The 288,358-nt window shown below is 42.0% G+C and overlaps 4 protein-coding genes and 1 long non-coding RNA gene across 19 annotated transcripts in view; all 5 read right to left on the bottom strand.

The window, feature by feature from the left end:
• LOC135579623 (uncharacterized) overlaps window positions 1–48,080 on the bottom strand; it is an 89,302-nt gene extending 41,222 nt beyond the window's left edge. Inside the window, exons 1-4 of one of the 7 annotated variants that reach the window (XR_010473138.1) lie at window positions 46,967–48,080; window positions 32,623–32,823; window positions 16,677–16,796; window positions 12,685–12,818 (exon numbers count right to left, since the gene is read on the bottom strand). This is a non-coding gene — a long non-coding RNA (uncharacterized LOC135579623). Of the gene's footprint in view, window positions 1–12,684; window positions 12,819–16,676; window positions 17,144–32,622; window positions 32,824–46,966 lie in introns of those variants that run through there. The other 6 variants (XR_010473134.1, XR_010473139.1, XR_010473136.1 and 3 more) reach the window with 6 other exon arrangements.
• A 23,629-nt stretch (window positions 48,081–71,709) lies between these two features.
• On the bottom strand, window positions 71,710–90,316 carry CCDC34 (coiled-coil domain containing 34). The gene is made up of 6 exons (XM_005499394.4): window positions 89,994–90,316; window positions 85,962–86,094; window positions 83,395–83,502; window positions 74,636–74,794; window positions 73,194–73,335; window positions 71,710–72,203 (listed from the first exon to the last, which is right to left on the bottom strand). Exons 1-6 carry the CDS (start codon window positions 90,299–90,301, stop codon window positions 71,992–71,994), a joined length of 1,062 nt encoding a protein of 353 aa, XP_005499451.4. The 5' UTR covers window positions 90,302–90,316; the 3' UTR covers window positions 71,710–71,991.
• Window positions 90,317–96,951: 6,635 nt separating this feature from the next.
• On the bottom strand, window positions 96,952–177,653 carry LGR4 (leucine rich repeat containing G protein-coupled receptor 4). 3 transcript variants are annotated; one of them, XM_065065467.1, is made up of 18 exons: window positions 177,631–177,653; window positions 140,044–140,115; window positions 127,142–127,213; window positions 125,515–125,586; window positions 113,509–113,724; window positions 112,779–112,850; window positions 111,400–111,468; window positions 110,739–110,810; window positions 110,581–110,652; window positions 109,834–109,902; window positions 109,372–109,443; window positions 107,765–107,830; window positions 106,591–106,662; window positions 105,637–105,708; window positions 105,246–105,371; window positions 103,777–103,898; window positions 103,058–103,132; window positions 96,952–99,920 (listed from the first exon to the last, which is right to left on the bottom strand). In XM_065065467.1, the coding sequence occupies exons 1-18, from the start codon at window positions 177,636–177,638 to the stop codon at window positions 98,644–98,646; spliced, it is 2,676 nt and encodes an 891-aa protein (XP_064921539.1). In that variant the 5' UTR covers window positions 177,639–177,653; the 3' UTR covers window positions 96,952–98,643. The 3 variants fall into 3 exon arrangements, with proteins under 3 accessions (XP_064921539.1, XP_064921538.1, XP_064921540.1); XM_065065466.1 differs by lacking the exon at window positions 177,631–177,653 and adding an exon at window positions 173,753–174,363; XM_065065468.1 differs by lacking the exon at window positions 177,631–177,653 and adding an exon at window positions 170,509–170,658.
• A 7,582-nt stretch (window positions 177,654–185,235) lies between these two features.
• LIN7C (lin-7 homolog C, crumbs cell polarity complex component) lies at window positions 185,236–199,304 on the bottom strand. The gene is made up of 5 exons (XM_065065470.1): window positions 199,147–199,304; window positions 192,922–193,040; window positions 191,779–191,850; window positions 191,227–191,436; window positions 185,236–188,739 (listed from the first exon to the last, which is right to left on the bottom strand). Exons 1-5 carry the CDS (start codon window positions 199,295–199,297, stop codon window positions 188,584–188,586), a joined length of 708 nt encoding a protein of 235 aa, XP_064921542.1. The 5' UTR covers window positions 199,298–199,304; the 3' UTR covers window positions 185,236–188,583.
• A 35,291-nt stretch (window positions 199,305–234,595) lies between these two features.
• BDNF (brain derived neurotrophic factor) lies at window positions 234,596–277,551 on the bottom strand. Of its 7 annotated transcripts, none has more exons than XM_005499331.3 (2): window positions 277,001–277,551; window positions 234,596–238,491 (listed from the first exon to the last, which is right to left on the bottom strand). In XM_005499331.3, the coding sequence occupies exons 1-2, from the start codon at window positions 277,001–277,003 to the stop codon at window positions 237,730–237,732; spliced, it is 765 nt and encodes a 254-aa protein (XP_005499388.1). In that variant the 5' UTR covers window positions 277,004–277,551; the 3' UTR covers window positions 234,596–237,729. The 7 variants fall into 7 exon arrangements, with proteins under 7 accessions (XP_005499388.1, XP_005499389.1, XP_064921535.1 ...); XM_005499332.3 differs by lacking the exon at window positions 277,001–277,551 and adding an exon at window positions 276,103–276,481; XM_065065463.1 differs by lacking the exon at window positions 277,001–277,551 and adding an exon at window positions 275,968–276,048.
• Window positions 277,552–288,358: the final 10,807 nt, after the last annotated feature.

Raw genomic sequence — 288,358 nt, 5'->3', positions numbered from 1 at the left:
TTGAGCACAACTTATAGCAAGGTCGTACCCATGAGAAGACACCTCAGCAGCTTGGTGCAGGCTGACAGGCTCAGGTGCTGAACTGGATGCCCATGCAGATGTTCAAAGCACCCACATTCACTCCCACTTCTGCCTCCTGAAACCCACGTTCAGTACTGCCTCTCATTAAAAACGGGGGGAGCTCTGGCATCCATCTCAGCATTGCTCTGCTCTCGGCACCTTTCAGCCGTGCAGAGCTCCAGTCCCCACTGAAGGGTACATAAAAGCCCAGAGCTGTTGAAGATGCTGGTGACATGGTGTGTACTAACACTGGCCTCCGTAGGTTAGAAATGGGGTTTTAAAGTCATGGACCCAGCTTGAAAAAATCACCATAGTACAGGCTAAGGATTAGTAAGTGTTGTCACAGTCTTCTCTGACCTTTTTTACCCTCTACATGAGGCTTCGCTGGGATTACAGACTGACTAATGGGTCTGATCTGCAGCCCAGATCTCCTGGAGATGAGAGAGCATGTAGAGTGAGTTTGGCTCCACAGCAGCCTTTCCCTATCAGATCAAATGTCTCATCTCAGTAAACGCATTTTTATTCTCTTTTTATCCATAGGTTTATTTGTCCAGAATAAGGTGACAAGTCAATAATCCTTGAAAGCCTCCTTTTTCCTTCCAAGTATTTTCGTTTAGTCCACATGGCCTATAAATCTGAAAGCATTTTGAACAAGGGCATAGCTCCAGTCAGCTTTTACATAGCCAAAGAGCACCATACTTTGTGTTTTGCAGTGAGTGATTTTGGCACTATTTTTAGGCTCTTGTTTAGGAAAGATGGGATGAGCTCAGACTTTCTGCTGCCATGCACAACTACCCTTGCACATAAACACATCCCTCACTGCTCCTCCTGGAGGGGAAAAAAGCACGCTCTGAAAAATGGTTGTTGAACATAGAAGTGCCATGAGCTCATGGATTCTTTTCCTTCACAGGGTATGTTTCAGAATACAAAAAAAAAAAAAAAGGAAAAGAAAGATCTGAAACAGCAGCATCTCACTATTCAAGATCCCCTGCATGCTCTTGCCCACATACACTGGCCTAAGGGCTTCTGCATAAGCCACAATGCTGCTCAGAAAATGGCAAGGGAACAGTATAGATTACAAAACTTTCTGAGAGATGGCTATCAGAGTGTTAAGCACAGACATTAAAGTGGGAGTGAAAACCCCTGTGTTCTAAATTCAGCTTTGCTGCCCTATCAATTTGAATACATCAGTAAGCTGAGTGTGGAGGAATATGGATATAACCCAGTTCTCTTCTGGGTCAACCCAGCCTTTGGCATCAGGGTACCAGTGTGACCCAGAAGCTGGCTAGATAAGCAGATAACCACTCACTGAACTTGCTCAGAGTTTACTATTAATAATTCCAGCAATCACAATTGTGGGGAACACAAGTGTACGGTATATTTGAGGACAGGGGCAGATGCAGCAACTTTGCGTTGCTGCCTGAGCAATGGATGTGAGAGGACACCCCTCTCACCAGGTCTGTGCTATAGGAGAAGCTTTTAGCTCTGGGAGCTGAGGCTCAGTGAGGTTAAAGCCAAAGGGAGATCAGTTCCTGGTCCAGCCGATGCCCAGAGCCCGAATCCTTGCTCTTGGGTTGCAGGGAGCAGAGGCAATGGCACTGATGTTCCCTGGGAAAAACAAAGTCACCTCCAGGGATGCCACCACCTGAGAGCTGTGCACCACATCTCCAACAAGGCCAGGCCCTGGACAAGATTATTGGGACCAAACAAGGCAGATTCTTGTTTTTACCGCTTTTACTACTCCACTCAGCCCAGCCATATGGGGGATGATGGTGCAGCAAAACTTCAGGCAAGGCTGTGGATCTGCTGTTTGAACACATTAACTGCAGTGCTTGATTTTAAATGAGTAATGGTGTCAAACGCCACTTCTCTTGTTAAACACGGCTCTCCCAGCAGATATGTACCTTTTCCTCCGAGTAATGCTGTGTCAACACGAGCTCATGTTTTCCTCTTAGCCTGACACCCTCTCGATACACACAAACGCACACAAGGCAATATTGACTGATGAAGTTTGAGAACATGAGTTTTCAATAGGTAAGTCAACAAGAATTACTTTTTGGACACTTCTACTATTTGAATTGTGCAGAATGAACACGCTATTATAACTTGTGTTTGAAAATTGAAAACTTAACATTCAGCTGCAACCTATAAGTATTAAATCAGCTCCGTCAGAGCATCCTGTGAAGAACGTTTATGCTTATGACTTGTAATGTGACAGCCTTCAACAGCAGACAAATATCATTTGGAACAAGATGTGAGTCATCTTTGGAAACTGATATGAAGAAAACAGAAAAATATATTTTTCTTTAACTGAGGATCTTTTCTGCTCTTGAATTTCTAATAATATTATTTGTCTTCTTATATATTTATGTGCGTTACAAGTGTTCATATATTAGCCTCAAAGAAAAAGAAAATTATTTTAAAAATCAAAACACTTTTTTGCTCTGATTAGGTCTATTTCTTTATGAACTTTGCTAAGTAATTTATTAATAAATCAAAAGAAGAACAACCAGTGTTTCCAAATTAACATCTCTGGCAAGTCTTTTACTTAATCCAATAGATTATTGCATTTCCTAGAACAAAATTAAAAATATCTTTTTATATTTGCTTGCTGAACTGAGCAAAATATTGGAAGAAGCGTAAAATCAATGATCTGACAAAATCGGGAAGGAAAGCAGACCTCTTAGCACACTCGAGAGCTAACGTAAATATTATGAACACTATTAGTGTCTTTCCTATAGATATTTTAAGTATAATCCTCATGAGCGATGCATGTTTAAATAGTAAGCCTCTATGTAGCTGGTTATCCAGAGGCACCCATGGAGATGTGGGAACTGCTAAATAACTTGTACTAAGCTTATATAGAAATCCAGCCACAGTTTACAAGAGACTCTCACATCTTGCACTAAAGCTTCCATCGGTTTCTGATGTCACTCTTTCCTGGGCCACCACCAAATGATGACGAGCCCAGAAAATTCTTTCTGGAAAAGCAACATTCCAGAGGCAACATCAAGGGTCATTTAAAGTACTAATTACTAGTTTTACCTGTGCTGATATTCATATAGTGTGGGCAGCACAGCTTGATCTCTTTTCCAAAAGGGTAGCCTCTATATCACCCCAAAATATTACTGTAAAGCTCAGGTTATTGTCTTCTTGTTTTACCTACTGTAAGTGTTGCGAATAAGAAGCTAAAGTAATCAAAGACAACTGAGAAGGCCTTGATCAAGACTACTGTCTTACCACCACAGAGCAACCAAGCTTGGGACCAGGCCAGGCATGGCAGAGGGCAACCAGGGAGAAAAGACACATGAGCATCAATCTTTTATAAGGTGAATATTTCCAGAATATTTCTAAGGGCTACACCTCACATGAAAAAAAAAAAAAAAAAGATGTTCATGGTAATGTGATTTCCAGATATTTAAATTCTGGGGCAACTCAGAGCAAAAATATGCTGGGCAGGACTCTGTCCTTGATGCCAGCTTTCCACTTCCAGGCTCTCGGCTTAAAGTGGGCATAGGCTGCATACTAAATGCCTGGCCATCAAAACAAGCTTAAACATGGAAGAAAAAGCCCCCAGCAACAAACAACATGATCATAGAATCATTTTGTTTGGAAGAGACTCTCAAGATCATCAAGTCAAGATCATCAAGTGCAACCATTAACATAACACTGGCACTAAACCATGTCCCTAAGAACCATCTACACGTTTTCTAAACACCTCCAGAGATGGTGACTCTGCCACTTCACTGGGCAGGCTGTTTCACTTCTTCAAAACCCTTTCCATGAAGAAATGTTTCCTAATATCCAATCTGAAGCTTTTCTGGTGCAATTTGAGGCCATTTCTTCTCATTCTGTCACTACTCAGAAGAAGAGACCAAAACCCTCCAAGCTCCAGCCTCCTTTCAGGTACGCAGCAAAAAGGTCTCCCCTCAGCCTCCTGTTCTCCAGGCTGAACAGCCCCAGGTCCCTCAACCGCTCCTCATCAGACTTGTGCTCCAGACCCTTCACCAGCTTCATTGCCCTTCTCTGAACTTTCTCTATTACCTTAATGTCTTTCCTATAGTGAGGGGCCCAAAATTGAACACGGATCAATACATTCCCATGCATGCACCTGGGATGCAGGAACAACGGAGATAACAACTTATGGGCCCATCTTGTCTAACGAATCCACAGGTCATTGTCTGGCCTAAGACAACACTGAAGTATTATGGACTTTTTGACACAAACTTGGCTTTTTGGCCCTGCTGCCCATTCCCTGCAGTTCCCCAGTGCTGGGACAGCATGGGGTATCTGCAGGCTGGGGAAACCACTTCAGCAAACAGGCATGTTGGAGTCAGCACTGTCATAGTATTCAAGGCCTTCTTGGGGTTTTGGCTTATAGTTATAAAAGCTTCTTATTTGTTTATGAGCCTGTTCTGAATTTTGAAAGTAGGGCAATCAAGCACGTTTCCATCCCACATTGCCTCTTTATTACAAGAGGATTATTCCATGACAAACATGGAAATATGCTGCAGTATATTTGATGCCCTCTAAAGGCTGTTTTCATGTTATAAACCAGCAAGAAATACCTTAACAGCTCTGACCCACAACTATAACTGGATACATTATGACAGCATTGTTTAAAAAACAAAACCAAAAATTAGACAGAAAAAAAGCCATCACTTATATATAATCTCACTGTTCAAAAGATTCACACAGTCAGACTCCACATTTCCCCTTCTCCCCATCTCCACCTTGTGACTGCAGCGTGCAGGATGGCCCTTTTCTGCTACACGCTCCAGCAAACAAAATCATATCAACAGGCAGCTCATGAAGCTGGACAGTCAGATTACGTGCCCTTCACCAACACAAGTTTGTTAGTAAGAGCATCCTGACATTCATTGTCTTGTATAAAAGTAAATACCAACAAAGATTTCAACTGAGGTTTAGCTCTTTGCTGTCTGCTGGAACTGCAAGACCAGAGGTGAGGATGTCTTTTAACACTGCACCACTACACCCTAAGGAGATACATCTATGAATTGAAATCGAACTATATATACCAATTCCATAACAATTATGGAAAACTGAACCAATCTATTTCCCTATTTTCTGCCACTGGAGGGCATTCACTGCCCTTACAAAACTTCCCTACTGCAGTTTGCAGCAGCAGAGTTGCTGCAGGAACCACACGTGGGTCTGTGTTGTTGTCTCTTATCCCATCAACACTAACACACGGGTGCACATGTCCTCCAGCATTTCACCCGTGGGCGTCCCAAAGAAACCAAGATCCTCCTGCATCAAAATACATGCTCATATATCTCATCTGCATGCTCCGAACAACCTCGCTGAAGTCAGGGGGCTCTTCAACAGCTGAAAACTCGACTTTGGCTCCAGGGAGCATCAGAAACTGGGTTTCTCTCTGAGTTATGCAGGCAGTGCCACCTCTCTGAGGAGTTATTTATTATAAGGAGATCACTTCAGGCTCAAGGCAGAGCAGCTGGTCCTTTAATCCACCAAGATTACAATCAGCATGATAGAAGCTTTGCCACTGTCAAAAATTGTGACTGTCGCTGCTCCAATGATCTCACCAGAACCGAAGTAAGATTACCAGTAACACCATGAGGTTCAGGGCAAAGATTTTCCAAGTCACACTCCAGGTTTGCGAAAGGCTTCTAGTCTCCAGGGTCAAAATTTGGTAAGGATAAAAAAATTGGAGGCAGGGGCGAAAACAACTATAAATAAACCTAGCTGTTTTCACCAGTGTATATATAGAAGGAAGACACCTGCATATCAGTTAAAGATATAAAATTGGTCTGTTGGCATCTCAGACAGGCCTGGAGTTTCCACAGCTAAGTGTGAGAGTGAGGACATGTGAAATAACAGCTTCAACTTCACACCACTGCTCTGCGTCTCGTGTATTTATTAGCAGCCTGTCCCTCTCATTCCATTGACCACCATGTATGGATGTTGTACATCGTTCTGCCATCTCTCTGCCCACCTTAGGTGGCTGGAAAACTTTAAGTAACTCACTCTTGGTCTTACTGCATGCTCCTCACAACCACCTCAGCTGCACAAACATGCACTGATGGGGATTACGCAGGGAGCTAAATATCTTTTCAAGTAATTGACCGAAGGGTGTGTGAATTGTATGAACTTTTCACTGGACAAGGGGGAAAAAAACGTATTTCATGACCATTCTTTGAGACAGTCTACTGCTCAATGTTCCCTCACTCTTTGTATTCAAGATCACTGGGAAATCACGTTGGCATCAAATGACAGCCCTCTGTAACAGTCTTCATCCCCCTGGGATGGTTTTTAATTATTGTGTTTTCTTTAAATTGACTTGTCTGATTGACATATTGTTTAATGTGTTTAAAAAAAAAAAAGAAGACGAGGCTTAAATGGGTTCACAAACTATAGTCACTCATTCTTTCAACTGACAAATTTTAAAAGACTCAAGTGCAAACTCTTTTTCCCTTTGTTGAAGAGTAACACATGAAAGTGTAGAAAAGAGACTTTAATCAAGTCAGGCTGAGAGAGATTTGTGTTATCCTCAGATTCTGGGTCTAGATGAGGAGGGTCGGGAATATACTATAGTACAATATAGAATGTATTAATAGAACTCCAAACGTTACATTAGTTCAGTTCTGGTTTCCAAAAAAACCAAGAGTTGCAGTTTGCAAAATACCAGGCTAACCTGGAAGGCAAGAAACACAAGAGCCACCAGAAAGAGTGTGAATTATTCTTTCTCTTACTTTGTATCCCACTCCCCAACTTTGATCACTCTGCAAACTGACCACGAATTTTATGAGTTAATCACATTACTTATTTACTACAAATATTTTCTTCATCTCTTATCTTGTTTGCAGGTCGAAAGTACGAGGAGGAAGAAACAGTTATACCATTTGCTCAATTCCCATCACAGACTTGCGGCTAAATTGTCTGTCCAGAAACGTGACTCGGAGCCTAAATCTGGGCACTGTTCAGGTTTCTGCAACCACTTCTACCTTTAGGTAACTTTATCATCAGAAAAGGAGATAGCAGTCAGCAGTATAGGCACATATTTTTATTATATATGATACCTACTTGTCATCAGAGTAAAAAACTGTACCTGGAAGGTCACTACAGCATAGAATAACATGTCCAGTACCTTTCAGTAACATTTATTGCATTTTTACCTGGGTGGTAATAATTATATGTTGCAACTTTCATGTGTTAATTATTTATTAGAATTCTTCCATAAATTTATGTGTGCAGATGTATTTAAATACCTATTTATAGACACAGCACACCTACACATATTTTTATATTTATCTATATATCTAATCTGTCAGAAAATTAAATATAATTGAATTTAATTAAACTATTAAAATTTATGGCAGTTCCTGGTTAGCTAAACATAGTTTCAAACAACTGTCATAATAAAAGAGAACTCCAATGAAGTTATTTGTAATAACTTGTTTTTCACAACCCATTGAAACTTTCTTGGGGCTTGCAAAACATAGCCAATAGAAATCATGCACTTTCAGCAATATGATTATTAGAACAGCCTCAGTGTTTTTACTTAAAGGCCCCTGAAGCAGTAATAAGTGGTTGTCCCATTAAGTATTCATGGAGCAAGTATTTGGGGAAAGTGCTTTAGCTTAAAAAACAAACAAATAAAAAACAAAACAAAACCACAACTGTAGATTCACAATATTTTTCTTCATGATTTTCAAGAAGATTAAGTATTTCAAGACTCTCTTTACTCTCTTTCTTAACACTGAAATTGGCTCATATAAAGATTAATTTTAAATTGATTTATTTTCTGAGATTTTTTTTTTCATCTAAATGGCTAATTACGACCCTTTAATTGGGGCATTTCTCTCAAAAGTAGATCACATATATTGAAGCTATTTGCTGGCAGAGATGTTATTTTTCGTATGTTTGGTACAATGGTGAACTGCTGTGTCTCAGCATTTGGAGAGATGAGAAACAGTGTCACAGGAGGTCCGCAGAAGTTTTCAACTGCAGTGAACATGCAGGTTTTGATCTGAAATGTCTTGCACTACTTTATTTCATCCGATGTTAGATTGTTTTTTTTTTCTAAAAAAAAGGCGGTTTTAGACAATGGAACTTAGTTATCATTATCCTCGCCATGTTTCATGACAACACAAAGTATAGCCATAATTTTAATATCCATTCTCAAACAAGAAAAGCAGCAGAAAAGCTTTGGCACATTTGACGATGCCATGCTCAATAAGACAATATCCCCTACAAGAATCACTGAGAAATTGCTTTTAAAATCATGCTTTAAAATAAAATGTATCTTGCTGTTCTCCCACGTGGCCTGTACCATGCCAAAACATGACTATTTCCCACCTCTCCATGCAATATCATTAATGCTTCTTCATTTCAAAAGAGCTAGATGTGACAATGAGGAAACCTGGGTACATGTGAATATAATAAAGACTTCTGTATCTTGATTAAAAGGTAAATATTTAAGAGACTGACTGCCTATTATGAATACTCTGCTTTTTATTTGGGCTTATGTGTATATACAGTGATGACACATGGTAAAGAGAGTTTCTCTAGTAGTTGTATAGAACATTTTAACCCTAAATGCTCCAGTGTATCCAAGGAAGAGCAAAGCCTTGCATGTATTCTGTCCCTGATAAGAGCATAGAAAGCTTATTCCCTCCTTCTGCCTTCTAAATGCACATCAGTTACTGTACATAGCACCACATAAAAACATTTTAAATGTTTTATAGCCCTGAAAGACAACTGTCAGTGCTACAATACTCTCAACAGACCTGGCTGTTGTATGCCTCAAAACAGTTAGAAATATCATTGAAGTATTTATTTTCAAACACTGTCCCAGAAACTGGCATGCAGAACAGGATACAGTTCACTTAAATACAGGAACTTGACCCAATACAAGAATTCAGCTAACCAATCCAGAACAAAATATTGAAAATCTTCATCTAAGATGTACCAGTTAGTAGATGAAGAACCAGCAGTTGTTAAACAATTCATTCCTTCTGACTTGGAAGAGAATATACTACCTCAGAGGTATAGATTTGGTTACACTTGAAAGGCAGCGTTACACACTCACCTCTAGATCACGGGAATTACGAATCCTCCCCCCCCCCAGACAAATAAAAATCCAGAAATCAGTTCAGTGCTCAAGAAAGATCAGGAGAACACAAGTTCATCAACTTTTTCTCATGAAATCCCTATTACAGGTTTCCTGGGCAGGTTTGGCCAAGCGCTAATGCTCAAATAGATATATTTTTATTAATTCTCATATAGTATAAAAAGAACTTTTTATTAAGAAAAAGAACAAAATTAATTTCAATACCTTGCATTGAGTCCTTAAGTTTTTCCTGTGTTTCAGATCCCAAGTAAGCAAAACTCTACCAAAAAGATCATATTTGCAGGTATATCAACTAAACAGTCAAAGGTCAAGAGGCCACCTAAAACATGAGCCAGACTAGCAGAGCCGACAATTGACACAGTGACAAGGGAGAGACACTTAAGATAAGGGACAAGTTACTTGGGATCTCATTCCTGCATGTGGGGGAAGCTAAATACAATGTAAAGACCACATGCTATTCATTCCTGAAATAGGGCACGCACCATGCTGCAAACTTCAGACTCCCATGTATGTTGGGGCAGATGCAGAGATTAACAGATCGTCAGAAACACTCCTCTTAACTCCAGTGAGTTTTAACTGCAGCTTCTGGGGTTTAATCTGGTCAAATCTCACTGCTTTTTTCATTGTTACAAACTGTTTACAGAGCTTGACAGAGCTCCAAGAACATCGTCATCCAAAAATCAGAAGTGCTCTGTCAAACAGAACATAAATTGAGTTTTAGCAGCACTCTGCATTAATTCCAGGATGAAATGCCACAGCACTTAAAGGGGAACAGAAATTAGGTCGATGGTATGTTAATCTGAATGGTAAGATAATGAGAAGCTTTGACAAAAGAGTAGCAATATGAAAGAAGTTCTCAAGGTTTCTGCTTGACACATCCTCTCCAAAACAGCTGCTATGGAGTACTGATGGTTTCTGGAGAGTACTACTTCAGTTCTGACTACTTAAAAAAAATCCTGAAAAATACTTTACCCAGATCCATGTTCTCACCTCACGCAAGTTGGAGGGATGTAAATTATGAAACAAAGCTTATGAAAATCAGAACACAACATCTCCCAAAGACCCAAATTTTGGATTTCAGCTGTGATGCCCAGGCTTAGTTGCTTTCAGGCGCTGATCCAGCAGCCAGTATGAAAAAGGGCAGTCTGCAGAAAAATCTACTCTACACCCCATGTCATAAGATCCAAGGAGACTCTACAATTATCCAAAATAAGTGGAGTATTGGACATATCCACATTACCCAAAATAAGCAACCAAGAGTCACATAAGCATAGATCTACCACATTTGCCCCATCCTGCCTGAGCATTCCCTGACCTGAGACAGTTGTCCTGGTGGGCATAAAACCGTGCTGAATCGTCCCATCCAGCTGCCCCAGTGCAGTAGGACCAAAACTGGTAATGCAGAGATAACCACATCCCCAAACATGAAGGAGAAGGAGGGAGGTGGAGGGGGAAGAGAGAAAGCTACAAAGATACCGCTGCTGAAGAGCTGAGATTTGTGATGGAGATGCTGCTACTCTGCTGGCTTACCATAACAGCAATTTTGTGTGTATTTGAATATTGCATTCACTAACACACACACACAAGAGTTTGAATTTGCCCACAAAAACACATCTTACCAAAAACATAGGTCAGAAAATAGCACATCTTATATTTCCTAAGATATCTAGACAACCAAAGAGTCTCATTGCCAGCTTCCATTCTCTCTAACGTATTGCTAACACATGCAAAGCAAACCCGATCTTCAGACACGTCACCCTTATACTCACACTCGGCCTTTCCTTGGAAAAAATCCTTATAGTGTTTTCAACACCTGCCCCTCGACCATCATCGCACGCCTTCGGCGAACAAGGTGGTGACAACTGAGAGTGCAATTTTAATTTCCCTTGTGCTTTCTTCTGTTATCAAACAGCATTGCCATGTCTCAGTGGGACTTGCAACCCAGGTATTTGGAGGTCAAAGGTTAATGAAGGAAAGCAGAATCTGATAACTATATTATAGACAATCTCAGGGCTCGCACCTCAGTCAGTCCCTGCTATGGTTGCATCCTCATGAGAATGCTGTAGGGAAGCCCCTCTTTTGGTTTTAGGCTATTTTGAAACCATATTGAGGAAAAAAGTGGCAAACTTGTTGAACACAGTCACTTCGATACCTTTTATATGTGAGATCCAAAGGTCTGCTTTTTGCGTTAATAAGCATCCAAAATTAAAGGCGTAATTTTTGAGTGTATGAACTCTCATGAAAAAAAAAAAAATTGGTGCACATCATTTGAAAACTTGTTTTTACCATTAAGTTCTTTCCAACCACGTGGAGATCATATTTCAGGTAATATACCTGCCAACTGAAAAAAAAAAGCCACAGTAGAAAGGCAGGATGACCAGTATAGTGCATTACAGCGCCTTTAGCCAAGTTTCTCAGACCATGCTATGTTAGAAGGTCACTAGAGGGAATAAATTTAATTCACTATCACAGACATGCGGTTCTTTGGCTCAGCTGAAGATTATCCACTTTCTCCAACCTGTCCTACCATTCCCGTTCCAACAGCCTTGCTTCTCAGCAAGTACAAAATGTCATTGCCTATGGGTCACATTTAGATCTGTGCATTACAACTATGCAATCCTGCCATTTTAATTCATTTTTAGAAACTCACTTCCTACCAGCCCTTCAAGTGACAAGGAATGACCAAACCTAGGAGGAGATAGTACAGGTGTAACACTTAATGTGATTACGCCAGAGACCTTCAGTGTTTTATCATAGTCTCTCACAATTTCAATTAACTTGCATTCAAAAAGAAAGAAAAGCATTTGCTAGTTTGAGCAGTTCTCTGTTACTCCTGGATTAGTTAGTAACACCTTAATAAATCATGAATTAAGGGTCAGTGAACACTGTCTGAATATGGTGGCAAGAGCCTACAAAAACTCAGAAAAAAAAGGTACATGAGAACTTGGGTTTGTAATGAAGGTCACTTGAGGGTTCGTTGCTGTTTCATACATCACTAGATGCAGCATCACACTGGAAGATAGGGAGCTGTTTTCTAGTCCTACTGCAGATACCCTCTGTGATCCCAGGTCAGCCAGATAACCCCTTCACACTTCATGTCCAAGCCACAAATTGCTATTTTGAGTCCTTTCTGGGAGAGCAAATAAAACACATTTCACACATTGCTCAGTCTCCTTCATTTCACAGCAGCCTACATTAAAAGCCAACTCTGTTCCACACTAACTAAAAACACATCTGGACATTCTGAATAACCCGGAAAATACTTTCTACACAAAATTTCTTCATTAAGCAGTTAATGCTTCCTTTAAATAGTCAGGATTTCTCTATTAACTGTAACAGGAACAGCCAAGCTCTCTGAGTGTCTTTGTTTGCAGCCCAAAAACCAAAACCAGTCAGCAAACCTTCATTCAGATTCACAGTATGGCACAAACCCGATCAATTAACAAACACATGGAGCAACTACTTAACATTCTCAGATTTCTAGATATGGATAAGAAAAGTACACTTACTTGCTGATGAAAGGAAGGCAGCTATTTCCCCGGCCACAGAGCTGAGTTTGCAAACAGTCACTCCAGGGAGAGCCAGCACACATGGGCAGCATTAGCACCCAGGTGCCCCAGGGAACTGCGATTGGAAACTGCAGCTGTGTGAAGAAAAATAGGTTTAATTAGAAGCAAATGGGCCTGGATACGCCAAAGAGATGAGAAACTAGATTTTGTGCTTAATTTTATTTTATTCCCAGTTAGAGCACCTTCCATTAACAGATGGTCCTTCTGTTTCATCAGTGGTGTGACTCAGAGTTGTGACTCCCACTGCCCACAACAATATTGCTCATGCACTATCCTAGTCCAAACCTACAATTTAGCAAACACTTATTAATCTAACTTAACCTCACACATAATCTTATTGACATCAGTGTGTGAGTGAAGTTTAGCAACCATGAGAGTTCAAGATCAAAGTTAGACTTGCCTAAACTGTCCAGCCCAGGCTGAGATGTCAGAGGACTACACCTCCAGCACTAAACCTGCCTTCACTCTGCCCTTCTTTTCTCTTTTTCCTAGTACTCTGGCCTGCACTTTAACCCAGACACTTTCCCTTAAATCCAATACATCAATCTGGTCAGGTTTAATCATAACAAAATTCATAAAAGCTGCATTGGTCTATGCAGCAATGTTTTTAATGTGTCTTGAAAGCCTAAAACAGAATATGGAGTTAGATTCTGGGAGCAAATGCACCTTAGGAACGTGAAGGATGCCCACCAAGGTCATTCTGACATTAGAAGAGGATTTGGATGGCAGAAAGAGAGAAGTTCATAAATGTGATGTTCCAGAATTGCTCAGAATACTCTGCTTTCTAGCTGAAATAGTAATTTCCCAATATCTTCATTTTTTGCATATGTAAGGGAAGTTCTGTACAGAATTCAGAATAACTTTTTTGTTGTAGAAACAAACTAGAAACACATAGATTAACAACTCTCATTAAGGCTTCCAAGTAAAACCATGTGCAGATTTTAGTTTGTGTGCATATCCTTGTGTGCATTCCAAGGGAAAAAAAGTTATGGGGTAAAGGGAAACTTAAAACCACAAATCCAGCTGTTTAACTCCCAGAAATTATTAAATCAAATGAACTGACCATGTCACAGCCTAACCCTCAAGAGGTGCTTAGTCACACTGCTAAAGGAGAAGAAATGGAAAATACAGTAGGGCTGGAAGACTTCCCAAGAAAGATGAGAAAGGAGTTATATTCGGAAAGACTGTGGGTCAACAAGCAGATGAAGACACATCGTGCCTCACAAAGACAGATGCTTTTCTTGAGTTGCTTACAGCTTGATTTAGGCAAACATCCACAAAAGTTAAGATAGCAGAATCCACTCAGACTTAAAGCCTGATCTTGTCTAGTTTGTGTGCCCAGCAGTATAGCAGAAGTGTTCAGAAAGAAGGACATTTGACAGTACATTCTGAGCAATGAAAATCCTTCAAGAATACACCATTTTTGAGAAATAATTTCACCACAGAAGTCACAATATTTTGTCCTGAAAAGTCAGGATGTTTTATTCTGAAAATGTCATTTTGAAGGAACTTAAAAAATGGAGAGAGACTTACTTAAAGAGGTAAAGTAGTACTGACAAGATAACGAAATAACTAGTAGGAGGTTAAACAGACATTTCATTCATGAGAACTGAGGCTAAGGGATGAGATTGGTGTCTCCAGGACCTGTTTTTAAGCGCAGCAGCCCAGTACTGTCCTGGGACCAAACAGCAACCTTGGCTTCAAGGCTTGGAGATGTTGTCTTGCTGAGATGTCACAGTCACTTTGCCACCAAAGAGACATAGGCAACCACTAACAGGAAAAAAGGGATTTAACAAACTGGAATTATAACTGATTAGGAAATGGGAAGTTGTTGCAAGCAAGGAGTATAGCATGACAAAAAAAGGCAAGGAAAACATTATAGCACAGGGAAGCCTGCAAAGCACAGGATAACAGCAAGCAAAACAGCCTTACAGAACTGCAGAGAGCCCTGAAAGTGACAGTTTGGGCAGAGATTTGCAGAGGGATGTCTGCAAGGTGGATCTCAGCAAAGTACACCTAACCCCAGGTCTATGTGGTCTTAAGGCATTTCCCAAATTCCCCTGACCCAGTCAATCCAGCGAAATAACTGCAATTAAATTCCCTCTTGCAAGGGGAGGGCCTGCGGAGGGCACTAAATTAGCAAGCACGAAATGCAGAAGAAAGTAACGTCTCTGAAATAATCTTTCCCAGTGTGAGAGCCACAGGTCATCTAGGTGTGAGACCCAGATCATTGTGAGCTCTGAAAGGCTTTCTGAACCAAAGTGCCTATGATCTGTAGTTGACTGATTAATGTTTTAATTTTTTTTTAATGTGGTTCATATGATGGGCTGATGGTTCTCGTGTTCCTTCAGGTTGTGGAAAACCAAAGTTACAGGCCCTCTGTGGCTCAGCCCTGCTCCCTGGTGAGTATTAATACTTCAATGGTGAAGTTGCAAGCAGGCACTCTCCTCCCTGGACATCCTTTCCTCACACTGCAACACACTCATGTGTGTACCTGTTTCTTCTCCTGCTCCAGGCGTTCCCTCTCCAAAGTGTGACACATTTTGAGAAGATGGGTTGAGGAACAACTCCCTCTTTATTTTCCTGGGTAATGTGAATTTAAGCCCTTTGGACTAAGAAGTAGCACACCAGGCTCCTGGGTTAATGTCCTGCTGCCTTGGCTGTTATGCAGAGGACAGGCACATTTCAGCTGTGGAGTTTCTTGGCTCACACTCAAGTGTAGTTGCTTGACTTCTTAACCCAAATATAACTTGGTCCTTGTTTTTGATGCAAAACAAGAAGAAAGATGGAAAAGACTCTTTGGGGAAGTCAGTGGAGCAACAGGACACAAGACAAGTACCGATGGGACATAAAAGGGCACCAGAAAAACAGTTGCAGTAGCCAACAGGGAGGTCCACAGGTGTAAACAATAAAGAGCATGCATGAAGCAAAAAAAAGGGCAGACCATATGCACAGCTCAGAAGAAAGAATCAACAGAATTTCACAAAGTTGTTTACTTTATTCATTTAAAACATGTTCTGTTTTCATGCTAGATCAGTCAGTCTTTGCCAAACCTCTGCTTCCCCTGAGGCTGTCGGCTGGTTGGGTCAGTTTATTGTTCAAATATTTGGGTTACCCAGAGCCAGTGGAGAGATCTGGAAATGGTCCTTCTTGTATTTAAAGAAGAAATATAAAAGCTGCTGTTGATTAGCTCACATTCTGAGTGCACATTTTATACCCAGCTTGTTATGTTGAATGTTCTCAGCATGATTCATCCAGAAAAATAGCAATTTAACATACAAGGGCATGTTGGAGCAGGCAGAAACATTTCAGGGAAACACAGATTAAGCCGGAGGATTTAAATATCAACATACAGAAAATTATCTGCCTTTGTCTGTATGAAGAACACTTTTACAGACTAGGATTCTCAGAAGGAGTCAGAAGGAGGTAGGCACACAAATCCCACCTAATTTTTTCAAAGCTCTTTTTAAAATCCCATCCTGGAATGTGACTCTCAAACTAGTCTAATGGATCAGATCCAAACGTGCATAAATGAGCATAGCCTCAATGTGGAATCACAGAAAAAAAAGGAGGAAAGAAAATACCTCATGAAGTCATCTGGTTTATCCCCCTGCCCCAGGCAGGATCATCTATACCTATATCATTTCTGACAGTTGTTTGTCTAATGTGCTTTTAAAGACCTCCAAAGACAGAAACTCCAATATTTCATTATCCTCACTGTTAGAAAGCTTTTCCCTATTGTTTAACGTACATCTTTCTTCATGTAGCGTAAGATCAAAACTTCCTATCAAATAAAACATGGGCTTTTAGGAAAGACTATTTCTGTCATTTTTACAGCTTGATCCTAACTTCAGCATATTTGAGGATTGTCCCTGTGTTGCCTAATGTTTCCTCTTCTAAAAGCTGAACCCTGTAACTTGATTAGCTCTTACCTCCCCGGTCATATCCAAGACCTCTAATTACACTCGATGCTCCTCTTTGGCCTTTTTCCGACTGGTCCACGTCCTCTTGAACTGCAGCACCAGAGGAGTCCAGCTGAGGTTTTTCCAGTGCTGAGAATAGCAGAAAGATTACTGTAGATATCAAGCAGGCTACATTATTCCTTGTGCATTCTGGTATTCAGCATTGCACTCCATCTTTTTCACAAGAGTGTGACTCTGCTGACTCATTTGATTCCCAGAAGAAAACCTTTCCCTCTTAACTGAGTTCCCTCCCTCTTTTTGTGTCACACTTATCCCAGCTGTCCACCTCATAAAGCCATTTTTCTTTTATAGGATCTCTTATTTCAGATCCTAATTAGCAACTTCCAGCTGAGTGATTGTTTAAAGCAGATTTAGTTCCTATAGAGTTTGCTCATCTGCCAGTAGGATGCTGTTGAACAGAACAGTTAGCAACTATAGAAATGAAACCCTACGTTTCCTTCCAGCCTAGGCAATTTGTTTTAAAAACCAAAACACTAGAGCACAACAATAACCTTAAATAGACTATACAAAACATCAGCCAATCTCTGTTGTTCATTATTAACATGATTGGCCTGTAAGGTTTTAGAGAAGATCATGGTAACTATTCAGGAAATTAGTACCATGCTAAGCATGTGTAATTATTACTCTTAACTGGCAAACCTGGTTATCAGTTGTAAATGCAGAAACTGATTTTTAGCTGAAAAAAGCATTGCAATGAAAGGTTATCCTGCCAAATATTCTGCAAAGGGAGATGTTTTTGGCATATGCTGGGATTAAGACTGCCATTCACATTACCGGTAATTGTGCTTGCAGTGGCTGCTCCAATGTATGTAAATGCTGTAGGTACAGTGTTCTGTGAGCAGCACAGTGTGGAGAACAGCCCCGCTTCAGGCTGTGAACTGTGACATGCAGCCTACAGGTTAAAATCTATATCCTGGCTGAATCAAAACTGGCTAACTTGTTATGACTGCAATGGGTGCTACTATTCAACAGTTTGTTACCAGAACAAACATAACATCTGAGTTTTTGTATATATCTCCTAGTGTATACAACTATATAGGCATATATATATTTTCTACTTTCTAAAGGCAGTGCATTCCCAAGACCTACTATAAAACAATACAAATGTTATAAAAACAGGTACTCAGAAACTATAAACTGGGAGAAGTTTGGGAAGACTGGACAAGGTATCCTTGTGCTCAGCCCCAAGAAAAGATTTCTGGAGCTGCTGAATGCAATTTTTTTCCTCCAATTTTCACACTTCGTAAAATACAAATAACGCATGAAAAACATTATTAATTTCCTCATGGATATTTCCAGTGTGCGTTCACTGCAAGATCACTGGGTGACATTCTGAAGGCATCTGGACACCTGGGTCACCAGGAAACAAGACAAGCTGAACTTGAGCATCCCTGAGACCAAGGGGACACAGTGGGAAATAAGCAGAGCCCAAAGACACCAGCTGCCTGCTGCCACTCCAGGCTGGATTAGATACAATGCAAGATTTTTCCCACGTGAGTCAAGCACCTCAACCAGTTTATTTATTACTGACTTTTAAGACCTTGTCTCTGCTTGAAATATATACCTATAAAACAATACTGTACATGAGATGGAGCTTAGACCAGTGCCCAAAAAGTTATAATAATATAAATTTGTAATAATATAATGCTATAATAGGAAAATCTTTTTTTCTTGCAGACTCAACCATGTTTACAAGCGGAGCTACAATGTCTCAAGAATCGTACACTATGCCCAGCATAATTAAGCAAATATTTCAATGTTGATCAGGTGAGTTGTAAGCCCAAGCCGTGAAGCCCAGAGAGACATCTACACAATCATTTGTCTCGTTTACATTAACAAACATTAGCAAAGGCTCATGTCCTGTAAGGCAGTTTCTTACTGAGCCTGTAAGGTCACTGTTGAGTTGACTGATGAGTTACAACCCAACTGAAAAACTAATCTCTATTCCTTTCCACTCTGCCCTAACATTACACAATTAAGACTGAACATTGAATATCTTCCATGTCACACTTCAAATTACAGTAATAAGCTCCTTCTGACTTCTAGGAGACGCATAAATGTTTAAGAAGATTGAAACAATTTTGGGAGTATTTTTTTTTATTTTTTTAACATTTTTCAATAGAACTATCATCAGAGTGTTTCAAAAGTCCAGCTACTGCAATCTCTGAAGACACTGAAAGTCCTGTACTTCATTTTTACCTGGGAAGATGAATAGACACTCCTGTGAGTCCCTAGAGATATTCACACTCCACAGGTACTTATTACTTTATTTGATACTTATTACAATGGCATCTTTCAGATTCAAAAAAGGCCTGATAAAATTTTACAAATGATAAATTGAGTCACAGGAGCCAGAAACACTTAGGAAGCCCATGGCTAACCAGAGATAAGCACCATCCCTAGAGTTTGGATGTCAAGGCTGCTGGGCAGTATTTCCTAATGAAAACGGCATTTTCCTGTTGTCTTATATTTGCAGGTATGTTACCTCAGTGTGGCTCAAACAGCAGACAAGATACAGTACCCATTCTGATGCACATTTAGGCAAGTATTATCCTGGTTTTGCTTTGCATCACTATACTCCCTTGGAATAGATGCATTGAAAATACTAATATTCAGATGGTTTAAAAGGAAAACTGGCTTTTAAAAGGAATATCCCACTTCTTGTGGCTCTATTTTTGATTCAGAAGTGATGTGCAGAGCTCTAAGTTTTGAATATGTTGCTTTTGTTGTATGTATTTTTCTTTCCCCTGAGACATAGATTTCAGGAATTTGCTGCTGTCCTATTGCAGGTTATTCTGACCAGACTCATTATAGCCCAGTAAATGTTTGAACATCTGCTCTGGATGTTTTTTAAGTGTTTTGTTGTTTTGTTTTGTTTTTTTCATTTGCCACCAGGAGGTGCAAATGATCTTCTCACCAGCACCACTTTGCTCTGCATTATAATCACCAGCTATATTCTCAAGCAGAAATGGATTTCTTTATTCTTTACTAGTATTTCTTTTCCCCTATTGCTATCCCTTCATCCTTTCTCCTTGCTGGCCATGAGGGTTTTCAAAGTCCTTCCCAAATGTGATTTGCAGCTTGCCTTTGAATCACCTTTCCTTGGGAGTCAGGTCTGTGTTGCTGTTGCCACTGGCAGGAACATTTGGTGGTCCTTGCACACTGGAGAATCGCATGTACACCGTGATGGCATTACCACAGCTGATTCCTGCGGGTGCTTTGTTATCAGCCTGTGAACAGCCTGGCCGAGCTGTACAGCCAGTCTGGATGAGAGCTGAGGGAAGCCAAGGACACACCAAATTCCTGCAATTTAGTTCTTGAAGGAGTGAGCAGTCAGGACTGGTCACAACCCTGGGATTAAAAGTAGGAGGAAGGAGAAAAACCCTGTTCTTGTCACCCCATGCAGAGGTGACAGCATTAAGGATGGGTGGGGTTTCTGTCCCACTGCACGCATATTCCAACCCAAATGCAGATATAGCCCCCGTGAGAACTGGCATCAGAAGCAAACCGAAATCTAAGAGGAGGCATTTCTCCCATGCAGGAGCAGCCAAGTATGTGAGATATAATCACAGAATGATGGCAGGCTCTCAAGATAGGGGATCTCACTGGACTTCTAGTGAAGATAATGGAATTTTTAGCAGATGTAGCTAGTTTCCGCACTTCTAACTGCAGAATCTGATCGGAGCAACTCAGATCTGAACCTGGGAAGCTCCCTAACGCAAACATGTTTCCAAACAATTTTCCCTCTACCCTTTACAGACACAAACACTATCAGTGGGCAGTACAATGATGCTACAATATGACAGTGTGAAACAGCCAGTTCCATTGCCCTCAGGAATAATACCATCTGCAGCACCAATCTATGCCCCATCCCATCTGAGCAACCTCACCATGAACCTCCTTTGTCCTTTCTCCCCACAGAAGTGGTCAGGGTGACCTGGACAGCATCTCTGCCCTAGGAGTAAAGCAGCAGAGGGGTAGAAACAGAGCGCATTTCTTCTCTCCATACCATACCTTGTCCTCCACAGCAGAGCTGCTGTGCTTATGCTCCTGATGAATTAGGGGGCACCAGGAGGAGGTCCAAGGTCTCGGGGTCTTGAAAACCACATGGTGCAGCCCCTGGGCTCAGATTCTAGCCTCCTCATAGAATCATAGAATCATTTTCGTTGGAAGAGACCCTCAAGATCATCAAGTCCAACTGTTAACCCAACACTGGCACCAAGCCATGTCCCTAAGAACCTCATCTACATGTCTTTTAAACATGTCCAGGGATGGTGACTCCACCACTTCCCTGTTCCAACGCCTGACAACCCTTTCCATGAAGAAATTTTTCCTAATATTCAATCTAAACCTTCCCTGGTGCAACTTGAGGCCATTGCCTCTTGTCCTATCGCTCAGGAGGAGAGACCAACACCCTCCATGCTACAACCTCCTTTCAGATAGTTGTAGAGAGCAAGGTCTCCCCTCAGCTTCCTTTTCTCTGAAGATGGTACAGATTCAGAGGAAATCCAGAAAACACTAAGGAGAACATTAGCTTAGTGTACCTAAACAACTATACCTCCTATACTTTCACTTAGCTCTGTATTAACCATCCAATGGACTTAAAAGCTGTTAGGCACTGATGACGTCCAGCTTGTCCCCTTCTGCTAACACCAGAGTAACCTGCTGACACATCAAGTGACTTTTTTGAAGATGGCAAGAAATACCGAGGTGGCCAAGGAAGGGAGGTGCAAGTTCACAGAGCTGCTTTGCAGAGAAAACTACAGCGGGCCCTAAAGTGGGGAAAGGAAGAACACCCAGAGGTTCTGACGGAGGAGAAGAGGGAGGTGAAGTCAAGGTAAGGTGGCAAAAGGAAGGTGCATAGGTGCATTCAGGAGGAGAAAGAAGAAGGGAGAAAGAAGAGAGAGAGAACAGGCGAAAAGAAAATAAAAGAAACATCACCCTGGTCATCTGGGAAGTGGCAGATCTGAAAACTGCAAAGGGAGCAAGCAAGGAGAAAAGAAGGACCGAGGAGCTCCAAGGGTGTGTGGTGTGCCCAGCCCGAAGGGACAGCAGCGTGGGGAATGCTGAGGGTTTATCTGCTTCACAAATGCCGGTTAAGGCCAAGGCCAAACTAGAAAATTGCAAACTGACAAAAAGCTTAATTCCCTCCTCATTAACAGGCAAAAGCATTGGCAGCAAAGCATGCCTCTCATTATCTCCACAGTTATTTTAGCAGTAAATCTTGAGTTATCAAAAGCAGAGTATGATCACATTGTCAAATATGAAGAAATCTAAATTCACTTATTTGCACCCTCCAGCAGACTGCAAGTATAAAATTGCAGAGTATTTTTTTTTTCTAAATGTGACCTCTAATTGAAAAAATATTATTTTGTAGTGCTAAGATTATTTTCTAGTGCTGAGATTATTGTCTAGTGCTCAGCTGGGAAGTAATTAAATAGGATCTGAAAAATAGTTAATTAGAAGGGCATGTTGCAGTTAGAGGTCTTGGTTCCTTTTTATTCAAGTTTTACAGCCATACAGAATCAAGAACATCAAGAACCACTTTTGTTACCCAGTGAGCTATATTTTGACATTGTTAAAATCAAGATTTTTCTCGTTGACTCCAAGGGTAAATCACATAAGCACACTGAGGTATTAAATTCATATACACAAGTTGCAGAACACAGGAACTCTGAGAACGTGAAGTAGCACACAAATAATTTAAATGGACGTGCCTTTTTCCTTTTGCTTGTTGGAAGAGCATTGTGGAAGCTCATTAGCCAAAAGACAGAGGAGAAAAACAGCAATACAGGAAGGTGACCAGGACTCACACCACTGGCCAACCCGTAGCTGGGGCAGCCATACTAGTCAAGTGCTACAGCTAAAACATCAGTGATAAATTTACACCTGCCCCAACTTCTGTCTGAGGAAGTATGGAGAGAATAACGTCTAGCAAGAATGTCGATGGTCAGTGAGGATAAATACAAAACAAACATATTGTTTTTTATTGGAAGAATGAAACAATATCATGGTTCATCCTTCTGGGATAAATCTGGTCATTTACCCAACTGCATGTAATACACCAGGGACATTTTTAGCATCCCAAAAAGAAATATGAACTCGTAACAAGAGACAAGGCTAAGCCTCATCTCAACATAGAAGAAAAGAAACTCCGAAGTGTCTGCCTGGCCATTTTCACTTGCACTCGAACCCTGATACAGACCTTTGTCTGCAAGTGAGCTGAGCAAGGACACCTTCTGCAAAGGCCATATGCAACCCTGACAGCATTTGCAATAGTGGTTACTTGCAAGGAAAGCCCTTTTCCAGACCAGAAACAAAATAAAACCTTGTAAACCCAGTATCCATGTATTCTGGGAGAAGACATCAGCAACTTGACATAAGATAGACTTGAACCGCTTGTAACTGTACAGATAAAGCTAGAAAATACTTTGAAAAATATTGTGCTGGAAAAAATATCTAAATGTTTAAAGAAGTTGTTCACCACAACGATGGGTGCAGTTTAAAAACCAGAATAGAATACAATAGATTTCATTTGTCTCTTTTCATAACAAACAGTGTGTTTCCAATCACACAGCATCAGAGTCAAGCTAAATATTTCAAATCACACCACCAAAGACAATAAAACCGTACGTGCTGATGTGTCCTACCCAGCCGACTGTATTATTGCTTTATATCCACCTCGTCTGTGCTCACACCAACTTTCTCACTTGTTCCAAGTTCCTTTTGCTTGTTTGCAACTCCTGTTTTAAGCAATGTCTTTTTAAAAATCACTCAGCAACTCATATTTAAATAAACGCTCAGATTTCCTAAAGGATTTTGCTCCCATTAGAGAACTTGGTGAAACAGCCGGTTATTCCAGAGCGCTTAACACCAAACAACTCTCTCAGAAATATCATTTGGGGATATTCATTTTGAAAACTCTGTACCTGGCCAGCTTTCTTAACGAAGAGGCAGTTTAGCAATTTCATGGCATTCCCACCCTTTGCCTCTTTTTTTCATTATATAGCTATGGAGGAGCATGATGAACACCAGTGGCTGGCTCTACCACGCCTGTTTTTCTCATTAAGAGAAATAGAGAGGCTGTTAATCTCCAAAGAAGACAAAATACAAAGCTGCTGCTGTCCGACAGGCTGGGGGTCCATCTGCCTGCAAAACCCACTAATTCATATATTTACGTGTTTCAATATTAATCACTTTTGCTTTTAGTATGCAGTTATACCCAATTCCACGTGCAGAGCGAACGTGCAGGGAAATTCTGATAGACGGCTGGCAAAGACTCGTTTTGTTGGGTCTCATTAGTGAGGGCCATAAAAACAGCATTGAGTAAAAATGAGTCAGACTGAAAATATATTAGAGCTTGCCATATTTTCAGTGCTCAATTCAATGATTTTCCATTAACGCCAGGGAGGAGACTCTGCAGATGAGGCCTCTGGAGGTCAGTTAGAAATTATTCCTGGCTTTTCCCCAAACTCCCTGTGTGATCTTGTCTAAGCGAGTTTGTTCTTCCCTACCTCAACCCTCTGTCTAGCTGGAAAACGCACCCTAAAGTCTCTCTTGGCAAAACAAAAGTACTGCACTTAGGTAGGATTAATCAGCTACACAAACTCAAAATAGGGAGTGATTAGCCTGGGTTAGACCTGTTATTTTTCATAACGGGTCTTGGAGGGTGTAATGGATCACCAGCTGAGCACGAATCAACCATGTAATCTGTTGTGAAAAAAGCAAACACCTCCCTGGGACGCAAAGAGCAGCAGAGCCTGTGGGTCACCCAGCTAAGAACAGCATCGTGTTTGGGGCACCTCAGGAAGACAAACCACCAGGAAGACTTGGGAGGAACACAAGAGGGAGACCAAAGGCCCAGAGAAAAGCCTGAATTAATTGCCGTCATCTAGCCAAAAAGAAAAAGGAGACTGAGGAAGGGAGGGCTAAAATAACAATGCTCAAGGTTGCTGTAAGATGAGCAAATAATCTTTTTTCCTATATCTGTGGTGGCGAGGAAAAGAAATCAAGAGCTTAAACTGCAATAAGAGAAATTTATGTTAAATACGATAGAACAAAATTCTCTAACAGGAAGGGTAGTAAAGCCCTAGAATAAATTTCTCTGGGAAGCTGTGGAGTGTCCATCCTTGGAGGTCCTTAAGAACAAGTTAGACAAACAGCTTTCAGGAGTAACACAGGGTAGTTAATCTTGCCTTGGGGCAGCACAATAAACGCTGATCTTTCTAAACCCATTCAGCCTGTGGTTCTGTGATAATACTCGTGCAGATGCTGTGTGTTTGCACAGCACCTTGCCCATCAGAGCAATTTTCTTTCTTCCTGAAACACAAACAGTAATTAGTAACTATAACTAGTTTTATAAACTTTGCATTTCAAAGCACACAGTTTTATGCTGCATAGATATCTCCCAAGCTATAACTTCAATTTAAAAAAAGAGATGTTCATCAATTTATCTACTGCACTAGACTGTTTGTTAGGAGCAACTGTTTATTTTTCAGTGTCACCTTTATAAAATCAGTTCACAAAGCTTTCACTGATAGTGGGAAGAGAGATCACTACTGTTTTGCAGATAAAGACTTTTCATTTTCACATGTTCTACTGTGCTGTTCAAATGAAAAACAAAAAATAAGTATAAACCATCTCTCTATTCTGCTGCTTAAAAGACACAAGACTTCATCTTTGAATATATTTTTGCCTTAACCTAAATTAATTTGAAAATGGTAGGACTGCAACTCTGAAGTAATTTGACTGTTGTCTGGTGAGATTTATAATAAAAAAAATGAAAAGAAAAAAAATTTGTTCCTAATATATATACTTCAACTACTACTTAGACTCGTATATGGAAGTGGCACTGTCATCATAATTGCTCATTTCACATGTTACTGCCAAAAGTTACGTTCTCTGTTCAGGTCTGCTAATGCTGTATTTGCTCTCTTCATGCGCATGTAGAGGCACATCCCTTAACTGAAGCAAATAAATTCAATAAAACAGAAGAGTAGTTATGTCACTAGTGGGAAAATTCAATGGCTGTGCTACTTTCCCCTCACAGAAATTACTGGTTCTTTCTATTTAGTTCAGCACCTCATTATTAAATTGACACCAAAGCCCCACCAGAAAACAATAAAATTTAAATAATGTTTCATTTGTTGTGTCTCAGATACATCCTTATGACTGGCAGCAAAGAATGCGATTCAGTTCAGTTCTCAACTTTTAGAATTCTGTACTGCATGTCCATGTCTATACAATGAATTAAAAATATCAGAGCCCACCTCTGCTTCAGTGTAAATCTGACTCAGGGGAATTGAATCCCATCAGATTTCAAAATTGGCAAACCACACATATTTTCTAAGTAACGTAATTTGACACAGTGATCCACCGTCACAAGCTGAAGACCAATAAGCAAAGAGTGTGCCAGCCACACAGTTGTTTTCCAGGTATTAAGTTTGTCTACATGCATTTATCTACATTCCTACATCCTGTAGAAAATGTTACAAATTCTCTCTTTTTTTTAAAGCATATTAATATATTTGATATTTTGAGGACTGGCTCCTAAATCCATTAGTACTTCAGCTTTCATTAAAAAAAAAATTATATTTTTCGTATCCTAAAGGATGCAAAAGAGTCCCTATAAAGCAGCATCTCATGTCGTATTAAGTATGGCACTAGCCTGAGAAATTATAAGGAAAAGGCTTGTCCACTAAGTCAGTAAGGATCCATTGACAGATAGTATGGAGAAGACGAAAGTATTTAAAGATTTTTTTAATACATTAAAATTCAGAAGGTAAATCACAGTTAAATAGCATTTTTAGATAATACTAAGAGGCAAGAACATGGAAAGAACAGGGTAGAGAGTACTTAGGTAAGCTAAATACTTTCAACTCAGGCTATGATATACAAAAACCTGAGGAAGACTGGTGAAATCCCAGAGCTCCCTGGCAGTTGCTTATCTATAAAATCTATGGAGGATTAATAACACACCAGAAAACTGCAGAAGAGTGAAAATGGTGATTATTCTTACAAAGGAGCGAAAAACACAGCAGCTGAGAATTTGCAGACCTGACAGCATACTTCATTTATCACAATACACTGGCACGTATAATTAAACAATCTATTTGTAAGCACTGAAAAGAGCTCCAGGAGTGGCTGTCGGCGTGAACCTACACTAAGGGCAAATAATATCAAACTATTCTAGTATCATTTTATGATATGGTATTGCGTCTTGTGGGTATGCAAAAGAGAATAATATATCACATAGTTTTACTTTAGTGAAGCTTTTAATATATTCTTGTAGTCACTCTGACTGTGTCCTAGATTCAGATGTAATAGTTCAGGTATAAAACTGGTAGGAAAAGAGGCTTGTTGTCAATGTTTAATGTAAATGGAAGCTAGGATCCTGCCATGTGTTGCCACTGGAGTTTTACTACGACTATATGATCATGAGTAGATAACCAGTAGTCAGGGGAGTGGAAGAATGAGGTTGTTAATTGATGAATAACACAAAGATAAGAGGGAGCAACCAAGATGTTGGAGGGCAGAGTTGAATCCAAACAAATGTGAGAAGTGGCCTGCAAAGAAGAAGATGCTGTTCCATAAAGACAAGTGTTGCATTTCAATAAAGTTCCTGTTGGAACTGGATGAAATTTGGAAAAATACCTGGACATAAACTCGACTGCTTAGCCTGGAGATGAGAGTATGGGAGGCAGGTAGAATACTAAATAAAAGGATGCTGTAGAAAGGAAATCTATTTTCAATATGTATGAAGAATGAAAGCAATGGGTATTATATTTCATCAGAGAAGACTCAAGAGTTAAGAAACTTAAGAGAAAAATTATCATGTTTACGATACTAGAAGCCAAGAACTCATCAGACTAGAGCATGTTCATTGCAGATATCTAAGAGTAAGTGGGAGAATGTCTGCAAGGACCCTCATAAATATGGGTTGTCTGGCCTTGTGTTGGGTAAGAAATTACAGGATCTGTTGAGGTCTTATGAAGCCCTATATTTCTTTGTCATTTAATGTTAAAAAAAAAAAAAATTAAATCAAACTTTCCAATTCTACAAATCTCAAGTTAGGTCTGATACAATTCACCTTTTTTATATTGAGCTTTAGTCATCTTGTATGACGCGTGTCTAGATACTACTAGGAAAGAAAAAAGAAGAGACAAGGACCAATAGGATACTTCTCTGTGGGACAGCGGTATTTTTGTTTTACAGTGGTCAGGCAGAAGAAAAGACCTACAGAAGAATAAAAAGCCTGCATATCAGCCTCCCAGCCTGGCAAGTAGCCTAACAGCTTGACTACATGCCCTACCTCAATTCTTCTCCAGAACTATTTCCTACAGAGTCACGTCTGGCTTGCCTTGACTCCATCCATGTGTTTTGGTGGCTGGCTGTAAATTGGAGTGGAGCTTCCTAAGAGGCGCCTAAACCACTTCTCTGAGAGGTGAGCTAAGCCAGTTAACATGGGGAAGCAAGCAAAGGGTATTGGCAATGTCCTTCAGTCACCTTTTAGGACAAACACAGCTGGAAAAAGTGTTTGAAGGCATCTTTCCCTCCACATACGAATTTTTCACCAGTAGGGGCATTACTGGATTCTTGAGGTCTTCACACTGGCAACAGTGTTCTGGCTGGGAAGCGGGGCCTCCACCCAGACCACAAGCAGTAGAAGCAATGCAAAATAAAAAAAGTAGTAATAATAATAAAAGAAATCCAGCAACAAAAACAAGGCAGGAAAGCAGTCCTGAAAGACAGGAGACACAAGGGGAGAGCAAGACAGACAAGAACAGCGACCCAAGGGAGGTAACACAGCAAGGTAACGCGAAGTGGAAAGTCAACGGGAAGACAAACAATGTGTTTTTACTAAAGCTGTTAATTCACTCTTCACGTCTCCCACTCAAGTCATCCGTCACAAGTTAAACTAAATAGAGCTCGGAGTGCAGCTGCCTGCCTGCCACTGTAAATGGACCTTCTGTACATAAAGTGCTGCTCCGGCAAGCTGGCGTCCTGAGAGGAAAAAACCTCAGCTGCAAAAATAAACAAATCAGGTACCACAGCCCTCCTCCCTACATTTTTTTCCCAAAGAATGTGCGCTACTAAGTCTTAACCCCTTCTTGCTTGTTAACTAAGCTCAGTATTTCTCCTTTACTTTAAGCACGAGCAAACAGTGTCGTCCTGAAGCATTTAAATGGTTATACCGGTAACAAAGTACTACTGAGCACAAAATCTGGGCTCATATAAATTTTTTCCTACACATCAGAGAGGGCATGAGGCAAGTTCATATTCCCACTATCAGATTTGCTGAACAAATGTCCATAGACCTAAGATGCTCTCGGTCTCAGAAAAACAAGGTTTTTCAGTCTCCCCTGCACTCCTTGTGTCACTTTACAGTTGCGACTTCCCATCTTTTGCCACAACCTTTGCTTTAGTCATAGAGCAACTGACGAATTTTCTGTGGTGTGCAGGGCACTGGGTGACACGTGAAAAAAGTTTGATGGATTACACAGATATTACGTATTGTTTGGTGGTTCACAGGTACTAGGATCTACCAGGGGTCTCAATTTTACAGCTGTGTCTGGAACGGAGGTGCTAAGCGATGTTGCCATGCAGAGGGTGGTGGGTTGGCACTGTGGTGGCTTTTGCAAGTCAAGTAGGAGAAAACACACCAAAACAAAATAAAACAAAAAAGATGTTTTGGGGCAGCACTCTGAGCATGTTGTTGGGCCTCCTGTAACTCAGGACAGTCTGGGCCCATTTGTGGTTTAACACCTGAGCAGGATTGCTTTCCAACACCAGCTGCTTTACCTGCTTATAGAAAGGGAAGTGTCTGCCACCATGTGTAGATGCACAAAAAAGGCTTCCAGCTGAACTACTGGAACTAAAAGCAGCATGAATTAACCCACCTTACGCCCCAGAAAAAAACCTATTTCCATCTTCTCTCGTGAAATCACCATGTAGGAACCGTATAGTTCCTAATATATGACCACATGGCAATAAAGGGTAGAAATCACAGAATCATAGAATCCTTTTGGTTGGAAGAGACCCTCAAGATCATTGAGTCAAACCATTAACTGAACACTGGCACTAAACCACGTCCCTAAGAACCTCGTCTAAATGCCTTTTAAACCCCTCCAGGGATGGTGACTCCACCACTGCCCTGGGCAGCCTGTTCCAGTGCCTGACAACCCTTTCCATGAAGAAATGCTTCCTAACATCCAATCTAAACCTCCCCTGCTGCAACTTGAGGCCATTTCCTCTTGTCCTGTCACTTGCTACTTGGGAAAAGAGACCAACACCCTCCATGCTACAACCCCCTTTTGGGTAGCTGCAGAGACCGAGGTCTCCCCTGAGCCTCCTGTTCTCCAGGGTCAACAGAGGTCTTCCGAAATTCCGAGCTGCTGCTGCAGCAAACGAGGTTGCACTGCAGTGTATCTGGGCAGTTTGAAAAGGAAGACGCATGGCAGCTTTCCACGTGTTTATCAGAGCAACAAACCAGCAGACTGGCTGTAAGGAAAACATGGTGACTCTGCTAGTTGGGTCATGAAGCTGGACGAGGTGCTTTCTATAATCATCATGAGCAAGAGAGAAACCTGTGTTTCCAGGTAAGAAACTACTGACTACATGCAAGCATAGATGTTGCTTGAGTAGGCAACTACCATTCAGAAAGTGATTAATAAACTTTGTTTTATTACTTAAAATCATATTCAAACTATATGTTTTTAATAAGAAAGAGTGGATCATATCTAGCTCCTATTTTGTACAAACTGGGCATGTTCTGTAAAATTCTTTGATTTAAATCCAAAATTATTTCAACTTAGGGTAGCTTTTAGGGATCTTTAGACAATAGCCTGCATAAAATTTGACAAAGGCTAAATCAAAATGAATTGCAGAAGTTCCATGAGGACAGATTATATCAATGCATAAATACCTATTCTAAACCTTGACAACATCGCAGTGAGAACATATAGAAATTGCAATACATGATTTAAAGAAGAAACAAAATCACAGAGAAAGAGTAAAATAAGGGGTTTTTATCTATGACTATGGCTCAGACTGCCCTAGCTATATTATTTTATGACACAAGTTAATCACATATTCCACACTGTAAATAACATCATTAGCAGTACAGTGGGTACCATTGTAGATCTCTGTAGTGAGATGCAAATGTAAATTCTGAAGAAACATGTAGATTGGCAAAACCAATGCAGACTGCCTTCCCAGACAGAATATTTCCTTGTTTAGCCCAGGAAATTTTGCAGGAAAACTGCAAAGTTTCTCAATTCATAGGAGTCGATACATTTACCGGTTTCAGAGTGCACTACACAAAGCCATTATTTTAGAGACTTACATATGAAGTTTCAAAACTGCAATGCTATGGAAAGGAAAAAGGAAAAATGAAAACAGGATCTTGTGAGGTCAAAATGGTTGAATTCCTGGGAGATGGATATTGGTAAAAGTATAAAATCCTGCCTCTACTGAAGTCAGGGTTAATAAAACAGATAGTATGGCATCTAATCGCATCTGTAATTAGGAGGTTATTTTTTTAACCTCTAAGAATCCTGAAACAGGTTGTTAACAAAGAACAGATTGGATCCAAATTAACTTGCAAACTCCAGTAACTTTCCTGAGGCTAACCTAGCATCGGGCCTTTCTACTCCTGTTATGTCACCCAGCGTGCTTTGGCCAGTCTCACGTCCATGGGCTTAAGCCGAAATAGACTTTTCCTGCTGTGTTTTTGTTTGTTCTGCTTTTCCTGCAAGCGATTAGAGCATCTTTGTAATTGCTTGTGTTATGGATTAAAAAATCACCTGCAGGTGGGCTGAAGCAATCATATTCTGCTGAATCTTTATTAAAGGAGTAATTGCTTTCATTTTCCCAAATACACAGTGAATGCATCATCTACAGTATAAAAATTCTGTTAAAATAAGAAAGGAATACAATCATAAACCTTTACAGGCACAGAAAGCCTTGCTTAGCCTTCGGTTTAACTCCATATGCTAATTGTAGATGCAAAGAACATGTTATTGCAGGGTCTTGTATCACTGAATAATTTTAAGTACTTTAAATATCTTTTGCTTTGTACAAATGTTCCATTCATTTGATAAAATATTGACCTTAGGCAGGAACCAGTATCAAGCCATGAATTTGCCATGCATTTTCCTCAGTTAGATCTTATTGTGTTGTTCCTTCTAATGCATGGATTGAAAAACTTGAGAAGTGAATGTCTCCTTCTGCGTGTTGTCCTAAACTCTTCTGATTGATGAAACCTGTCCAGCCCACACTCCATCTCCCTGAGTGACTCTGCATCTCAAGTAGCCTCTTTTTTCACTGCAGCCTGATGCCCTCCCTATCAGAGAATGCCAAACGCTTTGAGTGCATGTAGACCTATACTCCCACAAAATCCTATGCTGATTAGAGCAGATATGTCATGTTGTACAGGCTGTGCAGTCAGGAACTAGATGCATTATAATCGCCAGGTTCTAGATGGAGTCGGCTGTGTTCCCCTTGTCTGACTCTGCTCCTCATAAAGCTGAATGATGTGTTTTGGTATGTCTAGCTCCTTCATTCCACCAGTAGCAATATAATTGTCAACGTCTGCGCTTGGTTTTGACAATATAACAGGGTCATCGTGATCCCATATTGTACCATGGCTGACTGAGCTTGCTCCTTTGAGAGATATTGCACAGTAAGTGAAGAAAAGCTCTTAAGAACAGCATGACTGAGCAGGAATTAGCTGAAAAGCCATGTACATGTGGACGTAGGTCTCCTAATTAGGAAATTAGCATATTCTTGGGTATCACTTCTCATGCTTTGCAAGTATAGCAGAAGTATTGAGCCCCTAGTAGCGCACCACTGTCACCATTAAGTGAGAAACTAGTAGTGGAAAAATGACACGCACCTACATTATGTGTTCCTGCTTGTTGGAAAGCTGAGGTGGAGTGTGTCTTCATCTCATCTTTGTAACAAGAGGGAAACGAGTATTCACAGAACAGTCTTCTGGAGCTGGTATGTGTGCCCATAAAGGACACCACCCGTTTTGCAAGCTCCAGCTTTGCAACTCCTGCTCTCAAGTTGCCAGCTCTGCTTTCAAAACTTCTTCCTGGACGGGAAAAAAAATCATTACTTATTTTGTTCTGTGTGACTAATGTTCTTTTACTATCTTATCTGTTACTAAAACTCCAATATCACAGTATCACAGTATCACAGTATCACAGTATCACAGTATCACAGTATCACAGTATGTTTGGGATTGGAAGGGACCTCAAAAGCTCATCCAGTCCAATCCCCCTGCTGGAGCAGGAACACCCAGATGAGGTTACACGGGATCATTTCCAGGTGGGTTTTGAATGTCTCCAGAGAAGGAGACTCCACAACCTCCCTGGGCAGCCTGTTCCAGTGTCTGTCACCCTCACTGAGAGGAAGTTTCTTCTCAAATTTAAATGGAACCTTTTGTGTTCCAGCTTGATCCCATTACCCCTTGTCCTATCATTGTTTGCCACCGAGAAGAGCCTGGCTCCGTCCTCATGGCACTCACCCTTTGTATATTTATAAGCATTAATAAGGTCACCCCTCAGTCTCCTCTTCTCCAAGCTAAAGAGCCCCAGCTCCCTCAGCCTTTCTTCATAAGGGAGGTGCTCCACTCCCTTCATCATCTTTGTTGCCCTACGCTGGACTCTCTCCAGCAATTCCCTGTCCTTCTGGAACCGAGGGGCCCAGAACTGGACACAATATTCCAGATGGGGTCTCACCAGGGCAGAGTAGAGGGAAGGGAGAACCTCTCTCGATCTACTGACCACCCCCCTTGTAATACACCCCAGGATGCCATTGGCCTTCCTGGCCACAAGGGCACAGTGCTGGCTCATGGTCATCCTGTTGTCCACCAGGACCCCCAGGTCCCTTTCCCCTATACTGCTCTCTAATATGTAATTTCCCAACCTATATTCAGTAAATATTCACTAAACTATAAAAGATTGACCTTGAAACAGATTTTTCCAGATCATTTAAATCACTGGAGCACTCACAGGCCAAGATGACAGGTAATGTAGAAATAGCCCTCCTAGAAAAGAGACATAGTTACTGAGAACCAAGAATTTCTACGTACCTTTTAATGAAAAAATGCTTTAGACTCAGAAGTCTCGAGCAGATAGAAACACTCAGGCTCTTGGCTTACACAGTATCCCCTCCAGAGAATTGCTCACACAGTGTGTGCATATATGTAAATGTAGCAGGTATATAAAGGCAGTTACAATATAAGGAAGCGATGAGAAGTGATGCATACAGTGATATATAAGCTAAATAGCATATTTGGAAACCACCCAAACCAGGCATATTCATTAAACACAGCTCCACTGTCCATTAGAAATACTGAAGTCTCCATCAAGTGATTCTAACTGGTTTAGAAACCAATAGCTGTAAATGCCTGAAGCAACCGGGTGCACCATACAGTTCTCAAAATACAGTGTAGTTATGGTCCATAAATACCTGCATTTTACACTGCAAAACACCCCATCTCAACTGAAGGTGAGCTGTCAAAGGGAAAGAAGAGTATTTGTGTTAAGAGAGGGACAATCAAGCTATCGCCTTCCTTTATTTCAGGTGTTACTGTACCACTTGGAAAGCCCTTGCATCCTAATTTCACAGAAGAGTTGCCACATGCTTTTTGCCCATGTTGTTCTCTAAGGACTTATCCACCATCCACTGGAGAGGGCTCAGGATTAGGTGCTCTGGACCCCTCTTGCTCTTCCACACATGCTGGGAAGGAACCATCCCCAAACCCCCGCCTGGGGTGCAACCAGCTCCCCAGCTCATCCAGAGCTGCCATTCACCACATCCCTGATTGCAGCTGGCGTCCCAAGTGCCTTGAAAATTACTCAAAATTAAATTAAACTGTAAACCTTGGATGAAACATTATGATTTGATTTGCCAAATTAGTCTCTCTAATGAGACAATTAAGTTCCTTACTAGCGTGAATTCTTGAAGAGCCAAGAACTGCTGTTTCCCAAAATAGGCTTAGGAAAAATTGGAACCAATCTTGGTTTTTGGAAGCGAACAAGGCAGGCAAGGCATTGCCATCATTATTGTAGAAACGCAGTCTGTACATAGGCAGTTAACCAAGGCATTTTCTCCCAGATGAGAGACCAATGTTTGGTTTGGAATCAATTTCACAACATATTTGTGAATGCAGACCATACATCGATGCCAGCGTGTATCATGAATTCATCTCTGTGTGCTATTAGACGAGCAGAGTATAAATTTACATAAAAGGTGTCTGCATCTGGTACTGTTCATATGCTCCTTCCCCCTTTCCCATTCAAAATAAAAATAGCAACACAGGAAAAATTTGGGAAGCTTTCAAGAATTGCTGTGAATTACATGAGAAGGAAAGTTTCAGGAAGTCTGGAGATTTGCCATGGACATTTGCAAACCAATTCCAGCCAATCTGTCCCGGTGGCACAGCAATTTGCCAACATGTTGCACGCAGTGATTCAGAGCCTGCTTTGCTTTTAGGAACAGATCCATGTCCCCTTTTATATCCAAGAAGGACAAAACCTCCTAGGGACAACCTGGAGGTGCCCTCTTAGGAGTGACAAGAGCCCCGTGCTTTGCAAAATTCCTCATAAGAGAGAAACTGCTTTAGGACACAGAGAACTGAAGGAACTTTTGCTAAAGTCATCTGTCCCTCTCCCAGTGGAGGGCAACATGTCTTGGTACAACTGTGAGGAGCACAAACCTGACCACAATAACTCCTGGAAGAGAAAGACCATCGTAAGAAAGAAATTTTAATATAAATTTCTTGAGATTTTGCGAAAATTGTCCTCTGGCTGGGAGAGTGTAAAGGGAAATAACCATGAACAAGACAAAAATAAACAGTCACTCTCCCTGATATATATTCACGTGCGCAGATACCTGGGAAGTACTGACTGTGTTGTAGCCAGACTATTAGTACAGACATTCTGTTGCATTTACAAAAGGATAACTCTTACCTGCCTCTAAATAAAATGCATTGTTTCTGCCTGTGTTTCCTTTAAATTACTAGTGTTTTTCTGAAGCCCACTGATGTGACAACAGCATTCCAGGTCTGGACTCAGCAGTGACAAAAAACAAAAGGAAATCTCCTGATCCAATATTCACAGAATCACAGAATCACAGAATCAACTGCGTTGGAAAAGACCTCAGAGATCATCGAGTCCAACCCTTGGTCCAACTCTAATCCGTTTACTAGTTCATGGCACTAAGTGCCATGTCCAATCTCAGTTTAAAAACCTCCAGGGACGGTGAGTCCAGCACCTCCCTGGGCAGCCATTCCAATGCCTGACCACTCTCTCTGCAAATAATTTCTTTCTAATATCCAGCCTAAATTTCCCCTGGCAGAGTTGAAGCCCATGCCCCCTTGTCCTGTTGCTAACTGCCTGGGAGAAGACAAACAAACCAAATTCAAACATTCAAACAAACCAAATCCATAACAGTATTTTCGCAGAACATGGTAGTCTTCTATTTAGTTCTAAAATTCTCATTTCTTCAAGTCCTTTTAGTTCACAAGGCCATGAAGCTTACATAGTTTCACTAAATTTTCAACTAATGTTTCCTGATGTCATAAATGTTCACATTGAATGTAAACACGGATGCAACTATCCAGTGGGGCTTGTTAGTGCACTTTTACACTTCAAGAAAGTTTATGGATCGTCCCACTCAAAGATGAAAAATAAAACCTAGAAGACTCATATCAAAATTTGCCCTGAGAAGCCTTACGCTCCTCCAAACTTTCTGTTTTCAAAAACAGCTAGAAAATATACTTCCTTAAAAATGCCTTGAAGCACTACAGTACTTAGCGCTGATCTGGCACAAAACCAAACAGTAACCTTCTCTTCTTTTCTTTTCTTTTCTTTTCTTTTCTTTTCTTTTCTTTTCTTTTCTTTTCTTTTCTTTTCTTTTCTTTTCTTTCCTTTCCTTTCCTTTCCTTTCCTTTCCTTTCCTTTCCTTTCCTTTCCTTTCCTTTCCTTTCCTTTCCTTTCCTTTTCTATGCCTAAGAATTTCCTAACCAACAATCCTACAGGTGCCCATCACTGGAGAGCTCGCTAGAAACAGCACTCATGCTCAGCCGGTGCAGGGTCTTCATAGCCACCTCGCATCCATTGATGTAGTTTGCTATTAACAGAGGGGAAAAAAAAAGAAGGAGGGAAGTAAAAGCCAAGTGATATTATTATCAGTATGATAGTTATGACAGTAGGGAAATATTTTCATAGCATAGCAATATATGCAACCTGTATCCTTTATTTATTCTATTAAATGGCAGAAGGTGCTTACTAGCAACAGCACAGCTTTTCAGAAACCTGAATTTGACCTATGGAGTCATAAAAAGTGGCCTATCATCACTGTTTTTATTTATATACAGGGACAGATTTTAGCTAAAACATACTGGTGTAGCCTCATTGACTTCAGGGCTGGGTGCTTGCAGGCATGTACTAAGAATGTGACCCAATGTTTGTTTGTTTTTCAGACCACAAAAGCAGTACTGCACAATCTACCAGTGTATTTTAGTGAAGCTGACCAGCGGAGACTCCCTTTGCTTTAAGGCACATATTTTCATGTTTCCCACAGATCTGCTACATTTCAGGCTCTCGCTAAACCAAAAATGCATCTGACTTCCAAACATCTCCTGACTTAGTCGAGTTTGTTCCCATTACTTCATTTTTAGTTTTGCACATACATCAACTAATGTTAAACAATGAAGACAACCCAAGCAGAGAGTTTTGCTCACAGGTTATTAAATGACCATTAATCTTTCCCTTTCGTTTTGAAGTTCTCCAAATAGCAATGGAATTGGCTTAAGCCTGGACATTACACAGTTCGAAATACAGATGTGAAAGCTGGAACGGAGACCATGGCTGAAGGGGTAACCAAGATGGTGTAGCAAATGAACAGACATGTTTGCATAACATCATGGCAGCCTCCTGAAAAGCAAAACTATAGAACTTGCCAGAGCAAACAGATGGTTACACAGCAAGTGAGAATATAGCTCTTTTGTACAAGTTCAGCCGAAGGAATATAAAATAATGAGCTCATAGTTTAAGAACAGATGATGAATGCAAGGTAAACAGTGAACAGGAAAATGTGATTAGTCATCTTTAATTTATTTCACCAGGCCTCCTATTTTTGTTACCTAAAACAATGAGAAAATGACCCTTAACTGTAGTCAAAAGGGTCTTGAATCCATTCTGTGTGCCTGCTTGCGTTGTGGCAAGCTTCTAGCTGCACCTGCCAACAGGTTCTTTCAAGCACTTGAACAATCCCTGCAGAATTACCTCGGTTTGTCAGAAATAAAACTGTGGGTTTGAAGAAAGAGCACGTGAAAAGACGATGTGGTGTAACCTTATATGTCAAAATATGCTTTAATAATATTTTAAATGTTAAAAACAAAATTCAAGGCCACCTGCAATATTTGATACGCCAGTTCCTTTGTTTATGTAACGCTGCTGCAAGCTGCTGAACAGGAGTAGCTGCGTTTTAACGATGGAAGTAGTAACCCCATAAACATAGATCAGGAAATTTAAGGAGAGAGAAAGGGAGAGGGCAGATGTTAAGGAGAGAAAGAGCAAGCAGGCTTAAAGACCTCAAACGAGGATGAATTCTTGGCTCCACTGAAGATTATGGGAGTTTAATCAATTATTTCAGCAGGATCAGCATGTTAATCGTGGCTATAGTGCACTTGGATCTTGTGCAACGTGTTTCAGATGAACGTCAGGTATCATTAGTCCACATACAGATAATGAACAGTAGTTTCTTGAAATTGCCTTTGTACTTGAAATTCATTATCAAATTGCTTAGCTTATCAAATCATAAACCCTGTCCCTATAAAAAAGTAGGTAAATCTTAAAAATCTCTTGAACCATTCACTAGCTATAGCACGGTGAGTAGAAAGCTGACAGGAAATAATGAATTTTGTGATAAAAAGAAATAAAATAATTTTCTCTTTCCATCATTAATAGTTTTGATGACCATTCCAGAAAAAAAGAAATGCTGTGATTGAGTAATTATCTCTTCAAGTGGCTACCACAAGATCAATGACATCAAACTAAAAAGATTAATTCTTTTATATATAGGTATATATCTCTATGGTTCAAGAATGGAAGAGAAAGTAACACAGAGGATACAAAAATATGGAGCAAGAGTCAGGTTAGATAGATTTAAATATTGTGAAGGCCCTTTTAACTACAAAATACAAAAATCCTCTATATTCCTTACAGGAAGTGACTCTATATGGGGAATGGTGACAGGTGGTCTGGATGCAATAAGAAGTTCAATGATGCATAGCTGCTGATCATATAGAGAATGTCTTAACACCTTTCCCTTCAACTGCATAACATCTATGGACAATGTACTTGCCTCTTGCAATGCTCCATTCAGAGACCTACCCACAAAGACAGCCTTTGAAAGCTATAAATCTGATCTCATGGATAAAGTTTATATATTCTTTTAACTTTTCAAATAAAGGAGGAAAACTAAAATACCAATATTTATTCTCCACAAAGGCTTTTACCACCCAAAATACCAGGAAATGTTGAAATATTTTCTTTGAAGTATTTTCCATTCAGCTTTCTCAACATGTCATGAAGTCTGCCCGAATTACATTTCTGTGCTTTGTGCCAAACTTCTCCACGGACTATGCGTTCCATCATGATGGGATTTCTGTGATGCAAACTGTGTGGCCATAACCTGACATGAAAGATGTGGCTTTTGCAGTGAACCCAGGCCCTGCAGCGGGAGGGAAATAAAGCACTGCGAAGGTATCATAACAACTGAGATCAACACAGATTAATAAGAAGCAGATCTGAAAGGAGAAGAATTGGCTTAGCTTTACAAACTGGTGTTTTGAGAGCTCGCCTGACAAAAACTAAGTGCTTACTTCTCAGCTGCAATTTCTTTTCCAGTAGCAGATCCAAAACTTCAGCAAAATAGCTTTAAAAAGACCTCGTTTCTCTTTCCACAAGAGGACAGAGCAACACCCCCCCACTCATACGAAAGTGCCACGTTTTTCCCACTTGAAAATTCGGCTTGAGGGCTCCTCCACGCACAGAGCGGGCCCGACATGAAGCCGTCGGCTTTTGCTGGCACGGACGAGCCGAGCTGTCACGGTGTTCAGACAGCAGACAGGAGAGGAAGAGGGCAGGACAGGCTGGTGGCTATCCAGAAGGTGGCATTTTTCCCTATGAGGTTCCAGCCTGGCAAGAAGCCCCTGGTCGATCAGCCCCCAGACAACAGATGTATTACCCAAAAGCTGAGAAATGGAAAAATGGGATTTTTTTTATTTCCACCCTGATGCTTTTCACTTGCAGAACACAAACATATGGTAGTTTTCAGGCGGGCTAAAATAGAGGGGCGAGGAGTCCATCTGCACGGCAAGGCTGACCCTGACACGACAGATTTACTGTGGTTGAAGAATCCAGCCCTGTGCCTCGCTGCAGGAGGGGCAGGCAGCTCTCAGGGGCGGCTAAATACTGTGCCAAAGCCTCATGTTTGGTATTATATTTTGACCAAATTCAAATCTCGTCAATATCACTCTACCATCCAAAAGTATCTTCAGGGTTAAATCTGGCTGATATATTCTTCTCTGTGAGCTTCGCACACACTTCTTCTGTCTACCGCTATTTCTGTGACAGTGGCTGCTTTCCAGGAACGGAGAAATTGATTTCTGTATGCAATTAAAAGGGAGAGAAAAATCCAACTGAGTTCACGGTTCATCTGATACTGTTGCTAGAAACTCAGAGAAGACGCAGTACAAAACTATGGCCTCCTGAAAACAATTAATCAGGAATTACGCAACACAATAGTTACCTTGCTTTAAGTGACATTTCGTCAAAGGGTTAATTACAGACCCAGAAACATACTAACAAAACAAAACAAAACAAAAAACATGTGGAAGGCATCAAGCTTGAATTTTCAACATGAGCAACACTAACAGACCTTTTCTATAGCCAGGCACAATCCCTGTAATTCTACAAATTAGACTGAGCCCCTGGGAAGTATGTGCCTGCAGCTGCTACGCAGATGTGCAGATAGAAAATGAAGCAGATTCTTCCAAATAATACTGGATAGTTCTAAAGCTAATAAAATTACCACTGATCCAGCGTTAACTGACAACTTTACTTCTAAAAAAGCCATATATTTCATCTTATAGCAAAACACATTCAAAGCCGAAAAGTAACCTCCTCTCACTTCAGAGTGATTCCCATTTTGTAAATGTTAATTTATTGTTAAGAATCTCTCTTTGGGAATAAGGAAAGCTGTCCTTGCTGATTGTCTGGAAGTAAGAGCCCTTCCTCAGGAACCTGATTAGCATTTGTCAAGACAGACAAACACAAATACTATTCTGCAAGTATTTATCTAACGTTTAAAAATCAAATTAGTTTTTGCTTGTGGAAGATGAAGAAATAGCCCCAGCCAACCTGTATGGCTGGCTGATTGTCAAGATCAGCTAAGAACCAAGTTGCATTTACTGCCTTCCTGCTTTGATCTCACGTGACTACATTCTTATCTGCTTTTCCTACAGTTTCTGGCCTCCACATGAATGTAATAGCGAAGCCTGGATTCTGCAAGAAATACAGAGCCAGAAGTTCTAAACAGAACTTGGAAAATCTATTATAGGTAACCAAACTCAACTCCACTTCAAGAAGAATTGAGAGCAAACTCCCACTTCAGGAATCTATTAATAAACAGATATTCAGAAATGTGGCCTTGAGCACTTGCTCTTTGGTACTTTTGACAACCAGGGCTCTAAAGGATCTGACTGTGGCAAGTATGTGTTTGGCATGGAGTCTACACACATCCTACAAAAAGCTTTAACAAAATTATTTTTAGAGTCATATGAGCTTGACCAATTGAAAACCTTTTGTACGTAAGTCACAAATGAACTGACCTTCAATAACCTTTACAGAAACCCCAATTAACAGGAACAGCGACAGCACACCAAACACTTCAGAATACTATTCTTTGTGAAAGCGTACCCATTCGTTGCTAAATTCATAATTATTAAAGCGGAAATAATTCCCCTGCATTTGGGGACGAGGAGTCAACAACAAACAACATGATGATGGATATAGAGGGTGAGGAGGGAATGGAAAATAAACAGAGCGACCAGAAAGAAAAAGGAAGACAAGGACTGAAAACAGAGGAAAATGGATGCATGTTGGGAGGGAATGTCACAGATGTGATGAGGTCACAGGCAAGTGGCAGGGGCAAAAGGTCTTTTTTCCATTGGAGAACACAGGAAAACAGGCAAGTGGGAAAGGAAGCAGAGGTATCTGACAGAAATTACTTTAGCAAGCATTTTTCCATCCCTCTCTCACCTTACTGCAAAATTGAAAATAATTTTGATTAAAAAGAGGTTTTTTTATATGCTCTTCTTGGAACCTGATCAAAGTAGTGCCTCCTCAGTCAATATATTTCTTGAAGTCCCCAAATGTGCCTAAAATATTCCCCTTTGCTGTAACTCTGATGGCCTACAATCACTTCAAGCTGTGGTCTCCTCAGTTAGAATAAACAACGTTGTGCCAATCCTTGGCTGATGAAAACCTCCAGAAACATACCAGGAGCTTAAAAGCGAGACGTTGTAATTTTGCAGAGGGCACTCCTCCCTGTGAATTACTGTTCTGTTAGCATCCCACCATGCCATTAGGAGACACCACTCTGATACCAGTGGTAGCTGTCCCAAGGCTTGTTTACAACAAAGCGTATTTGCTAAGGCATCACTGCACCAACATAACTACTCCCTTTCTACTCCACAGCTACTATAAATCTCTCAAAGGTTTGCATTATTCAACGCAAAAGTCCCAGAGACCCCTGCAATCTTTGAGAGAAGTGTGCGGCGTGTGCGGCTTAGGAAGAGCACCCTTGCCCAACTCCCATATAGACATTGATGAGATGTTTCTCAAGCTGAGGAACATCTTCTACATAGTTTCCTCAGAGTGCAGGGCATTTTCACCCATATCCAGGCCAGAACTACTGATGTGGACTAATGGGTCTGTTGCCATTTTCCACCCTCAGAAACTGGCGGCTGGAAAGATTTGCCCGCAACACCCTGTTTTTAAAGCTCTTTTCCGGATAAATATGTAATCACATTTTTTAAGGTTGTTTTTCTGTAGCAGTTTGAGACATGACAAGCTCTGACATCTACCTCAAGGGAAACGCTGATGCCCAAAGCAGCATTCAGGGCAGCATCACAAGAGATGATCCTGTTCCTAATTCGGCCTCGCAGATGAACTCAAAACACGTGGCTTTTTCTGTATACCCTCCACCAGAGACACAGGCCAGGAGGACCTCCTGTCACCTCTGCTAGCACAGGCTGAAGGAACCAACACTGGTCCGGCTCCTGGTCCCACTTCCACCCCTTAGTGACCACACTATCTGGGGGGCACATAGGCAGTGACATAATGCCAGAAGATGAGGACCAGCTGCTACTTCTCCATATGTCCCACTCAAGAAGAGAAATGAGGGAGCTGCAGCTTCACTCGTTGCCTTTTGGCACTGGATATTTCTTTACACAAGAATAACTGGAAGCCTAGATGAACCAGGGAATTCGTAATAAGAGAGAGAAAATACTTTTTAGACAGCCCATATGCTTCTGATCAGGCTTGCCTGGACAGCAGTCCAGGGCTGTCATTGTTGCAGAACAAAGCTGCTTTATTTTTATTTATTATTGGTAATATGTACATAGCTAATGGCCCTAGCCAAAAGTCAGGACCGTACTGCATCAGATGTTGTTCTGTAAAATTGTAAATAAAAGTGTTTGTCCTCAAAAGATCATATGTGAGACAGGCCGTGGAAGGAAGGAAACGGTATCTCTGTTTTGCTATGGCAACTGATGCACCGGGATGTTTGTGCAGGGTCACGTAGGAAATCTGTAGCAAAGCCAGAATTTGAACCTACATCTTCTGCATGCAATTACAGCACGAGAGCAACAGGTCCTTCCTTCCTCTCCAACATTTGTTGTCTGACTTCTAGCCGAGGGCTTGAACCTGAGAACATCACCATGGAAAACAAGCCTAAAACAGTAGCATCAAGAAAGCAATTCCATCAGCAATTGGCAGCCAAGGATTCCAGCCAGACCTGTGGACTGGGACAGAGCAGTTGTCCCACCAGCACCCAGGAGGCATCTTTCCGAACCACGTTTGAAAGGCATCCCTGAGACACAATGTTTGTTTTTCTGCTGTATCATTGCACTGGGTAGGTGTGAACACAGAGCCAGGGGATGCAAATTCAGCCCTGACCCTGCTGGCAGCAGGACATACCTCAGGATATTGCTCAACATCTCTACTGGTTCACTGTTCACTGCTAGTGTCTTTGTTTTCATCAAGGAGCCCTAAATAAGGCGTTCAGAAGTTATTTGTTCTTTCCCAGAACTTTCATTTTGGGGAAGATTTGCAGATATAGCATTGTCAGAGCTAATATATTTCAACCGATGTTGAGCTTGTACAGAGCAGGTTGTCAGTTCACAGAACAAGGACAGTAACAAAGAAGACAAAGAGCAGAAACGGAGAAGCAATAACTGATAGCAGCATATATTGTGAAATTGATAGCCTTAATTTATGGTGTGTCCTTCTCAGAAGTTATGTTAATGGAACACTTCATTATTCACAGATTGAATGAGAAAAAGTATGTTGGCTGACTAACAGGACAAATCCTAGCATTAACTGTAAAGTAGCATAGCAAATTCTACTTCAGAAATTTAAGTGTGTCTTGCACTATTTTTCCCCATTTAGTTATTTCTGCATGTCTCTGAAATTCAAGACATTCAATTTACAATACTTTTTCTGAAATTTTCCAGAAATTCCATGAAGTACATACATATGGTGAAATAGCACCTGTTTGCTGAAACAAAATTGCTACGGCACATCCAGCTTTGTCACCTGCTTGCCTAGGAACCCAAATACTTGAACAAAATGGCATTTCAGAGCCACTCAGCACTGTAAGAAGTTTCTTCATTCCTTTAATGCTTCAGCTGGGACCATTGGACCAGCCCAGGCCATGAGCATCTAAACTCTTATCTCCTGGATGTACCTGGAGATGCAACTTATGCACTTGGGGAAGGTCATCATTCAGTGACCTGGTCATGGAAAAGCTAGACAGACAAAAAAAGCAAGGCCAGAGTCCATTAGAAACCTGCCTGATAGGTGATGTTTCACTGGAGTTGTTCTGCTGGTTAAAAGATCCTTCATTTCTTCCAAAATCCATCTTATTCCAGAAACGTACCAAACAAGTATCATTCCACACTCTTGTTTTCTCAACAAGGATTGGGAATGAGCCCAGTGACAAAAGGTGTTGAACTGATTTGTTGTCCTGTCCAACACTATGGATTTCAAAAGCTGTTTGTCATGTAAAGTGAAATCCTCAAAAATATTTGGGAGAGGAATGTGGATCCACTGTTTATCCTGGAGGTATTTTTGGAATTTTGTAAGGTGACTCGAGAAATCGAAATTTTGATGGTTAAAAGGTAGCAGAAAGGTTTACAGGAACAAACAAGCTCCACTCCGTGAAGCACCATATAGAGCTGCCAGCTAGAAATTCAGATGGAACAGGGGATAACATAATTAATAAAAATCAAAGCTAATAAATGTAAAAATAGTGGAGTTCTCTCTGTGGACCCACCAGATGTTCTCTGGAAGGGAAAGGATGTTTGAGGACAGAAGGACACATCTCTATACCAGAAAACTCTTTCCTAACACACTAGGTTTTACTTATGTCTTTAAAATGCCTTTTCTTCAGCTGTTTTTGACATGCCTTTTTCATTAACATAAGTGGGAAATGCAGGCAAATTTTAAAAGTCCCCTTGGGCTACCATAGGGAATGCTCCTGCCACTTCCACCATTGGCTCAAGTCCATACAGCACAAAACCTGAACTGGGAAAATTGGAGGAAAGCAAGCATCAATAACCTTGTGCACACTACAGGCACCTACATCAGGGTGTGCAGGGGGCTGCTGCTCAAGGTTAGAGGGCCCAGTGGTGAAATGTAATTATTCAGAGCCTGATTTACCTCTAGTATTCCAGCATTCCCGCAGGTGGGCAGCCCTGGGAAATATGGGAGGTTTTATGGAGCGAAGCAGCTGGTAGCAGAAAGGTTACACAGGCAGCTCCTTAGCTCCTAAGATTTAGGCCAATATCCAACAGTACAACATGTACTCATGACTTTGAAATCAAATGTGAGACTTTATTGTCTTCCCTGTCCATTTTTTTCACCAATATTTTACCAGCTTGCACACAGTAACTGATTGCACACAGTTATTGTTATGAGCCGCGTGTTGATATGCTCTCCAGTACAACCAGTCCCACTGAAGCAAACAGCCCCGCTCATGCTGTAAGGCACCAATATTCAGCGTGATAATGCAAAATAAAACTTGTTCCTAAATCTCAAGGGTTAAAATAGGAGAAAAAACCTAAACATTTTTCAGTTACTACGAGATACCTTTTAGCACTGCTTCTCATAATCAAAATCAGTTAAGTGATGGGTTTAAAATCATTATTAAACCACATGTTCAAGAATTTGCTATATTAATAGTCCAATTTTTATACAGCGAGCTGTATTACTACTCAGTAATTGTCCTCTTTATTGTGGGTACAAGAAAAAAATCGCACTTTACCTTTTCACATTAGCAGAACTACTATTAGAGCTGAGAAAAGGCTTGTTAAAGCATCAACTTCTGGAACTGTTTCAAAGTTGGAAAAAGCAGCTGGGTGGCTACAGACATAGGACACAATCTAACTAGGGGTAATCTTTAGATCCAGTAAAATTAAGCCCTAAAACCAGGGATTTCACCTGAATAGTAAGGGAGATTAGGATTTGATCCTGTGTCCCTGATGTTAATTTGTCACCCTGTATTGTCTGGCAGTGAACAATTAAGGGGCAATCCTGGAAGGCTGATAGGAGTCGAGGGAACTTAATGCCTGGCGAAGATAAGGCAAGTATATTGTTTCCTGTTTACACTGGACATGAGCTTTATATAATTATCCCACTAGTTAGAATTAACTGGGCAATTATCCTGGCAGACAATAGGACATTGATGACAGCAAAACAAAGGGATCTCAGAGCAGCTCCTTCGTCTGCTCCGCTGCCAGTCCCAGCCCCACCGAATCGCCCGGGTCCTGGCCGCCGTCCCAGCCCGAACAAGGGCTGCACAGTTACAGGGGGAGCAGCAAGGGAAACAGTTTTCCTAACCTGTCAGCGTTTAAGAACTCAAACATTTTTCCTTACCACAAAAGGAGTTGAAAATTTGGAGGGAGAAACGTCCACAGAGTCAGCGTTACGCAGGAGGACAGACTGGCTGGACAGAGCAGCTTTGCTTTCCGTGCATTTGAAATGTTCTGTTCAGATTTCGACCTCCTTTATCGGAGTGAAAGCAGCACTGTCAAAGGGGCTTTTTTTTTTTAAACCCAAAAAAACCTCTACGCAGGAGACTCAGCCGAGCTGAATCTTTCCTGGCAACAATTCCAGCCCAGTGAATTGACTCATTTTGTCAGAAAACTTCTGACCAGCAGCAGTCAGTGGTTCATACAAGACAAAAGAATAGAATGCCAGTGCCATTCCCATGACTCTGTTTTCTAGCCCAGGGGACTCTGCTCAGGTCTGGCATGGCAGGGACCCTGCTCTGCGGTGGCATTTCTACCTCCCTTGCCACACCAGACCTAAACAAATCTTGAGTCGCGAAAGGTTTTCACTCTGAGCACCGATTCCCATGTTAGATGAACCCTTATAGCTACCCAGCCCAAGCAGCCGTGCAACACAATTCATAGAAATTAAACGAGCCATTCCAAATTCTAACACCGAATTTGTACTTTTTCAGCATATTTCAGAGACATCTGAAGACTGACCTGAAATGCCCTGGTGCCTGCTGGTCACTTGTGAACCTGAGAATCCCAAGACACCAGAAGTTTAGACTTAATTCATGATCCGGACAATTATATTTAGCCCTTATGTTTTCTCTCCTCTACACAGAAAAGGGAAAATTCTCTTATTTTCTGAATGCAAATCAAAAGATGATTCTATCTATGGAACACCTCACACTAAATCTCAAAATAGCTACAGTCTTAAATAATTAAAAGGCTGATTCTTTAGATGGAGATGCAATACCTACAGCAAAATTGAACTACAAATTCCCCAATATTAATGTATTTCAAACATTCTGTCTCTATACCAATATTTACAACCACCATCTTGAAGGAAATCAGAGCTGAGAATATCTGTTAGTTATCCAAATACCAGATTTACCAAAATCATCTGAATCTCACTATGAGAGCTGGTGCCATGTACAGGTGACCAATGCTTATTTCAGTCTAGACAAGCTCACTACCTTCCTTAGGCTTAAGTAAAACCTCCAGCAAAAAAAAAACCCTCATGCCTCAACCATATTACAAAAGGGACAAATTCTCAAATTAATAACAAGGTCTAAAACTCAATGACTTCTATGAATTCAAGTGGCTTTTATGCCTTGTATTTCGTTCTGGAGAACTGTAGCCACAGACTCCTTATCCATTGCAAATATACACTAAACAAATAAAAGTTCCCTTCAGTTTAAGGAAACTAGTTACACAGGTAGATATTCTTCCAGAAATTGAAGGCAGCTGTGAGAAGATAGGATGGTATTTCTTTTCTCCTTCCAACTTTTTGTTTTTGGTGGAGTTTTCTTAAGGTGAAGAAGAATCATGAGAAGAGAGGAAAAAAAAAATCATTTGGAAGCTCTGCAGGTCAGCAAAATACACTGGAGAAAACAAAAGAAAAGGTCTTAGTATTTTCATACTGCTAAGCCTGAAAGAAGCAGATGATAGACACTTGAATGTGATGCTACTTTTACACCCCTGTTCTCTCAGGAGACTTGTACATACTTTTTTAGTTTGGACTAATAATAAATAATAGGTTTCCTGCCACTAACGACAAGGTTCCCGTCTCCCCTCCCAAATTAAGCGGGTCTGCCCAAGAGGTCTGGCCCTTCGCACACACGAGCTCGCTGGCTGCAGAGCCCCTGCAGAGCCGCACCGAACACACACAGGAAAGTGTTGCTTCTGCTCCCTTCCTGAACTTCTTAAACTCCAGCTGACCCGGAGTAAAACCCATTTTAATGGGGCCTCAGTTAAATCAGTCAACTGAGTCCTTGTTGAACTAGGCAACAATATGCAGAAATAAAAATAATAATAATAATTTTTTAAAAATACATTTCCTTTTTGGAGTCTTGGTTTTTCCTTTCCTTAGACAACAAGGCAATAGTTATGTTCCCAGTTTTAATCCCCATGCCACTGTAGAGCTAAATGTCATTACTCAAATAGTGCAGCTACCATCCATTAAACAGTGGTGCATCTGGTTTTATGGCAGTTCCCCTCCAGTGCCATAGCAGATGAGGTGCTGTTACTCCACCAAACTGTCCAGCTTCTGATTTTCACTCAGTAATTCCTTCCGATGGTGACACAAGTGCAGTGAACAACAATTGAAACTGATAATTGATAAAGAACACATCGAAGTTGGTTTTAATGTAAAAAGAAAGTAAGAATATTCTTTTTAATTCCTCATTTCAGCCTGATCCTGCAATGACAGGAGCCAGAGGTATTACAGTAGATGTATTACTTTATCTCCGTTGTGCTCTTCTCTGGAGCAGAAGTTATACTGTGTTTAACCATATGGCTACTCTAGCAGTTTTAAGACAAACACATAGCAAAAATACAGAGGATGCCAGATGTCTTTAAAACCTTGTTATTAGCATTGTAAACCTCAATCTTCACACATCCAAACTCCTGCAAGCATGATAAATCTGCATTACCAAAGTAGCATATTATTGAATCAAGTTTCAATTTGGATTAGAGTAACAATGACAAAAGAGCCAAAATTTGCAACAAACCCAAACCTGGGCTCTTGATATTGTCACATGTATTTAAACAAAATCAGTTACACCAAAGGAGTCCAAGTAAGTTAAGGGCACGTCTTTCCTGTGGCATGAGCAACAAGTGCTGTAGCAGGTGTGGGAGATAGTGGGAGAGATAAATCCTCCTTATTCTGTAACTTCTCTTGAAGCGTTTCAGTCTTTCATGGATCTTCGCACACGTCCCTGCGAGATACAAACTGACCACAAGCGTTGGGGCTGCAGCATCAAACTTCTGTTGCGTGGTTTGTCTGAAGAAATTAAACAAACTCTGCCACGTTCACTATCCTTTCAAGACTCCACATCCACAGCTCCTTATATAATTGTGTGTTCTCTGGATGTATATGTATATAACACCATTCTTCACGACTGAAAGACCCAAGCGCACATTCCTTCAGGTCTCCCTTGCCTTCTAATACTTCTACATCAGCAGCTAGAGTCTGTGCCAGTCCACGGCTACACAAACTGCACTTCTTTCATGCTGGCATTCATGCATTTCATTCCATTTTCAAAAGCACTTTTAGGAATGGGTGAGGCAAACAAATTTTCCAAAGTACTAAGCAGTTTCTGGTTTTGAAAATCTTACCACATCATTTAGACGGCCAGTCTATAAGCCCCGAGGCAAATTGTCGGTACTGAGACAAAAGAGGAGACACACACTCCTTTTAATACAACTAGTATTTGATCATTTAAACAGCCACATACATTTTCAAATGCTGTCCTTGGAAATGTTACTCTAACCCCCAGGCACTCTTTAAACAAAGGGTGCCTACATTTGCCGTGCAGGTCTTTACACAGAGGTTAGGAAAAACTTCTTACAGTAAAACCCACAGAAACAAGAAAAACACCAGTTTAAATGATGAGCCACAGCTGGGGATCAAAGGGTCAGCATTTTGACCAGAAGGGAATCCCTCTTCCACTCCTTGCATTATTTATCAAACTAATTACTGGATTTTTCTTCAACCAATAGTGCTGTTTCTCCATTTTTGGCTCTGTTTCACTCTAAATTTCAAGTAATTTAGCAACAGTTGGTCTAAGCAATAAAGCTGCTAAGGGCTACTACAACACTAACTGCCTGCATTTTCTTTTTGTCTCTGCCCCATAACCCACACCAAGTTTTGCTCTCTCCATTACCCATAACTGAGATCCACTGTATTTAGATTAAACAGTCCTTAGAACAAGATGCTTATCTCCTTTCAACTGCTCAAATCTAAAAGCGATCGCAGCCCTCAGCCTTTGTGAACTTTACAACTTGTTGGATTTTTCTTGAAATGTGTCTATTCTTAAAAGCCAAACCCATGGAAAAAATAACTGAAACCAAACGCCTTGTGATCAGGGCCAAGCATAACACGAGAGCCCTAAAATAACAGGAGAGATACTGCGGTAACGCCTGACCTTCTGAACTGTGCATGTGGATTGAAGCAAAACAGCCCATATTCACGTCTGAAATGGTGCATACTAATAGTTTATTTGTAATGCAGAGGAGCCCAGTTTACAGAGCCACGATTTTAAAGCTTCAAGGACTCGCTTTAGATGCCAGAAATGACTTCACTTTTGGAATAAGCTTAAACAAGGTCACAGTTGAACTTTATTAGCTTATATGGTCAAAATCAGTTCAGCAGGCAGTTTCAATGGCTGCAGACATTCCCTTTCACCTACCGTGTTTCCCACCTCAAAAAATAAAGGTGCTTTAGCGGGTTTTTTGTTTTAAACATCTTTAAAATGAGGAGCTAATCTGGTTGGCTTGAAACTAGCAGTTCAAAGCTTTTATTTAAATTATCCAGGCAACAAAACTTCAACAACATATTTCTTATAGAGATGTTATTGGCCTGTTCAGATCTGCACCCAGCCCTTAACTCAAGTGATAATATCTATCAATTACACCCAGATCACCTCTACAGAAACTGAGTGTGTGTAATGGTAGTAACCTAAAATGCAGGTTATGTTACTGCTGACACAGGTGACCAGACCCCTTCACACATCACAAAATCACAGAACGGTTGGGGTTGGGAGGGACCTCTGGAGATCATCCAGTCCAACCCACCTGCTAAAGCAGGTTCACCGGAGTGGATCGCACAGGAATGTGTCCAGGTGGGTTTGAATGTCTCCAGAGAAGGAGACTCCACAATCTCTCTGTGCAGCCTGTTCCAGGGCTCTGGCACCCTCAGAGTAGAGAAGTTTCTCCTCATATTCAGATTGAACCTCCTGTACTTCAGCCTGAGCCCATTGCCCCCCATCCTATCACTGGGCACCACTGAAAAGAGTCCGGTCCCATTCTCTTGACACCCACTCTGGAGATATTTATAAGAATTTACAAGATCCCCTCTCAGCTTCTCTTCTCCAGGCTGAACAGACCCAGCTCTCTCAGTCAATATCCATATGCAGACCATAATGCCACCTTACTTACTGACGAGAACAGTAATATTTGTGAAGATAAACAAAGAAGCCACGATAAGTCAACAAACTTCAGGCACCACAGCTGTGGCAATGTGGAGATAACAACCATGGCTGTCCCGGTTCCATGTACAGTCACTCAGGATATTCAGTAGCCATTATTTTTATGCGCTGAGTTAAATCTCTGTACAAACTGCAAGGGTAAAAGCCGCCCTCTGTTCAACCTAAATGTTCCAGATGGCCAGAGATAAAACCAAAATGCAGACACACATCACCTACATACCAAAGAAAGAAAATTCAGGCTTGTTCAAGGTGTTTCCCGGGAAGGATTTTTAGCAGGATGTGCAACTGTGATACCAGGAAAGGGAAAAGCATGAAGGGAAAAGACAGATGCATCAAAGAAGATGACATCTAGGCAGGTGCTGAAGTCTTGGTATTGTGAATAAAAAGGAAAAACTTTGAGAAAGTTGCTGGCTCTGGTTCTGGTTGAATGAGGGTAACACTTGAAAGCAAGGAAAACTTTTCTTATTATTCCTGTCCTGTTTTCAGGGAATCTGATTGTCCTACTTCGAACAAGGTCATTTTAGAGACTCCTCAACCCACTTCCATACTTTATTCCCTGCAGGAAAAACTTATAACTTCCTTCCAGGTAGGTACACAGGCAGAAGACCAAACTTTGTTGCTGACTCGCACTACCTACAGCTACATACATACAATGAAATCCCGATCCCATTCTAGTTGAAAGCCCTGCTGCTGCTGGCAGCAACACAGACAATATTGTCTTTTAAAGCATATCTTCATGTAAAAGTTTCATCTGAATAAAGAAAAAAGCATTAAAAGAACTATGTATGACAGTTTTTATTTCCCTCCTTCTAGGTCTTGAGTACATACGTATCTGCTGTGCTTACAGAAGCAGAAGTTACCAAAGATCCTGGCAGAGGTGGGCAAATCGATACTGAAACTGTGTGCAATTTGTTGTGCTCTGCTTGACAGGTGGTTGTCTGAAATAAACAGTTTTGACAATAAAAAATGTGAGACAAGGCAGCCTGACCACAGAAGGAAGGAGAACAGTAAAATGTCCCTTAATGCTTCAAGAATTCAAGAATGAAAGTGGAAGCACTTGTTGTACACAGAGAGGGTAGAATGGCCAGAGGATGAACCGTCACAACAGCTGATCTTGGCACAGGGTCCTGCTTCACTGCGCTACTTCCTTCAGGTGAACTCCTGCCCGAAACGTCACTGGGCAGAATCCAAACTTCTATTGACCAGAATCACTGAGCACAAGCACAGACCGTCCAAACAGAACTGTAGAGAAAGGGTTAAAATATAAACCACCACTTCAAGGTCACCATAAAGACACACCTTCTTTATAGGACCTTATTTAAAAGCCACAGAAGTCAGTGAACTGGATGATTCTAACCTTTAAGAGGGACACATAGTGCTGTGTTTTGTTCTGGGGTTTTGGTGTCATCCATCCAGAACATTGATTTCTTTCTTCTCGGTCGGTTATAACCTCAAGAGAGAAGAAGAACATGCAGCTAAGAGTGGCTCACACAAGGTGTGGGACTGACAGCAGGCTGACCCTACATGATGACAGTTAGTACCAACATACTGTATCAATACATATTGTATGTATATACTATATACCCCGATGCACAGTATCTTCTGCTGACAGCGTTCATAGTACTTTCAGTATGACACCGCAAAATGTGATTTTGCAGAAATGTGACTTTCCAGGGAGAAAAAGAAAAAAAAACAAACCCACAGTTGCTACAATGTCTTTCTTTTAAAGTCAGTAATTATAATGAAAAGTACAATTATTTAATATGACCAGGACAGAAATCCTCCAGCTCTGTCACCTGCCCAGTCCTGTGACATGAAGGATGATCCTGATCTTTCCAAAAACATCTCATCTGCCTCCTCTCCCATCCCATCAAACCACTGAGCTATTCTCAAACACTTGTATAAACAAGAGGAAACTGAACTGATACTAACATCCTCATCTTCGAAAATGCACCATATCATTTGCTCTCTCCTTTTGAGTCCTGATGAAGTACAAAACATAATTAGACACAAAAGCTCCGCTTAACCTTAAATGTTAACACTCAAGCTTAATTTATAGCTTACTTCAAAGCAGCTAGAGCAAAGGGGTCTTACTCCAGACCTTTGAATTGTTATCTGCCCAAAATTTTAAAATCTGTAATTTCTGATTTCAGCAAAATGCTTTAGTTCTTCTGTATACTGTGCCCTCATGCTAAAAATAATCTTAGTTTCCTGTCTTAAAAAAAATCTGTCTTCAGTCACAGAAAGAGGATGATTTGCAACATTTTTCATCTATTCATTTGATACTTTCTAAGTGTGAGAGGGCAAGAAATAATAGTGCCGGTCTTAATAATGATTTTGATTGTATCAGTACCCTATGAACTAAAAATTAGCAATAATGCAGATCAGACTCCTACAATGCACCCTATTAACAAACAAAACATGCCACCTTTGTACATGTCCAGGATGGGACGTCGCTAAACTAAACAGGTCAGGGAAGGAAAGACAACGCAGGTTCATCCTGGTCAAGAAGTACTCATTGAAATTTGGCACAGTTATGCTTTTTCCTAGTAGACACAGCACTCTTCAGAGCAGAAATGCATGATATTGTGTCAACATTTGGCTTTGTTAACTGCATTTGAAGACAGCTTTGTGATTACAGAGACTGTCCTGGAATAATATTGGCTCACACATACAACAGTTTCTCAGTTCTCTCCTTGCACATCTGGTTTCTCTTGCCCTACTAGTGTGCCTGTTTTTATGTGAATTGGTAGAATCATCTGGCTTGTTCAGGTCCAAATCACCAAGAATGAGGCATTTTTCCCTTGTAACATCTTAATTAGCTTGTCAAGGACAGGTCCAGGTGGGAACCTGCAATGCAGATCTGCAATGGAAGAGCGGGTTGCAGAGCATCTGGTTCCCCTAAAATGCAAACCATCAGAACAGACTCCTGCAGTCTCTTACATTAATCTCTCTTTTGCTGAGAAACTTGGATCTCAGAAATCACGTATGTTGATTCTTCCTACAAATATCAAACATAAAGATGTGCTAACAGCATAGATGTCGAAGATGAAAAACCTTTTCCTTTCACTCAGACAATTAATCTTTTTAGCAATAGCATGAGCTTTTATGGATTTTTGTACCTAATTCATCACAACAGCTGGAAAACAGAGTGAGAAATGCACAAAGCAAGCCACAAGAAACGCTGAGGTCTGAGAGCGTCCCAAGAATTTGAGGAGCACAATAAAGGGCAACATGTTTGTTGCTCCCTCTTGCTTGTTCTATCAAGCACACAAGCAACCAAAGAACCTTTTCAAAAGCTTCCATTAATCTGGGTTCTCTGAGCTTTGCAATCACTGAGCTGTTCCAGGAAGACACAACATAGAGCTGCGCTACGGAGGATGCTGCAGAGCATCGGCCAACCCTGAAATGCTGCACGGTACAACATTCTGCTGTCCTCTGTTACCTGAAGCGTGTGCCAGAGGTTCCATACCCAGCTCCACAGCACGGTTTTCATCCTTAGAGACAGTGAGCATCCCTCCAAGAGAGGTCAGTGCAAGCTGAGGATTCACATCTTTAAAAAAAACAGGATGAATTAATGCCTGCGTCAATGTGTTCAACTTTTACAAGCTGGCGCCTGAATATTTGTAATCTAACGACAAATGTAAAAATTTAGACATGGAATTTGACATTTTATCTTCACTGCGTAGATCTAATACATAGAATGTAAGTTCTTGTATTTCACACGTATATCATACATGCGAGATATACTTTGGAAAATACATCCAGCTCCTTTGCCAGATATTGAACTGCTCTCCTCAGCTGCTTTTAATTTTTGGAACCTCTTTAAAATTTTCAGATTAGCTCTTTTATAAATACCATAGCCAGTCATAAATATTCAGCATTATAAAGAACAGCAAGGTCAAAATCTTGCTTTCCATAACAGTCGTTCCACAACATTTTATGAAGTATTGTGTGAGAATCAAGCATCTGACAATCTAATTAAATATCAACTTTTTGTCTGCTTTTGTTAGATTAAAACACACAGATTGAGATTTATGCAAGAGAAGAAGGAAACGTCATGCAATGTTGAAGAGTTGCCTCCTTAGTCGGAAGAAGTCTGGAAAAGTTCTTTTGAAAGCACATATACCAACGCAAAACTTTGTATGCAATGTGTCCGAGATGTGTACTACCTTCCTGAATAAATCAAAAGGAAACCCATAACTATATTAGTTATATATGCCGTTAAGATCATGCCAATCTAGTTCATATCTCATGACTGTACATTAAATGTTGCACCCCGCCCTTATACTGGTCTGGTGATACAAGGAGGAAAGGTAAGTCCTCATATTCCCTCACCTTCCTGTAACCTGCCTGTGATATCAAGACTTTCTTGGAGGAGGAGAAATAAGAGATAAAGAAAATATGATCAGAGGGTTAAAAAGTCAACTCCACGAGAGAAGGCCTGGAGGGCATGCGATGTGCTGCACCCCAAAGCTGAAACATTTGCTTTCCCAAGTAGTTGAGGAGAATGAGCTTCCAACAACAACAAGAGAACCTAGAGATCCAGGAGGACCTAGGGTTCAACTAGATGAAAGAAAAGTCCCGCTAATCTCTATTGGCATTTCCATCCAAACAGAACAGATTGAAAACGTCTTCAAACTCCTTCCCATTTGCATAATGAAAAGATTAATTGATATTTTCTTTGAATTATTTGGTTTGCAATCTTTTTATTATTTAAATCAAGTTGAACTACTATTTATTATAAAAACCTAAAGCTAATGGGAGCAGTAATATTTATTTTCCCCTAGGTTCAGAACTGGACAAACATGACAAACCTTTCATTGATATGAGGATTGTTTGGTTTGACAGAATTGTTTTCAGATTCAAAAAGTACACATCCCTTCTTAAAAATCAAAATGAGTGCTGTATGGTCTAATTGTGTGATCACATCCTCATCGCATAGCAGGCAATGAGGAACATACATTCTAAGTACTGACATCCAGAAAAGGTTCTCAAAATGGGGGGAACTTGTGCTAGCAAGTATGGTTCCAAAATATTCAAGCATCTGGTTATGTCTCAGGTTCTTTTTTGAGACCCAGTTTACCAAGAATCATACCATATCCAGAATATTACAGAGCACCAAGTCATCTAGTGAATGAAAAATATATCGCAGGTAAAATTAGTTTACATCATATAAACTAAACAGTGTTGGGTTTAGTTATTAGATCTATTAAGTCTATAGAGTCATTGCTAGAGGAGCATCATTACCATATGGGTTTTTAACTGTACATTTACAGTTGATGAAGTTTCCATGAAAATATATGAGTGGAAAGATGCTCCATCAAAACCCACCTGTGTGGGATCTCTGGTAGCTGACGATATTCATGTACCGCATTCCACTCCCAGCAACGGAAGGAAAAATTCCTGTTCCACTGGGAAAGGCTGGTGCTTCTGCATCTGCCATTTCCCTCTTCCCCTAAACTGACTGAGGCAGATAATTTAATCTGTGTCTCTGGGAGTTAAAGTTTTAATCAGTAATTTTTCTTATTTGGGGGGCTTTTAGCGTTTGCAATGCTTTAGTTTTTTATCAGGTTCTTGCTTTAGTAAAGACCTGGTACCATAAGAATGCAGAGAAGTAACATTTACTGGTTTTGTCGATAGTGCAGGTCTGGCATTAAGTCCTACCCACTAATCAGATACCTGCGTATTTATCACTGTAAACCACATCTGTTTATATTCAGATTCAGAAATGGTGATGAAGGACACAGCACAGGATGCCTGAACCCTCCTTTCATTGTAAAGGAAACACAAGTTTTCCACAACCGCATTGACATGAAGTATGACAAGAGCCTGGAATGACTTAATTCCTGAACCAATAAAAAGATCGAGCTAATTATTTTCCCTCTGGGCCTGGCAAACATAGTTCAAGCCATCTACCATCATTGGCTTCAAATACACCAGAACTGCTTCTTGGGTCTCATAAAATAAAGAGCAAATTCCTTATGAGAGCAGAACCCCTGACATTCTGCCAGGAAACCACGTACAGAAGAATACACAGGAAAGATACGATGTCAACTCATGAATCATGTTTGTGAAACAGAAATGCACTCTTTCAAATTGAAATAGAAATTACCGAACAATCGCAACCAAAAATGAAGGTTAAAATACATAAATAAATAAATAAAACTATTGTCACAGGTTCATTATAAATTGCGAGGGTTATTGATGAGAAACATTCAGGTTCCTTGAAACTGGAAATTAGGTCAGATTCTCTTACTTACACCGTGGTATTTATCAATTCCTCTTTTTCTTTTAATCTAAGTAAATTTATCTTCACCATTATACACAATAAATATCCATTCCTTTGTTTTTCTTTCAATCTAAGCAAATTTATATTCACCTTTATACACAATAAATAGCATATATTGGCTATACACTGCATCTATATTTGTTTCCCTGTGCATCTTCCATTAAGAAAAAATATTCATAAAAAAAGGAACAGTAGGACAGTGGTTTTTTATGTTTTCCCTTCAAGAACTTGAGGGAAAAAAAACAACAACATGTATTTTCCAACCACACTATCACAATCCCTGTTACATCGGAGATTGTCTATGTTAGTAGGGCAGGGAAGGCTTAGAGGGTATTTCGGTGTCAGAACCCCTCAGTCTTTACTCCTCCACTTCATGCAGCACTGCTGAGATGGAGACAGACATTGTATTACCCACTGCGGCCTTTCGCTGGGTCAGACATCCTTGACCTACTAAACTGCTTAGGTTTTAATTGCTTAGGTTTAATTGCTTACGTTTGACCTGGTGTTTTCACAGGTTTTGGTATGTGAACTTCACTCTTTGTGACGCTGTGAGAAAATTTCGGATTGAAAGAAAACAGAATCCCGTAACTCTTGAGTTCAGACTGACTCCAGTTACCTGTGAGAGTTTCTTCTTCACATCGATTAGGATTCCATCATTAGTTATGGTTACGTATCAAATTGCTCTTGTCAAATCTCTTGTATCACAATCCAGCTGGAGGCTCTCAAACCAGGGTTTCTCAGAAATTTCCAATCGTTTGACTCGTTGCAGCATGTCTGGATTTTTAAAGGTGTTTGCACAGCTGCTGGAAAGCATTAGGAAATGGGTAGAAATGGTGAGCAACAGTCCTAGTGGGAGTGAACCCAAAATCAAGGCTTACATACTGGATATTTTACTGCTGCTGCCAAAGAAATTTTTTAAGAATAGGTTAATTAGATTTTGTAACAAACCCTTCTGTTTTTTTCACATATCACATTTTTCAATACTTCCATATCATTGCTAAACTGTAAGCTGAGAACTTATGCACATCATCAGCTAACCACCTTGTCATTCTCACAGCCGCACAAGCTTCAGAAGCCTCCTACATGTTTCTTCACAAAATATCATCTTCCAGACAATTTGCAGAGTGTTAGATTTTACAGAGTCAATAGCAGTATTATTTTATTGCTTTTCTTTATTACCTTGCTTTTCCTGCAACATATAATGCTGCTAGGCACTAGATGCACGACCCATACTGTTCATTTATTTGTGACACACTTGGGTCCTGATCAAAGTGATGCTGGGAACTCCATAAGGACTGAGGATATAACGGCTGCTTCACAGCCGCATAGGCAAATTATGTCTCTGTACTTCTAAGACCTGCTTCTTGGTTTTCTCCACCTGACAGTGTAAATGAAGTTAGTTACAAAACACAGTAATAGCTAAAATCTGATAGATACGTGCGACTTAAATATGAAGGTCTGTGCTGAAAAATGAGTGTGCTGTCTTCACCTGATGTCCAGTGGGAACTGGAACCCAAATAAACAGAAATCTTGTTTGGATTGACCAGCAGCATTGCTCACCAAAAAGCATGAGCTGTTTCACAGTAAATTATTGGGGCATTAGCTTACAAATCCCAACACTAAGCTTTCTCTGTTTTCATAGCATTTTGAAGTGTTGTTTTTTTTTTTTAATGAAAGTGAGATTATAGTTGAATCCAGGATTTTCATGAAAAAATACCAAATACAAGACTCAGAATAAAGTTGTGACCGTGACAATAACAAAAGCCACAGTTTATCTCAAGACACACCTAATGGTACAAAAGCTGTGAACAGAAAAGGCACAGATAGGATAAACCTGACCAAGCAGCAGAGATGCACATGGTACTTTCCAAGATAGTAATTATATACAATGGAAAGAAACACTTCTAGAGTTTACTTTGCCTTTCTCAAACAGCACTGCTGCACCCTGAGCACACCAATATCTATTCCTGGATATAAAAGGACATAGTGGGAGTAATTCACAAGGTGTTGTCTAAAGTTAGGCAAGACGAAACTCAACCCAAGTGACTTTGGCTTTTCCTTTGTCTCCAGTTATTTGAGACAAATTTTAAGAAACTTATATCTGATTTAAACTGAGAAGCAGTTTCTCTTTGAAGCATATCAGAAGTTGATCATCTAAGGAAAAAAAACCAACGGCATTTAAAACCACTCTTGAAAGTAGACAGCACAGCGACCAGTTCTTAATGTTGCAAATCAAGTTGCGTTTGAAATCCATGACGCAGACTTTCATCCCTCCCCTCCCTTCTCCCGCAACAGGAAGAACTCGTCTTTCCAAAAAGCTGGGCTCTGAACTGTGTCTCAGGCTGCAGTGAGTCAAGGCTTCATATAGGATTGGTTGAGCAGTCGTTTCTTTTTTGCCCTGTGGTTTTTGTTTTTCCTTCCCCTAAAAAGCTACCAAAGGGATTTGGGGTGGACTCCAAGGGTGGAAAGGCCCCCATATTTTATAACTGATAAGAGAGAGGAAAATTTTACTAACTAATAATTGCTCTGTACATAGTACTTATTTATGTAGTATTGGAAATTTCAATTAATTATAATTTTCTTTATTGCCAAAGCTTTTGTTTGCCTTTTTTTTAAGGCAAGATCTTCTGGCTTGCAATGATAGCTCTAGACATTCTTTGAGCTTGGTTTATGTTCTACCACTAAGCTTTTATTATACCTTTCAGCTTTTTAAAAAGTTCACGTTGGCAAAGTTCATTTAGCTGCCTAGCAGAGCAGGCCTTTTAACTCCTAAATGAGAACAACAGCGTGGCAGCAAAGATAGAAACAAAATTAAAACAGAGTTGTGGAAAACTTGTAGTGATCTGGTTTCTAGATAATATTTAATTGCGTCTGTTTCAGACAGTGCCTCTTAGAGCCATGGAACACCAGCGCAGTTAAAGGAACGCTGTACGTGCTTTTACAAAAGAGCCAGACAGTGAAAAGTCTCTTTTATCACTCAGTGTCACTGAGCCTCCTACACCCTGTTTCATAAATGTTTTCACCTGGCAATCAAAAGTGGTGATTTATGACAGGTTGTAGCTTTCAGACACGCTCTAACCTTGGCAGAGAGAAGTTACTTACTTTGTCCTGGGTCTTACAAGGAGTCAGAGCTAGACATATAACTTCTTCATCACACGACAGCATTCTTTACCCACTATATATTGTCTCAATGTTAATTAAAGACTATCCTACAAACTATACACAGCTAGACAAGAACTATTTTTTGAGGTCATGATTCAAAAGCTTGTGATTATTCATTTTACTTCCCTTTTGTGTTAAGAAACTGAAGCAGCAGTAAAACTTAGCCAAATGTTCTGCATATATATAAAAATACACATATTATAGATATTAAGACTCCAAGAGAAGAGCATTTGAAATCTTTATGCAAATAAAATTATAATTTCATACATGTTTCTACTCTTGAAAAAGTCTCAAGATAAAACAGAACAAAAATGCTTCATAGTGTTAGAAGGAAGAAGAAAACAAACGAACCCCTGGATCCACTTTGTAGATTGTATCATTAACTTGTGAGGTGTGTCTTGTTTGCTGGTGATTTGGTCTAGAAAGTCCAGATTGCAAACTCTCTTTATATAGGACTTAAACATCCTTTGCAACTGAATATGTGCAAAATTAAAAGGAAACAGCAGCGCAGTATTGCAACACTTGTATTACAAATGAAGTCAAAATGGTAATTAATCCTGTTTCTCTCCCCAGAAAGCCTCACTGTTGACCGCACAGGGAAATGCAAGTTGCAGTGCACAAATATGAGTCACTATCCATGTGTTTGTATCCTACCAACCAGCTGTGTACAGCAAACCTTAACTACAGTTTAAATGCTGAGAGACACAGCTGTAAAAATAATTAGGGTTTTAGCATCAGAACTACATTTTCCCACCTCAATCCTTTCCCCAAAAAATATCAAACTACAACCAAACCCAAGCTAAAACTGTCCTTATCAAGAACAACAGCATAAGGTATTGTTCACTCAACATTAAACTTTCGACTTAAAACCATTTTCATTTGTGATTATGAATAAAATACGACTAAAATAGATTTTTCACTAATTATTTCCCAATAGTCAACATTTACCAGTCATTTCCCTTCACTTCTGCCATGAGTCTTCAGGTCACTGACCTAGTGGCCAAATGAGAATATATTGCTTGGAGATGTTTAATCCCTTCTGCTGGAAGTATTTTACTTTGCATATATGAGTAACAGCTCATGGATCAGAGAATTAAACTCACATATCTTATTTTCTAGGCCAGTGGCTCTGGAATCATTATTATTTGTAAGTTATTCTATAAACAACAAAACAGTTTCAACATCAATCTCTGAGGGAGGTCAGATTCTGTAAATTTAGCATCAAGGACATTAAATTAATGATAAATGATCATTCAAAGCACTGAACTAGGCACAAAGCAGATTAGTATTTTAAGTGACTATACCAAACATTTGAACAGCTTTACAAGAAGATTATGCTTTAAAAAGTATCAAAGGTTTAAGGGCAAGTTGCAATGCCGCTTTTCAATAGTTGTAAAAGTCATAAGATTGAAGCTTAGTTGCCTTACTCCTATTTAAGCATTTTAATTCTGAAATACTATACCTCTGAAGCAGTCTTAGAAGAAACCTAACAATTTTATGCATGAGCAACACACCCAGACCACCTGAAATAACAAAAAAGTAGGGAGGTTGTTTTTTCAAAGATTTGTTTGTGTTGGAATGTCATGAAACGTGAGCAGCACATCCACCACATTCAGGAGATTACATGAAATCTCACCAATTTTCAAAGCTGTTCAGCTTAACCAAAATGGAAGTGGAAATAGTTTCATGGTCAGCACTTAAGTGTGGACTTTACAAATAGTTCAGTAACAGCTTCAGCCTAAACAACAAGAAGAAAAAAATTTAAAAATGAAAAGGCAAAAAAACCCACCAGCAGCACCTGGATCATAGAGTTTCTTCACATTATCACAGAATGTCAGGGATTGGAAGGGACCTTGAAAGCTCATCCAGTCCAATCTCCCCATGGAGCAGGAACACCCAGATGAGGTTACACAGGAAGGTGTCCAGGCGGGTTTGAATGTCTGCAGAGAAGGAGACTCCACAACCCCCCTGGGCAGCCTGTTCCAGTGTCTGTCACCCTCACTGAGAAAAAGTTTCTTCTCAAATTTAAATGGAACCTTTTGTGTTCCCATTTGAACACATTACCCCTTATCCTGTCATTGTTTGTCACCGAGAAGAGCCTGGCTCCATCCTCCTGACGCTCACCCTTTATATATCTGTAAACATTAACAAGGTCACCCCTCAGTCTCCTCTTCTCCGAGCTAAAGAGCCCCAGCTCCCTCAGCCTTTCTTCATAAGGGAGATGCTCCACTCCCTTCATCATCTTTGTTGCCCTGCGCTGGACTCTCTCCAGCAGTTCCCTGTCCTTCTGGAACTGAGGGGCCCAGAACCGGACACAATATTCCAGGTGTGGTCTCACCAGGGCAGAGTAGAGGGGCAGGAGAACCTCTCTTGACCTACTGACCACCCCCCTTCTAATACACCCCAGGATGCCATTGGCCTTCCTGGCCACAAGGGCACAGTGCTGGCTCATGGTCATCCTGCTGTCCACCAGGACCCCCAGGTCCCTTTCCCCTACACTGCTCTCTAATAGGTCATTCCCCAATTTATACCGGAATTAATAGTTTCTGTAACTATTGTATTGCTTCTAGATTCAACCAGCATGAGAATAATTTCCTTGTTAAATTAATTGGTGTCATATTACCCACTTCCCCTACACCAAGAATCCTGCTACAGTTAAACAGACCCATCCTCCCATTTTCCTTCCTGGGGAGTACAGGAATTTGGATATGAAACAGTACTAAGCTCTGGAAAGCCATTTCAGGTTGAAGTACATGCAAGGAAACAAGTCCCATAGAGTTTATGTCAGCTGCAATAACCTGGAACATTGCAAACAAGTGCCAGCCAAAAGCTTTTCTGTTCAACCCTCTACCAATGCAGCAGCTTAATAAATATCCCACTGTGTAGATTCTACTGATGGGCATACTTCAAAAGCTGTTGTCATTCACACTTGGCTTGGGATAATTTTGATATACCTCTGAGAAACTGAGCATAGGGTGACATAGAAAAAAACTGCTGGCTGAGCACATTAATTCGCTTGTTCTAGTTCCACACTGTGTACATTTCTATGTCACGTGAAATAAATAACGCAACATAGGTCCCGTATTCTGCCCATTCACAGCTGCAGCCTCAGTCGCCATCTGCCTTTTGTCTTTTTTTTTCCTGCATCCCTGGTATTTTCCTGCATTCCATCTGGTATGGAAATTGTTTTTGTAAATGTCACATGTCCTTTCATACATTTGTCAGTGCCGAACTCAACACACCGTGATAGACATCCTGGCAGAGAGAGAAGTCACTTCTGAACAGCAGAAATAAAAGGCCTCGGTGTTGGCCCTTCAAACCAAGGCACTCAGCATGAACAACACAGGAATTCCTGGGGCCCATCCTCTATAGCTTGATCACAATTTTGTTAGCAAAGGCTGAAGTGTGGATTTATATCGGTATCTTTGAAGGGCTCTTTGAACTCAGGCATTCCACGGTCACCTCGCTTTCCTCCTGGGTACGGATGAATATTCTACATAGCTTTCAGTAACTGTTATTTAAAGATGGATGAACATGTGTCAACGTAAAAAGGAAAGTGAAGAGCTTTCTTTTTACCCTGATAGTCGCCTTAAAAAAAAGACCTATACATTATGTATTTCATATCTGTACCAACACATATGGTGGCACAGTTTAGTAAAATTGTAGGGGGCTTTTGGTTTTAGAATAATGTTATTGTGCCATACTAATTGTAACACTAAGCACAGAGTTCAATAGTGTCAAACAAAGCATAAACATCTATAAAAAAAAGACAATCCCACTCAATCGAAATGCTCTTCTTCCAATCTACATGTGTAACACACAGTTTATGTATGTAAGTTCAAGTCTCACAGTCAAGTCCAACATTAATACCTTCCCTATCAGCCCGCTCAAGCTCACAGAAAGGATGTCACGCTAAGTTGTCCTTCTTGTCACCTCTTAAGGGAGTGCTGCAGTTCAGGAGTTTTACAACCTTGTATAGAGAACATTCTGCCTCAGCAGCAGTATAAAGAGACACAAGTACGAAAGGGAGTCAGGCTCAAGTTATGGAGAAAACATTCTGGCATCCACTAACATTTTGGCACTGCTGGGTTACTTATTAACAACTTGTTGCCTTAAACCCAAAATGCACAACCTTGCATTGTTGAAACCAATTAGCTGTGAAAGTAATAGCTCCCACAGAAGCTGTACACAAAAGCACCTATTATGCTATTTCTCTAGCTGAGTTAACCACTTATCATTGTTTAACGCTAATAATACTGAAACCATTTCAGTTGCAGCTTCAGTAAAAACATCAAATTCTGACTACTTTGTAACAATATCATTACTATAACTGAATCCACCCTTACACCTGCCCACAGCACAATTCAATAGATTTCAACATTAAGAGCTTCAAGTATTGCACTTTTCAAATCATCCACCCTGAGCATTTTCTGTAAATTCAAATTTGATTGTGAATTAAATATTTTCAATCTCTGCTTGAGTCACTAAGGCCAAGCAAATATTCAGGTTCAGATACTAACAAAAAAAGTCTTCACATTTTGCAAAAATTCACTCAATTAACTACAGTTTCAGAGAGCTGTCTAATAGATCATTATAAAATGAGTTACACGTGTAAAAACATGGAGATAATATATGAAATGGAGGCTTTGCTACTTGAACGGGCTTTAGGTCCTAGGCCTCAAATCCAGGAAAGCACGACCATTTTAGCCCTGCTTTATCAATGATCTCTCTAGCACACTTAAAGTTAATCAAGTGTTCATGCACTTTACTAGATCTGGGTGCTCAGATTTCCTTTTCATTACTGAGCTTAAACACGGCTCACGATGTTGCCCAGGGCACAGCAGGCTGGAACGCTCACCTTCTGACACCGCAGCCAGGTGTGAAATCTTCCATATTTACTCACAAAAACGTCCTACTGAAAATTACATCAGGACTGCTGACTGCTCTTCAATCTGTTTTTTCAAAATGACAAATTAATACATTAATTTCATGATGAAATGTTACACTAGAAAGGACGTTATTAGAATCTGACGCAATTATTGGGCAGCCTCTTATAACAGCAGCCTCTTACTCATCATATGGTCTTCTGTGAATTCTTTTGATCCACTTTACTGCTTGTAGAATTTCAACCCTGAAACACCTGTGTGAGGATCACAGAATCAACTGGGTTGGAAAAGACCTCAGAGATCATCAAGTCCAACCCTTGGTCCAACTCCAGTCCATTGACTAGATCATGGCACTAAGTGCCATGTCCAATCTCAGTTTAAAAACCTCCAGGGACGGTGAGTCCAGCACCTCCCTGGGCAGCCATTCCAATGCCTGACCACTCTGTATGTAAAGAATTTCTTCCTAATATCCAGCCTAAATTTCCCCTGGCAGAGTTTAAGCCCATGCCCCCTTGTCCTATTGCTGACTGCCTGGGAGAAGAGACCAATCCCCACCTGGCTAAAACTTCCCTTCAGATAGTTATAGAGAGTGATGAGGTCACCTCTAAGCCTCCTCTTCTCCAGACTAAACAAGCCCAGCTCCCTCAGCCTCTCCCCATAGGGCTTGTGTTCAAGTCCCTTCCCCAGTCTTGTTGCTCTTCTCTGGACCCGCTCCAGCACTTCAATCTCTTTCCTGACCTGAGGGGCCCAGAACTGAACACAATACTCCAGGTGTGGCCTCACCAATGCAGAGCACAGGCGAAGGATCACTGCCCTTGTCCTGCTGACCACGCTATTTTTGATACAGGACAGGATAGTATTGGCCTTCTTGGCCACCTGGGCACACTGTTGGCTCATGTTGAGCTTCCTGTCGAGATCCACCATCATCCACAGGAGAGCCCCGCTACTTTACAGATCACCTACACAATAGTTTTCAAAACCAGTAAAAGCTCATGGGTGATTTAATTCTTTGCTGAATGTGGCACTCCATGAGTTTCAGATGGAGAGAAGGAAAGGTGGTGAATCCTACAAGGATGCAGCAGCCAGGATTTTGAAGTGGTCTGTGAATTCTTACAACCAAACATTCCACAAAAACAAGGGCGTGAAAATAAGGCAAGGTTAGTCTCATTATTCTAGCAGCATAAACACCAAGATCCAACATCTTGGATTGTTTCTAGTGAGTAATTCAAGATCCTGCAACTTGATCTACTGTGAAATTTCACAAGCAGGGAAATTCAGGAGACAACCTAATAAGAGAGCACGGAATGCTATTTAAGCTACCACAAAGTGTTAAGATTTTATCTTTCTAACATCTGAGAAAGAATGGTGTAAATTATTTGCCGTACCAGCATGAAATTACAGCTTTCTGTAGCATAAAATCTTAAACGACGCGATGAGGCCAGAGCATTGTGTTGTGTGGTTGACATCCTGTTGGAAAAAATCCAAACAATATTTCTCTTCTTTGCTCAGCAAAACCATTACGTTGATTGAATCGGAGCCAATATGTACACTCGTGAGCTATCTTGCCTTAATTTAGCTGGGACAGAACTGTATTTGCAATTCTATAGATAAGCTACAGCAAGGGCCTCATCTTAAAGTTGCTATTTTAGGGGTTGTAAGTCTACGTGAAACTGGCCGTCTGGAAACGTTGTTCTGATTCTGAGGACAGGATAAGCCTTCCCACAGAAAATTTGGTGAAGTAAAAATGGCACTATCTTTGCTTGGGAGAAAAATAGAATAATGCCTTTAGATACTTATATATATTTTCTAACATCTCTAGACCAGAATTCCAGTAAGAACTCAGCTTGATTATTCAGGCTAAGAAATTGGAAAGAAAATTACTAGACTTCAACGTTTACTGATATACTCTCATTCCTGAAGCAAATACACATCTAAGATTTATTTAGCCCTTCACCCTGGGTGCCGACATTAAATCCTGAAGGAAACCTCCATTTGACTTAGCATAGGAACCCTCTTAAATTACTATTTGTTACTGTTCAAGCCTACAGAAATCTTGTTAACTGTGTGTTACAGCAGAATCGAGCCACAGATTCTTTATACTCTGTTAATATAAATGTTATCAATGTCTATCTTCATGTGACAGGCCGTTTACAAGCAAATAAATGCTAAAACAAATACAAAGTCATAAATATACACTCAGGTGACTATGTCAACACATCTTACTGGCGGCCACATGCTATTTCAGGAAAGGTACTAGGGAAAATACACAATAGTATATGGGTCTTCAACTAAATCAGAGTCCCAGGAAACCTCTGTCAGCTAATCCAAAATTAATCATTTACATTACAGTAAAATGCTGCCCCTTCATCTAAACACTAATGAGCTTCTGGTAGCTTACACAACTGTCAAACCTCTGACTCTCATAAGACATTTCCAGAGGGCAAGGTCAGCTGGAGAGATTAACAACTAATCCATTAATCCACCAGTTTCATACCAATCCATTGTGGAGGTCCTTGCAGGAAAAACTGGGCACAGTGACACCCCACATATTTTATGGATTCCAGACTTCTCCTGAGTGTATATAGTCAAATTAATATTGAATAAACATGCAGAAGAGAATAGCACATGAACCACTGAAATTATTTTCTGCCTTTAAATAAAACCAAACTGCAGTGAACCAAAAGCTTTACATACTTTAGAATATGGAAATAACCTATCAACAACAGTAAGAGAACATTCTGGGAAGTCATGGCAGTGGCCTTGCTAGGAGTTTTTATTCTCTTTCATGAGAGCTGTGCTGAGTGTCTTAAGTTATGTATTAGAATAAATAGGAAAATAAACTGTTCAATAAATACAGCATTAAAAATTATCAATTTTTACTCTGTGTGCCCTATGAAAAATATTAGATTGCAGAAAGTCTGGTACTCTTAGCAAACATTCATTAGTTAATACAATAACACATGTTGTATATTGCATATTGATATATGTCTGGCACTTGATTTGCACACAGAGAAGTAACAAGAATAGACCCATCACGAGCACGTGGAGTCCAGGTATCTTAGTGACGGTACAAGTGAAACGTATCGGATCAGCCTGTGCACCCGCCATACGTCATAAACTGATAAATATACTCACATACTCATAGCTTTCACCTATTTTGTCAACTTACATGATGCACCTTCAAGTATTAAAAGGGGCTTCCACTTGTATTTACACCTGTAGTAAACAGCAATCCCAACTGTAGCTATTTGCAGGCACTACTATAATAAAATGATAGAATTGGCTTAAAGATGCATACATTGCTCTTTACAGCATTTTTCTTCCTTTTCGTTACGATGAAGAACACCTTCATATTCATGACTTTACAGAGTAAAATAAATAATAAAACTCAATTGCATCATGTCCTTTACACTGCTTTAACAACAGGTGAGTGTGAGGTACTTTGTGAAAGCCTAAATATGTGAGACTTCATCCTAATTCATATCATAAATTACTGACAAACACAAACCAAATAATCTGTTAACACGAACCGCTATTAGACGTCGCAATCTTGTTAGCATTTAGCATTATCTAGAAAGAAGAGCCATAGGCATATTGTATAAACTGGTTTCACTCCTCACACAGCCCAGGAGGCTGCCGGCCACCTCTGCCACATCCATCACCTCTCTTGGTGACTGCCCTGTAGATCTCCAGATCCACCTTTTTGCTCTTCTTGAAGCCAGGATGAACATTTGCTTGCTTCCAGTCCTCAGCAACCTCCCATGGTTGCCATGACCTCTCAAAGAGAAGTGAGAGAGCCCTTGTCATGGAGTAACCCCCAAACCACCCCAAGCAAATAATAAGCTTAAAATAACTTTAATTTAGTGCCAAAACCAAACAACAGACTGAAACCAAACAACAGAAACCAGTGTAAGTTGGGCGTAATCCAAAATCAGTCAGCACTCCAGCAACATTTGATAAACTGCAGGTTCGATGTACCAGTTGGGGATATTATTACTTTACAACTCAAAAGAGGCCACCTCACTCCAGGGTACCCAGAAGAAATAATCACTCGCCCAGGGTGGGCAAGGGCTCACTTAGGGATATATCCAGAAGAAAAACACTCACCAAGGAGCAGGTGAGGGCTCTCAGTCTTGGGGAATCTCCTCAGATGGCGTCCCTGATCTCAGAGGAGGGCTCTGTTCACAGTCTCATTGCTCTGAGAATACCATTCCAACTGGGACTTCAGCGGGGCCCGTTTTAAATTCAGGTTGGACGCAGCTGTGGTCGTTAGGAGCATGCGCCAGAAGCTTCCGTGGCTCTGGGCATCTCATTGGCTGAGCACTCTGTCTATTGATCGAGACTATCAATCTGTTGATGGACCCTCCATTCCTGCCCTGCCAGCTGGGGCATTCACAGGTGTTCCCTATCAGATCCTAGACTCATGTGTGTCCAGTGTGTTTAGATGTTCCTGAGCTGATCCTCTTCCACCAAGGCTGTTTTCCTTGCTCCTGACTTTTCCACTGGACTCTAAGACCTGTGATTGCTGAGGTCAATCAGCAGACTGCCCAGGGGAAAAAAAAAAACATAGAAGTGAAGAAGGCATCAAGTGCTTTGGCCTTTTCTGTGTCCATTGTCACCAAGCCCCTATTTCATGTGGCAGTGGGCCCACATTTGTCCTGGTTTCTATTTTGTTCATGATATACCTACAGAAGTGCTTCTTGTTGTGCTTCACATTCCTTGCTATCTTCAACTCAAGATGGGCTTTGGCTTTCCTAATCTCACCCCTGCACATTGTTTCTATAATATATTCCGGCAGGGTCACCTGTTCCTGCTTCCCCCTCTCATATGCTTCCTTTTTATTTTTGGTCATCTGTGTAAGCTTTGTCACTCCTGCTTGACTTTCTGCTCACTGGGATGGACCATCCTTGAGCTTGGAGGAAGCAAACCTTGAAAATCACCAGTACTCCCTGACCGCCATTCATTCCAGGACCATATTTCATGGGATTTTTTCAAGCAAGTTCCTGAACAGGACAAAAACTGCTCTTCTGAACTTCAGGCTTATGATTCTACTGTTTCCTCCTCTCAGGATCTTGAACACCACCATCCCACAGTCATTGCAGGCAAAGCTGCCCCCAACCTTCACGTCCCTCACCACTTCTCCCTTGTTTGCACATATCAGGTCCAGCAAAGAGCTTCCCCTTGTCAGCTCCTCTCCTGGCTGTGTCAGGAAGCATCTTTAAAATAACCCAATAACACTGTGGCCCTAAAGAATAACCACATCGATAAAAGAGCTCCTTCAACAACAGAAGAGGAAAGGAATAAACAAACCTGTGCATTTTATTAGTATTGAGGCACAGACCCACTACAATTGGCTAAATAGTACTTTTTTATTTTTATTGTTTTTTTTTTTTTACTAAAAAGCAACATATAAAAACCATATAAAAAAGCTGATAGGTCAATTAGCTATAAATACAAAACATTCACAAACAGTTTTTAAAAAGTAGAGCAGCCTGTTTTGGACATCTAACTACATATAACTTCATATTTATGGCCCAGTTCACTCAAGATCATAAGAACGGATTTGTTTTCCGTACTATAACTGCTTTCTGCACAAGGATCCAACACAATGGCTGCTCTTGGGTTTATGAATTACCATAGATGAAGATGCACGTGACTGACAAGACACAGGTCTCTTCTTCTTCATGGTAGGAACATTGTCTTCCTTTGGAGGAGGCACATGTACAGGTTTCCAAGGAATGGGGTTACAATATGCTGGAGCTGGATACAAATTTCCATTAGCACACCCTGAAACATTTAAAAAATACACAATAACTAAAAAGGAATACTTACACTACAAGCTTTACAGTGCAAGCAGTAATAATAATCATCTGGACTAAGAGACACAACAGCATCTTCAGAGGATGACAGCACAGGCATGTCACACAATTGAAATGAATCAAAGTAATGAATCTTCCACCTTTTTTATATACTAATAAATGCCATAAATCTTCATCTCTATTGAAAAAAACAGGAAGGTCAAATGCTGTGAAACATTCAGAATGCTCAGTCCTTTGTATATCTAAAAGCTGTATGTCTACAAACTGGTTGCTCTGCATTATTTCAAAGCATTTATAACTTCCTGTCACCAAATATGCGAAGCTCACACATTTTTCCATCTTTAACTGTTATTCTTCATTTTTTTTGAGGAGACAAATACAGTAATTATCCACATACACATTAATAATCTAGGGTCCATAAGTCAATATCAGAAAACCTAAAATGCAACAGAAGGAACATGTTGCCCTCTCAGTCATTTGTCTGTAGTGAAATTTCAGTGCATATATCATATGGTTGGGTAAAACAAAGTCTGTAATATATTGTATTGCATGAACGCAATTGAGTATATAAATGCTTTTCAAAAATCACTTGAACAAGTAATTGCAGCTGTTGGGAAGTAATTAAAGTCCACAAAAGACCCCACAAAGGTAAAAAGTATCACCATCTACAAATGGATGTAAGCAAAGGAGCAAGGGTTGTTCACCTGCTCTATACATTTGCTTAAATCTTCAAAGCCTGGACTTCAGGTCCTAAAGTATTTTCTGTTGCTAATTCAAATAATAATAATTTTAATTCTATGAAAACAATAAAGACAAAAGTGTATCTGTGTATATATATATATATATATATACATATATACACACATATATATTTAAACAAAATTTAATTATTTTACATTGATTAGAGGGAAGGAACCACAACCCTAACTCACTACATACGTGCAGTAGGAGTACAAACCTGTAGACTTCCCACATGGGAAGCCATAACCATTTAAAACAGGACGTGGTTTACTTCTGGCATTATGTAGCCATTCCTTAAAGATCTTCTCCGATCTCTCTTTCTTTTCCTGTAGTTCAGCTTCCTTTTCTTTTTCTTTCTCCTAAAAATTAAAAAAAAAAAAAATCTAAGATATAACAAAGCGCTCTCCAATATACACAAAATTGTAAATAAATCTTTTGCAGATTCCAAGATTGCTGAATATATTTCCAATACAAGTGTTTAAGCATGGTAGCTGGATTTAAACTCAGTTTAATTGGTAAGAACCTATGTAATGAAGATGTAACTACAAGAATGCACATGTTTTAAGTCTGTCTGATGACTTGAATTTTCTTGGGTTTCAGGCTCCTTGTGCTGTGCAATGCAGCAGCTCAGCAGAGACCCAGAATCAGTTTGTTAAGCAGGAAATAAACACCACCAGTACAGAATATTTAAGCCTGTTTCAATTATATGGGAAATTTTGAAAGACTGCAAAATTAACGTCACTAAGGCCTGAAAATTGATCTGATACAGGTAACAGTGTTTCAAAGTTCATCTGAATGAATTATTATATATACTTGTGAAATACTTACAAATGGGTTCTGCACTTTAAGAACTGCTGCAATTACAGAGGGAATATAGATAAATTTCTCTCATCACAATCCTTCCCCACACTTAGCTACAATAGTGTAGCACTCCTATGATATTACATATTCTACTGCAAAAGGATACTGTAATGTTAATTAAAAGACAACCAATCAACTTCACAGATAAGACATCTGGTCATACATTTCATAGTTTTCAGGCATAGTCATTACCAATCTGTGATATTTCAGAGGAATTCTGGATGATTCCTGCAAGTGTAGCCTTGATAGAGCATTTGTTCTAGCGAACCAGAGGACCTCAAAGCCTGTACTTTGGGAAGCTTACACTAAGTGAGAGGTCTCGTGAAGCTCAATATAAAAACAGATAGGTGATTAAATAATATAACATTAAAATTAGAACTCCTAGCATTAGATTGTTATGGACAGATATGAAGAAAACTGTTTTTAATTAAAAATATGTGCAAGTATAATAACACTAGTGATCCTGGGAAAAAATCCACATAATGCCACCTATTTTGTGTCTGGGTCACCATGCAACACACTGAGTAACAAAGGTCCACTGGGTGGATTGTATTTCCCTTATCGTACCACAACCGCAGTGGGTTTGCAAAGACTATTAACCAAAATGCATTAATATGCCCCTTGCTTTGCTGACCATACTTTGAAGTCTTCAATGCACTAACACTACAACATTTGCAAGTTCCTCCCATGTACAACACTGCCATCTGACATATTCTAATCAATTTAATCAACCAATATATTAAATATAAGTTACAGATTAGGTAACTCCATCCAAATAAATGATTAGTTGATTAATACCTTCTCTTTCTTCTTCTTTTCCGCCTCTTCAGCTCTCTTCTTCTTTAACCATTCTTTATACTTTACTTCAGCCTTTTCCTGTAGCTGCATTTTTTCTAGTTCCCTTGTGGCTTTTTCAGCCATTTCTTTGCTCAACTTTCGTTCCCTTTCTCTTCTTTCCTACATGAAACAGAATAGAAACTTTTCAGTATATTTCAATGGGCAAATCTTTTGAGGAATACACTTAATTTTCTTACATAATTACAAATTGCAATTTGTAGAATCATATTTTAAGCTCTTTGAAAACAGAACCTATTAATCACTAAATTCCAGATAAAGTAGTTTTAAACAGATAAACTTGTCACAAAACATGGTAAATAATTTACTTTCAGGACTCCTCATGCTATTAATTTTGCAACTTTTTTATTTATTCAGACATTTTTTTAAAACACTTCAGACACTTCTTAATATTTCTAAGACTAAAAACCTTTCTGAAGACTGTAATTAAAAGGCAGGGAAGCTTCTTAAATTATATATCCTTAATCACAATACTTCAGATGAGTTTAGCTATTATCTAGGCTGATCCAAAGTTAAATTAGGTCCTGTGTAAACCGTGATATACCACACACACTACCATGTGAAGTTTTACTTGCAGTGAGACATCCTTACGAGGGGGAGACTCCCCACAGAACTGCAGACTTTGCAGCTGCCTGGAAATTATTCTGCAGACAGATCAGCAACTCTCCCTCTTTTTTCCTGCACAGACCAGCTTTTCGTTCATAAAATTAGTGTGCACTGCATTCCCAGCTGCTTTAATAACCTGCTTCATATCAAACTCCTGTCACCCTGCTCTTCCCAGCATCCCCCTATCCTCATTACTTTCCCTTATACAAGTCTATCAAAAATGCTAGGAATGTGTATTTAATGTACACATTCCTCAATCCTCCTTCCATTCTTCTTCCACGTATACATGAGGGGAGGGAAATTTCTAATTTGTTTATGCTTGGTGCAGTCAGATTGGGTTTTAAAAATTCTCTTTGATCTTGTGTTCGAAACAGACATGATCTATTCACCGAACTGAATTTCCATACGCTTTAAAATATGATTACAGGTACTACATAAATTAAGATATTGATTGTAAAACATCCAGTTACTCATTGGAAAAAAGGCTTGTTCTCCCACCACCCCACCCAAACACATTGTTAAGGAGAAAGGATACGAATCTGCCCTGTGGGTTCATCACTCTGGGCTGTGATCCTGATCCTGTTAAACCTCAGAACCCAATGAAGCCCAGGTCAGGTCAGCATTGGAAAATTCCCACCCAAACCAAATCCAGCCGTCCCACAAAGCAGCGATGGTGACTCAGTTGGCAGCATGTGTCGCACTGAGTCAATACCAACCCACGGTTTCATCAGCAGAACTACTGACTTTTCAAGAAAAATCAGACCTACGTGTATGGGGAGAATCATCTAGTGAATTTTAAACTTGAAGAAGCATCCCACTTTCTTCCTGACAGAAGACAGAAACATTAAATAATTTTTCCAAGCAGAAAAAAGCCCATTTGACATTGAAAAAGAGACACTATATCCAACTAGAAGCAAATTAATAAAGTAGATATTTCTGTATGTTCATATCAATGATTAAATGAGAGGCTGGAATAGGTAAGACACAGAGCAGCTTTCTGTTCTTCATTTTCTATGTAGAGTGTCACTGAATAGAAATATTCCCAGATATTCATGTTGTGGTTTATATTTTTAAGATTGTTCTCACAGCAATCCTTCCCCATTTTCTGCTCTTCAGCATGTGACATTTTTCTTTTCATAGATAAGTGATGGTTCTATTTCACAGCTGTTTGCTCTGACATCTTAGCTACCATATTCTAGCATCATTTTATACTGACTGATGGCAAAATATAGGAAAAGTCCACACTGCCAACATCGGAACATACACCCAAATTTCCTCGTTTATCCTCATAATAATCCTGAACGTCAATCACATTTAGCAGCCTCAGAAATCTGAGTTGTTCGGCCAATTGTTATTATCTTTGCAATTGAGCCCTAGCTCACCAAGCCGAGCCCACAGAAATATCTCTTCAATCTCTTCTGAATCAGCATGTGAAAAGAAGAAGAGGCTGAAAGGAGGTCAGTGAACCAACAGGGAGCTGCAGTTGTCTACCAGCAGGCAGGTTTGCAATGATTTACTGCTCAAGCTGACACAAGTCCAAGCAGAGCCCACTGCAGCCTAGTAATTGAAGAATTTTAAGGTGGTTACACACATGGATCTTTCTCCCAAACTGTTCCTTTGACATGGGTACTCAATATACATGACAAAGTCTTAATGCACTTTGTCCCTGAACACTCTCAGGGTCTTCAGAAGAACGCACACGCCATGAATGCTGCCGAAATACACAAGTGCTTGTATTTTAATCACCTGTCACCCTGAATTCCTCCTCCATAAGTCTATCTAAAAGCCATTCTAACACTAACCATGAGGAATCAGTTCATTCTACTTACAGAAATCTAAAAGTAAGTCTAGATGCAATTAAGATTCTAGTACAACCTAAAATTATAAACATGGCAGTGGCCATGCACAACCTCACAGAAAACTTTTGAGTAAAGTCACATCAGCACTGTACTAAAGAGGGAAAAAAAAAGAGCCTGTTTTGTAAAGTATTCCAGGTCTAGATGCTGAAAAACTCACAATAGACAGAAAAAAACCAAACAAAAATAACCCCAAATGAACAAACAAAACAAAAACATCAAAACAAACAAACAATCTTATGAAATTAAGCCCAGAGTCACAAAAAAGTTTAGATATGTAAAGGCAGACTCTGGCATGTAAACAGAATATTTAAAGTTTTAAATCCAAGCTGGTTTTCAAGATTGGAAAGTATTTATTCTAGATATTTAAGCTTCCCTAACAAATATGTTTCTTGAAAGGGTTCAGACTTGAGAAAGGTGAACATCTCAGCATCTCTTTCAAGTCTAAACTGTCAGCAAAAACCAGAGCACATCAGGTTCTACACAAATGCAGCATCAACCACTGCTTTGACTCAGGACAATTCAGCTGTTAGAACATTAACGTAGGAGAGGGAAGATCCAGATTTCATCCCCCCTCTGCCTGGGAGGATTCAAACTAACATGTCCCACAGTGGGGAGAAGATTCCATCAGTCAGGCTGTGGGCTGGGACGACAGGATTTTCCACCCCTTCTCTTGAAGCCATACCACTCCTCACTAAATAATTAACAATTCCTTGGATGAAAGAAAGAAAGCATGAGCATGTGTGACTTTTTAACTTGAAAGTCATGCTCAAACTGCTGAACAATCTGTGTTCTCTATTAACAATGGTGAGATAAAATATGCATTAAAAAAAAAAGGCTTCGGAGTAAGAGTTGGAACCTTCTCATAAAGTCTGTCAGTCAACAGCAAATTAAATTGTAAGAACAAAATTTTCAATGAAAAAGCATCAAAACAGGATTTTCCCATCCTGCACCTGTTTTCCATTAAAATTATATTTTTCAGTAAGTAATGGGGACTTACTGAAAGAAAAAATGAACAAAAATAAAAGCTGAACGAAGTTCACAATTAATGCTTGCTTTACCCATATTTAGTTTTAAGAAAAAAAATGAAAAGCGATGCCTTATTCTCTATTCAACAACACAGAACATATTAGAAATGCTACAGTCCAATTAAGATTGGCATTAGAATAATAAGTTTCTCCAGTGTAAAATGTGTAACTTTGCTGCTTGTGTTCTTTGCTAGATATGTTATTAATATAGCATAAAGTATTATATGTAAGACTAAGACAAGGATGTTAACAACATGAGCTACAGAATTCTAAGAATGAAGCAGCTTTGCAGAGTCAATACAGGTGGATTAAATATGACTGGAAGATACCATATTAAATAGAGCATAGAGGGCGGAGTGCACTGTGCTAGTGTTAATTTTTAAAATATTTAATCAAAAAGCTGTTGTCATCAGGCCGGGCCTTGAATCCTCATATTTTATTCAGCATTAATTCATAAGAGGTTCTGAGTGTTACGACAAAGTTCTAAACACTCACAGCAATTTACAGACACTTCACAGTTTATGCAGGCACAATGCATTTCTCAAAGCCTTTGGTACTTCAACTTGAAGGCAATTAATCAGTAATTCAGCCATTACATGTACCTTACTTAAGTGCTCAACCCCATAGTTTTTGATAGGAATGAAAGAGACTCCACAGCTCAGGATCAAAAGTTCATGTAAAATAGGAAAAGGAAAAAAACTTGCTCCTGTCAACAAGAAGCTTCCTATTCTAGGGCAAAACATTAGGAAATAAGTCATATACACCTGGGGTTCTTCAGATACAGTCTTGTAAACACAGTGCTCTTGATAGGCGGGCAAGCCTTAAATGCAAATTATGCTTAGAAACTACAAGTAGGCAGGGGTTGGGGCCCTGTTTACGTGAAGATAACAACACTTCATGTGAAACTACGTAAACCTCCATAGTCCAAACCATCCTCAGTTCTTTAGAGAAATACCAGTAAGAGGACACTGAATAAAGGAAGAACAGGAGCCTGGAAAGACAAAGGGTTTTTAAACTAAACTCTACCTCATTCTTGGGAGATGAGTTGGTAAGGGTAAAGTCCTGGAAGAATGCTACACGTCTTGAATTGATTAAGTCAAGGGCAAATGAGGGAAAAAACAAACAGGTTTCAGACAGCAGCTTACATATTTTCCAGAACAGAACAGAAGCTTTTCACTAGCATCTCCAGAAACTTCCACTGAGTAGAACACAGTAAGTTATCAGGCAGTAGAACCAGTGCCTGGTCACACCGTGACGGAACTTGGAATTGAACGATACTGGACAAACTCTGAATAGTGGTGGTCTGCAAAGGAAACGCTACAAAAGAAAGTATGAATGAGTGATCAACTCTGAACATCTCTGACCTCACCTATTGCTTTTTGTTTTGCATATTTTTATACCCAGCCAGAGTTTTGTTGTCCCATATTAATCCATCAGAATTTAGATGAGAGAGAAAAGTCCTTGGAAGGAACCAGAAATGCGATTCCCAAATATTTTGAAGATATTACGCAGTTATTTCTTCCTTCTTGAACTGTAACTTACCCAGGTCTGAAAATACCTACCATCTACAGCCTGCCAAGGCAAACGGTCACAAAACTCTCATTTATTAAGCAAGAACATATTTGACAAGATAAAAGGATGCTACTATGGAGAGGAGATTTTCAAAATGTATCACACAAGTAGGTCCTGCAATCCAAATAATTCCAAGATACAGTCTGGGGGGGGCAGGGGTGCGGGTGGTGGTGTTTGTCTTTTTTAAACTTCAGTGGTGAAGAACAATGACTGAAGTTAACTGATCTGTTCACTATCTACAAGGAGTCAGTATACAAACATGAAATGATAGACTTCAAAAGTCTCTTTTTTTTAATGATAAATTCTAGCCATTCTCTACCTGTTGGTTTTATTTTCAATAACAAACTTCATTGCACTGAGCATGTGTCCTTTCTTGCTCTCTGCCCACCCCCCAAAAGAAACATATAAAGTTCCAGAATTAAGAGACACAGAGAAAATAAGCTTTCACAAACATTAATTCTAACCTGAAGAAATGAGACAGTAGTTAAGTTTTCACTACCTATTCAGGATTTAGTTCGGTGATGAGATGGGAACCAAGGATGTCAATTCCTTTCTTTTTAAGCTTCACAGTTCAGCTATGAGCTGCCTCCACAGAGCTCCCTACCAAGTTGAAGTCTAAATACAGCAATTAGCAATCAAGCAAACGTCGTAACATTCCAGACGGATTAAGACGGATTCTGATGGCTTTGCTGATGTCTGTTTGGTTCTGCATGCCACTCAAGTCAAGGCTACTTTAATAATGAGAACATGACACTGAACACCAGATTTGCTTGCTCAGCATTTCTAATCATGCCCACCTAATTTTAATCAATAAATCTAACATTAACTCAGAACTGGCTACATACAAAATCATGTTGGGTTCAAGCAGATTTTCCTCTGGAATCAAAAGAACCTTGGGAGATAATTTAGAGCTAAAATACTTTGACTTATATTCCTGTGACTTGTTAAAAAAGAAGAGCTCTATTACAAGTCAAGTGAGACTATTTTTGTCCAGGAGAGATCTGGTATCTTACCGAAAATTGTAAAGGCACTTGTATCCTGTAGAACCAGGATAGCACCTAAGAGTTGAATTCATTAAGTTCTTAATTCCTAGTGAGTTGCAAAATTTTGCCATATTTGCATGAACATATTTCATGGTTTAGAACGTACTTTGACAGCTCATATTTCAAAATATTACTTCTAGCTCATTTACAACCTTTAAAAATCAAAAAAGCTATTTACATAGAAGAGTATTAAATGGTTATGATTCCTTCATTTTCAGAAATAGTTTATGTAAAATGATTTGAAGCATAAAAAAACTTCACAGCATATAGATTTAAATATGTATTTAAAAATAAAAAATGAAACTGCCAGTGAACAAAAAGAGCATTCAAGCTTTGCTTCCTAATCTGACCCTAAAGGGCTATATTTCACAGTAAGAACATCACCACTGACATTGTCATGCAACAAAGCGCAAGAAAACTGGCTTGGCATACAGAAAACCAGCAGAATTCTCCCATGCACATACAAACGCCCTAATTCTGACAAAAATGTCTCTCGCATTCACAGTATGAAGATTCTCCTGGTGCTGGATGCTCAAGAAGAAGGAAAAAGTTCTATGTATGCTCAACCAGGCCTTACTTCCTTCAGCAGTCCAGTATCCAGCAGTGGGACAGGACAGAGACTCTGGGAGATCTGAGATCCAAGCCTCAAAGTACCATCTCCTGTCAAGTAAAGCATTTTCTGCAGTCCACACACAGGAGCTCAGAATCAGGAACTGGATATGAAAAAGGTGGGTTCTTAATGTGTATTTCAGTGCAAGTTTTGCCTCATTTTTTGATGCTTCCAGGAGAAAATGAAGTGAGCTTTCCCAAATATGTACACATGCGCCCCAAGAAAATCATAGCAACTGTCAGTGCTCATGGATCTAACCTTAAACTTCATGTGAAATCTTCATGTGATTTTAAACAACTTCTTAGTCACCTAACTGACATTTATCCTCCAGTCTGTGTACAGATCCACAGATAATCTTGTTTAAACTCGAAATGGTAAGATCTATGCAGTTAATATCCTAAAGACAGCTAAGCTTTTAAGTCCAGTTTGTTGTTGATTTGAGTGTGGTTTACAGAAAAGACGAGCCAGTGAATCATCTGATTTAAATGAAAATCAGATTACTTTTGGTAAAAGCTTGGGACACGGCCTAAAGATGACCTTATCCTTCCAAAACATAATATGATAAAGTCCAGACACAAATATGTTTTTTTCCCTTGTCCTTTTGGCTGATGTGATTACCACAAAAGAGACCTCCTGTTCCCACTGACAATAGAATAGTTGTTAATCAGTAAATCCACAAAGACAAAGGTCTTTGGAGGACAGAAACAGGTAGAAGTTTGCAGAAGTTGGAAGGCAGAGGAATGGGAGGTGGCAGGAGAGAGAACAAGAACTTTAAACTGTGAACAATTTTAACAGGCAGTCCAAACTCTTTCAAGCCAATGAATAGTCACAGACACCTATAATTTAATTTGCATTTTAGAAGAGAAAAATAGCATTGTTTCTGTTGAATAATAAATGTACTTTTCGCTGTGTAGTTTAATAAGGAAAGAACCTTCCTACAGCATAATAAACACTTAAGGCAGCATTGGTTTTGGGGCAGCTTCATGCCAATCATCCAGTTACCATTAAGACTAAGAGCAATTAGGTTAGATCCAAGCACAGGTCATTCTGGCAGTTCTGGACTGAATCTGAAGGAGGAGTTCTGCAATAGTGAAGACAAACATATGAGGTCTGGATATCTAGCCCAGTTGGTGCCATTGTGGTATTTTTAATCCATTTTCATCTGATTTTATTCAGAACCAGAAGTACAGAACAGTAAGCAACTGACATTGCTATAGACTATAAGACAACGAATGCATGTGCCCACAAACTACCAAGGACTCAACAAGCCCGAGCCTCACAAACATTCCCATTTTGCCATCCAGTACACGTGGCTGCTTTGTGTGACACAGAGCTGTACGCTGCCCACTGAGGTCAGGATTGTGTCTCCTGACCCTGGACTCAGGCATCCCGCTCAATAGAACTTAAAAAAAAATGTTGATCCCTCTCAGAAATGACTTTTTGGATGAAGGAATTCCCAACTGCTAACTGTGGTATACTGAGAATTTCCTGAATCTGGCCTCGCACCTCAATTATCCCTCTAAACTCTACCGTACTATTTGCCTGTCCACAATGGTACTTAACTAAATTCTTCTTCGGGCTCTACTTGCTGTACGAGACATTGCAGTTAGTTAAGACGTATGTTTTACCCAAAATGCTTGGGCATTGACCCTAAGAAGTCAGAAAGAGCAGGGTGTACTGCAGACCAGAGCCCCAGCTATAATTAGAAGAAGGCTAATATAGGATAATTGTCAGTTATCTGGCTACTCAGCAAACAAATCTCTTTATACCTTAGAAAAACAAAACAAAACAAAACACAACAAAACACTAAACCAACAGTCTTGGAAAAATGTTTCACTATGTTGGAGTGGTTTTATAATTTTCAATTAAAACAGCCGTTCATTCAGCAAACTAAAAATAAGGTTGTTCAAACAGTCTGTGGAAATTTTACATAGGTTTACTTCAGTATGGTATGTGCGAGAATATTTGCAGCTAAAGCAATGTTTACCTCTTCTCTTTTTTTCTCTACCCATTCCTTGTGTTTCTCTTCAGCTATCCTTTTCCTCCTTTCACGTTCTTGCTTTTGCTTCATCTTCTCGAGCTGTGTATTCATTTCCTAATTAAAGAAAAAGTGTACATCTTAAATCTGCGGGGATCATCTGCACCAATACACTCAACACTGGAAAGAGTGCTGCAGTTAACGCAATGTATGCATTCCAGTTTGAAATTTTTCCTTCATTAGGAGTTTGGAAAAGATGAGTGACAACACAAATATAATGAAACACAATCAATGGAAATGTATGATTTTTAGAATATGAACTGAAAATAATTATGTTAATTGGGCTTTGGAAACAATTCCATGTAAAAACACATTCCTCAGCTTATTTAAATGCCCTTTCAGTCAGTGGAATCTTAATTTGCAGCAGAAGTTTTCTACAGTACTTAAAATTTACACAGTGTACTGCTCTGTACTCAGGAAGGCATCAAAAGCTAAGTGAAGTATTACTTGTGATTTTTAGTACCAGAACTACAGGAACTTCAGGGCTTAACACAAAGCTTATTAAAGACAAAATTATCACAGATTTTAGCAAATATTGAAACAGGAGTTTTATCCTGAAGAGAAGAAATTCTGAAGTATCTTTATAGCACATACAGTATACATACAATCACTTATAGCTCTCCAAAGAAATTAATTGATAAAGAAAAAACATGACTAAGATGACAATTTGAGATGTCTAGCTTCTCTAACAGTAGCATCAGCAAAAGGTGCTATTTTTCAATGAAAATTCATACCTTCAAACACAGATAGATGAAATTATTTCCATGACACTGATTTTATGGTCCCTATGCTGTAGTCTCAGAGAGAATCCCATTTTCTTGTGATACTGAGTTTGAATTTATTAAGACATCAAGAAAAAAGAAGAGCCTATAGAGAGCTCAAAGAAAACACTCACAATACAGGTATAGTCTGAAAATACAGTTGTTGCTGTACTGAGGCAAAGTTAGAGCAACTAACACCTGCTTGAGTTCTGAGACATTTGGGTTGCAGGGATCCTGGCTTCTGTAAAAGGGGATGGCACCATCAGAACCTCTGAAGGTTCTGTCTAACCTCTGAAGGAACTATCGCTCCAAATGTCCCTCCACATTTCCAGTGTTCAGGGCAGACTTGCTGCTGCTGTCAGTAAAAGACCTGGGGCTTCACAGCTGTTTCTTAGATACTTTTTATACATAAATGTAATAATACATTTTTATATCACAATCACATGTTTTATTCTCTTCTGGCATATTACAAAAAGGTTGATTGTATTTTTTCTCCTGATATAAACTATTTGAGTTGCCATCTAATGTTTTGAAAATCCTACAAATTAAAAATAAACGCTTACTTATTCCACCAATTTCTACAGGGCTTTAAGTAATGCTTGTCCCATGACCACTCTCAACACACATTTAAGAGAGGCACCTTCTAGATCACATTTAGTACTATACAAATGCTATTGTGCGATACACAGAATAAATTTCTTTGGTTCTTCATCAAGACCACATGAGAAGTCCACACACAAATCTCATTTTCTACATGACACCAGAAATTATTTTGGCTCATTTTTTGTACTTAAAAATCAAAATAGGGATAGACAATAACCAAACTGGAATCTAAAGTGAAAGTCATGAAGTGTGTGGTGAATATGAATGGATCAGAACATATTCCTCCAGTTTAGCAAAAGATTTTGGTGTTAAGCTGACCACTAAAAGACTGTTCCAGAACCTTCCAGAGGTGGGTGTTTTATAAACAGCATGAGGTAGCCCACGTAAAAAAACTGTATGTTTTATTCACGTTACAGATGAGGTGAAGCACAGGAAGTTTAGAACGTTGCTCAAGGTCAAATAGTAAATCAGTAACTAAAGTGAGAAGTGATCTAACTTTGATGTGATTGTTCTAACCACCACCCAATACTTACAATTTGATTTTATACAATAGTCTCATTTAATCAACTGCAACTACAAACATATTAATCAAGGAAAGATATAGCATTCTCAATTCTGCCCCAGTATTCGACAACTGTTCATTTGCAAAGGGGCAAAAGATAGAAGGAGAGAAAAATAACTGCTGGGGCAGGGGAATCTCTCCTGGGAAAGGACACCAAACAGTTGTATAATTACACACTAAATGGGTAACGACACTACGGCGCATATCTAATCAAGTAGTCTGTCATACTTACACCCAGCACATGCCCTGTCATGTTTTACTACCTACATGCAGGCGTATGCACCCATGATCAAAATCAAGGTACCAACTATATAAATGTTTTAATCCTTTAAACTCGAACCCTTACCTCAGAGATTGAAAAGCACAATATTATACAGCGCCACTTCAGCAAAGTACAGCATTTAGCTACACAGAATGCATGTAGCATGAATCATGTCAGCATTGTCAAACACAAACACTGTGGAAGCCCAAGACACTAAAAAAAGTGGACAAAACCACTTGAGTTTCCTCAACCAAAACAAGACAATCCTGTGTTTTGGTGCTTGCTGTCTTCTATTAGACTTAATGGAACGTTAATTGAATGTATTCACCTCTGCAGCTCTAGCTTGTAAGCGGGCACGTAGCTCCTTCTCTTTTCCAATGAACCATTCTTCCCATGGTGAAAGGTTATCTTTCAAAGGTGACTCTTTTTCTCCCCCTGCTATTTCAGAGTCTTCAGACTTCCTGAATTAAAAATGAGAAATGTGAAAGAATATTATCTATAATATATTTGATTGAAAAGTTAAGTAGCGCTACTGCCTTGAAAAACAACATTTCTTTTACGGTATATTGTGACAACAATTACATTATTTTTCTACTTGCTTAGTAACCTCCAGAATGATAAATAACATTTATAGAGTACATCTGACCACCCCCCCTTTATATTTTACCAATGAAATTCTAGCTTGTTAGTGAAACTATAGAACAGACTCAAACATTACCTTTTATGAACTAAACAAAAACTAACACCAGATACACCAAAGTGCCACCCGCTCTCTCACATATGGAAAGCGAGGAAAATCAGAAATTTTACAAACACATCCTGCCCTTGGTCTAACTGAGAGGCCCCATGTATCAAGTGGCCTTTAGCTTGAGCAAAGGATAATCAAGACTATTTTTTCTTCTTTTGAGTCCTATAGAATTGGATTCATGATATCAAGCAACCTCAGCATTAAGAATCCATTCACTCCAATAGGTAAAGTTTTCCTTCCACAGGAAACATACTTAAGATACATGGCTTGTGTACAACACTTGTTATTATACAAGGTTCTGTCAGACTTAATAGGATACCTTGCATAACTCATAACTTCTTCACTCATTAATAATTCAAGAATCCTAGCCCCAGGCCAGAAATATCATTTATAATATTCTATACATGTACTACCTCATAAGTAAGACAGTATATCAGGCTCTAAGCCAACAAAAATTGAAAATACGCCAATAGATTTCTTTGTAAGATTTCTTCTACCTTATACAGAATTTTTTATAAACAAAGCAGTGAAACTAGACTTCACATCAGTATTTTATAGGGACATATAGGCTCTAGAAATACCTGCCTATCTACATACTTCACTACAGTGAGTAATTCTGTTTGCTGAATACAAGCTACAGAAGAGGCATCCAAACAAGCATATTATACTAACACTCCTGAAATACCTCTTTTAAGCATGAGATATCTGTTTCTATCAATACAGAAATATTATGTGCTCACAGGGAACGGCGTTGCAAAACATCTTACATCCCAGTAATCTTTAGAACCTATTTCTGTGATGCAAAGCATTTGGGGACAATGTCAACGCAAGGAGTTTTGTCCTACTCTTCTTCATTTTTGTTCCCCGCGTGGGTGTGCACCAACATACTGTTCATGCTGCGACATGTCCAGGGGAACTGATTCACGCTGAAACTACCCTGGAAAGGGGGTGTTTTCCCCACACAGAATCAGCTCCCAAACCTCTTTACACTGTGCTGGCACAGAGATGTAGCACAACGGGACAGACAGGACACCCTGACACACAGACAACGCATGGACAGGAGCAAAACAGGCCAAGCAACGCCCAGGCCCAGAAGTGCCCAACACCTTCTGCTGCACCCCAGGCCATTTACAGCTTTAACACACACCAAAATTTAACAGAGACGGTTTTTAAACAGGTACACGTAATAAGGGATGCAACTTAAGAATGCCTAATAACACATCCTGTTAGAAAATAACTCTCTGAAACATTATTAAAGATAAAGATAAAAGTATTATGCATTCAAATTCAGGAAACCAACACAACTTTGTCCAGACTTGACATTTTGGGCAGGGAAACTTCCTCAACACATTCTTTTGCTATGCGCGATTTGCATTATGGTACTTTGTACTAGAATAGCACTGACATGTTAGATCAACCTGAGAAAAAGTGCTAGGAGAAGGAATGAATTCAGAAAAAAGTATTTACTATGTGTTTTCTTGTATCGGTGATTACGAAGTTCAAGCTGTCTCAAAAAATAATTCACAGTGATAAACTAAACGCTTACTGTATACAAGTAAGAAATAACAGAAAATGAAGTTTAAGCATAGGAAAACACAAACTGAATATGAAGAATTGTTGAACACTTATCCTCTTCTGCAGTACTGTGTCTAAAGCTCTCAGACTGCACCGCAGCACAGACTGGAACCCAGCCTTCCCAGTGGCATCCCAGCCCCAGCCGCACTCTCCCTGGCACAGTGATCACGTATTTTGAGCCACACAGACCTTGAATTTCATGGGACAATTTTCTGAAACACTAGCACACTCACAACTATGACCTTCCTCAGAAGAAATAAAATAACAGACTTCTCAAAGCACCACATTCTCAAGCGCACATTTGTAGTTAAGCATCTTAAATCAAATTAGACACGGTTGGCATCAGAACTGAAGTCTGATTAATAGAAAACACTGAGATTATCGTTCACCATATAGTCACTTAAGTCATGCCATCAAACGTTAACACTGATCCATAATGAAAGTATGAAAATGCCTAACATCATTTCACAAGGCCTTGTTTTCAGCTCTTCTCTTTTGCAAATACTGTACTTCCCACGTTAAAAGTCTGCCTCCAGCTAATTTTTGTGCAGTTTTAAGAGAACAACAACAACAAAAAGACTCTTTGAGAGTGTGTGCATATGTGGGAGGGGTAGTGGCTGCACAAGGAGTGTTTTTTATTATTATACCTTTGAGACATTGGCAGTTATATGCGGAAGCTGCTGTATGAACATTTGGTAGACACTTATTAGAACACAGCAGCAGCATTATTCAGATGCAGTGTATGCATGAGTGAAGTTATATTGTGCCTGCAGAGTTTAATAAGATTGTTCCAGCTCATTCCCTAACAGAGGCTGCCTTCAGTTACACCTTCCCGCTGCAGGGAATACTGCAGCAACAGACCCCAAAACTGACAGCTGCTTCAAGCATAGTGTCAAGCTGCAAAGACACATAATAGTTTGAAATGAGTGCTACAGAACTTCAAAGAGGTGAAGAGAATTGGATATCGGGAAGAAGTAAAAGGAGAGGCAACAGAAAACCTGGAACAGGAGTGATCATAAACAGGCTAATATCCTTCTCACTCTAAAGCAGGGGTGCTAAACTCATTTTCACCGGGGGGCACATCAGCCTCACAGTTGCCTGAATGTGATTTTAGGGCTCCTGCATTTATACAGTCCTAAAATTACACTCAGCCTTTGAAGGCAACTGTGAAGCTAATGCAGCCCCTGGTGAAAATAAGTTTGACACCCCTGCTCTAAAGTTTCTATTTCTGATTACATTTAAACACTTTCCTTGGACTTTTAGCAACTTTTTCAAGAAACGCATGTAAGAAAAGTTCATGGTGGCCCATACTCCTCCAGTTCATCTTGGGAGGGGTGCACTGATCTCCATGGGAGTTTGAGAACCGCACTGGAACGCTGCACTCCCATGGGGCTGACATGTCCCTCCCTTACCCACCACCACTTGCTGTTGGATGTAACTGTCTTGCTGCTTACATCCCCCATAAGTTACTGCATGGATCTGCAGACTCCCCATTGCAAAGGTCATACTCCAGAACGAGACACACGCTCCCTGCTCTTCTCTCTTCTATTTTAAAGGGAAGAATAAGAAGAATTTATTCTCCTGTCAAGCAGAGGAGATCCCAAGGGAAAGAAGACATATTAAGTTCACATATAAATAACAGTGGATGAAATTAAGACACAGGAAGAACTGTGTGATGCGCACACACACAAAACTGACTTTGGACGTAGCAAAATAGCCCTTTAGTCTCTTAAGAATGTTTGAAAAGCTGACAGGAACGGCTGAAGCTTTTTAACTTGCAAAGACCCTGAGGTCCAGGTCAACAGCTTACAGATACTCTACAAACCCAAGAAAATACTAAACTGCCCACAGAAAAGATTGCCATAACCTGCAAACTCCCAAAATATCCGAAAAGTGAAGGAGGTGCCTAAAGCTGTTACCTATATAAATAAAATTATGTTTAGAGGAAATAATCGTTAAGCCTCAGGCGCAGGGAGGCTAGGCCGAAGTCCGGCCCCTCAGGCCGGGCCCAGCCGCCGGGGTTACCTATGGCCTCACCGGCTCCGGGAGCCCGCCGCCCGCTCCTCCTCATCCTCCAGGCCGCTCGGGGAGCTGGGGCGAGACGCGGAGGAGCAGCCGGAGGGACTGAGGGGCTCCTCGCCCTCGGAGCTGGCGGAGGACGGCGGGCTGAGGCGGGCGGCCCTCCTCCTCCTGCCCTGGGGCCGGGCGCCGCTGCTCATCCCGACGGTTAACGGCAGATAACGGCGGTTAACGGCCTCCTCGGCCCTCCCGTCACCACATGCGCGGAACGACCCGCTCTCCCGGCGGCCCCCGCGGCTTCTCCCCGCCCCCGCCGCCGCCGCCATGGCAACCGGAACGCCGCGCCAGCCAATCGCCTCGCCCGCCGATCGCCGCGCTAGTCCGCAGCACGCGCCGCGCCCCGCCCCTCCCGCCTGACGGCCTCGTCCCTGTGCCCGCCCCGCGGGAGCGTTGAGGGAACGACTAGGGGGCACCCCGGGAAAATGGGGGATCGGAACCACGGGAAAGTGGGGGATCGGAACCGCGGGAAAATGGGGGATCGGAACCACGGGAAAGTGGGGGATCGGAACCCCGGGAAAATGGGGGGTCGGAACCGGCGGCCACTGGGTGTGTGTGGCCCGGTGAGGTCCTCCCAGTACACGCTGTGCCAGGACGAGGGAGGAACTGCGGCACCGGGAGAACAGCAGGCCCTGCAACAGCTCCCCACGGCCATCACTGACACTCGTGTGCTGACTTACATGAGCTCTCTACAGTTCTTTCATACTGAATTAACAACTCTTACCGGTTCAATAAACAAGAACCAGCAAGTTCACCATAGGGCAAGGAAGATGAAGGGAGTGGAGCATCTCCCGTATGAGAAAAGGCTGAGGGAGCTGGGGCTCTTTAGTTTGGAGAAGAGGAGACTGAGGGGTGACCTTATTAGTGTTTACAGATATATAAAGGGTGAGTGTCAGGAGGATGGAGCCAGGCTCTTCTCGGTGACAAACAATGGTAGGACAAGGGGTAATGGGTTCAAACTGGAACACAAGAGGTTCCACTTAAATTTGAGAAAAAACTTCTTCTCAGTGAGGGTGACAGACACTGGAACAGGCTGCCCAGGGGGTTGTGGAGTCTCCTACTCTGGACACATTCAAAACCCACCTGGACACCTTCCTGTGTAACCTCATCTGGGTGCTTCTGCTCCATGGGGGGATTGGACTGGATCAGCTTTCCAGGTCCCTTCCAGTCCCTGACATTCTGGGATTCTGTGATCTGCACAACGTTCCAACGTGTCAGAAAATGGCAGCTTTGCCATTTTCTAACAGCCAAGTCAAAGTCCCTACAATCAGAAACTTGTTGCTGATTTTAAGTTCATACACGTGCCAGTATGATCATAGAATCAGTTTGCTTGGTAGAAACCCTTAAGATTATCCAGTCCAGCTGTAACATAACTGGCATTAACCATGTCCCTAAGAGCCTCATCTACTCATCTTTTAAACCTCTGCAGGGATGGTGACTCCATCACCTCCCTGGGCAGATGTGTGTCCTCTCCCTTTCCTATTATCAGTTAGTTCTCTAGAGTCTGTAACTATTTGTTCTAAATAAAACAGATTTGTTTTTTTTGCTTTTAAATACACTATCTTTTCCCATTTGCCACCAGATACTTTGTCAATATTCCATCAAGGTTCCAAATCCTGGGATCACACACCCTCTCTGCTGCTGATGTTGGGCCACCCTGACCACCTTTTAACCAAATCTTTAAGCAGGATCAGCAACAATCGTATGTATCACCAAAGCTTTTAATTGCCATTGAATCTCACCTACCAAGGAGATAATCGCTGACAAGCAGTGGGTAGATTTCTATAACTTTGAGTTATTTTGCCGTGGCTGACCGAGCAGAAGCGTTAATGATGCTAACGAGAGATACAGAAGTTTGAAAGTGATTGTAAATTTGGTTACTCTATTGATGTAATTGTTCTTATCAAGAATATGCAGGTAACTGAGTTTAAGAAGCAGCATAGCCGCACAAGGCAAATCTACAAATTAGCAACACTATGGTAAAGTCATCTGCCGCATTTAACTTGCCATAAAAATTGAATTTCAGTGGCTCAATATAAAAAAGCCATGAAACCTACACAGCAATTACATGCGCCTAGACACCACCTGAAACGAGTGCCACTAGGTAGGAGACATTTCGATGCCGTCATTAACTCAGTGATCATACTGGGGAATTCCAAGACGGGCTGTTTGGTGTTTGACTACATCGCTCTGCAGCAAATTGGTATTTGCGATGTTAAAACAACTCCAGCCTCTTGCAGCAGATTGTTGAGCCGATGATCATCAAATAAAGATTCAAGTATTACTAGCTACCGTCACTAACAGGCAACAAATTACACCTGTTAAATTAAGCTGATTATTCAGGTATTGGAAACAACATAGTATCATTAGAACCTAAATGTCATGCCAAGCAAAGCCACAAGAAGAAAATTTCAAATCAGATTGGATTCTTAGGATACCAGGTGCACAAGGCAAGGCCTCAGCTTTGTTAAACACAAACCGTCCGTGGTTTTACCTGAACGTCTGTGTCCAGGATGGCCAGAAATTCTGAAACGGACGTCTCAAAGCAAAGCAGCCAGCTGCAGTCTTGCCAAAGACACCGATATTTGAGGCTCTCTCTTCCCTCCCTATATTATTATACAGAATAATTCCTTGAGGATTGGAAAACAATAACATTTACCTTTACAAAGAGAAAGTGATTGTTGCCATCCCACTCCTGGTTTTAGCCTTGCTTCCTGATAAGCAGATTGGGCAAGTATTTTATTAACAAACCTTAGTATTGTGACAAGGGACCAGAGTTTATGCATCAGGACTGTCTACACGGAGGGCAGCAAAAGCCAGGTTGCTTTTTGGGGAATTAAAGCATTGTTACTGGAATGGCAGAAACATCCAACTTCAAATAGAACAGAAAGTATAAAGTAATATTGTTGTTATGCCCCTTCTTACTGTTCTGCCCAACCTGTCAAGCCAGCTCCAGTCACTGTGCCCTGGTTTATACAGGCAAAGTAAGAGCTCAAACAATGTCATTTTGTCAAATATGATGGAAAAAACAATCCTGCAGGTTCAGGTACACAACTCCTGTGGCCATGGAAGGACAGACAAGCAGATAAATGGCACGTTGCAAGGACACGCTTCACAGCAAAACCTTAACTCTGTGAACTTAGTGCCATAATAGGAAAAACTGTTTCTAAAAAGCATCTGCCATAGAAGGAATTGAGCATCAACGCTGTTGAAGCCTCTGGACAAAATCAAATTGAAGCAGAAAAGTTGCTGCAAATAATGGAGTGTTGTGAATAAATACATGTACACACACCCCTATGGCTGTTACCATTGTAAAAAATCAGTGTAATTTCTCACCAAAGAAACAGGAAAAACTACATTCAGTCTTTCGGTGCTAATTGAACCAACGCCATTATAGACTACGGAGTATTTTCAGCTATCTAGAAAACAGGGAGTTAAATTCACAGCAAACAGCCCAAAACCTTCTGTCTGTTGAGTCTTGCCAATCAGCGAGTCTGAACACCCAAACGCTCCTGACAAATTGCTCCCAAGTAATCCCTATTTACCATCCACAGTATTCAACCAGCCATTTTACGTAGAAAATGACATCAAGAAAGCAATTTTACAGGTAACACGTATAGAAGGTAATTAAATTCTACGTATACATCAACTACCCTGAATCACTAACTATCCTGATTTGACAACTGTATGAACTATTTGGAATTGCCAATTCTTCTTTATGAAACAGCTGAATTTTAGAAATTCAACTGTACTCTGATCAGCCAAGTGTCCAAAAGCTTAAGAGCCATCAGAAGGAAACCTCACAGTTCAACTTGATCAACAGCAGGCAGATTTAATGCCAAAAAGGAGAGGAGATTGCTTTCAGATGCAACATCTAGTTCCACACTTGCATTCAGTAACACAGAAATAAACGTATAAATAATCCTACTGAAAAACCTCACTAATTTTAGGTATGAACTAAGGTTTAGACGACGTGCCTTGAAGAAAAAAATGTAAACCTTAATTTTGCTTGCAAAAATGAAAATTTGAGCCAAATATAGTGAAATTCAATAATTCTTCCCCAGTCTTCAGATTTTCCAATGTGGGGATAAAGGCTGCGGCAGGCACAGGAGTGAAGAAGCTCCTCGGCTCTGTAAAGGAGCTGCCTGTACTTGTCCGCTGGCTATTTTTATGCAGCATTTGTAGTTCTGCTCGACGAGAGGCCATGAAACCAGAGAGCTCTTGGATTGCTTCGGTTTCCCTTTGCATCCTCATCTCTGCACCACCCAGCACCCACCCTGCAGGTTGCAGACGTGGAACCATCTGCTTTCAAGGAGCGTGGCCCCGAGATGAGAATTTCTCATTTAGGGAAATGGGCAAGAACTCTATGAAACACATTTATATTAAAATCCCATCTTCTTGAATCAATCTAGTAGTTTTATATTAGCAGGAGATCACAGCCCTTTTCTCCTGAGCAGCCTTCGCTCCTTTATCTAGTTTAGGCTTCTGCACAGTCTTGATGTCTTCCAAAGCAACAGTAACTGATTTACTTGCTCATTTTCCAGCTGAAATTTTCAAGCCACTTGCAGATTTTACTTTTGTTACTGGAAACCAGCCAGACACTTCATATTTCATTGCCTTCAAATCCAAACAATTTCCCTATAGTAAATTCCAGCGACCATTAACTAGTATTTTGTAGGTAAAACCTAAATTATATTTTATAGTAGTGTAGTACCATGAATTCTACACATGAAATGTGTCCATTTGCCCTCCAAGTTCTTACAGTACACAACAGTAAAGAAAACAGTAATTTGTGATGAAACATATTATCCCATTTCAGGTTTAATTTCCTTATTAACTGAATCATCTTCAACTGAACTTCAGTGCTAAGAGTAAATAGGTCAGATTCTACTGTACAATATGTGAAAGGTAATACTAAAAAAAACTCACTAAAAATACATTTGTTATGCTCGTAGCAAAAGATCAAAAACATCTATGTTAATTAAAAATTATTAAATTGAGAGTGCATGTGAAACAAACTCTGCCTTGTGCTTTTAATTAAAAATATTACCCTGTAAATTAAAACTGAAGGCTTAAAAATAGTAATCAAGGTAAAAATAATTATTGGAGAAGAGTGTCTTGGTAGAACTTTGAATTTTCTGATTAAATCAATGATTAAACACAGGAAAATTCTGCTGGAAAGAACTGTAAAAGGGATCTAGACCAAAAAGCTGTTACCTAGATGCGTTATTTTTGTAAGAGAATAAAAAGTTCAAGCTAATAGATCTCAGCAGCACAGTGCCAGAGCAGGCTAGCAGGTCTGTACAAAATTACTCTTAATGGGGAAAATGTAAGCAATACTTCAGCAATTTTATTTGTGACTGTTCCCCTGCAGACAAGGTGCTTCCTCAGAGCATCACAAGATGAATAAAGCAACAAAATGTTCATTTAAAGTCGACAGCAAATTCTTTTTGTCTAGCCTTGGAGCTACAACAGTTGTTTAGAGGGGCTTAGGCACAATGTATTGAGACATCGTCGCTGCAAGAATTTTCAGCTAGCTTTGGGTCTAGAAAAATCACAGGATTTATTTCCTGTGAACACCCCAGAAGGTGAGGGAGTGAGTTCTCAGTGGATACTTTCCTAAGGCGGCTGTGAACATATTCTTCTCACTCTCTACAACTACCTGAAAGGAGGTTGGAGCATGGAGAGGGTTGGTCTATTCTCCCACATAGCAAGTGATAGGACAAGAAGAAATGGCCTCAAGTTGCACCAGGGGAGGTTTAGGTTGGATATTAGGGAAAAATTCTTCCCAGAAAGGGTTGTCAGGCACTGGAACAGGCTGCCCAGGGCAGTGGTAGAGTCGCCATCCCTGGAGGGGTTTAGAAGGCATTTAGACGAGGTTCTTAAGGACATGGGTGAGTGCCAGAGTTGGGTTACGGTTGGACAAAATGATCTCAATAGTCTCTTCCAGCCAAAATGTTTCTATGACCATGACATCACCCCTGCTACTGAGATCAGCTCGCACGGCAGACACGACAAAAGAGGCATCGGGTACCTGGTGTCTGGATTCTCGGCAGGTGTTGAGCAGGTGGTTGTTTTGAGACTGGCAAGTTTTGCAGCGCTGACTCTTGACAGGTTGATTGTAGTAGCTCCTGCCTGTATTCGTTCACCGCTACCAGCAGAGAAAACCTGCCCGTGTTGGAAGACTCTGGGCTGACTGCATTAAAAATGAACTGTTAGCACAACTCCAGAAAACATACTGATGTACAATAAAATTCTGCAACTCCAAACAGATCACATCTGACCATTTTAATAGCATTTAACAGCATTTCTGTGAAGACTCATTTGTAAAATGGAAGAAGAAATGAATCCATACTCAAGAACATGGTTTGAAAATAGAGCGAGCTTTCTGGAAGCTTGATGGTTGGATTTTCTCCTCTACCAGTTACGAAATGGCAGCTGACATACACTGTTCCTTTTGAGAAGTATTCTCGTTAGAAGTATTCTCGTTAGCTGTGACTGGCTGGCCAACAGCAGCCCTGTGGGACAGACTGGAACTCTTACAAAACAATGGCTTAAAATAACCCCAAACACAACAATTCTCAACACAGAAATAGAATCAAAACCAAAACCATCACCTGTGTGATTTTTCCAAGCCATACTAAAACCACTTCAACTCCAACACAATATAGAATAATATCTTTAATAAAGAGGGCAAACACTTCTCTGAAGGTTTTAACCGTTTGCATGCCAAGAGTCAGCAGCAGTCCAAGATCACAAATCCATTTGTGAATTGGCAACTTTCTTATGTTTTTGGCAATTCTTTCCCCAAACTCTCACCCCATGTAGCCAAGAGCAGACGACACGTTATTTACGCTCAATAATTTTACATATGCACCATTTTCAGCCTTAACTTTTGAAAAACAGAGATAAATAACAATCAATATTCATGTACCCTTTATTTGCTTTCAGTGTAACATTCCAGGCTAATTGGAGATGTAATATTCATGAGTGTAAATATAAGAATTAACTCTGGGTTGGTTTTCTTCTCTTTTGTTTTTACATGTGAATATTTTGGCTTACAAAATTAACAGCATACAGTAAATAATCCTCCCATACTTTGTACAAACTACATGATTTTGATATACAAGGATTCTGATTTTATTACAGTGACAATATACAACCATGTCTATTTACAATGCAAAAAGTATATAAACCACATTTTAAACATTCTGCTACTGGCAGCCACTATTGTTTAGGAGGTAGCTTTAATTAGCAAAATGAACTGAAGCCACATTTCCAATCATGTGTTCTATCAAATAATTTACAATACAAAGATAAAAATTCATTGTATGAACAGTATATACAGTTTAATTCTCAAAACAGTAATCTAGCTTTAAATCTTAACGAGAATGTCTCCAGAGTAACCGGGATGGCAGTGGATTTGCTCTTGATTTAGCGCATTGTTCAAGAAACATACATAATTACTAAATCATGCATTTGTAACTTTGTATCGATCAGATTTCAAACTACCTACAGATAAATGGATCGCTGATTGTACTGAAATCATTTGAGTCTCAGGATCTGAACGGTTGAAAAATATTGCACTGATTTACACTAAAATCAGTCACTTTGCACAGTGTACTTCACTCTCAGTAAAATAACTGGAAAAAATGCTTTTATTGCAAAATCATTTTCTGTTTTCCCCCCATTTGCTAAAACCTCAGTCTACTCAGAGATATAATTCATGTAACATTCAACAGGCTGCAAAGACATGAGCTGTTTACACTGACAGCACCGCTCACCCCCCCAATGCATCGATGTTCCTTCCAACAGTGTAACTGCATAATACTGAACAACGTCGCTGTGGTTCACCTGGAGTAACTAACCAACTAACAACATCACCCAAAAAATGTGTCCAGCCCCATCATTCCTGACAGCTGTTCATATTCTTGTTTCATAGTCTACAGATACCGCGGATTACAAGTGCTTTGTTGTAACAAAACCTTTTTAAAGAAATTGAACGTTGGCTTGAAATACAAAACAAACATGGTATTCCTATATTGCTGTCACAGTTACGTATGGGAGAATTAATCCCTTTTTTGGCCCTGCAGTAAAATTCATCCTGAGATTCAACGCTGAATACACTATACAAAGCTAGCAAGAGAGTTTTTTGCTTAATTATAGAAAAGTCACATTGAAAAATAATTTCTTTAATATTAAACAGCTGTCCGTTATATTTTGCTTTGGCAGAAAAAAAAGGATAAAAAAACCCAAAAACAACATCAACAGAACTTACCTCGCCAAGAGCAGAAGCAAAGTACAACTGGAGTACAATGTGGAAACACACCACTAGCATGTAAAAAACTGTATAAAAAACCCCCACTATTGCGTGTTAAGAGTAAAAATATTGGGTAACAAATTTGGTTTACCAATTCCATACAGTCAGGGCAACCGATTTATTTATTTTCAAACGTATGGCTCAAGAAGTTACTGCCCGCTTCCCTTCTTTACAAACGACGCTAAACGATGATTACAAAAGTGCTCTCCTGCTCGAAAGGTCAACACAGGCAACAGCCTACGAACATTGCGCCTCTTCCCCTCGAACGGCCGACGGCAAAGAAAAGCCTTTTCAGTCTTTAATTCTCGGGATGTTGTAGGCGTAACGAACCAGAGGGAATCCCCGGCTTTGGTAGAAGCAGGCACGGCCGCAGGCCTGCACCTGGTCCGAGCTGTCCGACACGAAGGAGTCGTCCTCGTCGGCGTAGTCGGAATGGGCCGACTGGGTGCCGCAGTCCGACCAGTAGCCGTCCGGCCTTTGGCAAGGCACCACCGCCAGCGCCGGGCAGCTGTGCGATTTTATTAAATGTTTACAGGGCACGGGCTTGGATAGAAGGAGCGATTCGCAGCATTCGCACACGGCGATGTTACCCTGCAAGTGGGTGTACACGCCGCAGTCGTAGTAAAAATCCTGCGTGGCGCAGCCCCCTTGGGCGTTGACGGCGATGGCCACCGCGCCGTTCTTCCTCGACATGTGGCGCCGGAGCAGCTTCCAGTCTTCCTTGAACTTGGGGTTGAAGAATACGTACAGAACCGGGTTCAGGCAAGCAGGCAACGGGAAAAATATCAAAGTAACGGACTTCATGATCTCAGGGCTGATAGAAATCGCAGTGATCAACGGTGCAAATGAGAAGAACGCAACGGGGCAGAAGAAGATGCAGTTCGTGAAGATCAGCCAAGCGACGTGCTTAATCATGCTGGACTGCGAGTTTTCGGACAGGTCCTCTTTTTCCAAGTTGCAGTACAGTTTAGTGTAGATAATAGCCATTAGCAAAAACGCTAATGAATTGAGGAGCACTAATGTTACTGTGAAGCCTAACGAAGGCGTCTCTCCAGTGGGGAAGGGCAAGCAAAGGGGTGACGCCGAGTACTCCGCTTTATAAAACAGTGGTAAGCATCCTGCTACCACAGCACACAGGAAAGCAAAAACTGCCGCAATTTGAAATTGTTTTTGGCGATTGCTTTTCCCCTTTTTAATGATCTCCTTGGCAGAGAAGCTCCGTTCAACAGCTGCCAACATCAGGAAAAAAATGGCACTTTCTGACGAAAAGACTGCAAGAAACCCAGCAACTCTGCAACCACTGCCAGTCTCCCACCATATGCCAAATTCAGCAAATCTGCCCCAAGAGACAGCATCCAAGAAAGTTAAAATACCAGTATAGACTCCCATGAATAAGTTAGAGACAGAAATGAGGCCTATAAACAGTTTGGAAGACGACAATGGCGCACAGGATGCAAATATTGTTAACATCACAAGCAGGTTGAAGAACAAAGCAACCAAAAAAATAAACCAGACAGTAAGTCGAATCATCCAGCTGCCCAATAAATATTCACAAGGCTTAAAAGCACCTAGAAAAAAACAAACAAAAAAGAAAGAATCAATTTAGGAGAAAAAAATTGGCCTTAATAAGCAAGATTTTCAAAAGGTATTACAAGAACACTCCTCATTAATTCACAAATAGAGTACACAGCTGAACTGCTAAACAGGTCAGCTGAAAGTAAACTATTCTGCTGAAGCTATTTACTAATTAACTATGCCTGAAATAATAATTACTGCAATGAATGGTCACTTGAGAATACTTTGTATAAACAAGCCAGCTAAACAAACTTAATTACCTTTCAGCTACTCAAAATAGCTTTTATTAGTGCCACCTAAATACTTTTTATTTTATTAGGATTTCATATTGCATTTAAAAGTTGGTAACAAAATAAAAACAAGTGTTTACAACTGATGTAAAAGGGCAAAGGGTTTTTTAGGAGTAACATGTTCTCTCAAAAAATGATTCATGAACACGCTTTCCGGAGCAACTTTTGGCCACAAGGAAACATCTGTAAAACAGCTGACAAATTCAATTTATCAGCTTTAATAGCGACAGGAATTCATCACATGCCCTTCTCCCCCACCCTCGTCACCGAAAGGCACTGTGAGCTGAGAAAGTCATATGGCAAAAACGCTTTTCTTCTTCTTTCGCCGCTTTAAAAAGCTTCAATAATAAAAAACATCCAACAAGCAAAATAATATGAGATGAGACAAGGAAAAAAAGGTCACTACTTCTGCTTACCCTTCTAATCCTTCTAATTGCTACTTATTCCATAGGGAAATCCCACTGATTTTAACTAACAATTAGAAGAGTTTAACCTCTGCTACAGCCCCATTAGGCCCTGCTAACTGTCTGAGGCACAATCGCTGGGGATCTGGCTCTGCAATCGGTGCTCTGGGAGCTGAAGGCAGAGCAGAAACACACCAAAGGTGCTGCCACCTCAGTTGTAGCATCAAGGGTGTTGGTCTCTCCTCCCAAGCAGCAAGTGACAGGACAAGAAGAAATGTCCTCACGTTGCGCCAGGGCAGGTTTAGATTGGATACTAGGGAAAAATTCTTCATAGAAAGGGTTGTCAGGCATTGGAACAGGCTGCCCAGGGCAGTGGTGGAGTCACCATCTCTGGAGGAGTTTAGAAGGCATTTAGACGAGGTTCTTAAGGACATGGGTGAGTGCCAGAGTTAGGTTATGGTTGGACTTGATCCTGAGGGTCTATTCCAACCAAAATGATTCTCTGATTCTCAGGGTGCCGCCACCTTGGGCTGGAGCCCCTGAGACGGTTCAGCCCCCACTCCCAGCTCCTTTTGTTTAAATGAGCAAGTTTCAGTAAAATTGGCACTAAAATCCCTTTGTGTTTGCAGTTATTCCTGAGTAAGACAACCTTGCCTGAATAATTATTTTAACAATATATTCACAAGACGCAGCAATACCTGCTAAGCTGAATCTGCTTAAAAACAACTTCCTACACAGGGAATTTTTTAAAAGTCAATGCTGTGCTTCCAAAAATATCAATTGGAAGTCTGTTTCCTAGTAGCTGCACAGTGACGTATCTGTAGACAAACAACAAAACTCACCACACATTCCTGCCTCTTCCTGAGGTCTAACTACCCTTAGAGTTATGTTATCCTCCTCTCTCGCTAATATTCCCAGCCCACAAGGGAAATCCCTACTCGGAAGGACGAGTTTCATGGATTTCAGTGCCGTGCAACTCGAGTGCTGCTGTTCAGAAATCCATTCCTGCCATTAGGCAAAGCAGAAAGTGGAGCTACGAGATGAGCAATGATTCAGAACTTACACAGTGGGTGGAGTGTCCTACTTATGACCAGACGATAGCACGGCACAGAAAACAAACTGTTAGTATGGGAGGAACTGGTGAAAAACCAGGCTAATTGTGAACTTGTAAAACAAGCTCTTCGTTCTTTTTAGAGCAACAGCATCTCTGGCACGGGCAAAGAGAGAGAGTTCTAAAGGCTTTAAGGATGAAACCCATCTAACACACCACCTGAAGCCTCATTTTGTGAACAGGAGATCAAAGGCAAATAGGCAGCATTGGTCAAATCAATTCTCGGATCACGTACAGTTACATTAATAGTATATTTGACTTTCTGACCACAATTTTTTTTTGGCTGTGATCAAGAAATCCTTGTGATATCCTGTATAGTAAGGCTGGAGCTAGCCCAAAAGATAAAAAGTGAATAAATTTTCATAATGGCTATCAAAGACCAGTTTAGGAGATGAGAATGAACCAAGACTTGGAAACCCACTGCTCATCCAGAAGTAACTTCACTGGAAGCATGCTGTACCCCCATCTATGTGCTCCCATTTATGCAAACAGGAGAGTACGAGATGTATGGAAAGAACCTTCTGGGGAGCCTGTGGCAAAGGCAAGGAAGTAGGAGACACCACAGCAAGCCCTTTAGGAGCCGAGTGGAACCATCTGAGGAAATTCGCAGCTTGAGGAAGACAAGCAAAAGGTCAGCAATGAAGCTGCCTAGAATGAAAACATTCGTTTGCAACACCAATTTCAACACTCCTGGACTGTTCAGGCCTGAACTGGAGTATTTCTAGTATAACAATAACTACTCGTTACACAAAGATCTGTAGCAGTTTCAGATGATACTGCCTGCTCCAGCTACTTGTAACAGCCTCTGCCACCAGTGAATGTGGCTGGGAACAGATCGGGTGAACGTTCCTCATCCTTCCTCCTGAAAAGGCATCAGGCATTAAAACCAAGGACTCCAAGCAGCTGGACTTAAGCTTTTAAAGCACAGGCTGAGTCCTCACTGAAACAGAGGAGCATTCATACAGTCTGCTCCACAGACATTTCTTTTGCAAGAGTGATTCAGAATTAGGGGGCTGTGCATTAAACACAAGCTCCAAATAAAAGTATTACAGTCTTGTATGCTCTGCTTATAGAAACAAACTTTATTTTCCCTAGCATAGTTCTCCGATAGTGTACTGAGTGTCTAAAGCTGAGCCAAATCTTTGCGACTGCTCATCCACAACAACATTTGACATCAAATGGAAGTTTCACCCAAGCATCGTAGAATTTAATCTTCTGTGTACAGAATGACTACAAGGAATGAAACATGTAATTCTGCAGACAGCTATTTGCATAATACCATGCCTGAAGTTCACAATGTGGATAAAGCACATTATAAGGTCTACCTGTTGCTGGTGTGCAGTGAATAATAATCTGTCCCAGTTCCTCATTCTCCTCATTTCTCAGAACATCTGCATCAGCTGTATCCAAGTAAAAATGAAAATTAGGTTAGTTGTAGGAAAAAAACAAGTGAAATGCAGTGAAGCTGCCTGGGATGGAAGTCGTTCTTTGAAAGATCAAAAGCCTTAACACTTCACCAGCGTTCAAGCCTTTAACAGGCGGAGCTGCTCTGGTTTGCCATGTCGGGCCGAGCGCTCAGTGCAGAAATCGCTGCAGCAGCTGAGTAACTACTGCTTGTCCCAGCTACTCACAGCCCTTTACAACAAAGGAACAACATCCTTCATCACTGGGGTGATGAAGATCTGTGGGCCTTGGAGTGGACAGTGGAAGGACAAGCCCCTTCTGCACAGGAAGGTGAAATTACCGAGACCCATAACACAGTTTTGTTCTGGCAGAAGATGACAATCAATACTGGCAGTTTAGAATTTATCTTTTTTTTAAAACAGGCAAATTTTACGCTGTTAAATAAATCCATTTCATGCATTTAGAAAGAATATGGCACAACCTATCTTTAAGTAGCTGCTAAGCACCTTCAGAGACAACTTTTGCATTCCTGTAACGATTTACATTTTTATAATTTCCTTACTCAAAGACAACATACACTGTTACTCGTTCTAGGCTGGCCCAAAATAACACTGCCAGTTTAGTACAATGAAACACTCACCCTTCTCACGATCCGTCAAGGCACCTTGATCTTGGTGACCGGAATCTTCAGCATTAGAGTTTAAATAAGAATCGCACCCCCAAAATGCACAGCACTGGTACGCGTACGGTACGGAGAGCGACCTGAAACACGGGCAGAGCAACACAGAGCGTTACCCACTGTAACCCCGGTTCAAATTATCGTCTATCAAAAATATTTAAGTGGAACACTTCGGTACTAAAACTGAAGCTGCTTTTATTTCACGGTTGCTAATAAAAAACTATTTCAAATTGTATCGGTTGTAACCATTTCTGATGAACTTTTGAACTAAGACGGAGTGACGCATCCAAGCCTGGTCTGCAAGGAGTACAAAGAAAACTGTGTGGTGTTTAGCTCTCTTTACTACTCCACATACAAAACAAATTCCTATCAGTTTTTGTGCTGTTGCGATACAACTTCAACTGAAAACCAATGAGGCAGGTTAATTAAAGAGCAACTACTTTGTAACAAAGATAAATTCCAAATGACAATGTTAAAAAAACCCACTTTCCTTCTTACTCTTCAGTTTGTGGCCCCAAAATAAGATTTTTTTTTTTGCTATTGCCTTTTCTGTTTTGACAGCAATAGTATGTATGATTAAACCTAGTAGACAAGTAGTACAACTGCATACAGTCCATGTAAACAAGAGGATAATAGCAGACCAGAAGCTAATTTTTCTGACTCAAGCTACAATATCAACTATCTGCATTGTTGTTGTTCCTGAATTCTGTTCTGGTAAATATTTAGAAGGAACATCAGTCTAAAGGATCACACAATGCATTAGTTCTCAAACACAGATCAAAACCAAAAAAACCCAATCTGCTGAGGCCTGATTCTAAGTGACATGGATTCCTTTGCTTGCGTTAGACAATTAACAGTATCTTCATCTCCGTTTCTCCATCAGACAGTATAGGAAACCATTTTTAGCTGCTTCTTGAGGATTGAAATATTAATGTGCAAAAAGATCTTTGAAAATGCAAAGCAGTTAATCACTGTCTGATCCACCTCCCACTGAAATCAGTACCAGGTTTCCATTTAAATTATTACTGTTCCTCTTATCATTTGCCCCAGGAATAAACAGCATATGTATAAAGTGTGGTGATAATGGAATCAGACACCTGCACATCTGCTCCCGCGTTCCATATTCTGGAAGACAGATGTGCCCAGTTCAATAAGAAATGGAATCCACCCAAACCACTACTCCAAAGTCAGAGCCTGAAAAAGGGGTGGAGGAAAAAATATAGAAGGTTCCAAAACAGTTGTCTGCAAATGGCTTCTCTACCCTAACAGTCAGATGTCCTTTCCAAAATGCCGATATTAAGGCCCTACAGGACTCAGCAAGGGTCTGATTATTTGTCATGAGTATTATCTAAGCTGGCTTTATTTTCCGTCACCTTGCTTGTTACTGCCAGAGTAAGCGAGGAACTCCATAGTGTTATTTACCAACGTACCGGAGCTTTGCAAAGTTCTTTGCTGCCAAAGCTTCTTTCAACTCAGAATTGCCTGCAAGTTTAAGCTGGTTCAGTCCGCTCAATCCTTCAGTTGGAACTGAAGTGAGGTCATTGAAACTCAGGTCTCTGAAATGCGAATATGAAGAGAGCGTTAGAGCAAAGGAAGTTTGAAGATCCCGTAGCACACGCTCCAGCGGGGCAGGGAGGCCTCTGAAAGCCTCACACCGGCTGTGGTCTGGCAAATGCCTGGCAGCGCAGTGGGCGCATTCAAGAAGTCTGTCCTGTGTATATTCAGCTAGTGAGAGGTTTCTTGACTTAAGCTAAAACCGTTGAGTATCTCAGCAGTTTAATGACAGGGAGAGGAGGTTGCTGCACAGAATATCCCACTTACAGATTGATGAGAGCTGCAACAGTGCTGAAAGCTTCCTTGTGGATCTGATGGATCCGATTCCTACTGAGGTCGCTGCAATGAATGATATATGAGATTATTTTAGCAATTTCATCAAAACTTTGTAACAGCCACTGAAGTGAGAAAAAAGCTATGGTGATAAATACACGATGCCTTTGGCAGAAAAGCCCAACAACCCTCCCACCACCACCCAGCCAGCCAGGGCAGCAGCAGCCAAACCCCTTGGCAAGGCAGCTGTATCCTGCATCACCTCATCCCCAAAGGAGAATCCATGTCCCATTCCTGCCCCCCAGGCAGGAGCAGGCTCTGGCACCACCGTTCCCAGGCTGAAGGTGCCAGGACGATCCCTTTGGTGACAACCACACCTGTGGTGGGACACACTGGCAGCGGTCGGGGACGACAACAAAACAACAAGCAGAAGGGCACCTGCTTTGTTGGGTTTCTAATTCCAGCTCCAGCTGGACTACCGTGACTTATGACATTCCTTTTAAAACACCTATCAATTTGTGGATTTTTTTTCTGATAATTTCAACGTTCTTATATAATTTTTATATTGCGAGGGATGTAAACAGGAAGGCATAATTTTGTTTACAGATCTGCTCCTCCTGAGGAAAACAGATAGGGTATTTCCAATAAATACTATATAATGGAATAATATAGTAATTATGTAATGCAAAATAGTGGACCACTAAAAAAATCATCCTTTTTATAATCTCCATATATATATATATCTAAAATAAATATCTTTATAGGTTAGAAAACGACTGAAACTGGTTGCTGCCAGTATCGCTTGTACACAGTTTGCTTCACCTTAGGCTCCAGCACACCTGGTCTTTTGACATCGCTCAGATTTGTAACACCAAACCCTGACACCAGTTCACCTGGGAATCAAAAGCACAATCTTGTTGAATTCGGTATGCGACTACGTGCACTTACAGGATACGAAGGGAGGACAATCCTTGAAAGGTGTCCTCTGCGATTTCATGGATTTGATTGTGCTGTAGGGAACTGCAAAGGGAAGAAGCAGAAACAGAAGTTTATTGGCAAAGTGGGCTGACTTCAAACCAAGGGATCATGCGGTGCCTGTGGATTTAGCCTTGCAAATGATTAGTCTTTTCTCATTAAAAAAAATAAAACAAAACAAGTTTTTAGGCAACTCGTTTAAGTATCTGCTCTGCACTTTGAATTAGCCACGTTAATACAACCATGAAGCTCTTTTGTGGCACCTCTGCCCAATCCCAATTCACAACTTAATTTAGAAGAGAATGTTAAGTGCAGACTGAATTCTTCCCAAGCTAAAAGTAACACTTTGTGAACTTTGAAGAGTCGCACTGATTTAAAACAAATCTGCTTAATTCTGCGGGGAATCTTTAGGCGTCTTCTAACCCTGGGTGCACGTTCAGTTCTCAAAATAGGGATTTATAAAAGGAAAGATCTGAGAAATGCTTCAAGAACTAACGGGCAAGTTATACTTCCAGTTCACTATCTCACTTCACAATGAACCATGCGTACAATGAGCCCGAAGACATCAAGAGTACAACAGCAAAGGCCTGTGAGACATCTATGAGCCCCACCCAGGTTAAGGGGAAAGAAGCTTGAGTGCAGCAGAAGCAGGAACATACACAGGCAGAAAAATTGTGTAGGGTCTGGAAATTAAGCTTAAGAAGCTTTAAAGCAACGCAGTATGGAAAAGCAAAGATGGGGTTTGAATGTGTCTTACAGGTACTAGAGAACAAAAACACTTTGGATAAGCGTAGGTTGATGGTTGGAGGGAACTGAAGAAGGATGGAAGAGACAAGAGGCAGGAAGGAAAACACAAAAATGCTCATTCCATGTATGTGTATAGCAATACTACTATAACATGCAGGATTAAGGTGTCCTTTTTTTCTTTTGTGCCACAGGAACAATTAATCTTTAGCTAATTGAGGAAAACACAAGTGGTAGAATTCTCTGTCCTGCATATTCCTCACATAAGATGGTCACGTTATTTCTCTCTGTCCTTATCTTAAAATTGTATTTACGATCAAACATGAATCAAAGAAGTTTCTAGAGACTTGAACTCAGCATATTCAGGCAGTAAAGAACATACACAACATGTATTTCTACTTACATTTCTTCCAAGGAGTGGCAGCCCTTAAAACTCGGGAGGTCCTTTATATTGTTGTAAGACAGATCCCTTCAAAACAGAAAATGCAAGAGAGGTGCTTAGTTCAACCCTTTTCTCCTTGAAACGCCTCATCACTTGTAACCATTAAATGGACTGGCAGAAGAATCTTCCTGTTAGCAACATTCTGCAGAAAAACTACGGGCATCTTAGAGAAAATCACAAACAGAGTCACAAGTGTGATCTCTCCACAGTCATCCTCACTAGCTCCACTTCTGTTATAGATATTACACACAACCCAAAAGACATAACTGCAACATGAACCTTGAAACAGTCAGCCGATAGCAGAAACAAGGCTATGTAACTCTGTAAAACGTTGATTCACTGCCTTTTATTCACTTTACTCATGTAACCCTTTCGAAAACTACATTTCTGTATCTCTCTCCCTTTTCTACTCTGAATTTGATGAGCAATTTTTTAAACTTTCTGAAATATCCAGTCAGCGACGTAAAGCAAAATCAACCAAAACTACCTCTATTTGGCAAACATTAATAACTGAAATTACTGTTTTGTAATTGAAAAGTAACAGAGAAACAGGCCGTGCCTTTGTAATGACTTCAACAGCTCATGAGATTCCTCCCAACCAACACTTTTGATTCTACAGGCACCCGCTTTCAGCTCTGCAGCTGGATACACGAACACACCCAACACGTGCAGCATAAACTCCCTGAACTCTGGGAGTTGTAATCCTAAAAGTTTCATTGATAATCTGTTTTTTTTAGAATAAACAGGATAGATGGAATGCAACGCAGGAATTATTATTATTTCACTTGTTGGTATCTCCCTAAGCAGACCTAGGAAAGTTCAGATTTTCCTGTGAAACTACACATAATAGAAAGAGGCTAGAAACTTGCAAGCCATCTTCCAATTTCTGTTCAAAAGATAAGCTGCCACTTAAAAATAACTCCTACCTCATCATTCTTTTTCCCAGATTTTCTTTTATAAAACAGAACATATTCTCCTTTGTTTTTCAGCATTGCTTTTGTTCCAAATTTTCCCACGTGTATCCTTTGTAAACAAGGCTTTGCGTTTTCCTCACAATAGTTGAATTTTCCAGGATTTTACATTAATTTTAACACATCCTTACAGCTTTTTCTGTCTTTGTATTGCTACCCTCTTCCTAATCCTCACTCCCTTTCTCTTGGTTCCCGATGCTCCCTCCTGTGTTCCCAGACACAAAAAGTCAAAGCACTATAACTAAACTCTTCCTTAACCTCTGAACGTAGGTGACTACTGTTGTGTTCAAAATGAACAGCAGCAGAGGGAATTGAAGATGCAAGGACTGTTCTGCAGCATCACCTTACATATATTTTATGAAACAGGAAAGAAATACAGCGCATCCCTATAAAGGGGACCCTGTTTCAGGAATACAAGGCATTACGTGAACTCTGCCATGAATCTTGATTTGAAGAAACCAGAAACCAGAATCAGATTTCTAACTCCAATAGAGCTACTAGGATGAACAATTCTGAGTGATATTTTTGCTTTAAATTCAAGTTTCTTTTAAAACATTTTGATGCAGATGAAAATCAGAGCGCAATGTGTATACTTACAACGTTCGTAGCACCTTTTGCTCTTGGCATAAATTAACAGGAACACTGTTAATCTTGGTCCCTGTTAGAGTTCTGTGGAAAAAGAAATCCGTAAATGTTTGCGCTGTTGATGACAGACGGCATAACAAGCACATATAAGAGCAGAACAAGGATGGTGTCCCAGCTATCAGGGTGCTAAATTCATTCACCAAATGTTTGGTTGGTTGGTTTTCTTTGGAAGAGGCCAACCTCTCTGCTTTTCAGTTCTGGGAGAGGAGGGTTAGTATCAATGGCCTTTTCATGGGTTGTTGCCATCTTACCCTTCTAAGAAATATTAAGAGGCACCCACGTATCACAGTAAGGAAAGCTCTGTCATTACATTTATATCCAGTTACTGTCCAGATCCACTAATTGTATTTCAAACACTTCACAAGAGGTAAATCAAATAAATTATTGGAAATTATTTCTGTAGAAGATACTTACAGACTCTCCAGATTAACAGTTCCTGTCAAATTAGGAAACCACTGCACCATGCTGGCACCCCGAATGACCCTAAAAGAATCCCCACAAAAATTAGCTGTAAACCACTATGCAAACTAATTGTGACATTCAATCCTTCTATCAAGTGGATATTTTCACTAAGGAGACATTCTAACATCCTTATTGCTTTCATTTAAATTTTACACACTAAGATAACATTTTCACTGCTGCTTAGACTAGTAATTTGCTTAATAAATTGCTCCTCCATTAGCAAACAACTCAAGTTCATCAAGCTGGAAGGAGTTTTATCAATACACGTATGAAAAGGGCATAAACTCTTAGGTAGTTTGTAGTTCAAAGTTAAGTCCCACTCCATTTTGCTTCCTCGTCACCCTCAGAACTGATATCTTTCGAGAACAAGCGTGCACGAACCTGCAAAACGTTCTCACAATGTACGTCCTTGTTCAAAAACCACCCAGGACATATTGCAGTTTGTTTAAGTAAGAGCCTGAGCATTTGGCCTGAGGTGATGTGACTTATGCAAGATAATGAAGATCTTAAAAAAAAAAGGTTGTAGAGCATATTTACTAGAGCTTCTTGAGAAACTGGATATTCCCAAGAACAACAATGGTTATTACAGCTTACTGCAAAAAAATCATAAGGTAAGAGGCAGCCAGGAAATTCAGTTGAGTTCTTAGCCACAACATTTCATATCCATTTATTGTACTATGTAGTTGAGGGGATACTTACAGGGAATGGAGATCTGACAGATTCTGAAATGCTGAGTTCCCCACAAAAGACAAAGGATTATCGTACAAGTGTCTGGGAAATGAAAAACACGTTTCAGTCGCTGTTCTTACAGTCACTGTCTGCTAAAGACTAAAAACAGACGCATGGAAATTACTTACATCGTTCTTAGAAGGGGGTTTCCTGCAAATGCACCATCAGGAATTATGGAAATGTAGTTACTGTGAAATCCCCTAGAGATATCAGCAAAGAAGAAAAATCAGTATTTAAAAACATACCGCCAGTAGATTTAACCAATAGACATTTTCTTCACACCTACTCAATTCCCAATCCTGCCAAAAATAGGATTGTAGTTAAATAGGAGTAAATCAAACTGTAGGAATAACCTGGAAGGCATCATTTCTATCTACTGCACATCAGCTAAACTGAAAATATTTCATTAGAAACTGTTTTGTTCAGAACACGATCCTGCACTTTCTCTCTTCTTCCTCCTTTCTTAAGGAGGGGACGAGGAAAACGTGTGATCAGTGAATACTTAATTCTGCTACTAGAGGCCAAAACCAGCTCATGATTAAGATCTATGCTAATGGGTCTCCTGAATAAATTGCTTGCTTATATAACTCCAAAATCATTTTCAATTGGTTCCCTCTCTAGCTGATGATTATATTTTCCTTTAATTATAGCATCACTTAGCATAATTTAATCTGATCCAGGTTGCTGCATAATGAGAAAAGCGTTCTGAAATCTGAGAATTTCTCTTCTCTCTTTGTTTATGGAAAGGAGAAAGAAAATTGGTAAAAAGGCAGAGTAAGTAATACTCACAGCTCCTTTAGATTTGGGAGTGCTTTTATGGCTTCAGGGAACTCTACCATGTTGTTATAGTTTAAATCCCTAGAAGAAATAAAACAGAAAAATTATGAAATTCTTAATTGTGATTATGAATTGTTAAAATAGCTTTTAACATTATTCAATGAAAGTAAAACGTCCTCAGAACATCTTCAACTAGCCCATAGAATAACTTGATTTTTAACGTGGATTTAGTCTTCTGATGTTGCACCAGCTTTATAACCAGCTAATAACTTAGGTATTTATTATAATGTTATCCACAGGATCATTCATACTAAGTCAAATGACATTTCCTTACAGCATAGTTCAGTATTTTTCAACAACTCACAGATTTGTCTGTAACAGAATTTACATAGGAATGAATTAAGACTCAAAGTTTAAAAGTAGATAAAAATGACTACTCTTTATCAGCTTACTAAGAAAACTTTTCTTTCAGGTTTTATAAACGAAACAACAAATAAGCCATTAAGTAATGGCAGACTTTGTGGCAAAAACAGTTATGAATATTGAACAGAAGCAGAGGGAAACTCATTACAATGAATCAGTTTGCGTTGGGGAGAGGGATCTGTTGGAAACTCAGTTAACCTGTCACCATTCTGGCAATGACACCAGGACCCGCTAAAGCCTTTTTACTGCAGAAGGGATTAGTTATGAGAAGGAAAAACATTTTGAGAGTCTTACATCAGCTGTATATATTTACATAGTGCCTCATTATCTCTTAATTGAGGTTCTACGAGAATGACAAGACAGCTGGAGCAAGCAGCATTCCTGCACTCATCCAAACTCCTCATGTTAACAGAGGTTGTTGCTGGCTTGCCCCTGCCTTCCTTAATGTGTTATATTTATTTAGCACAAAAAGCACTGTGGAGGGAGATATCACTTATTGGACGTTCACTGAGGGAGAGGCAGAAAATCAGCTCAGGAGCTGCGCCGGTGCCCGTCCAGTAACAGAGGGACACTGGAGCCCCACTGAGAACCCTCCTGTCCTCACACAACAGTTTGGGCAGCGTATTTTAAACACACTTAATCCTACAGCAAATCTGAGAAACAAATATTTGTCCCTTATCACCCACAGGGCCACTCAAACACTTGTGATACATGCAGCTGACTCAGTGGAGTGCTACGCAAAGAGACACCAGCTCCAACAGGGCTCGGAATGATAGAGACACATCAGCTAATATTGACCTGCTTTTTAACACAGTTAATTAGTTTTGCTGGAGCACTGCACTGTTACTAGCCCTTAGTTCCGAAACCTGAGCTGGACCTAAGTGTCGGAGCTATGTGTTGGGTAAACTTGATTAAGCTGGGAATGAGACAAACACTAAGCAAGTAATTACTTTCAGCAGCATACTTACAAGGTTTCAAGGTTGTCTAATCCATCAAAACAGTGTTTTCCTATAGTTTTTATTTTATTATTATGCAGATGCCTAAAAAAACAAAAATGAAACAAGTATGAAAACAAGTGAATTATTTAATATAAGTTAACAAATCAGCAGATACTTCTAAAACAGTTTAGAAAAAACATTGCATGGGGTGGATAATGCAGAATTATGTTGTTCATTTCTAGGCAGAAGTATTTCATCCTCATAGGGGAACATAATACATTGACCACAGTCAGGATAGCCCATATTAAACTTTCACTCACTATCCAGAATCGTGCTAAAAATATGATTTAAACATCTAAATCAAAGTATTTTTTCCTATTCATCCTTGGAGATATTTAAGACTACACATAAACAGGTCTGCGGCAGATAATACTTGCGTCTTTTAATATCTCTGAAAGCTTTCTCTGACAACCATTGGTTTGCAATATTCATTACTAAAATGAGACGTTGGGAAAATATATGGCAATGTCATTGCCTATAGTCCATTTGATTTTCTGTTTAGGAGAAAGTCTTCAGTGACCCTTCAGTGGGTTGTCTAAGCACACGCTATATCATCTCATGTTGGTGGTACAGGCTGTTGCTAGACTCCTGAGCTAAAACACAACAAAATACCGTATCTTTGGTGCCATCCTAGAATAATCAAAACTGTATCCAAGGAAAGAATCGAAGTGATCTATGAAATACGGTTACTAATACTCACAGAACAACAAGACTTGAAAGGTTTGTAAAGGCATAGTCAGGAATGTGCGTTATTCTGTTGAGCGCCAGCGTCAGCGCCTGCAGAGAGGGGAGGTTGCTGAGCGGGTAGATGGGAACTTCTGTCAAACTGTTGTCATCCAACCACAGGTGACGCAGCTGCACCAGACCCTCAAAACTGTCCTCTGGTATGGCGGTAATGTGGTTAGCATCTAAACGCCTGCATTGGAACAGAAAGAATTCACGTAGTCAACTCACAAACTAGAGATAAGTAAAAGTAACAAAGTCCTACTACTCCTGAATAGGTTTTGTAAGCTTAAATACGCTTTACTAAAATAATATTGGAAAGTTTGAAGGTTTACTAGACGATGTATAAACACCTTTTCAAGGCAAATGAAGAGCCCATAAAATAAAGCTTCATGAAAAACTTATTCTCAGATGTTTTTAATAAAACATTTTAACAAACTCATATGCTTATAACCAGCTTAAAGTGAATTGATAACTAGATAGACACCTCTCCTGTGCAAACACCCCAGCTGCTAATATTCAAGTAAGTCTTAAAAATAGTGGCTTGATATTGTACTAAACATTGCAGAGGCTTTTATTTGTTTGAATTGATTACCCCTATAGCTACATTATTGATAGCATCATATACTGTTCCATGCTTTGTTTCGTGGTACTGCAATACCTTTAAGTGACGACTTTACAGAACAGGATTATGAAAAGCAGTTCTTGTACAAAGTCAGAGTTATGAATTATCCTGGCAAATAAAACATTGTGTCATCAACTAAAACATGAGAAATATTCTTCACTCTTGCACCTAATTCTTTCTAACACACTCCACAAAATCAATAAGGAATAGCACGTTAGCACTGCTGACTATTGTATGTTATGGGATTTGCCATCACACCTTCTCCCCAAATGAACTCTGGTCACAAACATCAGCAGTAGCAACACGTGTGGAAAGCAATTTTGCTATCTTTCACAAACAACGACAAAGCACGTGCAACAATTAGTTCTGCTACAGTTACCAGCTCACCTATACTATGGGGCTTCACCGCTTCTTCAGGTTTCAAAGCATCCAAAAAAAGAAAAAGCACTTCACACCTGGAAACCCAGGAGGCTCGAATGCACGTCCCCAGCTCCAGATGTGGAGCCCTTGCGACAGGAGGTGCAGGTGTTCCCGTCAGAGTCTCACCCAAAATCCTGATCTGTGACAACTCACAGACCTGATCCCGCACTCCCTGTCTGATGGCTTGGGCAGCGGTGACAGGAACCCCGTGCAAAATGAGCTGTGCTTCTTCCTCATGCAACGTGCTCTGAACCCATTTGGGTTTCTGTTACATTTTCTTACATGAGCAACACTTGGATAACGGCACTAACAACCAGGGCAGGCAAACAGCACAGACTGGGACCAGTTCAAGTTTGCTTATGCAATACCATGTAACCAGATGTGGTGGGGTTGAAAGTGGAAAACCATCCATACTAAATAAAAGCTTAAACTTGGAATTATACAGATGGAAGCCCCAGGAATGGGCAGTGGCAAGGGACAGCCCAGGAAGATGCAAAACATTAATAACGTGCTATTTGGCATAAGGCAATGGGAAAAAAGGTCAGCAGGGATTGCCCATGAGATGAAGCGATCAGCCAACACCCTCAGGGCACATGGTGTGAATTTTGGGGTTGTCATATGCACGGACAGGAGTTAGACTTGATCCTTGTGGGTCCCTTCCAGCTAAGGACATTCAGTGATTCTATGAAAAAAATGGTCTGTAAGAGACGCAAAGCAGCGCAGGGCTGAGAGCACCAGACCATGTTTGACTGTCCCCTGCCCTGGGGGTTGTCTTCTCCAGGTCAACACGCAGCTGAACCGTGGTGACTTGGCTGCAAACATGGAAGAATACACCTTGCGTAACCGCTTTGCAAGGCCGGGTGTACCAGCCGCAAGCCCTGTGCTGCTGTCTGGGGAGACAAAACACGTCCACGCTCCTCCAGCGGCACCCGTGCTCGCTGCAAGACCGATCAGCGCAGCTTCGGAGCTATATTAAGCATTCACTGTGTTTCCAAAGCCATGATCAGACATGCTCTTGAAAGTCTCGCTGGGTTAGTTTAAGAAGTCATTGCCTCCAGCCATTCATCGCATCCCCCTCTAGACTGCTTACATTTGTCTCCAAGCACAGTCACGACAGCGTAAAAATTAAAGTGCTTCTGGACCCCAACACTTAAAGGACACACTGAATTCAAAGGGAGAAGACAAGCTTGATCAGGAATAAATGCACTTAAATCTATTTCTGTGAGAGTCTTGTGACGTACGGGGTTTAAATATTTCAAATTATTAGGAAAAATAATCAGCAGCCGAACTTCCATGTAATAAACAGTCAAGAAATACATCAAATTAAGCAACAAACACACCAACACAAGTGGGAACTTAAAAAACTGTCTGCAGTCAAAAGGCTCCTTCCTAAGATGAGGGAGGTGCCATTAGCTCTAAAGCTACACATCAAAGAGCTAATTCCTATGGCTCATATGATGGCACCCCTTATCATTTGCCCCATGGTCTGACAGGTGTGTACGCTATTTAGTTTGAATGTTTTCAGGCTGCACGGAGACTGGAACATTTCAGAGAAATTAGATGTCTGATGATAATAAAGAAATAAAAAATAAGGAGCAGGGGGGGCGGGGAGGAAAAAAGCCTGCAGCTCTGCTTCAGGAAAAAAAATAAAGAAAGAAATTACCTGTCTTTCTTCTCTTTCCTAAATTCACACACCTCCCTGAAGATCAAAAGAATTATTTTCCAGTAGAATAAACATATCCAAGTCTTAAACTAAGAGCGGCAGGCCTTGGTCCTTGAGACTACTTCTTTATGCCTCTGCTTGTCCTTGCACTGTGCTCCTTGCTAAATTCCATTTACTCAAGGAGACTTTGGAAAACAAAACCCCACAGCAAATCCCCAAACCCTGCTCCTCTTCTCCCACAGTCCCAGCAGAAGAAAGATGTTCAGGGAGAAGATGATGGGCCCTTCATCCCTACCTTGCTCTGCCAAGACCTTCATCCCCCAAAGTAGACACATCAAGTACCCAAGTAACTGTATCAGCTCTGGAGCCCTCAGTACAGGACAGACATGGACCTGCTGGAGAGGGTCCAGGAGGCCACCAAGATGATCAGAAGGATGAAACAGCTCTGCTGTGAGGGCAGGCTGAGAGTTGGGGTTGTTCAGCCTAGAGAAGAGAAGGCTCTGGAGAAACCTTATTGCTGCCTTTCAGTGCTTAAAAGGGGCCCATAAGACAGGCTTTGAGCAGGGCCTGTTGTGACAGGACAAAAGGTGATGGTTTCAAACTAAAGCAGGGAAGATTCAGGCTGGACATGAAGAAATTTTTTACAATGAGGGTGATAAAGCACTGGCCCAAGTTGCCCAGAGAGGTGGTGGATGTCCCATCCCTGGGAACATTCCTAGGAACATTCCCATCCCTAGGAACATTCAAGACCAGGCTGGACGGGGCTCTGAGCAACCTGAGCAAGTGAAGATGTCCCTGCTCATGGCAGGGGCGGCACCGGATGAGTTTTGAAGGTCCCTTCCAACCCAAATTATTCTATCATTTTGAACTGATTGCTCTCCACAGCCACCCAAGTCTGTCGTGTTCATCCTCTCCTGCCCACAGCAATAAAACCGAGGGGGATAAGATGACCAGCACCCACCACGGTCACTGAGCAGGAGGTTTAAAAGGTGAAAGACGGCACTTTCCTGGCTCTCTGTCACTTCCTTGCATTTTTAAGATGATGCCAAATGTTTGCAATGTCTGAATAGAGTGATATCAAATCATACAGCCAAAGTCAAGGAGAAAGACAAGACATCATGCTGTGATTATTTGTGTCTCCCACTCTCCATTTACACAGCGTCCTCCCGATCTCTGAAGACCACTGTGCCAGCCCAAGGTTTTCCCAGAGTCCAACAGATACATGAACAAAACACCTGAAAATAGACAGTTTTTCCAGGATTTTCATTGACCTTCATTTACAGTTTTAAAGGGAAAGCCCATGATTTACAAATATTATAGGAACAAGCACAGCATCAAATGAACCAAAGCAGGTATTACTACGATTATACACAAAAATATTTACTGGTGCCAAATTTTTGTTATTAGTTGTCATATCTCAAGACTTATTTTTAATTACTTTGGCCATTTCTGTCTCATCCACATTTTTGGTGTTCATTCATGCCTCTTAGTGTAAGCCTGATGTGTCACAGTTACTTATTTTTTTCCCCCTCTTCCGAACAGTAAAAGCTTATCCGCTTTATGTTCAATGCACAAGAGACAGCTGAAATACTTCTATTTAATGTAAAATGCACATAATGGAGTACTTTGTGAAACAACTGAAAAGTAAACCTAAAGTTACACAGCTAAGGACCACACCTTTTCCTTAATATGGCACAGGGAATATTCACTTGCTCCAATAATTACCAAAGCACTAGTAATACTCTTGGACTGAACTTACACAAAGACCGTCCTTTTCCATTAAAGTGTTAAAGATAAGACTATGTTCTTTAAATTGGATCTTCCAGCATGTACCTAAATTCCTTGATCTTTCAGAAGCTACTCCAATTCCAGTTTCCCTATAGGCACTGGCTTGTGAGAGACCTTTACGTTTAGTCTATAAAATCAGTGTTCACTTGCAGAGCTGTCATCTTCACTTCTGTCACCTGTTAGGCTCCCTCCTCACACAAACTCCAACTGCACAAGAAGAAAGAGCAGGAGGATGGTAGAAACCTGTATATTCAGCAGCTCCTGTATTAATACTGGACATATTGTTAAAACGAGTAAAGAACATAGAAACTTAAAGGTCTTAAAGCAATTAACTCAGCTGTAAGGAAACTGTCAAACTAATATGAACTCCTACCTCGAATCCAATGAATTAAAGTTCCAAAGTCTAACAGACACACATATATGATTTTTTTGTATTTCTACAGTAATATAAACACACACTAAATTACCATTCTGACTCCAGTGTAGTTTCACAAAGCTTTTCACTACAAATCTCAGGTCAAGCCTGCCAGGATTACACAACTGTACGGATACATGGGAGGTGGCACCACATGGCATCCTGCTTTTTAAATACATTACGGTGCAGGGGGTAAGTCAGGAAAAGCTTTGATAATGTTTTTCATTTCTGGAGCACTGGGAGATTTAAAAAAATCACCCAATCTCCTCATTCTTTCCTCGGGATCTCCCAGTAGCCAGCCAACAGCCCTCCTCCCAGTCTCAGAACCATCCCTGCACCACACCAAACCTCAGCAGAACCTGCCGTGCCGGACACTTGCACAAAAGCAGGTGTTTGCCGCTGAAGCAGGCACAGCAGCACCGCTCCTGGGCACAGCATCTGCCTACAGGGCTAAAAAAAGCTAAAAAGGAAAAGACACTCGCAGAATCACAGAGTGGTTGGGGTTGAAGGGACCTCTGGAGATCATCCAGTCCAACCCACCTGCTAAAACAGGTTCACCAGAGCAGATCACACAGGATCACATCTGGGTGAGTTTTGAATGCCTCCAGAGAAGGAGACTCCACAACCTCTCTGGGCAGCCTGTTCCAGGGCTCTGGCACCCTCAGAGTAAAGAAGTTTCTCCTCATGTTCACATGGAACCTCCTGTGCTTCAGTCCGTGCCTGTTGCCCCTCATCCTGTCATTGGGCACCGCTGAAAAGAGTCTGGTCCATCCTCTTGACAGCCACACTTTAGATATTTATGAACATTGATGAGATGCCCTCTCAGCCTCTCTTTTCCAGGCTGAACAGACTCAGCTCTCTCAGTCTCTCCTCATAAGAAAGGCCTTCCAGACCCCTCATCATTTTTGTAGCCCACCGCTGGACTCCCTCCAGTGATCCCTTATCATGCTCCTCACTGCAAAGCCCACCAGGGTATTGTCGACACGACATATATCTCGTAAACATCATCTTAGTAACAATATTAATTATGAATGTACTGCCATGCATTTTGTTCACACTGTTTGCCTGGGAATAGGAGACTGTCGCAGATTGGTTTGCAGCTACTGTCCCACCAGCTGGCAGCCCCAATAGATCTCGTCTGTGACCACACTCAGCCTTCCAGGCTCCAGTGACTGGGAAATTTTAAGTCTGATACTAATAGCAAGAGTTTAACATTGATGTTAATAAAATCGCTCCTGACTCTTGTGTTAAACCACTTCTGCTCAATGGCAATCGTTAAAAAACTTTGCTCTTTAAAGTGCTCCTTCAAAAACCACAAAGAAATCACTCAAATAACAATGAAGTAGATTTTTAGGTTTTGAAGTTAAGTACTGATAACCCTGGTACCTCAGAAAATCTGCTACAATGCAGGGCAATAAACCCACCGTGTCAACAGAGGTACTTTAAAATACTCAGCGCGTTTGCTCACTGTATCAACCTTATGTGTTGAAAACATCAATACAAGGATTTGCTTTATTCAGAGACAACTTTACAGCAGCTCTCAGAAACTACTGATACATGCCAAAGCTATTTCAATCACCTATATCCATGTGCCGGCACATCTAGTTCTTCCATTTAAGATGGTATCAGCCAGACATCATACAAAGTTTGCTGCGAATTACCCATACGGGATTCATCCATCTTTACCTACATGCTGTGTGACTTTTCCACCATCCCAGTGAAGTTTCTGACCACTCTGTTTCTAAACAATTTCCTCATTTTTATTTAAACATCAGCAATTCCTTAAGCAAGCCCAGATAGTTAAAAAAAAAGGCTACAAAAAACCCAGGGATTCCTAAAGCTCACAAGAAATAGCCATAGCTCATTTTCAAGAGAACCAGAACAGCTTCTGAAGGTGAACATGGCACAGAAAAATGAGATTCCTGTCATTCAGCAAGCAAAGTTCACGAAGCAGCGTATTTAAACTGCTGCATATTTGAAGATTTTTCAGCATAATCAAACATGCTCAGGAGAGCTCTTATACATTCTTAAAAAAAAAAAACTCGAGGAGGAAAAGGCATATTCAGCATATTAAAGTTTGCATTGTTTTTGTGAGTTAAAAAGAAAATGTGTGTCAATTTTTTTGCTTTCCCATTCTGGTGGCAATAGTTTAATCCTATAGCTTAACATAGGCTCACTCGAAGGGCTGGTCCCCTTTAACACTTTAAAACAGCAAAGCAGGGAACTACCAACCTCTATTCAAAGTTCGTTAGCTGATAGACCACGTACCGCTGTTGAAGGTGCATACTGCATCTAAGACCACAGAATGCTTCTTAACTTCATCTGGTCATTGCTCTTAATTAAGATCTTCCCGTCTCACAGGCAGGATTATCCTGACAGATAGCCCTGGCCTTCAAAACTATATAATCCAGAAGCACAAAATTATCAACAGAAGCCATCAAACACGTTTTAAGAGAAACGAGCAGAGTTAGAGTAGAACTGCGTATTTTTTGATACAACGTTTGCATTGTCCTCTCCACATTTAGTGATCTTCCCTTTCGACATATTTCAATGTGCTCCAATGGTTTACGTTACTAAAATTGCCACCAACATGAATTACCACTTAAAGCTGTGTGGTTTCATTGTGGCAGCAGCAGAATGTTTCTAGATTTTATTTGTTTTGTTGGTGTTGTTATTTGGGGTTTTTTGTATGGTTTGTGTGGGCTTTTTCTTTCTTAATAAATACAGGCGTAACTTGATCTGTATAAGGCATCCTTCCTAAAATAAGAGAACGCCAGAAATGCAAGGCTGTAGCAGATTATGTGCTACAGCATGTATTTTAAATGTGTCCTGACTGCTATGTGCCACCCTTCTACCACACATCTTCATACTGCAAAGCAAGATGCTGCTCTCATTTCTCTCAATCCCACACCAGGACACCAAGTCTTTCCTGCCTGGGCCAAGCCAATCCTCTCTCCTAGAAAGTACATTAATAATCACATTCCAGTTCAGCATGTTTCTGCCTCAAGCCTGCTCTCACCACTGAGATAAGAAGGCAACTGCAAAACTGGTTATGATCCCGCACAGATGCTGGGAGTAAAAACCTGACTCGGGAGCCAGAACCGGTCCTGGGTACCATAGAAAATCACCGCTGACCACACGGCCGGAGACACCGACCCTGCAGCTCAGGTGAACACCCACGGAAAGAGAAAAGCAGGAGCTATCACCGTCAAACACCACACTGGCACGGTCCCAATACCCACAGATCTGCGATTCTGACATAGCAACATAGGGGCAGCGCTTTGAACCTCAGGGTGTTTCAAAAAGATGGACCCGATTTCAAAGCAGTGTATTTCACTACGGCAAGACGCTACAATTACACAGAAATTTACAAACGCTTTAATGAGTTATCAAGTTTTAGCAACCTTTTTATAAATGCTTATAAATGCTTTTGTAGATGTTCCCTCCACTTGCTGTATGGACAACATCAAGGCAATAGTTGAATTTGTCCCAAACGCCTCACAAAGTGTCGTTATCCACTGAAGTCACCGCTGTGGTGATTCTGTTTTTGTTAATTCGCTAATGGTGGCACAAAAACATGGTCTTTGACATATCCCCACATGGAAAAGAGATACAGTGATTTGAAATTGGGTCCATCTTCTTGAAACACCCTGTATTGCTGCTCTAATATTCCCCACATGTGGGCACATGTGCAGGGACAAAACCTCGGTGACTCCTGAACTACAATTACAATAAATCGTCTCTGATACTTTAGCATCTATTGACAAGCTTTCAAAAACGGCTCATGGATTTGATGGCAAATACCCACTAAAATTAGCAGCAATTGGGTATTTTGAGTTGAAATGGAACAAAGTTCTAGTTTTGAAAGCATCTGAAAGTCTCTGTTTGAATAATGTAGTTCCAGTGTTTGTCAGGCAGTGAGGACTGTAGTAGAATATTCTATGCTATGACTTAAAATTCATATGTAGCTGGGTGTTTAGGGTGAATTAGAGCAATCCTAGAAGTTGCTGTAGTTTACAGAACCACTTTACAAATCCCCACAAAGGTCAGAACAAGTGGTGTTAACAAAACAAATAGTCATCGCAGTCAAATATGCTTCTTATGCTACAGCACCTAAAAAATAGAAGGTCCTTTTGGGCTCCACAGATGCCAAAACGCTTTCCTGCCTCCAGCTCTTCCTACGACCTTTGGATCACCAATAAACCTCCCCGATACCATTCCCAGATCCAAGGTACAAAGTGCGCCTCTTCGTTAGATATCACGACATTCACAACGAGAACACATCCTGCCACATAAAACTTCTCTGGGGTGCTCGACGGCAAGTTTCCCCTCACTAAAACTCTTTTCTTGTTGCTAAATTTCACTTCCATAAAGAAGGACTCTGTCCTAAGTCTCTTTTGGAGGCCAAAGCTGGGAAAATATCCAACGTAAACAGAAAATAAAGAGCTGTTGTTTAGCATTCTGAACCAGGCTGGCTCCTCGCCAGCTGTAATATAAACATTAGAGATCATGAAGCTCCTCTAACCATCTTTATTTCCACACCGGTAGGTTTACTGGGCTGGTTAATACATACATTAATACATAGTGTGGCAACCGCCATCCTACGCAGCCAGAAATTGGAGCACATAAAGAGAAACGGTGTAGTTCTACAGGAGCTGCAACCCAAGTGATTATCAATATACTCTACAGTTTTATGAGCAAGTAATTTGTGTCTTCACCATGAAAAAATTCCCCCTAAAGCCTACTCAGAGCAAACTGGGAATCTGCCAAAGGAGTCGGTTAAGAGATGTTTAAACTTGCAGGGTTTGCATGGAGATTATATATCAACAAGTTAGAAGCAGGTTTTCTAACATATTCTGCGAAGAGTTGTTTGTTTTAGAAGAAAGTCACAGCAGCTCAGGAGCTCTCAATGAATATTTTACACAGACTCCTTTGCGGGGAAAATCACCTTTTTCCTTATATATTTAGTTTTGGGTTGGGTTTTGTTGTTGTTTTTAAATAAATAAGGCAGCATGCTGGCACTTTTATTTCCACATTAAAACATAAAACTCAGAGGACCTGTTCTACATTCCTTCACCAGAAGGTGCTCCCTACATTAGCAGGGGATGTGCACAATTACACTGTAATCTTATGAGCGATGCAGTAAAACTTTTTCCTGAAATTTGTTAAAATGACAGAAATTAGGTGAAGTAAAGAAACTGCACGGGAAAAATGCTTCATGTTTCCCACTACACTTGTCTCAAAAACCGATTTATTCTCAAATTGATTTGAACAAATGATGGTGATCCCTCAGGATCCCTCAGGAACTGAGAGGGACAAACCAAAACACAATTCACACCAATGGAATTAAACAAACTCATCTGAGGTTCTGACACCGACAGCTTCCAGAATGGGTTTCCAACAGCTATTTTGAGAAAAATCAATCAGGTTTTCCTCAGAAAAAGATGTAATAAGTAGCTTGGTGTTGTTAGCCCAATTTAATCCTTTTTACCTTCCTAAAATTGATAGTTTATCATTTGCTTGTGAACATGGAAGCTCCCAGAAAGGGAAACCTCACCACGCTTTAAATTGTTACTATTACATTTTAATTACAATGATGTTATGTCAAGCAATCGTGCTGGTTACATTATACAATATTACATGATCATTCCATTATTTTTTCCAACAACTAAAATGTCTTTTTTTTAAATGGTTCTAACCACTTTCTTTCTAATCATATTAAACTAGATGATCTTTCGAGGTCCCTTCCAATCCCTAACATTCTGTGAAAATATATGAATTATTAAAAAGAGAGAGATGCTGGTTTAATTCATCCATTCATATTTTTTTCTCCTTAGTTTTGCCCCTTCCCTTTTGCACATAAAATTATCAAACTGGAGATTTTATATTTTAAATTTTAATTAGGGACTAAACACTACTGTATGTAAGTAGAGAACAAAGCACATTCATTGAAATTGAAACGGATGATCTGCAGACAACAAAAGTATTTACTAAAGTAGTTTCTTTTTTGGCACCACAGGAATGCTGAAAACCAGGAAGGAGTTGGTTTATGGTTTGTTTTGGGTTTTTTTGTTTGTTTTGTTTTATTTTTTGTTTGGTTTCAGGGGTAAAAGAACCCTACAAACACAACTACTAAAGGGTTATTCACATCACGCAGCCAACCTTGCTCTGCCCCGTGCTCCTCACTGCGCTTTGTTCACGTGTAAAAGGCGGGAATATCCGAGCAGGTAGTGGCCGGGATCCAAGCTCAGGGAATGCAGAAAGCACCTTGGCAAGAGTTTGCAAAGCTATTTTGCAAATCTATTTTTTTTTTTTTGCCTAAAAAAAGCTATTCCATAACCTGATGCAACACTGAAATCAACAGGAACCTAGCCCAGAAATCCGAATCTTGGCACTGAAGGAAAAGATAATCTGCCCGCTCTCTCTGTAGATAAGCAGAAAAGAGGAGAAAATTTTGTAGCCCTTCCCCCCTCCACCTCCTCACCACCCTGATAAGCATCTACCACCTAGAGAGCTGTAACTAACTATTAAGGGCTGATTAAGATGCTTTATAAAACGTAATAAGCCATGAGATAGTATAAGCACATGTGAAATATCTCATGAGCAACTCGCAATAATGGCTGAGGTGTTCATAACTGTCTATGTGATTTCAACACCTTCCAGTAAAACCAATATAATGCGTGTCTCAAGCAATACTCCTTCCCAGAAACCAATTTCCCTCCTCTGGATACAAAAGACTTGGGCATGATTCATTTTTGCACAACATTTTAAAATTGCTTAAACACCTTAGGACACGCAAGAAAGACGATAAATGTTTAACTCCCCCACCATTGCACTTATACAGCAATCCGGTCACTGGGTTTGGGTTTTGAAAGAGTTTGGATTTGGGTCACCCCACCAAAGATGACAAATCAAATTTCTTACTAACTTTACATGGCAAACTATGCTCCAGTTGAAACTGCAATATCAAGAAGCCCAGGTACATTATTACACATACATGACTATACTTCAAAACTCTACGGAATGAAACAAACATGTACAAAGTGACAAAAAGCAAAGTAAGAAAACTTACAAAGACTGTAAACCGCTTAATCCTCTGATGGCCTCATTAGGTACAGTCTTCAGCTGATTGTTCTGTAGGGTCCTGTAAAATCCACCGCGTTAGCAAAGTACAATTTGACAATAATCTTTATCAACAGTAGAGGTGACAGAAGAGCCCACGGTCCCGCTATGGTTTCACAGATTACTGATGTGCATAAAAGCTTTCAGAATTACCCAAAGGCAATGATGAAACAAGAAAATGGTCTGTTTCGTTTTTATTTATGACTCGTTAATTAACTTCATTAATTTGCAGAGAACAAGCCTCTGACATAATACATTGAAATTCCCCTGAGAACTCACTGAAGAGGACGCACAACTTCACACTAACACAAATTTGCTACAATGAATGACATTTTATTACTTTCTTGTGAAATCACCCTATACATGCTCCAAAATACACAAACCTCTAATTTTTCTCAAAGACCCATCAACACACAACGCATGAGCAATCTGATTTATAAAGTGTGTTCACAACAAAGCACAACTTTAAAAGACACAGAATGAAACTGGCGCCAAGCCGAATTAAGTTATACTGGGTTTTTTTAAAGAACTTCTCTCATGGGACAACATATAATTGCACGATGAGTTATTTTATAAAGACAACGCGAATAACTGAGGTTTCACACATTATAAAATACGGTTAGATTTTGGTGCGTACTGGGTTAAAATGCAATTAGACAAATAAGTTAACTCTTAATTAATATCTAAGTCCCAAATTTTTCAAGAACTGCTGGAATTTCAGGCACCTCCAGCATTGGGTATCCCAGTGGAGTTACCTTCAAAAGCCTTGACGCTGCCTTCAATCCACAAAGCACCATTAAGCAGTATTGCAGGTGGGCAGTTTCCTAATCCGTATCCTCCTTATGATTGCTTCTTTACAACCTCAGGGTCCTTTTCAATTATTTTTTGTAATTATCTGTTTAATTAACTATCTATTACCCTACTAGTAACTGGAAATATTTACGTCAGCATAAATGCCGCAATTTCTGGATACAGATTTTTTTAAATCCCAAACAACAGCAAACTCTTTTTATCCTTAGCTATGGGAAAACAGTGGAAATTAATAATTCTTATCTCAGAAAGGGAAAAAAGATATGGGAAACGAGGCATACAACTCTAACCTTTCTTTAATTAAAGCATTTTTCCTAATAATAAGTCATTTTCACCTAAAGCAGTCAATCTATGGAAATTATTTCTATTACCCATAGGGTAATACAAGGTCAGACAGTGTTTTACATCTCCCTAAGTACCTGGCAGTGTCAGGGTACCCGATGCAGTAAACTGAGGGGGTGGAGGATAACAAAAGCATTTACACATCCTTTTTAGGATTTTTTCCTTCTTAGGATGCTTCTGCTACAAAATATATGTCAGAAACAAGTAAGCTTTCTAATTAAACGCTGTAATTACGGTTTAGTCAAGTTCACCACTGCTCATCATCACCACTTAGAGCAAGCTTTGATAAAATAACTAAAAAGTAGGAGCACTATAATTGAGAGAGGAATCCAAAAACCATTTCCTCCAGGCTCCCAGCAGCCAGGCTGGCTGTGCACTGAGCAAACGGACTGTGAGCTACGGAGCAATGAAAACCGATTACTTACAGAACTTTGAGTTCTTTCAGCCCAGACAAGGCCTTCGGATGGATAAAAGAGAGGTCATTGCCAGCCAGTCGCCTGGAAAAAAATGGCAATAATAATTTCAGTCACAAAATGCAGTACTTCTACAACCATCTAACAAGGGAAAATCAACGATATATGAAATCTTGCAGGCAATTAGGCGTTTTGCATTCAGTTATGCCATAATCATGATCCTCCACGCTTGCAACAGTTATTTCTGTCATTGCACGTTTTTAATGACAAGAATGCATTACTCAGCCTCATGGATATATTTTTGCACACAAGCTAGAAAGAAAAACAAACCAACAAAACATACCCCATAGCGATAAAGAATCTTACGGCACCAGGTTTGAAAAGTGCATTTACTGACTATCAACGCGACCCTCTGGCTTTCAGCATCACTCTGCTGAAACACACGCTCTGGTACCCATGTGGTTTTAATCTACGTGGCAGTTTCTACAGAAACTAAGCAGTTATGCAAAAAATAGTTGGATGCTCGTGTGAAGAATCCCAAATGTGAAGATGATATTCGCAAGCAGGTGTTTGTGTTCACAGTGCTGACAACCAACAGGATGTCTGCTGACATGACAGAGACGTCATCTTTCAGCTTTTTGGTCAGCTGTTTTTCAGGAAACAAAACTGGTTTGGGATGGAGAAAAGGAGCGGGATCCTCGGCTCTACTCGCTCGCTCCTCACAAGATGTGTCCGGTTTCGAGCTTGGGCTGTTAGACACTAACGCAAGTTGTTAAAACCGCCGTGATATTAAAGTAATAAATATAGGAGACACTGAAAAACACAAAGCAGAAAGAGCAGCCAAAACAGCTGCTTTCAAACAGCTCATTCCACCCCCTTCCCCTGCTCCTTTTTTCCTTCAACCTTTTCACCTCTATCCTGCCCAGCAGCCCCTGTGTGGTCCAACCTTTGCGGAGCTGCTAATAGTTGTGACACCAGGTATTTTATTAAGGGTAAAAGACAATAATGCAGAACACCTGGTAAACCAGAGCTGCCAACAGATGCCATCATTTTAGCCAAAGTATTTGCTTTCAGCCTTGTTTTCATAGCCAAGAGAAGCAAAAGCAATGCTGGGGAAGGTTGTACAATGAAATCAGCCGGTGGAAATACTGTGTACAATGCAGCAAGTGTTAATAATAAAAAACAGTCAATGTGTTTGGGCAAAGGTCACAGATTATCAAAACCCACCTCTGCTGTCACAGGGCACTGTGAAGCCACACTAAGGGGAAAATACTATTTCAAACAGGCAAATGAAGGAAAGAACAAGAGCATCACCTAAAATAGCAGCTTGCCAGAACATAGCAACATTATTACTTTCTTATCTTAGTCTCTGTTTCTAACTACATAAAAGAGATCACCCAAAGCATTTGATGCCTGCATAAATTTGCTTGCAAAGGAATTAATGACTTAATAAAATGCTGCCTGATAGAGAGCATGCGAGTTATGTTTATCAAAACCATTTGTCAAAGGTAGATGGTTTGATTTATAAACCAAGGGAGAAGATGTATAGAACCAAACAGCTGTGAAATGAGAAGAAAAATAAAGAGAATCAATGTATACTTACTTCTTGAAATCTCCTGTCTGGGATTTTGGAGCTTTCACATGATTTTTCAAATACTCTGAATTTCTAACAGAAATTCTAGATGGCAACTAAACACCCCCCCCCGCCCCCCAATCCATTTTGTCATCAGTAGCTGCCCAAATCAACTATATTAACTTTATCTGGGGGGATGTGGAGGGAGATCCGCAATATTTCATGGCTTTCTTTTTAACAATTTCCCCCCGAGTTCACCATAAATGGAAATATCAATGAAACATGCTGGGTTTCTCCGCCAGAGAGCCAGCGACCTGCAAAACACGTGCCTATTTTAACGAAGTGTTCGAGACATCAAAATAGAGAACCTTAAATCAAGAGAAATTTAACTGAGGCTCCAGCACCTCACGATTTTGGCGCTCAAACACTACGAGGCAATGTTGATTCCCTACCACGTGTATCAAAAAGCGGCGGCTCTGCTGAGATTCCCCGTTAACCGGGCCGGCGTGCGGCATCTGCTCTAACTTCTCCCTCCACTCCAAGAGCCTGGGGATTATTGGTTGTTTTAAAAAAGCTAAACTAAATCCAGCCGAACAGCCTCCCTGCGTGTCACCAACACAACTACAGAGAGCTGGAAATGAAATACAGCTGAGCCAGGCTTGCGTGACTTCAGATAGTGAGACTTCACCTACCTCAAGGCAACTCCTGTTTATTCGGCCTTCTCGCGACCAACAGAAGAAAATAATGATAATAAAACCAACAACCTGCAATCCATTACATTTCCGTTTCTCCTCCATCTGGCATCCTTCCAGGAAACAGGATGCAACTGGCCAAGGGTGCAAAGGCTTTGCTAAGAATCAGTTTGCCAAACAGACATTTATCATTCGCGTCCCGGCCCTGGGGAGCGCGGCTGCTTGTTCAGGAGGTTTTCTCCACAGCTCTCCAGCATCTCACACAGCGCTCCTGACACGCTTCCCTCCGCTGCAGCTGGACGGCAAGATTTCTGTTTATGCAACCAGATTCATTTTAAAGAGAAATGAAAAACAGCGTATAATACAGCGCACGTACAATGTGTGAATTAAGACGCTGCTGAAATCACCCAGATGGGTTTTCCACATCTCTCCTTCCAGCACGTCTCAAAAATGGTCACATTCAGATTTGTATATATAATGTTTAAAATGAATGTTTTAGAAGCACCTCTGTTTCTTTCTCTCACACATGTGGTAAATAGGCTAAGGAAAACCACAGCTTTACCAAAACCCAGACTCCAGCACAACATAAAGGAAATAACCTTCAACTCCTTGCGCAAACTTGCTTGGGACCAACCCTGGAAACTTCTCTATAGTGGGACAACCCCAAACTGTGATGAAGCAGCACCTGAAGACAGCCCTACAGTTACACTATAGAGAGCCCAGTACCCCTCCTTCCCTTCATTTTGAATTGAAAATCTCAGAAACCTGGTCTGAAAGCCCATCTGTAGTTACTGAGTCAAGGCGCAACACCATTACTTTGAGCTCTTTTTCTAAAAGGAAGAAGACAGTAAAACAGATTCACCCACAAAGACTTAATTTAATAAACAACTCTAAAGTGCCCTGTTATGCTATAGGCCACAAAAACTTAATTTGCTGCCTTTTAAATGTGCATCACACCAACTAAGTTTTCCTGCTAATTCCATCGCTGTTCCCCTTGTTTGGAAACTCTGCCCAGGACTGCAAATCTGCAAATATCCTCAATTAACCCAGCCGAGTTACACCTTGGAGGCTTCTGCAGCAGCATCACCATTGTAATGTGTGATCACATTAGTATCTTCTTCTAGGTTGGCAGTCTCCTTGTAATTACTTAGTTTTGAAAACTGTAGTCCTCTATTTTTACTTAAAAAAAATAATTAATTGTTTCAGTGGGACACCATTTCTGCAATTCCAGACAAATCCAAATAGGCAAAATCAATTTCAGCACAGCAGGTTAACAGAGTAGGGCATGCAGACGACAAAATCCTTCCGCTATCCTGTCATATTGGTAAGCAAGCATTACTCTCTAATCATTATTTTAAGTGACACGGTAAGTGATCTCCAGATGTAGAGCGCTCCTTGTTGTTATTACAGAAATCAGGATACAATCTGGCTGGGGAATAATCTGCCACGGTATCTCACTCCCAGAGTACACAGCGAGCAGAGCTTCGTGCACTGAAACTCTTCTCAAAGCAGCAAAGACCATTTCTCTCTTTAGGGAAATTAAAACTTCTGCAATTCTGAGCCTGGCAACCCGGCTGCATGTTAATGGAGCCACGTTAATCACTGATGTCACTCCAAAATCAGGGAGGGTGTCCCAGGGATACATTTTTGTCCATAATAATTAAAACCATCGCTCTCATTTTGACAGGATGCAACACAAACTCCTTGGAAACCTCTCTGCTTGTCTTGCATCCCAGATGGTGGGTGGTGAACCTCGGGTTACTTGAGAAAAGAACTGGGTCTCGTGTCCTTCTGAAGATCTTGTGCACACACATGCACACCTGGGGAGAGTCTTTTTACCGTGTTGTTTGCTTTTTGGGGGGTTGTTAGGTTTTTTCCACTTGGTGATATTGTGGGATCCTCCCAACCTTAGCTGTCCATCTCATATGTGACAACACCGCATTGGCTGCTTTTTCCATGGATGAACTGTAACCTTTCTTCCTCACTGAAAATCCCAATACTGATGCAGACTGCAATCCTGACACGTCCTAATAAACCATTTATTATTTTCATTTCTAGATTAGCTGCTTTGTAGTAAGACCCGAGACTCCTAATTCAAGATCTAGTGAAGGCTGAACCTTCCACATTCCCTTATGAACCATCTTCCACTGTCTCTCTGCCCACTCAACATCTTCTTTTAATTCTCTTTTATCTACTTACTTTCATTCCATTGGAAAACACTCCATTGCTTCCCCATGTGCACTTCCGTAATTCGTTTACTTTTTTGCTGTCTTACATCAAACTTTCCTGCCATCCTTAAATGCCCTTCCCATCAACTTTTTCAAGGTTTAAATTTTACTTCAAGTTCTCCCGCAACAGAAGTAACTTTTGAAAGCGCCTCATAGATACACGTGCTGAGAATCACGGATTAAACTTTCTCAAACCTAAGAAAAGAGCTTCGTGTTCCACCCATTCCACAAAAGCAGCCAGAATTCCATTTTCTTAACAGATGACGCATGGTATTACGCTACAATTATTCATTAAGGTTCAAAGTTCTAGCATAACTAAATGGATATTTTATTCTGCTGCTACCAATGGAAAAATGCATTTGCCCCCTTCTACTTCAGATGCAGTAGTTTCAGCATCATAGAATCTCAAACACTGTCTATAAATAATGGTGAGTAAGCCAAGACACATCAGGACTGAAAAAGGAAACTTGTTACTACAACCAGCCCTGAAACTGCACCAGCTGAGCAGCACTTCTCATCCTGAGCCTTTCCAGCATTTACAGCTTTCCCAGAGTTATACTGAACTTAAAGGTGATGGCTTGTTTTCAAAATGCATTCTGGACTAAAAAGTTATAATGTCTATGTAAACTAAGCTGAAAGAAATCTGAAGCCTGCCCATAAGTTCTACTGTTGTCAGCAAGAGTCAACAGCGCCCACTCCAACACAGAATATGGCTCTACGATATTCCTTTTCATAGACTATCAAAGAATATATTTTTTTCCTTGTTAACAGGAAAATAAATGATGATGGATTTTGAACGCAAACACTCCCATCCATGCAAAACATGCATTATCATTCCATTTGCAAGCAGTGTCTGTATTTGGGCAAGACCTCCTTGACGAAGAGACCACAGCCTACAACACCTGCACCGAAGGAAATACGTATAAACTAAAATAGTTATTATACATTATGTCCTGCTGAAGCAAGCTTTGTCGTCACAGTTAGTATTCTCCAGCAAAAGAGAACTTTGCACAAATTTTCTATATTGGTCACGTCTTAAAAATAAGCAACAATATTGTGCTGTCTTGAAGATTGGTCTAGAGCAGTAACAAGCTGTTGCAGTATGAAACTTTGATTCCTCCTACCTCCAAAGCAGAAAGCACAATACATTTTATAAAATGCATCTTCTTCTCCCTAACTGCCTTTCCACATCATTGTGATGACTTTCCTCTGCTTTACCTCCAATTTCTCACCACATAAGTAGGAATCACTACAGATACCATCGTGTTTACTCAAAGAGTTCCCCGAGACAAATATCACATGTTCTTCATCATGATGCCCAAACTTAAACACTCTAGTTGGGGAAGATGGTGGTTTTGGGGGTTTTATTTCTTCTTGCTGTCGCCTCAAAAAGCCATGTCTAACATTAACTTATCCTTTCACTGTGGATGCTGAGGGACTGGGGCACTTCACTGTGCTATGGGAATGGTTTCCATAGTGGTGGGTCCACTACTGAGAAAGCGGAGGGGGTTTGTGCTTGACAGGTCCAGCTCTGAGGACTCCGACACTCAGAAAAGGATCTGTGGATTTGATACCAACTTCATCTTCCACTCCAACACTCCAACACGCTCCTTCCTAGCTATTATATAAATACATTTCACTTACCTAGTCTGTAAAGCAGAGACATGAAGATTAAAGTAACCAGACTTGGGTTTGATCACAGGATGCAACAACTGAATCAACTACAGACTTGTGCTTTTAGGAGATAGTGCTATTTGGATGCTCAGAACATTTCCAAGATCATTAAAGACGTGGATAAGGGTGGAAAAAAGTGACTGTTGAGATAGTAAATCCTCAAAGTTGCTTCGATCTATCCATAAAGGCTGTCTCTTGCCCTGGCATTTATTGGTTTTCTAAGCATGGGATCTTTTGAAAGACCACACACCTAACAACTGATGCTGCAAAATGTGGAAGTGGATCCAGCCTACATCTATTTGGTGATTAAACCTCTGTCACCAGTTTTCTAACCACTCCAGATACATACTGGGTAAATGCAAGACCCAGGTTTTGTAGACACCTTCAAAAAATGAGAGTAGTTTTCAATAGGATTCTTTGTTTCAGAGTTAGGTCAACTCTTAACTTTTCCCTAGCTGGGAGAGGAAAAAAAAGGGAGCAAATATTTTACCAGAATAATCTAAAATTTTGCTTTTATACAGGAAGGGCAGGAAAATAATTTTACATGAGTACGGGTTACTTCTGTGCCAGAATCAAATCTGCCAGTGCTAATGAGGGAAGAGGACCTCAGTACTCAAAAAATAAACCAAGATGCAGCCATCCAAGAGGAGGGGAAGAATAGAGGTAAAAGAACCAGTTATTTCCTCACCCTGTCTTCTTACACAACACAGTGTCACACCACGGCACTATGACAGACCAACTAATTCTCAGAGGGATGTCATTTACCTCCAAGATATTGGATTTATTTTTTCTGGTTTTCTGTCTAAGGTGTTTTGCAGAGCTACCTGTGGCTCTTCTTGAGGTTTAAGCCTGGAACCATGTACATCTTTTGTCCCGCACTCCAATTCCTGGCACTGAATGGAGATGGACGGCACAGTAGAGACTCAACCTGAGAGCTGCCGAGGCTCCTGCTTGTCCTCCAGAAGTTTCTTATCTGGTTTATATGTTCAGACAGCCCCAACCTGGCAGCTCAGGCAGCATAATAAATTCAGGCTCGTAGGACGAGTCTTGAAGCGCAGCACCGCAAAGTTCAGCCCCCGGGCCATTGAGCTAAGCCGGCTTCTGTGTGTGAAAATAAAGCCGAACACTGAAATTCAAAGGCAACAGATAAGGAAAAAAGGTTTGTTTCCCTCTAAAAGTACTTACAGCAGAATAACCAGACTTGGGATCCTTATACACAACCGTGCCAACTTTTTAAATTAACATGTAGAAACAAACTGGAAAGAAACTTCCTCATCTTCTAAAAACAATGGAATTTACTCTACCTACTTGCATCTGTCCCCGCAAACTGGAAAAATACACAACTCTTAGGCACAGCAAGAACTTTCTAAGCTACAGAAATATTATTCTGACACCAGCAGGATTGAAACTTATCCAGAATCAAGCTGATTTAGAACTCGCATAGATAAGAAAACATTAATTAAACACAGGTTGGCCAACATGCTTTTAAACATCATTTAGCATCTAGCGCAGACCAAGTAGGTGATGTTTAAAAATATCTTAGCTGACTGTGGTTAATTCTACTTGGGAGTCTTTGCCTAAAGGTTTGTCTTGACTAGAATTCGAAGGTGCAAGTTACAACACGCCGATGCACTTTCTAAAGCTCCAGCGCTCACAAGGCAGGGAATCGTTCCTAATGTATGCTAGTCAAGTCGAAGCTTACGCTCCGTGCTTGCTACCACACGTGAAACCTACACCTCGCATTTTCTTCATTAGAACTTTGCCTCTTGGAATTCAAGCTGGAGCGACTGAGGAAATTGCCTCCACCAGCTGTTCAAATATTCGGGGCTGGCAGATGGATGAGGAGTGCTCATCGGCTTCCAACCCAACGTCAGCCGGCTATTTTTGAAATACCAACAGAGGAAGTCTACAGTTGCTCCCTTTATAGCGAAGAAGCTGAAGAGAGCTCTTAGCTTGCTCCTCAGGCTCTGCTGGTGGGGCTGAATGGACAGACACAGGGTGGTAACGTCTCCAATCATTCCAGCTTGTTTCACAAGAGGATGTTTAACCACAGCCCCAGTTACCACATGTTGACTAACACAAAGCATCAGGACAACTTTTCTCATGAAGATTCATCCTTACCTTTTCCACTCAAAACAAGCCCTTTGTCTCCAGCTTCCCACTACAAATCCTGAAACTATCTGTGTTTATGAAAGGGAGAGGAATTGCACCATCTCATCAACATTCACACGCTACCTTGAAAACATCATTTTAAAGAGCTGGCACTGAAGGGCAAAAACCTCCTTCCAGCAAACGCTCCACAGCCAGGTGAGGAAAGACGCCGCATCCCAAACTAACAGCTCAGCCTTGGTGGCCTTGGCAGAACTCCAAGACATGCTTTATTCATAAAACCAAAGTCATAAAAAAGACAGACACTCCCCCTCCCCTCCCCAAGGATAATACAACTCGGTGCTGATGCAGAAATGAGAAGGAAGGGGACCATCTAAATTACACACCAAAACAGAGACTACAAAAGCAGCTGCGCCGTCTCAGCCAGGTGGTCATCTTCAGCTGCAGCCAAGAGGAAAAATAACTCCAGACATTTCCCTTGCAGATACTTCCTGATTACAACCTTATGGCAAAAACACCTCGTTTTCACTGCCAGTGTGCATTTTAATTAATCCTCATGTTCTTAAAATATACTTTGTCAATTAAAAACCATGATCAGAGACTCTGGTGGAGGGGAATGGGGGGTTGAGATGTTTAAGTAGATCTCTTAGTGGTGTAATTAGCATAGATAAAATTGAACAGTCAAGCAAATTCTCATTTATTTCCCTGAAAAATCACAGTTGCATGTGCGCTGTCTCTTGCGTGCTGTTTATTCAACCCTCAAAAAGCAAATTAGCACTGAGAAGAGAAAACTTCGCTATTAAATAAAAACCCTTAATAAAGTTTGCCCTTGACCAAGTAAAAAAAATAAGTATTTGAGGGTAGTGTCACAGAAGAGAGACTGCTTCATTTCATATAGGAACAAAACCCAGACACACAGCAACACACAGGAAGGTAACCGAGCGCTGCTGTCTCTTGGTGCCTCCAGGAGGGATGATTTTCTTCCTTGCAGTATTACTGGGCTGGATGTGGTCTTCAAAGCCCCAACAGCCCAAGAGCATCTCCCTCAAAACAGGGTCATTAAGTTGAGGAAACTTTTGCTTTATTCAAGTGGTTCAAGTTTCTGAAGCAAGACTGAAAAACTGGCCAAGAATAAAAATCGTTCTGATCTGCCTTCCTTGACGAGAGGGCCTTTTTAATTAATCCAGCAGATCATTTACAAATAAAGGGAATGGAAATAATACAGTCAAAATCCTCCCGACAACTTTAGATAACTTTAAAGGAACTGCAACCATTTAGAAGAGCATCAAAACATAATACAGCCTGGCTCTTCCCGTTGAAAATTCACACTGAAAAACTGTTTCTGCTTTCTAAAACACTGCATTATCTAACTATATTTTCCTCTTCTAGCGTTCTATAAATACTTCAAGGTGTGGTTAGAAAACTGTGGCCAAGTTCTTCAAGGATTTTTAGTTTCCATCTCAAGTTCAGGGCTGCAGCATATTTACATTAACATTTTCTGGAGAATACACTTCATTAACTGCTGTGGCAAAAACCCTTGGTGGTCTGCTCCTCCCTGGCTCCGGCCATTGCTGTTTCAATCATTTGCAAATTACTTCCAGATGGGTATCGGTTACAGAGAGATGGAGAATTTTTATAACATTTATAAATAGTGCAAGAATCCTACAGACATAGGATAAGTGCGCTATGGGGTGAGACGCACGAGGCTGTGGAGAGGGGCACATCACCCAATGGTGATGCCCACAGATAAGCTGGAATATCCAGGTAGGACACTATCTCAAAGGTATGAGAAATCAGATTTTACCTGCAAACGTCATACTTTGGAGGTGAGTCGTTTTCCCTAAACACGGCCACTTGGTGCCATTTCAGACATTCTCTTCCACCTGGTCCCAGCGGTCACTCCAGGTGGCCATTGCTCTCCCATCTGCATCAGCCCTGCCAGTATGCTGGTGGAGTCTCCGATAACCCAGCACATACAAAATCAGCATGGGATGCATACATCAAAGCACCCAGGTCTCTCCCCGTTCTGTGATGTCTACATCTTTTAATCGAGCAGCCAGCTTTTACAATTCTGGTATGCTACTTCTTTCACTTTTATTCACTAGCGTTCATTTTAGGATTCAAAAAACGATCCTGTGAAGTCCCTCCAGACTATCAAATAATTCATTGCATTAAGGAAATGACAATCCCCACTTTAAGTGACTCCTACTGCATTTTTTCAATCCTATACTCTCCATATGCGCACTACATAAAACTCAAGTTGCCTAGATAATACATCTAATTGTCTCCCATTTACATTCAATTAAATTCTGTTATGCTATTCTGCAATATTAATTAAGTCACTCTGTCAGGGGCTCATCTCTATTTGACAAAGAGAAGGGCTATAGTGTGGTATGAAGGGAAAGGTGGCTGGGGTTGTCCCCTGGATGAAGAGCTACGGGAGCCCATGGTGCTGTGGGTTCTTACTGTGCTCCCATTCAGTTTGTGGGATTTTTATTTGCTTTAGGCATGTAATTCCTGGGAAAAGATCTACATGGAAAAGTCACTTCTGGCATAGATTTCAACACCACTTTGCTTCAACTCTGCCAATTCATTTTTGCTGCAAAGATGCATGTTTTCTTTCTTTCTTTCTCTCCAGAAGTTGCTTTACCATCTCACTTAAGCATGCTAGTAATCATTTAAAGCTTCTAAGTGTGCACATATAATTCTGAGCTTAACGCCAGCCTATTTTTTTGCAAACTGAGATGCTGGATTTAAGTGGGACATCGAGGTGGACGCAGCAAATGGCTCTTGGGCAAGCAGCACAGCAGACAATGGCTGAAGGCTCTGCCTTTTCTCTTCACCTCCTCACACACCCCAGGGTTTATGGAAGTCACACAATACGCACACCCACCAGTTAGGTTTTACTGCTTAATTACTTATAGGGAAAAAATGAAGACTCCCACGGTCATCTGAAACAGAATTGTTTGGGGTTTTTGTTCAACTTTTGGTGTCAAATATGATTATAAAGAATTTGGAAAAAAAAAATGGACTACAAATATAGTCTAACAAAACATACAAACATACAGCAGTGCCTATTATAAAACACACAGGGAATGTTTGCTAGTATTATATATATATATAATATATATTCTGAGCCAAGAAAACCTTTCCCATGTTCTATTCTTCTGTTTGTTTTTTTTTAATTCACTACTTATGCCATAGAGCCTTTCTTAAATTGTGTCAATTGCACACACGCACCATCTAAAATCCTGGTAAATCTGCTTTCCTTCATGAGGTATTCTTGGCTACACTGCAAATTCAAGCAAAGCTAAAATCAGAATAAACCAGAACCTGTTAAGCATGAAATAAGATATCGCACACAATTCATCTGACACAAATAAGCTCAGATGAGCTGCACAATTGTACTAACTTAAGTCAAGACTACTTAAGAACCAGAGAAAAATGAGTTATCTAAGTGTATTAGTAATGGTAGCTGCTACACTATCAGGATATAAGAGAGACCAAAATTGTACAGAGAGGTAAAACACCTTATTAGACCAGTGTAGCTGGGATGCAAGGAAAAAAATCTGAGCAGCTTTCAGGAGTGCAAGTTTTTCTTCAGAAACAAGTGATTCATCTCTTATCAATTTCTCAATATCCTTGTTCCAGTGAGGTGTGGTGGTTGTGTTGGTTATAGCAAATAACCAGAGTCAAAAGGTTCTGGGCTTTATCTGTAGTTTTGCTATGGGGTTAATTTATCCTGTACCCTTCACAAATGGCTTTCATTCTCTGCTGCTGTTTCCTCATCTGTAAAGTCAGGACAACGCTTCCCTGTCTCTTTGGGGGAATGAGCTGTTCTTTCCTTAGGTTGCATTTACTGAAAAAAACCTCAGCGTAGCAAACATAGTTCCAGCCTAGTCAAAGCCAGAAATAAGGACAACCTTACTTTGTATTTTATATGCTGTTTGATAAGAGAAATGCTACTTTGACACTGTGAAATTGCAGTAGTTTTGTCTTATCTATTGCTCATTACTGGAAATTCACAATGCGCTCTGGCAAAGGTTGAACCATTACCCTCCCTTCATAGATAAGGGAACTTGTGGATTCAGAAGTCCAAGTATCACCCAAGTAAAACCTAAGAGGAGTGGGAGAAGAGTGAGATGGGAACAGGAGAGAAAATTTCTGCCAGAGAAACCCAGAACAAGCAGCCCTGTAAGCACAGAACTGGAATTCCTGATACAGATCAGGATGGGTTAGCGAGCGCTGCATCTGCAGCCCACAGGGGCAATGGGAACAAGCTGCTCAGTAAACCAAACAACATATATTTTATAGAACTTATGCAACAGTTATACTGTAGCTCCTTCGGAAACAATGGTAATTACACACCTCTCGTGTTATCTTTGGATAACACTGTAATTAGTGTGCGTCATCACTCTAGCCATGATTAAAATAATTATCGTAAAAAGTCCCTTGTAAGTAGCATTTACTGTTCCGGTTTCCAAACATGTACAGGATTTTTATTATTATTTTTTTTTAAAGTATAATTGCTTTCTCTGTTCACAGCTCAACTCAACAATATTTCTTTCCCCACCCACCTCCCACTTTATGCAGCCACGTGATGTTGCAGCAAAACCTTAACGTCTGTAAAATACTCACAGCTCTTCCAAGTAGGGAAAGTTCTTGAACGCATCCTCTGGTAGCCTTGTGATGTTATTCATGCTGATATCCCTGGGGAAGAAGAAATGCAGATTTATCAATGAACAGTAAAGGATCTCTACACTCTAGGAAAAGGAGGAAAAAACGACAGCCTAATCAGATGCTATGATAACAGAAAATTATTTTAGCATCACACAGAATTTCTTTCTAGAAATTACACAGAATTTCTTTCTAGAAATTTCACAGAATTTCTTTCTAGAAATTTCACAGAATCACCGAATGTCAGGGATTGGAAGGGACCTCGAAAGCTCATCCAGTGCAATCCCCCCATGGAGCAGGAACACCCAGATGAGGTTACACAGGAAGGTGTCCAGGCGGGTTTTGAATGTGTCCAGAATAGGAGACTCCACAACCTCCCTGGGCAGCCTGTTCCAGTGTCTGTCACCCTCACTGAGAAGAAGCTTCTTCTCAAATTTAAGTGGAACCTCTTGTGTTCCAGTTTGTACCCATTGCCCCTTGTCCTATCATTGGTTGTCACCAAGAAGAGCCTGGCTCCATCCTCCTGACACTCACCCTTTATATATCTGTAAACATTAATGAGGTCACCCCTCAGTCTCCTTTTCTCCAAGCTAAAGAGCCCCAGCTCCCTCAGCCTTTCCGCATAAGGGAGATGCTCCACTCCCTTTATTTGCATATTTAACTTTCAAAGCACAGCAGTTTGAGAATCCAGTCAGAGCAGAGACCTATATAATGGGACGCTGACAAAAAAAAGGTTTTCTGATACCTCTAAGCAAACAAATTACTGTGAAACTACAGCATAAGCATGTATGAAAGAGGCTCTACACTACTGTTATCCCCAAGTACTAATTTTTACCAACTTACACATGCATACAATTTTAACGCAGATGATTAAGACCGCTCAAAACCACAGCATAGGAAAAGAATTAAAGAAAAAAAAAAAGATGGTGACCACCCACCACGCAAATTTTCATCCCACAATGTCTTTAAAAAAAAAAAGAATACACGCACTGGGACTTTAATAAAGAGTTTCTGGCAAACATGGCTTCTGGAACAACTGACAAGAACGGCAGAAACATGTCTTAGCTCTACCACAGTCATTTTTTTTTTACTATAAAACCTATAGAAGTCCTCGAGGTAATAGTTTTAAGCAGATTTCATCCCCAGTCCGTGAGCGGAGACAGGCCGGCAGCAAGTGCCTACACGACAGGTATGCAGACCTGCTCGGCTCTTTCTTCCCCAAGTGGCAAAGCCGGTGCCATCACCTCAGTTCACACCTACGGAACCAGCACGGATAATCCGGTCCTAAAGCAAGTTGTTACTCCATGTGAGTAAAAGTAGCACGAAAACAATTCAGTTTGATAATTAAACTAATAACTGCCTAACAATTCATGACATAACCCAAGTTCTTACTTTCCACTAAGTTACTGCCTTTTTTTTAATATGTAGTTTAACAAGCAATTCAGTGAGAGTGGTGAGTACAGCCCTCCCAGCTTCCTTCTGCTTCCCATCTTCCAAACCTTTTCCTCTTTCAAACATGTTCCTCAACTGGAATTATCACTTCTGATGAGGTGGAAAAAGGTCAATTTAGACTCTCCCTGCTATGCTGGAAGGGCACAAATCCCTGAAGAACCATTTTGCAGCAGCAAAAACAGTCCCCCTGAGAAACTAAGAAGTTTCATGGTCACGGTATCTTCACGGGTCCCACCAGGACCTGGTGCTGACCTTGGGAGGTTCAGAGTCAGGTCCCTAAGGGGAACAATGAACCCAACCAAGGGGTTGGTGACACTTCTAAGGAGATGGTATCTCGGGACATTTGTGCTTCTTTCATGCTGTGACAAACCGAATGTCACATCAGTACCATATAACCAACTGAAAACATCGCAGCAGGTAATTAAACCACTTTCTGTGAGGAGTGCCCGCATAATTCCTCCAGTTGCCAGACCATAACGTCTAACATTGCTCATTAAAAAAGTTTCCTTATTTATACTAACAACAAAACACACGATTAAAAAAACACCAAAAAACACACACATAGTTACTGGGGAAAAAAACAAAATAAAATTTTCTGCACAGCGGTTGACAGTGTCAACTAATGTCTGCAAACATGTCAAGATTAACAAGTGACTGACAGCTGCTCTGCTGCTCCCCACAGCCACCAACATTGCACTTTTACATTGAATCTAGGTGCAGTCACTTCTTTAAACTAAATGTTTATTGAACAGCAGGCCAAAACACCATTTCTCATACCCCACCATAAACCAAGAGTTATTCCTCAGCAGCTGTTAAGACTTTACTAACGCAGCTCAAGAGCATGGATCAAAATAAGGTCCGGCACCTACAAGACCAACCCAATGGTGAGAAATGAGCGAGAAAATCCCCTGTAGCACACAGGACTCCTTCACTGAACCAGAGATTATTTACTTCTGAACTCCACAGCCTGTGTGTTTTAAGAGGTGCTTTGTATCCCATCTTGGGTGCCCCAAGATGCCGCAGTTGCCGCGGGGGACGTTTTTTCTTCTTGTGTAGAAAAATGAATAAAAGTATCAGATACATGAACTGTCAGCTGTCCGCTCCACGGGAGGCCGCGACTTCTTTTCTCCCTTCTCCCCATATACATTTGTCAAATTGTCATGAATACATGAGTGTCGCACATCCCGGCTCGTCCTCTCCTTTCCAAATGACTACACGTCCCCTTCTCTGTCAACTGGGAAGCGTTTATGAAGAGGGTGGAAGGGTGAGAAGGGAGTGGAGACCCTACATGAACCATAAGAACTAGTAATCAGTGCAAGAAGATCACAACTCTCTTGGAAGACTATCCAGGTGATACAAAACCCTATAATTGTATATACCATATTCAATGGTGGCAATAAAACTAGGTCAGCAGTGCATATGACCAGAAAGCACTTTATGAATGTTATACATCATTTTGTCAAGGATTTGTGACCACAACCACTATGCGATAGCTCTTTACGACACAAATAAGAAATCACGTCCACCTTAACACAATGGTCTTGAAGGTTCTTGAGCTGTAAATGCCTGATTTTCAGAAGTGTCACATTCAATCCTAAACGAAGTCAATGGAAATCATGGCATGGCTGCCATGGAAATTCCGTGTAATCTGAAATTACTAAAGACTGGTTTTTGCCTGTAGCTTCAGGTGTTAACATCTACCATTTTAATATGGGGAGTAGACTCTTTGGCTGTAAGCGTGAAACATAATGAAGACTTGAGAAGCATCATCAATATCCACAAATTCTGATGTTTATTTTCAGTGAAACTGAATTTATAACAAAAACGGGCACAGAGACACATTGTGATTCTGTCTTTAGCATTATGATGAGAAACTTCAGAGGCTGCTTATCATGATGGCTCGCTAAAAAGATGGAATTATTACAAAGTGCCTATATTTGCCTTTGTTACACATAATAGCAACTCCTACTCAGTGAATAAGCCAATCTTTATAGCACTGATTCAAAGATTTTGGGGAACATCAAGACAGCAACTCTCAAAGTTTCTTAATGACCTTCATACAAGTTTTAAATCAATTTTTGTTTAATTAAAAATATTATGTAAAAGCAGTTTTGCTGCAGAAATCTCAAACTGATTGCCAATACCTCAATCATCAGGCTTGGGTAGGTCACACTTCAAAAAACTGCTACAAAAAGTTAAGGGGATGAGAAGGTCAAGACACATGAACCCTACCTGAAGTGCACTATCAGCAAAACAACAAACAATATAGAAGGGGAAAAATAACACAAAAAAATTGTATAACTCAAAATATCCACAATATCTTCAGTAAAAGGATGAGTTTGTGGGCACTATTTACTGGTAATAAAATATTAAGTAGTTTACAAGCTTCAATACAAGCATTTACAAACATACTAGCAAACAGATACCCATATCGCTAAAATTAAGTGAATTAATAACTACACTCTAAAAAATTCTGCATAGTCAATTTGGAAGATACTTTTAATAATGCATGCTTTATAGGAGAATCACAACAGAAGTGGACTAGCACCATATATTGTGACAAAATAATGGCAAATACTCCCCCCTCCAAAACAAATCACTGCCCAAAACAAAAATAGTCCTTTCCAAGTCTTTAGTGCCTTCATTTTAGAAACTATTCATTTTTACTACTTCTAGAATTTAACAAGCAAACAAAAGAAATATATCAGTGCATGCAGAATCAAGGATGCTGCCTACATAATAAAGATAAAATAACACTACAGACCTTGGATATGTCAAAGCAATCTCCACTGAGTAGCTGCCTTACTCCACATGTTCCTCCTCCTCTACCAGAACAACCCCAGGTCCATGAGCCCAGAGCTCATTTAAGGTCCTAATATATAAAATAAAGTTCTAAGAATGAACAAAACCAATACCTAAGAGTATTTTCCCAACCTCTAGCAGTGTCCACAGGAATGATGCTGTCACACAACATCAGGATCACATCAGCCGCTGTCTGGTGCCCCATTTCAGCAGCAATACACTGAAGGGCCCATTCCGGATCAGGTTATTACATCCAGACATAAATCCCCTAAGAAGAGCACAACACCTACAAACCTTTTGATTGTTACTAAAAAGAAAAAACAAAACCAAACAAAAAAACCACCACACCACACAACAAATGGAAGAAAATACCAAAAACCCACACATTTGCCCTAAATTTTACTGATGTACTCAAGTTCAGACTCAGTATCTGAAAGGTTTATCTTAAATTTCTTGCTCTTTCATCACTTCACAGCAGGATCTGTCAGCCCCAGCAAGCTAAAGCTCTGTCTTGAAATTAAACTCAGCCCCACGCTTGTATTTGGGACCTTTTCCCTGGAAAGGAAAACAGCTTGAAGGAAGAAAAAAATGAGGACGGGGCTGCTGTGATTTTGACTCTGTAGATGTGTCAGGAAAACAAATAAGCCAGGGGTAGACCTGCACCCTTCAGCAGTTTGCCATTAATCAGGCTTATCTGTAATGAAGCAGCCAGGCTAAATCTTCAAGTTTAAGGGAGGCAGGTCAGGGCATGATGGGGCAAGGAGCTGGCATCGAAACCGAACCGATGAGCAGCCCAAGGTGGTAACCTCTTGAGCAAGAAGAGGCTGCATCGCAAGGATAACATGAATCACAGCCTTAGAGTTAGGATTAGTTTCGCCATTTCAGGTAGGAGAGATGCCAATGCCGGAATATCAACACAACCCTGCTCCCTCCTGCAGTTTTGAACAATAAATACGGCTTGCACCCTTGGTCAGGAGTTTTGTGCTTCTTCCAGGAAGGTACTATAGGAAAAAATAATTTGGGGAAACCTACTGAAAAGTGCTACTTTACCATCCCAGGTACTGCAGAGACTAATTTTTACAGGCCAATGGTGAAAATAAAGCCATAGCCTGACAACTAATTTAACCTTCATTGCCAGCTTCGTTTAGCAAAGTCCCCTGCTTTTACCTAACACATCTTTAAAAATCCTTCTATGTATACTAACCAGCAAGGATGCTAAAAGCTATGAAAACCTCTCTCTGTTGCAAAAAGGCATCAAATGAGATAAAATAATTTGGGAGCGGAAAGCAGCTTTGTTGGATACAGTTAAAACACACAGCATGACGTCCCCTCTCTGCGTAAAGCGATTTACACTACTCTTAAAGCAACCAGAAATCTGAACTAGGCAACAGAATACATTTGAGTTTTTTTCTTATCCTCATTCTGTGCAAGAACTCCAGCTCCTGATGGAAGGTTTTGGTTGGGTTTTGTTTGTTTGTTTGTTTTTTCCTAAGGATTCTTTATTCCACCACTAACCACAGTCAAACTTCCCCAGGTTTCAGGACAAGCAGAAAGACTTCATATCTTCAATGGCAACTTATGAGTTCTCTCACACTTTAACAAAGAAACTCTTACTTATCTTTAGAAAGTGGCTTTGGTCACAGCTTTCAGCAGTGATATCACGCAAAAGAGAATTAGATAAAACACGCAGCATGTCACAGTGTTGAAGGCAGCACATAGATTGCTTTCCCTCCCATTTTCAAGTGCTGCCTCTACACAAAGTAGCCTGAGCCTTGTTAGATTTACCCTAAATGTGTTTCTTACCCACTGCCAGAGCAGGATTCTGGCTAGAACAGAGAGCTGACAAGAGATGATGGAAACAGAGGAGGGGGACAATAATTCTTGCAAGAGAAGAAAAGCTGCAACAACAAAGAGGGACCACAAAATGGGAAACATGATTTCCTGAGGAGGTCTACAGAAAGGACTGGCAAAATTGATAAATAGATTAGCCCAGGATATGGGCAGAGAATGAAAGCTAAAGACCCACAATAACTAATGGGTGTCAAAAAGGAAAATCTTGTTGGTGTCTGAGGACCTGAGGGGCACTCAGCTGCAACAACCTTTTTTTGACAAGACCTACCATTCTTACTGCATCTCCCCAGCCAAAAGATGTGCGCACGTTAGGAAAAGAAACCTCCCTCGCTACCAGCTCTGGTGTGCGGGCACATCTCCTAAAACCCACAGGAGACACTGGTGCTGCTCCTTCTATCCTGCCTTGCAGTTTTGGCCATCGACACTTGGATCCGCACTGAACTTGGGGCACACGTGTCTTCCCCATCGCATCCATGCGCCCCATCCAAAGGCACGCTAACAACCCGAAATACTCCACTTGGTAAGGAGAGATGGAAAGCTGGCAAGATGTGAAATATCTAGCTGCAGAAAAGAAAAAGTAGATCCCAACCAAACCCTGTTGAGATTGGCCGCCTGAAAAATAAAATCAAAATATTCCCCCGTGCTCCCTGTCACTTCATAATTAACTTCTTTTTGGCTCTCCACCTAAGCTCCATCTTTTGTGAGGTTTAGAAGGGAAGGGAGAGAGAGAAGGGGAGAGAGAAGAATGTTTGTTCAAGGAAAGAAGATCATGTTTCAACAAGGCACCTTTAAAATCCTATAAAATACTCCCTCTGAGCAAGCTTAACCTGTTTGCTGATAGATAATAGCATGTAATACTGTAGGCTCCATTCAGTCTTTTCCAAGGTCTGGGCCCTCTGCCACCGAGTTGTTTAATTATAACACTTACAAAATGATTTAGGCAGAGCTATCTATATTTGAATAAAGCCCTCCTACCTACTTATATAAAACTATTAGGTAAAAGGTCTTAGTCTTATGTAAAATTCCCCAGGTAGTAACTCTGACCCAGCTTAAGTAGTACTAGGAAAAGCTGGAGCTGTTAGTATTTTTAGAAATTACATTAAATAAGCTAGGTTATTGCAAATGCAAGTCAAATAGTCAGCAACAATTAGCCACCTATTACTACTGGAACCATTGATATGTGGGGTAAAGTCTGTATGTTAACACCCATGAAGACACAAAAGACAAAGCAACAGATATATTTTTCTTAGCACACCAGACCAACAATTCTTTGCCAATTATCAAAAAAAGGGACAGAGGTATATGTGGCTGTATGGCGACAGTCGGTGCTTTGTATTTGGTCTGGGTCACATCTGCATTAACCAGGGAAACTGGTGCGGTGGCAGCCAGGGAAGAAAAAGACATCAGGGAAACAAACTCACAGTGAGACCAATCCAAGTCGTACTGTGGTGCTACGGTCTTGAAGCAACACATTCAGTGCCGAACTCCTTGTAGGAACATGCTCATATGATGAAAAACAGAGTAATTTTCAACCAAATCACCCAGCTCAGCGGGCAGTCCCAGGGGAGAACAGGAGTTGAGTTATAACCCTATTTTAGACCTACTTTCCTATTAGCCCGTTCCTTCGGGACGGACATAAAACCACTGATGGGATGAAGTACATAAGTTTGCATCAATACTGCCCCATGTCTTAATCATATTGGGTATGTAATGAAAGCATAGAAAGCCTAGAGGATCAGCAAGGAAACTAATTAAATACACTCAAATAAAAAAAGTTCAGGGTTTGTTGTGTTTTGCTTTACTGTGTCTTCCTGATAACAAGAAGCAAACAATTCTCTTCCAGAAGCACTTCACAACTGCTGCTGCGAATCCAATGAACGCAGCTGACAGTCGAGGATATACACCCCATGCAGACATGCCAGCCCCAACAGCTAAAAATCACAAACAGGAGGCAAGTATCAGGCAAAGGAAATATGTTCACAGAGGAGCTTACACTTGGAAAGTGTTGGAGCTTGCAACTGGTTTTGAGTTTAAAAAAATTAAGTAATATGCTGAGTAATTAATTTCTTACCTTTTACATACTACCTACATTTATTACTGCAAGGATGGCTACCTCAGCCTATACTATTAGCTAATATTTATATGGGGATAGCACACTGATGTCCCAATATGTTAGACTGGTATTGTATTTAAAATTTACATTCTCCCCATCTCTGACAAGGTCTGTACAACTACCTGTGCCCATCTCCCTGTCCGAGGGCACCTCTGGGGACACCAACAGCATCGACTGTCCCACATCCTCCAACCCTCACCGCCATGCCCGGCATATTTCTCCTTCCGATCTTCACCTATTGCTTCTTTTAACACAAAGATAAAACAAAATGGAAGATTCAGAACTAATTTTCGCATTACTGTAGATTTTTCTGCTTTCCATCTCTCCCCAACAATCTTAAATATGGTCCTACTGCCTCTGGTGTGTCCACGGGGACCTCCAGCACTTCAAAGCACAGAAACCCGTCCTGTATTCACAGGCCATTCTGCAGTCACAAAAAGCCTATCGGCCATGCCATTTTTTTCATTTATGAGCATGTTTCCTTTTCCACTTCTTCAAGGAAACATTCTTGTAAGAACTGAAATATCCAAATACTTAAAGCCTTAGTCAACATCTCCTGTGACCGGCTAAACAAGACACAGGTTGCATTCCCACCCAGCAAACACACTTACCATTTCCTAAGTACCCAATGCTATCTCTCTAATGAGCACAACGCCTTATCATCTGCTGTTTGTATTGCAACAAGCAGCCAAGGGCCCTAGTTGAACGTGTCAACATGAGCGGTGCTGTACAAACACACGGATGGGGACACTCCTCACCTGGAAGAGTTCGAGGCTTGAATGGGCAAGACAAACAGCACGGGAGGGAAAAACCTGCCCTGGAGTCCCCCTCAGTGCTACTCTCATGTGCTACGCCCAGCTACTGCCCACTATGTCCTCCTCAAAATAAATTAATTACCGTTTTTGGGTTTTTTTTAAGCAGGGAAATAGGACAGGAGAATGCTCCGACAGCTTCTAGTTTGCTAGATATGTAGGTTCACTCTATTCGACAGCGGTGGAAAGAAATTACGCTCTATCAGCTATGCAAGCAGTTTACATGCAATGCTTCCATCCACTTTTCTGTGGCTCAAACTAACCGGAACGTCTGTGTGACCACTCATGTGAAGCGTTTAACCTGCTCTTTCATGGAAGCAATCTAACTTCAGGCTGCCCACCAACCCCTGGCTATTGGAGGGGACAGAGATATTCAGAAGTGACAAGAAATCATAGAATCATTTCAGTTGGAAGAGACCCTCAGGATCATCGAGTCCAACCATAACCTAACTCTAGCACTAACCCACATCCTTAAGAACCTCGTCTAAATACCTTTTAAGCCCTTCCCGGGATGGCGACTCCACCACTGCCCTGGGCAGCCTGTTCCAATGCTTGACAAACCTCTCCATGAAAAGCTTTTTCCTAAGGGAAAAATGTGGTACATGGAGCCCTTTTTCAGTAGCTATACTAAAAAAGCATACAAATCCTGTTGATTCCAGTCATCCTTCAGCATTCTGCTGAAGCAGGATCGACAACATTTTCACTGACAGCCACAGAAAGGCTAAAAAAATGCCAGACAGGTCTGTTCCTGCAAGAGAAGTAACATCCCCCTCTTCCCCCACCATGTTTGTAAGTTATTTCTCCTTCCCACGTCACATCAACCTGGTGGGTTTTTTTTCTTCCAACATGATGTCTTAGCTTTCTTTCAGGCACAGTAACTAGCTCTAATGTACCCTATTCATGTGCCAATCAAGCCATCATCAAGATCTTAGAGAGAACAATACTTGTATGCAAAGACCTATTTTGCACTGGTATTTGAGTCACGGCAGGCCAACCATTAAGCAATCACACATACAGTTAATGGCCTATGTTGACACATGGTGGGGAATTAACCCAGAAAAAAATTCCACTGCATTATTATGAAAGAGATCATATCCTGGAATGGGAATATAGCACAAGTTAACACACTCTTCAGTTAATTTTTAAGAGCCACACGTTTTGTGTAGATTACGGAAGGGCATACTGTAAAACGGAGGAGGAAACAAAATGTCTATTAGTGCAAGAGTATTTCCCTTACATAGTTAGAGATTATTTATAGCAGAGAGTAAAATTATGCGTTATTCATCGTTTTGTAATTATTTATTCTCCAGAATATGGTTAACACCAGGGAATTGAGTACAAAACTAAATAAATTTTTTAAAAAATCAGTGTGATAGGCACATTAATCAATAAGAGTGAGGGCAAATCTGTGCTGAGATACTCCTCCTCGACCTACGAGTATCCATCACAAAATGCCAATAACCAGCCTGTGCAAGAAGTCAATGGACAAATCCCAGTGGGAACACAGATCATGCCCATCCCTGATCTGTAACCAACACGGTATGTCCTGCCACCACCCAAACCCTTAGGAGGGAAGATCTCAGTGTGGTTACACCACAGCTACTCTCCCACTTGAAAGTCTTTGAAAATTATTTATTAAAAAGTAATACAGTTATCCAAGATGACTCCAAAAGTAACTATAGACTAAAACGTCAGAAAATTCATTATAAGTATTTGGTGATAATCCCATTAGATTTACAGCCACTTGAGGAAACACACACTACAGGGAGACTTCAGGAGAGCAGCTAAAATCTGTAAGGACCAACATTTTCCAAAGGACCACTGCAAAGCATCTTTGCCAGGCAGACCCATCATGCCCTGCAACTAGCATGGCAGTTGTTGAGGGAGATCACATCTAAGCAATGTAATTATTTTATGCCGATTGCATGTCTTTCTGCACTTTATCCAGCTTGTCTCCTGTCTCGAGATACCATGGCTGGGCCTACAGGCAAAGCCAAGGCAAGTTGTGAACCTGGCGGTGGAGCCTTTGGGTACAAGCGTTCAAAACGCTGTCCTGCTTTTAGCGATGCTTCTGTGTTTCACTGGCACATCTTACAGGTACGGGAAATCACAAGGAATACTTCAATGGCTTAATCTCATTTAAAAATAGTCCCAGTAAACCGGCTGGAATAACTCTACAGGTAAGGGGCTTGAACCTGGGATCAGCGTAGCCCAAACACGTGCGTCTAAACCATCCTTTCCAACAAGACTTGAGATTATTTTTAAAGGCCAGTAAAGGTAAGGAGAAAGGGTTTTGTTTGTTTGTTTTCAATCCATAGGTCTTCACAGATGAAGGCAAAAAGACACTGTAGCAACAGGTTACATGCTTAAGGCTTCAATCTACAACACCCCCCAGGGTACAACTGCACAATGTGTTTTCTTTCTGATGAAGAAAATTGGTTTCTAATCCCTTTACTTCCCTTCTCAATGGTGGAACTGTTCATGGGCAATATGCTGGAATCAGGTCATTATAATAATCTGGATTTAAACAAAAGCATTTCTGATTTTGGTCTTTTTGTCTGTTTGTGGGTTTTTATTTAATCACACAAGGTTAGCAGACCTGCATAGAGCATTGCCTCATAGAGAGCTGTACCAGCACAACTGAAGCGGTAGCAGGAATGAGGAAAGGTAATGAATGAGACAGTGGGAACTTTGCACCAAAATGAAACATAACACGTAACGACACCCTCGAGGAAATCAACACCAGATTCCCTAAAGGAATTTTACAGAAAGGCTTTTGTCATGTTTTAAGTAAATGAAGTTTAACTTGGTTTAACACCAAGTTAAAACAGAGCAGAATTGTCAGTTGCGACAATTGTCCTCACCATCGCAGAGTCACGTTGAACCATCAACCACCAACATAACCGTGTCATTTTTAAACTACTCCAACTTCGATTTTTCTTTAATGACTTAAGCCAGCCCCAGGTTAGACGCATATCCGAGTTTTAATTTAAAGCACACATTGCTAAACCCGACACAGACACGTCAGCCGCGACCCAAGCCAAGGTTTGTTCATTACTATTGAGGAAGTTCTCAAGCATTTTTTCCTTATCGAAAACTTCTGTGAACAACCACTGCAGAAACACACAGAACATCACCAAACTATGTCATCCAACCAGTTCAATGAGATCTGGATCCCCCCCCTCGCAGTCCCAGGTCTCTGCTGAGTAACCACAAACACCTACAAGGCACGTTTCGTTCCATTTAACAGCTTCAAGGGCAATTCCATAAAACTCAAACGGCCTCGCCAGGCTCACCCTTTGGACTCCAAGGACACCACGTCTCCCTCCACCTGGCAACGCAGTATTTACTACAACAAACTTTTCACATCCAAAGCTCCCGGACACAGTCCTGCTGAGGTTCAGTTCCTGGCCCCAGCACAGACTCATTTTGTGGGTTTGGACAGGTTGATTCCCCTTCCCAAATCTCAGGTTCAAAGGAGAATAATCTTTTCTGCATCTCTGAGAGGAAGGTGGAGGATAAACCTATTGATGTTTCTGAGCTGTCCAGACAGAGCCCCGCACTTAAATCTGTTTACACTGATATAAAAGCAGTGCTATCACTACACATACATATTCAGACAAAAATCTTCCATTGCATTTTCACTCCGTGTTTTCACTCTTTTGCAAAATGAAAACATGAACAGCTACAAACCCAATTTCATAAAAATGCCAGCTTTAGTAACTCTAAGTGCTACGAATTTTATTCATTTTCTTCTGGTTTATTTTGGTCTCCTTGTCTGTCCCACCCAATGTTTAGAAAGCAACCTGATCCTCAAAAGTCTGGGTAAGCCCTACATTTTTAGAAGGTTAAAAGCAAAAGAAGCAAAACAAAATTGGTGTATGAACACAGTCACTGATACGATTAAGTCAGAAGACAAAATGTAAACATTTCAATCAGTCCAAACCTATATACAACAGCTTTAGCATTTAGGAATTTTTTCACTTAAATGTAACTTGGATGTAACTAAAAACTATTTCTAGGGGAAAACAACTCATCTTTTTCTGCAATAGAGCACTATAATTACCTATATACTGTGGGAAAACTAAAAAAGTGCACAGTACAGCTTTCTAGTGTCAAAATAGATTTCATGGCAGCACCTGGAGTGGCCTTTAGAGAACCAAACACGCTTTCATGCAGCACTTTTCAAGGCATCTTAAAGTAGCTGACATAGCACGAGCAGGTTTGATGAGCAAAACTTAGGTCTTGGAAATTCTTGATCACCAATTATCACATAGTATTTTAGCAGAAATTTCCACTTTATGACATTTGAAGGACTAAAGTCTGCCTGAAGTCTCCCGCATGGCAGTGCGGATGTGCTAACACACAACCCTCGCGTTTTGCTCATGAAATGCTCCCTTCGACAAATGATAAAGCAAAAGACATGGCTAAATACAAGAATCAAACAGCCTTCGTAGGAGCTCCCCATTCCTTTTGGGTTATACTGGTTTCAGCTACATTCCTCTCTTTGATTTATCTGAGATGTATGGCCAAGCGAAGGGGCAGGTCGAGCATCCACCTCACCTTCCAATGAACTCAGACACGAATCGAAATAAAAGCCGCCCAAAACTTCCACCAGGACACTATGGGGAACAGCTTCAGCTTCTACTTCAGTAACACCAGACTGAGCAAGGGACACCAGGGAAGTATTCAAAACCAATTTTATTTTCCCTGTATAATGGAAGTGTCAGGAATTATCTCGTTCTTATCTAACTTAGCACAGAACTAATATTTCATTTCAGGAAGCAAAACTTGACGTACACTTAGCCTTGTTGTGAAAAAGCACAACTCTTTCCTTGGTGGTCAAAGTTGTGCGGCTTTTACTGTTTTCCCCCATCCTCAATGTGCTTATGCTGTCATCTTAAAGCAACATATAATCCTATGCATTAAGTTCAGGATCCAATGACAGCAGCACCCGTGGTGTGCATTTATAGAATGGTGGGGGTTCTTTTCTCCTAAAGGCTGCAGTAATAAACCAGCTCGTGGTACAGGCACTTGGGCAGGAAAACACAAAAAACAAACAAAAAACCCCCACAAAACAAAAAACCAACCAAACAAAAACCAATAAAAAACACACAACACGAAACAAAAGAAAGTCATTACTCCATTGCTTTCCAAATTCGGACACCAACCGTTCCTCTAAGAAAGGACAGACTAGTTTCTAGGTTGAAGAGGTTGCCTGTGCTGCGCTAAGTTCAAGGGGGACATGACTAATTTGGGTGAGTGTGGGTTGGTAATACAGCAGGAACAGGCAGGAACAGTCACATCTGCAGGTGACGAGCCATCGAGTGAAATATCTGTAAGGGAAAATAGTCAGTCTGGATGAAGAGAAACCAACTGAAAGCACAACAACTCATCTATACGCACTGCGAGATGAGGGGAGAATGTCCTCATGTCCAAAGGTCAGGGGACAAAAGGCAAACTCTGTTTTCACCAGCAGCAGAAAGTCACCTAAGATGAGGAACACCGCCTTTTCCTTTTCTTTTTTAAATACTATTATTATGAAATATGAGCAGAAAATGAGCAGAAATACGAGCAGAAAATGCCTAAATGCAGATTTTAGATGGCTACGCAAAGAGGCCACCACAAGCAACCTACCACAACCACAGCAGCTCATATGCCGAGAGGCATTTCAGCCTAACAAACTAAGATGGATCGACTCTGAGATGTGGCTCCTTACTCCCAATCTGCCCCAAACTGGAAGAGACTTCTCCAGAATCAAAACCATTAAAATGGTTCTTCATCAACCGAGTCTTATCACACATTTAGAGGCTCAACCAAAGGAGGGGGAAAGGAATAAATTTTGCATTATAAAAGCAAGAGCTGTTGGAAAAGATTTTATGATACACTGGAGCAAGCGATAGAGATGCGGGAGAAGGGGCAGCAAGTTTCAGGCATGGAGACACTTTCTGAGGTCCCTAATGGCATGCAGAGATTGATTTTGTCGCTGTAGGAGCTCCTGCTAACCTGCAGAGATTGTCCCTCCAGCACCACCGCACACAAAGCACCAAGCTGGCAGCCAGAGGGTTAATGCCCATTGCACACCAATTAGAAAAACCCCGCAGTTAAAATCAGCTGCAATTGCAAAGAAAAAGAAAAAATAAGAGAAAAAGAAATCCAAAAACCTCACTCTCTCACACGCCCAGAGAAAAAGGCGATCGCACTGTTAGTGTGGGGAATCCGGCCCTTTACACGTTCCCATTCCACGCCAGCATATTCACAGTAGTTTTCAATAAACATCTACACAAGTCACTGCGGGAGGGGGGAGGGAGAAGAAGAAAAAAAATCTGTTTTCTTTCATACAATTCCACAAAAATAACTGTCATCACAACCATCCTTGTGGCAGCAAAGTCCATATTTGCCTGCAGTGAAATCCGTCTGCAGCTGCTCTGTGGAAAAGACAGGCAATAATTGGCTTCTTTCACCTCTGTTAACCACGAACAAAAGTGTCATTCAGCTCCCAAATGGACAGAAGGCACCAATGGATGGCCAGCTCCCCGAGCCAATGGGCTGGAATAACAATAACCCTGTAGCATTTTCTTTTTCCTTTTGTTTAGGCTTTCAAAGCCCTTAATTAAGACCCTCACAAAGCACCCCTACAGGCTCCTTTCAATGAGGCATTACACGCCTGTTTTCTTGTATTTAAGGAAGAAAAGTAACAGGGATTTCTGAAACACATTAAGCAGTACACACAACTTCCACGCATTCACAACTGAAATACTGTTACATTTTAGCTTTTAAATATTATCCTCAACAAAAAGAAGTTCGAGCTTACTGTGCCCACTCTAAGTCCCTTGCTACGTCAAGAAAAAATAAATACAAGCGAGTCATAAATCTTGGATAACCGCAACAGCTCGCCCAAATCCATCGCGAACCAGCAGCTCCCAAAAAAAGAAGGCAAGTGGAACAGTGTGTGTGGATGAAAACGAAACATCCCTGGGCATCCTGCAGCAGAGCTGAGAAAGGACCACGGAACACAGGGAAATCATTTGACGCATCAGCATTGTCTGAAAATTGGAGCTTGCAAAGGCTACGGTGTGTGTATCTATATCTATATCTATATCTATATCTATATCTATATCTATATATGTACAGTGTATTATATATATACCCTGCTGGGTTTAGTGGCCTAGCATACAATTAAATATCTGCTTGCATTTAATACACCTGCTGGTAACCTGCACTCCATTATCTATAAGTGAACTGTTGCAATGCCAATGTTTGTATATCAAAGAGGACATCTGAGGCCTAACCTCTGCTTTCCAGCAGTGTAGGCACTCTTTGCTTCACAGAAATGCTACAGAAACTTGCAATATTGGAGCAAACAGCAGCTCTTGTCTTGAAGAACTTCTTCCCCAACCATGAATAGGAAAGGAAACAGTTTTACGAAAATGCCAGTGAAATATCACCCTTGTGGGTGCAGGTTACTTTGGGGAAACCTATTCTTCTAGCCCTTTTCCATTGCAAACCAGTCTGAGCAGCAGGTGAACTGGTTTTCGTGGGGTGCATGCAGTGAAGGGAGCAGGGGCAGCATTGGGTACAGCCACCACCCAATGCCATCTCTCTCCATTGTCCCATGACCATGGCACACAGGTGGCTTCCTCGCAGAAGACCGGCCCAGCAATAGAAGGTGCAGCCAAAAACTACCAAAATCATTCGCAGAGGATATTTTTCCTGTCGAAGAACCACAGGTTGAGGCTCTGGCTATCTCCAAAACACTCCCTTCTCCTGCAGGAAAATGGGAATGGCCTTTTTATGACTGACAGCCACTCCACACAACACGAAGAGGAAACAGAACAAAGACGTTTTATGACTAACACCAATCTGAGCGAACACAAAAAGCAATGGTTTCAAATCCTCCTCTACACTACCTATGTATCCAGCAGGCATTCTTTAACAAGCACCACTTGCTATAAAGACTTCATGCATCCAGGCAAATGCAACTGGGTGTAAATCAGCTTAGACCTTTTTTTATTAGTATTATTTTTTTTTTAATATACCAAAGAGTTGGCTGCTTGTGTTTTTATTCACATAGTCAAGCAAGTGACTTGTCTCTAAGTGTCCTGGTTTTGCTAAAAACAAGTTTCTCTTTTAGTGAATTTGCCTGTCAGCTAAAGCCTTCATATTAGCTGCATTTTCCTGGAGAACCAGACACATGTTTTGGTAAACCTAGCAATGGAATGTGAGGTTATTGATAAGCACGGATGGACATCTTGCAAGAGGGGCGATGAGAAGAAAGAGACCAAGAAACTGACCAACTGGGTATAACATTCCATTCACATGAATACTTCATATAAAAGTGGGAGATCACGAGGATCTCGTTGGCTTTTCCCTTTTTGCCTTTTCCCTTCTGCTTATGGCCGACATTAGGAGAGGACCTTGCTAGTCGTCCCTGTGAACTGAGGCCTAGTGACAGACTGAATCCAGCTCCGGTTGGCTGCAGAGTCTAATCCAGGACTTCGGGTGCCGGCTCTGCAGTTGCTGAGACTTTCAAGATTGGTTTTGTATATGTTGTATTATTTTCTCTATTCTTATTAGTAGCATTAGTAAAACATCTTTAATTTTTTCCAACTCTCTTCACTCTGTCCTTCTTTTCCTCCCAATTGCCTCTCCTGAGTAAAAAGGTGGAAGAGGGAGGGGGAAGTGTGTGTGGGGGGGGGGGTTAACAATACATCTGCCAGGGTTTAATTGTCACCCCGCAATCTTAACCCTCGACACTAAGGCACGGTAATCTAGCAGCAGCACTCAAATGATTTTGCTTTTCATAAATGAGACTGCCTGTTTAGGTATTAGACACCAAAATCTCTTCTAGTCTTAGCTTAGAGCTCTGAGTTAAGACCCAAACAAATAATACATGACTATTACCTGTCCTACATGGTGTTCTTATTTCCTCCTGTTGCAAGAAAATATCATGTAACTGTACTAAAATGTAAAAAAAAATAAAGAAACCAAACCACACACGCAATGTCTGCATGACTTGGTTTTGAAGGCTTAAATCTAATCACACATTTTTGGAAAGCCTGTTCACAAGCCTTAATCAGAACATGTTGTATCACTGACCTTGACAGAGCTTCAACATCGACCAAGCAGGAGTTTGCTCTCAAGTTCTGTTGTACTATTGACAATTTCTGTGATTATTTACCACACCAGTTCAAGAGGGACTCCTCTCCAGCAGCAAAGAGCAAGAAAACATAGTTATATTCTGAAAACAAGCATGGAATATCATCCTGAGTGCATCCAAAGCATCAGCTACAACCCAAATTCATACTGTGCTGATAAAAATCTAAAACCTGCTATGGTCTTAAAAAGAACCCCACCAAACCTCAAAAATCTGTCCAGACATCAGAGGCGCTCACCAGCATCACTTGATTAAGAAGCGCATCCCAAACTGGATAGTTCTCCTAACCAGATTTAGCAGTACAGCTCTGGACTTAGGATTCTGCCCTAACATGAATAAATATCATTATACTTACCATTGCTGACCCAAAAAATATAGACCAATAAAAAACCAGCATACGTTCTAATTTTTAAGGAAAAGGTGTATAACAAGCAAATGAAATCTTTCACAGGAACCCTCAGCCAAGAAAACCCAATAGCCATCACTTGCCATTATAAATAAAAGAGGTCAAAGAAGCACTTATGACTAGTAATTTTCTTGAAAAGGTTAAGTTCTCTCTTCAGTTTAACTCTGTTCTCAGTATTTACATGACTACACCTATTTAAAATTGAGTAGATTTTAATCACTAAACTGTCAAGAAAAAAAGCAGCATACTTAAAGCAAACAGAACATTACAAGTATTTACACGAAAAACAAAGACCTACCACATTAACTCTCCAGCCCACACTCCTAGCAACAGAGATTAAGGCTTGTCAAGTTTAATCATGTACGCAGGATCAATTTTTTTATATAAACACATCCAAAGCATGTGCGATGGAAAAGCAAGAGACCCAAGAAAGGCAATCAAGTAATCTGCCTGTATTTCTAGCACACGGATCTTGCCAGCAATGTGTATTTTACAGATTAACTCCAAGAAGAAAATAGGGCTTGTGAAGCCAAGGAGACAAGGGCACGGAGACAACAAACATGGGCATATATTTCACTTCATCATAGCTATCCTGTAGGCAAGGAAATACACTCCAGCTCTTACCTAAAGGCTGCTGGTCAATGTAAATTCCTTTTTAATGTATAAACTTAGATTGCAGTAAAGACAACTACAATGGATGCAAGGTGGACCAAAAAATACCCCTCCCAAGCTCCATTAATAAAAAGATCTGGTTTTTCTTGTTCTCATTTATTTCAAAGAGGTCCAGTTTCTTTTGCTTTGAAAGACTGTGGGGTTTACTGAATCAGTAAATCGGGGCCAGTAAAACTTGCCATGCAGCTCAAAACCTGCCCCTAATATGGACACCTTAGTGTTACTCGCACCCTGTTTTCCCATTACCCATTTCATCATTTCCAACCACCAACACATCCATTTCTCTACTGCCAGCAAAACCGTGAAGATACCATTAAAAAAAAATTAACCTCCTGAAAGTTGAGAGGCTGAAAAGGTTTTTATTGAAACTGGCAAATAATATCCTCTTTTTGTTTTTAATAACAATACACCTATTAACATCAATATTTAAGCTAGCAGAAATGAAGGAGCGCTCTGCAATTACGATGTCAGATCCCACAATACCAAAGTATCTTATATTTGCTACCAATCTGAAAAGTACATGATCTCTTTTCATCTGTTTTTAAACAAGCATCAGGATATAATGAAGAAGGCAGTACAATGTGAAAACATACATAGCGTTGTCACGTTCAAAACAGTTTATTTTTCCCACATACATGAATACAATTGATTTCACAAATATATTTACTTAATTTGTAATTAACAGAGGAATTAAATAATCATTCCATCTTAATAAGAGCACTAGATATTCAGGGGTCCAAGACAAACGGAACCTTTTCCTACTTTTCATTAGATTTACCACAAAATAGTTATAATAATGTAAGGGCTATTTACAGTAAACATGGTAGAGAGGAAGCATCCCCATTCCTTTGACGTATCGGATTGTATTTGGTATAACTACAGATTAATATAAGTTGCAGAAGACAAAGCTTTTCAAACTAATTCTGTACCACCCATTCCAAGAAATCAGCAGTTACACCTCCATTCTAACTACCACCAAGTTAAAACAAAAAAGATTTTAACAAAGAAATTATTCCTGTTGTTCTTTGGTATTCATGTTTTCTTTTCCTCCATACTATATATTAGGGAGGACAGCATGAGAAGCAATCAGAAGGATATAACCCTGAGAAATCTCCCCAAGATTAAATATGTAATTTCTTTGCTATCAGAGGAGCAATCAGTCTGGCAGCACTGCATCATGTTCATCTCATAAGGAGTCATTCTCTTTTGACATTTAAATAGCGTATGACTAAACAACAGCTGCTGGTAAAAAGAAAAGCTTGAATTAATGGATGTTATTTGCTAACTTAAATGCCCTTTTTACCTGTATCACCCCACTACAGTATTGAAGCACAGGGTAAACTGGTGCTTTGTACCGCCTTTACTTAGGGGAGAAATGTTCAGAGTTTGCTAATTCAGTACATCTAGTAGCTGGGTTTCAGCAAAACGAAGCTTAACCTGACACGTAAAAGGTATAAATTACATTTCCAAGACAGCTCCAGGCACTGCCTTGTTTGGAGTTGCTTACTGAGAAACTACGTTTCTTCAAACAAACTAATGCGCAGAAGGGGAAAAGGCAGTGAAGGTAATTATTGGAAGGAAATCTCTCCCTAGGCCAGAAGAGAATAATTAAGCTTGTGCATGTTAAATCACATAGGGGAAGTGAACACTGAAGTAATGGAGTGTAAGTGATAGCAAGACCTACCTATGGTCTTCCTGAAAGGAAATTAAGGCAGGGGGTAAATCTAAAGTGGGATTGTTTAGGCAACACGAAGGCAGTGTATCCCCAAACTTGATTCATGGCTCTTTGCATAAATGTACGTGTTTCCCATCCACACACGTGCGTCCCCCCCCACAGCGGAGAAAACCTTCAGTAACCCAGTAATTAAATGAGTGTGCTGAAACCTAAAGCAGTTAAACTGCATTCTGCAAGCCTGGATCCAACATAGTTCACTTATTGCTCATTAATCTCTCCACAGATAGTATCTTTTTAACAGCCAAAAATGCTTAAAATATGACCAAGATTTTCACTGTTCAAGATGTCTCTTGTGCTTCAACTGCCACAGTGTTTTGGAAACTTCCTTGTCTAAATGAACACAACATATGGGAATAAGTGAGATGAGTTTCTAGTCCAGTCCTTCCTCAAAAGCCTTGGGCTATTGTGTGAAAACTAATGGAAGTCATTTGCACAACCCTGAAAAGCTGTAACAGAATCTCCTCCTCCTGAGTTGTGTATCTGGGGGAAAGAGCCTTTTCTAAGGCACCAGCAATGCAGACAAGATGTTTTTTAATCACACACACTTTTGGTTGTTATTGGCTGAAGCTTCTTGGATGATCTGCTGTATTCTCTGAAAATAAACTATGTGCTGTTTTTAAAAGATAAAGCAAAATATAAAGCAATTTCTAACATCCTATACATTTCAGGGAGATATAAACCAAGAAGAGACTGCACCATAAAGGTAGGTTAAGAAGCAATCCCTTTTAAGGCCATGCTTGTGTGTTTGAGCTCCAAAAGGAAAGAACAAAATGCGTAACACAGACAGACCTTAAGGCCTTCCCAAATAATCTTCTAGATATGCATTAAGAGATCTGCTATCAGCCTCAAAAGCAGCATCTGCTGGCACTGTTCTGCTGTGAGAACCCTTCCACCTCCTTTACCAAGCATTAAAACTTTATACCTTGTCTCTTAACCCTTTTAGCAAAGCCCTTAGATTAACTTTCAAAGCTGTCCGGCTCTACATCCCAACAGATTCCCATGGATGCACAACAGAGCTGGACAGAACCGCGTCTGGATCCTCCCCACTGCCATACACAATGCTGGCACTGCAATGCAAACACACCGGCAAGGCTTAAATCCTCAAGCAAGATCCTACTCCTCAATGGCTTTTTTTTTCTTTAAATCAGAGGTGCAAATGACTTTCATGACACTGGAAACGGTCATATGTAAAAATACCTCTGCATTTTCACTGTTGATTCACACCGTGATTCACCTGTTCTCTTACAGTCAGAAGCTACTTTTTGATTTGACACAGTAATTTAAGAAGGGCACCAACAATTACAACGTAGTACATGAGATGAGTGATTATAGGCACTATATACATGTAGGCCTTTTTCTTCATAACAGCACAATGGCTACTAATTTATCACCTTTTCAAAGAAGCGGGTTTTTATAAAAAATAAGTACATATGTTATAAACATCATGTAGAATCCTCAAACTGTGGAAAAACCAGCAGAGACTGGTCACACAGGAGCTATCAGCAAAATCCAGTGTTTACCTAGCACCTGTTGAAGAGAAGTACTCTGGAACAGGGTACCTCCTCAGTGATGCTGCAATATACAAACAGGGTAGGAAGAAAAGACACAAGCTCTTATTTTAAAAGGTCAGCTAAAGTTCAGAATAGTACCTGGTGCTTGTTTAGCCATTCAACAGAACCAGCTCCACATAGCCAGCTCCCTGGCCATTTTTAATGTGACTAGTATCTGCTTGGAGGAAATGGGGAATATATGTGGCAAGATAAATATCCAGGGTATTTGGAAATATGCATCGATCTGATGTACATTACAGAATTTCTCTCATTGACGCAGTTAGTTATTAGGAAAAAAAGACCTTATGCCAGTGAAGACACAATGACAATACAAGCAGTCCTACTCTTAAGCAAGATTTCTGATATATTATTGTTTAAACAATAGCATTCTCTTTTGAACACGTTGTGATTTATTTGACTGGCACAAGTACTCAGGAGAGTTGAAAAAAGGTTTATTTTAAGAAGGAAGACCGGCCTTGCTGCAAAATTGCAGAAGCTTCTGCTGAAGCAATAAACATCTGCCATTTGTTATCCTCAAAACAAATCAAAACCGTGCTTAGAACTCCTAAACATCAAGATTTTGTATATTTTTGGTCTGGAAACTGGAGACCTGTCTTTGCAGGAAGCAGGTTAAAAAAATAAATCAATAAAAACATGTAAACAAACTAGCTGAAATTTTTTTTAAAAATGAGATGTCAAGCAAGAGCAAGTCAGTTCTAAATAAATGATTAATTGACTTGGACACTGAAGAGATTTGATGCCTCCACTAAATATTTAGCACAGAGCCAGCAGATTTGCCCTTGGAAAAGAAATGGATTTTCTCCACCTAGCAAGACTCACACTGGTTCTGTAAAAGATTAACAGTTTAGTCAATATTAGCACATTCTTTTTTTTTAACTCAAGCATTAAAACCAACAGCAGTAAAAAAAAGGACAGGTCCAGCTCCAAAGCACTTGCAGCTACGTTCTCAGGGCAGAGCCCCGTACACAGGACCAGGACATTTTCTGTTCCCAGCTCAGCTTTCCACCATAATTCCATGAAGACCAATGAGAGCCCAAGGAGACACCCAGAAGAAACACAACAGGGTGAGCACTTAGTGCCTCACCAGCTGGGTGAAATTGCCACTAAAAGATGAACGAGGAGGAGTTTGCAGGTTGCTGCTGGTGGTGGCTTTGCAAAATTCCCTCAAAGAACCTCTAAGTCTGGGCCTAAACATGCCAACCTTCCAAACAGCATAGGGGTCCCTTCAGTCAGTTCACAGGTTCAAAGATCTGCTGAAAGAGCTACAAGCACATTTCCCAGTCTAGACATGGTTTCCCCTACTTAAAAACCCAAGACACTTCCAGGGCTTCCAACCACGGCACCAGAAAAAGAAGACGGAACCTTCGCAGCTTTTACACACAAGAACTGAGCCAAGGCCAGATCCAGCAGTTCTGTCCAGTGAAGAACACCAGGCACGTTTCCACACAGAAAGACCCGCTGCACATCAAACCCACAGCTTTCAGTGTCCCTTCGCTTTTCCAGATGAATCAACTACGTCTGCTATGGTTACAGATGAGCATTCAGAAGAACAGCAAGGGAGCTTCCCAAGTAAGAGTTGTTTTTAAGAACATATGAAATGGAATTTTATAAACGTCAGCCAGGATACCCCTTACATGTAATTTTAGTAACAAAAGGATTGAAGCTAGACACCACCAGGTCCTCTGAACGGACACAGAGCAGCAAGCTTGGCCAGATGTCCTCTCCTGACTCGCACCACCTTCTCCTGTAAAGAGAAGCAAACCATCCCTGCTTTCCTGCCACAACCCCAAAGCCCCAAGTGCAGGAGAAACAAAGTCTCACTTGCCAAGCAAACACACTGGTGTCCTGTGTAGATGACAGGGAACAGTAACTCCCATTTTGTGCTTTGAAAGGGGACATAATGGGTGTAGGGGGACACAGACCCCAAGGCACGTTCCAGTGGGACCCTCGCATCTACATTCACTTCTCCTGCACCTACTGAACACCGAACACCAACCACCACAGCTCAGAAAAACCATAGCTTGGTATCACTTACTGGGAAGAATGAAACGTGACCACAGTGAACTCTGCTGCATGGTCACATTAGTAATATTGCAACGCCAGAATGGCTTCCCATTGATGCTTTAGATAGGACAAGGGGTGACGGTTTTAAAGTAAAACGGGGGAACTTCAGGCTAGACATGAGAAGGAAATTTTTTACAAAGAGGGGGGTGAGAACCTGGCCCAGGTTGCTCAGAGAGGTGGTGGATGCCCCATCCCTGGAGACATCCCAGGCCAGGCTGGACGGGGCTCTGAGCAACCTGAGCTGGTGAAGATGTCCCTGCTCATGGCAGGGGTGGCACTGGATGAGCTTTGAAGGTCCCTTCAACCCAAACCATTCTGTGATTCTTTGTTCTACGTCTGGGGTCCCGGTCGCACAGCAAAACAAGGCATCACGCAAGTCCTGTCACCTTCAGCAAGAGCATCTTGACAGCTCCCAGTAAACCCCGTGACTCCCTCACCGATCTACCGTGAAGTCTGAAGCCCCCGATCCCTCTGCCCTTCCAGCCCCGTACAGGGCTTGCAAAGACGGGAATGAGATATTCCATATGTTCCCTTTGTCAGCGACATGCCTATTGAAAGCTCAGCCACGCCGATCTCCCCACCGGGGCACCGGGTCAGACTATTCATCTGTAACCATGCAGATGTCAAGAAGGTAATGGGAAAACTCCCAAACAAAAACACATTTTCGCAGGACAAGGTTATAAAATACACAACTGCATTATTAAGCTAAATTAAACAGGTTTAGGCCTCCCCTGCATACCTCTGAAATTGCACATCCATTTATGATTCACTGCTAATTGTGTACCATTTAAAAATCCAAACACACTTGGCTCAAAAAAATTTAGGGTGATAAAACGTCTTTGCAAGACCTCACGTTGCCCAGGATTGATTGGGGAGAGAAAAGGAGCACGTATACCACTTTAAAAATAAGCATTAAAAACCAGCCTGGCTTCTCAGGATGCTCTCAGCTTCACCCAACTTTGGATTTTCCTTCCTCTTTTCCTAAAGAATTAGCACTTGGTCTCTTTAGAAATAATTATACATATATATATATATATATATATATATATATATATATATATATTTCTTTTCTGCCCCCAAAACAGCACATTCTGCCTGACTTCTATCCCTTATTCCAGATTATGTTGGTGGTTTGAGGCTCCTCCTGCATTTAAATGCAAGGCTTACAGGAATTTATCACTTTTTAAAACATATATAGTAACTGAGTTCTTAAGCTTTACAATAGGTTTTTCTACCCCTGAAGAAAATAATTGACTTTAATATTTTTCTTAACTTCAGATAAAAAAAAATACAAAATAAACCACCAGTTCAGGCTAAAATTGTATCTTCTCTGTGCCAAAATCTCCAGGCTGAGTTGTCAAAAACCACCAACCATCATCTGAATTGCCTACAAGCAATAAAGTTATACAACAAGACTTTTAATAACGTGCATTTATCAATATTAGATTCGAACAACATCAACAGCAAAAACAGCCAACACTAATGCACACCGAGCATAACATTTCAGCAACACACCTTCAATGGTTTAGTTATACCAACAAACATCTGGCTACATTTTCAATGTTTTAAACTGCTATCACTTGGGAAACACAAGAAACTTTATTTAATAGTGAAAAATGTAATGAGCCTGTGGAAGAGAAGAACAATACTTTACACGTTTCCTTACTGAATTGTATTCATCAAACAGAAATGCAAAAAGCACACAAGGGAAGCCTAAGGAATTAACTATTTCTGCCATGCTAAGACTGTCCTTCCTTGGAGAAGACACCAAATTAAACAAGACATATTGAATAATATGCTTAACAGGTTTTAAAAAATAATGTCCGAAGCTTAGCCAACAAAGTTTTATTAGCTCCAAAACACACTGTATGACTGAAACAGCCACTACTTTCCTAGAACTCAGTAAGGATAAACAGCAAATACACCAGGAAAACAAGGCCAATAAAAATTCATGAAGTGATATTCTTACTTTCCAAAAACAAAGACATCCCTCACAAATGTCAGACCCCAGTGCACCAGGGAATATATTTCGACATCACCTGCTCAAAAATAGCTATCTACATTTTTAAAAACATGTTACCGTGCTGACTGACATTACATATAATGCCATCTGTTTGCTGTCATAGACTCCAATCCAACGAGAGTTTTCAGACACCTACTTTAAACTGTTGTTTTTGAGATCACTGCAGCCCTCTGTTGTTTTGTAAAAGATGTATATATATCATTAATAATGTAAGCTGACTGGCTGTGGGGAGAATGTGCCTTCAAATTCAGGGCGAAGCTGAAATACAGATTTCCCCTCATCTTTCAGCGACAATAATACAGTTCTGGGAAGCGGAAAGTTCTGACCTTGTCAAAATTCTGTAATGGTTAAATCATTCAACAGTAAAATAAAATGCATTCTGCTATTTCAGCTATGTATTTTAAAATAAGTGACATACGATTTGAAAATATTGGAAACTTTCAAGTTCAGTGAAACTCACTGACAGCTGCAGTAACTCAGCACTCTTAAAAAAAAGAAACAAGCAAAAAGGTCAACTGTTTGCCAGGTAGATCACATGCCATTTCTGCGTGATTTACTTATGCTTTCCAGGCACCCATACATCTAATGCTTAAATGTTCTGATTTGGAAATACCAACTGACTTGGAACACAACGTTCAATAAATCTGGGCCTGGTTCTGGAAAAAAAAAGGGGAGGGGGGTGCTTTTCAACATGGTTATAGGGAGGACAGTATTTATATAGCAACTCCAAGACTTCCCTGCCCTGTCACAGCCATAGCCATGTGTAATTCTGCATCCATGGGACCGGGTGTCCATCTGTCAGCAAAGGGAACGTCACAGCTGCCTCCACCTCCCCAAAAGGGTCGTGCAAGGCGAGCTGGCGGTGGGAAAGCAGCAAGAACCAACAGCACATGACCAGAAATCTCTCTTCAGACTGAAGTCTGAGAACATCTTATCAGAAAGCTGCAGCTGTACCTGCAAGGCGGGTATGAAAAGCTACGGAAGGGTATTTATTTCCCTGGAGCAAAATCCTGGGTCGCTGCTGCAGCAGATGGCGAGTTTACCATGTGGGGAGGATGGCCAGGGACCTCTAAGCCATGAAATGCTGGTGATACCTCTGTTAGCAAATGTTCGTAACATTTGAAACTCGGTTCGTTGCCTCAGTTTAGAGGTTTCTTCAAATAGGAACGGCTTCTTCTCCTCTTAACATCTCTTACGTACCCCCTCCCACCTTTGTCTCCTATTTCTAGGATCACACAGATCTCAAATTCTTCCTCAAGCTATTTTTTACTTTCTGCTTCTTCCGTAAAGAACCCCAAAACCACAACTTGGCAGCGCGGAGCTGCTGCCTGAAACACATTCATCCCTTAATAGAATAAGTGCTGGCCATGGAGTCCCATGCGGCCGCGCTGCAGCTGACCAGCCCCATCCACTCCCTTGCTTGTTTGCAAAACAAGGAGCAGGCAAACCTGAGTTTGTTGGCAAATCCTCCTGAACATAAACACAACATGAGCTCCGGCCCATTCCCCACAAGAGGAACCATCTTTAGGAACGAGCTTTTAGGAAAAGCACAGGGGTGGACAAGAGGAGGGTCTCTGATATTCGGAGCTGCTCCCATGCTCTCTAAAATGAGAGATGGGTGCTCAGCCCTTCCAAAATCTAGGCCAGTAATTTTCTCTGAGTAAATAAGAGCTTGTGTTCTTCAAAAATTGCTGGCTTAGATGTAGAATACAAAACAAATAAAGATCCTTGCGGAGGAGGTTTCTTTGGGTTTTGTTTTGTTTTTCAGTCCTTATATTACAGCTTCCATATTTTCCATCTCAAGCAGATAGTTACTAGTAAATTCCTCTCAAGAACTGAAAAGGTAATTATTTACTAGCATAAACGTGCTTATACTAAAGTCCAACTCTTTTCCATGCTGCAGACTTATCTCAGTATTTATTCCCCAAAGTCACACTTAGGAGTCTCCGGCAGTCAGCATCAAACAAGAAATGACATATTGCTGATACAAATGAGCTCAATGTACAAAATAAACGCCAAATACCTGACAAATTACATGCTGTGGCAGGGCACTGGGGTTTTAGGGGGAGGGAAAAAAAAGGTAGAGAGGAAAACACCAAATTTCCTGCCAATAGAGAACATGAAAAGGGTAAAAAATACCCCAACTTTGAAACAACAACTTCACTTTTCTGTGCACTACCTGAGAGCACCTACTTCTTTTTTTCTTACAAGACCGACAGGCAAACCAGCCAGTTTAAAATGAATCACCAGGACTCCAGTCGTTGGGTGAAATGTGCTGGAGAGACCGTCACTGGAGCCACTGGGCTCTGGTCCAGTCACCAGAAACTTGAGTCCCCCCCGCCCATGGGATTTCACAGGCCCGTATAAATATAACAACATCCCTGCCAACTAATAGGAATATTCCTATTAAAATGACATGACCACATCTTTCCAAAAGAAGTATGGAAAGCATGCTTTTTAAAAGCGAGAATATGCTTTTTATTACTCGCCACCACATCACCAGCATACGGCACAGGCAAGTGAAAAACTCAACGCTGCAACTGTAAAACCTTCAAACCTCTAATTAGATAAGGCTTTTCTATCTCAGGAGGGCTGCAATTATGCTACATTTTCCAGACTCAGGGTCATGTCTGGACATCTTTACTCTGCACCATAACAGCTCTGCTAGACAGCATTCACAAGCCCTCAGCCAGGTCCTTGCTGTGCTTATCTGCCCACGGCGGGATGCTCAAGACCTGCGTGTTGGTACCGGACGGATTAGAAGACGACATCTCACATCTACCTACTGTGTTTCACCGCCACCTGACAGAAAAATAACAGCACCGGATGAAAAGGCAAATAAAAATGCACAAGCTCTGCTGAATCCAAATAGAACCACATCATTTTGCCATTTATACATAAACGGAGCAGAACATCTAACTCAAACTCTAGTGTGAGACAGTGTAGGTACTTCCAGATAGTCTGCAGCCTCAAAATACGATAATCACCTCTCTGCAGCTGCTGAAGCAACCTGGGGTATGAAACAAGTATAAAAGGAACCTTTTCAACTGCCACATCTTGGTCTTATAAAGCTAGAGCATAACACGGCGCAGCAAAAGACAGACAGCATAAGGTTAAATGAGTAATAAAAAACAAAACGCCAAGATGATGGTTTCATCCTGATGGTCTATTCTCTAGGGCAGCCACGGCTTGCAAGCCCCCCTTTCACAACTCCAAGAAAGCAAAATTAAACAGGGACCCCTGTAATTCCCCTGAAAATACAAGCAAGAAGCACTAGAAGGAAAATTATCTGTGCTGTTTCCATATTTCAAGTGCCCAAAAATATAATAGCAGGCACTGAGAAGGGATTACATTCCTCATGGTTGTCAGGCAAGCCCCTAAAAAACAGCCAGGCCCACGTAAGATTTCTCCAATGTCATTATCTAGAATTATCTGGTTTTCGTCTCCTGCACAAGACTCAGTCAAGTATTTAAACCCCCGAAACTGGAATTTGAATTCTCAAACTGATACTCCTGAGAACCGCAAGTACAAGTATGCCCTATCGTAACTTTCTTCCACTAACATGGATGTTTTCTAGCACATGAAATATCACAGCAAAGATCAGGAGCGCACTGCATTGATTAAAAAGCCCAAACAAACAACATTTTCACATTCTTGCACAGGCACCTCAACTTGCTAGACGACAGTTATTTTGCAACAAAGCAAAATCACAACCTTCATAAACAGAAAAACAGGCAGCTGGTAATTAAGAGTTACATAAACACCTACCTAAATTATACAGAACAAATGGCCGCCTACAGTAAAAGTATCAAGTAATTATCCCTGGTTGTGCCCTCCTGACTCGCTCAGCGTTCCTTCCCATCCAGCCCATCCCCTCCAGCCCCTCCGAGAGTCTGGATCTAGTGTTGCCACCCCTCTCTTTTCCCAGCACTCCAAAAAACAATCTCCCTACCAAGGTGACCGTGGTTGGGACGACGTACCCACCTTTCTTTATTCAAATTCCATCTCTCAAAGTGTGCTCATGACTCAAAAGTAACGAGCAGATACTTGGTCTTTCCAAGCTGCTCAGTCTGATGCAACTACCTTGGCGTGATCGTACTGTATTTCAGTAACCATATAACCCCCTTGCTATCACCTCAGACGTTCTCTCCTTGTACCCCAGCATTATGGTTATAATATGTTTAGACAAGTATGAATGCAGCAAAGCGTCTATTCAACGCATGTTCCACAAAAAAAAAATAAATCTGCTGTGTTTGGAGGAACTTTCTAATCACTACAGTAAGCAAGGAATGAGCAGATCAGTCCAGAGCTGAAGAAAGATAAATAAGAGAAGTGGAACCTGAAAGGATATACTCTTGAGACTCTACAGAAATCACTGCCTGGCCATGAATGGCCAGCCCAAGAAACGCGGCTGTATTTTAAAAATACACCTTGGAAATTATGTTAAATTATTAAAATCAATGGAAAGAAATTAAAACTGCAGGAAAAGAGCAGTAAAAATTAAGTTTCCCACCCCCTTCCATGGCTCTCAACTGCCTTGAAACTCATCCACTGCCAACTCCAGTTACTCGGGAGCAACTTTTCTTCAGTTGCTTTCTCCTGGCCAAAGCAAAAACACAGGCACTATTTTGCTTTAGTATAACAGAGCATGGCTTGTAACACTTCCTCAGCCATCTCTACACTACAGAGTCTCTGCTGCTATTGCTATAATCAATAAAAGCCCCATAGCAATGCTAAGGGGATTTCCTGGCATCGTTACGCTTCCTGACACGAAGCATAAGAAGCTCTCCATGTAGCTGAGATGCTTTGCCATGACACAAACATATCAGCTAGGGGGGGTGATTTTATTTTCTTTTTTTTCCTCCACACAAGCCAACTCAGCCTCTCTGGCAAAACTATACATTGCGCAGCCCAAAAATCAGTTTTCTATGCTTACAAAACTGTTTTCTACGTACCCTAAACTTCAAGTGGTCTGGCTACAGGAGAGACCATTCAAGTACTGAAGTGCCAAGAAGTCACCTATTTTTTCCTTCTTCAAATAAGGAAACAGGAACTAAAAACAAATGGGGACCAAGAGTATCCTTCTCACTGCCACAGAATGACACAGTTAAAAGTTCCTGCTCCGAACACAAAACCAACAGCAACACAAACTCATCCCAAAACACCCCCATGTGTGTGCGGGTCTCCCATCACTTTAGCTGTGAGCCTTAAATCAGCTTTTGTAAATTTACCTGCACAGAAAGGAGGAACTTAAAAACTGAAACTCTTTGGTAACCTTATCTTTAATGGGTGTTGGCTGTGACAACTTGTACCCACAAGACAACGAATGCCAGGTTGCAGACACGCAGGGATGTACCGAGCCTGTTTTGCAAGACAGCCAGACAACGTAGTAGCCATAAAACCTCACACTTAAGCGTGGCTTTTATCAGATAGGCTTCAAGTACTTTATGAAATTAGGTAATGTCCCTGTTTCATCTGTGGAGGAAAGAGAAGACAGTTTACCACCAAGTCCGAGGCTTCACAATGGCAGATCACGACTCCCTACTCAAAATGTTCACAAAACACTGTTTCTGCCACAGAAAAACCACCACAAAGTCAGCTCCCGCTAACACCAGATGAGCGCAAAAAGGAAGAAAATATTGAAGCACAGGTAGCAACTGAGACCTGTAACTTTTGCCATTCATCAAGTACCACACAAGCAAAAGGCCCAGTCATCTTTCTCCACCCAGCTTGAACAATTTAAGAAAAAAAAGCCCAAACAGGTATGGGAAACTGGAAACCTGCTCAGTAAACAAAACCTCTAGTAACTAAGTAACTCTCTTTGCATATTAAGTATGTGTAGGCAAACAAAGATGGGGAAAAAAAAAAAACAAACAAAAAAGTGACACTTTCATAGGCAAACACTACTGCTGTATTTTGACAACGCAGCAGTTCAGAACCGATCTGAAACCACGCGCCGTAATTTGCTGTAGCGCATTCTGTGCTGCATGTTGTAAAAGCAGCGAACTTTAATAAGAGCGGACCTGACCGCTGGCCCATACGAGACCTCGCTCCAGCATGAGAAACCTCTGCTGAGAAGTGGGGCAAGACGGACAGGTTTTATTGTGAAACTTAACAGGTTTGTAGATTAGCAAAACTACCATACTGAAAGCTGCAAATCCCTCTTCGGTCATGTCTCTACAGAAGAGATTCTTCATTCCTCAGTTTAAGTTATATTATAAAAATATACCAAAGCTCAACACAAGATCCACCAGTTTGTGCCTGGTTTATAGTGTCACAGGACACCAGAGAAACTGGTTTGAGAGTTCGCATTTTCCTCCATCCACAAGCAAAACTTGACAAAGCTCCCGAGTCTTGTTTACGCTGGTTTTACTCAAAGTTCAGCTGTGCATCCCATAGGAAAAGATTTTGTAGAAGGAAAGGCATCCTTATTTAACTGCATTTAATCAAGCTGCAGACCGAAAACGCCTCAACTTTTGGGAGAAGATCGGCTAGCCTGGGAACCGGTTTCTGAGGAGAACTGACGAGAAAGGTGCTCCAGACTGCAGAAAAAGGCGCTGTCGTGAGATCGCGCACACATGTGCAGGCGGCCGTGCCCCCGCCGCAGGACGGCACCGGGACCTCCCCAAACCCACCGGGATCTCCCGTCTCGCTCCCACAGGGGCCACAGGACCCCGGCAGCCGCCCCCGCCTCCCCTCCCGGCCTTTTAAATCTCTGAGGCCGAGCCCTTCGGGCTTTCGGAGGGGTCTGCCCGGCCTCCGCCCCCCGCGGGGTTCCGAGGAGAGGCGGCCGGGCCCCAGGTGGCGCCTCATGCCCCCGCCGCCCTCACCTGCCCCATTGGGGCCACCCCCGGGGGACGAGCCGGCGGGGAGCGCGGCGGCCGCGTTACACCTACAACACCAATACATAAACACGCCATTACTGAGGTTTTTCTTCAACAGAGAAGGGACAAAGCACCCGCCCCGCCCCGGCCCCACCGCGGCTACCTGCCCGCCCCCCGCCCCGACTCACAGGGCGTGCGTGAAGGCGCTGAGTCCCGGGGGCACGGCCGCCAGCCCCCGTCCGGAGCAGTCCACGCCGCGGTCGCCGTCGCAGCTGCAGGAGGCCGGGCAGGGCGGGGGGGACGCTCCGCCGCTGGGCCCGGCCCAGCTCCCCAGGCCCCAGGCGACGAGGCCGAGCAGAGCGAGGCACCGCATCGCCGAGCGCCGGCCAGCCTCCTCCGGCTCGGCTCGGCCTGCCGCTCTCCGCCGGCGCTCTCCGCGCACCGAGCCCCGCCACGGGCTGGCAGAAAAATGTATGTAAAAAAATAAATAAAATAAAATAAAAAAAAAATTAAAAAGCGCCTCCGGCCGGCGCGGCCCTGGGGCTGCCTCAGCGGCGCGCCCGGGAAGCCAGTCCTCCGCCACCCGCCCGTCCCATCCAACGCCCGCAGCGCCCGTCGCCGCCGCTCATCTCAGCCCAGCAGGTACCGCGCGGGGGCGGCCATGGCCGGCTCGCCCGCGCCGCTGCCGGCGGGTGGCGGTCCCCGGGGAGCCGTGCGCCCCGGCCCTGCGGCTGCCTGCGGCGGGGCTGCCCGCGGCGCCCGCCCACCCCTCCCGGCCCTCGGTCGCTGCGAGCGGCGGCGGCTGCTGTGCGCCCAGCGCCGAGGTGCATATGCTAATGAGGCAGCCGCCCCCGCGTTCCGATTGGCGCAGCGAGGGTAAATATGCAAAGCAGAGCTCGGTCGCAGCCAATAGGCGCGGGGGGCGGGGCTGCCCCGCGGCGGGGGCCCCACGCTCCCGGGGACGCTCCGCGACCCCTCGGGACCCCGGTCCCGGTGCCCGCCGGGTGCTCTTGGCTGCACAAACGTCACTGAATGGGCCCAGGAGCGGCGGGGCCGCTCTGGCCCTGTGAACGACCGTACCCCCCGCTCCAGCCTCGGGCTCACGGTGACAAAGGCAGCGCGTCCGTCCCCCCGGAGCACGGACCCGGTGCCACATCGTCGCTCTTCCACATAGACCTGAAGCATTTCACTCTCCTATTGATACTGCAACATCAAGCAGGCATGGCTGCATCACAAACTCTCATCAAAACCGAGTTGCTTTTAAAGAACTGCTTCCCTGGCCCACTAAACGCCACCGAGGGTATCTGGCTTTTATAAAATCTGTACATTGTAACCAAACCTGTGCCAGCAGCCAGTCTGTGTCCTCTTTTCCTTATTGCCTTGAGAAAATAATGAACAAAACTGAACACCCATCTATCCTTGCAGTTGGGACTCTCCATCACCATATGTTCTGCTATACACACGAACCTCTTTTTTTTTTTTTACACGCTTTTAACCTGCAGACACCACCAGAAACCCGCCTGCTATATGTTCAGCTTAGTTATGCACCGTGGTCCATGCAATCACTGTATCTTACTGGGGATGCCACAGCAGCACTTGGGTAACACCACTTGGGACTTCTCACTGGGGATTCCCTCTGGTCCAGACCCCATTACAAGCTCTGAGCTGACAGATCAGTCTGAAGCGAGCACTGTGAAAGCACTGGAGCCTGCCCGGGTGGCAAACACTCACACCATCTACTTTACATGTCTCGTTTGGATGCTCTGAACCCGCCTGGGGTGTTGCCTGCCCGGCTGTGCCAGTGGCACAGCTTGAATCACAGAATGTCAGGGATTGGAAGTGACCTCAAAAGATCATCCAGTCTAATCCCCCCGCTGGAGCAGGAACACCCAGATGAGGTTACACAGCAAGGCGTCCAGATGGGTTTGAATGTCTGCAGAGAAGGAGACCACAACCCCCCTGGGCAGCCTGTTCCAGTGTCTGTCACCCTCACTGAGAAGAAGTTTCTTCTCAAATTTAAATGGAACCTCCTGTGTTCCAGTATATACCTACTGCGCCTTGTCTTATCGTTGGTTGTCACCAAGAAGAGCCTGGCTCCATCCTCCTGACACTCACCCTTTACATATCGATAAACATTAATGAGGTCACCCCTCAGTCTCCTTTTCTCCAAGCTAAAGAGCCCCAGCTCCCTCAGCCTTTCCTCACACGGGAGATGCTCCACTCCCTTCATCATCTTTGTTGCCCTGTGCTGGACTCTCTCCAGCAGTTCCCTGTCCTTCTGGAACTGAGGGGCCCAGAACTGGACACAATATTCCAGATGCCTGCACAGCCCAACCTAAACAGCCCACTAGAAATCAGAGCTTTCCAAAGCCCTTCTGCCACTACAAAGGTACACAGGTATCATTCTGTTCATTTTGTGGATGACAAAGGAGCATACAATCAGGTAAGAGATTGACAACCTGCTCCACGATAGCAGGGAAACAGGATGAACCACATCGCCATGCGCACACTGAGCTGTGCCAGCTTCCCCAAAGCCATGAGCAAGTTTATGATGGCGATTGACTCCTCAACACAAAGCAAGAGCAACTGGGCAAGGGTTTCAGTCAAGACAGCAGCACCCAAGTTGCTGCAATCACATCCAAAAAATCCAAAATAGCTGCACACAGACAGCGAGTCAAATGCCTTGGGGACGAGCCAGACTTGCTCCCAGGCAGCAATCGCAGCAACCCTGGCCTGGCACAGGTGCTCCAACGCATTCTTAGGGGGGTCAGGAGCTGAGAGGTCCGTACCTTACGCCTTTCCTCACCAAGGGCCACCCTTTCCAACATGAACACGGCAGAGGACACTCTCCATGTGGGGCTGCAGTCTGGGCTAATCCTGCCTCCCTCGCACTGGCCAAGGCAGAAGAAAACTGTCAGCCTAAAAGCAATTATTTGGTGAAGTTTAAAAATCAGACATGCAAATAGTGGAGACTTCAAGATTTAAAATAATTTGTTCTCGAGAAGCTGAAGTACGCACTGGGGATTCTAGAAATACAGAACTTCCAGCCTTTACCTCCTACACTTATCCCCATTGCTTTTTCTGTTGTTAATTCCCTCCTAAAAACGTTAGCACTGTTTTATCTAGTTGCTAAAAATATTATTGTCTTCCATACTGGGAATCCTATTCCTGATGCACTGATTTTGTGTGAACATCATCATTCATCACGGCAAAAATAAGGTTGTTTTAATAACTTGCTGTGTGCTTGTCCTATACCCTGTGAGCAGTACAAAGTTCCCACCAAAGCTGCATTTATTGACATATGAGAAAGCTTTGCCGTACATATATAGACATAAATGCTTATCTTTTGTCCTTCTCCTTCATTGATCTTGGCTGCGGAAATGCATCAGGTCAAAACTGCATTGCTCTAACAATTGTCAGGGCCACAGATACTGCACATTCACGTCATTGTGCCTGAGCTCAGGGACAGCAATGGAGGAGTAGAAACCAGAATAGCAGGAAAAAATAATTAAAAGGAATTATTTCTAGAAATACTTCTGCAAAACAGACCCAAACCAATGCAGATAAGAAAAATCAATCTTTTTTTTTTTTTCTTTTCAGCTGGCAAATAAAAATAACAAAGTGCTTATAGTTGCTCTGCAAACAGTCTCACTTCACTAAGCAAAAATAATGGAGCAGAAGCAGCCCTTGGTGCCTGCACGGCCTTAGGAAGATGAATAGTAGCATGGAGCCTACTTTGTATGGCAGTACTGGACCTACAACACCTGCAGAACTCCTCTTCTGGAAAAAAATAAAATAAGGGTGAAAGATTTCTAGTAAAAACAGAACAACAGAGCACTGTGGGGTTTTTGGTTTGGTTTTGTTTGTTTTTTCCATCCTTTGAAACACTGGACTAGTTCGGCTTTTCGTCTTAATCCTCTCCTGGTTTCAATCTACTAATTTCCATTTCTCTATTTTAAGAGGTCTTTCAAGTTCTTTTTCCAGCATCACTTCAGTTGTTTTCCCCTTACAAGAGCTACCTCAAGTCTCCATCTCCCAAATCCCACCCTGCAAGCAATCCACTTACCTTTCCATCCAGCCAATATTTCTTCGCTGCTTCCAGTTAATCCATAACTCATCCTGGCATATTAACTTGTCCTTTCCTTATTTTTTTCAGCTTCTGTCTCTGCACTGTTCTCCTCTCCATCAACAGTCCACATTTCTCTCCCTTTCTTCTTGTGGAGCCACCTGTTTGCAGGCACTTATTGGGTTTTGTTTTCCTTTATATGGAAAACCGTAATGTTTATTGCAAAGCTGGTTTATTTAGGTAATAAAGATCTATATGCTAAGGCTTTTTTAAGCTGAAAGGTAGAGTGCTTCTGACGCTGTTTCTGTATATGGATTGCCTGGATGGTTGAGAGTGTAAAGTATTTTGCAGTCTGGCCTGGTGAACTCATCTCTCCCTGCTCAGTTACCCCAAAAGCTGCCTCCAGAATCCAGTGAGCTGGGCTGTGAATAGAAAAGGCATGTTACACCATAAGTACAGGAGAATAGTACCAGACAGGTTATTCCAACACCTTCAATAAGCTGAATAAAGCTAAAAGAAAGGACAGTCCAGAGAGTCTCCAAGTACTGTGTATTCCCTTGTAAATAAAAGGGAGACCAGTTCGACTAGAATGTAATAGCATCATAACACAACAAATTAATATTATCTTAGCACTCTGACCCAATGATCAGCTGAAAACAGGTAACTATACAGGAATGAAGAAGCAATTTAGGGCAGAATAACTAGGATGTAAGGTTGGGGTTTAGCCCAATATTCATGGCAATCTGTATTCCATCTACCTAGTTGTAATAGAATAATGAAAAAAAAGGCTGTAATTCATATTGTGCAACTTCTTTTAAAGGCAGTATGATATCCTACTGTCAATAGATGTCAGCACATCTTTGTCTCACTGTATGAACACAGACATAAGGCAAGAAGCAGTGAGTACCAGCCCCTCACCCACTGTCCCCAACCTCGAGGCGTGATGGGCAGCCCCCTCCCCTGAGCAGGATCCCGATTTCTCCTGCTTTCAGGTGATTTCTGCCCAAACTCCAGGCCCTTGGAAGAATATCCCGATGGGGCAGACCCTGCACACTTCTCTCCATCCCACCACTTCCCTCCTCCCCAATATGTTAGTTGAGATTTGAGCATCACTTAGATTCGTGTGCACTTTGTGGTAATTCAACAAGTTTCTGAGTTACGCTGAGCTAATGGACACTCGCTCGATTTAAAGAAATGGGAATGATCTGTGCTAAAATGCGGGTGGGTCCTTGTTTTAAAGATTAAATTTCTTATGTAAAATATTTATTACACAGCGCAACCAAGATTTTCTATAGACATTGTAGCATGCAACATTTTTAACGTTAAGACAAATCAAATGATAGCCAAAGTGAAATCAGCTCACGACCAGATGGTTTATACATGACAAGCAAATACTTTACACAAAAGGGGTTACAAAGGAGTAATTTGGTGAGGACAGAGCCACTGTTACCTAGAGCGGGACAGGGAAACAACCAGCAAAACCAAAACCCAATAGCTCAAAGCCAGACGTATCCACTAACTCAACTGCTGAAAAAGCAACACGCGTATCCACTGCTATGTGTTCTATGCATTTTGGCATATTTCATGATATGTGGCCAACTGAGAAGTAGCAAGAAGAGCCCTTGACTTGAGAAGCCAGGCAGGGGTTCTCTGGCAGCATCTATTGGGGGTAAACACTCGCCAGCCCACCCCGATACCCTTTTTCTCCAAGACCCTCCATAGGAAAATAACCAATAATTTTATTTTTTAAGTCAGACAGCCTGTTTTTAACCTTTTTTATAAGCCACTAACACATTGACCAGTAAAGCATTTAAGGCAAGACACAACACTATGAATCAAAAAACCTAAACAAACCAGTGCTTTAAGGGTGAAATCTGGCTTTGCAGAGGACCATCCTAAGGATTATGTAGCTTTAAATCCCACTTAAACCCTATTTTGAAGAATAGAGCCCAAGTAATGTAAAGGAATAAACTTCAATGATGAATTACTCCTAGAACATGCCCACAATCCTAAGCTGTTTAGCAAAATATTATGAAAGCTTCTGTGTTACAGAGAAAGAAGTAAGAACTTGTTTAAGTTCTTTATCAAAGAAAACTCCATTTGATACATTACCTATCTTCACCACAGGATAAACCAAATGCTCTGGAAAGAAAAAAATACATGTGGAGAAATACATGCACACTTATAAGGGAACAATTAATCACAATGTGATCATTTGATAGTGAATGATTTTTCAGTGTAGGGCTAACAAATGATTTATTTTTAAGTCACAGATATCAGAATAACTCTGATGAAGACCAAGTGGATACACTCCCCATAGGTTTTGAGTTGAAATTCCTATTAGGATAAATTAAGCCCGTAACATTCCGGCATGCAGCGTATTGGTTTAAATCACGTTGCGCACATGCTAGATACATTATTTTAGCGTGTTCTCCGAGACGACCAGGTCACTGCACAAGACTGATTTATTCCCCTACCTGGAGCCTTGCAGATGAACAGAAGCGGGTTGGTTTCATTAGAGCACGCGATCCCTCTAACACTCTGTATTGTTCTTTGTTTCTGACTCAAAAGCTGCAGTGGAACAAAAGTTTTATTTTCATTAACATTTTGGAGTAGTACAAACATTACTAATCTGTGGGTGCCTTATTTTCTGTAGGATTGACTTTAGATGGCCCATTTGAAACGCTCTCATAGTTACAAGGCAACTGACTCAACAGACTCCGGCAAAGTCTCTATTATCAGGGGAAGAAGAGAAGCAAACTGCTAAGAATTAAGATTGATCATCAGCTACTGAGCTACCTGCAACATTTGAAACATAAATGCACACTAGTAATTTTGGGCTTATTTTATCCTCCCCGACAATCTTTTATCCGTGTCATTTTTTGCTCCCTGCTTAGGCATTTCCCATAATTTCTGCCTGGCTTGCAACGCAGAGGTTCAAGTTTTATTCTGCACACGAGGCTAATGCAGAAGCGACCACACCTGCAAAATAAGCCAAAATGCTACAAACGCCAGAGAACTATTGTTTGCCCAGAGAACAGTCCCGTTTTTCACTCGCAGGAGACGGGTCGTTACAGTTTGTGCCAGGCAGCACCCCTCGCCTTCAATATTTGCAGATGGGGTGTATGCCGCAGCGCAAAATCCAGGCAAATAAATCCTTTAGAAGCTGCAGGCATTCCTCCAGCACAGGGATTGGCTTGGTTGGAGGCAGCCAAGCCTTTTTTGGATGTATTTTTGTGGTATTAGATATTGAGAGAGAGGCATGGAGGTGTATATATATATATATATATGTAGGAAACAATTATTTTGCAAATATAATAGGCCCAGGCAGGACCTCTCGGCAAAGCATATTTTAATAACGATTTTGCAAGACCGGGTGTTCTACCTAAAGGTAGGCACGCCTAATAGGGCAAAAAGCCCCTGCTTATATCTCCCCCAAACCCCGGCCGCAATTTCCCTCCCCTGTTCCCCATTGGTTGGGTACTTCAGGGTTTACAGACTATCCTGACGCACACAATACCCTTCCCCTTATCAATCTATTTAAGATATGGATTCCTGGTACTTTGGCTACAGTTCCCCCTAAATTAACTTATCAATACAAGTATCGGTATATATACAGGTGTCAGTACATATTCCAGGAAGAGACTGTGTATTACATTAAGAATTCATAGTCTGATGTCTCTCAGTCCTTCCCCCTAAATTAACTTGTAAATACAGGTATCAATATGTACACAGGTATCAGTACATATTCGGGGAAGAGACTGTGTATTACATTCAGAATTCATAGTCTGATGTCTCTTGGTCCTTCCCCCCTAAATTAACTTGTAAATACAGGTATCAGTATGTACACAGGTATCAGTATATATTTGGGGAAGAGACTCTGTATTACATTAAGAATTCATAGTCTGATGTCTCTCAGTCCTTCTCCCTGCTAGGGTAGGCGCCAGGTCCTCAGTTATGTAAAAACAACAGTTCTTTGTTAAATATTCCTTACATATATATATATATATATAGGACCAGGTGACAAATGAATTTGGCAACACTTAATAGGTGGCAGAAACTTCAAAGACTCAACCATCATTTTACATTAGTAACTACAACCCTTTCTCATCATGATCCTTTATTTTTTTTACTTACCCAGCTGTATTCTGCCTAATTACAATTACTCTTGCTTTTTCATTTGAATACATCCCCATGCTCATCTAAAGCTGTGGCTCTACATAGTTCAATTGCAGTGTGACCCATGTCTAACACCAGCAGCACATGTGAAACACATTTAATGCTTTCACAAAACAGCAACACAAATACAATTTCTTAGGGACTCCACATTTATCACGGAGATGACTGAAAGAAAACAAAATCGCATGGCTACTGCAGGCTCTCGGCTTCAGTAAAATTACAGTTATGAGCCTGCCAAAAAACAGCAAGTTTTAATACAAATAGCAGAGTAGGTATTTGCATCTCAAGCTGTTTACTCATGGCAAGGGGCATTCTCACTTTGTGCTCCTCGAAGGAAAAACAAAACAAAACACTGTTGGAATTGCAGATCAAACTGCAGAAAAATATAATTTGATTTTACTAGGTTTGCATGTTTTGTTTCATCTTGCTCAGCTCAGAAATACCAGCCACAAACCCCACAAATTCTTAGCAATAGATAGAGGCTCTCTGGAGCCAAACGATTTGTTCTGTGTTTGTACACTGCAAAACACAATAGGATCCCGATTCAAACCCGGGACTTCTGGGCGCTACTGCAATGCCAGGAATACAATAAATCACTAATTTTACCTTTTACTTCCAGCTACCTGGAGCAGGTGAAAAGCCCAATGACTGATTTCCCTGCTGCTCGCCATCCAGGCTCCACCGCAGATTAGATTTTGTTCAGACAATGCTACGGAACAGCTCGAGCAGAGAAGCTGAGCTGCGATTAGATAAGACCCAGGTACAGGTGCTTTTACTTACCTTTGGAATTACATAAAAGTCTTGCACTGTTTGGGAAAATTACTCTTTTTGGTGGTGTTGAGGCTTTTTTCGCCCTCCTCTACAGACCTATTTTCTAGGAAAAATCAGAGAGAACCATGGAAGAACGTATGTCCAAGTGCCAAAATCAGATATGATGGGAAAAAAAGCCAGAAACTCCATAGAAAAACATGAGTCACTCTTAGACATGTTTGCCTCTCTGCTATCAAAACTAATAAACCAGCCAGGAAAATGTACTTTTTAAAAAAAAAAATGGTGAAAATGGGAGGAAGGGGAAGAAATTTACTTTAAAGGGAGAAATCAACTTATTTAAATATCACCATTTCTCAACAGGACACATCATTTCAGCGTAAGGTTTTATCAGACTGAACACAAATGCCCAGCAATAGCAGAACGTATCCATCTTACTCCAGCTTTTACATTAGCAGAAGCCTTTCTGCACAGGCCAGATTTATCAATACTACACAACTAAAAAGACACAAAACTCATAAAGGTCTCTGAGGATTGTTCAGTTTAGAATTAGTAGATCCAGTTTCCTCGGTCTTGCACCATGCGACAAGGCAGATTCATTTATCTTTGAGGAGTGGGGAAGAAATCATTAGCACGTGTCTGTGCAGAAGTCTTTATTTTATATATTTTAAGCCTTTGTTACTAATAAAATACCCTGTTTACATAAAACAAACAAACCAAATCAAAACCACAACTCAAACCAACTGACCAACAAAAAACTCCACAAAACAAGCGACAAAAAAACTGGGGATCCAATGGGTTTTCTCTACTTTTTGTGATTTTCTCACTCTATAGCTAAGATGGGTCTCTGAAACAAGAAACAGTAGTACATCAAAACCTTAAATTCAATGCTGATTTTATCTTTAAAGGTTTGCCTGGTTATTTTTTTGAAACAATTAGAACAAGTGAAGAGTTTTATCCCAAGGCACACGTGGCTTTAGGCCCTCTAGGCCGAGGACACCGTCCCTATAAAAGTGAGCTCTGCAACCCATTATTTTCTCAAAAACCAGCTTCTGAGCAGGATTTTCCGAGGCAAAGGATCACGGAAACCCAGACTATTGCGTTTCTGGGGCTTCCGAAATTCCGATCAGTTCATTTAACTGCCCTGGTCTCACCCTTTCCTCATGCCAATGCAATTCCTTTGACTGAGCACTTTGCTTTTTGAGTTCACATACATACATCAATGGAAACAGACTCAAAAAACCTGACACAAAACCCACCAATTTGTTCACTTACCGACTGAAACGGCTCCGTACACGGTCAAAAACCAGCAAGTACCAACGCCAGCAAACACTCGTAATCAAGAACAAGAGGGCGACAGAAGTTGCAAATTTCATCAGTTTATGTCAATATGTCAGCAGCCGCAGATAGGTGGAAAGTTTACTTTTCCAAATCACCATTTTGACGTTTAAATTAAGATGAAAACTTTTGCATCCAGCATCAGCCTCCCAAAGAAACCTTCAGAAGACAGGAAAATGATTTTCCAGTAAAACTTCTTTTATTTCATTTAAGTTTGGTTCTGCTCAGTCCACACATGTTTAAGGTGGGATATTAGCTTGGACAAAATACTTTTCCAGCTTGTTTGGATGTTGACTGGTAGATCACAGATTAAATCAGAAATAAAGTACGTTCCACCAACTTTTTCAGTTGTTTTTAAGCCTGTAATTGCAATGGAAAACATGAGGTAGATAAACTACTGCTTTTTTAAGTTGCGAAATTACATTAATTTCAGTCTTTGGTTCAGTGTTATAAGCATTATTTTGAAATTCAGTTTATAAGCCTGAACCGTATTTAGCAGAACAGAGATAGCCACTGCGTGAGCCAGATCATGGAAATAATCTGATCTTAAAATAAAATTGAGAATGTGTTCTTATTTCCAGTTCATGTGTTATCAGTCCTGTACATCAAATAAGCATATTCATTTATTTTTCCATATATTTTCAATTTGCAGCCCAGCCTACCTACATTTAAAAAAGTGCTTTTTACATTCAAAACTAAGCATTTTCTCCTTCCTTTACCTCAGTTCAGAACTCTGGGCACATTATTCTAAGGAGCTGACCACATTACAAGGTCTTTAAACAAGGAATTACAGGAAATCGACATCGCATTACTTGAGATACTTGCTTCAAACAATTAAATGATAATATCTGACTCAGAATAATACGCATCTTGTACATTTATGCAGCTAAGGACGTCTCAATAATGCCAGAGGTCCAAGGTATTATAGATAGTTCATAGCACTCTTGGATTTTCTTCTCCAACGTATCACAAAATATTGGGGTAGAAAAGGGAAGATCTGTAAGCACATTTCTATCTTGTATCCATACCTTTCCTTAATATAGATATTTATATATAGCTCTAAAACAAATCTCTAGTATCTTACAATTAAATTAAAACACATCCACAATTGGTCTAACTAATGATTTTGGTCTCAATACTTTAAACATTAGTTGTTCCATAAAAATATACAATTCAACTAATGACAGATTTAAAGTTGTTCTCTTCAGACGCACGCAGGGTGGTTCTATTATGCCCTGGAGATGACAAACACACAATTACAGCAGTCGGAAAACGCGACTCAAAATGGAAAGTCGGAAAAAAGCACAAACACAACGCACATGAAATTGAACTTTTATTTTTCGGTTGATAAAACCCAAAGATCCCTCACAGCAGCAACAGATGCAGAAGTTATTATCTGCAGAAATGATACTTCTTAATCCGTTTGCATACCCAAGGATGGGAAGTGTAGGGACTGCATATGAACACAGTACAGGCACCGCTCAGTAGTAACACAGACCAAGTTTCTTGGCGTATTTTAATCCATCCCATCCTTAGTATCACATGATTTTCATAGTATTAAAGATGACTGTTAATGAGTTATCTGTTTATTGGATTTTGCGTTGGCGTTGCAATTTAAAAACTTTTAATTAAATTCTACACATACAATTTATATGCCCAGATACACCTCCCCACATTTCGTAGTAGCTGACAAACCGTATCCAAATGCTACAATTCAGAATGTAAATGCTACTGCATTTAGCAGCTCTAGCTGCACTAGAGTAGATACTTCTGTAGAGTAACAAAGCACGTATCTTTGTTCAGTAACGAGAGGGATACAGGTTTTAAAATGCACATTTCTATCTTGTATCCATACCTTTCCTTAATATAGATATTTATATATAGCTCTAAAACAAATCTCTAGTATCTTACAATTAAATTAAAACACATCCACAATTGGTCTAACTAGTGATTTTGGTCTCAATACTTTAAACATTAGTTGTTCCATAAAAATATACAATTCAACAACACGGTTGCATCAGCAACACGAGGCCTTTTGAAAGAGGCTCGTGATAGATAATCAACCATGCAATTCAGTGCTCAATGTCATCTAACTGATAAATATTTATACTGCATTCTCAAACTATCAGTATCTTTAAAATCCAAATTTCCCTTTGCAGGCTTACCATGCCTAGAAACACGCAGAAAGCAACCACATCTCTCACTTGCCTGTGGCAATTATGTTTCTTCTTTTCCAACAGATTAACAGGCAAAGCACAAACCTCCTGCCGTCATTTTTAGATCACTAACCTTAGCCTTTCTTTCACATACTGAATTATTTCACAATGGATCATACCGCTCCACGTGAAAAGACCAGGGATTAGCCACGTATTAAGAACTGCACTTTGCCGTTTAAGCTTCAAAGAATCCAATTACTAAGAGTCAATTAGGATGCACTCATATCTGCCATACAAGTGAATGGACACCCAGTAGACAACCAAGTTAATTCTAGATACATAAGGTGAAGCTCTAAATAACATAATAAAAAATAATTTTAAAAATACCCCAAAATCTAAAGTACACACGTACAGCCTCAAACCTGGTAGATTCCAAGAAGTGGACCTCTGTCCAGAAATCATCTTCAAAACAGCATACACTTGAGATAAGACATTAATCGCTTACAGCTGGAGATTCCCTCATTACCACCACAGCACCATTCCACATAATATTAATAATGGTGATGCTGTGGTACAAACAAGGATCCTCCAAGTTGGAAGCAGTCGGTAACAAAACCCCAGACAAGTTCACATGTCACTGTAACCTGGCATATAAGCCTCAGAACATTTTACTCTTATAAATGTGATAATAATTTAGGTGCTAACTATTCCAAGACTAAGACAGTCAGTCTGTAGGTAAGACTACAATAGAACATACTAAGAAACACAAGAGATGTATGACAATTAAGATGAATATTTCTTTTAAACAGCAGAAAGTCAGGGAAGCATCTGGAATTCTTTTGCAGTGCACTAATATATCTTCTGTTTCTAAATATAAAAATATCATCTAGAGAGTCAATCCAGGACTGCACACACAATTACATTTTTTCCCTTAACTGCTTTAAAATTAGTATCAAATAATATAAGTTACAGGAATGATTGTTGCAAATTTGTAAATGTCGGCTATTACAAAATCATTATATGAGAACACCAACTGTAAATTATTTACAGGTGAGGTAATACAATTTCCAGAGTAATGAATTACAATTTAGCAGAAGTGTAAAAATAACGTACTCACCAAAAAATTACAAAATCTGGTATCATTATCAGCTACACAGTAGATCATGATTAGCTTTTGTAGTTGATATACAACATATTCTTAAGAAAAGTGCCAAAATTCTGCTACATCTTTTTTTCAAAATAATTCAGAAAAAAACCCCTAGATTCTATGTTAAGTGATGCCAAAAGAAAACAGGAAAAAAGGGATGCCAATTGTACAAGGATGTCTTATTAAATTCCTTTGAAAAAAATCTGTAAATTCACTTTCATGCTTAAAGATCTGACATGAAAGAGACTTATTAAAAAGAAAATATCAATAGAAATATCAACACATGGGTTTTTGAGGGTATCTTAGGCCACTTTATAAGTACACATTCTGTGAAATACATGGAGACTGAAAACATTCTACAAGCGGCAGAACCGCCGAGGGCTGTTGTGATCAGCGGCACAGAGTCCTGCGGTCACTACTGGTGCACCCCAGTGTTTGTCCTGGGCTCCACGTTATTTCACATTGTGATTAACGTGGGTGGTGGGACACAGCACGCTCTTGGGGACCCGTTCAAAGGGACCTCAGCAGGCTGGAGAAACAGGCAAACGAGAACCTCAGGGAAGGCAAGCGTGAAGTCCTACACCTGGGGAGGAATAATCCCATGCGGCAGCACAGGCTGGGGGGTGACCAGCTCCAGAGAAGGCCACCAAGCTGACCATGAGCCACCACACACCCTCTGCGTTAGGAAGAGCGTTGCCAAGTCGAGGGAGGTGATTCTTCCCCTCTGCTCAGCCCTGGTGAGGCACAAATCAAGTGCTGGGTCCAGTTTTGGGCTCCCCAGTTCAATATGGACAAAGGACATCCAAGAGTGATTCCAGCGAGGGGCCACAAAGGTGATTAAGTGATTGGAGCATCTGAGAGACAAGGAGAAACTGAGAGAACTGGGATTGTCTAGTCTGGAGAAGAGAAAGCTCAAGGGTGATCTTACTAATGTGTGTAAATGATTGATAAGGAAGAGTTAAAAAAGAGCCAGACTCTTCTCAGTAGCATCCAGTGACTGGACAGGAGGCAACGGGCACAAATGGAAACACAGGAAGCTCCATTTAAACTAAGAATGGACCTTCACAGCGTGAGGGAGATCAAAACACTGGAACAGGTTGCCCAGAGATCTTCTGGAGTCTCCATCCTTGGAGATGCTCAAAACCCCAGCTTGTCACCATCCTGAGCAACCTGCTCCAGCTGCCCCTTCTCTGAGCAGGAGGTTGGGCTGGATGAGCTCCAGAAGTTCCTCCAACCTCAACCGTTCTGCGATTCTACGTAAAGGACACGGTCTCTCGTAGCCCAGGCATTGGATCAACTGAGTCACAAAGCAAACTATAAAATGTAAATGGAATATATTTTCTCTTTAAGTTATTGCATACAGTGTTAATTTTGCTGCCTGCGTTTTGCTGATCTCATTTTTTCAAATCTTGACTCCATTTCTTCCAGGACCTTTGGCGTGTATCGCACAACTAATTTCACCTTTCCTTGCGCTGCCTTCAGCAGTTCCACTGCTTTTTCGTGGTGTTCACCTTCGACACTCTGCAAAGCATAAACCATTAAGTACGGTATTAGTAAAGACACACACCGAAAACAAGTATTTTTCATTTTTTGCACAACTTCTATATAATCAAATATTGAAAAACTCTAGTTTGAAGACTGTACAAGGATGTCACCCAAGTTCAGGATGCATTCGTCAGCAAATCAGTAGGAGGTGATGACAAATACACTAAATTGTATTAACAAAAGAGGAGTGCAAAACTTTTGGTTAGGTCTATGCTAAACAAATAAGTTCTGTATTTACATACAGTAAGTGAAATAAGGATAAAATCAGGCAATTATGAAATTACACTTGATCTCAGGAAGACGCTTATTTAAAATTCAAGATTGGTTTTCTCCTTTTGGAATGTATTTTAAATTCGGTAGTCACCCTCAATTTGCCTAATAAGTTGCCACAGACAACTGCAAGGTAGCTGCTTTCTTGATGTTATCTTGTGTGATGACAAGGCAAAAAAAATGCACACTGGGCACCTGCAACAGCACAGCTAACATGCAACATGTTTATCTTAGCGCTCCACATCTCTCCGTAAATATAAGATAGTCAAGGCACGTTCCTCTAAACTGATTAAGAACAGCCTGACCCACCTCAGTAAGAACAGAATCAAAGTACTTTCCTAAAGCAACCCTTAGAATTTACTAGGGTTACATTAGATTCATCTAATCACAAATTTTAAGCAACGGTTCTCAACAATTGCATCCAAACACGCATTCCTGGACAGCACACATTTTATCAGCAAAACTTATTTCTCCCAAACTTATTAGACACAACGACGGGACTGCCCCAAGCCTACCTCCCACTGGTGCTATTAGAAGCTAGAAGGCAGGTGAGGTACCTGTTGATTGGAGGGTTTCCCCATTACTATAAAGTTACTTACAGAAAGAAAGACAACAGTTAAAAACACCCAAGTTACTTCTCTTCTATCAGACTTAAGACAACACATACATTTGAATGTTTTTATGTTTGTTTTTCAAGTGGATGTGCAGGCTGTTCTGTTTAAGAACTACTAATATGAGGTTTGTAAAGTTCTATGTTTAATTATATCAAAACACCTAAAATTCTGGAGTATACTCAAAATCTTCTAAATTAAAAAAAAATTAAACTTGTTTTAAGGCACATTCACTGCAATCTTGGCTGTGGATTTAAGTATTAAATTAGAAATGACAAGAAAATGCCTGTCATGTATTAAGATGATAGGATTCCGTCTGTAAACATCAGATGATCGTTTTGAGACCATACCAACATTCTCAATGGTATTTTACACACTCACTGTATTCTTACAATGGCTAAATATAATTTATACATGTGCATGCACACACACATGCATTATTAGCTATACCAAGTGTCTGATGGTTAGGTTGAGTTTTGGGTGGAATGGAGCAAGAAAGGCCTTGTCTGAAGACAGTCCTTCTACTGTTCCTTCAAAGCACCAGGAAGGCAAGGCCAAGGACAATCACGTCCCTATGGCCATGATTTCTCCTGTGTCTCCTGAAATGGGCAGCTGGACTCCCAGGTAATACTCAGGAGCCAAGTATGTCAAAAATCTGTACTAGCAGGGATATCCCAGTGTACAGACACCCAGTAAGACTCCGTTCTTTTCAAATGGTATAAAAACCCACTTGGGTTAAAAAGCACAAGACTTAATTTGACCCTCAGTCTTAAAATAAAATCCTGTTTGCAGATGTAATGATGAAAACATTGATTTTAAACTAGCATACAGCTACCCTGTCAATAAAATCAAGGGTCTGAGAGATATTTATATGCATTTGACTAGCAGCTGCCTTAAGTCACAGCCTGGCCACAGTCTCCTCTTTCCAGTCACCCTGTGTTTTGCTTTTTGTATTGTAACTCTTCAGAAGAGGATACTTATTAAAAATAAATAGCCACAACAGCACTTTATACATATACTACTGAAAATATACTAGAAAGCCTCTGTTTTTGAAGCTTGGTACACTTAGGTGGAAGAAAAAATACCACACAACTGAAGACAACACCATCCTGTAGTTCCATCTTATTACAGTTTTCACTATGCACTGGCATTTTTATTGGGATAATGAGAATCTGGTCAGTCTAATGCAGCACAGCATAATTTACTACTTACCTTAGAAGTAGAAGAAGGTGCAGAAAACCGTATTAATTAAAATCTGCATCGTGAAATGTGATAGAAAGAGCCATAACGGCAGTTACTATTCCACAAAACAGAACTTTGACTACATTTATACAGCCCCTCAGAATCTGAAACACTGACATAAATAGTTCAGTTCCCAGTTGAGACAGATAACCAAAGCATAATCCTAAAATCCTCAATGCACACAACTCCACAGAAACCTGAGCAAGTTGTTCTTGCAAGGACAAAAAGAAACTATTTTGCCAAGACTAAAAGATATGGAGCTTGTGCCATCTATAAGATGTTCTCCATACGCCCCCAAGTGGAAACATGTAGTTACTGCAAAGTGGAAAGCAGTTCCTACCACTCCGTTGACAGAAAGCAGCTGGTCTCCACGTTTCAGGCCTCCATGTCTGTCAGCTATACCGCCAGGGATAATTCGAGAGATATAGATTGGAGAATTTTGTTCTTTGCCTCCCATAATGTTGAATCCAAGACCTTCTTCGGTTTTGGGTAGTTCAACCACTCTGGGATGGGAATGACCTTCGCTGGCAGCAAACGCAGCTACAGTGGCCTGTAAGAAACAAGGTTTTCCTATTGATAAGAAATTAAATATAGAGCCCTTACCTAGACACAGTGAATAAGCATTTTTATCTCAAAGTACTTAAATATTCAGACAAATGAGATTAATTCCCCAGATGCCAACATTAGCATGAAAAAATTAGAACTCCAAGAATAAAATTAAAACGGAAGAAACTTAAAAATAACAAGTCTTTTATTATGCCCTTTAATAACCTGTTAAGCTTACCCACTTTATCAGACACCTAGATAATATCCTTCCGAATTTTAAATAACCTTCTTCTGCTTCTAAAGTAATAAATTACTGTATTTTACACAAGTTTAATTTGACTTTTACCTTTGCTGTTGCATTAGCTCTAACTTCTGGGCTACTGCTGATATCCACAGTTTCGTATACATGTTCATAGACCTTCAGAGACAAAATAGTTTAAGTATGGGAAAAACAGATATTTTTATGTTTAGGTAATAAAGCAAAATATCAGGTACAACTCAAAAATGTGTAAATTAAAAAGTACACACCCCTAGTAAGAAGTTACTCCCGGATTCACTACAAGGTGTCAAACAGCAATCTACTGTACTACGAAGAAACAACTCTCTGGGCATATTTATTGCTCAGTTAATCCATTTGTACCTAGATCTTAACCTACATCTTCCACAGTATTCAGACCTCACCACAAATGTAGGAGTTTGCTGCTAGTCTAAGACACCTGACCAGAGATGTGGATGACCATCTTCTCTTGTTTGATTCAAGCTGGAACCCTTCAACAAGGATGCATGCAAACCCACCTCAGGACAGCTCTTCAAAGCCCTCCCAAACCCATCCCTCCCTGAGAAACGCCACGTTTTCCTTCAACTGATGCAACTGACTGAATAAGTTAAGAAAACAAACATCTTGAAAACACAGAGGCAGTAAGAAAACTAATCCTAAGGAGGTGCTTACACAGAGGGGTAACCCACACCCTCACATCTACCTGCCAATCATTTGGACTTGCTCAGCGATAAGCACACTGTCCTCCGTAGGATGAAGACATTAAGATAACACTTGTGTCTACAAATGGATCTTTTAAATCATTCCAGGTGTTCTCATCAGTGGTAGCACCGATAGCAAGGCATAGTTAATCACATAAAAACCTCCAAAAGTATCTTGAATAAAGACAAGGTGAAGCAAGGCTCCAACTCAAGGTGATGTGGATTTGGCTTAAAAGAAGAAGGCAAACTGCACTTTGTCCATTCTTACATTCCACAAGGGTAACAGCCTGTTAGCTGCCAGTAAGGACAGACTCCCCAAATAACTTCTACAAAGTTATTTGCTCCTGACCAATTAATTAACGCACCTAAGACATCCAAAATTCTCTTCTTTTAAACTCTTAAGAGCTCTGTAAGCCAAATTCAGCTTTTAGAAATAACAAAATCAGATTATTGCATGGAACACAAAGAAGAAAAAGTAAACCACACTGTTTTGTAACTCAAGGTAACTTACCTCCCTTACAGCATTACAGAATTCACTTTGAAGGACCCTTTGCAAAGCCTGTAGCTTTTGTGGTGGCACTTCTCCACTCCTCTGTAATTTTTCCAGCAACTCGATTGCTCTGCAGATATCTAAAGAAAAATAAAACACTAGTAATCAGGAATGCCTGAGGAAATTCAAGTTTGTCATTGTTGTGTTTCTTTGTTTTGTTTTAAATTAATGGAGCAGTCTGTGTGTGTGTGTGCACACTTGTATACACCTTAAAAATATCTATTAGTTTCCTTTCTCATAAAACTATGTATCTACAAAATAACACCATATTTATCCACTATTTTTAAGTCAACGACACCAATCCAACCCTGTAACATATATGGAGGTATCACCGCCATATGTATATTTTAAAGACAATCTGAGCTTTCCTTGAAGCTTAGACCAGGCAGAAATATTTCATTGATACATACACTATCAACATATCATAGTTTCATATGCATAACTTCACAGATCACATTTTGTCAAAACCAACTAGAATATTGTGAAATATGCTAACACTTGTTGTATATTCAAACAAATTAGTTCAACAAGAATAAACTCAATGCTTTCCCTACAACAGGCCTGAGAACTACCTGGCCTACTTTTTTTTCCAAAGTGCTCAGAAGAACAATACTTTTTGGTGTTCTCAGTTGAGAGAGAATATCTGCATAGTCTGGAATCCTCAACCCCAAACCTCCTCGTTCCAGTCCCTAGAAATATGCTCTTAAGAATTCACGTTGTCCATATTCTCATAAACGCGGGTGCTGCTTTGTGAAACCAAACTCCTTGGGAAGGACTGGATTCCAGACCAGTATGACTGGAGACGGGCGTCAAACTCTATGTGATGTGCTCCCGGCAGCTCTACAAGAGTCGAATACATTCATCTCCCTGCCTTGTATTTCCAAAGTGTTACATTAGTGATGATTCTGAATCACGCAAGTGCTTGAACAGAAGTAGAACAGTCTCCCAGAAAAGCAGATAGAAAGGATTACCTTCATTACCAGTGATTAATCTACTATATAAATAAGGCACAGATTATTTTAGAAAAGGATGAAGTCTGGGACACTGCTATATCCCAAATGCATTACTTCCTTTTTTCTGTAATTAACCTTTAGGCAATCATTTGTCTTGTGAACACACGTCTAGTCAAAGGCATCACGTCAGCACAGAAGACGTGCAGCAGCCACGAGCTTCTCCTAAAGGCCAAGAGAGAATTTACGTAACAGGATGAAAAGACAGTGGGGTGAATGTTCTGAAATTAAGGTGAAGTTCCCTGGCAAGAGACAACCCACGGTGATGTTCTGTCCACTTCTGTGAATTACCAGACAGACACGTCTTAGCAACCAGCACACTGAGATCAGACAGTGCAGGGAATTAAACAGGGCATGACTTCACCTCATGGGCCGGTCACCCACCATGGGCTGGAAACAAACCCGCCATGGAAGAACATCCCAGTGTTTCCACTACAGCCACAAGACACAAATTATTTCAGGTGACAGTTAAGGTTTCTTTCTATGTGCCATGAGAACTTGGCATTTTTTAGGGGGCATTCTCAAGCTTTACAAACATCACGTATCTAACGCAGAGAAATATAAACCCCTAAATTTTAGCTATCACTAATCCCAAACCTACAGAGATCTCGTTTCACACAGGCACACATATATGATATTTGTACAACAACTACAAAATTAAAAATGTGTTTCTAAAGCTTTTAATTTCCTAACACACATTTTGTATTTTATGTAACACACAAAATATTTGGTGAAACTGAAGAGCTTCTAGATGTGACTGTTTATTAATCTTTCAGTCTTTCAATGATGCAAATTCACCAACATTCTCAGTAATCTTTGTGTTCAGCAACAGCAATACAAATTATCTGAATTTCATGAAGTCTCGCACTGAACAGCTTGAAGTAGAGTGATCGACAAATGGCAAAAGCAGCACTTCCAATCCTGCAGCACTCCATATATTCATGAAGAGTCTAGTAAGTATGTAAATTACAACACAGCTATCATTTAAATACTTGCAGATGTTTGCAGACAAACGACTATTTCATGCACATAAAGTGTACAGTTCTACGCAGCTGTTCTCAAATCTGTGATCACAGAATCACAGAGTGGTTAGGGTTGGAAGGGACCTCTGGAGATCATCCAGTCCAACCCACCTGCTAACACAGGTTCACTAGAGCAGATCACACAGGAATGTGTCCAGGAGGGTTTGAATGTCTCCAGAGAAGGAGACTCCACAACCTCTCTGTGCAGCCTGTTCCAGGGCTCTGGCACCCTCAGAGTAAAGAAGTTTCTCCTCATATTCAGATGGAACCTCCTGTGCTTCAGCCTGTGACCGCTGCCCCTCATCCTGTCATTGGGCACCACTGAAAAGAGTCAGGTCCCTCCTCTTGACACCCACCCTTCAGGTATTTATAAGCATTGATAAGATCCACACTCAGCCTCTCTTCTCCAGAACCATGAACCACATTAGGCTGTAAGGTGCACTTTGATTAGGATACTCCAAGAAATTTTAAAGGGTGACAGCAATCTACTGATTCAAAGAGTAACTGCAAAAATCAAGACTCCAGAACTCCATTTGCTCATTTCTCCTCTTTTTTGAACTTCTCATTTCATCAGTCAACTAGATACAATTACTACCTGCATCTCTTAAGAGCCAGAATATTTAACTACACAGCATTTTATACCTTAAGGTAAAATGGGCTAGTTTGGGAACCAGCTGTGCTGTTCATCAAGTGTAGACTGAGAGCACAGAGTCGGCTTGTCAAAAAGTGACTGGGATACACTGGGTTCCTTTTAGACAAAACTAAAGCAAAAGATGCACTTTAATAAAAAAGGGCTTTCAGCTCAAAGGGTCAAGTTGTTGCTGTAAAGTAAAAACCCAAAGCAGACAAACCCAGCATGAAAGCTGAGTCACAGTATCACAGTATCACAGTATGTTTGGGATTGGAAGGGACCTCAAACGATCATCTAGTCCAATCCCCCTGCTGGAGCAGGAACACCCAGGTGAGGTCGCACAGGAACATGTCCAGGTGGGTTTGAATGTCTCCAGAGAAGGAGACTCCACAACCTCCCTGGGCAGCCTGTTCCAGTGTCTGTCACCCTCACTGAGAAGTTTTTTCTCAACACTCTACAGATCTCCTTTAATCACACTGCACCTCTTGCTCAGGTAGATACAGGCAATGGATCCCAGTTCCAGGACCCTTTTTACCCAAAAGTTGTTTTGGTTTAGCCTTTTAACAGGACCCCATGATACCAGTCTGAAAGTTAAACAAACATAGCAACACGACTGGTGAAGGGACTTGAACATAAGACCTATGAGGAGAGGCTGAGGGAGCTGGGGTTGTTTAGTCCAGAGAAGAGGAGGCTTAGAGGCGACCTCATCACTCTATAACTCTCTATAACTACCTGAAGGGAAGTTCTAGCCAGGTGGGGATTGGTCTCTTCTCCCAGGCAGTCAGCAATAGGACAAGGGGGCATGGGCTTAAACTCTACCAGGGGAAATTTAGGCTGGATATTAGGAAGAAATTCTTTACATACAGAGTGGTCAGGCATTGGAATGGCTGCCCAGGGAGGTGCTGGACTCGCCGTCCCTAGAGGTTTTTAAACTGAGATTGGACATGGCACTTAGTGCCATGATCTAGTAAACGGACTAGAGTTGGACCAAGGGTTGGACTCGATGATCTCTGAGGTCTTTTCCAACCCAGTCGATTCTGTGATTCTGTGATAACTTAAGCTGCAGATTCAGTCTCTCCCAGCAACACTGCTCTGGAAAGGAACTAGTCTGGCTGGGAACAGGTGGCAAAACTCACCTTCTAACACCTGTGTGCAGAGAATTAAAGACTGTAGGCTGCTCTGCTGATGTAGGTTGCTTCCTCCTAACGCCTGCTAAATTCCTACAGCTGAAAGCTGTATTCCTCACAATATTAACACTACAGTTTAGCCTAAACTGTTCAGAACCAGAGACTGAAATGAACACTATGCAATTGTTTCTATGATGGATTTCAACAAGGAGCAATGTAGAAATAACTCCAGCAGTACAATGTAGAAATAACTCCAGCAGTAGGTGACTAAAAAAAAAAAAAACCCATAAAACTAACTGTAAAATGGAATCCAGACATACTTCAAAAAATTATTTTCTTTTAACCTTTTCATCCTTTTTGGACCAGCTGCCTGCTCTTCACAAACCATTTTTTGTGATCACAGGATAGTAGATTGAAGTCCCGAAAAACAGACACATTTAAACTAAAAGAACGTGGAAGAAAAAGCCAGCAAGATGCCACCACTTCATATGTGTGAACAAAACACAGAGAGGAAAAACACAGCGTCCTCACAGATACTCCTGATGCACCAACACGTTATGTTCCAATAGTCTGCATTCCTAAGGTGCACACAGAGTCATCACACAGCACCACCAAACCGCAAGAATAACTTCAAAATGTTAAATGTTTGTGGGGTTTTTTTGTTTGGTTGGTTGGTTTTCATCCCTGCACTCCAGTGAACTTGGATGGTGGTGTTTGCATTACAGCTTAGAGAACAGACAGGGAGAATCTTCAATTGCCCTGATGGTAAGCATATGGCAACCATTTAAAATCAGCTACTTTTCTACACTGTTCTCCCTCGTGCTATATGCCAACAACATTTAGTGATGTTCACTTTCAAGCTGATGCTGATTCATCACGTTATCTGCAGTCAACCCCATACAATTCACAGAGGTTATTTATTTCTGTAAATAAAGCTCTTGCTTTCGTAGGTCAATTACAGTGCACTCCCTTTTTCTTCCTTTCTTAAAAAAAACCCAATATGCTGGAAGACTAACTAGATCTTTTGTTCCACCGATTCCTGAGTAACTCTGCAGATTTGTTTGTTTTCAGGGTAATGAGGTGGAGGAGGATGCTCCCTGAGGTTTAACTCCGCAGACCTACCAAGAGCAACTAATCCACTGCCAAAGCAGCTGCCCTAATTAACGAGCTTTGGAGTAGGGAGGGTAGATGAGCTGCGGAGCGGGAAGCAAAGTTATTACGTAAGTCACTATTTAGAGGCTTTCTCTCACACATTATAAATGCTTCACTTGTGGAATGAGAAGGAGGATTAGGCAAACCGAAAAGCTTAATTATGTGATAATAACACGTGATAGTACCAAACACAATGAAGTGGGTATATACAGTGTGTTATATGTCTACAAAAAAACCCACCTAGCACGGGAATTCCCCAACGGGAATGGCAGTGGGAAAACAGTTCATCCAATCACCTGCACTCCACTGAAGCGCTTTCCTTGTCAAAACCAGGATTTCTCACTCTCACTATTCTTTTCTCATTTAAATTTCATGTTCCGATCCCTGTTTTCTTAAATACACACTAACAAACCAACCATGCATATCCTTGTACAAGCGTGTGTCCACTGAGCTACTGTGGACCTTGCACAGTTCTGAAGAACCAACATGAAGTTTACAATTGTTTCTTAAAAGCCCGGCTTAAAAGACACAAATGTACTACAGAAAAAACTAAGCAACCAGGTTTTATATTTTATCTATTTCCCTGCTAATTCTAGGCACACACTGCACAGTATTAACCATGCAAATAAAGACCATAAACTGGAAAATCGGGATAGAAATATAAATGTGAGAAGAGTTAAGCAGAATGATGAACAAGTGTAGTGGGACTCCTGCATGTGTCAGATGACTCCTATAAAAAACAATTATTATTGCTAAGACACAGCTTAACAGATTGAGCTTAGAGCTAAGAATTCAGCTTGGTTCAAGACGAAGTTTTCCCAGGGGACAAGCAGAATCAAGGAGTTATGGGGCTGAGGGCAGAGCCCCGCAGACACATCCACACAAGGGCTGGGACTGAGCGCACCCACCCGCACACTGAAAAACGAGAAAAACCTCCGGCGGCAGCACAAAGAAAAGCCGAAGACGCGAGTCCCAGCGACACCCCGAAGGAGCCAGACACGAGGGAAAACGCTCCCAAAGCCGCTGCGTGCGGGGAGGGCAGCGGGTCGGTGCCCTGGGCGATGCGGAGCGGCAGCCCCGCCATGGCAGCCCCGGCACGGCGGCCGCCGCTCGCTCAGGCCGGGCCGGGGGGACGGGAAAGGCCGTGCCGAGGGCTCGGGTCGGACCCACAGCAACGCGCCGCAGGACCGGGCTGGAGCGGCAGCTCCACCGCCCGGGAGCGCCCGGCGCTCGGCCGCGCTCACCTCGCTCCAGCCGCACCGGCTCTCCCAGCGCCGCCATCTCCTCCTCGCCGGGGCCCGCACGGGAAGTGACGCAGGGGAGGCGGGGCCGGAGCCGACATGGCGGCCGCTGTCGCGATAGCGGGGACAGTCGCAGTGGCGGGCCGGGGTTCATATGATCACTGAGTGTCAGGGATTGGAATGGACCTCGAAAGATCATGCAGTCCAATCCCCCCGCCAGAGCAGGAACACCCAGATGAGGTTACACAGGAAGGTGTCCAGGCGGGTTTGAATGTCTGCAGAGTAGGAGACTCCACAACCCCCTGGGCAGCCTGTTCCAGTGTCTGTCACCCTCACCGAGAAGAAGTTTCTTTTCAAATTTAAATGGAACCTCCTGTGTTCCAGTATATACCTACTGGCCCTTGTCTTATCATTGGTTGTCACCAAGAAGAGCCTGGCTCCATCCTCCTGACACTCACCCTTTACATATTTACAAACATCAATGAGGTCACCCCTCAGTCTCCTCCAAGCTAACGAGCCCCAGCTCCCTCAGCCTTTCCTCACACGGGAGATGCTCCACTCCCTTCATCATCTTTGTTGCCCTGCGCTGGACTCTCTCCAGCAGTTCCCTGTCCTTCTGGAACTGAGGGGCCACAACTGGACACAATATTCCAGATGTGGTCTCACCAGGGCAGAGTAGAGGGGCAGGAGAACCTCTCTGACCTACTGACCACCCCCTTCTAATACACCCCAGGTACCATTGGCCTTCCTGGCCACAAGGGCACAGTGCTGGTTCATGGTCATCCTGTGAGGACATTGTCCAGTCTCTTCTTGAACATTGTCAGGCTTGGGGTGGTGACACCTCCCTGGGGAGCCTGTTCAGTGTCCAGCACCCTCTGGGTGAAGAACCTTTTCCTAATGTCCAACCTGACCCTGCCCTGGCACATCTTCCTGCCATTCCCTTGGGTTCTGTCATTGGTCACTGAAGAGAAGAGTTTGTGACAGGGCTCCTCGGCTGTGGGTGGCCCAGGTGCCAGCCAGAGCTATGGCAGGTTCAGCAAAAAATGCCCTCTTGTTCCCCCCCACCCGACATGACTGAGGAGTCTTTACACATTAAAAACACCACACAGGCTGCGTATCTTTCTGTGCACCCTGAGTACCCCTGGAGATGGAATATATATATACAGAAATAAATATATAAAAATGTTATTGTTATTATAGAATCATAGAACCACTTTGGTTGGAAGAGACCCTCAGGGTCAAGCCCAACCATAACCTAACCTAACTCTAGCACTAAACCATGTCCCTAAGAACCTCATCTAAAGGCCTTTTAAACCCCTCCAGGTTGGTGACTCCACCACTGCTCTGGGCAGCCTGTTCCAATGCCCGACAACCCTTTCTGTGAAGAATTTTTTCCTAATATCCAATCTAAACCTCCCCTGCCACAACTTGAGGCCATTTCCTCTTGTCCTGTGTTGCTATGTGGGAGAATAGACCAACACCCTCCATGCTCCAACCTCCTTTTACGTGAAGCGTGTGCTTCACATTATCTTGTTAGTTATCAATTTATTCTGTGTGTGGGGCTAATGTATTGCCTTTACCTTCTGTATTAAATTGATGTAAGTATGACACATTCTGTGAGGCTTTTTCTGGAAAAGAGGCAACTACTTCACGATCGTTATATATTCTTAATTTATTCTAAGGGTATCACTCTTCACATTCAGCTTAGAGTTTGTCTATGTTTTGTGTTTTTTGCTTTGAAAGGGGATAGTTCTCAACAGGTCTCAAAGCGTCAGCTAATGTGACAGTGATGTACTCGCTCCTTTCTGTGATTCATTTCGATGCCAGTTCCTCTCGTTTTGAAGGATGCTACGTGTGCGTTTCAATGAAAAGGTCATCTGAATGGAATTTTGCAGGTGAACAAAATTAAACCCTCCCAGACTAGTTCTCAGCAAGAAAAAGTGGTTTAGCAGCTGGAACCGTAGAATGTTTCTGGAATAAAATCCAGATGTTTCCATCATAGTGGTGCAGGAACCGCCATTCTGCTACAAGTGATTGAAATTTTAAATAGTCTGGTCTGGCGTTGAACAGATGAGTCTATGAAGAAAAATGAGTCTTCAGCAATATTTCATAAATCTTAAGATTTTTCTGAAAGACGTGTCATAAGAGTGCATGTTTAAAAGTATCTTCAAAGTAGCATTATTCTGACTTCAGTGAAGACCAAAGATTCAGAAGTTAAAGCAGCTGCTTTGACTTCCCTGTAGACACAGTGAACTGGACAGTGACGTTATGAGAATTAGAAAATCTGAAAAGCACTGTCTGCTTCGTAACACTGTCCAACTTAAACCATATTACTCCAGGAATTTGCAGTGATTTATACCTGCAGAAAACAAAACCAAAACCAAGACAACACAACAAACAAAACCACAAAAGAACAAACACCACCAACCTAAAACAACAACAAAAAATGACAACAACAGTTTTGGTTTCTAATTTGTAATCTGTGAAGAATTCTGATAATGTGTTAGTTAGGTTTGTTTGTTCTTTGTTTCCAAAAGGGAACTTATTTTCTCTGCTTATCTTTTACTCAAGAAAGCTGGGTGTTTTTACACCAAAAGTTCTGTGGACAGCAGGAAAACTTTGTGGGGTTGTCATCTTACGAACGAATGGAAAAGAAACAATTGAAGTGGCTGCTTATTCTGTTTGGCGTTTGCTTTTTTGGAACACCTATGCAACTCAACCAGCTGTCTGAGAGAAAGACGACTTCGGTATAAAGTTTGACATTGCTGTGCGTTTTAATAAAAAAGCTAAAAGTTGGCATGTGTGCCTTTCCTGTGTCCCTCAGGAGAACTGGAGAATGACAGGCTTGATATTCCGGTGGAAGAAGTGGAATGCCAACACAGGGCATCAACAGAGGGAAGGAATAAAAAGGCTACAGATTATATAAAAATCACATTAATACCCATTTGCTTTTTTTCCTTTCTGAAGTATAGTATTTAAGTGCATTGCTGTATTTTTGCAGTGGTGTCTTAAGTGACAAAGCCAGGCCTTGTTATGGCAAAGGTATTTTAGTGCATTTTTTGTATTCAAGAATAAGAAAAATGTATTTGAAATAAGGAAACAGCCACTGCATAAGTCAGAAGTCTGATCCTGTCCCACAAAAAGGGAATGAACTGCCAAGTGCTGTATTTTTCTCAAGAAGAAGTCAAAGCATAGGTGGATACTGACAGATTCAGGATTAACATGACAAACTGTGCCATCCTAGTCAGAAAATCCCTATCCTGGGAAGTGTTTGGAGGAAAAACAGGTCCCAGAAGCAATTCCCAAAGAGGGGTGCTCCTCCTGAACGTTTTTGCACATTAGTGGCGGAGAAGCATCAAAGCGTTAAACTTCAATTAATGTATTTTGCTAACTACAATGAAATTATTATTCTAGACCTGTTTGCCTCTGTCACTCAAGCTTGTGACATTTTCACCAGAGTTACTTGTATCTTCATTGATGAATTACCCTTGGTGTTACCAGCTGCACTTTAATGGCACATGAAATATTGATGCTGTGTGCTGTACGATATGTCAGTAGGACTTCTGGGAGCAAGCACATCCTGCAGGTTTTTATGTGTGTGGTGACACTCTAGAGTTACTGTTTAGGAATTATCAATAATCAAGTGATGTAGCCTGTGTTGTCATTGCAAAATAGTTGCATTACCAGTCCAAGAGAAAATGGAAACCAGTCTCTAGTGTAAAGTAACTTAAAATGAGAGCACAGTTTGTTTTAAGTGAGAAGGCTTAGTGTGTCAGAAGTTTATCTATAATTGAGTAAAATGATGAGCTTGCTTTATAGATTAATTCATACGGTCTTAATATTTATATGGTAGTATCTTATTAGGCAGCCAAATGTGGGGCCTTTAATTCTAGACATTAGACACAGGTGGAGGGATGCAAATACAACAGGATAGACTCTGATTATCTGCAGGAAGATGAGTGGTTTAATAAACTTTGTTCACTTTCCTTTGGGCTTCTAGTCGGGTGTGACGTCTGGGCTCAAGAGAAAGGGACAATTTACAGCTGTGCAAGCAATCGTTCCCATTAACCTCTCTCACATGGATTTATTTATTTATTTTTTTACAAGAATAGCTGTATTTGGTTTAGCTTAAATACTTTGTTACTGGACATGCTAAACCCAAAAAGCCATCAGAAGAAAAAGAAAACGCACGTGGATTGCGGCGAGCGTTGCGTCCATACAATTCTATCAGTGTGTAAATTTATGCCTTAGTTCTCTTGGAAAATTACTTTCCCTGTGCGTGGACCTATGCATGTGTATAGGTGATCTTGTGTTAACAGGAGCAGTCCATAGGGGTCTTGTAACTAGGTAATATTTTTCTTCACATCTAGCTGACATGATTTAGTCACAAAGAGGGACTCTTAAATTCTTTAGATGTTATAGAAAACATTGGAACACAGTGTTCTAAAATTTCATCGACCCAATAGCGTCTTTAGAAGTGTAACAGTGGTAGTTAGTGCATTATTTTAATGCACAGATAGTAGAAAACACACACCCACAACATGCCTTTATGTATGTGTTTTCACATATATATGGTCAAGAATGACCTCAAAGTGCTTTTAACATTATTAGGCAAATGTTAAGTCCAAACTGAAAGGAATTTTACTTAAACAATTACCCAGCCAGTTGCTATAGAGGTGTGTATGCGTCCAGTTACTTTTAAGGAGGAAATGGCAATTGTGTAACACAGTAAAGCAATGCGAAGGAAAAAAAATAGGCTAGTAATGGGTATCAAGACATAATATATGCTTATAAAAATTGCAGAGGAATCTTTGCTGTCCACAAAGAACAATGTCTGCCTAGGAAACCTGAAAGGCCAAATTAACCACGATAGAACTTTTAGTTATGATTCAGGGCAGAGAAGAGAGTGCAAATTTAACTTTTAGGTTATTAAGACATCCCTTTGCCTCAGAACTAACATGCTGGCAGAATTTTATGGCTTTAATACCACTAAATTTAATCACTTTAAATCTTTGGCAGTTGCATTAGAATTTGCAATTTCAGCAATACTTTGGTTCATTGGCCTAGTCCAGAGTGAGTTTCCTGGTCTGCAACACACTCTGATTGCTGTTGTCCCTGTCCAACTCCAGGCTTCTGTACCTACTGAAGAACTCGGTACCTTTTTGGTAATGCACATACTACAAATTTTTCTGTCTTCATATGACAGAAGAGATTTTTGCTTTGTTATGAGTTACAGAATATGCATTTCGATTAATCGGGTTGATTAGCGTGTAGAAAGAGTCCAGTGTTTTGGTATGTGCCTTCATGCCAATGATTTTTTCCACATTAAATTTGACTATGTGAGTTGTCTCTGAAATTTTCTGGTCACTCCTGGTAGATGTGGAAGCACATAACAGACATACAGAAAGCCCTGCCCATTACTGATTTTTTGGGGGGAAATCTTGTTATTATATCTCCCCCCGGCCTTTTCTATAGATGAAAATGCTGTTTACTGATGACAAGGCTGACAGAGGAAGCAAAGTCAAATTGGAAAGTCAGTGATGCATCTAAATGCTAATTACAATGAATACTCAGAAATAATTAAATGCATCTGCCATTTTTTTTTCCTCAGAGGAAACTACTTGATCTTGCAAATGCTCCTTTTTAATGAAAAGTGAAGTATCTACAAAGGGCCTCACATGGATGAGACGGGCTCACCTTCCTCTATGGTGTAACAAGCGCACACTCTGTACTACAGCTTTGCAGGAACCCTTTCACCATTATGCTTTGAAGGACAGCAAGTCTTTGTTTACAAAACAGAATGGTGTTATTATATTAATAGTATACTTACATATATATTAATAGTAGTATTATATAGTACAGTATTCTATACAGAACCAAAACCTCCTTTCGAACACTGATTCGACAGAATTTACCACTTCCCATATGGAAGTGGTCATAATATAATAATTAAGCTGGCACAGTTCTTACCTGTAAGCACATTTTCCTTGGTGCACAATTGAAATAATTCAGAGAATGGAATTGTGTTTACTGGTGAATTTCAGAAGAAACACAGGATGAGCAATTTTGCCTTGAAGGGAACAGGGATGTTTTTAAACAAGCTGCTATTAAGTTGTGTCTTTCCATACAGTGACAGAGATAAGATTGCATTAGCAACATCTGCCTGCCTCTCATGTGCTCTGCTTAATGTCCTTTTGAAGGAGCTTACAAGACAAAGTGGTGAGCAAACAGATGGCAACATTAAATCATAGAATGGCTTGGGTTGGAAAGGACCTTGAAGATCATCTCGTTCCATAGGCAGGGACACTTTCCACTAGACCAGGCTGCTCAAAGCCCCGTCCAACCTGGCCGTGAACACTGCCAAGGATGGGACATGCACAGCTTCTCTGGGCAGCCTGTTCCACTGCCTCACCACCCTTGCAGTAAATAATTTCTTCATCATATATAATCAACATCTCCCCTCTTTCAGTCCAAAGAGGGACCCCTTGTCCTGTCACTACATGCCCTTGTAAAAAGTCCCTCTCCAGGTTTCTTGTAGGTCCCCTTTAGGTACTGGAAGGCTGTTGTAACGTCTCACTGTCACCTTCTCTTCTCCAGGCTGAACAACCCCAACTCTCTCAGCCTGTCCTCATAGGAGAGGTGCCCCAGCCCTCTGATCATCTTCATGGCCTTTCTCTGGACTTGTTCCAAGAGGTCCATGTCCATCTTATGTTGGGGACCCCAGAGCAGGACACAGCACTGCAGGTGGGGTCTCACTAGAGCGGAGCAGAGGGCAGAATCACCTCCCTGGATCTGCTGGTCACGCTCCTTGTGATGCAGCCCAGGATGCAGTTGGCTTTCTGGGCTGCAAGTGTGTGTTGCTGGCTCATTTTACTTTATGGAAATTTATTTGAACCCTTAAAGTTTGAAGTTTACTTTAAAAAAAAAAAACTAGTGCTGAACTAAAGCTACCCAAAATAGCCTTCTGATAGAAGAACATAAACATCCTGAGTTTCCCTCTGGTTTCATCACTGGAAACAACCTGTGGCCTCAGCCTCTGGGGAGGGTGGTCAAAAGAATAAAGTCTGTAGTGTGCTCATCTTCCCACTTTACCTTGTCAGGGCTTTCTGAGTAGGAAAGGGGTGGAAGCTGCAAATTCAGTGTGTGTCCTGAACAAACAGAGGTGTCAGCAGTGAATTCCAAAGATCAGCTTGTACTGAATTTAGACTGCACTCTAAGGGAGTCATTCATAAGGAGAGAATCTTTCCTCCTAAAATTTAATACAGATATCCACAAAGCCTTTCGTGAAGAGACTTATGGAAAACTTTCCAGATCTCAATTACTACACACACAGAAAGTCACGCTTACAAAAACAATCATAGGAAAATATTTTTGCTACATATTAGGTAACCACTGGCTATATGTAATGATTTTGGTGTTTTATAACACAGAGTAGGCTTCATGTTAGCCAGACTGCATATATTATTTCTACAGTACGTATGAGAGATTTTCCTCTTTACATAAGAAAAGAGCTGAGCAGGAACGAAAACTCGTGAGAGTTGTATGAAATCTTACATTGTATCTCTTCATCAGGCAATGCAAAGTTTGCTATTCCACATCTTTTGAGAATAGCTATCCCGAGCAGATGAGCTGTGATGATCAGTGAGGGTCACGGTACAGAGTGAGCATCTGTGCTGTTCAGGACCTTCTGAGTGTTTGGACTAGAATTTAATTTCACCTTTTGGCTTTTTTCCCCGACGTTGTGGTAATTTCTCTGTCTCAGGCTGTGTTTGAGTCTTCACTGACTCCAGTGTTCCTTGGCTAGTCCTGCAATGAGGCATTTCCCTGTGTACCTTTAGATGAGTTAGCTCAAAAGAAATCTCACTGGGATCAGAAGAATCTTGAGAAAACACCGGTTTGACTTCTAAAATCCCAAATTGTTCTGTTTAAGCTCTGCTTAAGTCATTAAATGTATGCCATTGACCTAAGTGGGAGTTGGACTAAACCCCAGAAGACCATTCGAGTTCAGTAAGGTGGTTCTTGCTCTCCTGGTGTGAATATGAAAATTTGAATACAATTAAGTTGCATGTTTAGGATGTAAGACTGAATAGCAGATGGGCTTGGCTGTATGATGGGTAACACATTTCTGGCTTAGTAACAAGACTTTTGGCCAAAAAATGATTTGTAATACCATTTCTCAAAGGTCTGATTGTAACAAAATGGATACAAACTGCTAATATAGCATTTAAGTGGACTTACTCTCAAACTGTTTATGCTTTCAAAAATGCATCCACCATTTAGGGTCCCCAACAGATTCTCCATCTCCACATAATGAATGTACGTTTCAAAGACGTTGACTGTGTTTTTAGCAAGAACACAAAAGTTTCACGGTCTCTGGAAGTGTTCTGTGGCACATCACTGCACTTTTAAAACGCACAGAAAAGCGCTTTAAAGCATGTATGTAAAATTTACTTTTAAAATATTTGAATAATAAAAAATAACATTATTTTCCTGCAGATTCGCATAGGGCCACATCACTTGCTGATGCAGACGCATGCAACCCTGGTGTCTCTAAATCTCCGGTATCTTATAGCTGCAGTGACTATATGGGCAGGGTTTGGTTCTTCAGCCCCAGGAGTTTTGCTGTTAATTGCAATAGTGACAGGGCTGGACCACACTAAACAGGTAACAACCAGATATCCACCTCTTTGTGTGTACGGTGCAGTATATACCATTAATATATTGTCTCCACATCATTAAGGATTTTCAGAACTTGCTTATATTGAAGAATATATAGAGATTATTTCCCCAAATTGAGTCTTTACCTAGACTTTCCTCTCTCCATCAAAGGTGCCCACCTGATAGTTCTAGAGATAGATTAATTTTGTTGTGTTGAAATATCTGATCTTGTCATCCTTACAAAGCCAGTGAGTTTGACTAATATTAAATAGACTACATGAGTGGTATCAAACGGGTACAGTCTGTACAGATGTAATACAATCTCCTTCCATACTATTTTATCACATTACTCTGGTTTCTAATCTCACAAATATTCTCAAGAAGAATTACTCACATGCATAAAATAACCTCATATTCTTTAATGTTTGCAGGGTTGGGTCCCAGGTTACGATATCATTTATATTAAAATTGTTTCTGAGTGTAAAAGGCTGCTAATTAGTCTGGATTCTGCATTTAGGATTATATTTTGAAGGGAGAAGTAAGTCTTATTTGTCTGATTTTATCTTGTCCTGTTTTCTTCTGATCCTTTTTGTAGTTACACATACAGGGAGCATAATGCAAATTGGAAGATATTTGGTAGTTTGGTGGTAAAAGTGTTCTCTGTGCTCAAAGAATAAAGGATTGCAACTGATTTGACATTTTACATTTTTTTTTTGGTAAAAAATGGAAGAAGCAATTCAATTCATAATATGATTTGTCAAGCTGTATTGTAGCGATCAGTACAGAATGAAATCTGAAACACATTCGTTTGCATTTGCACATTTAAGAAACATGGGGTTTTAGTTTCCTCAAAGTGTGCTTCCTTGTGTTTTACATTTCAGCCAAAGGACTGAAATTAAATTTGTGTAGGAAGGCAATAAAAGGGGTTTATGAGTACATGCAACTGCTACTTATTTGCAGCCTAAGACAAAGCGAATTTCCATGGCAGCTTGTAAATTCGTGAAATTTAGAACTTCAGGTAAGACCAAAAGCAAATAAATCATGGAAGAACCTAAGCCCAGCTGCAAGACAGTGAGACTGGGCAACTTCAGCACTTCTGAAACATTTTAATATGGATTTATGCACCTCTGAATGTAAATACTTTAATCAGAGCAGTGCATTAGTGTTTACAGACTGGGATTGTGTTCCCTTGGTCCTATTTGTTCTGTGGTTTCAGGGATGCACACTCTGTATGTTTTACCCTTGCAATTCAATGAAAATATTTCCACATGACATCCCTGGCTTGCTGAGGAACACCCATTTGAAGAGTCCCAGTGTGAAAATAGCGTCAAAATAAGATTCTAATACCAAAAGTTGAGACACAAGTTCCTGTAACCGCAAGAAAAAGAGATTCTTCCACCCTTCATAAAAATAAACAAACCTTTATGGTCTTTTGCTCCTGTTAAACATGTTCAAACCCATGATTTGTAACAGATGGGAAGAAAGACTGCTGGGATGGTTAGGGGAAGGGAGAGCCCAATTTACAAGGAAGGGTGAGGAGAGGATTACTTTCTTCAAGTGTACTGGGGATTATATGCTGGGGAGGGAGGGTGACAGAGAGAGATGACAATAAATGGATATTTGTTAGCCAGTGGTAAAGTTTTTCATATTTTCTGTTGTTGGTTCATACAGTTAGAAAGTAAACTTTATGAAAATATCTAAAACCTCTTTGTGTATTGAGTAAATACACTTAGAAAGTCAGGAGGCAAGTAATTGTAATATGCTTTCATATAAAAACACAAAGGAAAATAAAAATGAAGCAAAATCAGCAGGTGAACTGACCTGAAACTGTGCATGGATCTTGGATCTGCAAACATCACTAAGACTGTGTTAGAAAATACACACACAGAAACCCTGATTTTACATATAGAAACCCTGATGAGATCCAGGCTTCATCCCCTCCACTCAGGTGCTGTGAGTTTTGTGATGACAAATCTGGGACCCCTAACAAATAAAATACAACACAGCAGAAACATCTCTCCACTATGCAGTGAGAACTACAAGTATCTTTTATCTCTTTCCTGTGCTCCCAGTAGTTTATGGTCGTCCAAAAGGAGCAGAGCCAGCTCCTGTCCTCTGGAGGGCAAACACACTGCCTCTTCTTCACACCCTGCCATTTCTGGTTAGCAAGAAATAAAGAAGGCTTTTGCACTGAGCCACACAAGACAAATAGAGAACACTAAAATCTGAGGCCCGCTAAGCTTGTCCGATTGCTGCTGGTATTCCTCCACAGCTAAAAGAACTGCATCATTAAAGATAACGCGTGCTACTAAAGGACAACATAGATTTTAAAGCACGAGTGTTTTCTAAATAGCAACACTCAGCTGCAGACAATACATATCTAGACTCATTCAGTTTGTCTGGTTTTATAATACAACCAATCACAACCTGGCCAATGAACCATCTTGCCAAATTGGCAAGAATCTTTGAATTCAGACACACTCTATTTAGCCATTGAATTTTCCTCTGTTTCCCAGGTGGGAATGTCACAAAGACAACAGTTTGGTTCCTATCTGTGTTCTGCTGGGCAGAAGGTGCTTAGGAAGCTCCCAGGGACACCGGTGGAGTGGATGTGAGACATCCTGCTTTTCTGCAAGGTGCTGGCAGCACCCAAAGAGACCTCTCCCCAAAGCGTATCTCCTCCTGAGAAGAACTCAGAAGCAGAGGTTTAATTAAACAGATTTCAGTGATGTTCAGTAGCATCATGCTACTGATGGATTATGGCTTAGATGTCTTGACACTATGGAGATTCTGGCTTTAAAAAATTGGAAAGATGAGTTAGCTGGAAGAGGAAAGAAATTTTAATATTAAGCAAATCATAATGGTGAGATTTATTGTTTTATCTTTGTTCTCATAGTGAAAATCCACACTTTTAAAAGTCAGCATGTACTTTTATCGTTAAAACTCACCGCATGCTAAAACTTACACAAAGCTCTAACACAGTGAAATGTCCCATCTCTGAGGGTGTAATGACCCACAAAATCATCATCCTAAACAGGTTACTATATGTGATTCTGTGATGCCCTCAGGGTAAAAGAGTATTCCTACGCATTAACAATACAAGTTTATTATGGGGTGGATGATGGATAACCCTGAGAGGAGTAAGTGTCCATCGGGGCTGGATTTACCAACCCTCTGGTGTGCGGGAGGGCAGTACGGAGCCTGACTCAGCTCCAGCATACTCAGCGATAGGCTTTATCTTGTTTTGCATCCTTTTGTTCCCAAACCAAATTCCTTTTACTCAGAGAACTGCGAAAAACACCCTACCAGAGCCCAAAGTCCAAGATACTCCTCCTCACTTACACAATGTGCTGGTAGCTGAGAACCACAACAAATCCTAGTCCAAGCTCTCACCCACAAGTTCGGGCAATATTAAGCAGATTTCTATAGCCGTGCTTTTATTAAAGGTTACATAAGACATCTCAGCAGGAGAAGGATTAAAAGGTTTGTGGTGCTTCAACTGTAAAGAATTTTCTAGAAGAGGAAAAACCAGAAAAACCAGACCCTGTCTCTGGCACTAAAGCAAGAGTCTGATGTGTTTAGAAGTGAACGTGAAGGAGCAGGCTTGGTCAGAAAAATTGGTATCTAATTTAAATAAAAACAACAACAACAAGGCTTGGAACTTAATTTCATTTGCATCAAGACGAAACCAAGATACTTAACGTGTTTAAAGATAAGGCAGAATGTGAGAGACTCCAGAATATCCGGGCATTTTGTGGACAGGATATGGAGTGCAAGGCAGGGAGTCAAAACCACATGTGCCACATCTAAGGTCAAGCTCACTAGCCATGGGGCTACTGTGTTTTCTAAGACTTTTCTACCATCCATTGCCTTTCTGTAATTTTTCCCTACCCCTTTAGTGCTTGCTTTTGTTACAGCGCAGATCACAAATAAGTACAAGAATCACAGATTTCTTCATTTTTTTGGTGAAAATAACTGAGTAATTTGCAGTCTTTGGCTCAATGTATATGACATACGTATACAAATTCAAATAGTGTATACAAATTCAAATATGTATTCAAATTCAAAGAGAGAGGCAAGTATATAATCGCTTATAGAAATCATATAAATACCTCTAGCCCCCACATTCTAGTTCCAAATTTGGATCCTAAGCTACCTCTTGCCAGGTGAATACAGTAATCACAAAGATATTGCTTGTTCTGGAAATGCTTCATCTTTTCCCCGCTTTCTTATACCTCTTGTTTTGACTAGAAATTCTTGCTTGAGCCCAGCAACTTAGTGGTAAACCTATTTCTAAGGAGCCTACTCCAAATTTGGTCAATAATGCACTTATTCTTTTCTTATTTACATTAAATAGTTGATCTACCATGTCTGGCTAGGCCCAAGAGGTGTGGCTACTAAAGTGTTTTCCAAACTATTTCTGGTTTAAAGGAAAAATAAAGTCAGTAACCCAGTGAGTTAAAGCAGACCAGCTGCATGCAAAGGTACAAAACCAAAACAGGCAGAAGCAGAGGAAAGAGTCCAGTTGTGTATGGGGAACTGGTAAAAAGCAGAAGAGTTAAATTGTGGCAAAAAGACCATTCTGAGAAAGCGTTGGGTGAGTGATGTCCCTCATACTTATCTCGACCCATGAGCCTTTCATTATGTTTTCTCTCCTCTATCCAGCTAAGGAGTGATTCAGGCATCCAGCCTGGATCAACCCACCACAACGTTTCTTTCCCAAATCTTTGAAAGCTGAGGGTGGCACATGTGGAGTTGAGTTGCTCATGGGTTCAGGTGAGGCATGATACCATCTCACACATGGGTGTTCCGTTCCCCAGGAGCAGGGCACCCAAAAATCCAGAGCTACAAAGCGAGGCCACGTTTTAACTCAATGTTTTACAGGCCTGGAAATGCTGCTGTGCCCTGATGTTGGAAAGCTGTGTTTTGTTTTCAGAGTGGGTTTTCCTAATCCAATTGCACTTAAATTCAGGGCAACAGTAGAGTCCCTCATATGCCTCAATAAACCTTTGTATCTTCCAATGGGTATTTCATGGCTGTTTTCTCTTCACGTGCCTTTTCCCACTGAGCACAGCCAGGCGCAATTTCTTCCACAGCCCAGAGCCTGCCTGTGCGAGCTTGAATAAATCTACACTAAAATTGTCCCTAACTTATTTTCAGAAGCCTTCTTGGTGCTTTTCTCCACATAAGCCCAACAGTTAACAAGTCTGACACTGGTAATTTCTCAGAATATGTAGGTTTTATTTCCCCTCAAGCCTCTTTGCTACACTGCCTCTGCAAAAACTAAGGGCTCCCTTTTGTTTCTAGCATCTATATCCTTATGCTATTCCAAAACCACAGGTAAGAATTATTAGCTAAAACTCTATTTCTGTCCACAGGAGTAAAATGTCAGGATCGAGTGATGCATATTTATGCAATGAAATAAATTCTGAAGTAATTCTGGCTGCTATAATTTTGGATTTATGCAACACCTTCATAGGAAGTTCTCTAAGCACAAGTTAATTACCATATACCTTTAGCATTTAATGTTTTCTGATGAGGACATCTAAGGATGTCCTCTGTTCATGCCTGAATATATTAGTATTCCAGAAAGGAACATAAAAACAATAAAATATGCAGCTGAAATTATACTAAAGTTTGTGTTTAAATACCTGAGCTGAAATTTGGCAATGAAGTATCCATTATAGTTTTGAAAACCAAATAATTTCCACAGTGATAGAAATCAGGGTGATATTAATTTTTCTACTGAATAAATGATGTCTTTATTTAAGAAATTACAATAAAATTTTAAAATAATGATTTATTAGAATTAACAGCTGCATTTCTAGCTCTGTTTTAAGAAAAAATTGTCTATTGTTTTCCTGTCACCTTCGCCAGGTGAGTAACAAGACCCTGCTGAGATGCATTTAGCCATTTGGCTTTGGGGAGCTCTCTTTTCTTGCTTCCCTGCCCTGGGGCAGAGGACAACTGGGGTGACAGATGCCTCTCCCTCCATGTGTCAGGCCAGGACTCCCACTTGCCTCTGAATGGTTCTTGATGTGGCATCCCCAAAGAATCTGTAATCTGAGCTTAATATCCAGTGACTAAGCACCATACCCTGCCACCCACTGGCGTATTTTCTCTATTTTATACCTTGTGAAACCTCCGCTAATATTGTTTTGCGGGGTGAGGAACGAACCTGCCTCACGTTGTTATTCAGCATGGTATGCAGGATTTTATCCATGGAACTCGCACAACGCCAGGAAAAGTGTCACTCTCATACATGGTATTGAGCACAGGCTCAGTTTTGGGAAAAGCTGGTTACACTCCTGTTTGCCTGGGCTCTTTGCTGTCCTCCGACACCTGCGCACCAGCTTCACAGCAATAAAAACCCACCCACAACGCTCACTGGAGAAGCGGGGGCACACCAGTTGCGTGGGGGAGCTGCAGAAATTGCCCCGGCTACGCACGTAAAGAAAGTAACATTTATACGAGCAATCATACGGGATCCAGGAAATTGAGATAATTGAAGGGAAAGCACTGAGGGACAGTTAGTGGGTGAGTAACGAACAGATGCTCGACGAGAGGCACGAAACGAGCTCTGGAGCCGCCTGGGAGCCTCTGTGGGGCCAAGCGGTCGAGGCAGCTGCTGGTATATTCCTGCTCCGTGGGATGAAGAGAACCAGATGATACGGGCTCAGCACCATGCCTGGACAGCCCCGCGCTTCCACCCCGCTTTTCGGAGCCTGAGTAGAGTTTGAATAGTCATTAACGCCAAGGAGGCATCTGTCTTGTGCTGGCAAAGAGACAGACTGCTCTGATTTATGGCTCTACAGGACATGCCCATACTAAATCTGGGTTTAAAATAAGCAGGTTGAATTGCTTAGAAGGAGAGAGCATAAACTCTTATTGGATTTTTCGGAGGTGGTTAAGGTTTCTAGCTTGGAAGTTGTCTCTGTTTATTTTTCCTGTTACATTCCATCACCCAAGGGCTTCACCTGTATTTTATTCAAGGCACAGCTGTAGGATTTGCACCTCAGACATTGCTTCACAGAGACCATTGATGCAGTATAATAAATGCCACTTAATCAAGTGGCTGTCAGAAGCAACAAGCTACCTCAAATACCGCACATGCCATGCTGGTGGCTGGAAAAGGGAGAATCGTCTATGAAAATGAGCATGTGAGCAGAGTGACGTACCTCCTCCATGGCCATGGGTCACGGCACTCCTGTCCCACCCCCAGCAGGTCCCAGTGCAGGGAGCAAACCATGTTTATGAGCACCATCGTCTCTGAACATGAAGGGATAGCGAACACTTAAACCCTAAAATCTGGTGGAAGTCAATTGGCCTGGAGGAAGCACTGAGCTTATGGAGGAGATGGTGGTGGCGAAGGGCTCACCCCATGGGACAAACTTCCCTTGATGTAGAGAGTGAAGACCTAAGGTAGCAAAACAGACATAGGAAAACAGTAGCTATTTCTCATGTGATGCAAATCTTAATAACTTAATTAATTCCTATTAAATTAACTGGTGTGGCCACACACCTGATGCCCTCTGACCATCTCCGGTTGGAGGCAGAACTCAGGTTCTTCACAGACGGGTTCAAGAAGATTACTGGAGGAACAGCGGTAGCACCTAAACCACAGGGCAGCAGATTTTAGGTACTAAAAATATTAAATGCAAGTATGTTCAGAAGAGGCAACTTCGGGTTTTGCTCACAGGCATAAGAAGTTTGATATCACCTCTTGAGAACATCACCAGGGCTGAAAACGATGTTATTGCCATTGGAAAAATAGCGCTTGATATATCTTGAAAGATCCCCAGAACCAAATGTACAGCCATGTGCAAATTGTACAGACGTTATAAGCACTTTCATGACTGCAGACACACTTTCTAAGGATCTGACCAGCCAGCAGAACAAAATCCAGAGCTGCATTCAACATACCAGCCTGACTAAAGGCAACAGATTAAGAAGTTTTGGCAGAGTAAGAAACATTACTGAGGCATTATATATGTGGTTATGATATAAGACAAGTTAAACAGAAGAACCCATATCCAAAGAGGAAAAAAATTGGTCTCTGGAACAAAACAGAAATATATTTCTTTGCAATTAATTTTTCCAAGATACGTTCTCATTCTTCTAAGACGGCCTCACTTGACAATATAAGAGAGAAATGAGTGATTGCTTATGTCAGAGCTATTGCATTGCTTGTCTAATAGTGTCACACAGTAAGGTCCACTGGTGATAATTAATATGACAAGTGAAGTAACTCTGACCAAATCCGTACCACAGCCACGACAACCACAGCTGAAGGATTCACCACTATCGCACCAAGTGAAACTGGGTGTTTGGGAAAGACTTCCAGGCCAACGTGACACAAACGGGCCAAGGGACTCCATTAGTTTAGTTCTAGCTCTTCTAATACATGTTTGAGATTTTGTACCATTTAAATGTTGAATGCTGAATGCTATTACTGTTTCTGTTTGATTAAAAACTGTACCTATAGGACAGATGCTTGAGCCAAAGCTCTCTTGATTAGTGGAGAGACTTTGGCTTTAGTGATTTATCTTGAACTGTCCCAGAAGGACATTCATTAGAAGAGCCTGTTTCACTTGCCTTGGCTAAGCTATAGCTGAGAGGGGTTATTAAAAATATCTGTAAGCCAAAGAAAAACAAGAAAACAAGAAAAACATATCAACAAGAACAAGAGAATTTATTTCAGTATGAATGAATTCAGACCAAAAGTGAATGGAGAAAAACAAAGTGTTTCTAACCCAAAAAGAGGAACAATGTTGTGAGAAAGGTTCTTAACAGTAATGGGAATGAAGAGCGGGAAAAAGGAAGTAGAAAATCCCTTTTATTTTAAGAAGGAGCCCAGTGGATGGACAGGCAGGACTACATGTTATGATTGCTTCTTGGCTGCACACGGCTCCAGCTGCTGCTTCCCATTTTGTGTCTGGTGCCTCCGCTTTACAAAGAACAGGAGGTGAAAAATCAGGTTTTAACTCAGTTCTGAGGTCAGTGTTGCTACTATAAGCTTACTCTGACAGTATGGATTGAATGTTCTCAGTATGCACACAGTGCTGGTCTCAAACAGCTATAGCAGAATTGGGAGGTGGGGAGGGGAATGTCAAAAGGGGGCAACAAGCATGACCACGTATTAAAAACTTCCCTATGAGGAACAAGGTGTTAGGCTAAGACTTTTCCATCTGGAGAGAGGGTGGCTAAGGAGAGAGGCCAGAGGTCTCAAGTCCTGAGAGCAGAGCAGGATCAGGTGTTCATAACACACCTTCTACTACAATCAATGGGAAGAATTTGCAGAAACCAGGAGGAGCCAGAGCCAAAAAAGACGGGTAGACATGGTCCTTCACAGCATGTCCCCAGCCTGCCCAAGGATGTAAAATGTCTGTGGGACCATTGTGTGGGCTCAGCAAGTTATCAGCTCAAGAAGTTCCCTCATCTGCAAAAAGACATTTTGAAGGAAACCATTAAGGGAAGGACTGTATTTACTGGCTCTGTTCTTATTTCTCCATAGCCTGTTCGTACCATTGCTGGAAATAGACCACTGGGCTGCAGGGACCTTCAGCCTGGCTGCCCTTATGTTCCCCTCCGACTTCACTTACAAAACTGTGGAGCATGAATCAAAAGCAGCTTCTGGAATGAAGTAAGATGGATGGAGAAAACATGAATAGATTTGTTTTCCTTGGAGAGCAGCCATATGCAACTACTATAATTAATTCTGGAAATGAGGAGTGTGACTTAGCTGTGCTCCCAGCCACCTTCTCGTCGGTTCAGTCTTTGACACCTTTCCAGGGAAACAGCCTGAAGTCATGGGAAATTTTCTGATTCTTCACCTTCTGCAGAAAATCACTGACAGCAGTCTGCTTGGTCTAAGTGCACTTCAGATCCTCTTGAAACAGTTTATTTGTAATTAACATTTTTTTTTTGGCAGGGAATGAGAACAGATCTGCTGACGGTCAGAAGTGGTTGTAAGGCTCTTATATTTTCAGGCTGGATAGGAACACCTCAGAGAAACACTGGGTAAAACTGAACTCCTGCAAGTAATTGCATGCTCCAGTCAAGATGTAGACCACCATGACACAGTAAATATGATGGCAGACAACACAAGAAAGAGAGAGAAAAAGATTGGGATTTTTTTTCTCCTCATACCTTTTCCTGAATTCATTATTAAAAACAATTGTATCATTCTATAGAAGAGAAAATGTTGTATCATCTGCCTTTTTACCCCAAACTTATTAAAAATTCATAAAAATCTGGTGCAAGGAACATGCCACGGGAGCAAAACATCTTCAGTTTGATCATTTCTTTCCCAACATATAGGGTAGGCTGTTACCTGATATTCAAAATTAACGCTGTAAATAATTCCAGTGATGTGTTACTAAGAACAGTAAGACTTTAATTGCTTTCCGGCAGTTTTAGATTACACATCACACTGCACTGCATCTGCGCTCTACAGATGTTTAAGCCCAGAGCTCTCTTCCAGCGGATAACAGCTTGGCACCATTTGCAAAACAGTTGGGGTGTTAAAACTCAGAACATGTTTATAAGAGCCTGGTACGAACTAGAGGGTATGATATTTTTCATATTAAGTAATGATATATATGACAGTAATCACAGCATCTTTTCAGCAACCTATTTATAAGGATCAAAACCTCCTTCTGTCACTTATTCTCACGCTAGGTCTGCAGCTACATGGAAATCTATGAATAATCCTCTGCTAGCAGCATCGTGTTTTATTAGTTGAGGTGGGGGAATGCAATGGGTCTACTCATATTCCTTCAATCCTTCTCAAGCAGATCTCCACGGCATAGCGCTCACAGCAGAGCTGGGATTTGGCTCAAAGATTAATGCTCCAGTTGCTCTGTTTCACATGATTTTGAAGAGTTTCCTCTATTTTTGCAAAGGCAGCTGAGCGCATAAAACGTATGAAACTCTAGGAGGCTGGAAGACAAGTAGGACTGGCAAGATCAGTGCTGAGGATTTAATTCATTGTTTGAGTAGTTTTTGATGGTATATGCAGCTGTATAACTCTCTAGCATTGTTTTGAAATAAATTAAAACATTTGTAGAATTATCTGTCTTGCCAACACTTCTGTATTGACATGACTCTCTGCTGTAGCCATTACAATTTTCCCCTGGGAGGAGCTAGTTTGATATCTTGCTAGTTTGAGTTAAATGACTTAAATGATAAGTGGCATTTTGTTCTCATTACACTAAGAAAAGTCAATCAATATAGAGCACATCAATGCATTAATGTAAAAGCAGAAACCAAAGAAAACTGATATTAAATGGAAATTTAGAATCCATTATATTGAACACTACAACTCAATTTCCTGAACTAGAGTTGACAAACCACCAGTAAATGTCCAGCAGGGAATAGTTCTGCACTGATTATACTGACTAGATGATTTAATAGGTCTTTTTCCTCTCTAATACCTATGAACATATGAAAATCAATGGCAGCCCACTTAGTGAAAGTACCTTCTCTCTTTCACTCCAGTTGCATGGCTCGAGCTACCTACGCGCAGCGACGCGAACAGAGAAGCTGGCTGTGTGTTGCCTCTGGGGGTAAAGCCCTGTACAGAAATCCCAGGCAAAAATCCTGAAGGATTTCACTTTCAGCTCTGGCAAAACCCCTCCTCCTTTCCCGTGGAGGATCTTTGGTCAAAGCCTTGCTCTGAGACAGGAGGGTACCAGTCTCCAGATGTAGTACAATGTAGGGACTGGCCCACAGAAGTGGGGGAGCAGGGAGGCTGTGCCCCAGCATCCCTTCCACTTCCAGGGATGCTCTTGGGACACTGGCCCCCGCAGACCTGTGGAGAGAGGAGGAGACAGGTATGCAGCTGGGACCAAACACTGACTTGTCCCCTGTGAGGGCTTCTCCTCCGTTTAAGAACCTCACAGAATCACAGAGTGGTTGGGGTTGGAAGGGACCTCTGGAGATCATCCAGCCCAACCCACCTGCTAAAGCAGGTTCACCAGAGCAGATCACACAGGATCGTGTCCAGGTGGGTTTGAATGTCTCCAGAGGAGACTCCACAACCTCTCTGGGCAGCCTGTTCCAGGGCTCTGGCACCTCAAAGCAAAGTTTTCCTCATATTCAGATGGGGTCTCCTGTGTGTCACTCTGTTCCTGTCACCCCTCATCCTGTTGTTGGACACCACTGAAAGGAGCCCGGTCCCATACTCTTGACACCCACCCTTGAGACATTTATAAGCATAATTAAGATGTATCTCAGCCTTCTTTTCCCCAGGCTGAACAGACCCAGCTCCTCTCGTAAGAAAGATGCTCCAGACCTAAAAAAACCTGAGGAGAATGCCAAACAGCCTGCCTATGTGGCTCTATCCAGGCCGGTCTTCGCCTAATCACATTGTCCCACAGGCAGCGGAAAGTTTGCATCCCAGGAGTGGAAGCAGCCACCTCCTCTGTCCTGCCGAGGTTTTATTGTACTTTGCATTTCTGAGCTGTCGTTTCATTTAATTTCCAGTAGATGCTACTCTACTCTAGATGCTCGCTGGAGCCAGCAATCGCTCCTTCCCTGAGCGCCAGACCTTTACAGCAACGGTTCTTTGTGTATTTTCAGTATACAGCAAAACAGTCTTTAGCCATAAAAAGTTGATCAGTGGTATGAAACTGATTAATTAACAAGCAAAAAGGAAGGAGCACGGCTAAGAACCAGATCCTGTGCTATGCCTACCCAATGAAGCTCACAGGGACAGGTTAATACAGGACCAGATGCAATAATTTAAAGATGTTTCGGTAAACAGTGGCAAGAATATGTGAAATCACATTCATCAGCAGTGCTGGTAAAAAGCAAGCATGGATGTATGAGAAACAATAACATCTTGTTGCTAAGTAGTGAAATAAGGGAAAATGGAATAAAACTTCCTTCCTGGGGGAATCTTTATGAATATAAACATACAAATTCGACCACAAATAGTTTCATGTTCCCATTTACAATACTGAATGTTATTTTCACAACTTATTTTTAAGAAATATTGACATATTTCTCTGCTTTTCCAAAAAAAAAGAAAAGACAAAAAAAAAGCATTTAGTGGAATCCTTTTCATTAGATAAAGAGTCACAAGTACCTTTGCAAAGTCTTTTGGGGCAGAGGTTATGGTTTAATTTATTTGTAGTCATGCTTTCTATGTGCTTATGCCAGAAGTGCTGGAAGGATAAAACCTGATGCCAGGCAGATAAAACCTGATCCACTTAAAGCAATTGTTGTTCCATGTGAAAGGAGGGAGGATGCTTAATTTCCACAAGAGTCCTGTCCCCATATCAAACCCCCCGCAGGATAAAGACCAAGAGCACCTGCCCCAGATGCCCCCATTCAACCCTGTTCTGAGCATTTTGTGCCCCAAAACTCCTCCTCCTGCTTTCAAGCAGAGACCCATGCACACTGACTAATAAAACAACACCAGAAGTTCAGTAAAATGACTAAAAAGTTAAAAACAAAACAAGGAAGTGTTGCTCCAGACTATAATTAGTGAAATCTACTGTTAAATATTAACGAATGAGGCTGAACAAAGTTTTAGCAACATTGCATATTTCTATAGTGACTCATCTACAAAAGTCTTCACATTTTTATCCCCCTCCCCTCCCGATACTTTCAGTAAATTTTAAAATAAGTGGCAGCATTAACTTAATCTTTTATTTAGCTAATAGGAAAAGGTTGCATTAGAGCTTTCCTGGAATAAACGTAAGTGTACTTTAAACTGAATGTATAATGGCAATTCCCCATTCAGCTGGGAACTGCACTAAATACAGCTTTGTCCAATCTTGAGCTTTTATTGCAAGTGTCACATTATCTGACCTTTTTCTTAAAGCTCTCGTTACCAGAATCATGTTATTATGTGAAAGTCTCAGCTTTTATTAGAGGAATAAAGGTTTCCAGCCCCGATGGCTACAGAGAAAATGTCGATTCCAAAGGCTCCTGAAGCAAATGAGAGGTACCTGAGAATCTACAGTTAAAAAAAAAGTGATACACTTTGGGCAGCCATAACCATGAGCATTACAGACAGCATAGCTGTGTGGGAAAACTATACACAGAGCAGGGGAAAAGGGTTCAGTTAACCCCCGCTTTGCCTGAGCAGCCACGTATTGGGATCCCCCAAAGCTGGGGATGCCCATCTCCAGGTGTCATTACACAGCCAGGCTTTAACGCCATTCAGTAGTGCTGGTGTAACCTGCGGAAGAGATTCAGCTCTGTTGAGCTGGGATTAATTTAACCGCAACAGCTTATTTGTGCAGCTGGGTGCCTTTTAATCCCAACATTTCAGGCAAGACTGTAACCTTGCTAGAAGATGCTGGCATCCCTCCTTGCCCTCATCACCGCCGTTTATCACTGTCCTGGTCCTCCCCCACCCTGTTCCCAAGACAGTTTGTTTCTCATTTGAACTTTAGCTGCTTGAAAGATAATGTCAACAGCAATCACTGCAGAGGCAAGCTTTGCAAAGAGGATACTGTTGCTTTGCATAAAAGATAATCTTTGCTGAATGTTTTGCGTGGGAACCTTAATTCAGCATCAGGAGAAAGATGACTGCAAAAGCATCCCAAGCAGCAGAGCGCACGCACATCGGGTGCCACGTGTCACACTCGCAATCTGAGTTATAAACACATGGTCCTGTACGGTGCAGAAGCTACACAGTGGAGTAGAGCCGCCCCAGCATCGGCTCTGCCGTAACCTGCTGGTTCTTCCCGCTGCCTCTTGCACCCCAAGGCTGCCTGCTCCCCACCGATGGCCACGGGGACTTCCAATGGGGCAAACACAGGGGCAGTGGAAAGAAGGAAGGTGGATGGATGCTGGCAGCCCCTGGGGTACCAGCAGGTCCCCAGGCAGTGCCACCATTGCCCTGACCCCATGGTGGTGTCCCCAGAGGGCTCAAACTCAGCCCACCCCAGCCAGGCTGCCTGTGCAGCCTTCGTCTCTTCCTGACCGCAACAATAAGTGCCTTCACACCAAAAACTAGGCCTTTCTCTTGAAAACACTCTATTTTCTCATTGCAATGTGGGGAAGGGAGACACGAGGGTGTTTTCATTTTCTTTCAAATGGAAGATGATGGGCCAATTTGGAAAAGAAAGGGGATGTGGTGATTCTGCCATTACTTGGCTGCGACATCCTGAGCGAATCCCTTAAACAGTCTGTGCTGAGTTCACCTGACCATAAAACACCCGCGGACCTCACAGCAGTATTCTGAAAATAACTGCAATTTCAGATTCTCCAGGATAAACTGCTCAAACAGGGAAGAGCGTTATGATTTATTGATGATTTCTTCAGCACTTAGTGTTTTCCACAAGCCACGGTTCCACCAGGAGAGGCAGAGGATGCCGTGGCTGTGATCTTTTTCCCTTCAATGCAAATGGTAACCTAGGCGATATGCAAACACTTCTGCTTAAATCAAAGCAGAGTTTTACTCCTCACCCCACTCAGGCACAAATAACAGCAGCAATTAGAGAGGTTCAGAAATACTACTCAAACACAGAGTGAAAGATGAGAACGATGCAACTGCACATTTAAATAAGATTAGTGAAGAAATTTATTTTAAAAGGCCAGCTAACCCATTAGGAAAAACAAACAAGCACTTATTATTATTATTTGTTCTGTTTTCATGAAAGTGTTTTAGCGCTAAGGTGATACTTAGTCATCCACCTTCTGTAGCGTCTGTGTGAGACGTTAATTCTCAGGTGATAAATGAGAAACCGAACAAGACTTTCCCAGAAAAATGGAAGAGATCAACTTTATGCTTCAGGTAGGTTATAATCAAGCCATCAATTACCGTACATGCTATCTAAAACCCACAGGGTTGGTTTTTCGCTTTACGGCTGGATGTGGCATAAACAACGTCCTTTGTACACTGTCTCTGCCAGTGGTCTTAATTGATTGCTGCATTGATTAGGTGCATGCAGATGGCTGGGGGTTTTCTGTGGAAAGTTTTTGATATCCCATTAAAGCTCTTGCAGAAGCAGCAAGTGCTTGTGGCTTACGTGAGTAACGTTTCAGTTGTTACTCTACACTACCGTGATGTTTTTTCACACCCTTAGCATCCCCATAGCTGAGCTGGCCACCCTGCGATGCCAAACAGCTGGCCAGTTTGGAGGAGACGGGTGGAACCGCAGCTCTGGTACCCTGTGTGTCCTACACTCTATTTGGGTATGAACTGGGGTGACCTTACTGAGCATCTCCAGAGCCAGGTAAGGAGAACCTGCAAAGCAGGCAGGGCAGGTGGCTGGCACATTGGGAATCCCGAATTCGTGTTTCTGGGTAAGGCAGGTTGCAGAGCATCTGAAGATCAGATATGCTGAGTCGTTTATAGCAGTAGCAGGATTCTTTTTATTTTCAAAGCTCCAGTTTCTGCACGTACCTCAGACTGTCAGGAGCGGTGTGAAGTGAATGGTTTTGCACAACGGTGTATTACAGCTTGCATCCAAAGCCGGAGCGTGGGCGGGGAGGGATTGGTTACACATCTCCAGCAGGAACCCTCAAGGATGTCGTAACAGCCACACGGAGAAAACATCTGCTCATTAGCGAAGCTGCTTTATTTCAGACACCGAGAGCGCACAAGCACGAACAAGCCCTGAGCGGAGGCCGCTCACATTGAAATTCCCACATCAAGCTGTAGCCTCTGCGTTCGGCTGCCCCAGCACCTCCAGCCTCTCACTAACACGCTGCGTTCTGCAGCATCCCCTGGCCTGCAGCTCAGTTTAGTATTTTGAGGTCTTTTTTTTTTTCCACCCCTCCACCCAACCACCCCCATTTCTTTTCTCCTTCCTGCAAAGGTGTTCACACAGATACCAGCATTTTCCTCTGACTTTTCAGTTGCTCCGTCTACTCACTTCCACATGCCACATCTCAGCCTTTTCTCCTCAGAGTCTGTGAGAAGCCAGAGAGGAAACTTCCCATCCACTTCTTCCCAGGCCATGCAGATCCCCCAAGCTACCCTTTCCTGGGACAAACCCTGTCTTCTATGCCAGAAATGGCTTTGTCCTCTTTTTTTAGTTCCTGGGAAGCTCTCTGAAGCCCAGACCTACACAGCCACCCCCTGTAAATGTCCTGTGAGCTGTCCCACAGCCACTTCATCCATGGGGATGGGCTCTCCAGAGGTCTTTCATAGAGGGAGAGTGGCTTTGCCCCAAGATGGCTTATCCCTAGGGCCGTGTCTGTGCAGTGGCCCTGGCCGTGGAGGACACCCATCCTCACTTTGGGCTCCCCTCCAAGTGAGGAGTCAGAGAAACAACAGGATAAAATTGGGGACGAGGGGATGAGACCAGCAACAGCATGATCACAAAGCCGCGCTAGATAATTACTCGCGGGGATTTTCACATGAGTAATGCCAGGTCCTGGTATTTTTCCCAGTCCCTGATTACCCAGGCTCACAGGAGTCGGACACTCAGACCCTCGTGTACACCCACCTCAGGGGGCTGGTGTCGATATGCCCAGTTTTGGATTAGAGCCAAGCATCTGTGGGAAATGAGCACAGCAAGAGCTGCATCCCAGCTGAGCTGGACCCATCCAAAAGCCAAGCGCAAGAGCTGTTCTGTGGTACATGCCCAGCTCTGCGCAGGGCAGGGATGGATCCAGGGACCTCATCGGGAGATGTAGCAGCATTTGTTTGCCAGGCCAGAAAAAAAAAGTCTGGAGACCATATTTTCCATCATTTCAAGCCTGAAGTGTACTTGACGAGTCTGCAGTCTTTGACAGAGTTTTATACTTGCAGAGGGGGATTTTATTTTGAATATCCTTTAAATACTCTATGGGTAGGAGTATTTCCAGTTTTGGAGCAGTACGTGTATTCTGATAAATAAAGTCAGCCTACAAACTGGACCTTTGCATTGGTAATCAATATAGCATATAGCTGCACTAGTGACTCACACAGCCTGTCATGGGTTTTGTTTAGTTATTTAACAGAGTTATATTTATATTACAAAATATTTATATTGTAGATATTTTAGCATTAAGGAATAGATATTTCACAATATGTATTTATAGAAATGATGGTTTTGCATCCAGTGACGTGCTGAAGTCTTCATAAATAAGTTTTTCAAAACTAAATAAAAGCGTTTGGCATCATATATTGCTCATCTCGAGAAAGAAAACTGTAGGTCAGAAGTACAGGTTCTGTAGTACAGAAGTACAGAGACACTTTGCCTAATCACATCATCAAATCTTGTTATACTTCCCAACTCAAATGGTTTCACCAGACCAAATTCTTCTCCCAGGCACACTCATGTCTAGAATAGATCTATTAAGGAACAACACCAGATTTGCTGCTACGGAGACCAAGCTGGCCCATGAAGATGGATCAGTGTGCCTGCCGAGGAGAGAATGTGAAGTTTTATCTGTGCAGCTCAAACGTCTCATTTTGAATACAAGTTCTTGCAGCTCCGTAGTTACTACTCACAGTGATCACAGCTTTGCCAAAAAGTAGGGAATTTTTTGTTTAATATACACATTTGACAGAGTCCGGTTCCATCTTCTTGGGCAGACTCGCCAGCACCAGTTATCCAAACTCATAGGGGTTTCTGCCTACAGGGAAGCAAAGCTGCAAATGGCTTTGAAACATTTGGTATTCACTAGAAAGGAATAAGTTCTCCAAAATATCATTCTGATTTCCCCCCTCAAGACTTCAGAAGGGCAGACAATTAAAACTTCTCTGATGACAGGGTTTTGCCAGCTTATGCTGCACTTCATGAGAAATCCAGCTTCCCGCTGGCTGCTCCCAGTGCCTCTGACAGACGCTGTTTTTCAGTCCTGATCCTTTGAACTGCAATTAGTGCCTAGTGTTTTCGATCAGATGCCAAACCTTCCCCACAGTCATTTGGCTTGCAGGTGCTGAAACACCCTCTCACCCACGACCCTCCTGCCCAGTACGTGTCCAGTGTTTGCACGGCACCCTCCCCACAAGCCCCAATACCATGTGGGGCTGCTCGCTGGGCACTCATGGTCCCAAGAACCGAGCAACAGGATGAATGCACTCAAAGAAATGAGCCTACAAAGCCAGATGTGCAGCAGCCACCCCATCCCTAAGTGTGGGGTTTGCTGTGCTACTGAGGATGCAGCACTTTGAGGGAGTTGCCTCTTGGTGCACAAAGAATCATCTTAGAATAGTTTGGGTTGGAAGGGACCTCCAAAGCTCATCTAGTCCAACCCCCCTGCCATGAGCAGGGACATCTTCACCCAGCTCATATTGCTCAGAGCCCTGTTCAGCCTGGCCTGGGATGTCTCCAGGGAGGGGACATCCACCACCTCTCTGGGCAACCTGGGCCAGTGTTTCACCACCCTCGGTGTCAAAAATTTCTTCCTCATTTCTAGCCTGGATCTCCCCTCCTTTAGTTTAAAACTATTAACCTTTGTCCTATCATAACAGGCCCTGCTTAAAAGTCTGTCAATCTGAGGTGGGGTTGACATCTATGAGAGCCATAGCATTGGGGTGGGCTGGGATGAGGTTTGGCAAGGTCCACAGGACAATCACACCAGCCTGACAGACGTGGGTGCCTTCTCATCATCCCACTGTGGGATGCCAGAGGAGCTCTGCAGCCATATGGTGCACAGAGGCTTCCCATGCACATTTTCTGGGCTCAGGATAGCTTGTCTGGGTTTGATGATATAGAATTTAAAAAAAAAAAAAAAAAGGCAGTGTTAGAAACCTCTCTACATGAAGGCAGATCTGCAGTAGCCATTGAACAGCACGGACTCAGAGGGGAAAAGGTTCCCTGTGGGGTCTGGCAGGGTCCATCACCCAGAAGGTCTGGGTGGCCCATCCTCTTCCTCCAGGAGCCGGGTTGTGGCCCCCTCCAGCATAAAAGCTCGCTCATTTTCTGTAAGTTTTTGGGCTCCCCAGGCTGTGGGTTGGGAGGGGAGGGCAGGGTGCTGCCCATGGCGTGGGTACGTGCCAGGTGCTGCCCCTCCATCAGGGTGCTCTTGGGCAAGGGCAGCACCCGACGGGATTTAACTGCACCCACATGCCAGGTGCTGAAAAACACACCAGCTTCCCCTACTGCTAAGCAAACAGTGCACCAGCTCAGAAATAATTATACTGCTCTAACACCGACACATCACAAAACAGTGTGGGATCCTAAAGGCAGAGCCTGTAAGTGTCTCCTTACAAGGACTCCACGGTGCTTAGGGGTAGATAGAGCAAAACCCCATCTTGAGTAATGACTGAAATCTCTGGGTATGATCTATAACACATGAAGAGGCAGAAATAGATGGCAGCTACAGCCCTGAGCCAGAGCAGAGGGTCTGCGCTCTGTATGGCGGGGAATTAAAAGCACTTGGGGGGAACAAGCTCATTTGCTTCAAAGCAAAATGGGAATTCCTGGCCAGCCGCACAGCTGCAGGACATCTGCCCGCACCCAGGCACAGGGCTCTGCGGCTAGCAACCTGCTGAAAAATATAATCAACAACATCCACAGCAACAACAACAACAACAAAAGACAAAAACCTAATGGGAAAGCAGAGCTGGAGAGCTCAAGAGTGCCTGAGGCCATGTGTCAAGTCTGTGGCACCTCCGAGGCACGACGGGTTTTTCTTATCCCTGCTCTATTCCCTGGGCTAGCTGTATCTCAAATACATGTATGTAAATCTGAAACAGACCCCTGGCCTGCCTTTAATTTAACAGAAAGCCGAACTCATACAATTTAGGAGCATAAAGACCAAAGTAGCAGGAAAAAATTACACATGTGGTTGTTTTGAAGCCCCCAGGAGAAAGCTCTACCTCCCAGACCAGGCAAGGTCTCACTCATTTCTTCGGGGTCAGTGGTCCCCAGGGCTGGGGAGGGTCCGGATCCTCCTGCCAGCCCCCCTGCCACAGTACCTTTTTTCACATGACTCTGCAAGCACAGAAATGCATTTCTGAGAAAGCCCACACCAAATGACACCATGGGTCCGGCCACCCTCATGCTTGACCTCTAGTGGTGGCCAACAGTTCATGCCCAGAATTGGGGTAGAAATGGTACAATTTCACAAAAATTACCTCTTGGAATACTCTTCCGTTAATCCTCAACCCGGGGACCTCCTAAGCTAAAACTGACACTGTGCAGAATGACTTTTGCTAGGTTTACTCTCTATTGATTTATTGAGTTGCTCTTCAATCCTCCCACTAAATTCAGTAGACACTGTCCTTTTCAGAGGCAGAATTAGGCTCTGTGATTAAGGAGAAATTGTCCTATTCAAGGGAGAAAAAAATAAAAGTTCCAAGAAAGAAGACTTGCAGAGGTTATTGGGCTTGCAGCTTTGTTCTGAAATGCTCCAACACATCACTGCGTAGGTGGTCATTTCATTAGTCTGGCACCAAACTATAAATTATACTGTAGTTATAGCCCTGCGTAATACCTGACACATGCTTTATTAGAGATGTTGCACCAATTCTTAGAAACAGTAGCTATTTACTATGTTATGAAGCACCTAACAGAGTATTGTGGTCCCAAAGAGGAATTTGTCATTTGACTATTGAGGGGGTAACATATTGCAGAACCCTAAAAATCATCTCGGGCTACAGGAACGCTTTATTTCAGGATCTCCTCAAACTAACTTCCTGTTTTGGAAAGTTCAAGCAAGGCTTTAGATCATCAGCCCATCCACTGAATTAAGTGACAGGCAGGGCTAATTAGCTTATATAGCTATTGTTTGCACTACTTTATCCTCATTATTTCTTCGACTTGCTATGCGGGCAACAATTATCAAGCCGTAAGGACATGCAGAGTTATGCCTGGAATCTCTGGTTTAATTTACAGGAGGTTCAGGCAAGACGAGCACTGCTACTGTTAACGTGGATGCCTACCTGACAGATTTATGAAGAGATTTCAGGTGCTCGTCTGCCTTTCCTCGGTGTCCCCTGCTACACAAGCTGAATTTAAATGCTGACAAATAGGGTCCTGTGGTCCCTGTACTCGCTAGGCTTCCCAGAATAAAATACTACACTATCGAGGCCTTAATTCATATAGTCACATGAAGATTTTTAGCTTATTTGGATACTAAAAGTAATGCATATTCTAAGGGAATGTGCAAAACGATGCTTTCCCTGCAATAACCTCTTCTGAGTGTTTGCCCTAGTTTCCCCTTGGAAAACAAAGCTGCTTTTTAGCACTTCAGGTGATGAATTTCCATTTCACTAGACAGCTCGGTCACAACAAGGCTTCTGAAAACACAAATGTGGCTTATGACTCCTGAAGCGCTAAGTGGAGACTACCAGGTGTCAGAATTAAAGCATGGGGTCACCTACACCGTGCCTTGCAGTGTGCTAACAAGAACTCCTGCTTTATACCTACTACATCTCAATTCAAGAATTGCATAGCAGGGCAAGGAGAGCTGCTGTGGGCTGCCCGGCCTTCCCAAGCAGAGGGTCCCCTTTGGTTTCTGAAGCTGCAGCCCCCCGGCCCTTCTCCTCCCTCTCTCAGCTCTTCGGCACAGAGCTGTGTGGCTCGGAGCTATGAACCAGCAGCTATTAGCAAGGCTGGATGAGCATGTCTCAACTTATATCCCCTGAAACAGGGAGGTTAGTACTCCACACCAGCACAGCTGGCAGCAAGGAGGGGAAATATAAAGGAAGAAAAGCATAAGATAATATGGCTGCTGTGACTAGTTAAGCTGAAGCTGAGTGAGATTTTTGAGTGTACCCTTCAGAATTAAACAGCCAGACTATGACATCTCTAAGACTAATATATCAACCAAATCTAAGGGAATAATGGCCAAAATATGTAACCAGCTAGGAGGCAACTCGACACTAGATAAAATGAGTACAAGTCGCCTTATTGTTGCATCCCAGCACTGGCCCACACCTTCTGTTGGCAGAGAAATCCACACCTACCCCAGCATCACATCCCTTTGACCATGCTCTCTAGAACAGTACCTCCAACAGGGCAGAAAGGATCCTAATTTATAAGCTGATGTAATGATTTTTTAAAATAAATGTACTCCTGCTGTTGCTGAGACAAGTGTTGTTGCTGCCCAGGTGGGCTGTGCTACACAGGGACATCAAGAATGGTGACTTTGTTTGCTCCAAGAATAAAGTAGGTCAGAGGGACAAAAAAGAAGAGATGCTGAACAGTTTAAGCAAGAAAGAGTTGTCTGTGTGCTGTTTGTTCAAGTAAACGTCCTTGTAGCTGAACAGGTCTTTAGGTATGTATTTGTTGTTGCTTATCCCTGCTCCACAAGAGAGTTGACTGACAAAGGTGAAGATATCCACCCTGCTGCGAAAAGGGACAGCAGTAGCACATAAGATGCTACCGTCCCACAACACATCATCTGTACGTTGCTTTCAACAAAGCTCACTAGATTTGTTCTTTTTATATTTTCCAAAGCTCTTTTGCTTACATCCTTCCATTCAATTCTACAGCTGTACCAATCTGTGCACATATAACGTGTGTTTGAGTAAGAGGAAGCATAGAGCTGGGAGTGAAACGGCCTCATTGGGCTGTTTTGTGGATGTAAAGGATGAAGTTGGCAGCACTAACTATTTTTGTAACACAAACACGGCCACACATACTTTATATTGTCTTTAAATAACAGATTCCCAAGACTGGAGTCCAAATATAGTGAGACTTCCATGAAGGACCACGCTGGGGTTGGAGCAAAAATGAGTCTCCCAGCAGAGTGGTCTTTAGTTAAAGGTCAGAAAAAATTATAATTGGAAGCCTTATTAGGATAATTTAAAATCCTCAGTGCGGATGCCAGTTGAAGGAATATTTAGTGCAGTATGTACCTACGCTCTTACTTAGAGCCTGAGTAGTTTAAAGGGCTATTACAACCAACATAACACAGTAGGAGAAAATAGTTTGGTTTACGTACACGAGCTGCAGCTTTAACTTGGAAACTGCAGTACTTTATAGGCTTAAACTAGACCAGATTTTTTGCTCAGGGTCTTTTTTCAATAAAGAGGAGGAGGGGATGGTATAAGCAAAGGATTATTTTAGCAAGGGGAAACATTTTCAGAGTGCAGACGCATGAGATGCCATTCTGAGATTACAAAACTCTGCACTTGTAGCAGGGTGTATTCCCTCCTAGTAACCCATCCCTATGCATATCACCTGAGAGATTACTCCTATTAAATAAATCAATGCTTTTGAAGTTCCTCCTCTGGCATGCTTTACTGTGATAGGAAGGCAGCTTATTCAGGTTCACATGAAGATAAAGACGACATTATTTCACCTTTTGCCAATGGGTAAGAACACCACCTATGCTGGGAACTCAGGTTTCTGCTCGCTGGTCCCTGCACATGCAAACAACTTCCTTCTCCAAACATTTTAGCCCGGTTTTCCCAAGCCCATTTTACTCTAGATGTCTGCCTGGCCCTGTTCAAAGGGCCTTCAAGCCCAGTTCCAGCCTTCTACAGTTGTGTGGTGGTGCCTCCCCCACGGTGACAAGCAGGACATCGCACCACAGCATCCCCTTGCTACATCATCATGGGCAGAAGCAGCTCCCTGCCTCTTCCCACTGCCACACAGGCACTTTGCTCATCTGATAAAGGCAGAAAGGCGGGATTTAGATGAGAAGCCTTGCAGCTCTGTGCCAAATCCTCCTCCTCATCTCCTGAAATCCCTGTGTGAGCAAACTGGCATCGATTGCACTGATGAGCTCAGCAATGTCTGCTGCAAGCCAAAGGCTCCTGGCAGCAGGGAAGCCCTCACTGCCTGCCTGGGCATCCCAGGAGTTGGGAATTACTAGGAATTTCCACCCCATGTTCCCTCTGCAGGTTATTCCCATGGAGCTGGGACCTGCAGCAACAAGTGAGGCAGCTGCAGTTCTATCTGGAGTCAACAACACAGCCCTGGCCTGATCAGCAAACCAGCAGTACCAGGAGCTATCTAAAACCCAGATAAATATATACACGTGTTTGTGACTTCAGTATGGACCCCCAAGAGAACTGATCAGGTTGCAGACAGGTTTTAGAGACTCACCCTCGCATAGCAAAGCAAAAACCAGCAGCTTTGTGCTGTTTCGCTCAACAGAGGGTTGGCATAGCAAAGAGCAGCTTACCTCCGAGTGCTTTCTGCCACCATCTAACAGGATGAGGTTTAAAAGGCTTGATTTCCAGAAGCATTTCAAATTCCACAGGTGAATGCAAATCTTGGCTGGAAAAGGTGGACTCCCTCATGCTATCTCCAGGTCTTCTTCTCCCACAGGCATCAAAAACGATCTTCAGTTTAACTCCATTGATTTATAACACCACCACAGTCTTTGACTACCCCAAATGGTAGCAAGTGGTTAAAAAAACTGAAACAAAAACAATAAAAAAAAACAACCCCACACCCCCTCAAAATGGTTCAGAAAAATACTCTCTTCTAAAACATCCCCCTATAGAAACTTCCTAACTTTAAAACTGCTTTAAAGGTGAAGCCTTGATGCTCTTGATACTCCAAACAAGTACAACTATTCCTTTTCCACTTTAACTGCCCTGCCAGAAGGCATCTTTTCAATGAGATCTTAATTAGGAGAAGTAGCCTGTGGAAGCAATATATTGGATCCACCTGGGACAAATTGAAATAAATGTCCTCCGCGTCTCGTTGCACTTCAGTGTAGCCTTGAAATTCTCTTCAAAAATCTTCTTTTACTGCTTGCTATTGTTTTCTGGCTGAGTAATTTAAAAGTCTAGCTATATGCCTTTATTTCTCCTCTGAGTGATAAAAGCTATGGAAAAAAATCTCTACTTTTTTTCCCCTAGGATTCAGGAGACCATATGGATGGATGCTCAGCTCCTGTATCATCCTCTGTAGCTCACTCATTTTGAGGGTGCCCATTTTATTCCTTAGGTACCTATACCATATATTTAACAGTAAAATAAGCTAAGCCAGCCTCACCCATCTCTGTCCTCTCTTGGGGAAGAGGCAGGTCTGAGGGGAACCGGCTCCCGCAGCCACATGGCACAGTCCTTCCATCCACCAAAGGTCTGGGTGTCTGTCACTGCTTCTGTTGGCTTATTGCATTTTAAGACAACGATAAAGCCAGCAATGTGCCAGCATGTGTGTTTAATATAAATGATAATCTGCAGAAGCACCATTTCCTCAGTTCTTGTGGTGACGTTGCTGGCACTGGGCTCTTGGGAAATCAGCAGCAATGGAATTTTTTAAGAGTTTGGGTTTGTGCTTTTTTTTCCCCCCTTAAGTTATATGAAAGTTTTCTAGTCATCATGAGGATTTACTGATTGTTCTAGGGATATGGGATAATTTAATATACAAAGGCTTGGCAGTAATAGGGGAGCATATTCTTTTAGAAATACTAACAACATGTTAAATCCAAGGAATTCCACTCCTAGTACTCTGTGGGGTCATAAATAAGTTCAGCGCAGGGGATATAAATATACATGACACCATTTAAAATCAGGTACATGACTGGTCTATAGCTATTGAGTTTATGTTTCACTTATCCCTTAGTTACTAAGGTTAGTAACCCCTCCCTCTAACTTCCATTACACTCATAATTTTACAGCTGAATAAAATAATATATAGGTGTAATGCATGGGTACGTAGTCTCAGGAGGACTTACGAGCTAGAATTAAATGGAAATGCATCATTCTGCAAGTATCCCAAGCTTTTATGGAAAGTAAATTCTTACCACCCCTCCCCTCCCAGTGCTAACTGTCCAGCTATGAAACGGGGCTATCTGCCCTCTGAGTGAGATTTTATTGCTAAAATAAAGTAAAAATTGTTTTAAAACAAAGAACACACATCTTTATAGTAAAACTCAAGTTTGTTTTACAATTAGAGAAAAGAGTCACATGGTCCCCCAAAATACCCCAAGTTTTTTTTTATATATATATATATATTGAAAATATATTTAAAAACATAAAAAACTCTATAGTTAAACATATATTATGTTAATCAGTACACTTAAATATAGCTTAATTATATTTACAATATGACGCAGTTGCTTTTAAATTTTAATGCCAATTTCAGTTTGTCCCAAAAAACCATAAAATTATATAAATATACAATAAATATTTATGTTACACAAGGTGAATAATAGAGAACAAGGCCACAGACATTAACTTACAGTTGCAAGAGTCTTTACTTTAACACAGCACTAGGCCTGCTGACATGCATGATATACCTTTGTCACAAACAGACCACAGCAAGAGTTTAATTAAGTGACATTAAAAAAAAACAACCCCTCCCCCCCATCTCTGTTTTAATTAAAACTGCCAAGCCTGTGATCATGGATGTATTAGGTCAGGCAGGTGAGAGCCATGGGACTGCAGTTTAATTGCCAGTTGCATGTTACATCCATTGGCATAGAATTGGCGTTGTATGGGGAATATCGCTCTAGATGTAGCTACAGGACATGGTTCTCAGCTCCATCCTTAGTCCCCCACCTGCATGGGCTGCACTTCACCCCTCTGAACCTGCCACCCCACTGCTTTTATTCTGCCACCCCAGTGCCACCCTCCCCTGTGCCAGGTGAGGACTTGTGACTTAAGGATATTGTCATAAAGGACTTTGGGAAATTAGGAACTTTTTTATTTCAAGCATGATTTATGCATTAACACTTCTCTTTTGGAAATTGAATTTATTTGAACTGGGTATTATTTTTTTTCCTGCTTCTGAATTAGATTACTGTCATGTCCTAGCTATCTTTTTTTTTCCCATTCTAGACAAGTGATCTGTTTGTTATTCAGTCATTAGCATCATCCTTTCCCCTTGCTAAGCAACCAACCCTGGTTTTGAGGGGAGCCACCATTACACCACCTCTCTGCTGTTAGTTTAGGAATACTGCTGAGAATAGGTCCTGAGCCATATTTGGGTTATTAAATGCAAAGAATTATAATATATATATAGGTACTGGCCAAAGTAAAAACGCAATTCTCTGTTACACTGATGCTCAATTTGCATGAAGAATACTTCATTTGAAATTTTGAGATATTTCGGTAGGTTCTGTTTACATCTCTGATTTCTGTGTAGGAGCCTGAATACCTGCAATTGATGGGGAAGGCTGAAGTTTGAAGTTCAAGTGGGTCACACAACCCTCTCATTGACGGTCCAGCGCACACATGGCCAATGCAACAGGTTTTCATTTTACAGTTGGGATGGTTCTCCTTTGCCAGTCAGTTATTTCAGGGAGAGGGAAGCCCTTCTACCCTAAGTAGAAGAAATCACTGATTTTGAAGGTTTCTCTGTTAGCTTTGAGCATGGGTTTCTACTAGTTACGACAAACTCGGCATTAAATATACTCTGCAAAGAGAATTATTGTGGGGATCATATTTCAAATAAGCTTAGCCCAGTCTAGGTTTTTAATTAACTTCAACAACAAGGCAGACTAATGCAGTTTCTGCAGTATTTTCCTTTTTGTTCAGCTACTTTTTCTTCATCTACAGGAATTACAAATATAGCAGCTGCCCTCAGTGAGCTCACTAATGAGCTATTTCTGCCTCTCTGCCCGCTGGAGTCAGTGCTCTTGGGCTTAAAACCTGCATTTTTAGAACTTCTGTCAGGAGAGTTAGAGGCGTAGCACAGGGCTAAATAAACCTATCAGAACATCAGCAATTTAAGCCAACTCCTCCAGCACTCGCTCTTCACTTCCTTTAAGAGTATATTTTTTTTAATGACAATATTTGTTTCATAAAATAAGGCTGACAGCAGAGGTAGAGCCACGCACAAATCCACATGAATTGCTCTCAGCCGGAGGCAGGGCCTCTCTCTGCATCACTTCGGGCAGGGATACCACCACGGTTTGCACACCGTGATCTGGAGGACGAGGCTGCGCTCCCTGCATCCCTGGCCAAGGCAGCTCCAAGGAGGCGCAGGACCAGCGCAACCAGCACTGACTGCGACTGGAGAGGCTCCATCACCCCAAAACACTTATTTGTCCCTGAACTGTCTGAGCTATTCAGTCCCATGACCAACCTGATTTCAGATGCACCACCATCTCTCTAGCCCCTTTTCTAGTGACATTCTTGTGCTTCACCAAGACATTTGAGCCAAGCACAGAGTCTTTTATTACATGAAAATCGTCGCTCTCAACACGCTATAGAACATTTTCTATATGACAAACTCCAGTTGGATGGTGAGAAGCTTTAAAGATCACAACCAACATTCTTCCAGAGGGAGGAAAGGCAAAAAAAAAAAGCCAAAACCAAACACAAACAAACATGGTATAAGCAAATGCAGGTCTCAAAAGACAGCAAATTAAAAAATAAGATAACCCATGGCACATTGCCATACAGTTAAATAAGCGCTGTCTTTAAGCCTGAAGTTCAACAATGTGAAGTGGAACATCACCATTCTTTTTCAGTTGCCTCTTTTTTTATTATTATTTTTTGTCAGTAGTTGGACTGCTATTGCAAACACCTTCACAACATACAAAAAACAAATCTGTTTGTCATCCAGAATAAGGTCATGATTTTTTTTTTTTCCTTTTTCAATCTGATGGGAGTTTGAAAGTAAAAGAGAAACAGTAAAACTATGACAACAGCACCTTGACATTGTTTTAATTCCAACGCTATCAGAAGTTAAAAGCAGTAAACAGATATAATACTAACAGGAATAAAGATACTTACTGTCTAAAATGTAAACGGAATGTTTTGGTTCAATTTATTTTTCTGAAAGAGGACAGTTTATCATCAATTCACAATTGAAGCAGCATGCAATTCTATTCTTTTTTTTAAAACTTTTTAAATTTTCAATTCTTGGCAATGGCGACAAACCACAATGTTATCGAGGAATGTAATGCAGACTTTTTTCTTTGCTTGTTTTTCCTTTTTTTTTTTTTCTATTTTTTTTTAGATTTTTTTTCAGACTTGTGCGCAAATGACTTTCGTTCCCTTTCGGGTCATGGATATGTTCAATAAATAGATTGTGGAACCACTGTACTGTATAAACTTCAGTTATACATGCAGTCCATAAAATTATTTTTTTTACTGAATAATTTACCCTGTTATGTATATATACAAATAGATAATTTTTGTCTCAATATAATCTATACAACACAAATCCACTATCTTCCCCTTTTAATGGTTAATGTACATACACAGGAAGTGTCTATCCTTATAAAGCGCCAGCCGACTCTCTTTTTATTATCCATGGTGAGAGCTCTCACGTAAGACTGGGTAGTTCGGCACTGGGAGTTCCAGTGCCTCTTGTCTATGCCCCTGCAGCCCTCCTTCGTGTACCCCTTGGGGTTGCATTTGGTCTCGTAGAAGTATTGCTTCAGTTGGCCTTTGGGTACCGGGACTTTTTCCAGGACGGTGACGGTGGCCCCGGACATGTCCACTGCAGTCTTTTTCTCCGCCGCTGTCACCCACTCGCTCGTGCTGTCACATACGCTCAGTTCCCCACGGCGAGCTGGGTCGGAGTGGCGCCGGACCCTCATGGACATGTTTGCAGCATCCAAGTAGTTTTTGTATTCCTCAAGCAGAAAGAGCAGCGGGGGTTCCAAAGGCACTTGACTGCTTAGCATGACGCGGGATGTGTACAAGTCTGCATCCTTGTTTTCCTCGCTGGGCTGGATGTCCTGGTCCTCGTCCAGAAGCTCCTCTATGACATGTTCAAAAGTGTCCGCCAGCGATGTCAATCCTCTCGAGCCAGCATTAGGCCCATTTAGGCTCTCAAGAGTCCCGTGGGTCCGCAGACCTGGGTAAGCCAAGCTGCCTTGTCCTCTTACACTAGCTTCTTTCATCGGGGCAGCTTTCATGCAACTGAAGTATGAGATAACCATAGTAAGGAAAAGGATGGTCATCACTCTTCTCACTTGGTGGAACTGTTAAGGACGAGAACAAGAAAAAGAAATAATTAACTTACAAGGGATGGAGTAATAAAAATTCATCTGAGTTGTCTTGAGACATTATGCATTTTGTGCAGAGATCTGCTGCATGCAGCCACAACTCATTACCGGTGATACAGCGCACAAGGGTGTCCTTTGATTTAGAATTTCAGATACGGCAGATGCCAAAGCTTAGGCAACGTTGATACCAGGAAGTCAGAGCTCTTACGTGCCCAAGTCTTTCTGTAGCAAGTATTAGATACTATGCAGACTCTTTATTGACAGAGTACACCCATTTCAAGTAACAGCAAAAGGATAAGTGCTGTTTAGCAATGCAACATTTCAGCAGTAAAAGGCTGCTTCACAAGTGTGAAAGGCAAGAGTTCCATTTCAAGTGCAAATGCAAATATTTAATTTTTAAGATCTCTCTATGCCAAAAATATTTCATCATTCTATCCCCAAGAAACCAAACAGCACCAGGATAAATCACATTCGTATTTTGAAAGCAACCTTCAAAACACAGGAAAAGGCCCTACAAATTCTGAGGTCTCAGCAGGTCAATTTCTCATCTAAAAGCAGAAGGCATGTATATATAAATACAGAGCAAGAAAATGGTCCAGGACAGTATGCTTGCTGCCACACTAAATTTGAGCTGGACATATTGCTTGCATCATGTGAACGTGATGGAAGGGACATGAGTGATTACAGAGCTGGTAAGAGCTGTACTGACATGACAGCACCAGAACCACTGTACCGTATTTTCCCAGAGCCCCATATCGCCTGTTCTCAAGCAGACAAAACATTACTTAAACCTAGTTAAAGCCCAGAGCCCAGCATGAAAACCATAAGTGCAACTAGCTCTATGGACATACGGAAACTGCCTGTTTCCCACATTCTGCCCCAACTTCTGGCCCATGTTTTGAGGCTTATGTGTATGCTTGGCTCTGTCCTGATGGAGTGAGAAGGGATAGCACCAAGAACATGTGCCAGTAAGAAAACTTCTCAACTGGCTTGTAACCAGCACATCCCATTCCCAACAGCCTGAACTGCTCCTTCCCAAGCACTTTGCTAAGTCTCTATAGATGGTACATTCCTTGGGGCAGGTTGAGGGAGGTGATTCTGCCCATCTGCTCTGGTGAGACCCCACCTGGAGTCCTGCATCCAACTCTGGAGCCGTCAGTACAGGACAGACATGGACCTGTTGGAGAAGGGCCAGAGGAGGCCACCAAGATGGTCAGAAGGCTGGAACAGCTCTGCTGTGAGGACGGGCTGAAAGAGTTGGGGTTGTTCAGCCTGGAGAAGAGAAGGCTCCAGGGAAACTTTATTGTGGCCTTTCAGTTCTTAAAAGGGGCCTGTAAGAAAGATGGGGACATACTTTTTAGAAGGACCTATTGCAGCAGGACAAGGGGTGATGGTTTTAAACTAAAGGAGGGGAGGTTCAGGCTGGACATGAAGAAATTTTTTGCAGTGAGGGTGGTAACATACTAGCCCAGGTTGCCCAGAGAGGTGGTGGATGCCCCATCCCTGGAGACATCCCAGGCCAGGCTGGACGGGGCTCTGAGCAACCTGAGCTGGGTGAAAGTGTCCCTGCTCATGGCAGGGGTGGCACTGGATAAGCTTTGAATGTCCCTTCCAACCCAAACTGCCCTGTGATTCTAGGATTGTTTCCCCCTCAAGTGCAAAGTACACACTTGAGGTACTATTACAAGAAGACCCCCCAAATCCCGCAGTGACACAGAGCTATACTTTCTGTCTGATCCCAAGTGCTACTACAACATCCATCACGTCCAGTTGTTATTTTTTCCTCCTTCCGATCCCTGCTCTCACCAGCTCTGCTTGCTAGAAAGCAATGGCATTGTTCACATTTTTGAAGAAGCAGCTAATGCTTGTTTCAGAGCTTTTGAAGTTCATTCGGAAGTACCTCATACTTGGCAGCTCTCATTGGAGTAAATGCTATTTCTGTTTGCCAACAGGGTGCTATGCAAAAAGCCTTACTTCATCTCCTGCAAATACGCTGTGGGAAACTAGTACTCTTAAGACTTGAACATGGAAAGACAATCTATCATAAAACATACAAAGAAAATGAAATATGTACTAGAAAGGCAGTGCCCAATTTGTAGGTCTCAAAGTTTACTTAATGAAGTGGGGGGAGTGGGAAGTGTTTGGGTTTATGTCCACGCTCTCCTCACTCACGGTCCCCTGCTAAATAAAATTTTGGCTAAGAGTCCTCTCTAACCCATCACAACTCTTCCTTCAACCCTCCATCTCTCTTCCTGTTTAGAAGTGTTATTGTGGCATAGATTTATTAAGATTAAACAAAGCTGACATCTGTGACTCACAGGAACATAGTGTTTGCTCTAACCATGCAGAACATTAATATTTTGCAGATTTTTTCATCCTAAGATTTTTAAAACATTCTACAGGGTGTAATATCAGATTTCTTCCTCAAAGGGGATGAAGAGAAACACTATGGAGATGATTTACAACACAAGGAAGGAGGTTATCAGTCTTCCTCTATCAAACAAGGAGACATGGGGGAGAAGAGGTGGTTCAGCTAGCATACAAACGCAGAGCTAGTGGAACAAGCAACAGAAAAAATAATGCTCATAATCTGAGAGTTTTTTTATGTAAAACTTAAAAGGAAAAAAAATCCCAAACACCCACATCACACTTTGTGACCACCAGAGCAGTGAACAGAACACAGATATTCTGGCTTCTAATCAAGTTCCTGTTATTCTTATTAGAGCAGTACCCAGAGGTCCCAGCCAAAAGCTCAACTCTGGAGGACGGACTCTGTCTGAGCACACAGTACCCCAAAGGGCCTTCCAGGGTAAGAGAGGGAGGACACAACACAGAGAAGCTTGCACCCATCAGCTAAGTGCACCAGGTGGAAGCCAAACATTTATTTTCAGGTTGTACAGGTGACCAGAGGGATAAGAGAATTCCTGGGCCAGGCCACATCCTTCACTATGTCATCGGGGCTGTTTACCTCTCATGGTAGCAATGACCTTGGAGGGATGTGAAATGAATGGAATGGTGCTGTGCAACTTCATTCACATGGACATTTTTCTTACAAGGAAGAAGACAGAGGACAGATGTACAGAGAAACCTCACCAGTTGATTTCCATAAGCCCTCAGCACCCTCCACCAACAGCTGGTTGGCCACCAGATCTAATAGTACTGTATATCTCTTGTGCAATTAATCCTTCCTTAATCAATTTTGCTTTCCATTTAGGAAGGAAACCACTGTCAAGCCTGATCAATTTACATCCCATCCAATGACATACAACCACTACTATTATCTGGGGCAGCAAGAAACAATGTACAAGTAGGCTCTGAAAACCAAAAACTTTAAGACAGCCATTATCTACATAGTAGACTGATAATACACAAGAAAATGTGTCTGCCTAAAAGCCACCCCTCCTCCTCCTCCCATTTGTAACAGTAGAAGAGTATGTCACAGTAAGATTTAGCAGTGCAGACCCATGAAATATCACTACCAAGCAGATACAGACCAAACATCTACTGGTTTGTAAATGAGCCCCACACTAAACTGAGCTCTGCAAGCAGGATGTGAAAAGATACTTCTCTCTATCTTGACAGTGACTTGAGCAATATACACAGTCCTTGTCTTTGGCAGCAAAATGATATCAAGTGATTTAATATGAGGAAGCAGTATTTTAACACCTAGGAAATGTCTTCATTTTAGAGGCCACAGCAATTTCTAGTAGCAGCTGCTCAAAATCTACTAGTTTAACGTGCTATAGCAGCACAAGATTTAAATCTCATTCCATGAGTAGAAACACGCAACCTTTCTGCTACTGTTGAACTGAATTGAGAATGTACAGTTGACCTCTTACTTAGCGAAGCGGGACTAATATCCCAATGTAGCACCAAAAAGGTCATTGAAACACTTTGGATGGCAGCTTCCAGCCCTTTTCCTCTGCTCCCCAAATATCAAACCTTCATTATGTTGCAAAGATTAAAGATACTGCCTGTCCTGTTACAATACGTGCCTTGTAAACCCCAAACACTAACAGATTACAAACATCCTTCCGATTACACGGCAGTGACCATGTCACCCCGTGTGGAAGCGGAACTGGGGTGGAAACGCGGGGGAAAAAAGTTGCATTTTGCTGTTTTCCCAGCATCCTGTTACCAAGCAAGGTCCTGCCCCTTTCCGTGCTGGGCACATCCACCGCTACAAGGCCTTGCATGGAGATGCCCCAGCATTTCTGTGAACACCCATGCCTGATGCCACCCCTGGTAGACTAAACAACTATTTCTCATGGATGCTCATTTGTGCTGAGTATTTCTTAAATGGAACAACCTGGCTGATGCTGTGTGTTCTGAGAGCATCAGGACAGAGTGTCAGAAAAAGCAAAGTAGCAACAGCCACTTTTAGTCAGACATGCAATTAGAAAAATACAAAATAAAAAACCCCTCATGATACAGCCTCAAATTGCTCAGGTCACTGCTCCGCACCTTCTAGAAACAACAACTAAAAGCTGCAGTCCTTTCCCACTCTTCCTGTTCAGGTACAACACCGGGCATAAAAGAGCGAAGACTTCTCTAGAAAAGTGAATCTTGGTTCAAATGCTGTCCCATAGACTGTTCTGTACACTCACTAACTTGTGTAACATCGATATATGCTACTGTCCTTCAGACCTGGCCTGGTCTCCTTGAGACCTGGCCTTAAACTACTCCCTCAGGTCACATGAGATGTCTATCAGAAATCACATTTGAGACCAGCTTCCCCAATGTCATCCATTCTCAGGGCTGCAAGAACATCCTTCCTTCTCTCACGCAGCACAGCAAAGCTGAAGCAATGAAAAGAGGTCACCCACCATGGACCAGATCCCAGGAAGACGTGACCTAGTTTGTACTTTACAGAAGTCCATACAATTACAGCTAGAATAAGGGCACATAATTGTGGCAGTCGTCTCCACTAATGGGAAGGAGGCTCGTTAAATGAAGGTCATGTCAATTATCTACAGCTAGTTTACATATGCAGTCAATTACCTAGCTGTACTATTTATTTCAGTATTTGTATTTAATGAGGATTCACCAGTTAATTATTTTATTTCATTATTTTGTTATTTTAAGCAGAAATCTAGCAACTTAACAGGTTGTGTTTCCAGCAGAGAGACCTGAGGAACAGCTGTGACCACGTACTTGCTTTTCTGCATCCTGATATGTGCCATGAAAGTTGAAATAACTTTCAGCAGTGAATAGATTCATAATGCTTTAATCTCCAGAAAGGAATGTGAGGTAGAAGATAAAATTAGCAGCAAGAAGACATTCATTTTATCCCTTGCCATTTTCTAGGACCTTTATACAAAAGTTCAATTTACTAAATACTCCTGAATGGCACAGGCAGGAGTTCCTGCTCTACGCATCATTACCGGAGTGTGTGAACAGACACCAAAATAGGATGCATGTCAGCACATGATTTGCAAAGACTAAATGTACTGAGAACAAACAGTATTAACCTTTAACACATGCATAACTGGATGTCTGACGCACTCTGGTTACCCTTGCGGCTATTTATGCAGCAAACTATATAATTACTTGTTATTACTGAAAATAAAGTGCCCTCCCCCCGATACACACACATGCACACCCACACCCAATTTGTATTCTTGTAAGTTGGTCCTTCATGTCAGGAAGAAAAAAACCATTTTATTTTTATTCTCATGTTAGTTTTCCCTGAGGTAATAAAATCTGTTTAGCCATAATGCCAGAGATGGCAGAGACTAAGAACCATTTTGAAGACTAAGATAAATAGGTAGTTTGTAAACTACAATTTCTAACATGAGAAACTTGCTTTCATCTTATGTTACTAAATATTGCCTATGGTACAGCTTCTGAGAGCAAAGAAACTCCAGGAATGCCTATATTGGCTCTGGAGAAGTATTCATCTGTTTAAATCACTACAAGGGTTTTTTTGGGTGTTCCAAGGTTTTATTGGACTCTCTCCCCAAGGCATGCAAAAAAAAACCAAACCCAAACAAAATAAAACAAAACAACAAAAACCCAAGTCCTGTCAACCAGAGGAGGGAAAGAACTCAAAGAAAATAACAGCGAAATAATAATGCCATGACATTACACCCCCTGATCTTTCACAGAGTTATGTATCAGAGTTTCCTACAAACTTTCATCATACCTTCCTGGACACTCAAACAGCCATGCAAAGGGCACACTGGCTTCAAAGCGCCGAGAAAGAGAATTCAGCTGCTCTAATGGGCGCAGACCAGACAGTCTCCTCATTACAAGCATGCTTTTACTTAAATTGGCCAAGCGCAGGGCTGCAAGGAGTTCCCAGTAGGATTTCTGCGGGATGGATCTCAGACCCGTTCTGCCCATACCGGGGAACGGGCAGGATGAATTTTGGCAGTACGTGCACTGAATGAATCGTGGGCCAGTCTCACAGATGGAGTTGGAGCTTTCAGTGAGACAGCACCCATAGAAGAGAACAGATGTGCACTATTTTTACCCTTTACCAATGGGAACCGATTGCTGGGCCAGTGGCACACAACCTGCCTTTCCAGCTGTTTGTACAGCGTCCTGCACACAGGGGTTGCAATCTCTCCTGTAAACCAACTTGGCTCCAAAAGGGTGCTTGTATGCATGACACTACACATATCAAGCACAATATGCTTTAGTAAAACATTTTTTTGCCAAAATTTCACCTTGAAATACCTAGGTATGCAATGAAAGTCCTCCTCAAATAAAAGCGCTGCCAGCAGGTTTATTTTTGCTCATCAGGAGTATCGTGGGTAGGGTAACATGCCATCCACCTCTTGCCACGCCACCAATGCTGTACATTAGCAACACAACTTCCAAGCATTGGCAAATTCCAATTTCAAAATTGACTTCAAGGTTAGAAAACAGCATTAATCTGGTTTAGAGTACTTGTCAAGATACATTCATGCATTTGCTGTGTTCATTCAGAACTACTATTACGCAACCTCTGTGAAAGGTATGTTCACCTGTAGAATCGGCTACCTAAAACTCCCCACAAAACAAGACAAACAACCACAAAACCATTTCATGAAACAATTACTCCATGCCAAGATACTATCTGGTTCCTCCACGGGAGCGGATAATTACAGTTCTCTGAAATCATTTGCTTTGTTAGCCACTAGAGCTTTATGTAACGCTAATTCAACCTGTGCGTGGAAGAATGTCAGGGCAGAACCTCAGACCTTTGAGCAGCATTTGTGGTTTGTGCTCCAGTTCACTAGGGCTCTTTGATATGAAATACTGTGCTGAATCGTCACAGGACTAAGCGATTCTGCCAAGTACACACATGAAGCTCCCACTGAAGTCAAGGATAATTGGCACCCCAGAGCAGGAACAGAACGGAGCATGTTGTGTGCAAACTAGCGTGACTTGGATCCCTTGTGCTGTGACATGTGTCCAGCAGCCCTGCAACAACCCAGAAGCTGCTGTACCAGTTGAGCCTGGATCTTACAAGTGCCTGTAAACTATTGAACAGCATGTAAAACATCCCACGCACCCATCGGTTCTGCTGCAAGTGGCAAGCTTCCTAGGACCTATAGAACATCATGCACTCAACAAGAATGTAAGTGAAGCTTAGCCAAGGAAAATCAATGGTTAAAAAGCATAAGCATCAGATGGAGCAGTCACCCATGGTTTGGGCAGGCAGTGCTTTCTCTAGAGAAAGGGAGGAGAGCAAGGGCTATACCCATTTATTGCAAGACTCTTACCTTTGCTGAGACCCTGACTGTGTGTGGCATTGCTGTATGCGAATACCTTGCTTTTAGCCATAGTCAGTCCCTTGAAATGAAGCAAATCTGTACGTTGTGATGTGTATGAACCAGAAACTGGAAATGCCTGTTGTCAAAGCCCTGACAGGTATTAACAATATGCCTGCATTTGCTAGTGGTGTTATCAGTCATCTTTTGGCTGCCCGCCCTCGAGTGCAGATTTCTCTCAACACATGCTCAGTCCAGTTGTTAGCACGGCATCTCCATGGAAAGACTTTCCATAGATGGGGCAAGGGATAAAAGCTTACACTGAGGTACCAGAGCAGCTTCTGGGAGTATTCAAGTCCAAAGTTACACAGGAACAACCAGACCAGGAGCAGAAATTTCTAAGTTTGCAAAGCCACCTCAATCTACCTTAGTAGAATAACGAGGAATTTGTATTTAACGAGGATGTACTCCACAGGAATCTAACCCACCTCACTGGGCAGCCAGCCCTGCATGTGCTCTGTTCAGACAACGGCTTTATCTTTGGAAATAACACTGTTGGAAAACTATGCTAATGTATAAACTATATTGAAAACACTTTGGCGAGAAGCGCTCTTTCACCATTGATACTTTACTGTGACAATGCAGCACACCATAGATTTTAAAGCATTATAGTTTTCAGCTTTGTTTTTCACCTTTCTAGGTGGCTTCATGTTGCAATAAGACTTTTGTAATTGCTATGCCTGCTTCTCTATCCCTGATCTATCTTAAAAATTTGGGGGCCAACTTCGACTGGATTCAGTAGAGGGATACAAGTTTTACAGACAACAGTCTTTTCCCAGTCACATGTTGTAACTGGCACGCAAGTAGCCACGACCTACCCAAATAAGCTCACCTGCTCCTCCATCCTTAGTCAGGAAAACACCAGCATTATGTGCTTACCTACTTACAACACTGTTACGTTGCTTTCATTTCACAAGCTCCATTGACAAAGAGGGTTTGGAATTACTAGAAGGGGTGAGGAGGTACATCTGGTGTCTGAAAACAAGCTTCATCAGTTGTGCTGCTCAAGGTACAAATGTTTAATGGAACACAAAGAAAAACCTACAGCCTTGCAGGAAAACAAATAATTTATCAAGCTCCTGCCTTCTCCCAGTTGTATAATGATGTAATTTCCTTCATAGGGGAGTATTACACTGCGATTCCTGTGAATTACATGGATACTGGGTCCTTCCTCTGCTCCAAAATAGCTTACCTGCCTCATAACTGTCAACACTTGTCAGCCAATGTAACAATAGATTGTGGCACAGTGGAAAACCATTTTCCCAAAAACTGTTGGGGTTCAATGAAGCAGTAGGTTCCAGTGGACCCAATTTGGGTAGACACAGGCACTACCTGGTATAGATTTATCCCAGCCGTGAAGGTGGCTCAGTACTCAAGTGGTCATAAAATCCAATGGAGCCAACACATTAACTACAGCCAATAGTTGTATCAGCACAAAAAGTGACCTGTTTCAGCAAAACAGCTTCCTGACACTCAGGACTCTGGAGGGATAACATGCGTATTTGGTAATAATTACACTTTAAAGACGAAGGAAAAAAGCTTTCTAGGTGTACAGACCAGCTCCTCCCTTCCCCCACCGACATAAGCACATAAATAGCCCAGACATGCCTATAAACAGAAGTATGCAAAATCCAGCCCAACACCACCTAAATTTCCTCCTTTCCACGCTTGGGTGTCTTGTTTCAGGCACACACCCCCACACTGAAAATAAGTGGCTTTGCTGCCTGTGTACTGTTCTCCCTGTAAGAGCTCTTGAGCTCCAAAGGGTACATTTGTATATGGGATTTCGGTCATTAAATAAACACTTCTCTAGAAAAACTTCAATACCTGTCCCTTTACATAAGCAGATCCTACTGCCCCGCAGGGAAGGAGAGACTCTCTTCAGAGAGCTGGGGGTGGGAAAGAGAAAGTTAAAGCGAGAAACATTAAATTACCCAATTAGTCTGTTGAAAACAGCCAAGTGTTCTCCCTCTTTCAAATCTCGACACAACACTGTAGATTATCCTATTCAAAATCAAAAGCAGAGCTGTCTTATCAGAGATAATTAGTAGTTCTAGAGAGGAAAAAACACTGAGAAGTTGCAAGAGCAGAGAGACCTGGTACTTGTGCTGCTGTGACTCCCCACCTGCGCAACATTTCTTGGAGAACACACTATTAAAGCCTCCAACGTGCTTTGCAAACACTTAATCTCAACATCCTTAGGTGAGGCGGAACCACATCCTATTTTCCTTCTGGGTAGGCTGAAGCCCACAAGGACATGTATAAACAACTTACCCAGACAGCACAGCAAGTCGCTGCTGAACCCCCGGAGCAGAGGGGAGCCCCCACTCCCAATCCAAACCTGCCTCAACCATATGTATCATTCACATATTTTGCAGATCTCTCTGTGGTAACTTAGATGTCTAACCCAGAAAAGAGGCAGGGCAGCTGATTAAAACCTTAGGGGTATTATTTTGAATACATATGCTAGCTCACTTCCATCTGTGTCGTTAATTAGTTCCTGACTGTAGGTTAAATGTAGGGCATGTTGTCACCAGCCTAAGGTGGGGTGGCAGGACCTCCTGCTATTGCCATATGGCTTTTTGTTTCTTCCTTCATTCTTCAGCTTTTAGCTTCATGCTTCTAATTTGTGGGCTCCACCATTATATAACAAAGAACAACAAGAAAAGCAAAATTAGTGTTAAAATAGAAACATTCTTCACCATTAAAAGCTCTAAGAGGTTTGATTTGAAATGCAAAACCGCTTCCCATCTCCTCCAGAGAATGCTTTTACCCAGCAAATTCTACAGAGCAAATTTGCTATGAAATTCAGGAAAGACCTACTGCCACAGTGAACTACTACTGCACAAGTAGTTATTTACCAGCCCTACAAACAGACCAAGCAGCTGACCAAAGGTCAGCCTTACTTGGTATAAAACAGAGATGAGCAAGGCTATATCTACTCATAATACAGATGCTGAGCCCTTAGAGGGGATGAAGCCAGTGTAGCAGCACCATCCCCATCAAAACCATGAAAGGAAAGAGGATGACTGGGTTCCAGTCTTTTTTTTTTTCCCCAGTACATCTCCACAGATGCATCTTTTTGCAAAAAATAAAAATGGCTCAGGACTGTCCTCAGCAAAACTACAGGTCACATTCTGAAGTATGTCTGAACTTGAATTACAAGATATGCAGAGTATCTGCAGTTCCCCTGCAGTCATTTTCTAGTGAGTACAACTGGAATACTAACAGGTCTGGTGCTGCTTTGCAACTGAAGACCTGCTCCAAAGTGTTTGATTCAGAGCAGACCTGGAACTTATTTATTGTGTTTTCTAGTTCTCATCGCATAGCTGTCCTTCTGTTAGCTAGAGGCAGAGGAAATGATTTCAAGTATTTCCAAGCATAAGATTCTATAATTTTCATAACAGGTATAGGAATCGGACCAAGGAAAAAATATACAACAATATCATATGTTGAACAAAACTGATTAAGAACCAGGTGATATGACTTCAATCTTGAGGATTATGGAATTCAGGATGTCCCATCCAAGTTTGTCAAACTCAGAGGTAAACTTCTTTGAAGGTTTAGACCTCTGAGTAGTTTCTTCTTAAATCTTATCTCTGCCCACCCTTTTTTTTAATGGAAGCATGTGACATTGACTCACTTAACCTTTTGCAACATCTTTGCTCATCATTAACATTCCTGCTACTTTCACAGTTACAATTGCAGAAAGGTTTTGCACTGGGGGCAGCAGATACGAATCCCTAGTGCAAAATAGAGAGGAACAAAAGGACTTAGAAGTGAGTCTTCCAAGGAAGGCAACTTTGTTCTTTAAGTTCAGATGCCAATCATTAGGTTTTAAGGTGAAAACTCATTTTCAGACATTCATTTGCTAGTCATTACACAACATTTGTATTTGTGTGAGAAGATGTAAAGAAGCACTCTTTCCACCGCTCCATCGGCAGCAACTTGCCAATGCCACACAAGTAAATACCCTGTTGTCATAACAAGATGTCAAACATCCTTCCTTGCTTCCCATAAAATAAAACCAATCCTTCTTCACCAGTCTGCAGGACATTAGCTGCCAACAAAAAAAATTAATCATGACATTGACATAAACTGCAATGTTTAATCTGGAAAAGCAAAAATGGAGAACTTCAGATGTGTTTATTTCTAGTTTTGGTTCGACCTATTATAAAGATAAAGGCCGGTCATGATGTTCAGCAGCAAATTCATACTTCACCACAGTTTCCTGGCATGGGTTCCGGTTAAGTTACCCTTGCCAGCTTGAACTTGTTAGTGGCTTTGCTTCTCCCTTGGACTCACTGGCTTTCAGTGCAAATTCTATCAAACACCATTTCTCTCTTGGCATTTATGGCTCAGTCAAACTGGATTATCAACTCAAAAGGAATGTAAATAGCAAGTGAAGATCCAAGTCTTAATGCAGGCAGCCAGCAGGCACAATTATCTAGAAATACCGCAAAACAAGTCCTGTCGCTCATCTCGAGAGTGCCCATATGCTTCTGTAGTATGGTGACAGCAATGACTAAAGGGAGGCTGGTTTACTAATCCAGCCCTTGAATAAAGTTTAGATTTCATTTCTTTTTCATCTCAATATATCAAGTTCTGAACACTCACTGAGAGCCATGGCCACTGTAAAGAAGGGTAAACTAAACCATATGGATACTAAATGTTGCACCAAGCTCAGAAACTAAATGGCATAACGGACTAAGGAATCCAGAGATCACAACCTTTAATTCCTTGATCCAGACAAAACGGCACTTCTCCAGGAACTGTTACATTTAAAGAAAGCAGTGTTTTGATCATGTTAGATAAGGCATAACGTGCTAGAATTGGCACAAGATTATGCTTAACTCTCTTTTATAAGATACATACTACAGGATTCCAAAAAAACACTCTAGTCCTGTTCTTATTGTTACAGCCTTAACTGCTGCAACATGCTCTAAGTCTTTTGCCTGCTGAGTTAATAAAGAACATGTAACAGCATTTTGCTCAAGGCTTCACCTAGTTCCATGTTTTTCCAGGCTCCTCCTGCTAAGCTACATGCACGCAAGGGACTACAAGCCTACCTGTCGCCCAGTGCACATACTGGAGAGGCAGAAGTTGGATGTGGAACTCCAATGGGGCCAAGGGTAGTTTTCCAAACACTAATTTGGTGCAATGGCTCTCTCCTCATACACCTGCACATTTTACAGAAGGTCTGCAGTTGCCTCCTGACTTGAACAGCAAATGTCTCTATTTATATATCTATCACAGCTCTTCAGTTTCCCCCAGGAAAACTACACATTAAGCACTTATCCCAGTATACGTTATACTGACAGATTTATAGTATTTTAATAAATTAACAAAACCATAACCTGGACAGATATGCAGTACATGCCATCAACTAGTGGCTTGCATTTTCAGGGTTCTGCAAGAATGAAGTTCTCAGCTCCAACTGAAGGTCATGCATGTTGATATTTTATCCCACTGTTCATTTGATAGCCATAAGCTAGAAGTTACCATAAAACCCTCTGATACTCACTGTGTCTGTAAGAGTCAAACAGAAATAATTGCCCATGAGATTGAGTCCAGTGGGTAAAAAAGGCACATTGTTTCTCTTTATAAGCAGTTCCTCACAAATTAAATAGGGAACTGTGCTTATTCTCCTCTCTCAAATGCAGAGAAAGAACCTGCTACAGCCAAAACCATACAAAGCATACAAATCAGAAGATGTGAGCTCAAAACAAAACAGGAAACTATGTCCTAAGAATGAAGGGGTGACATAAAAAGCATATCCCATGTTGTTAGCTTTGAGGTAACAAATACTCACATATCCAGTTTAACTTTGATACTTAATTTTGAAATTGGGAAAAATCCTGGATTTAGTGAAGCCAAGCTAAAGAAAGGCTGGTGAGTTGATACATTATGAAAATCAAAATTTATTTTCTAATCCACCAAATATCTACTACAGGACATCCCCTACCCAGTAGTCTTCTATCCTAGGGTGGGAGAACACCCCGCCAACCCGACCAAAATCCTCGAGGGACCACTTCTACATTGCATTGTTTTGGTGAACACTATCAAGTCTCACCTACAGCTGTAACAAGCCAGGATAAATTTTACTTACAAATAGTTCTTTAGGTGTCATCTGAAGTTCAGTTAGCACATGACTTCCTGAAAGCGATCCTTCATGTTCAACTATTTGAGCCTCACAAGGACAACTCTACAAAGATTAGTTACCTGCATGGCTAGAAAAGGATTCGCAGGTACCACCTCAGTTATAGGGTTAAATAAAGCCCGCATGCATACACTAAACTTAATGCTGTGAGTAAGAACGATCTGGATTAGCAGCCTCGCAGCCTCGCTTAGTTTAATTGTTCGGCTCCGCTTGCCAGAGCCAGGCACAGCAGCGTGTTTGGGTCATGCATCTCTAGGTGGCAGTAGCTGCTCAGATTTTGAGATACCAGCAGATGCTTATCTCAAATTTAGCGACCAGTATTCCTCCCATCCTCCTAGAATTGCCTTTCCTAATTTGAAATGTGACCCCCCTCCCCCATTTCTTCATAATTTATAGTAGTCTGAAGCTGAGTCACAAGGATTTCTGCATTTTCCTAACCAAGTACACAAGAAAAAGAAATGAACTGCCAAAGTATTGAGGTAATTTATAGCGTAAAGCACTGAGAGCTTCTAGTCGATCAAAGGACTCAGAGAAACAAACATAAGAACAATCATGCCTTCTGTTCTGTACAAATGCCACGGCCAGAAATAACTGTCCTAATTAACTGGTTTTGAAAAATGACTTCTCTGAAAGATACAATATTCTTACCAAGGAAAGTATACAACTGCTACAGCCTTATGGCAGCTGTCATCAGGACATGAAAATTCACTAAATGAAGTTTCCTTTTGCTTCCTCCAGTTGTCCATGGGACTCATCTTCAGACAGCTGGATCCATTCGTGATGCCTAAATTATGTTGTAATGGGACATTCTGCTACCACCAGTATCAGTGTTACTAAAGGATTACAATCACATCAAATCAGCATCATCCCAGCCAACACTCTGTTAATGATTTATAAAGGGCAGAAATTGCACCTGAGATGAGGTGTGTTTTTTTTTTTTTTTTTGGTAAGACTGTTTCCTACTCAGTCAATTCCACAGCATCTTCAATATTTCAGACTGTTCCATGTTGACTGCTACTTTTGGGTTTAATAGTTGAACTCCACCAGTCTATAGTTGCTTGATAATTAGGTCCTGGATGTTGAAAAGGGGAAAAATATGAGCCTGAGCCTGCAGATCACCTACATTTTATAAATATGACTATTTGTCCTCTTCTGCGTGGACAACTCCTGCAAGCAGTGCTCCTCATTGGACTGCTCAGAGCCTAGAACTGTAAGCAACATGGCCAAAAAAAGATTAAATCAGAGGACACAGGCCACAGTGTTATGGGTGCCCAATTAAACATGTATTTCCAAAATTAAAGTATTTTACTCTTCTGGTATTGTATATTCTAGTGTTTCCAAATCCAGTAGCATAAGGATTTATGTTGAAAAAACTTAAGTTTGAGGCACTATAGCAAAGTTGCCAGTACACACTACATAGCCAAATCTATTCTTTATTGTTTGTATCACAAAGGCGCTGAGGAGTCCTCTTCAGGTACCAGGAACAGAAAAACAGGCAAGATGATCTCTGCCCCAAACAACTTACAGTCCAAGATGAGACTGAATAATAGGTATGGATAAGGAAGGGAAACAGGTTTGTGAGCTGACAGCCAGGGGGCACAGCCCCGTCCCAGCTTGTGCATCAGGCAGCTTGCTCAGCACACACCTGTACACCTTCCTAATGGTGCATCGCGGGGAACAAGGGAGTTGTTACACCCAGCGCCTTCCCAGCAGGAACTTCAGGCAGTAGGTTATTGAGTTACCACTTCATTTCGGCAATACACAAAAATAGCTGAGCTTTGGTGCTTTTAAAAGCTTCCTCTTAAAGGGTGTTCACAGCTAAGCATTACAAAGAACACCAGTATATGAACTGATCTGAGAAATGATTGAGAGTTTCCTAATTAAGCGGCGTTTTAGCTATCTAGGAGGAACCAAGCGCTCACAACATATTGAAAACAGGTCAAGACAAGTTAGCAATTAACCTATTAAAAGCATATATCCTCTTCTAGTGGAGCCTCCGCCAATTCACACAATGCCTAACATGAGCTTTCTAGTGTAAAAACCACCAGGACATAGGCACAGGGCGCATTCTTAGAACATTTCAGCCTTTTACACAAACCAGGAAGGCAGACAAGGGAAGTGTGTTTTTTGTTTGTTTAATAGGACCACACATTACACAATTTACTCTGAGTTGTTTCTCGTTTTCATGCACCCATAGAAGAGATTAGAGGGTCTCCTACTTGCAAAGCTTCTTGTAACCTGCTTTTATACCTGCACCCAGGCAGAAAACTATTATCTGAGCTAGACATGCAGCTTCTTGTGTTTTCCTCACTGTAACAGCAGAGTAACAGTTCCAGAAAGTGCTACAGGTACTGCAAGGACTTTTAACTGCAGCTATTTTCAGCTCAGCATTGTCACTATATGCAAAGCTTTTAAGCAAAAGCACGGATCCTTATTTTCCACTATGTTCTTTCACATTTTAATGAGTCTTTAAAATCCTTTGCATCTGTGCACTACGTTTCATAGTATTCCAGCATATTGTAGTACTCCCATAGCACTACACTACAACCCAATGCCTTTGTGTTTAAAAGCACGCTGCTTGAAATTAAACTTCAGTTTAGCCTTACTCACTCCAAGATAAAAGTCCTACCCCATTTTCCTCCACTGTTGTATCTGGATTATTGAGATAAATTGTTCTTGATCCTTCTGACCCGATTTACCCTGATTTCACAGCCACATAACAACAGGATCTACCCTGCAGCTCCAGCAGGCAGAGAGCACTGGCAGTGTGAACAGAAGGCGTGCTACTTACAAATGGGTTTTCCCAGCTGAGGTTCAGTGAAGCTGAACATTAAGTGATAGTACTACAGCAGAAAATTGTTGCGAGTTACAGAGCCCTGTAGCAAGGCTCCCTTATCTCGTAAAGAGCTGCAACATCTACCAGCTGTCAAGGTATTTTAGAATTGAAATGTAGCCATTGCTTTGACCAAAGATGCAGGTGAGGGATGACTCCATTCTGCTGCAAGGGAATGTCGCAGTTTGCCTGGCGTTCCTTCGCCCCGGGTTTACACAGCCATTGCCCAAAGGGAGCTGCAGCATCCCCAGCAGCCACTCCCTCCTCTCGTGTGTCCAACAGCGGGATTCGCAGCCTGGAGAGAGCCAAGAGCATCCCCTCTGCTGATGTTCTTCCACACCAAGAGTAAGTACAGGCCACCACTGGGGTCCAGTTTTCACTCAAGAGCTTGCAGGCAGCATTCCTGCCGTGATAGAGGAATAGTCGACTTGCACCAAGGTGCTACCCGACACAAATAAGCAGGACGATATGACGACCTTCTTGCTTGGGACAGCCGACTGTGAGCGAACAGAGCGACCCCTTCGCTCCTGCCAACAGCCACTCAGCCAAACTTCGTGACATGAGAGCTGCTCCTGTCCCCGAGTAGGCATCTCATTGCCTGGCCCTTTGCTTCTATCTAAAGGCAACCAAGGAAATTCATTTTATGTACTTATCACACCATGAATTAAAGATTACAGAAATACTTGCTGAAGAAAAATGTAACGCCAGGGTAGATTCTTTGCATTCATTAGAACCGTGTTACTAGAAACATAAATAAGTAATGACTATTGATCTCGCAATAGTCATAACCTCAGAACAGCAAACTGCAATAAACTGAAAGGAAAAGTACATATTTTAACCGTAATGTACAAACCAAGATACCAATAGCACCTCTCAAACATAAACAAGCAAAGTGTGGCTCACAGTTGTAATACCTTATGCTTTTAATCTTACAAAAGGAAAGAAAAAAAAAATCAAGTGGGATAGTGCAAGGTTTCCAGAGTATTAATTAAACCTTTGCCAACCAAGTTCACTGTCTAACACCAATTCCTTTCTGGCTGGAGGATCAGCGCTTTCCACACCAATATGCCATAAAATAATGGGTTTTGAGGAGCAGAGGAACCGGCCTCTCCCCGCAACTGCACACACACGACTGGAGCCGCTAACGTCGCCCCACGCAGGACACCCCACGCACGGTGGAAATCAGGAGAGGCGGCGGCCAAAGCCCCCATGGCACGGGGATCCCGGTGAGGGTGCCCGGCGTGCTTCACATTCCAGCGTCGGCTGCGCTTCAACAAGTGCATCGCTCCGCTCCCTGACGGCACCTCAGCCGCCAGCGCCGGGGCGGCGCCCGGCCGGACCCCTCCCTCCCCGCCCACCGCTCCCCTCGCAGCCGCCGCAGCCCGGCGCCCCGCGCTGCCGCCCACACCGGGACCCCCGCCCGCCCCGGCCCCCGGAGCCCCCGGCGCTGCGGGAACGGGCCGGGGCCGCCGCCCCGCCGCGCGCCCGCCGCCAGGGGGCGCCGCCCGCTGCCCATGGGCGCCGCCCGCCGCGCCCCGCGCACAGCGCCCCCATGCGGACGGCGCGTCCCGCGCCCGCCCCGCCTCGTCCCGCGCCGCCGTCGGGGAAGCGCCGCCGGTTGCCCAACGGCCGCCGGTGCCCAACGGCCCCGCGCTCCCCTTCCCGCCGACCGGGGAGCGCTCCCGCCGGGACCGGCCCCAACAGAACCCCCGCCGGGCACCGGCCGGACCGACAGGTGCGGGAACAAAGGGGAGCGGGGCAGCCCCGGCCCTCCCTGCCCCGCCGCCGCCCTTCCCGCTCCCCGGACGCTTCGTACCGGCCCGCGACCGCCCGCCCACCCCTTTCCCCGGCCCCTCAAGTTTCCCGGCGGGGCGCCGCGTACCTCTCGTCCACACAAAGCCTGTCCGGGTCCCCTCCGGGAAGTCACATCCTCTCCCGGGCGCCCAGTCCCACCGGTCGCCTCCCGCCGCCCCGGCAACACAGGCGGCGGCTCAAGTGTCTCATCAAAGCTTTATGAGGGGCGGGAGGGCAGCGGAGCCGGATCCCCACCCCCGCCGCCCAACGGGAGCCTCCCGGCCCCGCCGCCTCCCCGTGGAGCGGCTTCGTCCCCCTCCCGTGCGCCTCCGGCCAGCGGCTGCCGCGGCCGCAGGCACCGCGCCGCCCCGCGCTGCCCCGCTTAAAGCCTCCGCGCCGCCTCCCCGGCCCCGCCACCGCCCCCGCCCCGCCCGCCCGGCCCGGCCCGGCCCCCGCTCCCCCGGCGCCCCCCGAGCGGCGGGCAGGGCGCGGAGGGGCCGGGCCGGGCGGGGAGCGGAGCAGGGTTGGGGGGGGGGGGCTCGGTCCGCCCGCCCGCCGCGGGATATTGGTTTACTCCGGCGGTATTAAGCAAGCCCGATCCATTTAAATATCGCTCCCGCGTTGACCTCTCCGTAGTTTGCCTATTGAGAATGCAATCAAGATAATAACAGGCATTGCTTATTAATGAGCGCCCCAGGTAACGTTACACCGGTGACTTTCTGGAGGCGCGCAGCGGGCGCGGGTGCTCAGACCCGGCGGCCCGGAGGCGGCTCTGCCCGGTCGGGGACCGGGAAGGGGACCGGGACCGACCGCCGGAGCCGCCCGTCGTGCCAGCGCCCGCCGGCGAACTCAGGGGCGGCCGCCGTGCCCGCGGGATCCCGGGTGAAACGCCCCGCTCGGCTCTGCCCGCCTGCCCGCCGGCTTGGTTCTTCCTTCCCCCCTGTCAAAAATCTGTCTTGCCTTTGCCCCTTCTGCATGCCCAGCAAATACAGTAAATTATTGATAGTGGAAATTGCATGGTGGAGGCAATAATGGCATCTCCTGATTGAGTGGCTCCATTTGATCTTGGTAAAGACAGAGAGATGGCATGGCACGGCCCTCGGCCGGGCTGGCTGCACTGAGCGGGAGCTCATGCGTGTGCCCGTGGGTGACAGTGCCTTGGGCCACGTCCCACGGCGAGAGCCAGCGTGGGAGAGGCACCCACTTTGTCCCCAGCCCAGCATGGGCTGTCACAGTCTCATCTCCACCCTGCCCGTCCCCTCCCTGGTAAAGCTGGAGGCAGTTGACTTTCAGAAGATACCCCATCTCTTTTATGAATCAGTTAAAACAAGTATATTTTCTACACTTTAAAGCTCAACTGCCATCTAGTTGCAATTAATGCCAAAGGCCCAACCGCTTCAGTGCGCTCGTGGCCATTTATTTATACTAGAAGAAACGTGTGCAACTCATTGCTGCCTTCAGACAGTCTGATTGCCTGTGTGCTTTTGCTATGAAACACCTGCATTTATTAGATCAGTAAAGTCATAAAATATCCCAGGCGTTTGAAATTTGAGTATACCTAAGGCCTTCCATATAAAACAGCTTTTAATATATATTAAGGGAAACAATTCTGGTGGTTAATATCCTTTGCAGCTTTAAGAACTTCTTTAAAAATCATGTTCAAGTACCACATTACCATCCTTCTTGCACTTGGGGGTTTGGTTTTGTGTGTCTGAACGAAAAGTGTCACTGAGCTGTGAAGACGGTTCCACCTCTTTCGTCCCAGTGATCTCCAGTCTAAATCTATTCAATTTACAAGAAAGGATACAATTTTTCAAAGTCCTTGTTAACAGCCTAGGCCTGAGGAATCCCACCCAGGTCTTGCTGGCTGATATAGTCGCTAACAAAGGTAGCTCTTCAGCCCAGCTCCTGTTTGGCTATTTCTGTATTATTCAAATTCTGCCATTAGGAATATATGAGCCATTTCTTTTCCCACTCTAATATACTGGCATAACCTTATGTCACTCAGCGATACTGCCAGGTGCATGTTTGAGTGTGATTTCAAACACGGCGATCGTAACTGGAACTTGCTAAGTTAATGTGTGCATTTTATGTTACCATTTTGGACTTCTCTCCACGATACCACTCAGCTTTCCAGGTATGACCGTATTAGTGTGGGTCCCTGATTCCACCAGCAGCTCTTTTGCATAGTGATAAGAGAGCACATTTTTAATATTCTGTGTCCATAAGACAATGCCTGCAAATATTTGGATGATCTATGAGTCAGGTTTAACAGCAGCAGCAGAGGCTACTTTAATTAGCTGTAATGTAATACATTACACACATGTTATTCCTGGAGGAAGGACTCTTCTCCTGGTACACTAGACATGCAGATGAGCAGCAGGGAGTATCGTGCTTTAGAGACACCAAAGCATCTGCTGGCTTGTTCTCAGGAGTGAAGGAGAAGGCAGATATTCTGAAAAAAAAGCTGTTTGCCATCAGAACAAGTTCTTTAATTTTGGAAAGGAAGCATGTTACGGACTGCCTGACAAGTCCTCACTCTGTGGTACGCGCTTTCAGCTCAGCTCTGCTGAGAACATGAGAACCATCAATTCCAGGCAACCATGTGCGGAAATTCCCATTTTGCTGTGCTACAAACACACTGCCTTTTGCCTCGGTGTAGAGATTTTCCTGGAGAAGATGTGTGGTCAGAGAGCTGCTGTGTCCTGCCAGTATAATCAGCCTTTTGGGGATTATTACCAACTAGTGCTTGATTACTGGGAAAATGAAAAAGTCGTGTAAATAATGATCCATTTTGATTTTTAATGCGCATACAAGCTGGGCTCCTTATTTTTCAATCAGACCCTGACTTCAAGGAGAATTTTGTATGAATGAGCACCAAACGATTGGACCCACAAAGTACTAGTTTGTGAAGCAACTGACAGAAATCACATGGGGACCCTGCCCTGGTCAGAGCTCTGCTCCTTTGTCCACAAGACGTGCTGTAAGTTTGGAGGGACACAAGTACCCTCGCCTTCAAAATTTGTGGGATAGGTAGGACACAATGATCCCATTGGATTTCCAGGCAGATGCCTGCCTCACAGCATTCCCCTTGAAATCGAGTATCTTTTTCTGGTACCTAGCTAGTTAAAATTCTTATTTTGTATACGCAAATCACGCTTCACCCTTTTCCATACAGCAGCAGGAAAGGAGTAAGAAATAGTTTGAGCAGGAGTTGTCAATCAACATAATGTTGATTTATCCCTGCAGTAATATCAGATTGCTTGCAGGGGGGTAAGACCATTGCTTTTTGCTGAATTCAATTTAAACTGTAGCATAGGCACTAATGATGCTGTAGATACTATAAAGAACAAAGCAGAAGCACGCACATCTGGTTTCTCTCTCGGTGGAGGTTATGCATTATAGTGATTGATGTACGAGGTCCAAATTTACTGATAAACTAATTATATGATAAAGTAGTTTGTAGGGCTCTTAAATTCCCCCATTGCAATTGTAAAGAAGCAATAAAAAGTCAATATTTGAAAAGAGTAACATTCTTAAAAGGTCCATAGTTAGTCAATACAGAACTGGTGATTCAGTCTCCCCCCACAAATGTATCGTTACACTCCACATTTTATTCACGTAGTATCTCAACCTGGTTTTGAATGAGAAAAAGGTCAAGAAGCTATAATTTGGACTGCCTCTCGCTTGGTTGTCAGGAAATATAAACTAATCCTGATTACACAAATGAGAATGCTGTTGATGTACTCAGGTTTTGACACTAGAGTATTTTTTCTATTAATACTTTTAATTGGCTGAGGTCAGTTCTTATATCACTACAAGCATTTTATGTTTAATTATGTTTATTCATGTTTCCTAGTTACCTATCTTTGCTATTTTTTCACATTAAAGGGCTGGAAAGTTCATGGAAATAAACTTTTCCAACTCAAGTAATGCTAAAAATTGCAACGGATTATAAACACAACTGGAGGTTGCAGCAGCACGTCGCATTTGTAAGAAGATGACTGGGCTGTGACGCCACTCTCGGGTGATTCAGCGATGGCAGCACACACAGCAGAGCCATTGGTGCTCCACGCTAACATCAACGGGACTAGAAAACCCTCAGCATCTTCAAGGACCGAACCCAAATCTCTCCTAAGCGTCTGCATGGTGTGTTAATGCCCTGGGGTTGGTACCACTTGGATCTCACAGCATCGAGGTTTAACTTGCATCCAGCCCACAGAGTTGCTGTGGTTCTGCTCTGCAAGGAGCTCACTGGGTGGCCAGACTATACCCCATGCCTTAAATAGCACAGGGTACTTGCTCTTAATATCGAGCATAATCTCATCTTCAGTGAACAACGTCTGCCGAGAGGCCTTTCGGCCTCATTTTAGCAGGGACAGTATTATATGAAACAGCAAAGATGGGAATACAAACCCAGAGATCTTTCCATTAGACATGGTCTGTAGGGTGCATGCATACAGGATAAAACAATGAAACCTACCCTTCCAACCACAGGCACCGAAACCACAATATTTTTGCTGAAGAAAATCTCACCTAATAGCTCAGAATCATCACCCTGCAGCTACAGCAAAAATGAATTTTAAACTCCAACAAACAATTAAAATAATTGGTCTCTTCTCATGTCTGCTAGGGGTATGCCAGCTTTCTGTCACATGGGGGTATCTGTACCCTGGATCTTGTCCCATGGCTTCTAGTCAGGGATTTCAGCACAATTTACGTGCATGAAACCGCTTCTATAACAGAGCTCTGTGGTAGGTGCAATTAGCCTTTTGCAAACGAGGAAATGCATGTGTCTATTACATGTAAATTCATTAAGCTGCTCATGAACGTACTTGTTTAGTGAGCATGCCCCTTATGTGTTTGTTCCTTGCCACCGCTCATGTAGTTGTCTCTGCTGGCATCAACTGTCATAGAAATGGAAAATGAGTCATACGTGACAATTACCACATACATCAAGTGATGAACACACACACACTGCTGCCCATCCAAATGCGTGTGAGTGCTTACCCAGGCTATGTCACCATATGTGACAGCTAACCAACACCACGCATGTGCTGGTGGATAACACAGGTGATGAGCAAGGAGACAGGTACAGGCACTAGGTGGCTGCAGACGATGCTGGGATGTAAGTGTGAGCCCTGCAAGGGCTGCTGAGAAGGGACCGAATGCTCTAGGGAATAGCAGTTATGGGTTTTGGCCCTGGCTGGTGCAAGGCAGGGTCTGACAGCCTTCCCCCAAATATCTAGGGTTCCCTTTCTAAGGTTTTCTGGGAACCCCACATGCTACTTGGACAGCACAACTCCTAAACCAGGCACGGAATTCCTGTGTAGAAGGGCTGGGAGTAGCTAGGAGGATAATTCACCCCTTCACTGTAGAGCGGAGGGCAGCTGCCGAGGATGGCAGCACAGCCAAAAGGGCAAGAACCACAAAAAAGAAAGAATAAGTCTGACCCAGCAGCAAAATTAAAAGTTGGGTTTATCATTCCCTGATGCTCCGACACTTACTAAACCTAGGAATTAATCTCACAAGTGTCTCTGCAGTACTGCTGTTGTTTCGGAGGCACTAAACACCCGGCGCCTGGGCAAAGAGCAAAGTACCTGGGTTGTGCCTGAGAGTATCCAGTGTACCGGGTGTCTGGTGTGCAGTGCCCAAGCCCTTCCCCACTTGCCCCTGACCTCCCCCCTAACAAAGGCACAGCCATTGCAGCTGACAGAAAAAGAGCATGAAACAATAACCAAAAAAGCAGGCTCCAAGTGAGTCACAGACGTGGGAAGGGAAAAGAAAATCCCCTCTCCCCCAAAGAGGTTGTGTGTGATTCCTCGGGATGGGGGAAACCCGAGCCTAGTGTGGAGAGATTAGATGGCTGGAGATGCACTCCTGTGATGAATCCAGCCATTGGAGCTCTATGATTAACGAAGATCAGAAAACTGTTGGTGTACTTGTGGGTGAAAGGTGTTGGGATTGGCTCATCTCTCCTTTCCTCTAAGTATTCAGTGGGTTTCAATTAGATGCAATACAGTGGATTATTTTTAATATTTAAAGGGATCAGATTACATGGGTTTAATAAACTTAGCCAGGCATCTTGTCCACGCTGACAGTAGGTAGGTGCCTAAGCAAATCCTCCTCAGTGCATAACCACAGAGAGTTTATTCTGGGCATGTCCTAAAAATAAGCAAGCCCCCAAAACCCCAGGTTTGCAGCCCCGTGAATGCTCCTTTGTAGTTTATTTCCATTTAAGCAACTAAAACTTCCTCTGACATCAAGCTCAAGCACTCCATTCGCCAGGTGTGGGCTGCTCAGATATTGCCCAGAGGGTGATGGGTGATAAGAGATCTAAAGCAAACAGTCGGGGAGGGGAGATGGAGGACAGGTGCTCGGTGCTGGGGTGCCCATCGCTCCACCCTGGAGCTGGCAGGAGGGATCCTCCCCGGGTACGTGGAGATACTTGGGAATGAAAAGCATGTGTAAACATGAAATAGTTCTTCCAGCTCTCTTGCCCTGTGCTACTTTCATATTAAGGCATCTTTTGCTGCACTTCAATAGCTATCTTCATCATCCCAAAGAGGCTGAGGTGCTTTGGCTTTATCCCTCTTTAAAGCACAGCCACGTCAATATTTTTAACAGACCGATATGTTTAAAGATGAATTCAATAAATCTTTTTTAATAAGGTATCGAGTTATTCTACCTAAGAAGCAACTCTAGAGTTCAAAACATTTTCCATCTTAACCACCTAAAGTGTTAAAGAGAAAAGTATCTGAGGAACAGTAGATATTTTTGTTAATTGCAAAGTAAAATTATCAGTGCACCAATAAAAATTAAATAGAGTCCTCAAAATGAAACCCAGACCACTTTATATTCTCGTCCTGCAGTTACTGTGACTTGTGGCTCAAGAAACAAGGACCGGATTAGTCGCATTAAAGCCAAAATTCCCCTTGACTAAAACATTTCATTTGTTTGCTGTCTTTTCTGTTTATTGAACTCTTGGGATTGTTAATCTTCTGCTAATTTAACGACTGGAACCACGTTGTGTATAAAAACTACTACATTCCACTTTGGAGATTAATAGGCAGCCATGTGTCAGTCCAGCAGTCTTCACTTGTCTGGATAAAAGGGATGGTCTATTTATCCACAGCAAAGTAGGCCCCAGGCAGTGTGCAAGCAAAAGAGTTGAGATTTGGGCCACCATCATGTTATGTGCTCACCCAGTCCCAGGGGCGCATTAATGCACCACAAGAAACCCCAACAAAGAGGGTGCCGTCCCTGCTCCCTCTTTCCTTCCACCGTAACACCCAGCCCAGCCCCAGGGAGCAAGATCTGCACTGGGACCTTTCTTTCTCTGCACTGGCCAGACGAAATGATTTAATTGACCTGCAGTGCAGAATTGCTTTAAATAGTAACTGGTACCGGTATATATATTTGTGGTACTCCTATTAAAATATTATTTTCCTCCTTGTAAGTACAGTAGGGGAATAATTGGATGTCCAGCCAGTTCTCTCTCTGCAGCACGTGACCTGCTTGGACTATCATTTATAGATGTGGAGAGATGGGAACGAAACATGAGGAGGATGTATAGCTACTCTGAAATTCAAAATTCTGAAATATTGATTCAGAAAATCAATACAAATTTTAAGATATTTCAAAATAACTTTCCTCAAGTCCTACACCATTTCTCAAATGGGAAAACATATTGATTTCTCTGTCGTAGGAAGAAGTCATCCTGTGCAAGGAACGGGGTGCTGGCTCCTCTCTTTTCCTTCTACCCAATGTGCCCCAAGTCTCTCTATTTTTAGGGCTGGATGCGACTCAAATACTACTGAAGTAAAATCCACCCCTGGCTTTTGTGAGACATTCAGTGAGGTCTCGGTGGTTCAGGACTTGTGCCATTGGAGTGTAAACTCATAAACAACTTTATTTACATTAATTTCCTGGACACTTTATTTTTCATGTAGTTTACACAGGTGAAACATAAATGCTTACAAGGGAGTGGTGGCTTAAACACCTCTTTGTATTTCATTAGTTGCCCTATTTAATCTGCTATAATTTATTGCAGCCCATAGTTGCACCATATGGCCTTGTAGTGCCTTTACTTATTTGAATATAAACACCACTGAAGTAAACAGGAATGCAAAGTATTTAAATCAGAAGAGAGCTGAGTGCTAGATTTTCAGCAAGGACTCTGCAGCTAAGTGTTTAAACCATTATTTTAGACTTCCATTACATTTTTGTTTGATGCTTTACCCTGCTATGCGCTCCAAGCAGAATCTCTTTCCCTTCTAGGCATGTATAGTTTCTTCTCCTTTGGTTTCTTAATTTGGGTTAGATCCCATAATGTGAAAAAATACACTCTGATATTGCACCTAGAGCACATTGATGAGGCCTGAAGAGCTCTTCTGTGATGGGAATTAAGATCAAAAAGGATATGGAATTTAAATATTCAACATTTTTTCTCAGATATGAAACAGAAAAATTGTTTTGATGCAAAAGTCATTGCGACAGCATACGTTACTTAGACTCTGGGACCATATTAGGGTAAAATGGCTTTTTAAATAGGAATTGCACTGAGAGAAACTCCTTCATATGGAAATTATGACATTTTGTCTATTGCCTCTTACTAGAAATGTTTAAAAGATCTGTTAAAAATATTCTTTTAAGAAGTTGTTTCAAGATAAAAGAAAGTAAATAAGAACCGGTATAATTTAGAGGCTTATTTCTGATTAGTTTCTTAATTTAGGCCCTGTTAACTGCCAGAAAATTGTACTCGTTTGGGGTTTGCTGTGATTTTGTCAGGCCCCCATCCTCCCCGTAGATTAACACTGTGTTAATTCCATGTACTGATGGGCTTAGAGAGAATCAGGGAAAAAAAAGAGCCTGAGTCCGAGCACTAACAAACAAAAGACAAGAGTCCGAAAAACACATTCTCGCTGTCTGTTTGACAAACTAGTCCTAGACCTCCGTCTGAATTTAGCCGATTGATTCTTAGCTAACCATTGATCTTTACTAACATCCCACTAAAAGCACGGACACAGAAGGAGGCGGACAGCTTCCCCCATCAAGCTTTCAGCCACAGCCAGGTGGGACACGCACGCATACGGACGAGGGATTGCTTGCCGGGAAGATGGACCTTTCATGCCGTGTTCCCCCTCGCTGGGTGACAGGCACCGCTATCTGTTTGCTCCCCCAGCGTGGGCCAGCCTGGGGCTCCGATGCCATCCATAATTTCTTATCACCCATCATCTCCCAGGGCTCCCACACCTCCTTGTTGGCACAGGGTCTGTCATGGACCCCTGGAGCTCTGTGGGGTCCCCTCCAGCCACACAGTCGGTGAGCCCAGTGCTCCAGGTCAGGGCTAACCCAGCAGGGTCAAGGATGGGCATTTACACTGGTTTAAAGTGTCTGTGTAAGCACATTGTAGGGTCCTGAGCTGGGCTGCTTTCTGGTCTACTGCTTTCTGTCTCTCCCCATTTCCCAAAGAGAGAGATCTGTTAAAATCATTCTTTAAAAATAAACCTTTAAAAATAACCTCAAATAAATGCTAACAGCCTTCCATCACATTTTTTTTTTTATTTGCATTGGTATAATAAATAGGGCTTTAGGAGTATTCTCAGGTACCTAAAACACATCCCTTCTGCATATGTTGGAACCATATAACCCTACCATTTTCCTTCCCTGTCAGTTCCCTACCTATGTTACCACACCTCCACCTGGTCTGTGCCTTGGCAAGTGGTGACACTGCCTATGAGAATGGATAAAGGAAAATTAACTCAGGCACAGCCCAGGGGGCTCCCTTCCAAGGGTGCAACTGGGCTGTCACTGTGGAAGCCGTACTTGGGGGTGCAGGGAATAGAATCATAGAATAGTTCAGGTTGGAAGGGACCTTCAAAGCTCATCTAGTCCAACCCCCCTGCCATGAGCAGGGACATCTTCACCCAGATCAGGTTGCTCAGAGCCTTGTCCAGCCTGGCCTGGAATGTCTCCAGGGATGGGACATCTACCCCTTCATCTTCCCCCCAGAGACCCCTCCATGGGGCTATTTCCCTCACACCACAAAACCCACCGCCTCTTCCAGGGTCTCTCCATGTCTTCCCCACCTTTTCCTCATGGTTGTTCAGATCAGAGACTTTGCACCCTCTAAACCACCTTCTTGCACAGTCCCCCAGCTCTCTTATCTCCATTTCTCCGGCTGTGGGAACAGCACAAGGTTCATTACCGGTACAGGTCTGCAGCGAGGGCAAGCGGGAGGCTATGGCTGTGCAGGGAGGTATTAATGTCCACCTGTAACTAGCTCCATGAGCTGAAGGCAATTCTTGGCTTTGTGGGGATGGCTGATCCCATGCATGGGATCTTGGGGGTTACCCCAGGCTGCAAGTCACATTGGAAACCTAAACTGAGAGAGATAAAAAGACAAACCAATCCAAATGAGACTTGGCTTTGTGGATGCATCATCCCCAGTATGTCCTGGGGGTCGAGGCACTGAAGTCTGCCCAAGTCTTCCATTTCTGGCATAATGCACATCATCATAATGATCACCACCCTCATCATCATTGTGTTTACAGCCCTGGCAGAGGCGAGCCGGGAAGTTCTGCTGCTGCTGAAGCCCCAGGCAGCTGTCACACACACGCAGCAGCTGGTGAAATGGCCTCTGGTGCTCAAGGAAGCGAGTCAGCACATTGCTTTGGTCTTCACCTATTGCTCTTGGACTGGCTGACGTGCCAGGGGGTGGTACAGACCCAAAAGAACAGTTTTCAAAGGTCCATCATCTTTGGCTTTCCTCCTGCCCTGAAGTGTATGCCTTGTGTTAGCCTAAGTTTCCTCCCCGCTTTGTCTGGAAAATCCCTACTGATAAATAAATATGAAATTCTGGCCATTTCAAATGAACTTGCTAGCTTTGCCTTAAAAAGGGCTTAGCCTTCTTGTCAGATATTTTGGTTTGCTTAAAATTTGGGAACCAGCAGAATTTTCTTTAGGGAATGCTGAAGGAAATCTTTGATGGGAAAGCAGATGATAAAAATAACTATTTGGCGACAAAGGTGGTCAACTGGGGATTAAAAGCCCCTTTGAAGTTGCACACATTTGGGTTTCTGATGAGCTCAAAAAAAAGAAGCAAGAAAAGCAGTGGGTTTCCTGGGCTATGACCACACTTGGGCAGCTGATGACTGAGTCTAGGTGAAGGATTTGGGAAGAGGAAAACAACAGGTGGTGGGCGGAAAAAGCAGGAGAATCAGATCTGCCTGGGGAATAGATGGTGGATAGAGTGACCGACTGCTGATGTAGGAGCGAATACCACAAAGAAAGAGAAGAATCAGGTGAAACTATGATTAAACTCTTATCGCTTGCACCACCAAGGTCTTTGTGAAAGACTTATTCACAATAAAAGAAAAAAAAAAAAAAAAAAGGAAAAGAAAAAGAAAAAAAAAGAAAAACCCAACTCTTCAAGTGCTTGTTCCCTCGGAAAAGGATGAGAGCAAAACATGTGACCGATATTAGTCATGTCACTTAGAAAGGTGTTCAAATACCATGATGAATGATGACTGTGGTATAAGAACTTAGAATAACTTAGCCAATAAACCAAATTTGGGACACAAAAAGAGATTCATATGGGAAATACTGTGAGATCCACTCCTTGCGTGGATGACTCTTTCTATAACCAATAGATTTTTTTTTTCTCTGATGCAATACATTTTCAGCAATAGAACAAGGGGTATCACACTTCAAGCTACAGCAAGTGACATATACGGAAGCAAAATACATTTGAGATGCATCATCATCCACTGGAAAATTCCAAACTCAAAATGTAGCCATTCCGAAAAACTTCCTAGGGCTGTTTTCCGGACCAATACTATTTTATCAGATATCTGTTTATAAAATTCAGCCAAATATCCTCTCGGATGGTTTTATAAACTTTTGGCAGATGTGAATGAACATGTATTCGACAGACCCAATTAAGCGCCTAAGCTGCTCCAGTCTCTCGACCCCTCATGACCCTCACTGTCTCTCCCATTCTCAGTAGAGTTAGTCAGGTTTCAAAAGGTATTTGCTATCAGAAATCATCTGCCTTTTTTTTTTTTCTCCTCCTTTTCTTTTGGTAACCACCTGTTTCCCTGAAATTCATTGTCTTTTCATGATATATTTTGTTTTGAATCTGAATATTTCATCAAATGTCATTGTCAGACTTTTGAGAATAGCTTTAGAGGGAAATACTGAAAGCCTCTTTGAACACTATAAAACAATAGAGAACTGAGTTTGTGTTGAAAATATTGGGAAAAAAGATGATGTTGAAATGTCAAATACTTTTGCAAGTCTGTCTACCTTGTCAACACGTGGCCTTTTCTGGTTCCTCGGGGAAAACGTGCACATGAGCAGTGATAAATACAGAATGACCACTGGGCCACCACACAACCTTCTGCCATTGCTGTTGTTTGAAGGAGTCAAACATGCAAAAGAATAAATAAACTTGAATGCAGGATCAAGCCTGAAGTTGGTACTTTGACACTTCCACATGTCTATAGGTTTAGTGTCTCTAATATTAGAATAAAACACTGCAAGAGTGAGTACATTAACCTGTATTGTTATGTCTTAGGCATGAGCAGTCTCCATCTAGACAGCATCTATCCTTCCCTTACCATTCACAAGTGTTTCTTAAAAAAGTTCTACTTATAGAGAAGCTTAAATATATACACACACATATATATATATATACATAATCTATGTTATTTTTCGCTTTACTGAGTGCTCAGAGGGAAGTTGGATAACACCTCTGTATTGCTGATAAACAGACAGAGGCAAAAGAACTGGGAAGATCTGCCATACAACACAAAAGTTGTATAAGAACTAGACTCAACTGTCTGTGGGTTATTAATAGAAGCAGGCGAGGAACCAGCCTCGCTGGTCTTCCCTCCACTCTGTCTTTAAAGAGGCTGCATGGCCATGAAGACAAAGCAAACCCTGTGGATGCATCTTCTAATGCTCTTCTAATCTTGCCAAAGAGATGCAAGAAGGGTTAACCTGAAGCCTTCCCACTGCCAGGGTGCCCTCCTCCTCAACATGCCTCAAGTTTTGTTGTTTTTTTTTAAACTATTTCAGCTCGTATTTTACCATTTGTTGCAATAATGGAGTCTAGTCAGAAACGTGTGGCCCCATAAAATTTAGGCATAATTTTACGTATGTCAGCTTTAAAAAGTCAGTATCTGCCTCATCAAAGGGCAATCATGTCCAATGTGGGTGTCTGTGCCAATTGTGTTTTGAACTGCAGCAATAATCCAACCACACCATGCGAAGAGTTTTTCTACACCCACATTTCTTAATTATCATCATGAGACTGAGGTAGCTGAGACCAGATCTATAATGTTTTCTGGATGTCAAAATGCCCACACACCTTCTGTAATCCTGGTGTTACCAGCCCCCTTTCATATTGCTTTTAGCTTGTCCATCTAATTATCTATTACCGTCACTGTTCAGTGTATTATTCCCAAGACCCACAAAGGCTTGTCAGGAGGAAGGGGCTCTGTTCGAGAAAAAGGAAACAACTTGTCTGATGAGACCTCCTTAGCTGCAGAACCCTATAAACATTTCAGTGGATTATAAACCTCCCCTCAACTCTTTCAGAAATGAATATATTTTTTTACAGCCAGGTGAGACCCAGGGCTTTAAAAGTCTCTGCATACATTACATCTGTAAACAATGCATCTCCTTGGGAGATCTGAGGTCTACTGTCCATTTGGAGAATAAATAAGTTCATTATTTTCGCATGTGCTACAGTCAATAAGGATCTGAAATGGGAAAGTAGCGAAAATGTTATGACTTAATGAATGTGTTGCGTAATCATTCTTGCCAAATGTCAAAATAAATTGGAGGCCAGAGCAAACGGTTTACGCTTGTTAAATTGGGGGTTTGTGTGCTATTTTGGGAAGAAAAAAAAAAGACCAACAGACCAGACCACAAAAAGGTAGGGGGAAGAGAAAGTATATACTTGGCCACTTCTGGCAAGACCTTGGTCCATTACAGTCCCACCGCTAATATTCCCCACGGGAGACTGTACAACAGCCTGGGACCGTGGGGAAACCACTTACCGAGAGCAGAGTTGGCTCTGTGGCAAATGGCCCGTCTGGGAGGCTCCCGCTAGCCTGCAGGAGCAGGGGCCAACCCCCACAGCCCCGCTTACGCCATAGACCAGGCCTGGCTAAGCCCGGCCTCCCTGGGAAGCACCAGGCTGTGCCAGGCGTGAGAGTCAGCCACATCCATCAGCAACTTTGAAAGACATTTTTCATCAGGAGACTACAAGAGTTTGTGCTCTGCCAAGAAGTTCAAATGACAACAGGGATAAAGAGACTGGAGCCAGATTTCGCGTTTGCTGGAGGCTGTTGTGAAATGTCTGTTCACATCTACAGGTAGCCCATCGAATTTGGTTTTGGCATTCAGGTATTGAGAAACGCAGGTTTTGCTTATGTTATGCAAGGATTTTCCTATTTGTCCAAGCGATGAGTACCTTGAAAGCTCCAGCTCTGGAAATATCTCCACAGCCGAGGACCTGATCCTTTGAACACCGAAGCACGTCACGGCTATTTTCCCTTTGAGATTGCCTCAGGAAAAGATCAATTAGGATTACGTGATAAGTAAAATTACTCCCATACTTACATGACTAGGAAAATAGGTCTCTCAAACTGCACGTTCAAAAGAAGATCAAAGCAATATTGTCTTTTTGCGGTTAGATTTTAACTTATTTATGTTTTTCCCCATTGAGTACATGTTCCAGCAGCACCGAGAGGCCACAGGCACATGCTTCTTACTCCACCTCTACTTCTCGTAATGGGAGCACCACGAAAGTGCCTGTATTTCTAGCAGCCTGCATGAAATGCGTGGATACACGTATGTGGCTTCCATTTATTTTGTTTCATGACACAGGGAGGAGGGGGGAAAAATCCTTTTCATACACCTACATCTATCACATACCAACTAAGAATAGAAGCAATATTGAGACAGATGGAAATGTTAACAGTGACAGCTCACAAGCACGAATCACACATTTGTGAAATAATGAAATGGGTGGGCAGTTGTTATATGAACTCCATGTCAGTCACTATGTTTTCCTGGCTATAATTTTGCAAGACTGTGTCTCGGAGATATTTCCAGTTTATGGGAGAAGTCGGTGCCCTGCCCTGCACGACACCTTGGCGGCGTGTGGGTGTAGGGATTCACTGGAGCTGGCGAGTGGTTTGCACGCAAAACTGCTCATCACACACCCCGGGTGCTGTGGGATGTCCCCTGACATCTCCCTAACAGGGCATTTTACTATTCCTAACAATGTGGTGGGAGAGATGCAGAAAGGAGGTGTAAAAACGTTCGGGAACCCAGACACGAGGGAAACATGGAATACCCACACTTGTTTCAAACTCCTACTTCCAAGAATACAAGTATTACCTTCCTTTTTTTTCCCCCGTATCTTCCCATATTTTATGGTCCTGCTCACTAGCTGGACTCACCAACCACAAATGACAATGAGGATTACAAACCCAGTCCTGAATTTCCCAGTTCTTTTTAGTTCTTCATGCCCCAAAAGCCATAATCTCCATTTTAAGGACCACTTTGACAAGCCTGGTTTTGCTAGCCCCAGTTTCTTAGCCCCAGTCTAATGTTAGCTCAAAGGTGAGGGAGCTGTGAAAGTGTCTATATGTATTTTGCCTTGTGCTCTTTCCCAGGTCTAGGGAACCTACTGATTTTCAACAACTTTGAGATGTACTGTTTCTTACAAATGTTGTTTACAGCACTTGACTATTTTTTGCTGGAGGAATGAACTAGATCTTCCAAAATCTTATGGATGCTCTCTTTGTTTGCGTATCTGATTAAAAAAAAAGTCTAGCAGCTACATCTTTGAGTGCTCAGTGGTGATTTACTACAGTGATTCACAGTAAGACTTGGAGCTCTGAGGGAAATTAGTCCCCCGGGATTCATCCACCTTTCCAGAACTTCTCATGGCAGGGCAATCATATATCACTGTATTTAGGAAGCAACGTATGGTTACTAAATGGCAGCCTGTCTGCATTTTCTTTGGGCATTTCTGAGAGCCCAACAATATTGGTGTGATAAAGAAAATAAATAAAGGACTTGCTGTTCAAAGGCAAATGTGTGCATCCAGCCACCTCACCTTAATGAAATGCTAGACATAATCCTCCAGCATACACGCCTGTGAATGGTGGCCACTAAAAATAAATAGTGAGGACTATCAGACCATTTGAAATAGGAAATTATTGAATGGTGCTGAAAATCAAACGGTTATCCGAACAGACAGGTGCCGAGAATGACAAACTTGGAGAGAGACTATTCCTACGTCAAACACCACATTAAAAAAACATCTTGTGCTGGACACAGACATCTGACAGGCACCAAACCACTGAAGGCAACACTCATGGTATCAGGTAAAATACAAGGAAAACTGAAAAAAGGAGCAAGACAGACTGCCACGTCAAAACTTTGCAGGATGAAGACATATTCAAAGGAGATCAGACATTTTACAGTATCATAACCATAAGAGATGAAAAGTGGTGACGAACCACCATCAAAGCAGTGACAGCTCTTGGAGAAATAGTGGGTACTAAAATCAATAAAGCTACTTGCAGATTAAGGTATGAGTCACCATGAGCAAATGTGACCAAATATGGCCCAGTGTCATTTGTTTAGCAGCCGTCCGTCCCATGCATCTCTGCAGAGAACTATTAGAATTCAACACAAACACAGCAACAGAGGCAGAAGGGACAATACCAGAACCAAGAGTTTTTCAAGAACTGGTAAGAAAGTAATGAGTGTAAAATTTAAATATAGGCAGATATACAAAATTATCCGTGGAGTGGAAAATTCATGTAAGTAGAAGCTCCTTGGCAACCTCCTATATAACAGAACCATTTATTTTGGGAGGTGGATGGGTTTTAATAGGGCTCATCACCACTAGATCACAGTAGACGCTTCAAATATTAGCTCTACCACCTGACTTTTCCCCAAGTGAAAAAAAGGTCAGAAGACGTTTCTTTATGGATTTAACAAAACCAATACTGCAAACTAGGTGTGTTTGAGTTTTCTCCAGCCTGCCGATGACGGATGATTCTGAATGTCATGAAGTCTACTTTCTCCTCTCCTCAGAGCTCCCGAGAAATACCTCTCGTCGCATCCTGACAGGCATCCCCAGCAAAGGCAAGTTCTCCAGGTGGAAATGGAAAAATACACGGCAGGACACAGCCCGGCCCCTTCCCCGGGCTCCCACCCAGTGTCACGGCCAGGCCCGGGGGCGGGGGGGACCCGGCGCGGAGCCCAGGCCGCCGTTAGCGCACCTCCAGGTTGTTTTTCTTTAATGATAAAAAAAGCGCGCCCCCCCCCCACCCCCCAAGAGATACTAACGCAGAACAAACACCAGGTGACCGACTTTAGTGGGAGCTCCGCGCCGGCGCCCCCCCGGTGCCGTCCTGCAGCACCTCCATTTTGGCTGTGCCGCTGCCCGGCCCGGCTGCACCGTCCGGGGGCTGCTGTTGCCGTCCCTCTCCCGGGGTGGGGGACGGAGGGGGCGGGAGAGAGGCGGCATCCCCGCCCCCCCCCCAGCACCGCTCCCCCGTCTCCGTTGGACGGTGTCCCCCGGGGGGAGGCGGTCGCCGTAGCAACCGCGCTGGGCTGGGGGGGGGGGACACCGGTGGGGGGAGCCCGGTCCAGCCCGGCCGGGGCGCGTAGTCCCCTACACGGCGGCTCCGCGCTGCACGGCGGGGATGCCGCCCCCTCCCCCGCGGCGGGCGGCCCCGGCGATGCCAGCCCCCCGCCTGCTGGGGGGTTTCCCTCCTCGGCGCCGCTACGTGCGAGTCGGAGCGGGAGCCCGGCGGGAGGCGGGGGCGGCGGGGCCGCGGGATCCTCCCTCCTTCGCTTCCTTCCCTCCCTCCCTTGCCCGCTCCCTCCCCGGCGGGGCCCGGCGCCGCAGCGGGGCCGGCCGCGGGGCGCCGCCGGCTCTGCCGCAGGGAGCGCTCGCCACCCCCGCGCTGTAAGCGGGCTGGGGGGCGCCGGAGCCGCCCGGTACGGCTGGCGGTCCCTCGGATCCCCCGGGGCGGGGAGGAGGGGTGGCTCCCGGCGGCTGGGATCCCCCCGGGCGGGGAGGCGCACACTGGATGGAGCGGGGCGGCGGAGGCAGCGCGGTTCGGCGCGGACCCCTCCTCCGCCGAAGCGCCCCCTCCCCAGCAGCGCGGGTGGGGGGGGGGGTCAATGCACAGTCTCCGTGCAGAGCAGGAGACCCCCAGAGCACTACCTGCGAGCACTGCCGCTACCGCCCCTGCTCCGCCAAACTGCTGACTTTCCAGAGCTTATTTTTAGCCCGGAGACTAAATATTATTAGCTACATTTCTACGTAGGAAGAATCGGAAGCGGGGGGAGGCACTAGAGGGAGGAAGATGAACAGAAAGCTTATCCGAATGATCTCCAGGTGGGGGGGCTGCGTTTGGGTTTCAGGCTTGTCAAACACCTCCCCCCCACCCCTTTTAATTATAGCAAAGTAGATGCGTATATTGGATCATCAGCAATACATGCACGGCTCTCCCGTTCAGTCGTAGGTTGCGTACACAGAGGGGCCATCAGAGATCCCTCAAGCTGGGGACCAGCTCATCTCCATGTAGGTAAAGATCAGCTGCGGCTCTTTATCTATGTAAGATCAGTTGTGCACAGTGCCAGCTAGAGCTCAGCTGCATCTCTTTAGCTATGCAAAATCAACTTGCATCCTTAGCTAGGAAAAAAAAAAAAAATCCGTCGCATCTGCTTATCTAGGTAAAGATCAGTTGCATCTCTGCCCAAAGCATGCACACGCACATAGAGAGACGAGATTCCCAGATTAAATCAGGCACAACTTAACTCAACTCGTAGTGCAATCTTACAAAAGCTTCTCCTACCTTTTCTAAGCCTCCACACACCGAGCAGCCAGCAAGGTAACAAAACTAGGCAAAGAGCAGGCACCCATCCCCGCGCCACGGAGAGAGAGGCAAAAGCCAGAGGGGGGGCCGCCGGGGGGTCACCCCTCCGCTTACCTTAGTCACAGCTAACACCCCGAGCAGTGGCTAGATCGCGGAGATAAACACTGGCATTTCCCAAAGTTGACACCGTCAAACCAACCCCCGGAGCTTGCAAGACTCTTTTTTTTTTTTTTCCCCTTTTCCTATTCCAGCCCGCACCGCTAGGAATTCAACTTCGCCCAGATCCAGCGGGGCGAGAGGGCGGCGGGCGGGGAGGGGAAGGACCGGGAGGGGGTGGCGGGGGGGGGGAAGTCGGTACCAAGTGCCAGCGGCTCCCCGAGCGCGCAAGGGCGCGGAGCAGCGCGGGGCCGCCGCCGCCTCCCGCGGGCCGCCCCCCCCCGCCGCCGCCTCTGTCCAGGGTGCTGCTGCTGCTGCTGCTCCTCCCCGGCTCGGGAGGGGGGGCCGGGAGGAGGGGGGGTGCGCACCTCCGCGCCCCGCTGCGCGCCCGGGCCGCTCGTCGCCCCCGTTCCCCGCGCGTCGTCACGTGCCGCGGCCGCGCCGCTCCGCAGCCCCCAAAGCCGCCGGGGCAATGCCCTGGGCCTCGCTCCGCGGCGGGGCGCGGAGGTGCCCCCCCTCCGCCCGGCCCTGAGCGTCAGCCGCCTTCCGTGCCCGCTTGGAGAGGGCAGGAGAGAGCCGGGAGGAGCGAGCGCCCGGCTGCAGCCAAGTCGCCGGCAGCTCCAAGTTTTCTCAAACGCGATGTTTCCAACGCAGCCTTAAATCAGAGAGCGTTGCAATTAAAGTTACACTGTCTAAAGCACAATTCTTCCGGCCTCCGCGGGTTACATGCTTCAGTATAATAAGTACTAGAAAGCCGAGTCCGTGATATTAGATACTGTCGTTAAGCAACATCTCAACCTTTATTTTTTTTTTTCCCTCTGTAGTTATAAAAATAGGCTTTTTTATTGGTACTCACCATTGTTTCTTTGCTGTCCTGGAGACAGAAGTGTCTTAAAATCCAGTCTCTCCAACAGATGCTGGAAGGTAATGTGTCTTGTTTGAAGTCATCATGTGAGAACTTCTGCTTTGCTCAGTGGATCGCCCACCACTTGGTGTGACTTATGAATCTAATAACCCTTTGCAATATCCGCAAGCTTAAACTCTCCACCACCTTGGTGCCTACAGAAGACAGAAAGCAACTGGCAGGGAGTTTTTAAAACCTATAGATTTACGCAAACGCCTTAGCTCAGAGTCACGTTTCCCTTTGAGTTCTTACGTGATCTTAATGAATGAGAGGGGTTACCAACTAACACGGTATAAAACGTGATCGCAACCGCCTCCCAGGAAACCGGAGCGGGACAGAAAGTTCCCGAGGAAAGTCCTTCCCGGCCGGGCGCGCTGTGTAATGAGCCCTGACTGACTCCCGGCCGCTCTCCTTCCACCTCCCGGCTCGCACCTGGGGCCGTGCAAGACGAGCTGGCTCTGGAGATTTGCATTGGTGACAGGTAAGTAAACATTTGGCTTTTTTTTTTTGAAATGTCACGTTCACTCTCGCTCACACGGGAAGTGCTCCAGGGACTTGTTGCATACTTAGCTCCTGCCACAAGAGGAACATGCCACAGTTGCCAAGACGAGCTCCTTCGGAAACCCCTGCTTTTCCCCGAGCCGCAACTTCCCAGCACACTTTTCCTCCCCCCACTCCTCGCTGTGCCCTCGCCGGGAGGCGCAGCCCCGGGGGCGGGCTGCCCCGCCAGCCCCGCCGCCGGGGTGAAGAGAAGGGGGGCGCATCCCGGGGACCTGCCTTCCCCTCGTCTTCTGCCTTCCCCTTGTCCCCTTTCCCCGGCCCCGCCGCCAGCCCTGCGCGCCCGCCGGGCATCATCTCTATCGCTTGATCCATCTCTCCCCGCTCGCGATGTAAAAACCCCCGCTTGGCCACCACGGCGGCCTCTTTCCCCAAGAGAGATGGTTGAGCCCCGGTATTATTCCTGCTAAGTCTCACAAAGTCCTTCTCCCCCATTTTGCCTCCGTATCTCGCACTTATTTGTCACCAGCGCGAAGAGCGTGTGTGGGGCGGGGAGGGTGTGATGGTGGTGCAGAATTCTTTGCCTTTGGAGCTGAACTGCAATCAACTGAATCTGGACTCCAAAGTTTGTGGGTGATGCCTCTGATAGCAGGAAACCGCAGGTCCTCGCCCGCCCCCCTTCTCTCCCGGTTGATTCTCACAATTGCATTTACGGGTCGTTTCTCTCCAGAGCGCCCCTATTTCCCCCGCCCCCCCGAATCCCAGGTACTTCTGCCTGGGAGCCAAAGCAAGCTGCCTCTTTCATGACAACCATTTATGTTGATCCATGCAATAACCAGCAGATGCTGCCCTAAGACTGGTACAGCTGATACTTTCCTGCCTCGGCTGTCCTGGGGGCAAGGTGTGAGAAGAAAAGTCAAGTGGTCTCCAGCAAAACTGCCCTGAAGAGAACTGCTGAATCCCATCACCGGCATCACATACTTGCTGTATGACATGTAACAGGTAGAGCCGTTCAGAAAGGCTGTTGCTGATGTAAGGCTGCACCCAACAGATCACCCTATCATTTGTCACTTAAGCCCCATCCTTAAGTATTGGTCTTCAGTCAGGAAGCTGAAGTTTTCTTCTAACAGTTGGAAGTACTCATAGTGTTAATATTCGTGGGGAATACTACTTTTTAAATTATATGAAAGCTTTTCTTTTTTTCCCAAAGCATAAGTGTTTCAACAAGTCTTGCAGTAAGTTCTACTTTCTCCCAGTCATCTAAGCAAACACCTCCTGCCTCTCCCTCAGGGGAGTTAAATAGTTATGGCAATATCTGCTTGGGGCAGTAAGTCACATGATTCATATTTTGACTCCAAAATTCTTATCTAAGTTGTAAAAGTTTTTGCCTCCATGGAGTCCTCAGCGGTTTTGGATAGAGAGAACTTTATAAAGATGCAGTACCAGTGAAAAAAAAATGTTTCTACATACTTATTTCATAGCTCAGGAAAGTAATTCCAGCTATATTGTTTGTAAGAAAGTATTTTGTCTACAGCACTGGTCCTCCCCTGCTTCTCATCTCATTAACTTCTAGATATTTTCATTTTCTGATGAAAATCTCTGTCATTAGAGATGTTGAGAGGAAATTTTTGCTAGATCACAATATTTTGTCAATGCAGTAATGTTGAACTTACTAAAAAACTTCCACGAAAGCTTCCTAGGAGATTCACAACAGGAACTAGACATGCTATCATTCTGATCCTCTCCAGTTGCATTTTTCAAAGCAAATCAATGGGGTTTACCAGTAATATTGAAGTAGGGTCATGCTGACAGAACCACAAAGAAAGATGCTCCTTTAGAGAGCTCCTGGTCAAGCCTTCTGATTAAGATAACCCAAGAGAACTCCACCCACTTCACTGGTGATAGGTGACAGCTGATAACCCATCTCATGCTCATTAGACCAAATCAAGTATGTTTGCTGAGGGGATAATTTGCTTTATGTTGCTTCAATCACATCAGCCTGAAGTAATTAATGAAAAAACAGGAGTGGTAGTAAAGAGAATGGTACTAAAGTGTATGGAAGAACAAAATGTCATTGGTAGGGTGAGATGGGATGCTACAGAGCATGGGAATTATTGGCAGAAGAGAAGGAGGTAGTATAAGGCAATCACAGTCCTTTCCTTGTAGTGCTATTCACTGTTGAGAGAACAGCCCAGGTTGTTCTGATGGACCAGAGCCAAAGTTGAGACATCACTCATTGCACAAAAACGATGGAAAGGAGTCACTGACAGGGAGCTGAGGGAGATTCCTGCAGGAAAGGCATTAGAAAGGAGTTGGAGTGGAATTAAACCCCGGTGCCTGTTGAGTTTCCAGCCATTTTCTTTCCCTATGTCTTGTTTCTGACTATGTTTTTTATCTCTAGAGGGGTTGATCCCTACCAGAGACCCAGCCATGAAAAAGTCTCTTTATGTGAGTAGATGTGGAGGATTTTTTTTCTTATTACCGTAGAGGGGCACAACTCATCCACAGTTACTCATTTGACAAGTCCTACACTTCAGTAAAAGTCAGCACTAGCGAGTAGAGTTTGGTCTATCATTTAAAACTAATAATCAGGTGATCCATTTACAGGGTGTTGAAACAGGATAGCTGTTAGCTTTTGACAGAACGACACGGCCCAGCATTTGCTATATTCAGGTAGTTCATACATATAAGGCAATGTACATCTCTTGTTCCAAGTCTGTTTATCTTGGATTTACATTGTTACCAGATGAAGTATACAGCTGTAGGACTTGACTTCAGTGTGACTACTCATATGTAAATAGTGACATAACTGTTTAGCAGATGAGGCCTAATTAAGTGGGAATCAGTCATACATTTTCCCCTCTCTCAGAGAAAAGAATGTGAAGAATACTGCAGAACCATTGCTAGAAACTCCTTGAGCCAACTGGCCAAACACCCCAAAATCCTTAACGAGCCGCAAATGTTTGTTCCCTGCCTTAAAACACCATTGAAAGCAATGAGCTATTACTGGTTGGCTTCTTCACATACTTGAAAGGCTACCAAAATGTGCAGATGACTGCTATGCACAAGCTAGAAGACACCTTCCATCCATCCATTATGCACGGGCTGCTCCTTCAGAGATGACTGAAAACTCACCTCAAACACCAGCGTTAGCAATCCGAGCAGAATCAGACGATAACAGTAGCTGTCAACTTTATGGAGATGCTTCTGAAATAAGAGCTTCATTGCATCATCGCTGGTGTGAAATGGGGCTGCCAACTTCTCTCTATGCCAGGAATCTAATGGCGTATTTGAAAGAAAGGTTCCCTGGGGTCACTGTGTGCTAGTTTGGCTGGTAACCTCCTGCTTCTTCAACAGGCGGATTTGGCACCTGCCCTGCTACTGCCTGGAGGGTAAATACCATCCTTCCAGTACATATTTAGAGTAGCCTCCCATAAAGTGTTGATTTTCTGTGCCTGATCTCCTCCTCCTGGAGATTATCCTGCTCTGATATCTGCAACTCTTCCCCGATCTTCATGCTGCAAGCGTTAGCAGACTTTCACTCTGCCTCCTCCCTCCCTGGAAGAGTTTTCCTTTTTTTCCAAGCCTACTCATCTTCAAACTGCTCCAAACTGCGTATATTCCATGCTGGTAACATGCAGATGAACATCGTAGTCATGATCCCACTCACATACTAAACAAGCCTCCCACCAATGCCTAGTCCTCCTTTAAAGCACTAGAACATTTCAGCTTGCTTTCAGTCTCCTGAAAGCACTAGGAAATCCTCTGGAGTAGGCAGGGAGCAGCAAGCGCGCTTGCTGTGTTTCTACCTCGGAGAACAGCTCGGCACAGGCTCATCTGCAAGCTCACATTTGTAGGGAATGGCGGGTGAGACCCCCAAGCTGAGGTGGTGGGTCCATAGGCACAGAGCCTTGGCTCCTGCCCACCTCAACTCAGCAACCCAGGAGAGGGACTTCAGCCTCAGCATCCACGGGAGGCATTTTGTACATTGACTTGTTTTAAAACCAAAAATTGTGCCAAGCTCATGTTCACACTTGGTAAAACCAGGAGAGAGACTCAAGGTAGCCCCAAGGAAACCCACACCTGATATAGGTCAGCACAAAACCAGGGTTTCCACCATCCGAGGTGTCCAAACACCTTGAGATGGGCACCTTGGCCAGTGTTCCTGTGCTGTAGAGGCAGCGCACGGGCTCGAGTGGGAGGTAAGAGTGGGTCTGCCAAACGTGGCAGAGGTAAGAGAAGGTCTGCCAGTGTTGTGTCAGCCACCAATTTGCTCATGCTGGGGAAATCCTTTGCTCTGCGTTTTTGGCTGGCTCTAGGTCTGCCCGGCATCACTCACAGCACACCAGGGCCATAGTGTGGATTTAGGAACAGATATGAGATGTTTGCATCAAGTATTTATTTGCCATCAACTGTTTTGCTTAAACTATTTTTGTTATTCATGGAAAAGGCATGTTTCAGGAAAAGTTAAAGAATTAGGGTTTTGTTATTCTCAAACTACCACCAATGCAAACATAGTCCAGACTATATCTTATCCGCTTGTGCAGAACTCATTTAAGTTAGCTGCAAAAGACAGGAGGTGAGATAAATGTAATGGAAACTACTGGCCCATGTAAGTTCTCCTGGGTGACCTGAGCAAAATGAGCCACCTGGTATCTCTTACTAGTAGAAAACCAGAGATAGGGAGAGAAATCAGAACCTAGAGAAAAAAGAAACATGACAGCAGTAATCTGTTACTATTGCAACCTGATTACAGGATTCGTTGACACGGCAGGGACCCTTTCTTTCGGCAATGAAGACTACATCTTACTTCATGTAACGGCAGGGAAAGTATTTACGAACACATCAAACCTTTAAAACTGATTCTTTCTTCAATTTCCTTTAAAAAGAGCAAACATACAACATGACCATGAACAAAACAAGCTACACCACCACCTCATCACATTTCTAAATGCTGTTCTGTACAGTCCTGAGTTAGTAAAGAGCTCTAGCACTTCCAGTACAGAAACTCAAGGGGATTAGCCTTAATTGTACTTATGAGTGAAAAGTAAACACATACTTTAGTTCCTTTCTAAGTTAATGTTTAAAAGGAAACTATCTCCCAAGCCATATTAATCTACTTTTCGACAGTCAAATACCCTATCAGCTTCCATGGGAGTTCTCAGTAACAGCTGCGTATTTGAACCTCATTGAGCATGATGGAAACGTGTTATTGTTAAGAACAAAATAACTGTTGGAAAAATTATACACTGAGTTAACAGAGAGCAAGAGGAACTGGATGCATATCGTGTAAGGATTATTAAGGGATGCTGGCGAGCTCTGAGTAAGAGCGACCCTTGACTTTGTCTTGGCACTTGTATGACGAACTCTTTCAAATATAACCGTGTTCTCTTTAAGTCTCCTGTGTAAAAAAGGGAGAAGGTGAGATGACAGCAGAAGAGGGGAACAGGGACATAGTAGTGTGGGAGAAAAACACTGAAGTAGGAATACAGAGAAACTCTTATGAGGCTACTAGTGAACTAAGGTCTGTTAGTAAAGTAATAACCTCTATCCAGGCTCCTGCATCAAGTTAACTGAAAAAAAAACATACCAGCTATGTTTGCAACTGTCCAGTATATTTTTATCCTGTCATTTTCTGACTAAAATGACAAACAAATTCTCCCCTGAGACAGCGTTCACAACAGCCAGGAAATAGTGCTAATGTTGACCTAAATAAATAAAGCTTCTCCTACGTAAGAATTCCTGCAAGGATCCTTTAACACAAGGTACTTTGAAAACATTTACTGCAAAATGCATATGAAGCCCTTGGGGACAAAAAACCTGCTAGACACTATGGTCTCACTATCCCAGTTTGGCAAACAGGGCTGAGAGCTTTATAAATATGCTGCTGAAGAAAACAGTGGTACTCAGGGTAAGACTCCTGGTGCCAAATCAGGCGGCCCCAGGTCCTACTGGTAGACGCTTCCATTAGAGCACAGAGGAATTTTCATAGAAAAAATGTTTTGTGGAGTTGTATGCATGGGTTTGTGCTCAGGGGTGTTGACACACAGCTTTAACTACCTGCCCTGTCTTATGATGATTTGCATGATGTTTTCTGCCTCAGGTGGTGCTATTACTCCTGCTTAACTTGTTGGTAGGGTCATTCATTGCTGTTAATGAGAGCAGTTACACACTTAAAATATATCTCTTTAGATGCTGTGTTTATTGAGTTAAATTAGGTCTGTTGATCTTAGTCTGAAGTGGTAGAGCCCAAATCCCTTTCCAACATTAAGCTGTCCAAAGATAGGGGCAAGTCTAGAGGAAAATTTTGTGGAGGCTTATTTAGGATTTTGTTGTAAACGCATCAAACTCAGCAGTGTTAGAGGTTGTTGGTAAAAATATTATTACTACTCCCACTTTCTATTTGCATCATAGATTTGAAGTTGGTTTTGTTCCATTTGCAGCCCACATACTGCTGCAGCATCCTTCCTTTTGCTCTACCTCATAACCCGTCAAAAAGGCAAAACCTCCGCTGAGCGGCAATTAGCAAGTCTTCTGTTCCAGCAGAGATGACAAAACCGGCTTTTGTTTTTCCAAGACTTGGAGCTAGAATGGCAAAGAAGGCCCATTATTTTAATTTAGTGCCCCCTGTAATGCTACCTGCTTACCTTAAAGACATCGTTCTGCATGGACTTTATGCGTCAATACCTTCCTTACACACAATGTACATATGAAGCCTTTAGGTGAGCAGGTGTCATTGTGAATTAATCCATTTCAGCCACTTAAGTCCCTTCTGCCTTTCATCACCTCTACTGGAGTTGAACTAAATATAATCTGTGCATTTTCCCTTCCACTTTCTTTTCTGATGCACTCTATTCTAATTGCTCCTCATAGGAGTCAAAGCAACTTTTGTTTGTGACCCAGGGAACTTTATTGAATAAGTATATCTAGAAGTGTTTCTAACACTGAACAGCACACAAACTGCATGATTACTTTTAGTGTCTCGTATTGAACAGAAAGTATTTTAATAACCTGAAAGATTCTTCAGTGAACAGTGCTGGATCTGCACAATTTATAGCATATTTAAATATTTTTACATTGGTACCCAAGATTGAATTCCAATATTTTCTTTTTCTATCTCTGAGCATTTTAATACACTTCTGGGAACACTTACCTTTCATGATGAAAACAATATTTTCTAACATAAAGTGGTGATTTCAGCTTAAGTGCAACCATATGTATCTTAGGGCAGGGGCTTTTGGTTCTAAATAACTGTTTAATGTTAAGGATCTTTCACAATGGAAATGTCACAAACTACCATATAACAGCTTTCTTGGAGAAACGAAGATACAACACAGAACAGTATAGCTTCTATAGTTAAGAATAAATTCTTTGAAGCACAACTCCAAACTGAGATTTTCTTTTTCAATGAAAATTGTGTAATTACAGAGATATGGGAAAAACACAAACCAAATCTACTTGATTTAATGAGCCTGTCTCTCTCGGTATTGGTTAGATCATGTCATATTTTAGTTTACCCATCTGATTACTGATGGGTAATAACGCTGCTAAACATAATTCCACAAAACTATGCAAATAACTTATCCCTGGCTCTACACAGCATATACCCCTCATCAGTAGAAATATTGCTTTCAATTCTTTTGTTTCAGGCAAAGATCTCAAATGTTTCAGAAACCCAAATTAATCTTCATGGCTTTGAGGGACATTTCTGTGTCCATTTTACAAAAAGAAAAACTGAGGCAGAGAACATTTAAACTGCCAGTAAATGATTCTGATATTGCAGCTCGGTCCCTAAGCTGTTTGTCCACAATAATAATGCCGGTCAAGATTTGGCAGTCCCAACACTTTTTTCTAAGAAGTATATAATGACTCTTCTCCTGTGCCCTCTGGGTATATTACTTTGACACTGGGAAAAGATCCATGTAAAAATATTTGTATCATAATATCAAGGATATGCAGTCCTTCGTATTGCCTAATGGCAAAACACTGGTGAGAAGCAATTATTAATTTGGGGGTAAAACTACTTCAGTTTTTCAACTTGTACATAAAGCAGAAGAAAAAGTAGAGGACTTGGGCAAACAATGAGAGAATAGCTATCAGATTTTTCAGCTCTTAAGCCTTCTTGAACTCACACTGTCTGCCCTAAAGGTTAATACTTATCTGTGGGTCAAAACATGTTTCTTGTGCATTTACTCTGTGGTCCACACCTGGGGTAGTGAATTGGAAGAAGTTTTATGGAAGAGCTGTGAAATCATGGAATAATTTTGGTTGGAAAATACCCTTAAGTTCATCAAGTCCAATACGAAACCTAACATTGACAAGTCCACCACTAAACCATGTCCCTAAGCATCACATCTACACATCTTTTGAATACCTTCAGGGATGGTGATTCCACCACTTCCCTGGGCAGCCTGTTCTAGTGCTTGTCAACCCTTTCTGTAAATAAATGTTTCCTAATATCCAATATAAACCTCCCCTGGTGCAACGTGAGGCCATTTCCTCTTGTCCTATCACTTGCTACAGGGTAGAAGAGACACCCACCTCACCTCAACCACCTTTCAGGCAGCTCTAGACAGCAATAAGGTCTCCCCTCGTCCTCCTTTTCTCCAGGCTGAACAGCCCCAGCTCCCTCAGCTACTCCTCATCAGACTTGTGCTCCAGACACCTCACCAACTTCATTGCCCTTCTCTGAACTCTCTCCAGCACCTCAATGGCTTCTTTGTAGTGAGGGGCCCAAAACTGAACACAGCCTCACCAGCACTGAGTAGAGGGGGACGATCACTGCCCTGGTCCTGCTGGCCACACTGTTCTTGATACAAGCCAGAATGCTGTTGGCCTTTTTGGCCACCTGGCCACACACTGGCTCATATTCACCTGGCTGTCAACCAACACCCCCAGGTCCTTTTCCACCAGGCACTTTCCAGCTGCTCTTTCCTGAGCCCATAGCACTGCCTGGGGTTGCTGTGACCCAAGTGCAGGACCTGGCACTTGGCCTTATTGAACCTCATACAATTGTCCTCAGCCCAATGATCCAGCTGGTCCACATCCCTCTGCAGAGTTATCCTACCCTCCAGTAGGTCAACAATTCCACCCAACTTGGTGTTGTCTGCAAACTTACTGAGGGTGCACTTGATCCCCTCATCCAGATCACAGATAAAGAGATTAAACAGAACTGGCCCCAATACTGAGTCCTGGGAAACGCCGCTTGTGACTGGCTGCAAACTGGATTAATTCCATTCACCACAACTCTTTGGGCACAGCCATCCAGCCATTTTTTTTACCCAGTGAAGAGTGTGTCCATCCAAGCCATGAGCAGCCAGTCTATCCAGAATGCTGTGGGAAACAGTGCCAAAGGCTTTACTCAAGTCAAGGTAGACAACAGCCAGAGTCTTTCCCTCATCCACTAAGTGGGTCATCTTGTCATAGAGGGGGATCGGGTTAGTTAAATGCTCTGGTAGCCTGCCTGTGCACCTCATCTGGTGCCTGCTCTCCATCCATGGCCAGGTACCCCTCTGAGCCCTACCTTGCCTCAGAGCTAGAGGAACTGGGTAGCAAGAGGAGCACACAGGTCATCCCCTGAGCCCCACCATGCCAGGGTGTGCTGAACCAGGGTGGCTGGAAGGACACGTGCCTTGGCAGGCAATGGGCCAAACCTGCGCACCCCACAATGCCGGGGGCCCTCCGTGCCATGGCAGCCATCCCGTGCTGCCAGCCTTCCCTCCTTAATCAGGCTTTTAATCAATCAGCACTTGTGACAAAACGCAGGCCTGCCAATATTTTCTGATCTTTTACTGGTGACTCATTTTTTTGTGCAGCCTGTTTTCCATAAGGAGGAGAAGGCACCCCAGATTCTAGCAGGGAAGGAAGGTGTGAAGATTCAGATAACCACAATAAAGATAATTCCAACTTATTTGTCAGGAAAACTCAAGATGACTATCATTATTAATAATTTCAGTCTCTGAGGTCTGTGCAGTTACATGAGACTGAAATGAAATTTGGCCTAAGGTTTCCCTGCCTTTCAGTGGCTTTAATTGTTGGCTTAAAGATGCAGTTGCTTTGAAGATGCTGTCTCTCATAATCTCACATTTATCTTATTCTCAAGCTTCTCACAAATCTTTAGACATTCCTTGCCTAGGAGTAATCCCCACTAAATATAAAGTACATGTCAGTACTCTGAAGGAAAAATCTGGGAATAAAATCTAGAAGGAAAACCATAGGCTGAAAAAAAAAAAAGATTAATTGCATGGAAGTAGGTAAGAAGTCATAGAATACCAGTACTTCTCAATTATTTAAACTTAATCAGCAGCATATAAATCACTGTATCTTAACATAACACCTTCCTGTACCACTAAGCCTCTCTCAAAAAATATATTTTGGATATTGGCCTGAAGAGCGTTCTCAGGGAGCAGAGCAACACAAGCAAAAATGATAGTAAGACAAAATGACTGAAATAAAAGTTGTATAGTTGACTAACAACATAAAGCTACATAAAAATCCTTGAATGTGATTCTAAAAAGTGCAGGCTGGATTCTTAGCTTCTTAAATTGACACAGCTCCATGGTTTTGTGGAGCTGAGCCACCTTGTGTCAGACCAGGATTTGTCTCCCGTGCCTTAGGGCTCTTACAGAAACAGTAAGGAAGAAAACCAACCAAAAACTGTACAAATCACTCTAATGACTGCTTGTCTATATTGATAACTAAATAAAGCTAGTTTAATTTTTCCCCACCTAATTATTCATTATGATAAAGGTTTTTGTTGTGCAAACTCATTAGTAGAGCTTATTCCCCATCATTTACATTTACTGATACAAA

This window comes from Columba livia, chromosome 5, assembly GCF_036013475.1.
Source record: "Columba livia isolate bColLiv1 breed racing homer chromosome 5, bColLiv1.pat.W.v2, whole genome shotgun sequence".
NCBI lineage: Eukaryota > Metazoa > Chordata > Aves > Columbiformes > Columbidae > Columba > Columba livia.
The sequence above is the reverse complement of the archived record's forward strand: the minus strand, read 5'-3'. Positions and strand labels throughout refer to the sequence as shown.

Coding starts and splice junctions, on each gene's coding strand:
- CCDC34 (XM_005499394.4), bottom strand. CDS start 90,301: ATGGCGGCGGCGGCGGGGGCGGGGAGAAGCCGCGGGGGCCGCCGGGAG. Junction 86,095..89,993: donor GCGGCGGGCTCCCGGAGCCG/GTGAGGCCATAG, acceptor TTTTTAATTCAG/GAAGTCTGAAGACTCTGAAA. Junction 83,503..85,961: donor TACAAGCTAGAGCTGCAGAG/GTGAATACATTC, acceptor TTCTTTAATTAG/GAAATGAATACACAGCTCGA.
- LGR4 (XM_065065466.1), bottom strand. CDS start 173,937: ATGCGGTGCCTCGCTCTGCTCGGCCTCGTCGCCTGGGGCCTGGGGAGC. Junction 111,469..112,778: donor TTAGACAACCTTGAAACCTT/GTAAGTATGCTG, acceptor TATTTCTTCTAG/GGATTTAAACTATAACAACA. Junction 99,921..103,057: donor TCACTGCACACCAGCAACAG/GTAGACCTTATA, acceptor GTTTTTTTCTAG/GTGCTTTTAAGCCTTGTGAA.
- LIN7C (XM_065065470.1), bottom strand. CDS start 199,297: ATGAACCCCGGCCCGCCACTGCGACTGTCCCCGCTATCGCGACAGCGG. Junction 193,041..199,146: donor GCCGGTGCGGCTGGAGCGAG/GTGAGCGCGGCC, acceptor ATTTTTCTTTAG/ATATCTGCAGAGCAATCGAG. Junction 188,740..191,226: donor TGCTTTCTGTCAACGGAGTG/GTAGGAACTGCT, acceptor TATGCTTTGCAG/AGTGTCGAAGGTGAACACCA.
- BDNF (XM_065065461.1), bottom strand. CDS start 246,257: ATGCCACACACAGTCAGGGTCTCAGCAAAG. Junction 238,492..246,227: donor CAGTCAGGGTCTCAGCAAAG/GTAAGAGTCTTG, acceptor CGTCCTTAACAG/TTCCACCAAGTGAGAAGAGT.